At 39.2% G+C, this 288,358-nt stretch overlaps 8 protein-coding genes and 2 long non-coding RNA genes across 21 annotated transcripts; 5 read left to right on the top strand and 5 right to left on the bottom strand.

Annotated features, from left to right (window-relative positions):
* Positions 1–36,354: 36,354 nt before the first annotated feature.
* nvl (nuclear VCP like) lies at positions 36,355–98,998 on the bottom strand. 7 transcript variants are annotated; one of them, XM_060864397.1, is made up of 30 exons: positions 98,690–98,751; positions 98,479–98,594; positions 96,178–96,248; positions 95,967–96,019; positions 95,438–95,528; positions 94,768–94,828; positions 94,050–94,316; positions 93,644–93,779; positions 93,475–93,551; positions 90,154–90,288; positions 88,922–89,023; positions 87,505–87,622; positions 85,081–85,225; positions 84,685–84,958; positions 83,356–83,577; positions 82,456–82,560; positions 82,154–82,216; positions 76,665–76,784; positions 74,504–74,603; positions 74,317–74,423; positions 74,133–74,209; positions 73,770–73,858; positions 72,879–72,976; positions 43,983–44,111; positions 42,695–42,794; positions 42,523–42,555; positions 42,090–42,415; positions 38,622–38,721; positions 37,906–38,539; positions 36,364–37,136 (listed from the first exon to the last, which is right to left on the bottom strand). In XM_060864397.1, the coding sequence occupies exons 2-27, from the start codon at positions 98,533–98,535 to the stop codon at positions 42,408–42,410; spliced, it is 2,838 nt and encodes a 945-aa protein (XP_060720380.1). In that variant the 5' UTR covers positions 98,536–98,594; positions 98,690–98,751; the 3' UTR covers positions 36,364–37,136; positions 37,906–38,539; positions 38,622–38,721; positions 42,090–42,407. The 7 variants fall into 7 exon arrangements, with proteins under 7 accessions (XP_060720379.1, XP_060720378.1, XP_060720383.1 ...); XM_060864396.1 differs by lacking the exon at positions 98,690–98,751 and adding an exon at positions 98,918–98,998 and having other exon boundaries at positions 36,355–38,539; XM_060864395.1 differs by having other exon boundaries at positions 36,355–38,539.
* On the top strand, positions 47,030–49,131 carry LOC132841833 (uncharacterized). Its single transcript, XR_009647966.1, has 3 exons — positions 47,030–47,383; positions 47,623–47,679; positions 48,503–49,131. It is a non-coding gene; the product is annotated as an uncharacterized LOC132841833 (long non-coding RNA).
* A 9,678-nt stretch (positions 98,999–108,676) lies between the features above and the next one.
* Positions 108,677–123,523, top strand: wu:fc17b08 (uncharacterized). Of its 4 annotated transcripts, none has more exons than XM_060864392.1 (7): positions 108,677–108,798; positions 112,962–113,024; positions 114,635–114,649; positions 114,960–115,092; positions 115,592–115,900; positions 116,771–116,867; positions 117,466–123,523. In XM_060864392.1, the coding sequence occupies exons 5-7, from the start codon at positions 115,645–115,647 to the stop codon at positions 121,799–121,801; spliced, it is 4,689 nt and encodes a 1,562-aa protein (XP_060720375.1). In that variant the 5' UTR covers positions 108,677–108,798; positions 112,962–113,024; positions 114,635–114,649; positions 114,960–115,092; positions 115,592–115,644; the 3' UTR covers positions 121,802–123,523. The 4 variants fall into 4 exon arrangements, with proteins under 4 accessions (XP_060720375.1, XP_060720376.1, XP_060720373.1 ...); XM_060864390.1 differs by having other exon boundaries at positions 108,693–108,802; positions 114,635–114,714; XM_060864393.1 differs by lacking the exon at positions 114,635–114,649.
* A 2,130-nt stretch (positions 123,524–125,653) lies between these two features.
* Positions 125,654–136,293, bottom strand: slc12a10.1 (solute carrier family 12 member 10, tandem duplicate 1). Its single transcript, XM_060864394.1, has 27 exons — positions 136,162–136,293; positions 135,285–135,644; positions 134,472–134,612; positions 134,322–134,397; positions 134,116–134,211; positions 133,883–134,022; positions 133,609–133,719; positions 133,398–133,509; positions 133,157–133,287; positions 132,991–133,075; positions 132,726–132,883; positions 132,131–132,238; positions 131,920–132,043; positions 131,597–131,698; positions 130,337–130,492; positions 130,129–130,228; positions 129,921–130,032; positions 129,619–129,753; positions 129,438–129,544; positions 129,258–129,340; positions 129,110–129,178; positions 128,643–128,747; positions 128,393–128,504; positions 128,216–128,302; positions 127,945–128,080; positions 126,755–126,822; positions 125,654–125,792 (listed from the first exon to the last, which is right to left on the bottom strand). Exons 2-27 carry the CDS (start codon positions 135,621–135,623, stop codon positions 125,654–125,656), a joined length of 3,132 nt encoding a protein of 1,043 aa, XP_060720377.1. The 5' UTR covers positions 135,624–135,644; positions 136,162–136,293.
* Positions 125,656–130,556, top strand: LOC132841843 (uncharacterized). The gene is made up of 3 exons (XR_009647971.1): positions 125,656–125,784; positions 129,940–130,050; positions 130,157–130,556. It is a non-coding gene; the product is annotated as an uncharacterized LOC132841843 (long non-coding RNA).
* Positions 136,294–143,461: 7,168 nt separating the features above from the next.
* On the top strand, positions 143,462–153,935 carry LOC132860746 (kelch-like protein 33). Of its 2 annotated transcripts, XM_060892035.1 has the most exons (8): positions 143,462–143,595; positions 143,927–144,719; positions 145,094–145,536; positions 146,012–146,134; positions 147,911–148,030; positions 149,469–149,719; positions 150,355–150,525; positions 152,632–153,935. In XM_060892035.1, exons 1-8 carry the CDS (start codon positions 143,593–143,595, stop codon positions 153,155–153,157), a joined length of 2,430 nt encoding a protein of 809 aa, XP_060748018.1. In that variant the 5' UTR covers positions 143,462–143,592; the 3' UTR covers positions 153,158–153,935. The 2 variants fall into 2 exon arrangements, with proteins under 2 accessions (XP_060748018.1, XP_060748019.1); XM_060892036.1 differs by lacking the exon at positions 146,012–146,134.
* Positions 153,936–158,299: 4,364 nt separating this feature from the next.
* On the bottom strand, positions 158,300–239,701 carry LOC132841832 (spectrin beta chain, non-erythrocytic 1-like). 2 transcript variants are annotated; one of them, XM_060864389.1, is made up of 36 exons: positions 239,566–239,701; positions 218,036–218,232; positions 197,610–197,761; positions 193,828–194,001; positions 193,475–193,566; positions 193,144–193,224; positions 190,656–190,771; positions 189,061–189,173; positions 188,063–188,250; positions 186,278–186,395; positions 185,945–186,103; positions 185,378–185,680; positions 185,111–185,264; positions 183,710–184,580; positions 183,265–183,402; positions 181,260–182,016; positions 180,257–180,459; positions 180,079–180,169; positions 179,173–179,319; positions 177,801–178,064; positions 176,624–176,848; positions 174,757–174,846; positions 174,293–174,571; positions 172,790–172,920; positions 172,333–172,537; positions 171,431–171,805; positions 171,074–171,318; positions 169,806–169,944; positions 169,099–169,183; positions 168,819–169,015; positions 165,979–166,082; positions 165,663–165,717; positions 161,604–161,803; positions 160,586–160,759; positions 160,451–160,493; positions 158,300–159,736 (listed from the first exon to the last, which is right to left on the bottom strand). In XM_060864389.1, exons 2-36 carry the CDS (start codon positions 218,178–218,180, stop codon positions 159,551–159,553), a joined length of 6,999 nt encoding a protein of 2,332 aa, XP_060720372.1. In that variant the 5' UTR covers positions 218,181–218,232; positions 239,566–239,701; the 3' UTR covers positions 158,300–159,550. The 2 variants fall into 2 exon arrangements, with proteins under 2 accessions (XP_060720372.1, XP_060720370.1); XM_060864387.1 differs by lacking the exons at positions 218,036–218,232; positions 239,566–239,701 and adding an exon at positions 212,923–213,379.
* A 19,698-nt stretch (positions 239,702–259,399) lies between these two features.
* On the bottom strand, positions 259,400–264,522 carry LOC132860735 (uncharacterized). Its single transcript, XM_060892034.1, has 14 exons — positions 264,229–264,522; positions 263,490–263,533; positions 263,346–263,411; positions 263,137–263,226; positions 262,950–263,048; positions 262,774–262,839; positions 262,489–262,596; positions 260,860–260,903; positions 260,711–260,780; positions 260,537–260,623; positions 260,262–260,360; positions 260,057–260,137; positions 259,849–259,947; positions 259,400–259,748 (listed from the first exon to the last, which is right to left on the bottom strand). The coding sequence occupies exons 1-14, from the start codon at positions 264,296–264,298 to the stop codon at positions 259,608–259,610; spliced, it is 1,164 nt and encodes a 387-aa protein (XP_060748017.1). The 5' UTR covers positions 264,299–264,522; the 3' UTR covers positions 259,400–259,607.
* A 1,873-nt stretch (positions 264,523–266,395) lies between these two features.
* Positions 266,396–271,512, bottom strand: LOC132860725 (acylphosphatase-2-like). Its single transcript, XM_060892033.1, has 4 exons — positions 271,410–271,512; positions 271,024–271,040; positions 269,354–269,463; positions 266,396–266,617 (listed from the first exon to the last, which is right to left on the bottom strand). Exons 1-4 carry the CDS (start codon positions 271,480–271,482, stop codon positions 266,503–266,505), a joined length of 315 nt encoding a protein of 104 aa, XP_060748016.1. The 5' UTR covers positions 271,483–271,512; the 3' UTR covers positions 266,396–266,502.
* Positions 271,513–276,813: 5,301 nt separating this feature from the next.
* Positions 276,814–277,920, top strand: foxg1d (forkhead box G1d). Its single transcript, XM_060892023.1, has one exon. It carries the CDS (start codon positions 276,814–276,816, stop codon positions 277,876–277,878), a length of 1,065 nt encoding a protein of 354 aa, XP_060748006.1. The 3' UTR covers positions 277,879–277,920.
* The last annotated feature ends 10,438 nt before the right edge of the window (positions 277,921–288,358 follow it).

Below are 288,358 nucleotides of genomic sequence, written 5' to 3'. Positions count from 1 at the left end.
AATAATGCACTTTACAGGTAACATTAATTATATCTATTTTTGTTGAATTATGTGTTCATAAAATAATCGTATAACACCTGTCTTCCTCCCTGGTCAATTTGTACATTTAGTGGGGCAATGGGTCACACTCTTGCCCGTGACAGCGCAATGAATATACATATAGACACACACACATAAAATGTCCAACAACACACGCACCCAAACACACACACACAGACACACACAAGCATTTAGCATTGCAGTTCATTGGGCCTCCAGAATAAACAAAAGCTACACCTATGTAAATATTTCATGTTCGTGATATGCCTTAAATCTGATCTACCAACAAGCCACACACACACACACACACGTTGTGTTTTCATATTCAAATCATATTTGTTTCCTCTCTCTTTTACCTGTCAACAACTGTTTGTTTGTAACGGGACTTTTTAAATATTTTTCTTCTCTTCTGCACAAATCTTTCCTTCATTGTCATGGATTTAAAAACAGGTTGCTGGAACGTTTAGGCTGTTTTGGTGTGACGCTTTATAAATCGGTGTTATTTCTAGTTTCACTGATAAATTGTGAAGTGAGGTTCCTGTGTAGGAAGCTAGTTAGCTGGTTAGCTAATCAGGCTCTCTCACACACACACACAAACAGGCAGGGCTCTCAAGTTGTGAAGACAGGCAAGCGTGACATCTCCAACCAACCCACCAAAAAAAACAACAAAAAAACAATAATCGGGGAGTTGTTTTGTTTGGTAAGGATCATTGACCACAATTTAACCAAATACAAAGTATTTCTTTAATTTCCATTTATTCATTTGTGTGTGTGTGTGTGTGTGTGTGTGTGTGTGTGTGTGTGTGTGTGTGGACTCCTTTATCATTTGTAATGTTGCTCCCATTTAAAAGAGTTTGGCTCAAGCCCAGACATTTTTAGGGTCATGATTGAGGACAATGTCCCGTCCAGATACAAGCTGTTTCGTGTTGAGGTTTTGTTCAAACCGGCCATCGAAAATACCCTCTCTAATGAATGTTTTTTTTAATTGGTTGTTGCGTTAAATCTTACCCAGGTAGTGCTATTTTCTGATTGGCTATTGTGTAACCTCTTTTTTGTGATTGGCTCGTCACAAAAGTGTCAGGCTCGACTAAGAACTCCAGGGGAGATGCGCTTGATTGTGCGGTGCGGACTGATACATTTTGGGCGCTGCAGCATATTAAATATATGATAAATAGTCAAAAAACTTTTATGCGTGAGAAATACGATGTGTGGCGGGAGAGCGGGACAACAGACCAAAATGCGTGACTGTCACTCTCAATGCGTGACACTTGACAGCCCTGCGTACTGGGGGATGCGTACTGCATCCCCAGAGTACTGTGGATCTGAGCAGGAGCAATGATGTGTTGAGCTGCACGTCTGTGTGAAATGTAGAGTAACGTTAATAAGTACAGAGTTTGGGGGAAAGGGACCTGTACTGCCCTTTAAACTCAAACACACTGAAACCTTGAACTCTTTCTATAAAGGGAAAGTCAGGAAGCTTTTATTGTCATTTCAACCATAATATAGCTGTTGTAGTACACAGTGAAATGAGACAACGTTTCTCCAGGACCATGAAGCTACAGAAAACAAAGACAGAGCTAAGGACATACAGTAGTAAGTTAGTCCTAGATACATAAAGTGCATCTGTGCAACCTGGTGCAAACAGTGCAGGACAAAAGACAAGACAAACAAGTCAGTGCAGGACAAAAGACAAGACAAACAAGTCAGTGCAGGACAAAAGACAAGACAAACAAGTCAGTGCAGGACAAAAGACAAAAAGACAGTGCAGGACAAGACAAACAGGACAGTGCAGGACAAAAAGACAGTGCAGGGCAAGAAACTGCAGGACAAGACAAAAAGACAGTGCAGGACAAAAGACGGTGTAGGACAAGACAAAAAGACAGTGCGGGACAAAAGACAATAAAGACATAAAGACATTCCAGGACAAAAAGACAGTGCAGGACAAAAGACAGAACAACAGTGCAGGACAAAAGACAAAAAGCCAGAAAGACATTGCAGGACAAAAGATAGAAAGACAGTGCAGGACAAAAGACATAAAGACAGTGCAGAACAAAAGACATAAAGACAGTGCAGGACAAAGGACAGGGGAGGACAAAAGTCAGCGCAAACAAAAAATAAAAGACAATGCACAAAAACAGCACCGACCAGTGTTAATACTGTATGTTTAATCAATATTGTGTGTGCAGAAATACTGGGATGAACACAGTATTATAGCAGCAGTTACATGACGTATTGTAAAGTATTGTGCAAAACAGCAATCAACTGAAATGTGAGACAGCTTGTGTAAAAGAGCTAAAACAGTGTGTAAAACAGCATGGTAACAGTTTGATGGATGTATATTGGAAGAGTGTGTATATGGTGTAGGTCTGTGCAGTCCATACAGTTGATGTGTGTGTGTGTGTGTGTGTGTGTGTGTGTGTGTGTGTGTGTGTGTGTTAGGCTCAGTTCAGTTCAGTTATTAAGAAGTCTGATGGCTTGTGGAGAGAAACGGTTACACAGTCTGGTTGTGAGGGCACGAATGCTTTGTTACCTTTTTCCAAAAGACAATGTAGTCAAGCTTTAGAGTCCTATTTTCTTACATTATCCAGTAAAATTTTATTTCAGTTTACTATTGACATCAACAGACCGTTAAAAATGATTCCTTCTTTCTCCTTATTTTCCTAATAAACTTCCTTACAATGATGATTCGTGATTCAAGAGGTTATGGATATTGTTATGGACAATGATCTTGTACAAATACTACAAGTTGAAAGAATTACTCCAGACACTAGCTTCCAAACATGTGTAAGAGAAAGATGCATATAGAAACAAGGATTGGAGACAAAAACCACAACACAGGCTTCACACACACCTCCACTTACACACGGCCACAGTTAAAGTGCTGTTAGCTGGAGCGTCTCTGGTGAATTTATCACAGACTGTAAAAGAACAGGACTGTTGGTTTAATTTTTCTGGGATTTACTTCTGGCCATGTGAGAGATATTTGGTCTGATGCCTGGTCTACCAACCTACCGTTTAGTTTAAGATTGGTTTTAATTTATGCTATTTACTTACTAATGAAAATAAAAGCGACTTCTTGCTTTCTCAGCATCGTCATGCTTGAATGTTAGGAAAACTGCATCAAGTTAGAATGTTGAACATATTTACTCTAGTCTTTTGTGCACTAATGGTGAGTAAACCAACTTTCTTTTTAAATGGTGAAAGGAATGACAATTAGCTCTAGACTTGAGGCAGTCATGTAGAGACAAGCTCTTTTATAAATACTAATTGCTAGAGTTTCCACAGATTGTTCAGATTTTCATGTCTCAGAGTCTCAAGTCATAAATGAAACAGTAAGACTGACTTAATTCATTAGTTTTAGATGTTTGGTTAGTTTACCGGCAGGTTGTAAGTGTGATACCAGACAAAATGGATCCCATTTCTACTGTACTGTGGAAAATCTACAGTGGCTATTGATTTTATTTTAATGTTTATGTAACCTACTAGTATAACATTCTTGGATGTAGTGGGTTATATCACTTCATTTGTTGTTTGTTTTTTAAAGGTTAACACTTTGTATACAGAGCCACAGAAAATGTGTGCTTGTTTCTTTAAGAACGCCATTTTTGTATTAAGTTTGTTTGGGGTGTACATGTGGAAAATGTGCTTTTGCCCTACAGGTTAGGTTAGTTTTATTTTCATTGGACTATATTGTGTAAGCCCCTCCCACTCAAAATGATGAGCAAGAGGTCGATCTAATCTGAGTCCATTAGAGATTGTTAACAGAAGACCGTTAACCACAGGAGGGGGTCCCCCGGGAAGCCAGAGATCTGATATCTGTGATTGTGCAGAAGAAATGTTGAATTATTGCACAAACATGTCCTCTGTGTTATCTGATATTCACAGACAGGTGAAGACGCCCTTCCTAAACCACATACAGACGCATTGCATGACCTGAAACCTGGTGAGTGGATCATGGTGAAACACTTCATAGGCCATAAGGTGAACTAGGAAAAAGTGACTAGAAAGTGATTTTTGTTCCCACGCCTGGACACTAGTGTTTAAATGCATAGACATTTTTTGCATAGACACCATTTTGGTCTTTATTTAAAGTGATTGAAAATGCCACAGCTGATGTGAACAGCAGAATGTGTTTGGTTTGTGTGTTCAGTCTGGAGCCAGTGTGCGTGTGGTGAACCAGATGTTGTCTGAGATGGATGGGTTGGTGAAGCGACACCACATTTACATCATGGCCGCCACCAACCGGCCAGGTAAAATGAGCCAGCAAAGCATTTCATGCATGTTTATGTCTTTTCTGACATTTATCTGATGACTTTATTTGATCTGGGTCAGATATCATTGATCCAGCAGTGATTGGACCGGGCCGCTTGGACAAAATATTGTATGTCGGTTTCCCTCCAGCAGAAGACAGACACACCATATTGCGCACTATTACCAAGGTGAATTTATTTGTTTTAACACGATAGCTGTATTAATCTGATTGTATAGACCAGTAACATGAACTGAATTGAAAGTAAATTGTTAATAATCCATGGAATTGTCACAGGGAGGAACTAAACCTCACCTGGATTTGGATGTGAGCTTGGAGGAAATTGCCTGTGATGAAAGCTGTGGGCATTTCCCCGATCCCCCACTCCAACCCCTCTCACCCCCCACTCCAACCCCTCTCACCCCCCACTCCAACCCCTCTCACCCCCCACTCCAACCCCTCTCACCCCCCACTCCAACCCCTCTCCCTTCACCCCCTTACTCCAACTCCCCTCACCCCCCACTCCAACCCCTCTCACTTCACCCCCTTACTCCAACTCCCCTCACCCCCCACTCCACCCCCTCACTTCACCCTCTCACTTCACCCTCTCACTTCACCCTCTCACTTCAACCCCTCACTCCAACCCCTCACCTGCACTTAGATGTGAACTTGGAAGAAATTGCCCGTGATGAACGTCGTGGGCATTTCACCGATCCCTCACTCCAACCCCCTCACTCCGACCCTTCACCTCCCCACTCCAACCCCTCACCCCACTCCAACCCCTCTCACTCAGACCCCCTCACCCCTTTACTCCAACCCCTCTCACACTGACCCCCTTACTCCAACTCCCCTCACTCCAACCCCTCACCCCCTCACTCCAACCCCTCACCCCCTCACTCCAACCCCTCACCCCACTCCAACCCCTCACCCCACTCCAACCCCTCACCTGCACTTAGATGTGAGCTTGGAGAAAATTGCCCGTGACGAACTTTGTGACTGTTTCACGTGAGTATTAAACAATAGGAAAGAATAAAGCTAACTGTGTTATGGAATAAAATAGGTAGTTTATTATATATTACTTTTGAATGTAAAACATTTCCTGCTTGTGTATGCAAAGAACTTTATTTGCATACACAAGCAAATAAAGTTATTATTTTCGCTATTCAGTTTTTTGCTAAGGGTGATGACTTTGTTTTATTGAGGTTGACTGGCAGTTTCACTGGAGTCATTTAAGTTTTTTATTAAACCCTCTCTCTCTCTCTCTCTCTGTCTGTAGTGCGGCAGACTTGTCAGCATTACTTAGAGAGGCTTTGGGTAAGCATTAAGAGCCCATCTCTACTCTCAGGCAGCACGTCCAGGTAAACACACCAGCATGCCAGACGTTAATGGTTGCCACCTTCATTGAGTAAAAATAAGGGACAGCTCCAACAAACGGTTATATTATTTATTTATTTATTAATTTATTAAACCTTTCTACACAGTGCTCATTTAGTAAATGTGCAGCTAAACAATATGCTAATTGTGGCTGTTAATGTTAAGTTAACATTGTGCCAAGTCGTCCCAAATAAAACAATGCATGGGAACCGGCTTTGGCGTGTTAGTTGCAGTGCACTATGCAAAAAGCTATTGTAAACAAGCTAACGTTAACTAGATAAGTAATATTTTCATCGCTAATATAGCAGATTCATGGAAAATTACATCGGTAATCAGCATTTTTGCCGCAACTAATTTATGAATGAGTCTGCATCAACTTCATTAAAGAGAATCACTTCATTTAAAGTGAATAAAATCCCCTACTTAATGGAGTTCAACATTAATTGAGCTGCAGCCACACACCTGACTCATGTGTGCAGAGTAGGTGAGATGAACTGGGAAAGCAGGCAGTGGGTTAAACCACTGTGAGGAAGGTGAGGGGGAACTCAACTGTTTATAAATGCATTTTTTGTGCTTGTTTTTTTTCTACTTACACAATTATTTAGGTGTACATACATATATTTTTCAGAATAGAGAGTGCGATATTTTTTAAATAATTTTTTTTGGGGGGGGGGACAATCCTCGGATGAGGGGACAACCCTCGGATGGGGGGGGCATGTCCCCTCCATCCCCCCGGGATTATAGTATCTATTATTCTATTATTTATTATCTATTATTTTATCTATTTTTATAGATAAAAGTGCTCCTGACACTTTTTTTTCATCCAAGCTGCTTTGAGGCAATGTCTATTAAAAGCGTTATACAGATAAATTGAATTTAAAGTGAATTTAAAGTGAACCTGCTCTGGGCAGCTGAATCCACCCGTCTTTGGAGCCTTTGCATGTGGTGCTATTTAAATGTTACATTTCCAATCTATTTTTTGTGCACAGAAATGCCAATAAATCCTTTGTATTTACAAATGGTCTTCTGTTAAAGACGTACGAGTCAGCAGGCAGAATTACGAAGAGGCTTTCAAGAAGGTCCGGCCGTCCGTGTCCAAAAAGGTGAGTGCACTAAACGCAAGAGCGCCGGAGACAATAATACTGTTATGTAGATGTCTGAAAATATACTGTTTATTCTCCTGGATAAATAAGTCAAGAAAAGTGAGCGAGGGAACAGTCCATACCTTGAGCAGCTTCTGTAGTGTCTGCAGTTTAGTCTGCTAGACGTGTTTATCCAAAACAAGTGCATTTCTGTAACCCAGCATCAAGTCAGAAGAGCTAATGATTCCCCTAAGAGCTCTATTAGCTTCAAAACCCGTGGCCTTGTGGGATGTAAGCAGGTCCATGTGTGCGTTCTCGTAGCTCATGATGCTTGTCGAGTGCTTCAGTGAACCAGTTTGTCCAGTTACCAGATGAATAAGTTGCCAAGACATTTTCTCTTCATAATTCAAGCGTCAGTTATTATCTAGAATTATTATGTGGTTTGGTTTCAAAAACAGAAGAAATGAAGATAAGAAGCCAGAAGTTGAAGTATTTGATTCTGTTTTGCTTTATTCCATACAGGACCAGCTCATGTAAGAGAAACTGGGAGAAGCTCTCACTGGAAGTAGCCTAGTGGACACGGAGAGTGCAGCTTTCTTGCCTTGGTGTTTTTGTGTTGTTTTTTTTTTTTTGGTAATGGTATTTTGTTTTTGTCTTGGACGTTGAAGATTTTTGTTTTTGTCCAATGTAGGGTTTTTTTTGTGAATATTTATGGTTGAGTTAGATTAGAAGTTTTGTTTTCTGTTCAGTAAATTGGTTATATTTTGTTTCTTTCTTTGATTTGGCACGGTCTTGTTCTTTTCTCTTGTCCTCGTTCTTTTGTGAAGTACTTTTGGTTTGGTTAACGAATGTATATAATTTGTAAATTTATGTAAATAATTATATTTTGGATTAGTTGGTATTGGGGTCACTAAAATAAACAAAAATGTTGTTGACTTAATGGTGTGTAATTATTTTCCAGTACATGTTCAGTGTTTTAACGTTGCACCCTTGTTTTCCCTAGACCAGGGGTGGCCAACCAGTCAGAGACCAAGAGCCACATTTTTTACTGTGTTACCGCAAAAAGCCACATCATACACATGGGCACACATGAACATCACCTTTTTTTCTCCTGCCATTTTGAGAGCGAACTTTGACACAAATTGTTTACTCAAATGATCTTGCTCCTACTGGGAAACTTTGAGGTATTTTCATCCCACTCACATGCGCGTTTGACGAAAATACTGTATTGAACTCGAGCGAAGCGAACACACATATTAAAAAGACACAAATACAAACTTCGATATGAACGTAAGAGCCGCATGTGGCTCGGGAGGCGTGGGTAAAAGCAAAGAAGTAAAGATGGTAAGACTTGCAGAGAGAGCAGTTGTTCTAGCCCCCCCTGCTGGTGAAGAGAAAAACATGGCTTTCACAGCATAGAAGAGGCACTACCTCTTCCTTTCACCCACCTCTTTGTGTAGAAATTATTTTTCTAATACATAATATGCCTTCGGCATTCTGCAATTCTCACTTTAACCTAGTATGGACTTTCTGACTTATGACCTAATTTATAAATCAGCAATTAAGCTGGCTGGAATCCTGCCTATTAATTTGATGTGTCTCGACATTTTTCACAATCTAAACACTGTTCAATGTGTGACGCAAATCACAAACAGAAAAAAATAACTTGAAGACAAGTATAAGTGATGCATGAGAATCATTTAAATTTTCACTTTACTGCATTTGCAGAAAACAGAAAAATCCCATTTGATTTGTTGCTTGTGTAATAGAAAATGTTGTGAATAACAAAAATGAACATTAAACATCCTGTACCAAGACACTCACACACCAAAAACTAGGAACAGCAAAAGGTAACAAAGGGGAACTGAACTGTTTCCAGTTGCACACTAGGCTGAAGAGACAAGAACATTGCAGGCTGCAGGTGTGTGGAAATAACAGAGACTAACGGAGTGACCGTTGCACTGCTTGTGCAAAGACAAGATTAGAGGAAGTCAGGCACAGTGGAAGACGCACACACGAAGCTCCATGTATAAATGGAGAACTGCTTTACAAGCCAACTAACTCACTCTGTTCAGACTCAGGTCGGGACAGACTGACTTCACACTTGCAAGTGTATTGAATAAAGAAGTTTGATATTCCACAGGACTCTGCTGTGTTCTTCTCTGCAACTTAGGGAAAAGTTCACTTGAACGATTATTTCTGATTAATGGAATAGAATTTCCACGACACTTGTCAAAAGAATCATAGCCTTGTCGGTCACTTGATGATGTCTGTAAGGAGATAGTGAAGCACTAGACAGTAGGAATCTGAGAGCATTTGTTCCCCCTGTCGGGTTTGTGTTCATCTTACATCATCAGAAACATGCATGAAGAACACAGTAAGGCACCTCACCTCTTCTGTGTCCCATGTTCTGTGGAAACTCATGATAAAACACATGCTCAGATTACTTTACTTCCTTAACAGGCCAGAGTATGAGTTGGGAATCTTCTACAGGTTCCCTTCTAATCTTCCCCAGCCACATGACTGCTTTCATTCATTCATTCATCTTCTACCGCTTATCCGAACTACCACGGGTCACGGGGAGCCTGTGCCTATCTCAGGCATCATCGGGCATCAAGGCAGGATACACCCTGGATGGAGTGCCAACCCATCGCAGGGCACACACACACACACTCTCATTCACTCACGCAATCACACACTACGGACAATTTTCCAGAGATGCCAATCAACCTACCATGCATGTCTTTGGACCGGGGGAGGAAACCGGAGTACCCGGAGGAAACCCCTGAGGCACGGGGAGAACATGCAAACTCCACACACACAAGGTGGAGGCGGGAATCGAACCCCGACCCTGGAGGTGTGAGGCGAACGTGCTAACCACTAAGCCACCGTGCCCCCCTGACTGCTTTCATATGAACAATTATTTCTGCACGCTCTGCCTCAGACTAAACTGCCAGTGTGGAAGTCCACAAGTCTTCTAGACCTGCACAGTAACATCGGTTTGCATCCATGTGTTTTTCTTTTTCAGTATAGATCAGATCTCCATTTAGATGCTCCAACAGGTGAAGTTCATTAAGTCATTCATTTGGGGAAGTCGTGGCCTAATGGTTAAAGAGTCTGACTCTCAACCCTAAGGCTGTGGGTTCGAGTCTTGGGCCGGCCACGACTGAGGTGCCCTTGAGCAAGGCACCGAACCCCCCCAACTGCTCCCCAGGCGCAGCATCATACATGGCTGCCCACTGCTCCGGGTGTGTTCACGGTGTGTGTGTGCACTTTGGATGGGTTAAACGCAGAGAACAAATTCTGAGTATGGGTCACCATACTTAGCCGTATGTCACGTCACTTTCACTTTAAAACCATGGTTTAATACAGACAAAAACCCAAATGTTGATGATGTTCATTTGAAGTTTCTAGGTGGAAAAAGCTGGACTTCACCCCTGCACTAATTTGGCTATCCAATTTAAGATCAACATCCATTTTAAAGCCTAAATTACATACCACAGATCTAACACAAGATGCCAAAGGACCCAGGTCAACAGGGGAGACTTACAGGAGCCACTTGGGCCAAACAACATCACCTCCTGGAGAAACGTTGTCTCATTTCACTATGTACTGTGTCAGCTATAAATGGTTGAAATTACAATAAAAACTTCTTGACTTAAAATTAGTTTCTGAATGAAATACAGACAGACAAACAGGGAGGAGAATTTTCTCTCTTAATAATTATAAATGCTCATACACATTCCAGTCAGAATATTTTTGAATGCAGTATGACACTAACAGACAGGAAGTCTTTACCATCAGGTCATGTAATGTTAATGACAGTTTCACTCACTCTTGCTCTGTTATTCAGTCAGTAGTTAGTCACTCACTCAGTCAGTCACTCGCTCTTGAGCACACTCACCCACAAAGAAACACACACGCACACAGACAGACACACACACGCAGACAGACACACGCATGCAGGCAGACACACACACATGCACGCAGGCAGACACACACACACACATGCACGCAGGCAGACACACACACATGCAGACACACATGCACGCAGGCAGGCAGACACACACACACACACACTCAGGAAGGCAGACACACACACACACGCAGGCAGACACACACACATACAAAGCAGGCAGACACACACATGCACGCAGGCAGACACACACACATGCACGCAGGCAGACACACAATGTGCACGCAGGCAGACACACACACAAGCAGACACACATGCACGCAGGCAGGCAGACACACACACGCACACACTCAGGAAGGCAGACACACACACATTCACACAGGCAGACACACACACAAGCAGACACACATGCACGCAGGAAGGCAGACACACACACACACACACTCAGGCAGACAGACACATGCAAGCAGGAAAGCAGACACACGCACGCAGACAGACACACACACAGGCACACAGGCAGGCAGACACACACGCACGCAGGCAGACACACACACGCAGACAGAAATAAATACATATACATACATACATACACTGTGAACTATATATAACTTGAATTTTTATTATATTAATTCTTTATATTTCTCCTTATGTTTACCTTCTGTTCTATGTTTATGTTCTGTAAAGCTGCTTCGAGACAATGTCCATTGTAAAAAGCGTAATACAAATACTGTAGTCTTACACTGAATTTTAGTGTTGAAGATAAAATCTGAGCAAGCACATGGAGCGTCTCAGAGAGCAGAAATGGGTTTGATATCACCATTTACTCTGAAGAACAAGCCGAACAAGTTTCTCTCCGAACAAGACTCTCCCCTGTACTTAGAGGTAAGTGTGGAGGATAAGACGTTGAAGAAAGTGGTACCACTCTCAGTAGCTACAGCTTTAGCCAACATGGTCTGTGCAATCCATACAGTTGATGTGTGTGTGTGTTGGGCTCAGTTCAGTTCAGTTTAGTTCAGTTCAGTCTGATGGCTTGTGGAAAGAAACTGTTACACAGTCTGGTTGTGACGGCCCGAATGCTTTGGTAGCTTTTTCCAAAAGGCAATGTAGTCAAGCTTTAGAGTCCTATTTTCTTACATTATCCAGTAAAATTTTATTGCAGTTTACTATTGACATCAACAGACCGTTAAAAATAATTCCTTCTTTCTTTTGGGATTCTACATGTTTTGCGAATTAATTTTTACATCTCTCAGCTCTTGCAAATTTATTTTCCTAATAAACTTCCTTACAATGATGATTTATGATTCAAGAGGTTATGGATATTGTTATGGACAATGATCTTGTACAAATACTACAAGTTGAAAGAATTACTCCAGACACTAGCTTCCAAACATGTGTAAGAGAAAGATGCACATAGAAACAAGGATTGGAGACAAAAACCACAACACGGGCTTCACACACACCTCCACTTACACACGGCCACAGTTAAAGTGCTGTTAGCTGGAGCGTCTCTGGTGAATTTATCACAGACTGTAAAAGAACAGGACTGTTGGTTTAATTTTTCTGGGATTTACTTCTGGCCATGTGAGAGATATTTGGTCTGATGCCTGGTCTACCAACCTACCGTTTAGTTTAAGATTGATTTTAATTTATGCTATTTACTTACTAATGAAAATAAAAGCGACTTCTTGCTTTCTCAGCATCGTCATGCTTGAATGTTAGGAAAACTGCATCAAGTTAGAATGTTGAACATATTTACTCTAGTCTTTTGTGCACTAATGGTGAGTAAACCAACTTTCTTTTTAAATGGTGAAAGGAATGACAATTAGCTCTAGACTTGAGGCAGTCATGTAGAGACAAGCTCTTTTATAAATACTAATTGCTAGAGTTTCCACAGATTGCTCAGATTTTCATGTCTCAGAGTCTCAAGTCATAAATGAAACAGTAAGACTGACTTAATTCATTAGTTTTAGATGTTTGGTTAGTTTACCGGTAGGTTGTAAGTGTGATACCAGACAAAATGGATCCCATTTCTACTGTACTGTGGAAAATCTACAGTGGCTATTGATTTTATTTTAATGTATATGTGACCCACTAGTATAACATTCTAGGATGTAGTGGGTTATATCACTTCATTTGTTGTTTGTTTTTTAAAGGTTAACACTTTGTATACAGAGCCACAGAAAATGTGTGCTTGTTTCTTTAAGAACGCCATTTTTGTATTAAGTTTGTTTGGGGTGTACATGTGGAAAATGTGCTTTTGCCCTACAGGTTAGGTTAGTTTTATTTTCATTGGACTATATTGTGTAAGCCCCTCCCACTGAAAATGATGAGCAAGAGGTCGATCTAATCTGAGTCCATTAGAGATTGTTAACAGAAGACCGTTAACCATAGGAGGGGGTCCCCCGGGAAGCCAGAGATCTGATATCTGTGATTGTGCAGAAGAAATGTTGAATTATTGCACAAACATGTCCTCTGTGTTATCTGATATTCACAGACAGGTGAAGACGCCCTTCTTAACCCACATAAAGACGCATTGCATGACCTGAAACCTGGTGAGTGGATCATGGTGAAACACTTCATAGGCCATAAGGTGAACTAGGAAAAAGTGACTAGAAAGTGATTTTTGTTCCCACGCCTGGACACTAGTGTTTAAATGCATAGACATTTTTTGCATAGACACCATTTTGGTCTTTATTTAAAGTGATTGAAAATGCCACAGCTGATGTGAACAGCAGAATGTGTTTGGTTTGTGTGTTCAGTCTGGAGCCAGTGTGCGTGTGGTGAACCAGATGTTGTCTGAGATGGATGGGTTGGTGAAGCGACACCACATTTACATCATGGCCGCCACCAACCGGCCAGGTAAAAAGAGCCAGCAAAGCATTTCATGCATGTTTATGTCTTTTCTAACATTTATCTGATGACTTTATTTGATCTGGGTCAGATATCATAGATCCAGCAGTGATTGGACCGGGCCGCTTGGACAAAATATTGTATGTCGGTTTCCCTCCAGCAGAAGACAGGCACGCAATATTGCTCGCTATTACCAAGGTGAATTTATTTGTTTTAACACGACAGCTGTATTAATCTGATTGTATAGACCAGTAACATGAACTGAATTTAAAGTAATTTGTTAATAATCCATGGAATTGTCACAGGGAGGAACTAAACCTCACCTGGATTTGGATGTGAGCTTGGAGGAAATTGCCTGTGATGAACGCTGTGGGCATTTCCCCGATCCCCCACTCCAACCCCTCTCACCCCCCACTCCAACCCCTCTCACCCCCCACTCCAACCCCTCTCACCCCCCACTCCAACCCCTCTCACCCCCCACTCCAACCCCTCTCACCCCCCACTCCAACCCCTCTCCCTTCACCCCCTTACTCCAACTCCCCTCACCCCCCACTCCAACCCCTCTCACTTCACCCCCTTACTCCAACTCCCCTCACCCCCCACTCCAACCCCTCTCACTTCACCCCCTTACTCCAACTCCCCTCACCCCCCACTCCAACCCCTCTCACGCCCACCCCCTCACTCCACCCCCTCACTTCACCCTCTCACTTCACCCTCTCACTTCACCCTCTCACTTCAACCCCTCACTCCAACCCCTCACCTGCACTTAGATGTGAACTTGGAAGAAATTGCCCGTGATGAACGTCGTGGGCATTTCACCGATCCCTCACTCCAACCCCCTCACTCCGACCCTTCACCCCCCCACTCCAACCCCTCACCCCACTCCAACCCCTCTCACTCAGACCCCCTCACCCCCTTACTCCAACCCCTCTCACGCCGACCCCCTTACTCCAACTCCCCTCACTCCAACCCCTCACCCCCTCACTCCAACCCCTCACCCCCTCACTCCAACCCCTCACCCCACTCCAACCCCTCACCCCACTCCAACCCCTCACCTGCACTTAGATGTGAGCTTGGAGAAAATTGCCCGTGACGAACTTTGTGACTGTTTCACGTGAGTATTAAACAACAGGAAAGAATAAAGCTAACTGTGTTATGGAATAAAATAGGTAGTTTATTATATATTACTTTTGAATGTAAAACATTTCCTGCTTGTGTATGCAAAGAACTTTATTTGCATACACAAGCAAATAAAGTTATTATTTTCGCTATTCAGTTTTTTGCTAAGGGTGATGACTTTGTTTTATTGAGGTTGACTGGCAGTTTCACTGGAGTCATTTAAGTTTTTTATTAAACCCTCTCTCTCTCTCTCTCTCTCTCTCTCTCTCTCTCTCTGTCTGTAGTGCGGCAGACTTGTCAGCATTACTTAGAGAGGCTTTGGGTAAGCATTAAGAGCCCATCTCTACTCTCAGGCAGCACGTCCAGGTAAACACACCAGCATGCCAGACGTTAATGGTTGCCACCTTCATTGAGTAAAAATAAGGGACAGCTCCAACAAACGGTTATATTATTTATTTATTTATTAATTTATTAAACCTTTCTACACAGTGCTCATTTAGTAAATGTGCAGCTAAACAATATGCTAATTGTGGCTGTTAATGTTAAGTTAACATTGTGCCAAGTCGTCCCAAATAAAACAATGCATGGGAACCGGCTTTGGCGTGTTAGTTGCAGTGCACTATGCAAAAAGCTATTGTAAACAAGCTAACGTTAACTAGATAAGTAATATTTTCATCGCTAATATAGCAGATTCATGGAAAATTACATCGGTAATCAGCATTTTTGCCGCAACTAATTTATGAATGAGTCTGCATCAACTTCATTAAAGAGAATCACTTCATTTAAAGTGAATAAAATCCCCTACTTAATGGAGTTCAACATTAACTGAGCCGCAGACACACACCTGACTCATGTGTGCAGAGTAGGTGAGATGAACTGGGAAAGCAGGCAGTGGGTTAAACCACTGTGAGGAAGGTGAGGGGGAACTCAACTGTTTATAAATGCATTTTTTGTGCTTGTTTTTTTTCTACTAACACAATTATTTAGGTATACATACATATATTTTTCAGAATAGAGAGTGCAGTATTTTTTAAATAATTTTTTTTGGGGGGGACAATCCTTGGATGAGGGGACAACCCTCGGATGGGGGGACATGTCCCCTCCATCCCCCCCGGGATTATAGTATCTATTATTTATTATTTATTATCTATTATTTTATCTATTTTTATAGATAAAAGTGCTCCTGACACTTTTTTTTCATCCAAGCTGCTTTGAGGTAATGTCTATTAAAAGCGTTATACAGATAAATTGAATTTAAAGTGAATTTAAAGTGAACCTGCTCTGGGCAGCTGAATCCACTCGTCTTTGGAGCCTTTGCATGTGGTGCTATTTAAATGTTACATTTCCAATCTATTTTTTGTGCACAGAAATGCCAATAAATCCTTTGTATTTACAAATGGTCTTCTGTTAAAGACGTACGAGTCAGCAGGCAGAATTTAGAAGAGGCTTTCAAGAAGGTTCGGCCGTCCGTGTCCAAAAAGGTGAGTGCACTAAACGCAAGAGCGCCGGAGACAATAATACTGTTATGTAGATGTCTGAAAATATACTGTTTATTCTCCCGGATAAATAAGTCAAGAAAAGTGAGCGAGGGAACAGTTCATACCTTGAGCAGCTTTTATGGTGTCTGCTGTTTATCCAAAACAAGTGCATTTCTGTAACCCAGCATCAAGTCAGAAGAGCTAATGATTCCCCTAAGAGCTCTATTAGCTTCAAAACCCGTGGCCTTGTGGGATGTAAGCAGGTCCATGTGTGCGTTCTCGTAGCTCATGATGCTTGTCGAGTGCTTCAGTGAACCAGTTTGTCCAGTTACCAGATGAATAAGTTGCCAAGACATTTTCTCTTCATAATTCAAGCGTCAGTTATTATCTAGAATTATTATGTGGTTTGGTTTCAAAAACAGAAGAAATGAAGATAAGAAGCCAGAAGTTGAAGTATTTGATTCTGTTTTGCTTTATTCCATACAGGACCAGCTCATGTAAGAGAAACTGGGAGAAGCTCTCACTGGAAGTAGCCTAGTGGACACGGAGAGTGCAGCTTTCTTGTGTTGTTTTTTTTTTTGGTAATGGTATTTTGTTTTTGTCTTGGACGTTGAAGATTTTTCTTTTTGTTCAATGTAGGGTTTTTTTGTGAATATTGATGGTTGAGTTAGATTAGAAGTTTTGTTTTCTGTTCAGTAAATTGGTTATATTTTGTTTCTTTCTTTGATTTGGCACGGTCTTGTTCTTTTCTCTTGTCCTCGTTCTTTTGTGAAGTACTTTTGGTTTGGTTAACGAATGTATATAATTTGTAAATTTATGTAAATAATTATATTTTGGATTAGTTGGTATTGGGTTCACTAAAATAAACAAAAACGTTGTTGACTTAATGGTGTGTAATTATTTTCCAGTACACGTTCAGTGTTTTAACGTTGCACCCTTGTTTTCCCTAGACCAGGGGTGGCCAACCAGTCAGAGACCAAGAGCCACATTTTTTACTGTGTTACCGCAAAGAGCCACATCATACACATGGGCACACGTGAACATCACCTTTTTTTTCCTGCCATTTTGAGAGCGAACTTTGACACAAATTGTTTACTCAAATGATCTTGCTCCTACTGGGAAACTTTGAGGTATTTTCATCCCACTCACATGCGCGTTTGACGAAAATACTGTATTGAACTCGAGCGAAGCGAACACACATATTAAAAAGACACAAATACAAACTTCGATATGAACGTAAGAGCCGCATGTGGCTCGGGAACCGCGGGTAAAAGCAAAGAAGTAAAGATGGTAAGACTTGCATAGAGAGCAGTTGTTCTAGCTCCCCCTGCTGGTGAAGAGAAAAACATGGCTTTCACAGCATAGAAGAGGCACTACCTCTTCCTTTCACCCACCTCTTTGTGTAGAAATTATTTTTCTAATACATAATATGCCTTCGGCATTCTGCAATTCTCACTTTAACCTAGTATGGACTTTCTGACTTATGACCTAATTTATAAATCAGCAATTAAGCTGGCTGGAATCCTGCCTATTAATTTGATGTGTCTCGACATTTTTCACAATCTAAACACTGTTCAATGTGTGACGCAAATCACAAACAGAAAAAAATAACTTGAAGACAAGTATAAGTGATGCATGAGAATCATTTAAATTTTCACTTTACTGCATTTGCAGAAAACAGAAAAATCCCATTTGATTTGTTGCTTGTGTAATAGAAAATGTTGTGAATAACAAAAATGAACATTAAACATCCTGTACCAAGACACTCACACACCAAAAACTAGGAACAGCAAAAGGTAACAAAGGGGAACTGAACTGTTTCCAGTTGCACACTAGGCTGAAGAGACAAGAACATTGCAGGCTGCAGGTGTGTGGAAATAACAGAGACTAACGGAGTGACCGTTGCACTGCTTGTGCAAAGACAAGATTAGAGGAAGTCAGGCACAGTGGAAGACGCACACACGTAGCTCCATGTATAAATGGAGAACTGCTTTACAAGCCAACTAACTCACTCTGTTCAGACTCAGGTCGGGACAGACTGACTTCACACTTGCAAGTGTATTGAATAAAGAAGTTTGATATTCCACAGGACTCTGCTGTGTTCTTCTCTGCAACTTAGGGAAAAGTTCACTTGAACGATTATTTCTGATTAATGGAATAGAATTTCCACGACACTTGTCAAAAGAATCATAGCCTTGTCGGTCACTTGATGATGTCTGTAAGGAGATAGTGAAGCACTAGACAGTAGGAATCTGAGAGCATTTGTTCCCCCTGTCGGGTTTGTGTTCATCTTACGTCATCAGAAACATGCATGAAGAACACAGTAAGGCACCTCACCTCTTCTGTGTCCCATGTTCTGTGGAAACTCATGATAAAACACATGCTCAGATTACTTTACTTCCTTAACAGGCCAGAGTATGAGTTGGGAATCTTCTACAGGTTCCCTTCTAATCTTCCCCAGCCACATGACTGCTTTCATTCATTCATTCATCTTCTACCGCTTATCCGAACTACCACGGGTCACGGGGAGCCTGTGCCTATCTCAGGCATCATCGGGCATCAAGGCAGGATACACCCTGGATGGAGTGCCAACCCATCGCAGGGCACACACACACACTCTCATTCACTCACGCAATCACACACTACGGACAATTTTCCAGAGATGCCAATCAACCTACCATGCATGTCTTTGGACCGGGGGAGGAAACCGGAGTACCCGGAGGAAACCCCTGAGGCACGGGGAGAACATGCAAACTCCACACACACAAGGTGGAGGCGGGAATCGAACCCCGACCCTGGAGGTGTGAGGCGAACGTGCTAACCACTAAGCCACCGTGCCCCCCTGACTGCTTTCATATGAACAATTATTTCTGCACGCTCTGCCTCAGACTAAACTGCCAGTGTGGAAGTCCACAAGTCTTCTAGACCTGCACAGTAACATCGGTTTGCATCCATGTGTTTTTCTTTTTCAGTATAGATCAGATCTCCATTTAGATGCTCCAACAGGTGAAGTTCATTAAGTCATTCATTTGGGGAAGTCGTGGCCTAATGGTTAAAGAGTCTGACTCTCAACCCTAAGGCTGTGGGTTCGAGTCTTGGGCCGGCCACGACTGAGGTGCCCTTGAGCAAGGCACCGAACCCCCCCAACTGCTCCCCAGGCGCAACATCATACATGGCTGCCCACTGCTCCGGGTGTGTTCACGGTGTGTGTGTGCACTTTGGATGGGTTAAACGCAGAGAACAAATTCTGAGTATGGGTCACCATACTTAGCCGTATGTCACGTCACTTTCACTTTAAAACCTTGGTTTAATACAGACAAAAACCCAAATGTTGATGATGTTCATTTGAAGTTTCTAGGTGGAAAAAGCTGGACTTCACCCCTGCACTAATTTGGCTATCCAATTTAAGATCAACATCCATTTTAAAGCCTAAATTACATACCACAGATCTAACACAAGATGCCAAAGGACCCAGGTCAACAGGGGAGACTTACAGGAGCCACTTGGGCCAAACAACATCACCTCCTGGAGAAACGTTGTCTCATTTCACTATGTACTGTGTCAGCTATAAATGGTAGAAATTACAATAAAAACTTCTTGACTTAAAATTAGTTACTGAATGAAATACAGACAGACAAACAGGGAGGAGAATTTTCTCTCTTAATAATTATAAATGCTCATACACATTCCAGTCAGAATATTTTTGAATGCAGTATGACACTAACAGACAGGAAGTCTTTACCATCAGGTCATGTAATGTTAATGACAGTTTCACTCACTCTTGCTCTGTTATTCAGTCAGTAGTTAGTCACTCACTCAGTCAGTCACTCGCTCTTGAGCACACTCACCCACAAAGAAACACACACGCACACAGACAGACACACACACGCAGACAGACACACGCATGCAGGCAGACACACACACATGCACGCAGGCAGACACACACACACACATGCACGCAGGCAGACACACACACATGCAGACACACATGCACGCAGGCAGGCAGACACACACACACACACACTCAGGAAGGCAGACACACACACACACGCAGGCAGACACACACACATACAAAGCAGGCAGACACACACATGCACGCAGGCAGACACACACACATGCACGCAGGCAGACACACAATGTGCACGCAGGCAGACACACACACAAGCAGACACACATGCACGCAGGCAGGCAGACACACACACGCACACACTCAGGAAGGCAGACACACACACATTCACACAGGCAGACACACACACAAGCAGACACACATGCACGCAGGAAGGCAGACACACACACACACACACTCAGGCAGACAGACACATGCAAGCAGGAAAGCAGACACACGCACGCAGACAGACACACACAGGCACACAGGCAGGCAGACACACACGCACGCAGGCAGACACACACACGCAGACAGAAATAAATACATATACATACATACATACACTGTGAACTATATATAACTTGAATTTTTATTATATTAATTCTTTATATTTCTCCTTATGTTTACCTTCTGTTCTATGTTTATGTTCTGTAAAGCTGCTTCGAGACAATGTCCATTGTAAAAAGCGTAATACAAATACTGTAGTCTTACACTGAATTTTAGTGTTGAAGTTTCTCTCCGAACAAGACTCTCCCCTGTACTTAGAGGTAAGTGTGGAGGATAAGACGTTGAAGAAAGTGGTACCACTCTCAGTAGCTACAGCTTTAGCCAACATGGCCTGTGCAATCCATACAGTTGATGTGTGTGTGTGTTGGGCTCAGTGCAGTTCAGTTCAGTTAGCTCAGTTCAGTTCAGTTCAGTTTAGTTCAGTTCAGTCTGATGGCTTGTGGAAAGAAACTGTTACACAGTCTGGTTGTGAGGGCCCGAATGCTTTGGTAGCTTTTTCCAAAAGGCAATGTAGTCAAGCTTTAGAGTCCTATTTTCTTACATTATCCAGTAAAATTTTATTGCAGTTTACTATTGACATCAACAGACCATTAAAAATAATTCCTTCTTTCTTTTGGGATTCTACATGTTTTGCGAATTAATTTTTACATCTCTCAGCTCTTGCAAATTTATTTTCCTAATAAACTTCCTTACAATGATGATTTATGATTCAAGAGGTTATGGATATTGTTACGGACAATGATCTTGCACGAATTCTACAAGTTGAAAGAATTACTCCAGACACTAGCTTCCAAACATGTGTAAGAGAAAGATGCACATAGAAACAAGGATTGGAGACAAAAACCACAACACAGGCTTCACACACACCTCCACTTACACACGGCCACAGTTAAAGTGCTGTTAGCTGGAGCGTCTCTGGTGAATTTATCACAGACTGTAAAAGAACAGGACTGTTGGTTTAATTTTTCTGGGATTTACTTCTGGCCATGTGAGAGATATTTGGTCTGATGCCTGGTCTACCAACCTACCGTTTAGTTTAAGATTGATTTTAATTCATGCTATTTACTTACTAATGAAAATAAAAGCGACTTCTTGCTTTCTCAGCATCGTCATGCTTGAATGTTAGGAAAACTGCATCAAGTTAGAATGTTGAACATATTTACTCTAGTCTTTTGTGCACTAATGGTGAGTAAACCAACTTTCTTTTTAAATGGTGAAAAAAGGAATGACAATTAGCTCTAGACTTCAGGCAGTCATGTAGAGACAAGCTCTTTTATAAATACTATTTGCTAGAGTTTCCACAGATTGCTCAGATTTTTATGTCTCAGAGTCTCAAGTCATAAATGAAAGAGTAAGACTGACTTAATTCATTAGTTTTAGATGTGTGGTTAGTTTACCGGTAGGTTGTAAGCAGGGGCGGTTCTAGGATTTCATCTTTAGGGGTTTTAGCACTCAGTGAGAATTTAAAACAAGAAGAGTTTTATATTATATATTATATGACTGGGGGGGCACGGTGGCTTAGTGGTTAGCACGTTTGCCTCACACCTCCAGGGTTGGGGGTTCAATTCCCGCCTCCGCCTTGTGTGTGTGGAGTTTGCATGTTCTCCCCATGCCTCGGGGGTTTCCTCTGGGTACTCCGGTTTCCTCCCCCGGGCCAAAGACATGCATGGTAGGTTGATTGGCATCTCTGGAAAATTGTCCGTAGTGTGTGATTGCGTGACTGAATGAGAGTGTGTGTGTGTGTGCCCTGCGATGGGTTGGCACTCTGTCCACGGTGTATCCTGCCTCGATGCCCGATGACACCTGAGATAGGCACAGGCTCCCCGTGACCCGAGGTAGCTCGGATAAGCGGTAGAAAATGAATGAATGAATGAATTATATGACTACATAGTAAGACAAAAGTTATGGTATTATTTAAAATGGCAAAAGTGGACACCAAAATGTTATGCATGATGTAATGATGCCAGTCTTGAATCAAATCAGTTCATGTATGTTTGCATTCTCTACAAACAGTGTGTCCATTTAATGCAGTCATTAATAAAAAAAATATTCACAAGACAAAGACCAAATCAATAAATGTTATTTTTATTTAGTATTGAATGGATTGTTTGCATTAATATTTTTTGTGCTATTAACTCTGGTAATAAGAATAGTGAAATTTCACTGCTTTTGGTTGCCGTCTTTGCATCTTTCCGCCAATTAACGTTATAGATAAACGCCTCCAGCTCTGACTGCGCGTGCACGCTGCGCGTACCTGAGCTTCTCTGTTCAAATAAAGCAGACAGCTGATGACGCACTTTTGAAATACTACAACGCACGTGCGTAAAAGCAAAGTGAAAAAATCGCTCTTGGATCAAACTGACAAATAATTCTCTTTCCCATCGACGACATGTCCTGCATTATAATGTAATTTTTATTGTTTATTTATGAAAGTAAAAATTATACTTAGTTAGTTTTAGGGCGGCTGAGATCACAGACAGGGGGCTGAAGTCACCCTAAAAAAGGCCCCTGGTTGTAAGTGTGATACCAGACAAAATGGATCCCATTTCTACTGTACTGTGGAAAATCTACAGTGGTTGTTGATTTTATTTTAATGTATATGTGACCCACTAGTATAACATTCTAGGATGTAGTGGATTATATCACTTCATTTGTTGTTTGTTTTTTAAAGGTTAACACTTTGTATACAGAGCCACAGAAAATGTGTGCTTGTTTCTTTAAGAACGCCATTTTTGTATTAAGTTTGTTTGGGGTGTACATGTGGAAAATGTGCTTTTGCCCTACAGGTTAGGTTAGTTTTATTTTCATTGGACTATATTGTGTAAGCCCCTCCCACTCAAAATGATGAGCAAGAGGTCGATCTAATCTGAGTCCATTAGAGATTGTTAACAGAAGACCGTTAACCACAGGCAGTGTTGCCAGATTGGGCGGGTTCCCGCCCAATTGGCCTCCTTTTGGTCACGTCCGACCGGAAAAAAATGCATTGGGCGGGTCTTTAAAATTTGGGCTGGTTTTTGATGCAACAGGCGCGTTTTTATTTTTGACTATAAACAGTATTCTTTATTATTTTTTTTTAATGAAAACTAACTATAAAATAAATTATATAATGTAGGATGACGTTTAAATTAGGTATGGTTCAGGTTAGCCAATAAGGTTCAGGGGAATCCTGTCCAATCAGACTTCAAGCTTGATTGGCGGGTTTTTGTAGGCTAATTCGTTATATCTTCAAAACTGCATCGTCATCATCATCATCATCATCATCATCCTCATCATGCCAAAGTGGGGTAAATATAAAAAGTCCTACAGAAAGGAATGGGAGAGCGACCCGTCTTTAAAAACATGGATTTACACCTGTGGTAGGCGATGATACAAAGGCATTTTGTAAATACTATCAATCAGAAATCAGAGCACAGTTAAATGATTTGAAAGAGCATGCTAATACAAAATAAAACACAAATCGCGCTGTGCACCAAGTATAAAAACTTTTACTGTGTCAGCGGGAGCAGCAGGTCCTATTATTAAATAGTTCTAGAATGTTCTATAATAAAGACGTTTTCATCAGTTCTGCGGGGATTATCTACGTTAACTTCACATTAAAACGTAAGCGTGTTTATGTTATTAGCCTACGGTTTTATTTGGATGTAATTCTGATTTTTGGTCATTTCTGAAACGTAATAGCTGATATAGTGTCTAGTGACGATTCAGTGTATCATTCAGTCATTATTTTATTTAAAATTAAAAGAAGGAAAAAAACGAGAATTCATGTTGATTCGCCCAGTGGTCTATAAGTTAAATAATAATAATTTTAATAATATAAAAAAATTAATTAGTTGGTAATTAAACTGATACAAAAAGAAAAGTATAATGAAATGATTTGAGAATTGGCCGATTAGAAAAGAATTGTAGTTCTGACAATAGTAGCACAAGAACAATAAAAAATGTCCCCTTCCGATGTAGACCTTGTGTTTTATTAAAATTATCATTAAAAAATAAAAATATGCACTGGATATAACATTCCTGGTGCTCTCCAATGTGCGATTTGTTAGTCTGGTTGTTTAAGAAGAAAACAAAAATTGTGTGTTTTATTCTATAACAGTTTTAATAACAGTATGTATTTTGGGCTGGTATTTTTTGAAATGGGCGGGTTTTAAGCTGTAGTTGGGCTGGACATCTTTAGTCCAATCTGGCAACACTGACCACAGGAGGGGGTCCCCCGGGAAGCCAGAGATCTGATATCTGTGATTGTGCAGAAGAAATGTTGAATTATTGCACAAACATGTCCTCTGTGTTATCTGATATTCACAGACAGGTGAAGACGCCCTTCCTAAACCACATACAGACGCATTGCATGACCTGAAACCTGGTGAGTGGATCATGGTGAAACACTTCATAGGCCATAAGGTGAACTAGGAAAAAGTGACTAGAAAGTGATTTTCGTTCCCACGCCTGGACACTAGTGTTTAAATGCTTTTTTGCATAGACACCATTTTGGTCTTTATGTTAAAATTTCTTCGAAAAAAAATCCTGCAGTTTTTTGTCACCATCCATAAATGTGTATAATTGTGAATTTAAAAACACTAAAATCTTATGATGCTGGTTTTGCTCATAACTTTTATTTCTTTTCATTTTAGCAACACGAAATTTCTCTCAAACTGCCCTAAACATTTGAGAAAGGTTTTGGTGCATTAAATACTCAAGTGTGAATGTAGACCAGGGGCGGTTCTAGGCCTTTTTTAGGGTGACTTCAGCCCCCTGTCTGTGATCTCAGCCACCCTAAAACTATAAGTATAATGTTTACTTTCGAAAACAAACAATAAAAATTACGTTAAAATGCAGGACGTGTCGTCGATGGGAAAGAGAATTATTTATCAGTTTGATCCAAGGGCGATTTATTTATTTATTCCCCCCCCCCCCACTTTGATTTTACACACGTGCGTTGTAGTCTTTCAAAAGTGCGTCATCAGCTGTCTGCTTTATTAGAACGGAGAAGCTCAGGAACGCGCAGCGTGCACGCGCAGTCAGAGCTGGAGGCATCCAAAAGCAGTGAAATTTCACTATTCTTATTACCAGAGTTAATAGCACGAACAAAATATTAATGCAAACAATCCATTCAATACTAAATAAAAATAACATTTAATGATTTGGTTTTTGTCTTGTGAATATTTTTATTATTAATGACAGCATTCATTAGACACTGTAGAGAATTCACACATACATGAACTGATTTGATTCGAGACTGGCATCATTACATCATGCATAACATTTTGGTGTCCACTTTTGCCATTTTAAATAATACCATAACTTTTGTCTTACTATGTAGTCATATAATATATAATATAAAACTCTTCTTGTTTTAAATTCTCATTGAGGGCTAAAACCCCTAAAGATGAAATCCTAGAACCGCCCCTGATGTGGACCATAAAATATGGCAGCTTTCTAGAAAATATGCTTCAACTTTATGGATTGACACCAAGCAAAATTAAACATACATATTGTAATTTTAGCAAAACTGTCATGAATTATACATCACAATGTTCAGTAGTCACTGTGTAAACACAGAAACATAAAGAAGTAGCACACTTTGTCCCAAGTTGTCTGAAATTATTCAAAATGCGACCACATCCCCCCCTTAATTATGAATAATGCCAAAAATGAACAATTCCACAATAGTTTTATTACAACTGAAAATCAGCTTAAGATAATGCACAGCACATCGTTACTCATCCGTATCATCCATATCACTATCATCAGAGCATCATCCCATGTACCTATTTCCTCCTTTTCCTTTGAAACATTTGCACAATTTTGGCACCGAAACAAATCAGTACAAGACAGTCTTGCAGACATACATGACCATTTTCCAGTCTCACGTTTTGCTTTGCTTGCAACTGCAGTGGACTTCCTGCAAAACACTTTCAGGTGCAGGATTTCTAGTCATCCAGGTCACCGTTAACTCCCCATCCTCAAGGTGCCATCCATTGCCAACAGGTGAAGGGGCACGCATTATACCTTTCAGAGAATGTCTCATTATGGCTGCTTGGTAGTTTGCCCTTTTGCAGTGTTGGTGCAGGGCTTGTCGGGGCATGGAAATTTCTGGCAAAGTTGTCGGGGGCATGGATAGTTCTGGCAAAGCCAATGATGCCATGCTTTGTATCTTGCATCGTTCACATTTTAGGCAGATGACTGGCCATAAAGGTGGCACACATATTTGCAAAGTATGTCAAAGGTAGACTGGTCCAGGTTAAAACTTTTCCCCAGATTTGTAAAGGCATTCAGGTATTCCTCTTTCTCACAAACAACAGAAAATGCCTTTCCTTTGCCTTTGCCACATAAGGTACTTGTAGAGTCACACCCTGAGAAGGTATGGATCCCAGTAAGTGCCAAACACACACTGGTGCCAAGAGCTGATGACACCTTAGCTAAAACAATGATCCTTGTCTTGTTGCCAACCCCTGTGAAAAGATACAACCTACAGGGTAAATCTGGCTGCAGACTTAAAGCAATCACTGCCACATCAGTATCAGGGCTCTTGATGTCTACAGTTTGATGTTCATTGGCAGCCTGTTGTGCATGTAAAAACAACCTGGTGTCACGTTCCTCATGATCACATGTCAGATCTTCAACAGCACTGAGAGTCTGTATACCGTGCATTAAGGTCACACAGTGACACAGGTCTCCGTGTGCGATGTACAAGCTGAAGTCCTTGCCCACAGTGGTAAGATCAGCATCTTGCCACACAACATAGAGGAATTCTGCCAGTACCCCTTTGTTTGTTCCATCTGACTTTTTAGATTGTGCATAGATTTAGTTTCCAGTTGCTGTAAAATTTTTTGCAGCATCATTATTATTTTATGTGATCTAAGTTTGATGTGATGTGCTGAGAAGGAATTCATTATGTTTGAATTTGATTGGATGTTTGTGTTTTGTTTTTTTAAAGTGTATGAACAAACAGAAAGACACCGATTTATCAGCACTGGAGCCTGAAAAGAAGCCGAAGAGCAAGAAGAAAGAAAAAAGAAAAAAAAAGAGACGGAGAAACTAAAGGTGTAGACGCTGACATTGAGGAAAGTGTCATGGCCAAAAAAGGTAAAAATTCCTCTTGTACAATTATAGAATACTTACAATATGTGGACAGAATTTTGCCAATTTATCAGAAGTGAATTTTGTTTGTATTGAAGCTTGGACCAAACCTCCTGAACTTCAGCATTCCACAGTGAAGTTTGAAGACGTTGGCGGTAGTGAAGAAACTCTGACGGTATGATTTAACCTGTATGTCCATGCTAATATTACTTAGAATTTCACCCAACAACTTAAAAAAACATTTTTAAAGTGTGTGTGAGACTGAGCGAGCGAGTGAGGCACTGACTGAGCGAGCGAGTGAGGCACTGACTGAGCGAGCGAGTGAGGCACTGACTGAGCGAGCGAGTGAGGCACTGACTGAGCGAGCGAGTGAGGCACTGACTGAGCGAGCGAGTGAGGCACTGACTGAGCGAGCGAGCGAGTGAGGCACTGACTGAGCGAGCGAGCGAGTGAGGCACTGACTGAGCGAGCGAGCGAGTGAGGCACTGACCAGGGTTCCCACGCGTCCTGGAAAACCTGGAAATCCTGGAAAATTAATGACTAATGTTCCAGTCCTGGAAAGCACATGGAAAATGAGAGAAAACATAAATTGTCCTGGAAAAAATCTTGTTGTCCTGGAAAATTATTATTTTTAAATGTTCTTGATCATTTAAAGAACAGTTTACAACTGGTCGAAACAATTAACGTTAGTAACAGAAAGCGTCCTGTTCAGGGACGCTGAGTTTTTGTTATGCTGTTTAATCTCGCTGGATGACGCTGTCTTGTGTTGGCGGTTTCAGCTGCTAGGAATGGTTTAAGTGCTTGAATGTTTTCAGCAAATGGTGACGGGTAAGCAGGTTATATTAACCTTGTTAATCTGAATATCATGTGCAAGGGGAATGCACAGCAAACTAAAGCATGCATGACGGCATTGGCCTGAGAAAGGAGAGGGTATTAATATGTGCGGTCTTTTTATTTTATAAATGTTGAAATTTCATTCACATGACAAATTGTCTTTAAAAGTATAGTTAAGTAATAGCCATAAAGTGTACGTTGTTTTTAAGACTTCTGGAGAGAAGAACATATTACTTTAGGCCGTGAATCTGTGAGCCTTGTCTTTTTTTGCTAAATTTGGAATGTCCTGGAAAAGTCCTGGAAAATGATCTCTGAAAAAGAGTGGGAACCCTGACTGACTGAGCGAGCGAGCGAGTGAGGCACTGACTGAGCGAGCGAGTGAGGCACTGACTGAGCGAGCGAGTGAGGCACTGACTGAGCGAGCGAGTGAGGCACTGACTGAGCGAGCGAGTGAGGCACTGACTGAGCGAGCGAGTGAGGCACTGACTGAGCGAGCGAGTGAGGCACTGACTGAGCGAGCGAGTGAGGCACTGACTGAGCGAGCGAGTGAGGCACTGACTGAGCGAGCGAGCGAGTGAGGCACTGACTGAGCGAGCGAGCGAGTGAGGCACTGACTGAGCGAGCGAGCGAGTGAGGCACTGACTGAGCGAGCGAGCGAGTGAGGCACTGACTGAGCGAGCGAGCGAGTGAGGCACTGACTGACTGACCGAGCGAGCGAGTGAGGCACTGACTGACTGACCGAGCGAGCGAGTGAGGCACTGAATGAGCGAGCGAGCGAGTGAGGCACTGACTGAGCGAGCGAGCGAGTGAGGGACTGACTGACTTTCACTTAAGGTGCCTGGCAAAAATAAAACCTTTTGTGTCCAGGCAACAATTAGTTAAAGTAATCCATGCCTTTATTACATCTCGGCTGGATTACTGTAACACACTCTATACTGGTCTTAGCCAGTCTTCTCTGTCTCACCTTCAATTAGTCCAAAATGCTGCTGCGTGTCTTTTGAATGGTGCAAGGAAATGTGACCATATAACACCAATTTTGGCCTCACTTCACAGGCTGCCGGTGTATTACAGGGTTCAGTTTAAAGTGCTATTATTTGTTTTAAAATCTTTAAATGGTCAGACCCCGACATAGCTTACAGAACTGCTTCACCCCTACAGTCCTGCCCTTTCACTTAGGTCAGCTGATCAAATGCTTCTTGACACCAAAAGGTCAAAGAGGAAGCTTAGAGGAGACTGTGCCTTCTCTGTTGCTGCTCCTAGGCTATGGAACAACTTGCCTCTGTACATCAGACAGCACCCACCGTTTCCTTGTTTAAAAACCGGTTGAAAACACATTTCTATTCCCTGGTTTTTGTTTAATTCTGAATTATTGCTGTTATTTTGTTTTTTGTTTTTGTTTAATTATTTTATTATCTGTATTTTATGATGTACAGCACTTTGTTTTCAGCTTTGGCTGTTTTAAAGTGCTTTACAAATAGTGTTGTTGTTGTTGTTATTATTATTATTATTATTATTATTATTATTACTATTATTATTATTATGTGTAAAGCGTTTTCTGTGTTTGTTGTCTTTAGGAGTTGTGTAAATTACTCATACACATGCGTCATCCTGAAGTGTACCAGCAGCTAGGAGTGATGCCTCCACGAGGTTTCCTTCTTCATGGACCACCCGGCTGTGGGAAAACCCTCCTGGCTCAAGCTGTTGCTGGGGTGAGTGTGTGAATGCTGATGTTGCAAATAATCAGAGGCTTGCATCATATAGTCAGAAGTTTTGATGAGTGTTGAGGTTAACGGGTCTCATTGACAAACTTTATTTATTTGAAACTTGTTCACAAGAGGAGTCACACACACATTCATAAATGGTACTTATTAAATGCTATTCACATTCACATGAGCAATTCACATCTCAAAATATATATGTAAGAAATAACACTGGTCACATTTCCAGTCCAGACGAGGAGTTTATTTTCTTTTTTTCAACTGGAAAATTTTTTTATTAGCAAGAAATACAAAATTGTCCACTGAGCTGATGAACAAGAGAAATTTGGACTGGTCTGGTCACGAGCATGAATATCAACTAGGGTTGCAAAGGGGCGGAAAGTTTCCGGTAAATTTCCAGAAACTTTCCATGGGAACTTAATATGGGGAATTTTGGAAATATTCCAAATTGGAAACTTTACGGGAATTTATGGGAATTATTTCGAAATATAGGGAAATTTATATAAACTACTGTATATCATATGCAAACATAAATAAACATATTGTTTGGTCATAAGCAGACATGCATGCAAGGTAATACAAATTTTAAAAATGACATCTTGACTGATTTAATTGTAAGTAGAACTTTAATTGATTATTTCACTGAGTAACACAAAAGCATAATAAACATTTATGCTTGTAATAAACATAAACTTAATAATTGTAATAAACATTTTATAGAGGATTTTTTTATGTCGGGGAGTGTGTGTGTGTGTGGGGGGGTCATCAAATTATCTGTGTATGTGTAACACTCCTAATTTACTGCTTATAAGCATTAGTAAGGTAGTTATTAAGTTTAGATATTAGGTACAATTAAGAATGTAGTATAAGGTAATGCAGAATAAAGCGTCAAAATGTGCTTAATAAGTACTAATAAATAGCCAATATTCTATTAATATTCATGCTAATAAGCATCTAGTTAAATGACCCTAAAATAGTGTTACTGTGCATGTTATGGAACAATGCAAGTACATGCAGGGGGTTTGGCCTCAATAGCCCTCCAGTAAGCAGTGTGCTGTGTGCAAGTGACCGAGGAATTTTTTATTTTTTTTTTTGTTTTAAACACAATTATGCTGCAAGATTTTTTTTTAACTACATTTAAGTCCCTTGTTATATACTCTGCATTTTTTAAAAATTCCCAGTTTATTTCCATATATTCCCGTTAATTCCCATATATTTCCGTTAATTCCCATGGAAAGTTTCCAGCCTAGAAAATTCCCGGAATTTTGCAACCCTAATATCAACCTACCTTAGTTTATCACACCTTTAAGTGTTTCGGTTATATCATACCCAGATACCAACCTAGAGTGTATAAATATTCATATAAAATTAATTTGAATGCATTTTAGTTTTACTCACAGTCGAGTTTTTTCAGTGCTTTGACATGCATCTCACAGTTGAGTTAAGAGATTACTGTAAAAGGGCATTTCTTCCATTGTCATGTTTTGAGTGCCCTGCACACACACTTTCATTAGGCCAGTCACACTTGATTCACACGATATCAGCCCCTTTAATGGAGTAGTCACCATAGTTCAGTAAGGTGGGGTGGAACTCTGTCGAATCTCTTTTACTTCACCCCAAACTTTTCCCTCCGTCCTCTCTCGGGTCACGGAGGTAATCATGAGCATGTTCAGTGTCCTTCAGTATTCATGAGAGGTGTACTGACATCAGTGATCATTAGGTCCTGCTACGTCCACAATAAGCATTGTGATCTTGTCCTTTACTATCAGATAGGACTGTAAATTCCTCATCATCATCACCGCTGACAGGCGAATCTGACCTCTGCTTCTGTTGTACTTGGCTACATGTGCACGCTGCGACTGGTGGTGTGTGCAGGCCTTTTTATATTTTTCTTCTCTTCGTACAAATCTTTCCTTCACGGTCACACACACACACACACAGAGTGCTGTGGATCTGAGCAGGAGCAATGATGTGTTGAGCTGCAAGTCTGGGTAAAATGTAGAGTAATGTTTATAAGTACAGAGTTTGTGGAAAGGACCAGTGCAGGACAAGACAAACATGACGGTGCAGGACAAGACAAACATGACGGTGCAGGACAAGACAAACATGACGGTGCAGGACAAGACAAACATGACGGTGCAGGACAAGACAAACATGACGGTGCAGGACAAGACAAACATGACGGTGCAGGACAAAAAGACAAACAAGACTGAAAGACAGTGCAGGACAGCAATCGACTGAAATGTGAGACAGCATGTGCAAAGAGCAAAAACAGTGTGCAAAACAGCATGTTAACAGATTGATGGATGTATATTGGAAGAGTGTGTATATGGTGTAGGTCTGCAGTCCATACAGTTGATGTGTGTGTGTTTTGGGCTCAGTACAGTTCAGTTATTACGGAGTCTGATGGCTTGTGGAAAGAAAATGTTTCACAGTTTGGTCGTGAGGGTCTGAATGCTTCGGTACCTTTTCCAAAAGGCAATGTAGTCAAGCTTTAGAGTCCTATTTTCTTACATTATCCAGTAAAATTTTATTTCAGTTTACTATTGACATCAACAGACCGTTAAAAATAATTCCTTCTTTCTTTTGAGATTCTACATGTTTTGCGAATGAATTTTTTCATCTCTCAGGTCCTGTCAATTTATTTTCCTAATAGATTAGATTCAACTTTATTGTCATTGTGCCAGGTACATGTACAGAGCCAATGAAATGCAGTTAGCATCTAACCAGAAGTGCATAGATAGCTTATTTACAAGTGACAGTGCAATAAATAAGGGTGTGAGGTCATACAGAAGGTGTAGTAATATGTACATATAACTGAATAAGGGTATATATATATATATATATATATATATATATATATATATATATATATATATATATATATATATATATATATATATATATATATATATATATTTTTATATAAGTATGATACAACATGAAGTGGTATGACAGATATAGCTGTACAAAAGGAATGTCATTATGAATATATATATATATATATATATATATATATATATATATATTAGTGTGTGTGTGTGTGTGTGTGTGTGTGTATATATATATATATATATATATATATATATATATATATATATATATATATATATATATATATAATATATATATATATACGTATATATGTATATGTATATGTATAAAAATACATACACACACAGAATGAATATGGATGGACATACAGAAGTGTAATGATAGTTTTTGGGTGGAGCAAGGATGCATGATTTTAAAGTGGTGCCAAATAGAGCAAAACACCGAAGAAAAGTGACAGTGCAGTGGTGATTAACACCATATCAGCTGTTCAGTGCAGAAACAGCCACGGGAAAGAAGCTGTTTTTCAGTCTGTTTGTTCTGGCTCTGAGACAACGATAGCGTCTGCCTGATGGGAGAAGTGTAAACAGTCCGTGGTTGGGGTGAGAGGGATCTTTGATGCCCCTTGCCCTTTGCAAACAGTGTTTTTTGAAAATGTTCTCCAAGGTGAGTAGTTCAATACCAATGATTAATAAACTTCCTTACAATGATGATTCATGATTCAAGAGGTTATGGATATTGTTATGGACAATGATCTTGTATGAATTCTACAAGTTGAAAGAATTACTCCAGACACTAGCTTCCAAACATGTGTAAGAGAAAGATGCATATAGAAACAAGGATTGGAGACAAAAAACACAACACAGGCTTCACACACACCTCCACTTACACACGGCCACAGTTAAAGTGCTGTTAGCTGGAGCGTCTCTGGTGAATTTATCACAGACTGTAAAAGAACAGGACTGTTGGTTTAATTTTTCTGGGATTTACTTCTGGCCATGTGAGAGATATTTGGTCTGATGCCTGGTCTACCAACCTACCGTTTAGTTTAAGATTGATTTTAATTCATGCTATTTACTTACTAATGAAAATAAAAGTGACTTCTTGCTTTCTCAGCATCGTCATGCTTGAATGTTAGGAAAACTGCATCAAGTTAGAATGTTGAACATATTTACTCTAGTCTTTTGTGCACTAATGGTGAGTAAACCAACTTTCTTTTTAAATGGTGAAAGGAATGACAATTAGCTCTAGACTTGAGGCAGTCATGTAGAGACAAGCTCTTTTATAAATACTAATTGCTAGAGTTTCCACAGATTGTTCAGATTTTCATGTCTCAGAGTCTCAAGTCATAAATGAAACAGTAAGACTGACTTAATTCATTAGTTTTAGATGTTTGGTTAGTTTACCGGTAGGTTGTAAGTGTGATACCAGACAAAATGGATCCCATTTCTACTGTACTGTGGAAAATCTACAGTGGCTATTGATTTTATTTTAATGTTTATGTAACCTACTAGTATAACATTCTAGGATGTAGTGGATTATATCACTTCATTCAGTTCTCTCAAGTTTTGAAGACAGGCAAGAGTGACATTTTAAATAACATGCACCCCCCTTAATTATGAATAATGCCAAAAATGAACAATTCCACAATAGTTTCATTACAACTGAAAATCAGCTTAAGATAATGCACAGCACATCGTTACTCATCAGTATCATCCATATCACTATCATCAGAGCATCATCCCATGTACCTATTTCCTCCTTTTCCTTTGAAACATTTGCACAATTTTGGCACCGACACAAATCAGTACAAGACAGTCTTGCAGACATGCATGAACATTTTACAGTCTCACGTTTGCTTGCAACTGCAGTGGACTTCGTGTAAAACACTTTCAGGTGCAGGATTTCTAGTCATCCAGGTCACCGTTAACTCCCCATCCTCAAGGTGCCATCCACTGCCAACGGGTGAAGGGGGCACGCATTATACCTTTCAGAGAATGTCTCATTATGGCTGCTTGGTAGTTTGCCCTTTTGCAGTGTTGGTGCAGGGCTTGTCGGGGCATGGAAATTTCTGGCAAAGTTGTCGGGGGCATGGATAGTTCTGGCAAAGCCAATGATGCCATGCTTTGTATCTTGCATCGTTCACATTTTAGGCAGATGACTGGCCATAAAGGTGGCACACATATTTGCAAAGTATGTCAAAGGTAGACTGGTCCAGGTTAAAACTTTTACCCAGATTTGTAAAGGCATTCAGGTATTCCTCTTTCTCACAAACAACAGAAAATGCCTTTCTTTTGCCTTTGCCATAAAAGGTACTTGTAGTGTCACAACCTGAGAAGGTATGGATCCCAGTAAGTGCCAAACACACACTGGTGCCAAGAGCTGATGACACCTTAGCTAAATCAATGATCCTTGTCTTGTTGCCAACCCCTGTGAAAAGATACAACCTACAGGGTAAATCTGGCTGCAGACTTAAAGCAATCACTGCCACATCAGTATCAGGGCTCTTGATGACTACAGTTTGATGTTCATTGGCAGCCTGTTGTGCATGTAAAAACAACCTGGTGTCACGTTCCTCATGATCACATGTCAGATCTTCAACAGCAATGAGAGTCTGTATACCGTGCATTACGGTCACACAGTGACACAGGTCTCCGTGTGCGATGTACAAGCTGAAGTCCTTGCCCACAGTGGTATTGTGATATTTTTCATTTTTATTGGAATGAAAAGAATTTAGTGCCCCAAATATGGGAACGGGATGAAACGAAAAAACGACTTCACCTTACGGCCTATCAGGAGAAAGAACCGTTCCAGATTTTTTTGACTACTGCCACCACTGTAAAAATAGCGGAGAGAGCAATGCAGTCACAATACAGCCTAGAGAGGTACTGATATACGTCAAGGAGGGTGAAGGGTGAAGTTTAGTGCTGTCTACATGAATCACCAAGTGACATCCTAAATGTCCTGTTATTGAGACACAGAGAAGAAAATCAGTCCGGTGCTCGCTGTTTGGACATTCTAAGTGGTGTAGCGTGTGGAAACCTATTTCACCGAGAAGAGACGAAATCTCTGTGTGGGGCTGATAACATATGGCCATGTTTACTTTCATTCCTGCTTTGTTGTTATGGTTTGCTGCATTTGTGTGAATTTATTAAACCAGATTAAAAAATGTCCTTCATGTCATTAAATAATTTAGGAGATAAATGATGACTGAGGTTTTTCAGTGTGTGTATTTACAGACACACTTCCAAGCTCGTGAACTCCAAAAAATTTTTTATTTTCACAGGAAAACTGGGCTACTGCCCGGTGAGAGATTCACGCAGATTCTCGTACATGAGCTGGTCCTGTATGGAAAAAGCAAAACGGAATCAAATACTTCAATTTTTGGCTTCTTCTGTATTTGAAAACCACATAATAATTCTAGATAATAACTGACGCCTCAGTGACATCAAATGCCCAGAGGGTGAGACTGGTTATTATTTGCTTTTCTAACAGAGGAATGAGAAATGATGCAATGGCTAAAAAAAGATCATTTGCTGCACAAATTCCAAGTAGCACAGACCTGTTTATTTCTACAACCACAAACCAGGAGCCAGAGCTGACTTTGCTCCAGCAATGCAAACAGTGTATAAATAGCAGCTACGTTTAATAATAATAATAAAAAATCTCACTATACGACACTCATCTGGCGACGGAAGGGTGGGAAATTTGTATAGAAGAGAAAATGTCTTGGCACCTGGTAACTGGACAAAATGGTTCACTGAAGCACTCGACAAGCATCATGAGCTACGAGAACACACACATGCACCTGCTTACATCCCACAAGGCCATGGGTTTTGAAGCTATTAGAGCTCTTAGGGGAATCATTAGCTCTTCTGACTTGATGCTGGGTTACAGAACTGCACTTGTTTTGGATAAACATCTAAACAAACAGACTAAACTGCAGACACTACAGAAGCTGCTCAATGTATGAACTGTTCCCTCGCTCACTTTTTTTTTACTTATTTAATAGAATAAACAGTATATTTTCAGATCGCTACATATCAGTATTATTGTGTCCGGCGCTCTTGCGTTTAGTGCACTCACCTCTTTGGACACGGACGGCCGAACCTTCTTGAACGCCTCTTCGAAATTCTGCTTGCTGACTCGTAAGTCACATGGACCTGAGGACACTACGATCAAAGCATTTAACATGCACGTGTGGACCATTTGTAAATACAAAGGAATTATTGGCATTTCTGTGCACAAAAAAGACAGGTGGATTCAGCTGCCCAGAGCAGATTCTATTAAATTCAATTAAAATTTATAATTTCAATTTATCTGTATAACGCTTTTAACAATAGACAGCTGTAGCTGCAGCTTTACAGAAGAATAGAAGCAGAATAAAAAAGGTAAAGTTTAAAATTAAGTTACTATTTATATATAACATCGACCCCTAATGAGCAAGCCTGAGGTGACGGTGGTGAGGAAAACCTCCCTGAGATAATATGAGGAAGAAACCTTGAGAGGAACCAGACTCAGAAGGAAACCCAAATAATGACGGATTACTAAATCTCAAAGGCATTTTTATGATATAAAATCTTGCAAAGGGGCAAGTGCAGGCGGGCTGGAGTGGATGGAGAAAAGTGTCAGGAGTGTTGTGTGTGACAGAAGAGTGTCAGCAAGAATCAAGAATTAAAGGAAAGGTGTACAAGACAGTAGACCAGCTCTGCTTGTAAGGGTTAGAGACTGTAGCAGTGAGGAAAAGACATGAGGCAGAGATGAAGGTAGCAGATATATGGATGTGTTAAATGAGGACATGAAGTTAATTGGAGTGAGAGTAGAGGATGCCGAGGTTAGAGTTAAGTGGAAACAATAATAATTTTAATAATAAATAACCGTTTGTCGGAGCTGTCCCTTATTTTCACTTAATGAAGGCGGCAACCGTAAACGTGTGTTTACCTGCATGTGGTACAGCTGTCTGAGAGTCGTGATGGGCATTTAACGTGTTAAATGAAGCCTCGCTAACTAGTGTTGACAAGTCTGCCCCACTACACAGAGAGAGAGAGAGATGGTTTAATAAGATAAACTTAATGACTCCAGTGAGACTAACATCACATCTGCAAATGCCAGTCAACCTCAATAAAACAAAGTCATCACCCTTAGCAAAAAATGTAATAGCGACAATAAAAACACCTAACATGCAAATAAATTCTTTGCATACACAAGCAGGAAATGTTTTACATTCAAAAGTAACATAGAACAAAGGTAGGTAGTTTATTATATCACACAGTTAGCTTTATTTAGCGTGAAACCGTCGCAGCGTTGGTCATGGGCAATTTCCTTCAAGCTCACATCCAAATCCAGGTGAGGTTTAGTTCCCTGTGACAATTCCATGGATTATTAACAATTTACTTGAAATTCAGTTCATGTTACTGGTCTATACAATCAGATTAATACAGCTATCATGTTAAAACAAATAAATTCACCTTGGTAATTGCATGTAATATTAAGTGTCTGTCATCCGCAGGAGGGAAATTGACGTACAATATTTTGTCCAAGCGGCCCGGTCGAAGAAATGCTGGATCTATGATATCTGACCCAGATCAAATAAAGTCATCAGATAAATGTTAGAAAGGACATAAACATGCATGAAATGCTTTGCTGGCTCATTTTACCTGGCCGGTTGGTGGCGGCCATGATGTAAATCTGGTGTCGCTTCACCAACCCATCCATTTCTGACAACATCTGGTTCACCACACGCACACTGGCTCCAGACTGAACACACAAACCAAACACAATCTACTGTTCACATCAGCTGTGGCATTTTCAATCACTCAGTACATGTATTTAATTCTATCAACAGAAGTGAAGATTATACTGTAAATGTGAGCTATACGGTAATGTAGGAAAGATTTCCATAAGAACACATGAAGAACGTTTATTTTCAAGTTAAAGAAGACACAAAGAATGTGTCTAGCTCTCTACTCATCAACCCTGTGTAAAAAAAATAGTTTTATCACCTCAAAAGTTGCTTCATATTGTGTGTGTACCTGGCACAGTGTCTGACCAATCAGGGTTAATCCTATCCTGCGTCCTCAACTTAAACAGCTCCCATTGTTTTAATCCTCGTCTGAGCCAAAAGACACTGAAGACTGTTAGACTAAGACATGATGTGAAATAAACCTTTATTGATGCACTGTTTGATAGCTGAGAGAAGGTATTTGAGCAAGGGCATTGCTGGGTCAGCTCAGGCAAATGCTGTGGGCTCACGTGTATATCTGGACATTTGCACGTGGCTGAATGCAGATGTAAACACTGCAACATACCGGCCACAGTCACTCACTTCTTGCCACATTTCCGTCTCCCATTTTCTTCATATTTTCTCCCCAAACGGGTCAGCATATTAAATATATGATAAATAGTAAGTTTTTCTGCGTGAGAAACACAATATGTGGCGGGAGAGCGTGACAAAAGACCGAAATGAGTGACTGTCACGCTCAGTGTGTGATACTCAATAGCCCTGTGACCCGTTTCCTGATCTCTACATATAGATGTGTTAAGACTAATTGGAACATTGCACCTGTGCTGGCAGACCAGTCGGGTTTTAGGCGAGCGATACGGCTTTAAAATCAATAACACTTACACACTTACACAAGTCCAAAAAATGTTTATCTGATGTATTTGTTTATTTGCACGGCCCTCATTGAAAACAAAACGTGAGAAAAGCTTAATAACACTTAATAATTTTGTGCACAGCCATTGATCAAGCAGTTGGCCGACTGACATCACATTCTTCATTTGTGATGCTTTTTCCAGGCTTGTAGCACAAACCCAAGTGTCTTCAGTGTAAAGCAAAAACAAGAGAACCGACCTGCGACTGTAACTGTTTACCAGTAAAAATGCTGCGTTACTGTATCATTTTATTTATTTTTTAGAAGAAAAAACTGTCTTTTAAGTAGCAGTGAAAAGATCAATACATGCAGAAATAAAATGGCTTCTAGATTTAGGATTGTTCTTTTAGTGATTTTTAAATCACTGATTATATCAAACGGGGGCACGGTGGCTTAGTGGTTAGCACGTTCGCCTCACACTTCCAGGGTCGGGGTTCGATTCCCGCCTCCACCTTGTGTGTGGAGTTTGCATGTTCTCCCCGTGCCTTGGGGGTTTCCTCCGGGTACTCCGGTTTCCTGCCCCGGTCCAAAGACATGCATGGTAGGTTGATTGGCATCTCTGGAAAAATTGTAACTAGTGTGTGATTGCGTGAGTGAATGAGAGTGTGTGTGCGCCCTGCGATGGGTTGGCACTCTGTCCAGGGTGTATTCTGCCATGATGCCAGATGACGCCAGAGATAGGCACAGGCTCCCCGTGACCCGTGGTAGTTCGGATAAGCGGTAGAAGATGAATGAATGAATGATTATATCAAACATGCTTATATGCGTAGCACATCATTGTTTAATTCTCAAATCCCACTTTTATAAGCACAGATCAGAAGTTTTTATTAATGTGCTTGTTCTAATGCATAATCGTTGCTATAGTAACGGCCCATTCAGAAGGACTTGTATGGTGGATGCTCGAGCCTGTTTTTTATCAAAGAAATATAATAATCATTGACTTGGTAAAGCAGACTTGTCTGCCTTTTGAATACAAGAGAGAGAAAGAAAGAAGTAAAGGGGTCAAAAGGTGTATGTTATTTTCATATAAGGGCAGAGGAGCTTGTAGTGAGGGAATGACTGTACTGCATCTATAATATAAGTGAGAACAGGTGTGACATGTTGCTCAGAAATAAATCAAACATTAGTCACTGGTAAACAGCTGTGGTATATAAGTTAAATCTCAAACTCCAGCATGTGCTGTTTCAGCTTCAGGGTGGTAACAGAAGCTCTGCTTCATGTCTGGCTGCATCACACATCATCCATCATTATTTTTATTTAATAGCATAGCCCATCATGTTTTATTCTTTACCTGGTTTTCAGCACAGAAACCATTTCAGAAATTCATAACTTCATTCCTCTTAATGCACTAGGTGTGTCTACAACAAAGAGCCAGAGTTTTACATTTAGACTCCATCTCACAATGTTCATTGCCTTTAATTATAAAGTGTGAGTAACACTGCTGTAGCTCACCGCATGATTGTGAGTACGCTGTTGTTAGCGGTTCTATAAACAAAAAAGCTGATCAATAAGTTATAATTTAGACAATATTTGAAAAGTGCAAAACCCGAAAAGCGAATACTTTAAAAACTCAATAACTTCACTGTAATACACTGTACTGTTTTTTTTATATGAAAAATCATAAAAATTAATCAATTAATCAAAAAATATTTCCCCAAATATGTATTGTAGTATAACTATCAGAACATCAGTGATGTGTGAGCTGAATTTGGTGACAGTACAGTATATTACAGTGAAGTTATTGACTGTTTTTATAGTATTCGCTTTTCGGGTTTTGCACTTTGCAGACGGTCCCTTGGAATCTGTCTCAGGTGTGTGTGTCTGTGTGTGTGTATATACATATATATATATGTATATACACACACAGGAAAAATCGAATTAATTCGTAAATCGATTTTTTTTGGTGAAAAAATCTGGGATTTTTATTTTAGGCCATATCGCCCAGCCCTAGTCTGACTCTACTGTAGTAATTAGGAAGGGAAAATTTACAGGCAGTGTGTAGCTTGGTGTTGAAGCTGTTGAATGACTGATTAATCTGGTTGAGAGTGTAAATCCCAGCACTGCCTAACACTAACCCTAACCCTGCTCGGCTGTACAAATGAGACAAACGTAAGTCACTCTGTAAATTAGCCACAAAGGTTCTGAATGCGGTTACCGTAAGCAAGGGATATGCGACCAAATGCTTATCTTAAGGCTATTCCATTTAAAATACTCCTGCACACCTAAGAACTGGGTGGTTGCCCCCAAAGGTGCCATGCTTTAAATCATTTAATACAATGTACCAGATGTAGATATCAGAAACTAAAACTGGGATCTATCGATGAAATAATACAACTCTAAATCCATAGGAGCAAGAAAACATCTAGAAAGGTTTAATCATTTTAAAAATAAATAACAGTTTGTTGGAGCTGTCCTTTACTTTTACTCAATGAAGATGGCAACCGTAAACGTGTGGCATGCTGGTGTGTTTACCTGGATGTGCTGCCTGAGAGTCGAGATGGGGTCTTAATTCATAACTACCGTCACATCAGCAAATGCCAGTCAACCTCAATAAAACAAAGTCATCACCCTTAGCAAAAAACAATAAAAACATCTAACATGCAAATAACGTTCTTTACATACACAAGCAGGAAATGTTTTACCTTTAAAAGTAATATATAATAAACTACCTATTCTGTTCTATCACACATTTAGCTTTATTCTTTACTGTTGTCTAATACTCGCGTGAAACCGTCGCAGCGTTGGTCATGGGCAATTTCCCTCAAGCTCACATCCAAGTCCAGGTGAGGTTTAGTTCCCTGTGACAATTCCATGGATTATTAACAAATTACTTTAAATTCAGTTCATGTTACTGGTCTATACAATCAGATTAATACAGCTGTCGTGTTAAAACAAATAAATTCACCTTGGTAATAGCGAGCAATATGGGGTCTGTATTCTGACGAAGGGAAACCCACGTGCAAAGTTTTGTCAAAACGGCCCGGTCGAAGCATTGCTAGATCAATATGTCTTTTCCAACATTTATCTGATGACTTTATTTGATCTGGGTCAGACATAAACATGCTGGCTCATTTTACCTGGGTGGTTGGTGGCGGCCATGATGTACGTGTGGTGCCGCTTCACCAACCCATCCATCGCAGTCAGCAACTGGTTCACCACACGCACACTGGCTCCAGACTGAACACATAAACCAAACACATTCTGCTGTTCACATCAGCTGTGGCATTTTCAATCACTCAGTACATGTATTCAATTCTATCAACAGAAGTGAAGATTATACTGTAAATGTGAGCTATACGGTAATGTAGGAAAGATTTCCATAAGAATGAACTGTTTCTTTTCAAGTTAAAGAAGACACAAAGAATGTGTCTAGCTCTCTACTCATCAACCCTGTGTAAAAAAATAGTTTTATCACCTCAAAAGTTGCTTCATATTGTGTGTGTACCTGGCACAGTGCCTGACCAATCAGGGTTAATCCTATCCTGCTTCCTCAACTTAAACAGCTCCCATTGTTTTAACCCTCGTCTGAGCTGAAATTCTGAAGACTGTTAGACTAAGACATGATGTGAAATAAACCTTTATTGATGCACTGTTTGATAGCTGAGAGAAGGTATTTGAGCAAGGGCATTGCTGGGTCAGCTCAGGCAAATGCTGTGGGTTCACGTGAATATCTGGACATTTGCACGTGGCTGAATGCAGATGTAAACACTGCAACATACCGGCCACAGTCACTCACTTCTTGCCATATTTCCGTCTCCCATTTTCTTCATATTTTCTCCCCAAACGGGTCACCTAACAATCCCCACCCACCTGCCAGCTCTCCCCATCACACAACAGCTACCAGCTGGGAAAGACTTTCTAAACATTCCTGCCAGATTTACAAAGTATCAGTAATTCTCATTTCCTACAAAGTTACATGTTAATAAATGCCATAAATCTCCTGTAAATATCTAACCAGGCTTCCAGCACAGCTGATTTACATACATTTAGCCACACCCACAAATCTCCATAAAAGGCAAAGCTTACAGGGAACTGAAACAAATCAGGAAACTGATTACTAAACAGCAAAAGAGTGTTTACTCAGTGTGGGATGTGAAATCTGCCATTAATGCAGTGACACTCCTTCTATGTACAGTTGCAAGAACTCATCATACAGATGTTTTTTTTGTTTATTTTTTTTTTTCCAAATTTAATAAGTATCATTTATGAATTTGTGTGTGACTCCTCTTGTGAACAAGTTTCAAGTAAATAAAGTTTGTCAATGAGACCCGTTAACCTCAACACTCATCAAAACTTCTGACTATATGACGCAAGCCAGTCACACAAGCCTCTGATTATTTGCAACATCAGCATTCACACACTCACCCCAGCAACAGCGAGGAGGGTTTTCCCACAGCCGGGCGGCCCATGAAGAAGGAAACCTCGTGGAGGTACCACTCCTAGCTGCTGGTACACTTCAGGATGATGCATGTGTACAAGTAATTTACACAACTCCTAAAGACAACAAACACAGAAAACGCTTTACACATAATAATAATAATAATAATAATAATAATAATAATAATAATAATAATAATACTTTATTTATAAAGCACTTTAAAGCAGCCAAAGCTGAACATAGTGTTGTACATCATAAAATACAGATAATAAAATAATTATATTGAAACAAAATAAAATAATTACAGCAATAATTCAGAATTACAAGGAAACGGTGGGTGCCTGTCTGATGTACAGAGGAAAGTTGTTCCATAGCTTAGAAGCAGCAACAGAAAAGGCTGTTTCGATCAGAACTCCAGTCGCCAGGCCGCCACTGTCTTTAGCTCTATGTGAGCGTGGTGCACACTTGAGGGGAAGATCTTGTCGTCTGAATTTATGCTGACGACCTTTCGTATTTAACTGAGCTTTGTGTGCATCTTGATGTCCAGCCGTTGCTGATACTGTAAGCTGTCTTTTTGGTTTAATTTGTATTTTCTGTTCCTGGTTGTTCTGTGTGTTTGTTTGTTAGAAGTTTGTGTTCGTGAATTGTTTCTGTTGTAACATGTAGTTGCCTGTGACGCGAGTGCAGCGGAATTAATAAACAGCTTAAAACTGTCATTTTGACTCGCGTGTCCTTTTATGTTACTTGCCCCCTTTTCTAATGAGCACTTTGAAAGTGGGGTTTGTAACATAAATGGGGGCTCGTCCGGGATTACTTTGTAAGTATTGTTTCCCGAGAGTTCAGCTGTCTGTAATTAATGTGATTTGTTTGGTGCGGAGCAAATTGAGTTTGTCCTACACATTCTCCGGTGAGTCAGAGTAAGCCAACAGGACTGTGCTTAGCGCCAGTTCTGGCTACGGTTTACTGTTTGTTGTTTTCTTTATTATTTTAGTTTATTTTGTTTGGAGGTATTCCGGGGGAGAGAGCAATCTCTTAATCGGTACCCTCCGAAGACTAGCTATAGGATGTAGTTAGACTTCTGGTTAGGCAGGTAGGTCCGGAGTGTGTGTGGATTTTCTTTATTTGTTTCCTCACCGTTTCTGTAAATATGGCAACTTTTGACGTGAACAAATTCATCGATCAGCCTAGTGTTGAGGGGTTAGAGTCGTGTTGAAAAAATGATTTGTTTCTGATCGTTCAGCACTATGAGATTTCTGTTTCTAAAACACAGCGTAAAGAGGAGATAAAATCTTGTATTATGTCTGCTTTGGTTGGTAAAGGGGTTTTTCTTCCTATGGAGACAGCTGGTCCCACGATAACTGCTACCGGAAGTCCTTCACGAGTGGAGTTGCAGGCTGATATGATAAATAGTCAAAAAGTTTTTCTGCCTGAGAAATACAATGTGTGGCGTGACAAAAGACCGAAATGAGTGACTGTCACTCTCAAGGCGTGATACTCAATAGCCCTGCTTCATTTGTTGTTTGTTTTTTAAAGGTTAACACTTTGTATACAGAGTCGCAGAAAATGTGTGCTTGTTTCTTTAAGAACGCCATTTTTGTATTAAGTTTGTTTGGGGTGTACATGTGGAAAATGTGCTTTTGCCCTACAGGTTAGGTTAGTTTTATTTTCATTGGACTATATTTTGTAAGCCCCTCCCACTCAGGAAAATGATGAGCAAGATCTAATCTGAGTCCATTAGAGATTGTTAACAGAAGACCGTTAACCACAGGAGGGGGTCCCCCGGGAAGCCAGAGATCTGATATCTGCGATTGTGCAGATGAAATGTTGAATTATTGCACAAACATGTCCTCTGTGTTATCTGATATTCACAGACAGGTGAAGACGCCCTTCCTAAAGCACATGCAGACACATTGCATGACCTGAAACCTGGTGAGTGGATCATGGTGAAACACTTCAGGAGAAAGAACCGTTCCAGATTTTGTTGACTACAGCCGCCACTGTGAAAATAGTGGAGAGAGCAATGCAGTCACGAAACAACCTAGACTGGTAGTGTTTCTAAGCCTCGGTGAGGTGGAACGAGTGCGAAAGGGCAGTGCCTGCACTCTGAGCACCGATATACGTCAAGATGGGTGAAGGTTCACTTAAAGTTTAGTGCTGTCTACATGAATCACCAAGTGACGTCCTGAATGTCCTGTTATTGAGAGACAGAAGAAAATCAGTCCGGTGCTCGCTGTTTGGACATTCTAAGCGTTCTAGCGTGTGGAAACCTATTTCACAGAGAAGAGACGAGAGCACACATCTGTTGGAGACATGGACTTTCCACCTGATCCAATTCAAACTGACTATACTCCGGCATTGACAAATGTAGATGGATAAATTAGCTTTGCTTACTTTTATTCTTCTCTATTATTTATTATTTAATGAATATGTTATTGAAAGGTTTGTGCAGCAAAGTATCTTTGCAGGCATTGCATCATTTCTCATTCTTCTGTTAGAAAAGTAAATAATAATCATTTGATGTCACTGAGGCGTCAGTTCATTCATTCATTCATCTTCTACCGCTTATCCGAACTTCCTCGGGTCACGGGGAGCCTGTGCCTATCTCAGGCGTCATTGGGCATCAAGGCAGGATACACCCTGGACGGAGTGCCAACCCATCGCAGGGCACACACACACTCTTGAGGCGTCAGTTATTATCTAGAATTATTATGTGGTTTTCAAATACAGAAGAAGCCAGAAATTGAAGTATTTGATTCTGTTTTGCTTTTTCCATACAGGACCGGCTCATGTAGGAGCTGAGAGTTTTAATATAAAAATACTCCAACCCCTCACTCCAACCCCTCACTCCCTCACTCCAACCCCTCACTCCCTCACTCCAACCCCTCACCTTCTCACTCCAACCCCTCACTCCCTCACTCCAACCCCTCACTCCCTCACTCTAACCCCTCACTCCCTCACTCCAACCCCTCACCTTCTCACTCCAACCCCTCACTCCCTCACTCTAACCCCTCACTCCCTCACTCCAACCCCTCACTCCCTCACTCTAACCCCTCACTCCCTCACTCCAACCCCTCACTCCCTCACTCCAACCCCTCACCTTCTCACTCCAACCCCTCACTTCCTCACTCCAACCCCTCACCTTCTCACTCCAACCCCTCACTCCCTCACTCTAACCCCTCACTCCCTCACTCCAACCCCTCACTCCCTCACTCCAACCCCTCACCTTCTCACTCCAAGCCCTCACCTCCTCATCAAAAAATGATCACGTGATTTAAAATCATGATGCTTGTTGTGGTAGCCTGTTTGTGAACATCCTGATCAACTTGTGTGTGGATGTATCGGCCAGCTCTGCGGTCACGGTGTGTTTGCTGGACATTTCATCTTACAGGTTTTTATATTTATTTATTTGTTTGTTTGTTTGTTTTCAGCATGTGGTTGTAAATGTGAGGTCTGCATTTAGGCATAGATTTAGTTTCCATTAGCTGTGTATTTTTTGCAGCATCATTGTTATTATTTTATGTGATCTAAATTTGATGTGATGTGCTGAGAAGGAATGAGTCTCATGATTCATTCATCATGTTCCAATTTGATTGGATGTTTATGTGGGTTTTTTTAATGTGTATGAAGGAGCAGGAAGACACATCGCTGGAGCCTGAAAAGAAAGAAGTGTCATGGCCGAAAAAGGTACAAATTTCTCTTGTATTTATATGTATTGATTTTAAGATCCAAGATGGCACAGCGGATGGCAGCTTCGGCACTTTCTTTCTTTCTTTTTGTTTACTGTCTGTGTGTTTGGTCACCCTATCATGATAACTTACACCAGAGAAGAACTGCTTAACATCAAGCAGTTCTCTCCAGACAAAGTTTCACCAGTTTTTACAAACTCGGAAAGTTTATCCAAAACAAGTGCAGTTCTGTAACCCAGCATCAAGTCAGAAGAGCTAATGATTCCCCTAAGAGCTCTATTAGCTCCAAAACCCGTGGCCTTGTGGGATGTAAGCAGGTCCATGTGTGCTTTCTCGTAGCTCATGATGCTTGTTGAGTGCTTCAGTGAACCAGTTTGTGCAGTTACCAGGTGAATAAGTTGCCAAGACATTTTCTCTTCTAGACAAATTTCCCACCCTGCCGTCGCCAGATGTGTGTCATATAGTGAGCTTTTTTTATTATTATTATTATTATTATTATTATTATTAAACGTAGCTGCTATTTATACACTGTTTGCTTTGCTGGAGCAAAGTCAGCTCTGGCTCCTGGTTTGTGGTTGCAGAAATAAACAGGTCTGTGCTACGTGGAATTTGTGCAGCAAATGATCTTTTCAGGCATTGCATTATTTCTCATTCCTCTGTTAGAAAAGTAAATAATAATCAGTCTCACCCTCTGGGCATTTGATGTCACTGAGGCGTCAGTTATTATCTAGAATTATTATGTGGCTTTCAAAAACAGAAGAAAAGAAGATAAGAAGCCAGAAGTTGAAGTATTTGATTCTGTTTTGCTTTATTCCATACAGGACCAGCTCATGTAAGAGAAACTGGGAGAAGCTCTCACTGGAAGTAGCCTAGTGGACACGGAGAGTGCAGCTTTCTTGCCTTGGTGTTTTGTGTTTTTGTTTTTTTTTTTGTTTTGGGAATGGTATTTTGTTTTTGTTTTGGACGCTGAAGAAACTACATTGAAGTTTCTTTTTGTTCAATGTAGGTTTTTTTTTGTGAATATTGATGGTTGAGTTAGATTAGAAGTTTTGTTTTCTGTTCAGTAAATTGGTTATGTTTTGTTTCTTTATTTGATTTGGCACGGTCTTGTTCTTTTCTCTTGTCCTCGTTCTTTTGTGAATCAGAATCAGATTTATTGGCCAAGTGTGTTGACACACACAAGGAATTTGGTTCCAGCAGTTTGTGACTCTCAAAGGTACAGACATAAATAACACAATACTATACAAGAAAACAATGCAGACAATGAGATGCAATATAGACAGAATGAGTATAAAATAGGGTTATAGAATGAATAAAATATGAATATGGAATATGAACGATCAGTAATGTACATAAAGTGTGGGAGTGCAAATAAGAATATTGTGCAATATGCGTTTTGTGCAATATATAGCAGCAGTAGTGTGTGTAATACATACAGTAATACATACATTCTTATAATGCAGTACTTATGATAAGAAGCAGTGAATATAATTATGGTGAGTTGTTGATCAGGGTGATAAGGGGCCTGGGGACAGAAACTGTTCCTGTGTCTGGCAGTTTTAGTAAGTCCTGTAGTAAGTCCTGTAGTGCCTGCCAGAAGGGAGAAGCTGAAAGAGGTTATATCCAGTTTGCGAAGGGTCAGTAGTGATTTCTGCTGTTCTAACCATGCGTTGCAGTCTGTTTCTGTCCTGTTTTGTTGTTGCACCAAACCAGATGGTGATGTATGTGCACAGGACAGATTCAATGACTGCAGTGTAGAACAGCATCAACAGCTCCTGTGGCAGACCATACTTCCTTAATTGATGTAGAAAGTACATCCTCTGCTGGGCCTTTTTGATGATGGAGTTTATGTTGCACTCCCATTTCAGGTCTTGGGAAATGGTAGTGCCCAGAAACTTGAAGGCCTCCACAGATGACACCGGGCTGTTGGATATTCTGAGGGGGAGTAGTGTTGAGGGGTTTTTCCTAAAGTCCACTATCATCTCCACAGTTTTGAGGGTGTTTATCTCCAGACTGTTCTGATTGCACCATAGCACCAGCCGCTTCACCTCCTGTCGGTATGCAGACTCATCACCATCTTGGATGAGACCGATGAGCGTAGTATCATCTGCAAACTTCAGGAGTTTAACAGTTGGGTCACTTGAAGTGCAGTCATTAGTGTAGAGGGAGAATAGCAGTGGGGAGAGGACACATCCCTGTGGAGCGCCAGTGCTGATTGTCCGAATGCTGGAGGTGACACCTCCCAGTCTCACCTGTTGTTTCCTGTCTGTCAGGAAGCTGGTGATCCACTGACAGACGGAAGGGGGGTATATTGAGCCTTAGGAGTTTGGAGTGAAGAATTTCCGAAATTATAGTATTAAAAGCCGAACTAAAGTCAACAAACAGAATCCGGGCATATGTCCCTGGGCAGTCCAGGTGTTGCAGAATGTAGTGCAGTCCAATGTTGACTGCGTCATCCACTGACCTGTTTGCACGGTAGGCAAACTGTAGGGGATCCAGCATCTGTTCTGTGACAGTCTTTAGGTGGGTCAATACCAGCTGTTCAAAGGTCTTCATGACAACAGATGTCAGAGCGACAGGCCTGTAGTCATTTAGTCCAGTGATGGAGTGTTTCTTGGGGACCGGGACGATTGTGGAGAGTTTAAAGCAGGAGGGGACTTCATACAGCTCCAGAGATCTGTTGAAGATAATGGTGAAAATAGGAGCCATTTGATCAGCACATGCTTTGAGACAGAAGGGGGAGACCCCGTCTTGGCCAGGGGCTTTCCTTGTCTTCTGTCTCTGAAAGAGCCGATTCTCATCCTCTTCACAAATCGTGAGTGCAACTTGAGTGCTGGGAGGAGTTGTTAATGGGGTTCCTAGAGGTGTGATGTCAGTCAGTGGGCTGGGTTCTATGGGAGGTGTGAAGATGTTGTTCTCAAACCTGCAGTAGAAGGTGTTGAGGGCGTCAGCCAGGTCTTTGTTTGCTTCAGTGGAAGATGGGGGGCGACTCTTGCAGTTTGTGATGTCTTGCAGGCCTTTCCACACTGACGCAGGGTTGTTATCTGAAAACCTGCTTTTCAGCTTTTCAGAGTAGCTTCTTTTGGTTATTCTGATCTCCTTCGTCAGTAGGTTCCTGGCCTGCTTATACAGAGTTTTGTCCTCCCCTCTGTAGGCATCTTACTTGGCTTGTCGAAGTTTTTTGAGTTTGGCTGTGAACCATGCCTTGTTGTTACTGTATTTACAGAAGGTTTTGGTTGGCACACAAACGTCTTCACAAAAACTGATGTACGATGTCACAGTCAGTCAGTTCATTAAGGCTGTCAGTTCCAGCCTCAAAGATTCTCCAATCAGTGGAGTCAAAACAGTCTTGTAGTTCCTGCTTTGCCTCACTGGTCCATCTCTTCACTGTTTTTACTACAGGCTTAGTAGATTTTAGTTTCTGCCTGTATGTTGGAATAAGATGGACCAAACAGTGATCAGAGTTCCCCAAGGCTGCCCTGGGTACAGAGCGATATGCGTCCTTAAGAACTGTGTAGCAATGATCCAGTGTATTTTTCTCCCTTGTGGGACAATTTATATGCTGTCTGTATTTTGGAAGTTCAAGTGTAAGTTTTGCCCTGTTAAAGTTTTACTTTTACTTAATGAATTACTTTTGGTTTGGTTAACGAATGTATATAATTTGTAAATTTATGTAAATAATTATATTTTGGATTAGTTGGTATTGGGTTCACTAAAATAAACAAAAAATGTTGTTGACTTAATGGTGTGTAATTATTTTCCAGTACATGTTCAGTGTTTTAACGTTGCACCCTTGTTTTCCCTAGACCAGGGGTGGCCAACCAGTCAGAGACCAAGAGCCACATTTTTTACTGTGTTACCGCAAAGAGCCACATCATACACATGGGCACACATGAACATCACCTTTTTTTTCCTTCCATTTTGAGAGCGAACTTTGACACAAATTGTTTACTCAAATGATCTTGCTCCTACTGGGAAACTTTGAGGTATTTTCATCCCACTCACATGCGCGTTTGACGAAAATACTGTATTGAACTCGAGCGAAGCGAACACGTACATTAAAAAGACACAAATACAAACTTCGATATGAACGTAAGAGCCGCATGTGGCTCGGGAGGCGTGGGTTGGCCGCCCGTCGTAGACAATTAAAAAAGGGTTTGTAGGCCTAACACACTGAAAAACCTCAGCAATCATTTATCTCCTAAATTATTTAATGACATGAAGGACATTTTTTAATCTGGTTTAATAAATTCACACAAATGCAGCAAACCATAACAACAAAGCAGGAATGAAATTAAACATGGCCATATGTTATCAGCCCACACAGAGATTTCAATGACTGAAAGTCTTTTCCAGCACAGACTCTAATACTGATACAGGAAATCATTTCTCCAGCAGAATCGTCCCTGCAGTCACACAGCTGTACAGATGTTTCACTTTAGCTTAGCATGTTTGATGTATTCTCTATGGACCCATAGAGAATTAAGGTCTCAATTTAAAGAAAGACGAATGCAGAACTTTCAACTCTGCCTGTAAACAATTGTGGCTTCTTCAGACTCAAACAGCAAAAATAAACAGCATATTTGGAAATATTGTCTAAATTATAACTTATTGATCAGCTTTTTTGTTTATAGAACCGCCAACAACAGCGTACTCACAATCATGCGGTGAGCTACAGCAGTGTTACTCACACTTTATAATTAAAGGCAATGAACATTGTGAGATGGAGTCTAAATGTAAAACTCTGGCTCTTTGTTGTAGACACACCTAGTGCATTAAGAGAAATGAAGTTATGAATTTCTGAAATGGTTTCTGTGCTGAAAACCAGGTAAAGAATAAAACATGATGGGCAATGCTATTAAATAAAAATAATGATGGATGATGTGTGATGCAGCCAGACATGAAGCAGAGCTTCTGTTACCACCCTGAAGCTGAAACAGCACATGCTGGAGTTTGGGATTTAACTTATATACCACAGCTGTTTACCAGTGACTAATGTTTGATTTATTTCTGAGCAACATGTCACACCTGTTCTCACTTATATTATAGATGCAGTACAGTCATTCCCTCACTACAAGCTCCTCTGGCCTTATATGAAAATAACATACACCTTTTGACCCCTTTACTTCTTTCTTTCTTTCTCTCTCTTGTATTCAAAAGGCAGACAAGTCTGCTTTACCAAGTCAATGATTATTATATTTCTTTGTTAAACAACAGGCTCGAGCATCCACCATACAAGTCCTTCTGAATGGGCCGTTACTATAGCAACGATTATGCATTAGAACAAGCACATTAATAAAAACTTCTGATCTGATCTGTGCTTATAGAAGTGGGATTTGAGAATTAAACAATGATGTGCTACAAACTGGTTAACACTTTAATAAGCATGTTTGATATAATCAGTGATTTAACAATCACTAAAAGAACAATCCTAAATCTAGAAGCCATTTTATTTCTGCATGTATTGATCTTTTCACTGCTACTTAAAAGACAGTTTTTTCTTCTAAAAAATAAATAAAATGATACAGTAACGCAGCATTTTTACTGGTAAACAGTTACAGTCACAGGTCGGTTCTCTTGTTTTTGCTTTACACTGAAGACACTTGGGTTTGTGCTACAAGCCTGGAAAAAGCATCACAAATGAAGAATGTGATGTCAGTCGGCCAACTGCTTGATCAATGGCTGTGCACAAAATTATTAAGTGTTATTAAGCTTTTCTCACGTTTTGTTTTCAATGAGGGCCGTGCAAATAAACAAATACATCAGATAAACATTTTTTGAACTTCACAAGCTTGGAAGTGTGTAAGTGTTATTTACTCTAAAGCCGTATCGCTCACCTAAAACCCGACTGGTCTGCCAGCACAGGTGCAATGTTCCAATTAGTCTTAACACATCTATATGTAGCGATCAGGAAACGGGTCACAGGGCTATTGAGTATCACACATTGAGCATGACGGTCACTCATTTCGGTCTTTTGTCACGCTCTCCCGCCACATTATTGTGTTTCTCACGCAGAAAAACGTACTATTTATCATATATTTAATATGTCGAGCCTGACACTTATCAAAAAAAAATTTCAAAAAAAGATTCTACACAATAGCCAATCAGAAAATAGCACTATTGTAATGCAACAACCAATGAAAAAAAGCATATCCTGAAATTGTTCAGCATCATCCTTGTTTACCCACAGAGAAAACCACTGGAGCTGCGAGCATCACTTTGAGCACAACAAATTCACAACTTGTTTGACACAAACAATGACATTTTGACTGCGGTTAGAGAAAGTTTCCCAGATAATCAGCATCAGTGTTTCACCAGTTTTACAGCCAGTTCAGTGACAACACCTGCTCAGAACAAGTAGGCTAGGTCAGTGCTTCTCAAACTGGGGGCCCTGAGATGGCACCACAGGGCCCCGGCTTTATGACATTTTATAGAATAATAAATTTATCATAAATTCTGTGTAATTAAATCTCAGGAAAAATAAGGCTACTAAACACCAGCACTACATTTTATAATTTAATATGTTTTTTTTATTCAAATATTAAGTTTTGGAGTGTTTTATGTCTTTTTTTTTTTTTTTTTGTGGGGGTAGACATTTAAAATATGTCACTCTGCCTGTCTTCAACACTTGAGAGCCCTGAATGAAGTGATATAACCCACTACATCCTAAAATGTTATATTAGTGGGTTACATATACATAAAAATAAACCAACAGTCCTGTTCTTTTACAGTCTGTGATAAATTCACCAGAGACGCTCCAGCTAACAGCACTTTAACTGTGGCCGTGTGTAAGTGGAGGTGTGTGTGAAGCCCGTGTTGTGGTTTTTGTCTCCAATCCTTGTTTCTATATGCATCTTTCTCTTACACATGTTTGGAAGCTAGTGTCTGGAGTAATTCTTTCATCTTGTAGTATTCGTGCAAGATCATTGTCCATAACAATATCCATAACCTCATGAATCATGAATCATCATTGTAAGGAAGTTTATTAGGAAAATAAATTGACAGGAACTGAGAGATGCAAAAATTCATTCGCAAAACATGTAGAATCCCAAAAGAAAGAAGGAATTATTTTTAACAGTCTGTTGATGTCAATAATAAACTGCAATAAACTTTTACTGGATAATGTAAGAAAATAGGACTCTAAAGCTTGACTACATTGTCTTATGGGAAAAGATACCAAAGCATTCGGGCCCTCACAACCAGGCTGTGTAACCGTTTCTCTCCACAAGCCATCAGACTAAATAACTGAACTGAACTGTACTGAGCCCAACACACACACATCAACTGTATGGACTGCACAGACCTACACCATATACACACTCTTCCAATATACATCCATCAAACTGTTAACATGCTGTTTTACACACTGTTTTAGCTCTTTGCACAAGCTGTCTCACATTTCAGTTGATTGCTGTTTTGCACAATACTTTACAATACGTCATGTAACTGCTGCTATAATACTGTGTTCATCCCAGTATTTCTGCACACGCAATATTGATTAAACATACAGTATTTACACTGGTCGGTGCTGTTTTTGTGTATTGTCTTTTGTGTATTGTCTTGTATTTTTAGTTTGCACTGTCTTTTGTCCTGCACTGTCTTTGTCTTTTGTCCTACAGATCCAAAATACTCTGTATGTGTGTGTGTGTGTGTGTGTGTGTGAGCCTGATTAGCTAACCAGCTAACTAGCTTCCTACACAGGAACTTCACTTCACAATTTATCAGTGAAACTAGAAATAACACCGATTTATTAAGCGTCACACCAAAACAGCACAAACGTACCAGCAACCTGTTTTTAAATCCATGACAGTGAATGAAATATTTGTGCGAAGAGAAGAAAAAATATAAAAAGGCCTGCACACACCACCAGTCACAGCGTGCACATGCAGCCAATTACAACAGAAGCAGAGGTCAGATTCACCTGTCAGCGGTGATGATGATGAGGAATTTACAGTCCTATCTGATAGTAAAAGACCAGCTAACAATGCCCATGGTGGAGGTAGCAGGACTTAATGATCACCGATGTCAGTACACCTCTCATGAATACTGAAGGACATTGAACATGCTCATGATTACCTCCGTGACCCGAGAGAGGACGGAGGGAAAAGTTTGGCGTGAAGTAAAAGATTCGGCAGAGTTTCACCCCACCTTACTGAACTGTGGCGACTACTCCATTAAAGGGGCTGATATCGTGTGAATCAAGTGTGACTGGCCTGATGAAAGTGTGTGTGTGAGCATGTAGTGAGGCTTTTCCAGCAAAGATGGATATGTGCAAACAGGAGGACATCGAAACAGTTGCGCAATACCTCCATCACCTCACTGAAATACACAATGTGCACAGCGGCCTTATTCCCCCAAATGATATGAGTGAGGGGGTAGTGACGGCGTATGAGGCGCACTCAAGAAACAGCTTCATGAATAGACTGATTCCAGAAATATTTAACAAGGTAAACATCCTATGCATGGATCACTGTGAACACACTGGAACACTGAGCCTCATCGATCAACATGCTCTGCATGCAGAAAAGCTGCTCGCACAAAGTAAGCAGGAGCAGGAAAAAAGAGAGAAGCACAAACACACAAAGTTCAGCTAACAATGATGCAAGCCGTGGTCCTGAGTTCCTGAACACAGCGAGGAAGAAGGCGATATCAAGGAAGAGGCAGAGACAAGATCACTGGGCAAAGGAATGCCCTAAGAAACACTATCAAAGTCTCAAGTCGGGGTTGAGGAGGTCTGTCCTGAAGGATGGGTGAGTTAAAATCTTTGATGCTTTGCAATGAAGAAGCGCTTCAGCTAACTTCTGATTCCGACTTAAATGCTAAAGTTTTGAATGCTATTGATTTTCTTAAAAAGAAACATACTCCACAAGGCACTCATGCAAAGTACAGTTAAATGTAGAAGGGAAAGACTTTGTGTTTTTAGTAGATTCTGGTGCAGGAATCTCTGTGATCAAAATAAATGAGTTGAATGAGATGCCAAAAATGAGTGGTAGATCCCTGAATTCAGTAGGAGCGTCTGGGATTATTGTGGGAGAAAAATGTACGGCACCCTTAAGGTGTGTTGGGAATAACCAGCAGTCATTCAAATGTTCATTTCTGCTATCTGAATGCCTTCCTATTAGGGCAGGGATTTGATCTGCAAATTGGTAATAAATCTAATTAGCACCCCAAATGAATTAAAAGTGTGTACCAGTGAAACAGTTGCATTTCAGGGCGTTAAGTGGGACCCCAGACCTCTTTTGTATGTGTATGAGTGTGAACTCAGCATCTCTGCTGTGAATTCAGTGAATCAAGTTCTCATACTGTAGATAAGGCCAGTGCTGTTACAAACACTACAGGCACACAATACAGTACATGAACACACATGATCTGCACTGCACAGCTCACACACACTGGACCAGATGTACTTTATGAACAAGACTGGTTTGAAAAGCAGAAAGAAGCTGATGTGTTGTTGTTGAAGAATTTGTATTGGGATGATCACAGATGTACTGCAGAAGTGAGTCTTTTTAGAATACATGAAAAGCCGGGGAAGTCCCATCCGTTCACTACAGAGAATTCACTACCACATGTGTCTCTATCAAAAGGTGAAACAGTGAATTGGGAAGATTTAGGAAAGTGGACACTGAAATGTGTGGAAGCTGGTGATTGGAAACCCAGTTCAGATCCCACAGTGTTGTACAGTGAGAAAACTAAAGCCTTTTGTATGTCCTTGTACTGGATCGCTTTGGCTAACAGAACAGTTGAGATAATGCCACAGGCAGACACAGATGTACTGAAAACAAATGTGGCAAATGACACACATTTCTGGGGAAGACCCCCCGATTACAAGCAGTTCCCAGAGAACTTTGGGCAACAGGAAAATATGATGTAGGTCTGATCAAAAATTGTGCACTGGTGCAGATAACACCTAAATCAGATTACAAACCTTGCAAGACACAGTAGTGTTACTTTGTCATCTAGCAAAGGAAGGTCACAAGGCGTGTTTATCAAGTTTGTACAACGTGCAAGCTTGTTGCAGTTTGTACAACAACAAGTGAAATTCTTGGGACAGCTGATATCAGAATAAGGCAAAACTATTGAGCAGAACAGAGTTGCAGCCATACAAAACATCACAAAACCTAACACAAAAAAAACAATTGATGTCATTTTTAGGCACGTGTTCCTTTTGCAGGGCCTTCATACCCAACTATGCAGTCCTCGAGTTGCCCTTGAGTGCAATTGCTCATGGGAAGGGCCTACAGGCCCACAGTGCACTGACTTGGACACCAGAGGCAGAAAAAGCCTTTGTAGATTTAAAAATTGCTCTACAAACCACCCCAACATTAGGGACTCCAGATCCAAATTGTGCAAACAGTTGATGACAAAAATGGAGGTATGACATCAGTGCTATTACAAAATCATGGTGGGAAATTGAGACCAGTAGCCTATTTCTCAGCTAAATTGGACCCAGTAGCGGCAGGCCTGCCTATGTGTTTAAGAGCAGTAGCAGCAGCTGAAAAAGCAGTTAATGCTTCTAGGGATATTGTGGGATACAGTGATCTAACTCTTTTGGTCCCACACTTCTTCTCCTTGAACAGAAACAGAACATATGTCTGCAGCACGATGGTTGAGATATCACACTATTTTGCTTGAAATGCCAAATGTTAAAGTAAAACGCTGTATTGTACTAAACCCTGCAACTCTTCTCCCCACAGAAGCAGATTCAGAACCACACAATTGTGTTGCAGTTGTAAATGACATTTGTAGTCCTAGGTCTGATTTGCAGGAGACGGCGTTGCAGAATCCAGATCTTGAGCATTTTGTGGATGGATCAGCCTTCAGAGATCAGAAAACAGGCCGCAATTGCGTAGGGTATGCAGTAGTTACACAACATGAAACAATTAAAGCAGAATCATTACCAGAACATCTCTTGGCACAAGCAGCCAAATTGGTTGCTTTAACAACAGCATGCAGGTTAGCACAAGACAAAACTGTCACCATTTATACTGATAGTAGATATGCGTTTTGGAGAGTGCATGGTTTTGGTACATTGAGAAAACACAGGGGTTTCCTGACTTCTTCAGGTAAAGCGAACCTGCACAATGGCCTGAATTCTGAGCTACTGGGTGAAATCCTACTACCAAAATCTATTGCCATATGTAAGTGTGAAGCACACACCAGGAAAAACGATCCTATTTCACAGGTTAATGCACAAGCAGATGCAGAAGCAAAAACAGCTGCATTTTTGAATGACGAAATTTGTGAATGACGAAACTTTGTGTATGTTGAAAATATGTACTCCCACAGCCCCAATGACAAACCATTCTTGCCAAAGAGATTCCATACTATGGTAAATTGGTGCATGGGCAAGACCATGCGTCAAAAGGGGGGATGTATAACAGTGTCTCCAGATACTGGCACACTAAGGGCTTTGCTAACTATTCCCAGAGTTTTGTGAGAAATGTATAGTGTGTGCAGTGAACAATACTGGCTAAGGCGTTAAAGTCTCCCAGGGCGCCCATCCTCCGCCACATGGATTATATTGAAATGACACCCAGTGAAGGTAAAAAATACAGTCTGGTGATAGTGGATATGTTCTCTAAGTGGGTGGAAGCTTTCCCCACTTCTAAACATGATGCAAGTGCAGCAGCTAAAGCACTCATGTCTGAAATGATCCCTCGTTGGGGAATCCCTGATAAAATACATCTGTAGGTGATCGAAAATATATGTACTTTAGCAAGGTTTAAGTACCCGGGTGAGGTCATACTTCACTCACACTCACCAATAAAGCGACCCAAAAGAGACATTTCTGATGATGACTTTCCCCGTCAGAATATAGACTAAAAGGTAAACTGAGTAAATTCTTTGACTCCTTCTTCCCACAATTTGGGATGACTCAGGTATGGAATCAACTAGAAGTCACACATTATATTGCCACTTATATTAACTCCACTAATTGGTCAGCCGAAGGTATCAAACAAGAACTTGCAGCCCTTAGATTGACTACAACACAAAATAGAATAACCTTAGATATTCTATTAGCTAAAGAGGGAGGTGTATGCGCCATGATAGGAGATTAATATTGCACCTTCATTCCCTCTAATGATGACGACCATGGGTCTATCTCTGATGCACGGCATGATATGCACAAAGTAGCAGACCAAATGAGACGAGATGAACACGGAGATTATAGTTGGGGACTCTGGTATACACTGTTCGGACAATGGACTCCCTATCTATCAATGATAATTCCAGTGAGTGTGGTATTAATCTTATTATGTTTGTTAGGCCCTTGCGTATACAAATTCGTTCATTACATCATAATGTCCAATCTAACGACCAAACAACTTGTGAAACTGGACGATTTTGACAACAACACTGAATGGATTCCTTCATTCGACGACTATTTTACTGAATTTGCCCAGACTGATCCGGGAGCCAATTATTGATGATGTTTTGCTTCAACGTGTCTTCTATGTTTGAATCCTGTCTATAAAATCTTGATGTAATCAATGAACGGGGCCCGGTCATGCTACTCATGCTATACGAGCAGTGTTGGGTCCGGCTTCGCAGCAGAGAACACAATAAATTGTGAAACCTTTTTGCTCTTGGGTGCCTACCAGTGTGATACCCTAAATCTCTCAAAACTCAAAACTTCCACAACATGGCACAGCCCCTGACTAAAATTACACTTGAATATTGAAGTTGCATAACAGAATGTCATTAGACTTGAAGTAGTTTTGATTAATCGCAGTCAGCTTTTTATTCTCTCCTGCTGATGTCAAAATTCAGTTTTTTCAGTTTTCTAGTCAGGATCAGAGTCGGGCATCGCAAACCAGATGCTTAAGTTTTCTCAACTCTGTTTATTCCCTGAGCCAGAAAGTGCACAGCTTCTTTAGACTGCTGTTATAAGGATGATTGTAAGCTATAATTGTGTGTGTGTGTGTGTGTAGGCATTTGGAACTCTGGTCTTGATACATGTCAATGTTACACACACACACACACACACACACACACACACACACACACACACACAAACATCCTGTTTCTCAGCACTGTTGACGGCTGGCAGATCTGGCAGATAAAAACACCTTAGTCCACAGTACCTTTTCACCTAACAAATAAGGTGCTTTTCAAAACCAAAAAATAATGCATTTCTAAAATAAAACATTCACAAATGGCAGTGTATTGTTATGTTATTAAGTTATGTTAATATAATAGCTAATTATAGTTAATTAAAAATAGTTTATACATAAAAATGTGTCTACTGAAAAACACCTCTACTGAGTTGGTTTAACTTATTTTTAATGTTAAAGGTGGGGTCTCCGATGTTTGAAAGCCAGTGTCGACATTTGAAATCACCAAAACAAACACGCCCCTAACCCAAATGGGTCCCACCCCTGTTTTGATAGCTCCGCTCACACATACATACGTAACCCAGACAACTAATGGAAAGAAATGTGTCTTTATCATAGCTGAAGGGAAGAACAATATGATTGCAGATAAACAAACAAGCAAAAATGTCACACAAGGATAATCATGCAAAGGACGGCATATATTACTACGATAGAAAAGAGGTGTTATTTGTGTAGTAACAGTGTGTAGCTCAGGAGTTATTGACTCGGGAAACTCCAATCTGTGAATATGAGCCAACCTCCCGCTCCTTCAGTTCTCTCCAGCGCTGGAAAGCTGATCCTATATTAACACGGGTCCTACTTCTTGCCTTATCGTAAGCCCTTCTTCGCTTTCTTTCTTTATTTTTATCCTCCATGTTGTTTCTATTATAAATAGAATGGACGGTTAACGCCAATATAGTTGCGTACACTTAGCTTTATTGAACACAACAAAACCCAGTCTGTACTCTCACATGCAAACAACATGAGGCGACTGGTGACACCCTTAATACAGTCCGTGCTGCAACAACAACCATCCCAACATCCTTTCTCTTTTTTTTTTTTTTCTCTCTTCAAGTAACATACAACCTGAAAACACAATTTGATTCACGAACGTGCTGGAATGTAAATCAGAACAGCATGCGTACATTTACATATGCTTTGTATTGACTGAAAATTACACAATACAAAATTATTACTGTCTTTGATTGTTTTACTGAAGCTTCAATCTTTCCCAACACCTATTCCCTTCAAGTAAGCAACATAGAGCGTTGTCTTTACTGTTTATCTTTATCTTTTTCCTTTTTAAGTGGCACATATGAATACAAACTCTAACTGCGGGGCAAACACATATACAAACAAAATCCCCCGGAACCCCGGAGCATACCGGTAAGTATTAGGTTGTCACTTAACATAATCTTTAAGGTATTGAGGTCTAATCACTCTTCTCCCAGACCTTGTGATAGAAACAACAGGATTGATTGTGCTCGATTGTGAGCCTGTCACCCTGTCTCTGTTAACCTCTGCAGGCTGGCACGTCACTGTTGTTTCCTCTACTGTGGTTTTGTCCCTCCTGAGGTGTCGGCAATTTCTCCTCAGAATGTTCCCTGAGTCGAGCTGAACGTCATAAGACCTGTAGTCCACAGGTTTCACTACTGTCGCTTTCCTCCATGTTTCGTTGTGCACCTCAGGCTGGACATGGACTTTGTCCCCCTGTTTCAGGGGACCGAGATCCTTTGCATGTCTGTTATAATATGCGGCCTGATGGTTCCTGTTTTCAATCTGTCCTTGTTGAGTGTTAATTACCTTTGGTTGTAACAGGTTTTCATGTATTGGCATAAGACTTCTGGTTCTCCTACTGAACAATCGCTGTGCTGGGCTTGCTTTGATCCCTTGTGATGGTGTGTTTGATCTGATCAAGCATAGCGAGGTATGAATCCTTCCCATCCGCTTTTGCTTTCCTCAACAGCCGTTTTGCGGTCTTTACTGCTGATTCTGCCATCCCATTGCTTTGTGGGTAGGCCGGGGAAGATGTTTTGTGTTTAAATTCCCACTGTCTACTGAACTTTTTGAAATCTTCTGATGCGTATTGTGGGCCGTTGTCCGATAAAACAACATCTGGGATGCCGTGTCTTGCAAAATGTGATTTCAGCTTCTGGATGACAGTGGTGGATCGTGTGTCAGGTAAGTAGTCCAACTACCAGAAATTAGATAGGTAATCAACAGTGATCAGGTAGTTTCTGTTGTCTAAAGTGAATATATCTGTTCCCACCTTAGACCATGGGGTACTTGGTAGTTCATGAGACCACAGGGTCTCCTTCTGCTGTTTCACATCCATAGATCTGCAGATGTCACATTTTCCTATAAATGTCTTTATCTGATCATTCATCCCCAACCAATAAACACATTCTCTTGCCCTTCTTAGGCATCCCTCTATGCCAAGATGTGAGGAGTGAATGCGCTGAACAATGTCACCTCTGAGTGCATTAGGAATCACAACTCTCTCCCCCCTGAAGACAATTCCACTCTGCACACTAAGTTCCTCCTGAAATGAATGGAAGTGTGTAATGTCCTTTGGCAGGTCTTTTTTGCTCATTGGCCAACCTTCTTGAATGTATCTTATCAGTGACTGCAATTTTCTGTCTTTACTAGTTTTCTCTCTAATGGCCTGAAGTCTCTCTTCTGCTATATGTACATGCTGGACCATGTTTATACTTTCGATCTCCATTTCCACTGAACTTTCTGATGCGTGTTCAGGTAAGTATGAGCGGCTCAGCGTGTCGGCTAGCAACATGTCCTTCCCTGGGATGTACTTGACTTCGATGTCATATCTCTGTAGCCTAAGTAACATTCTTTGCAGGGGTTTTGGGGTGTTCAGCAGGGGTTTTCTTACTATGTTTTCCAGCGGTCAGAGTGTACCGTTACTTTGCGCCCATACGTATACTGATGGAATTTTTCCATACCGAAGACAATGGCCAGACATTCTTTCTCTATCTGGGCAAAACCTCTCTCTGTCTGTGTCAATGCCCGGCTTCCATAAGCAACTGGTGCCCCCTCTTGAAGTAAAGCGGCCCCTAACCCAGTCTCTGACGCATCACACTGAAGTGTCAGTGGCTCATCTGGGTTTGAGAACTGGATATTTGAGAACTGGAGCTTTGGTGATGACGTCTTTGAGCCGTGCGAATGCCTGCTCATGAGCATCTGACCATTCCCAAATACTGTCTTTATGGGTTAATTGCCGTAGTATCTCACAGCCATCTGACAGGTGGTCACAGAATTTCGAGAGATAGTTAACCATGCCCAGGAGCCTTTGGACACCTTTGACGTCCGTTGGGCGTGGCATGTCTCTGACTGCTCTTGCCTTTTCGGGATCCACTCTGAGCCCATCTGCGGTAAGTAAATGTCCAATGTACGGAACCTCACTTTTCCGCAGTCGCAACTTCTCTGCGTTCAATTTGATGTTCTTTTCTCTACATCTATTTAGAAGTGCTCTCAGTTTGTCATCATGGTCCTGGTTTGCTGCTTCTATTGTCTCACCCTCTCTTGTGATGAGGATGTCATCTGCTATGACGTATATGTCTCTCAACCCTTCCAAAGCTTGGCTGAGTTTTCGTTGAAACACCTCCGGTGCCGGACTGATGCCCACTGGCATCCTCAGCCATCTGTATCTGCCATATGGTGTGGCAAATGTGGTCATGTAGCTCGATTCCTCATCCAAGGTCACATGCCAAAATCCATTTTTTACGTCACACACAGTGAAAACTTTTGCCCTCGACAAGTCTGGTAATATGTCGTCTATTGTTGGCAGAGGAAAATGACATCTTCTCAGAGCTCTGTTGAGTGGTCTTGGATCTATGCATATCCTGAGGTTTCCTGATGCCTTCTTAACAATAACAAGACTGCTGATCCACTCTGTACTACAGTCAACTGATGTAATAATCTCTCTTCTTTGAAGATCCCTTAGCTCTGCTTTAAGTGGTGCCATCATCGCCACAGGAACTCTTCTCTTTGGCAGTTTCACTGGGGTTACTGTGGGGTCTGCTTCTATCTTATACTGTAAGCACCCTCCAGACATCCACCTCCCTGGAACACATCTGCATAGTCTTTTCTGATATCATTCATGCTCCACAATCCATTTTTCTCATACTCTTTGGTGACAATGCTATCCACAGCCATGATGTTTTCATACTGTACTTTCACTAGATTCATGGCTTGTACTGCCCTGCTGCCCAGTAGTGGCACTGCGGACCCCTCATCTACAACCATGAATTCTAATTGGTACAGTTTCTTGTTTCTAGGGTTTCTTAGTTTAACTTTACATTTTCCCAATGGGTGCAGTGGGCTTATATTGTACATCACCAGCACTTGCTCAGTCTTTTCAATTTGTGTGTCTGGGTTTAACCGGTTGACAGGTATGATGTTACAGCTGGCTCCACGATCTAACTGAAACTTTACCTGTTCTTTTCCCAGGAGCATGGCAGCAAAAAGCTTTGAATGCGGCCTCTGTTTCTCCTTCGTCACAGTGTTTCCTGTTTCTGCCGTCACACACAAGATGTCCTCATAACTGTCATCATCTGACTCTGTAATAGTATGTACTATTTTTCCTTTCTGCATTTTAGTTCTGCACATAGAGGCGAAATGATTGTCTTTCCCACATTTTTTGCACTTTTTCCCATATGCAGGACATTTGTGTTTATTTCTTTCATGCATTTTCCCACAAAACTTGCAGTTTATAGTGCTCTTACTTTTCTCTTTCCTCACTTCCTGTTGTACAGCGTGTACTTCCTCTGTCTCCCGACCTTCAATTGTTCTACTATTTTCCCGCGACAGCTCTGTTGCCTTGCAGATTTGCACACATTTTTCCAAAGTCAAATCCTGCTCCCTTAAAAGTCTTTCTCTCAAAACAGAGCTGGATATGCCGCAAACAATTCTATCACGGATCAAAGAGTCTTTAATCTGGCCGAAATTCTTAAATCCGTTACATATTTGTCAATGTTCCCGTCAGAGCCCTGATTTCTGACAAAAAAAACGGTACCTCTCCACTGTCTCGTTCACTTTTGGACTGCAGTGGTCATCCAGTGCATTTATTAATCTTCTTACTGTCCGATCTGGTGACGAGGAGGGGATCAGGGTCTCGCACAGCACTCTTCCCGCCTCCCCGATGAGATAACTGAACACTTTCAATTTGACGGCTTCGCCAGCGTCCGCCAAAGTGAGATCCATATACAGCGTGAATTCTTCTTTCCACAATTTCCATGATTTCGCCAGATTAGTTGAGTCTAGGCTAAGGGCTTGCGGCGGTCTCAGTCCCAGTGTATTCTCCATCCGCGCTGCCCGTGACTCCGCTCGCTCTACCATACTCAGCCGGTGTCTTTCGTTGTGTCTGTTAATCTCTGTGCTTGTCCTTTTCACAAATCACTGCTGCCACCATGTTTCATTCTATCCTCTTTTATAAATAGAATGGACGGTTAACGCCAATATAGTTGCGTACACTTAGCTTTATTGAACACAACAAAACCCGGTCTGTACTCTCACATGCAAACAACATGAGGAGACTGGTGACACCCTTAATACAGTCCATGCTGCAACAACAACCATCCCAACACATGTCAATGTTAAAACCACTTTCTGCTAACGTCACACATGCGCACTGAACACTCTCTCCGCACATATTGACAAGACACGCCCCTTTCTGCTCATTGGCTACACGTCTGTTTTGATTTTTGTTTAGTTTTTGGCCCGACTCTGTTTTCTGAAGCATTTCTCAAACATCAGAGACCCTACCTTTAAATAAAAAAAGGATTTTTTTTTTATATTTTTGATTTTTATTGTACTTATTATTGCAAAATTTGTGGTTCATTAAGTTGCAACAAGGATCAACTAATTAAAAAAATTGTTTAAAACCCAAATCTTCTACCGTTTTAATGGGTTTTCTATCCTTGACCAGGTAATGATGTCTTTCCACATTATTTCAACACTAGTCACACGACAGGTCTCTCCTGTCCAGGTGTATACCATCTTTCTAAGGTTTTTAGTTCTGTCCGAATGATTTGTCTTTAAAATGTCCTCAAGATGAATTCTTCTATTTTAATGAAGTGAAATAAATCATTAATCAGTGGTACTGCCTATATACTGTCTATTCAAATGGACTGTTTATATTGTCTTCTAACTAAAACACATATATTATAAAATCTGTTTATATCTTCTGTGGACTATGACAAAAGAAATTGCAGAAAATAGAAAAACTAAATTTGTAATAAATTACAAATTAATAATTGAGAAAATTGGTTCATTCATTCATTCATCTTCTACCGCTTATCCGAACTACCTCGGGTCACGGGGAGCCTGTGCCTATCTCAGGCGTCATAGGGCATCAAGGCAGAATACACCCTGGACGGAATGCCAACCCATCGCAGGGCACACACACACTCTCATTCACTCACACACTACGGACAATTTTCCAGAGATGCCAATCAACCTACCATGCATGTCTTTGGACCGGGGGAGGAAACCGGAGTTCCCGGAGGAAACCCCCGAGGCACGGGGAGAACATGCAAACTGCACAACTCCACACACACAAGGTGGAGGTGGGAATCGAACCCCGACCCTGGAGGCGAACGTGCTAACCACTAAGCCACCGTGCCCGAGAAAATTGGTTGTTTGATGAAAATGATGCCTGGCTGGTTTCATGTTAGCTATTAGCAGATTAGCTGCACAAGCTAACTGTAGAGTAACCAGTGATCTTTATTTTCTACTAAACTTTATTTTCTTCATAATGTCTCTATATTTAATGAGAAGGTAAGAGGAAACCATGGTTATATGCTTATTGGCTCAAAAGCTGAGAATCTTTGGGTTACTTAACGTAAGCCCCGGTTCTTTGATAACAGAGTGAGATGTTTCACTATGGGGAATCGCTTTGGGGCGTGACCAACTGTGGAAGCTCTTATGACACCACGTCTGTCTTTGACAGCGACCAGGCTCGCCCTGCCTATATCAGCCAGGTCGAACCCCGTCTACGTCATTAACGAGATTTCTTCCCATCCCTTTTTCTAACTTCGCTCAGTGTTTCACTATGGGAGATATAGATCGCTCCCGGATTGCACCCATATTACTGTTTCCAAATGGGTATAGTAGTACCGGCTCCCAGCACCACATGTGCTAAGGACGGCTCCAAAACGTCTAGTCTATAGAATCGCACAAACGTATGGGGCGTTGCCCAACTCGCCACCAAGCAAATGTCCAGAACAGAAACTCCCCTGAGTAAAGCCCACGATGTGTCCATACCCCTAGTGGAGTGGGCCCTCAAACCCTTAGGGGGTTGAAGACCCCTGCTACTATAAGCTACAGATATAGCCTCCACAATCCAGTGGGATAGCCCCAAGACACAAACAGCTGGTCACAAGTTCTGAAACCTGCTGTTCTCTCCACATACGCCTGAAGAGCCCGCACCGGGCATAATGTATTAAGTTTCTGATCCTCCGGGGAAGAAAACGGAGGAGGGTGAAAAGCTGCCAGTTCAGTAGATGGGCACCTATATGCCGATTCCATAACCTTAGGCACGAAAGCAGGATTAGGACGGAAAGAAACTTTAGTGAGCCCTGGAGGGAATTGTAAACAAGACGGGCTAACCAACAAAGCATGTAAATCACTTACACGCTTGGCTGTCCCCAAAGCTAGGAGCAGTGCCATCTTAAGAGAGAGATACTTAAGTCCCACCACCTCTATCGGCTCAAAAGGATGTTGAGACAAGGCTTCTACGACGATGTGTAGATCCCATAATGGAACCATCTGCTTAGACACCGGCCGTATGCCTTCATAAAACGACTTATTAAAGGGTGCTGGCCTGCCGATTTTTCACCAAAACCTATATGGCAGGCTGAAATAGCTGCCAGGTATACCTTAATGGTGGAGAAAGCCTTCCCTTTATCTAGCAGATCTTGAGTAAAGCATAATATATTCCTAACAGAGCACTGAAAAGGGATAATCACTCTTCACTCACACCATTCTTCAAAAACACGCCATTAATTGCTATAAAGTGTGCGGGCAGAGGAGGCTCTTGCACTCTGTATAGTATGTATAACTGATGAGGGCAAGCCAGCCACATTCAGATTCCACCTCTCATGGGCTAAGCCCAGAGGGCTAACATGTCCTGATGAGGATGGTAAGCTTCGGCAGCTGGCCAGGCTAGGCCCAGCTTCACCGCAGCCCGTTTGCACACCTCGTGCAGGCTGCTGTCAGCGGGAGGGGCCGAATCGTTTTTGCTAGGTGGTCTAGACTGTTGAGCTGGGAAGGGGGAATTGTCTTCCTCCTCTTCGTCGTCCCTGCCCAGATCGAGGAGGTCAGAGTTAGCATAGCCATCTGCGTCCTCGTCCCCCAGTTTGTCATCCTCCTGCATGAGCAGGCCATTGAACCGCAGAGACATGTCTAGGGATTTGGCTTCCATCATGTCTGCCCACCTCTCAAATTCCAAATTTAGGATTGTCACTCACCACAATCCCTCCACTGATGCACCGTTTGGCGACGGAATCCAATGACGGTCCGTCTGTTGAACAGTTAAACGAAATCAGCAAGTCGGTATGTGCTGAGAGAGCTTGCTGCAGTCTCCCACGGGAAGAAAGCTTGAATGACGTAGACAGGGGTCGACCTGACAGACAGACGTGGTGTCATAAGAGCTTCCACAGTTGGTCACGCCCAAAGCGATTCCCCATAGTGAAACTAGAGCGAAGTTAGAAAAAGAACTCCTCTTGCTTGTTGCTCGGTTGCTTGTCACTGTTGAATGAATGGTCACCTGTCGCTTTGTTGCTCAGTAGAGTGAACATACCTTGATGCATGCATTACTGTACACCAGCTCTGTTTCTGGCGCTGGTTCTGTTACACTTCAGTGTCTTCCCCATGTTATCCGGATTCTGGAGTCTTTTTGTGGTGCCTTATTTGTGAGTGAACAGGTTCATAGTGTTTTCTATCTGCTAATCTTGCATTTACATATACCATTGATTGTGTTATTGTTAGTGGTGTGTTTGTATGTTTGTCAGAGTGCAACCTGGATTGGCAAATAGGTCTTCAGGCTAAACGATCGTCAACAACCATGAATGACTGGTTTAACTAGCGTAATTTGGTCAGAATTCCTTTAGCTCTAAAACGGCTTGTAAAATCTTCTCTGAACAGTTTGGTTGCTTGTGTGTCTGTGTTTGTGATTGCTGTGCCAGGTTTTGGTGCTCAGTGTTTGCAAAGATTCGAAAACCAATGTGCCTGGTGGGGAAAAGCAAACAGCACTAACCTGTTCTGAAAAAGTTTGTTTGTATGTAAAGAAAACGTTAATTTTTTAACGTATGAAATGTGAAAAGAAGCCACTGTGTAATTCAGTAGAGTCTCATGTCTCTGAGAAGATCGTGGAGTTACTTGAGACAAGAATTTTAGAAGAACTAACTCCGTTTAAAGGTAAGTAAGGCTAGTATTGCCTTCACTGGAAATAAAAAATGACATTCGTATGTATGATCGATTGTATGGTTTTTTGTTTTAGCTGAACTGAAACATTCATTTTCAGTCTCTATATGTACATAATTTTGTTTGTGTTTTTGTTTGTTATTAGCCAGTAGTTTGTGTTTTGATGTGATTTTGGGGTATCCACGATACTGATAAAATGTGATCACAGGTGCATCCTGGCTCTGTACTGGATATTACTACCGTATTTGGCCATGGTTTTTCATTAGTTTTTACATGTTTAAATTGAACTTCCTTATGACATGTCATGAGGTTATTGATGGCTCTACACCAGGATACACCTTCCTATAGAGTTCTGTTCCAACTTGATCTAGTTATTAAAGGTGTCAATCTATTTGCAGCAATTATGTTTAATAAATAAATAGCTTAATTACAATATTTCTTTTTAGTATTAAATTTCTAGATATTTCATAACATGACATTGGCTGTTTGTTGTTGAGTACAGTGACAGTGTGAGTAATACATGCTGGGTCCAGAGTTTGTCTCGTAATTTGGTGCTGGAGTTATGGAGAGCATCCTCTTCAGTATCTGCACTGCTGCCTGATCCAGATTGATTTTTTGTTTGTTTGTTTGTGAATGTTTACATCTGTTGAGTCCCCAAAACGTCACAGTTCTAAACAGTTTATCTGTCAATAATTTGTTAAAATATACCTGAATACAAATCTTGATTAGAGAGAAACCTTCTTAAAAGATTTTCAATTTTAAACACATTGTTTTATTATTCTTTGTACATTTTCTTTTTCTACATCTCTCATTGCCTATTTTATGTTACAGCATGTTTAATCATTATACTGTTAATTTTCTTAATAACTCGTGGAGGATTTTCTCATCTCCTATCACTTGTATGATATTGAGAGGGGCGTGTCTTATTTACTCAGGCAGTATTCGGTGCACTATTAGATATTCCGTTTGCACAATAAGCGCATGAATTTTCTAGATTAGGAGTAATACCACCACACTAAAGTCATATTAAATGTCAGTGACTGTAACTGTGACAGTCCGCAAAAATTTAGATGATTGTTTCTTAATATACTTACTTTTTATTTCGATATAATAGTTGCTACGGCAACTTTGCTTCATTGTTTACCTGAATTTCTGCTTGAATATCATCAGCCACCAACCCCATTAAAACAACACATTTATAATGTGTACAACCAAAGAATAAATGACCAGAATTGAGGACTTGCTTTTTTGTATTGTCATGGCGGTTTGTTACTGTGGTTGCTCGAACCTTAGATAAACTCGGTTTCAGGCTTTTTGTGCTTATTTGGTATCTTGCATTAGTAGTGGATTCACCTCAGGAAAAGACTTTAAATAGTGAGAGATGTGGATTGGTGGTTTTATTTTTCAGGACAGGAAAACCTTTTAATGTCACTTTAAGATATAATGGAAACCATAAGCAGATTGTACTTTTTTGGTACTTTTGTCAAACTTGGTTATTGCAGTAAGGTCATAACTTGTATAAAATACCATTTCCATTCCTAGCATCTATAATTGTTACTTTTCCTTTTGGATCCACAGATTATAAGCCTGTATGTGAGTCAAATTGGTCATTTGATGTAAACTGCCTTTTCTGTTGCTTAAAATGATATAAACTGTAACTCAACCAAATCTCTACACCAAACATCTTGAAAGTTCTGCATGCATCTTTCTTTAACATGTGACCTTAATTCTCTATGGGTCCATAGAGAATACATCAAACATGCTAAGCTAAAGTGAAACATCTGTACAGCTGTGTGACTACAGGGACGATTCTGCAGGAGAAATGATTTCCTGTATCAGTATTAGAGACTGTGCTGGAAAAGACTTTCAGTCATTGAAATCTCTGTGTGGGCTGATAACATATGGCCATGTTTAATTTCATTCCTGCTTTGTTGTTATGGTTTGCTGCATTTGTGTGAATTTATTAAACCAGATTAAAAAAAAAAGTCCTTTGTGTCATTAAATAATTTTGGAGATAAATGATTACTGAGGTTTTTCAGTGTGTGTATTTACAGACACACTTCCAAGCTCGTGAACTCCAAAAAATGTTTATTTTAACTCTTCATCCACTCGCCTACTACCTAGTGAGTGATTCACGAAGATTCTCATACATGAGCCGGTCCTGTATGGAAAAAGCAAAACAGAAACAAATACTTCAATTTTTGGCTTCTTCTGTATTTGAAAGCCACATAATAATTCTAGATAATAACTGACGCCTCAGTGACATCAAATGCCCAGAGGGTGAGACTGATTATTATTTGCTTTTCTAACAGAGGAATGAGAAATGATGCAATGCCTGCAAAGATCATTTGCTGCACAAATTCCACGTAGCACAGACCTGTTTATTTCTACAACCACAAACCTGGAGCCAGAGCTGACTTTGCTCCACCAAAGCAAAAAAAAATATCTCACTATACGACACTCATCTGGCGACGGAAGGGTGGGAAATTTGTCTAGAAGTGAAAATGTCTTGGCAACTTATTCACCTGGCAACTGGACAAACTGGTTCACTGAAGCACTCGACAAGCATCATGAGCTACGAGAACGCACACATGCACCTGCTTACATCCCACAAGGCCACGGGTTTTGAAGCTAATAGAGCTCTTAGGGGAATCTTTAGCTCTTCTGACTTGATGCTGGGTTACAGAACTGCACTTGTTTTGGATAAACATCTAAACAAACAGACTAAACTGCAGACACTATAAAAGCTGCTCAAGGTATGGACTGTTCCCTCGCTCACTTTTCTTGACTTATTTATCCGGGAGAATAAACAGTATATTTTCAGACATCTACATAACAGTATTATTGTCTCCGGCGCTCTTGCGTTTAGTGCACTCACCTTTTTGGAGACGGACGGCCGCACCTTTTTGAAAGCCTCCTCAAAATTCTGCCTGCTGACTCTAATGTCTTTAACAGACCCGGAGGAGAATGTGTGCCCTGTGTCAAAGAAACAATGGCAAAAAGTGGACCACATGGACCCGATTAAAGCATTTCACATGCAAGTGTGGACCATCTGTAAATACAAAGGAATTATTGGCATTTCTGTGCACAAAAAATAGATGTAACCTTTAAATAGCACCACATGCAAAGGCTCCAAAGACAGGTGGATTCAGCTGCCCAGAGCGGATAGGTTCCATTAAATTCAATTAAAATTCAGTTTAATTTCAATTTATCTGTATGACGCTTTTAACAATAGACATTGTCTCAAAGCAGCTTTACAGAAGAATAGAAGCAAAGTTTAAAATTAAGTTACTATTTATATATAACATCGACCCCTAATGAGCAAGCCTGAGGTGAAGGTGGTGAGGAAAACCTCCCTGAGATAATATGAGGAAGAAACCTTGAGAGGAACCAGACTCAGAAGGAAACCCAAATAATGATGGATTACTAAATCTCAAAGGCATTTTTATGATATAAAATCTTGCAAAGGGGCAAGTGCAGGCGGGCTGGAGTGGATGGAGAAAAGTGTCAGGAGTGTTGTGTGTGACAGAAGAGTGTCAGCAAGAATTAAAGGAAAGGTGTACAAGACAGTAGACCAGCTCTGCTGTATGGGTTAGAGACTGTAGCAGTGAGGAAAAGACATGAAGCAGAGATGAAGGTAGCAGATATATGGATGTGTTAAATGAGGACATGCTAAGGTTAGAGTTAAGTGGAAACAACAATAATTTTTAAAATAAATAACCGTTTGTTGGAGCTGTCCCTTATTTTTACTTAATAAGGTTGTGTTTACCTGCATGTGGTGCAGCTGTCTGAGAGCCGAGATGGGTTTTTAACGCGTTAACCGAAGCCTCTCTAACCAGTGCTGACAGGTCTGCCCCACTACAGAGAGAGAGAGAGGGGCTTTAATAAAATAAACTTAATGACTCCACTGAAACTAACATCACATCTGCAAATTCCAGTCAATCTCAATAAAACAAAGTCATCACCCTTAGCAAAAAACTGAATAGCGACAATAAAAACATCTAACATGCAAATAAAGTTCTTTGCAAACAAAAGCAGGAAATGTTTTACATTCAAAAGTAATATATAATAAACTACCTATTTTGTTCTATCACACATTTAGCTTTATTCTTTACTGTTGTCTAATACTCACGTGAAACAGTCGCAACGTTGGTCATGGGCAATTTCCCTCAAGCTCACATCTAAGTCCAGGCGAGGTTTAGTTCCTCCCTGTGACAATTCCATGGATTATTAACAATTTACTTGAAATTCAGTTCATGTTACTGGTCTATACAATCAGATTAATACAGCTATCGTGTTAAAACAAATAAATTCACCTTGGTAATTGTGAGCAATATTGCGTGCCTGTCATCAGCTGGAGGCAAACCCACATACAACACTTTGTCCAAGCGGCCTGGTCGAATGACCGCTGGATCTATGATATCTGACCCAGATCAAATAAAGTCATCAGATAAATGTTAGAAAAGACAAACATGCATGAAATGCTTTGCTGGCTCTTTTTACCTGGCCGGTTGGTGGCAGCCATGATAAAAACTTGGCGACGCGTTTCTAACCCATCCATCTCGGTCAGCAACTGGTTCACCACACGCACACTGGGTCCAGACTGAACACACAAACCAAACACAATCTGCTGTTCACATCAGCTGTGGCATTTTCAATCACTCAGTACATGTATTTAATTCTATCAACAGAAGTGAAGATTATACTGTAAATGTGAGCTATACGGTAATGTAGGAAAGATTTCCATAAGAATGAACTGTTTCTTATTAAGTTAAAGAAGACACAAAGAATGTGTCTAGCTCTCTACTCATCAACCCTGTGTAAAAAAAAATGTTTTATCACCTCAAAAGTTGCTTCATATTGTGTGTGTACCTGGCACAGTGCCTGACCAATCAGGGTTAATCCTATCCTGCTTCCTCAACTTAAACAGCTCCCATTGTTTTAACCCTCGTCTGAGCCGAAAGACACTGAAGACTGTTAGACTAAGACATGATGTGAAATAAACCTTTATTGATGCACTGTTTGATAGCTGAGAGAAGGTATTTGAGCAAGGGCATTGCTGGGTCAGCTCAGGAAAATGCTGTGGGCTCACGTGAATATCTGGAAATTTGCACATGGCTGAATGCTGATGTAAACACTGCAACATACCAGCCACAGTCACTCACTTCTTGCCACTTCTCCCTCTCCCATTTTCTTCATATTTTCTCCCCAAACAGGTCACCTACCAATCCCCACCCACCTGCCAGCTCTCCCCTATCACACAACAGCTACCAGCTGGGAAAGACTGGATGTTAACACATGCTTCCTCGAGACACATGAAGCCAGCAAACCGCTGAACATCTTTGCTGCTTATTCTCAGTCACTGGGCAGTGTAACAGACGGAGGAAAGAATGAACTGCCCTCTTCCACTTCCACAAGCTCACAGGCAGCCACTTTTTTCTGTTGTTGCTGTTATTGACAGGAGAGAGAACGTATGGCCACAAATGGCTGTGATAACACATACTGTCCCCTCCAAAAGTATCGGAATACCAAGGTCCGTTCTTTTGTTTCTCAAATACACTATTAGGGATTTGGATTTTAGGGACAAGATGAATTTAAGACCACAGAACATTTCTACATTAATTTCCTAATTTTTTATATCTAAATGTGTTAAACAAATTAAAACATGGCACCTTTAGGTGAGCAAAAGTAAATGACCTATTAAAGAAAGTAACACTTAATATTTATGTTTTTTCCCAATGGCAATAATTGCATCAGGCCAGCAAGAAGCTTTAGGGGGTTTCTCCTTTTAGTCTCCTCTTCAGGATGTGAAATGATGACCAACAGGTTAAAATCCACACACTTCACTGTAAACTGACAGACAATGTTTCTGTAAGATTTCTGAATTCATTCTACTGCAATCGATAATGATTAATAATCATTAATTACCAGCAGCAGCCATGTGAGCTCAAGCCATGACACTTGACTGATGAGATGTTCTTTTGGATCATGAGCAAACCCTTTTTCTCTCCACACTTCAGGCTTTACATCAGTTTGTAGAGGCTCTGTATTTCTTTGTGAATTCCAATCTGGTCTTCTGATTCTTATTACTGATGTGTGCTGTGGTCTTTATATTTCTGCTCTTGAAGTCTTTATAGAACGGTGGGTTGTGATGTTGTAAGTTGTTAGTGACATCATTGTTGTTTCTGGGTTTTACTTTACAATCTCGCACAATGTGTCTAATCATCTCCTCTTGTTTGATTTCCAACCTGTTGTATTGGTTATGCCCAAAGCTTGTGCAATGGCTGTTTTTCTTCAAAATGCCTTGGTCTTCTACATTGACAGCTTGTCGTGGTCTTCATGGTGGCGTATCCTTTTTAACAACAAATGCAGTCTTCACAATCAAAACCCAGAGCTCATCCCGAGAGTGGACTTTTAGAGATATTACAGAGATAAACAATCGCCCTAACAGGACACACCCAGGCAATGGATGGGTTCAACAAACAGTGCATTGTTCTAAGTTGTTTGATGTATTTAGAGATAAATATAAGGAAATGCAAAACCAAGCTCTATTCTTCAGAGACTAAAACACTACTTATAATATTAACCTACATGTATAAAAGCAGTTCTCTTAAACCTGATAAATCTTTCACACCAAATAGTGAGAGATATAATGCGTAATTACCTCATGGCCAGAACGTCTGGGGCAAAGGGCATCAATCTCGTCAAAAAAGATGACACAGGGGGCAGAGTTCTGTCCTCTCTGGAACACCTGGCGAACTGCCCGTTCACTTTCACCAACATACTGCAGAAGAATTTAATTTAAGAAAAATTAAGAAACTGTACAATTTTATTTATACATAACACCTGACACGAGGAAATAGATCAGAGTCATTAAAGCCTGTGTGTGTTAAACAATAGAGACTAATAAGCTTGTGCATTGAGATCTGCCATTACAGCACAACACGATCATGAGAAATCTTTTACATAACAGAAACTAAATCAGCTGGAAGTTCTAAAGAGTTAATAATGGATTAGGGAAAAAAGGGTCTGGTTACAAGGAGTAACTCTGAAAATAGTCTGTGTATCAGCAGCCACATGCAAATTTACTTTAGGCTTTAATTACATTCTTTTTTTTGCCTATTATCATTAAAGTGATCAGAGAGAGATGATGCAGAATCAAAAGCAGTAGAAAAACAAATGTCATTAAAAACAGACAGGATTAAAACAGGTCACATTAACCCAAATAATATGTTCTGTATAGAATAAGAGTAGATTACGTTGTTGTTTTTAAAAACAGAAATAAGATTACAGAGACTACAATGACCAGAAATATGCTTTTATGTCTAATATACTGTATGCTAAGATAGCAGGCTGTCTTGTTTTGTCAGTTACACAGATCAGTATCAGAGTCTTATGGAAAGGCACACAGCAACACTTGACACAAAATACGTGACAACCATCCTAGAGTCTGCGGATGACACGTCCCTTCTCCTACCAAAACCATCCACCCGCCTCCTCCAACTACACAATCTCCACTAATACTACCACTGTCACCCTTATTGCTAATAACTCTTTATGATGATCACTTTTATTTTGACCATTGGTGCAATTATCCTCACCATCATCATCTACATTTACAGCATTTGGCAGACACCCTTATCTAGAGCGACGTACAAAGGTGCTCAAGTCTCCATCATTGGATACATTAACTCTGGTTCACTATGTTACATACTTAAGATACCATAAATCTAAAACATTGTTCAAAGTTTTGTTTTTTTATATAAACATATATGCAACAAACAGGGAAGGAAGTGCTAGTTGAAGTGATTCATGAATGAGTATTTAAGTTAAACAATAATAACAGTGTGTATTATGGTGACTGTTTCACTGGGAGCAGCTTTGATTGTACAGTCTAATGGCAGCAGGGAGAAAAGACCGTCTATTTCGCTCCTTTAGACACTTAGGGTGTAACAGTCTGTCACTGAAGGAGCTGCTCAGAGATGAAAACGTTTTATACAGGGGGTGAGCGTCGTTCTCCTGCAATGATGACAGATTTGCTACCATCCACCTTTCTCCCACCTCCTGTACAGTGTCCAGAGGAATCCCCAGGACTGAGCTGGCCTTCCTGATCAGCTTGTCCAGTCTCTTCCTTTCTGCAGTAGAGATGCTGCTGCACCAGCATACCACACCATAGAATATGGCTGAGGCCACCACAGAGTCAAAAAAGCTCTCCCTGTACTCCAAAAGACCTTAGTCTCCTCAGCAGAAAGAGCCTGCTCTGCCCTTTCTTATATATTGCCTCAGTATTGTCTGTCCAGTCCAGTTTGCTGTTCAGTTGAACACCCAGGTATTTGTAAGAGTCCACTCTCACGATGTCCTTTCCCTAAACGTTCACTGGTGGTAATGAAGTTTGTTTGTGCCTACGGAAATCCACCACCAGTTCTTTGGTTTTCCCCGCATTTAACTGGAGGCAGCTCTGTTGGTACCAGTCCACAAAGTTCTGGATCAGTCCTCCCTGTACTCCCTGTCATCATCATCTCTGATCAGACCGACGATGGCAGAGTCATCAGAGAACTTCTGTAGGTGACAGGTTGCTGAGCTGAACATGAAGTCTGCAGTGTATATGGTGAAGAGGAACAGGGCCAGAATCGTTCCCTGTGGGGCTCCAGTGTTGCAGACAACCATGTCAGTCTCACAGTCACGAGTCCTCACATACCGTGGTCGGTCTGTGAGGCAGTCCAATATCCAAGCAGACAGATGCAGATGATGGTCCACTCCCATGTACACCATCTTATCCCTCAGGAGCACAGGTTGGATGGTGTTAAAAGCACTAGAGAAGTCAAAAAACATGACTCTCACTGTGCTCCCAGCCTTTTCCAGGTGCGAAATAGCCAGATATAGGAGGAAGATGACAGCGTCTTCCGCTCCAATGCCAGGTTGGTAGGCAAACTGAAGTGGATCCCCATTGATGGGCTCACCAGAGGTCAGAGATGAGTGCGCACCAGCCGCTCCAATGTCATCATCAGATGCGAGGTCAGTGCTACTGGTCGGTTGTCCCCAAGGTCTTTTGGGCATGACGTCTTTTGTACCATGTAGGATGTTTTCCATAGCTGTGGCACCTTCCCCAGCTTCAGGCTCAGGTCAAACATGTACAGAAATATGCCGCACAGTTGGTCTGCACTGGTCTTAAGGAGCCTGGAGCTGATGCCTTCTGGACCCGCAGCCTTCCTCACTTTGATCTTCCTGAGCTCCATTCTCACTTGGGCTTCTGTAAGTGGCAGTGTGTATTGGTTGGATTGGGGGGTGCTTGTGTGTAGGCTGTGAGCTGTCAGCAGTGCAGAAAGAGGTGGGGCTGGAACAGCTTGCTGTGGAAGCAGAGGAGGGGGTTGCAGCAGAGGGGACTGGATGGGGGCAGGGGAGGGTGGCTGATCAAATCTGTTAAAGAATAGATTTTGATCATTCACCCACTTCTGGTCATCCTAAGCCTGAGAGCTGGGCTCCTTATGACCAGTGATGGTTTTGAGCCCCTTCCACACACTTTGTTCTGCTGCAGCTGATCCTCCATCTTCCTCCTGTAGCATGCCTTTCCTTCCCTGATCTTCTTTCTCAGTTCTCTCTGGACATTTTTCAGCTCTTCCTTGTTTCCTGATTTAAAAACCCTCTTCTTCTCTTTAAGAAGAGTCTTTATATCAGAGTTGATCCATGGTTTGTTGTTGGGAAAACACCGTACAGTCCTGGTAGATACAGTATTCTCCACACAGAAGTTGATGTAGTCCGTAATAAAGTCTGTTAGATTGCCGATATCCTCCCCATGAGGATTACTCAATTCCTCCCACATAGTTGTTTTAAAACAGTCCTTCAGAGCCTCACTGGTCTCATCAGACCATGTCCTCATTGTGCGGAAGGCACAATAGCTGATCCCTGGTGTAAACAATAGAACCGTGGCTGTGAACAGAGTTTCCAGATGTGACTGTAAACAAAGTCCAAAAAAGCAAGAAAAGTAGAACCAGTAGAAAAGTAGTAATAGAAAAGTAGAAATGGTGGAACCAGTCGAGCAGTGCTGGGGGGTGTAGGGTGCAGTGCGAGGAGTGAAAAGAGCTTTGAGGTAAGAGGGAGCTGGTCCGTTTTTTGCTTTGTAGGCAAGCCACAGTGTTTTGAATCTGAAGCTACCGGAAGCCAGTGGAGGGATCGCAACAGCGAGGTGGTATGCAAGAACTTAGGCAGGTTGAAAACAAGCGATGCATCTGCATTTTGGATGAATTGCATTCATCCTCTGCAAAGACTCCTGAGGGTGGACAAGAGTCTCTTGTGGTTGACCGTATCAAACGCTGCTGAAAGGTCAAGGAGGATAAGGATGGATGACAGTTTGGCTGATCTAGCAACATGTAGTTTCTCGGGGACATCCAAAAGGGCTGTCTCTGTGGAATTAGCTGCTTTAAAGTCAGACTGGTTGTGATCTTGGAGGTTGTTCTGTGAGAGATAGAAAGACAGTTGATTATAGACAATGTGTTCAAGACATTTTGAAAGAAACGAGAGAAGTGATACTGGTCTGTAGTTACTGCTGTCTGATGGATCCAGAGCAGGTTTATTTAGGATGGGAATAACTCTTGCTCTCTTGAAAGTAGTTGGTACCTGACCAGATGCTATGGATCTATTGATGATAGCGGTAATGAAGACGGTCTTGCAAGATGGTCTGGAGCATAGTGGAAGGGAGTGGATCCAATGGGCAGGTGGTAGGATTGCAAGACTGGATGAGTGGGTAAAATCTCTTCTGCTGCTACATTTGAGAAATGCAACAACGAGTAGGGGAATCCAGACTGTGAGGTGTAAGTGCAGTCAGGGCAGAAGTGAAGGTCCTGCAGATTTCCTCAATCTTCTTATGGTAGAAAGAAGGAAAGTCTTCTGCAGTCAGGGAGGATGAAGCAGGTGGAGCCCGGGGGGTTGAGTAAAGATGATATGAGGTTGTGGAGCTTTTAAGGGTCTTGTGCCGAAGCTTCAAGCTTTTCTTTGTAGAACGAAGTCTTGGCAAAAATCACATCTAAGGAGAACTCGGCCAGGAGTGTACGGTAAAAATCAGGATCTGCATCAAGTTGTGATTTCTTCCACTTTCTCTCTGATGATCTTAGCTCTCTTCCATTGTTGTGCAACACATATGAAAGCCAAGGAGCAGAACAAGATGTTTTCTTGGGTTTAGTGAACAAAGGGCAGAGAAATGGTTCCTCCATGGTTGAGGAAAGAGAGGAGAGGAAATTATCTGTAGCTGAGTCCAAGGGTAGTGAGGTAAAGGACTCAGGATCAGGAAGAGAAACAAAAATGTGCCAGAAGCTACAGAGGAAGGGGAGACAGAGTGGAAGTTGTGGCAGGTAAGAGCGAGGGGGCAGTTTTAGGTAGGTAGTGATGGAGAAGGATACCAGGTGATGATTGGTGAGGTGTAGTGGGGTAGCAAAGGAGTCCAGAAGAGTTAAGGGGGAAATGTGTCCATTTCTTCCAGGAAGTCTCCTAGGGGACCAGGAGGGCAGTAGACAACAATGATAACAAGGTTGATTGGAGAGGTGACTCAAATGGCATAGAATTCAAAAGAGATGGTTAAATGAGACAAGAGGAGAAGTGTAAAACACCATCACCTTGACAATAACCACCACCCCTGCTTATTTTTTGTGGTGAGTGAGAGAAAGCATAGGCAGAGGATAAAGCAGCTGATGTAGCAGTGTTCTGTGGAGATATCCAGGTCTCTGTTAGCACGAGAAAATCAAAGGAGTAATGGGAAGCTAAAGCAAAGTTGAAATCAGTTTTATTTACTGGCAATTCCAGAGCCCACCTACCACCACTGTTTGAAACTCACACCAGAGGAGGGTAGATAAAGCTACTTGAAATGTGACCTCTGCTCTGTACTGGACGAGAGCCTCTGCGACAGTAAGAGTTGAATACAGAGATGGGTTTGAGGAACATTTTTTACCAGAAGACAATATATTCAAATAAAGAGAGTTAAAGCACTCATCTAACATTACCTGAGCATCAGTATCAAGAAAATGACCATTTTACATGACAATACATGCCTTCTAACAAATAACCAGCATTCTGAAAGCATTATGATTCATTTAAAAAGCATGATTTTGAACTCCTGGGACTTTAAACTAGAATGTATGGCACGTGAGCGCCTGTGGAACTCACCATGTTCAGTAGCTCGGGGCCCTTGACTGATATAAAATTTAAGCCGGACTCATTGGCAACAGCCTGTAATAATAAACAGAGAAGGTTAGTGTTTAAGCTGTAAGGCTGCTAATTTACAAACCCTGCATAGAGACAATGTTTCTAGCAGAAACACACATTTACTGTCTATCTTTTAGAGACTTCAGCCAAATCGATGTTTTGTAGAACTGATGTTGGCTTTGAAATAAAATCAATCATTACGAATACATAACAACTGATAGATACAGAAAAAGAGCAAATCTAGTGAGGAAACGTCGGTATACTTTGGCAAGAAGAGTCTTTCCACAGCCTGGAGGTCCAGCGAGCAGCACTCCGGCAGGGGCACTCAATCCCAGAGCTTTGAACTGCTCTGGAAAACGTACAGGAGCCTGAACACACACACACACACACACACACACACACACACACTTTCTAACCTCAAATCTTATAAAAGGCTACAAAACACTACAGCTTTATAAACACTTCAAGTCTAAACATACGGGTTAATAAAGGATCTTCACATATGATAATTATGATCTTATTCACCGCGTATTCGCAGTACATGACCTAAACAATGACTACGTTCACACAGGGTAATACAGGTCAAGCCTGAGTATACGTTGAGTTAAAGGATAAAAGATAATAGACGTATAATAAACAACTGTATCAGGACTTATCAGAAGATATTTTTAGTATCTTTGTACATTCAGTACTTTTTGCATTAACATGTACTGTAAATCTCCAGTTTCACAGTCACACAGAGAAAGACAGATTCCCTTTGAGTTTCTGTTGGTCTTGTATCTCAGTTTCTTCCTCATTTTTGTTTTATTTTCTGGGAGTTTTTTCCCATGACGCCGTCACCTCCGGGTTGCTCCTTAGATATCGAGATCTAAATCCAGATTTTGTTCAGATGGTTTGTGACAATGATCTATACCAAACAAACTGAACTGAACTAAGCACACAGATCTGAAATTCAGGTTGCAGCTGCTCTTAAAATTGCCCTGTTTTAGAAGTCAGTTTTAAAGTCACTCCCTTTAAACAAATAGAAAGTTCAGAATGGCTGGGGTTAAAAAATAAATAAATATAAAACAAAACTGAAATTAGTGTTTTCTCAGGGTTTTTGTTCCTCTTATGTTATGATCTAATAGATTTCTGGACATTACTAAACTGTGTGCTAATCCTACCAAGATGGCCATGGTGAGTTCCTCCCGAATGTCTTGCAGTGCACCGACATCATCCCAGGTGACATCAGGCACAGTGGCGAAACCTTCACGCTTGGCAGATGGTTGGACCCGTGCCAAAGCCTCCATGAAGTCATCCATGTTGATGCAGAGATCAGCAAGCTGTTCCTCACTCAGAGATTCGCTGTTTCTCAGTAGAGACAGCAGTTGTTCTAGCTCCCCCTGCTGGTGAAGAGAAAAACAAATGGCTTTCACAGCATAGCACAGCATCACAGCATTACACAGTGTGTGTAGAAATTCTTTTTACTTATACATGATATGCCTTCAGCATTCTGCAATTCTCACTTTAACCTAGTATGGACTTTCTGACTTGTGACCTAATTTATAAATCAGCAATTAAGCTGGCTGGAATCCTGCCTATTAATTTGATGTGTCTCGACATTTTTCACAATCTAAACACTGTTCAATGTGTGAAGCAAATCACAAACAGGAACAAAAACTTGAATACAAGTGATGCATGAGAATCATTTAAATTTTCACTTTACTGAATTTGCAGAAAACTGAAAAATCCCATTTGATTTGTTGCTTGTCAAAAAAATCATAGCTTCGGTGGTCACTTGGTGATGTCTGTAAGGAGATAGTGAAGCACTAGACAGTAGGAATCTGAGAGCATTTGTTCCCCCTGTCGGGTTTGTGTTCATCTTACATCATCAGAAATATGCATGAAGAACACAGTAAGGCACCTCTTCTGTGTACCATGTTCTGTGGAAACTCATGATAAAACACGTGCTCAGATTACTTTACTTCCTTAAGAGGCCTGTGTACGAGTTGGGAATCTTCTACAGGTTCCCTTCTAATCTTCCCCAGCCACATGACTGCTTCCACATGAACAATAATTCCAGCAAACTGTGTTCTGCTTCAGACTAAACTGCCAGTGTGGAAACCCACAAGTCTTCTAGGCCTTAAAGTTCTTTAAAACCATGGTTTAATACAGACAAAAACCCAAATGTTGATGTTGTTCATTCGGCTGCTCCATGTTCTGAGTTGCCACAGCGGATCATGTGGTCCGCGTATTATATTTGGCGTAGGTTTTTAGTGGCTGGATTAGCACCCTGCCTTTTAATTGAACCCAGACCGTGGCAATGAGAGCATGGGATCCAGGCACTGGAGACCACCAGGAGGCGGACAGACAAAAACCCAAATGTCTGAGAATATTTCCAGTGCATTTATTAATTAATGAGTTAATTTCAGGTCATTTCTTAGTGAATGTTAATACAGATCACAACATTCAATTCCCCTTTTGATACTAGGCACAGATATAAGCACACCTACTTTTGGACTTAAATGATCTGAAGCCTGTCCACTGTCTTCTGCCACATCACTGGACATGCTTACATCCTGGGACTTGGTCCTGACATCATCGATGTTCTGACACTTGATACCAGTTTCGAGCTGCAGCAGCAGGAGTCGGTTTACAGCAGTCATGGCTGCCTCACGGCACAGTGCCATCAGATCCGCACCGACATATCCAGGTGTGAGCCGTGCCAGCCGTGCAAAGTCAAAGTCTGCTGCCAGCTTCAGCTTCCGACAAAGAGTACGAAGAATTCTGTGGCAGAGGAGAAAGGAAAATGTAAAGAAATTCTTTATTAGGTGATATATGAAATAAAAGTCATTGCTTTGAGGTGCAGCTCATGGAGAAGTTGCAGTGTAGGTCTGAGGGCTACGTACTTGATACGCGCTCCTTCGTCTGGTATTCCCAGACAGATTTCTCTGTCAAAACGTCCTGCCCTTCTCAACGCTGGATCTAAAGCATCGGGCCGGTTGGTGGCTCCAATAACCAACACCTGAGCTGAGTTGTGTGAGGAATTCAAGTCTAAAGAGGAAGGAAAATACAGTCTGAGGATGAGAACATGACCGAAGCAAACACACAGTTAAAGCAAAAGCTTGTTTACCCTTAAAAACAATAATACAAAAAAATTATAAGAATAAAGTAAGACAAGATTTAAAAAAAATAATATTTGTTTTATATAACTGAGCAGTTAAGGGTTAAGGGTAAAGTATTTTAAAACACAAAGAGTGGGGGAAAACAAGATTACATCAATTTCTGACCAAATTAATAAATTGTATGCTTAAATGTTTCCTTCATAACTTCCTCAGTCTTTGAACATATCCTCTGTGCAGCTCTTAGATAACTTAGATTAAATTATTCTCAGCAGTAACATTGCGATACAGATGCTCTTCTCTCCCTGCGGCTATTAGACTTTATAACCAAAGCTGCTCCCAGTGAACTAGTCACCATAATCCACACTGTTATTACTGTTTCACTGCAATAATAAACAAAAACAAAGTATTTTTAAACATGTGCAATAACAGACATTTTGAAAAATGTGCAATATTACCCATGTCTTCAGTGTAACCACTACTCTTTTTATACATTTTTGTTTTAGTATATTATGTATATTCAGGGTTCCCACTCTTTTTCAGAGATCATTTTCCAGGACTTTTCCAGGACGTTTCAAATTTAGGAAAAAAAGACAAGGATCACAGATTCACGGCCTAAAGTAGTATGTTCTTCTCTCCAGAAGTCTTAAAAACAACGTACGCTTTATGGCTATTACTTAACTATAAAATTAGAAAAACACCAGATACCCACACACAGAGCTCTTTCAAACGAGTCATTCAAAATACGTATTCATTTAGGAATAAAGAAAATGACGGTATTTATGATGATATTCACTTTCACGAACCATTCGTTAATTAATGCCTACTCAAAGAAACGCCATTGTATGTTGCTAAAAAGGAAGTGACAGGAGTGATCCTATGGTTAGTGAAGGATAGAAAGGAAGTCACTTAACTTCTTGTTTAGTGAACTGTTGCAAAAATCAATATCACATTTGCAAACGTGTTAAGTTTATATAAGTAAACCTATTATAGGTTACCAGCCTTCGCCTTACTGTATATGTTTACAACACTAGTCTGTGCTGCACTTTGAGCATGCAAATAATTGTTCAATGTATGCTTCACTGTGCATCCCGTCAGTAGAATATCTAATTTTGACTTCTTACAGTATATCGCCCATAAAACAGGTTTCGGGGACTGTGTGGATGGATTACTTTTAAAGACAATTTGTCATGTGAATGAAATTTCAACAATTATAAAATAAAAAGGCCGCACATATTAATACCCTTTCCTTTCTCAGGCCAATGCCGTCATGCATGCTTTAGTTTGCTGTGCATTCCCCTTGCACATGATATTCAGATAAACAAGGTTAATATAACCTGCTTACCCGTCACCATTTGCTGAAAACATTCGAGCACTTAAACCATTCCTAGCACCTGAAACCGCCAACACAAGACAGCGTCATCCGTCACAGCGAGATTAAACAGCATAACAAAAAAACGTCAAAACTCAGCGTCCCTGAACAGAGCGCTTTCTGTTACTAACGTTAATTGTTTCGACCGGTTGTAAACTGTTCTTTAAATGATCAAGAACATTTATAATAATAATTTAATAATTAAGATGATAAAGTAAATAAAAATAAATAAAAATAAAATAATAATTTTCCAGGACAACAAGATTTTTTCCAGGACAATTTATGTTTTCTCTCATTTTCCATGTGTTTTCCATGACTGGAACATTGGTCATTAATTTTCCAGGATTTCCAGGTTTTCCAGGACGCGTGGGAACCCTGATATTATATTATGTCTTTATTCTTTTTATATATTTTTGCTGCTGTAACAAAGAAATTTCCCCATTGTGGGACGAATAAAGGTATATCTTATCTTATCTTCTTATCTTATTGATCTCAGCCATTACTGGAGACCCAGAAAAGCTATAAAAGATTTTTAAACCTACTTTTTCATTATTTCTTTGTTTTTGTATTTTATTTTACGTCTTTTTTTTTTTTTTAAACATTCGTAGCAAACCTTTGCATCCTCTCCATGCTAGATCATCTATCAGTGCTGCTGTTACAGAAGAATAAACATCTGCTGAACAAACAGATTTGAAAGTTCTCTAGCACTAACACACACAAACACACACGTAAAAACCTGCATGATAAAAATACAAGCTACTTATTTCAGCAAATGTCTTGAACTGAACCATTAAATTAGAGGGTTTATTTTAATCATGAGCTTATCACAGAACACTCACCATCCATGCAGGTGAGTAACTGAGCAACAATTCGCCTCTCCATGTCCTTGGAGGCCACCTCTCTCTTTGGGGTGATGGCGTCAATCTCATCAATGAACAGAATACAGGGAGCACTGCTCTGTACAGGAGGAAGACAAATATATTTTGAGGAGAAGTGGAAATAAATGTTGAATAACAGATATACTGTAGTGTATATATGATGGGACGTTACAATAAGTTTTACTATTCTGGGAAAGATTTTCTCTAGTGCAAGGCTTTTGGGATTTGTGCCCATTTAGCCATAAGATCTTTAGGGAAATCAGAAACAGATGTTGGGTGAGTGGGTCTGGGGTGCAGTCAGTATTCCAGTTCATCATAAACATGTAATGTTTCAATGGGGTCGAGGTCAGTGACTCCGCGTAGGACACTGTTCTTCCACTCCAACCTTAACAATGTCGTCATGGAGATTGCTTTGTGCACAGGGGCATTGTCATGCTGGAGCAGGTTTGAGTCTCTTAGTGGAAGTAAAGGGAAATTAATGCAATTGTTAAGACATTCTAGACAAATCAGTGCTCCCCAATTTGTGACAGGTTTGGGGACAAACCACATACAAATGTGATGTTCGATCTGTAAAAACAGCTGTAATAGACTATAGTTATCTTTCTTTGTTTTTTTTTTGTTTTTTTTTTAAGTGTTTTATACAGCCAGAAGTTTGGATTGTTGAGTGAAAATTGTTTTGTGGCATATATGTGCTTGTTTTTTTTCTACACAATTAAACATCTTGAACATCTTCTGAGAGGGGTGATTCCATACTTTTTGCCAGGGGTAGTAGTGTATGTTTAGAGCAAGATCAGTATCTGTAAAAAGTCACATACACAATAAACAGCTACACAAAATGCTGCGAAATCTATAATGGACACGTCAGTGTATTGTCACTATGCTAATATCCCATTTGTTAGCTGGGGAGCATTTATGATGTCCTGAGTCTGGTTCTGAAGGTAACATTAGAACAGTTATCTTCTAAAGGTGGCTAAATTAGAAAAATCTGAAGAACCCAAATGTCATGTGTATTATTATCAGTAAAGCATCTTTTACAATGTTGAAATAAAAAAAGTGCTTTAATACTAAACATTCTTAAGTTAGAGTTACTGTTTTGTCCAGCATGGTACATTTAGGTTTCCATGATTTCTGTGTGCAGAAGATGAATGAATTTCAGAACAGAGATATACAATGCTGGTTTCAGATTTGGCCAAAATAGGGTATTTCAGACAGCTCTATAACAGAAACATGACTAACTAAATGTTATAGATAAAAATACTGTGTGTTAAATATTATGGTATACATTATATGCATGTATATAGCACATGTCCACTCCACATTTAATAAGACAATAATTCAGTGTATGTTTATTCTTTTGTGTGTTTAACAGTGCACTTACCACAGCTTGCTCAAACAGCTCACGTAGTTTCTGCTCCGATTCCCCCGAAATGCCCGACACCAGCTCTGGAGCAGAGACCTTCAATATGGGCATCTCCATTTCCTACACTCACAAAGAAAACTCACAGATCACCAAGCACCACTGCCAAACCTCTCCAACAAACTCACTTATATAAACTTGTATTACATTTGCTACGTAGTAGTTACTATTTAATACCTAACGTATGGCTATTTAAAAACAGAAAGAATCAAGCATCAATCTTTGTTGAATAGTAGGCCAATAAACAATATTCGGTCTCATTTATCTTCTTCAACTACTTTTGTCTTTTCCCATTAGGGGTCACCACAGCGAATAATCAGTTTCCACCTAACTGGATGTGTATAACACATCCATATATCTCCTCTTTGTCCTTCCTCTTGACCTCTTACCTGGCAGCTACATCTCCAAAATCCTTCTACCAATATAACCCTCCCACCTCTGTACATGTCCAAACCATCTCAATCTAGCCTCTCTGACCTTGTCCCCAAAACAGCCAACCTGAGCTGTCCCTCTGATGTGCTCGTTCCTAATCATGTCCATCCTCGTCACTCCTAAAGAGAACCTCAACATCCTCATCCCTGTTACCTCCATTAGAGGTACCTCCATTACCTCCACTGACCGAGCAAGCGTGTGACTGACCATCATGTCTTTTCCTCAGTGCTACAGTCTCTAACCCATACAGCATCGACGACTTGCATGTTTAAATTCGGCCTCATTTATCAAGTTATTACAATTTTTTCTTAGGTCAAACTAAACTAAAAATTCCTTCCAGATTTACAAAGTATCAGTAATTCTCATTTCCTACATAGTAACATGTTAATAAATGCCATAAATCTCCTGTAAATATCTAACCAGGCTTCCAGCACAGCTGATTTACATACATTTAGCCACACCCACAAATCTCCATAAACGGCAAAGCTTTACTCAGTGCAGGATTTGAAATCTTCGATTAATGCAGTGACACTCCTTTTATGTACAGTTACAAGAACTCATCATACAGATGTTTTATTTTCAACTTTAATAAGTATCATTTATGAATTTCTGTGTGACTCCTCTTGTGAACAAGTTTCAAATAAATAAAGTTTGTCAATGAGACCCGTTAACCTCAACACTCATCAAAACTTCTGACTATATTACGCAAGCCAGTCACACAAGGCTCTGATTATTTGGTACATCAGCATTCACACACTCACCCCAGCAACAGCTTGAGCCAGGAGGGTTTTCCCACAGCCGGGTGGTCCATGAAGAAGGAAACCTCGTGGAGGCATCACTCCTAGCTGCTGGTACACTTCTGGATGACGCATGTGTATGAGTAATTTACACAACTCCTAAAGACAACAAACACAGAAAATGCTTTACACATAATAATAATAATAATAATAATAATAACAACAACACTATTTGTAAAGCACTTTAAAATAGCCAAAGCTGAAGACAAAGTGCTGTACATCATAAAATACAGATAATAGAATAATTAAACACAAACAAAAAATAATAACAGCAATAATTCAGAATTAATCAAAAACCAGGGATTAGAAATGTGTTTTCAACCGGTTTTTAAACAAGGAAACGGTGGGTGCTGTCTGATGTACAGAGGCAAGTTGTTCCATAGCCTAGGAGCAGCAACAGAGAAGGCACAGTCTCCTCTAAGCTTCCTCTTTGACCTTTTGGTGTCAAGAAGCATTTGATCAGCTGACCTAAGCGAACGGGCAGGACTGTAGGGGTGAAGCAGTTCTGTAAGCTATGTCGGGGTCTGACCATTTAAAGATTTTAAAACAAATAATAGCACTTTAAACTGAACCCTGTAATACACCGGCAGCCTGTGAAGTGAGGCCAAAATTGGTGTTATATGGTCACATTTCCTTGCACCATTCAAAAGACGTGCAGCGGCATTTTGGACTAATTGAAGGTGAGACAGAGAAGACTGGCTAAGACCAGTATAGAGTGTGTTACAGTAATCCAGCCGAGATTTAATAAAGGCATGGATTACTTTAACTAATTGTTGCCTGGACACAAAAGGTTTTATTTTTGCCAGGCGCCTTAAGTGAAAAAGCTGGACTTCACCACTGCACTAATTTGGCTATCCAATTTAAGATCAACATCCATTTTAAAGCCTAAATTACATACCACAGATCTAACATAAGATGCCAAAGGACCCAGGTCAACAGGGGAGACTTACAGGAGCAACTTGGGCCAAACAACATCACCTCCTGTGTCAGCTATAAATGGTAGAAATTATAATAAAAGCTTCCGGACTTAAAATTAGTTTCTGAATGAAATACAGACAGACAAACAGGGAGGAGAATTTTCTCTCTTAATAATTATAAATGCTCATACACATTCCAGTCAGAATATTTTTGAATGCAGTATGACACTAACAGGCAGGAAGTCTTTACCATCAGGTCATGTAATGTTAATGACAGTTTCACTCACACTCGCTCACTCACTCAGTCACTCTCTGTGAGCGACTGACCGACCGACAGAGCGAGCGACTGACCGACCGACAGAGCGAGCGACTGACCGAGCGAGCGACTGACCGACCGACCGAGCGACTGACCGGCCAACTGACGGACCGGCCGAGCGACTGACCGATCGGCCGACCGACCGGCCGAGCGACCGACCGACCGGCCGAGCGAGCGGCTGACGAGCGAGCGCCTGACCGAGCGTCTGACCGGGCGAGCGAGCGGCTGACCGAGTGACTGACTGACCGACTGACTGAGCAAGCGGCTGACCAAGTGAGCGTCTGAGCGAGCGACCGACCGACTGAGCGAGCGACCGACTGAGCGAGCGACCGACCGACTGAGCGAGCGAGCGACCGACTGAGCGAGCGACCGACCGCCTGAGCGAGCGAGCGACTGACCGCCTGAGCGAGCGAGCGACTGACCGCCTGAGCGAGCGAGCGACTGACCGCCTGAGCGAGCGACTGACCGACTGAGCGAGCGACTGACCAACTGACCGAGCGAGCGACTGACCAACCGAGCGACTGACTGACCGACCGACCGACCGAGCGAGCGACAGACCGACTGAGCGAGCGAGAGACCGACTGAGCGAGCGAGAGACCGACTGAGCGAGCGACAGACCGACTGAGTGAGCGAGCGACAGACCGACTGAGCGAGCGAGTGACTGACCGACTGAGCGAGCGAGTGACTGACCGACTGAGCGAGCGACTGACCGACTGAGCGAGCGACTGACCGACCGACCGAGCGACTGACCAAACGAGCGAATGAGCGAGCGTCTGACCGAGCGAGCGAGCGACCGACTGACTGAGCGAGCGACTGACCGAGCGAATAACTGAGCAAGTAAGCGACTGACTGACTGAGCAAGTAAGCCACTGACTGACTGAGCGACTGACCGAGCGACCGACTGAGCAAGCGAGCGACCGAGTGAGCGAGCGACCGACTGACCGAGCAAGCGTCTGACCGAACGAGCGACTGAGCGAACAAGCGAGCGTCTGACCGAGCGAGCGACTGACCGAGCGAGCGACTGACCGACTGACTGAGCGACTGACCGAAGCGAGCGAGCGACTGACCGAGCGAGCGAATAACTGAGCAAGTAAGCGACTGACTGACTGAGCAAGTAAGCGACTGACTGACTGAGCAAGTAAGTGACTGACTGAGCGAGCGGCTGACTGAGGGACTGACTGAGCGAGCGACTGACCGACTGAGCGAGCGAGCGACTGACTGACCGACCAAGCGAGCGAGCGACTGACCGAGCGACTGACCGACTGACCGAAGCGAGCGAGCGACTGACCGAGCGAGCGAATAACTGAGCAAGTAAGCGACTGACTGACTGAGCAAGTAAGCGACTGACTGACTGAGCAAGTAAGCGACTGACTGACTGAGCAAGTAAGCGACTGACTGACTGAGCAAGTAAGCGACTGACTGACTGAGCAAGTAAGCGACTGACTGACTGAGCAAGTAAGCGACTGACTGACTGAGCAAGTAAGCGGCTGACTGAGCGAGCGGCTGACTGAGGGACTGACTGAGCGAGCGACTGACCGAGCGAGCGACTGACTGACCGACCAAGCGAGCGAGCGACTGACCGAGCGAGCGGCTGACCGACTGACTAAGCGAGCGACTGACTGACCGACCAAGCGACTGACTGAGCGACTGACTGAGCAAGTAAGTGACTGACTGAGCGAGCGACTGACCGAGCGAGCAAGCGACTGACCGACTGACCGAGCGAGCGACTGACCGTGCGAGCAAGCGACTGACCGACTGAGCGAGCGACCGAGCGACTGACCGAGCAACTGACTGAGCAAGTAAGCGACTGATTGACTGACTGAGCAAGTACGTGACTGACTGCGAGCGAGCGGCTGACTGAGGGACCGAGAGACTGACTGAGCGAGCGACCGACTGAGCGTGCGACCGACCGACTGAGCGAGCGAGCGACCCACCGAGCGACCGAGCGGGCGACCGACCGACCGAGCGGGCGACCGACCGGCCGGCCGAGCGGGCGACCGACCGGCTGAGCGACCTACAGGTTAATGCATAGACATACAGGTTAAATCATACCGTCAGAGTTTCTTCATTACCGCCAACGTCTTCAAATTTCACTGTGGAATGCTGAAGTTCAGGAGGTTTGGTCCGAGCTTCAATGCAAACAAAATTCATTTTTGATAAATCTGTAAAATTCTGTGCACATATTGTAAGTATTCTATAATTGTAGAAGAGGAATCTGTACCTTTTTTGGCCATGACACTTTCCTCAATGTCGGCATCAACACCTTTACTTTCATCTTCTCTCTGTTTTTTTCTTTTTTCTTTCTTCTTGCTCTTCGGCTTCTTTTCAGGCTCCAGCGCTGATAAATCTGTGTCTTTCTGTTTGTTCATACACGGTAAAAAAAAACCCCCACAAACATCCAATCAAAGTCGAACATAATGAATTCCTTCTCAGCACATCATATGAAATTTACATCACAAAATAATAACAATAATGCTGAAATTTTTTTTAGTGAATGAAAACTAAATCTATGCCTAAATGCACACCTTACATTTACATCCACATGCTGAAATAATTAATACAATAAATATATACATTATATGTATAAAAGCCTAAAACGTGTAAGATGAAATGTCCAGCAAACACACCGTGACCGCAGAGCTGGCTGATTCGGCAGACAAGTCGATCAGGATGTTTTCCTGATCTTTTCTTCCAGTCTTATCGATGAACCAGCCCCCTGCAGAAACAGTGGTGGTGGGATTTGAGGTACAACAACTGCTGGCGCCCTCTGCTGATGAACCCTTCTGGAGGGCTGGATTTGGGCTGCTGTTGCCCTGCTCCTTTTGCCCTGCTCTGTTCTCAGGATTTCCCTTACAATACAGGGACATCAGTGAGTTGTTCATGTGATTGGTGTTCTGTTAAAAGAGGCAAAAGTAATTATGTGGACAATCAAACTGTGGGTAAATTGTCCATTTTTATCTATACAGCAAATAATCTAGTCAGTCATATAGTATGTAGTGGGATGTTGATTGGAAGATCAGGGTTTAATCCATAGTAATGCAAAGCTGCTACTGCTGAGCCCTTGAGCATGGCCCCTTAACCCTCACTGCCCCAGTGGTGCTGTATCATGTCTGACCCTGTGCTCTGACCCCAACCTCCAAAGTTGGGATATGTAAAGAAAGAATTTCACTGTGCTGTAATGTCTATGTGAGAAAATAAAGGCTTCATCTTTTAAACGTGAGCCTCAAGCTGACTCAGTGTAGAACAAGTAAACAAACTGGACTGATGGTAAAGTATTGGACAATAACATACAGGGTCATGTTTCTACTTTCACACTGCGTCATGATAAGATCCTCACACACTGACCTCATTTTCAGAGAAATCTGCCTCGCTGTCTGAGCTGTCACTCAGCACACTGCTGTCCTCACTAAAGATCAGAAAGAATGTACCGGAGTCAACATCAAGCAGGAGCCCTGGTTTCATGTGTATTATACATCAGTTATTATACGTTACATCGACACTTTAGAATCCACAGCAAGTACAGTGGACACGTCCCGTTTGGAAGACTTTTAATAAATAATCTTTTGGTATATGAAAGTGTTCGAATTTTAATTCAATTTAAAGACAAACCTGCAGAACTGTGGATATGGGGAAGTTTTCTATAAGGTGTTTAAAATAGTCAGGTCTCCAGTGTCGGTGCTTTAAACTGTGTGTTTTCTGTTTATTTTTAGGCTTGAGCATTACAGAGTCAGAAGACAGGCTGGAGAGAGGATGACTTTATAGCAGGAACTAAATAATCTCACATTAAACGTAACTCTTTAAGGATAAGACGTGTGGTGTGTCTTTCAAATTGCAATCTCTGGCTTTTTTTTTACTTAACATCAGTAAATTCAAATGTATATTAGATGTAAATGACCATCTTACAGTGGTTGGGTTCTTAAGTCTGAACGAATACCGAATATTTCAACTACAATTTTTTTTTAAAGACATCTATCGTGCACTATATTTTACAGACATCTGTCGCTACGTCTCTTACCCCTCGTCCTCTTTGCTGCGTCTTGCTCTTTTAGCCAAGTGCTTGTCTTCCAGTGCTGAGATCCCAGACTCCTCACATATGACCTTGTGCACTTTTACATAAAAAATTGAAACAATAAAGATAAATTATTTAACTTATAACTAATATTCAATTCATTTTTATAGCACTTTTAACAATTCAATTCAGCACTTTCAAAGTATAGAAACAGAGAAAAATAAATAAATAAATAAAAATACGGAGATTAGATTAAATTTACTTACAAGTAAATAATAAAACAAAAAATAGATGTATTTACCATTTTACAGACAGTTCTAGGTTTATATGTAAATTTACGTGTTAACTAATATTACCAAGCAGTCGTTAAGGTGATTAATTGTCCATCATCAAACCAAAAACTTCTCTTGGCTGAAAGACCTTTTTTTTTTTGCTGAATAGTTACAGCTTCTATTATTAAAATATTAACACACAGAAAGCATTACTTCACCATAATTCTGTTCTGTGTAAAGTGACATTTATTACAGTATGTTACCTTTTTCCACCTGTATCCGAAAAGCTGTTTTGTTCCTTCGGCCATAATCCATCCTGTAAAAATAAACATTCACAGCTCGAGTGTGTCAGTCTAATTCTTACATTTTTACCATATAATAATAATAATAATAATAATAATAATAATAATAATAATAATAATAATAATAATAATAATAATAATAACAACAACAACAATATTTATTGTACATCACCTGTACTGTTGTTGAAATTCTGCAGCCATTTCAGCAACATCAACATACTGCGTGTTGGTGGATTTCAGGTACTGTACAAATTTAAATACAGAACTGAAAATATCAGTTTGTATTGAACAGTAGCTCAGAAAATAACTCCAGAATATCCTTTTTGTTTAATTTAATTAGTCCTTTTGTACTTTTCTAAGACCAGCGTAACAACCTCCTAAAAACATAATATTAAGCGAAACAGTTTTTCTGTAGTCATCTGCACTGATGACAGTATACAAAATATCAAGGTGAGAGCTAATGTCCTGTTGTACATTTTTATTTTTAAAACTTGTAACTAATGCTGTTTTTCCATAAGTATATTAGGTCATAAATGTAGAGGTAGGTGTTGTGTCTTTTAGTGCAGCTGGAATAAATTAAAAAAAAAGAATTCTGGTTGAGACACGCACGCAGACACACACACAGGCAGGCAGGCAGACACACACGCAGGCAGGCAGGCAGACACACACGCAGGCAGGCAGGCAGACACACACGCAGGCAGGCAGGCAGGCAGGCAGACACACACACAGGCAGGCAGGCAGGCAGACACACACACAGGCAGGCAGGCAGGCAGGCAGGCAGACACACACAGGCAGGCAGGCAGGCAGGCAGGCACACACACAGGCAGGCAGGCAGGCAGGCAGGCAGGCAGACACACACACAGGCAGGCAGGCAGGCAGACACACACAGGCAGGCAGGCAGGCAGGCAGGCAGACACACACACAGGCAGGCAGGCAGACACACACACAGGCAGGCAGGCAGGCAGACACACAGGCAGGCAGGCAGGCAGACACACACACAGGCAGGCAGGCAGGCAGGCAGACACACACACAGGCAGGCAGGCAGGCAGGCAGACACACACACACAGGCAGGCAGGCAGGCAGGCAGACACACACACAGGCAGGCAGGCAGGCAGACACACACAGGCAGGCAGGCAGACAGGCAGACACACAGGCAGGCAGGCAGACAGGCAGACACACAGGCAGGCAGGCAGGCAGATACACAGGCAGGCAGGCAGGCAGACACACACACAGGCAGGCAGGCAGGCAGACACACACACAGGCAGGCAGGCAGGCAGACACACACACAGGCAGGCAGGCAGGCAGGCAGACACACACACAGGCAGGCAGGCAGGCAGACACACACACAGGCAGGCAGGCAGGCAGGCAGACACACACACAGGCAGGCAGGCAGGCAGACACACACACAGGCAGGCAGGCAGGCAGACACACACACAGGCAGGCAGGCAGGCAGACACACACACAGGCAGGCAGGCAGGCAGGCACACACACAGGCAGGCAGGCAGGCAGACACACACACAGGCAGGCAGGCAGGCAGACACACACAGGCAGGCAGGCAGGCAGACACACACACAGGCAGGCAGGCAGACACACACACAGGCAGGCAGGCAGGCAGACACACACACAGGCAGGCAGGCAGGCAGACACACACACAGGCAGGCAGGCAGGCAGACACACACACAGGCAGGCAGGCAGGCAGACACACACACACAGGCAGGCAGGCAGGCAGACACACACACAGGCAGGCAGGCAGGCAGACACACACACAGGCAGGCAGACACACACACACAGGCAGGCAGGCAGGCAGACACACACACAGGCAGGCAGGCAGGCAGGCACACACACAGGCAGGCAGGCAGGCAGGCACACACACAGGCAGGCAGGCAGACACACACACAGGCAGGCAGGCAGGCAGACACACACACAGGCAGGCAGGCAGGCAGGCAGACACACACACAGGCAGGCAGGCAGGCAGACACACACACAGGCAGGCAGGCAGGCAGACACACAGGCAGGCAGACACACACACACAGGCAGGCAGACACACACACAGGCAGGCAGGCACACACACACACAGGCAGGCACACACACACAGGCAGGCACACACACACAGGCAGGCACACACACACAGGCAGGCACACACACACAGGCAGGCACACACACACAGGCAGGCACACACACACACACACAGGCAGGCACACACACACACAGGCAGGCGCACACACACACACACAGGCAGGCAGACACACACACACACAGGCAGGCAGGCAGGCACACACACACACAGGCAGGCAGGCAGGCAGACACACACACAGGCAGGCAGGCAGACACACACACAGGCAGGCAGGCAGACACACGCAGACAGACACACTAAAGAGTTTTCCCAGGCCATCATATATATATACACTACATACTACATGAAGCCACTAAAACTCGTACCTTGTGTAAACAATATTAATATCCACCAACTTACCTGTTCAACTCTCTGTTTGAGTCGCTGGTCTATGTAGCTGCTACTTCTGTTCTTCATCGTTTTTCTTTTTTTCCTGAGTTTCTTCGCGGTCTTGTTTTCTTTTAAAAAGATGTCAACTAAAAAAAGAGTTAAATGTGTAAAACACGCTTATCTAAAATGTATGTAAAAAGGTTTTAATTGAAAATGTAATATTTTCACACCCGATACCTACCACGTGAATCAAACTTCTATTTTATTTAAAAAATGCAAACTAATAAATAATGTTACACACCGCCACCTGCTGTACTGGAGCATTATAGAGTGTTGTCTTACTACTGCCACCTAGTGGTTAAAAACTTTTACACAATGTAGGTTATTTATTCCAAATAGCTGCTTCAAAAGCCGCGTTCACACTGTCTTAATGCTCAATTCGATTTTTTTATTTGGCTGTTTACATTACCTTTTAAAATGTGGCCTATATCAGATACCAGTAGTGTGAACTGCTGTTTCGAACTGACCCCCACTGCTGTTTCGAACTGACCCGCATGCGCAAACGAACAATAACAATGACGTCACACGCAGCACGCCGTTGCGCTAAAGTTGGCGAGGTTATGGAGGAAGTAAGCATTTTCTTTCTAAATGTTTGTGTACATATGGGGTCAGAATTGTTTCGTTATTCTGAATAAATATACTGTGATCCACAAATAAATATAAAGAGTTTCACAAATATTTTTTAAATCAACAAATGCACAATAAGCAAACCGTAAATATATGTTACACATTTCACAAAAATAAATGAAATTCACAAATAAATAAAATGGGATTTGCAAATAAAAAAAAAATTTGGATTTGAAACATTTCTAACGTCAAGACGTGCACAATAATCCACAAATAGGTGGACTCCGCCCACCGTCTACTCCAGCCAATCGGACAACGGTCTCGTGGCGCTGACCAATCGTGGCACGTCTACCGATCCACTATGATAAACGTGCATGTGAGCAATGTGAGTCGGAGTTCTTCTTCTTCTTTAGGTTTTATGGCGGGATGCGATCCAACTTGATAGGTGCATACCGCCACCTACTGTGATGGAGTGTGAAGAGCGAGTAAATCAGAACGTGATTGGTTGGAGGTAGACCGTGCCACGATTGGTCAGCGCCAAGAGACTGTTGTCCGATTGGCTGGAGTAGACGGTGGGCGGAGTCCACCTATTTGTGGATTCTTGTGCACGTCTTGAGGTTAGAAATGTTTCAAATCCACAAATGCACAGAACGCGATCCACAAATGAGCAGGAAGCTATTCACAAATAAATACAATTAAGTATATATTTATAAATATTTTTTTTATTTGCAAATCCCATTTTATTTATTTGTGAATTTCATTTCTTTTTGTGAAATGTGTAACATATATTTACGGTTTGCTTATTGTGCATTTGTTGATTTAAAAAATATTTGTGAAACTCTTTATATTTATTTGTGGATCATAGTATATTTATTCAGAATAACGAAACAATTCTGACCCCATATGTAATGGCCAGAGGTGGGAGTAAGTCACACATGTGCAAGTCACAAGTAAGTCTCAAGTCTTAACCTTCAAGTCTCAAGCAAGTCCGAGTCAATTATTGTGAGTGTCAAGTCAAGTCAAGTCACTGCTTTATGTCAAGCAAGTCAAGTCAAGTCGTAGCTTGAGTCAAGCAAGTCACTGGCAAGTCATACATATGTTTGATAATTTAACTAAATGTATATATTAAACAAAGTTAAATCTACAGTATTTATGGACTATGAGAGATTTATTTGCAACAAAAATGATTATATGCATTTATTTTTAAAAGGTGTCCACATACAGGTGAGTTGTAAATACAATAAAAATCTAAAAATGAATAAAAATCAAAGCTACAAAGAATAAGATGTAAATGTAACTGAAATAAGGCCAACATACAAGTTTCAATATGCCTCAAACATTTCAGAAGCCCATGGAAAAGTATAAAGTACAATGGTTACTTTGCAACCAAATGGCATTTTTTGAACAGGCATTCCCTTTTAATGGGACATGAACACATCCTTAAATTAGATCCTTCCTTTTTAACAACAGAATAACAACAGCAATCAATCACGTCAACCAAAAAACGTAAATTATTGAATCCCACATCACCTTGAAGTGAATTAACTATTGGAGAGAGAGAGAGAGAGAGAGATGATTGGCGTGAGTGTAATTTATTAATTAAAGGGATAGTTCACCTAAAAATGAAAATTCTGTTATCTTTTTCTCAGCCTCATGATGTTACAAACCTGTATAAATTTCTTTGTTTTGATGAACACACATGTAGATATTTTGAGGATTGTTTGTAACCAAACCATTCAGGAGCCCCATTCACTTCCATAGTGGGAAAAAAGAATACTATGGAAGTGAATGGGGCTCATGAATGGTTTGGTTACAAACATTCGTTAAAATATCTTCCTTCGTGTTCATCAGAACAAAGAAATTTATACAGGTTTGTAACATCATGAGGGTGAGAAAATTATAAAAGAATTTTTTTTATTTTGGGGTGAACTATCCGTTTAAATTGAATGTGTGTGCGTGTGCATGCGAGACAAGAATATGGCTGTGCTTGCAACTCTGAAGTTTTTTATTTTTATATTTATGTTTTTTATATATATGTGCACAGGCTCCCCGTGACCCGAGGTAGCTCGGATAAGCGGTAGAAGATGAATGAATGAATATATATGTGCATCCCCATAAAAGATCCATATGCTTTTCACTCAAAGCCTAACAATGAAGACCAATTATAAGTGCTATTGCAAAAAAGCTGTCATTTCCACATGAACAGTGACCAACCATTTACACTATATTGCCCTTGCAAAAAATGTAATTTGATAGAACTTTGTCATTCAATTGTGAGTGATGTTCTCGCATTCTGCTGTTCTCTTCTCATCTTGCACAAAATCCCGGTACCCGAACTTAATTATTTTTGGCGTAGCGCCTTCCATGTTTCGTCACGACTGTTAAGGTTTATTAGTTAGTGCGTGCTCTCCTTCTGCTTGCCTGCTGCGTCACGTGGTTAGATTACGCTCTTGTGTACGTTTAAAAACAGATTTAAAAAAACAAACAAAAAACAAGTTATTACAGTCATGAATGTCAAATCAAAGTCAAGTCGAGTCTTTTTTTAATATTTGTCAAGCAAGTCTCAAGTCTCAAATGTGCGACTTAAGTCCGACTCGAGTCAAGTCGTATGACTCGAGTCCCCCATCTCTGGTAATGGCAGCACAGAGACGCAGTGTTTTGAAAATTTTCGGATGTCAAGGGCAACTTTTGATTATTTGATCCATTCTGTAGGCGTAGTCACGTTTGTGTGCGTACTCGCCGACGCATAATTGTGACGAATGTTGATGTAGATTGACGTAAAAGTCGCATCAAATCCGCCTTGGTTGTTCACACTGCGGCCACATTGGAAAAAATCAGATTTGGGTCTGATTCAGGACCACATATGGAAGTGGTCTGAATCTGATTTGAAAAAATCAGATCTGGGCTAGATTTGAGTGTTCACACTACTCCTGAAGAAGTCTGACCTGGTCACTTGACCAAAAAAAAATCAGATTTGGGCCACTTTTACCTGCAGTGTGAACGTGGCCAAAGTAAATAGGCTAATTGCACCCAGGGCTCTTGATGTATTTCCGTTTTGTTTTTTTGTTTTTTTTTCAGTTTTCCTCCAAAAACCTCCAGAATCCACGTGGAGAAAAAATTAAACTCCTCTCCTATGTCCACAATTATTAAGACAGTAATTAGCAACCATGTGTTACTAATGAAATGCAAAATATAAGCTGATCAACAGGAAGTGTGACTTGCTTTATAAAAGCAGAACTTTTGGCAGGTCGGTATTCTGGGGCAGTCTTCCCAGATCTTCCCAAGAGTTCCATTATGTAACCTACAGGTCTCAGTAAGCAACTTAACCTGAACAATTATGGATTTATGTCTCTCGCTGAAGTGTGGGTAGGAAAAAGACTCCTTTTTGAAAGAATAACTGCAAACTTGCAGCTGAACAAATCACAAAAGTTCTAGAACAATATTCTTTGGACTGGTGACACCAGGGTAGAGATATTTAGTGTCGTGCACAGTGTCGTGTTTGGTTACTGAATATAGCACAACACCAAAAACACTTCATATGAACTGTCAAGCATGAGGATGAAGGGGTGTTTTGGGCCCCAAGTCTGGGCCTTGTTTTGTAGTAATAGGTCTTGGGAAACGTGCTGTCATTGAGACAACAGTGCACTCTACTCTATACCAGAATATTTTTGGGGGAAATCTGTAAAGCCATTTGTTCAACAGCTAGGAAATTTGGTCATGCAGCAGAACAAAATAATCAAATACATCAACAGTGGTAGCTGTTGTGGGGTCAGTGGTGCCTTAAGGCACTGGGTTGTTGATCGGAGGATCAGGGTTTAATCCCCAGCACTGCCATGCCAGGTCCGTAGCCAGCCTATTGAAAGGGGGGGTTCTTTTTCAAAAAGTGGACCTTTTTGCAGTTTTTCTCCCCTTTTGTATTAATTATGAAGTTCAAATACTTCATTTTGGTGACCTTTTATGCACTAATTTGTGCTGGATTAGCTTGTCTGCCGGTACCTTATCGAGCATGCTTTTTGATGCACCTAAATTATTTACTGCATTGTTGTCAAATTGCTTCCTCATGTACCACCTTTGTCAGTCCATACACAGTTCATAAGTTTAAAGACCACACTAACAACAGAATAGATTTAATGAACTTTAATGAAGTATTAATAATAATTATTTTCATCATCATTTCTTGACTCTCTGTCAATGCCTCTTTGCTTGTTGCTGCATTTGTCTTGACACTTATGGATTTAGTAAACTGGTCAGTTCCAATCTTCTTGGGTGCAATTTGGAGAATATGATAAATATGATAAAACGAAATTTCCTGTCAGATGAACATTCCTGTCAGTGCACAATTAAATAAGTTGTTGTGAAACGGGTCTCAGTTCAGAGAAACAACCAAATAACCGGTTCTGTCAGATGCCGTTCTTTCTTGTTTCCCATGTAAAGAGCAAATCGCATGGTATATTTAATCTATTTTGACTTATTTAACACTTGTATTGTCCTCCTATACAAATTAGGATCGCCGAGTCAACTTGACCTTGTCTGTTTTAACTGCTTATAAAAAATGAAGTATATATGATAGCCATTTTTTCCCCCACCTTTATTGTTTCCAACATATTAACATATATTTAGCAAAAAAAATAAATAAAATAATATAATATATTAATAATATATTAATAATATATTAATAATTAATATATTAATAATAATAATAATATTATTTGTTTTTTTTGGAGGCCCAATGAATTGCAATGCCCAATGCTTGTGTGTGTGTGTGTGTGTCTGTGTGTCTGTGTGTGAGTGTGTGTGTGTGTAAAGCTTGTTGGTAGATCAGATTTTGCCCCCAGCTGGACAAATGCATCTAACAAGTGTGAAATATTTACAAATGAGTAGCTTTTGGTTTTTCTGGAGGCCTAATGAATTGCTATGCCCAGTGTTTGTGTGTGTATGTGTGTGTGTGTGTGTGTGTGTCTGTGTGTGTGTGTGTGTGAGTGTGTGTGTGTGTGTGTAAAGCTTGTTGGTAGATCAGATTTTGCCCCCAGCTGGACAAATGCATCTAACAAGTGTGAAATATTTACAAATGAGTAGCTTTTGGTTTTTCTGGAGGCCTAATGAATTGCTATGCCCAGTGTTTGTGTGTGTGTGCGTGTGTGTGTGTGTGAAATGTTTACAAATGTGTAGCTTTTGTTTTGTCTGGAGGCCAACTGAATTGCAATGCCCAATGCTTTGAACAGTGTTTGACTGTGTGTGTGTGTAGCATCATTTCGGTAGATCATATTTTGCCCTCTGCTAGGCGAAGGCATATCAAAAGTGAAAATTTACAAATGTTTGCCCTTTTTTTCTGGAGGCCTAATGAAATGCAATGCCCAATTTGTGTGTGTGTGTGTGTGTGTGTGTGTGTGTGTGTGTGTGCATGTGTGTGTGTGTGTGGTGTGTGTGTGTGTGTTTTTGGTGCGTGTGTTTGTTGACATTTTATGTGTGCATTTTTGTGTCTGTATGTATGTTCATTGCGCTGAAAAGGGCAAAAGTGTGACCTATTGCCCCACTAAATGTGGCTGGGTCAAAATGACCCAGAAGGATCCAAAACGCATAGTATATACTGGTCTGAACACATAGTTCAATGAAAATAGACAAAATTATTTTACTTGCAAAGTTCATAATTTGGAACAATCCTGGTAAATTTCTGGCAAATATGTGGAAGAAAACCCAAGTTATGACACATTAAATCCTTCCAGCTGGGTCAAATAGACCCAGGGAAAATAGGAAGGTTAAGGGAAACTTTGAGACTGAAAAGTTTTAACAAGCTAACCTAAATAGAAAAGGAAATGAATGTTTATATAATTGTAATAGTAATGAAATTACCTCCCTGGGATGTAATAGTTACGTTGCCAGTAAGTTATTAAATTACTAAAATAGTATGTAACTGGACCGTACTTGGTTATCTCGCGACGTTAGGAGACCGTATTGGCGGCGTAGTGATTTGGTACTGTAATGGTAAGGAAATTACCTTCCTAGGACCTAACAGTTGATGAGCAATAAATTACGTAACTAGTACATTGTGTGTTAGCTGGGTAGGCATCGTAAATCAATTAATATACTAATCATTCCAGATAATTTACCTCAAGCGGTCCGCTTTGAAGTTCTCAGAGGAATAAAGACGTGCACCGAAGGAGAGAAGCATTTCCATTGCCTTCCAGTCTGCCGGTATTGGCCAACACACCTACATCCCCCCCCATTCCCTTCAGTCCCCACTCCAGCCAATACACACTGCCCCTTACAGAAGCCCAAGTGAGAATGGAGCTCAGAAAGATCAAAGTGAGGAAGGCTGCGGGTCCAGACGGCATCAGCTCCAGGCTCCTTAAGACCTGTACAGACCAGCTGTGTGGCATATTGCTGTACATGTTTGACCTGAGCCTGAAGCTGGGGAAGGTGCCACAGCTATGGAAAACATCCTGCGTGGTGCCTGTACCAAAGACGTCGCGCCCAAAAGACTTTGGGGTCTACTGACCAGTAGCACTGACCTTGCATCTGATGAAGACATTGAAGAGGCTGGTGCTCACTCATCTCCGACCTCTGAAAGAGGAACTATACTGCAGACTTCATGTTTAGCTCAGCAACCTGTCACCTACAGAAGTTCTCTGATGACTCTGCCATTGTCGGTCTGATCACGGATGATGATGCAGGGAGTACAGAGGACTGATCCAGAACTTTGTGGACTGGTGCCAACAGAGCTGCCTCCAGATAAATGCAGGGAAAACCAAATAACTGGTGGTGGATTTCCGTAGGCACAAACAAACTTCATTACCAACAGTGAACGTTCAGGGAAAGGACATCGTGAGAGTGGACTCTTACAAATACCTGGGTGTTCATCTGAACAGCAAACTGGACTGGACAGACGATACTGAGGCAATCTACAAGAAAGGGCAGAGCAGACTCGTTCTGCTGAGGACACTATGGTCTTTTGGAGTGCAGGGAGAGCTACTGAAGACCTTTTTTGACTCTGTGGTGGCCTCAGCCATATTCTATGGTGTGGTATGCTGGTGCAGCAGCATCTTTACTGCAGAAAGGAAGAGACTGGACAAGCTGATCAGGAAGGCCAAAACTATCATCATTGCTGGAGAACGACTCTCACCCCCTGTATGAAACAGTTTCATCCCTGAGCAGCTCCTTCAGTGACAGACTGTTACATCCTAAGTGTCTGAAGGAGCAATACAGATGGTCTTTTCTCCCTGCTGCTATTAGACTGTACAATCAAAGCTGCTCCCAGTGAACTAGTCACCATAATTACACACTGGATTACTGCTTAACTGAAATAACAACAATAACAAAGTATTTTAAACAACTTGTGCAATAACAGAAATTTTGAAAAACGTGCAATATTACCTGTGTGCAATATGTCTTTTAGAGTAACTACTTACTTGTGGTCTCTTTTTTCGTCTTTGTATTTATACATTCTGTATATACTGTATATTATTTTATGTCTCTATTCTTTTTTTTTTTATATATATTTGCATTTCTTTCTCTTTGCTGCTGTAACAGAGTAATTTCCCCAGTGTGAGATGAATAAAGGTTTATCTTATCTTATCTTATATTAAACACACTACCTATAGAACAAACTAACCTTGTCTCACCACATTATCGAATTGGTAGAACTATTATTCAGACCACTAAAGACAGATTCACAAATAACCTGCCTGATCTGTCTCAACTTCTTACTATACCCTTAAAAGCAAATGATTTAGATGAAATGACTAGCACATTAGACACTGTTGCCCCATCTGATTAAAGAAGTTTAGAGACAAAACACCTGCTCCATGGTATCTAATTCATATTCACACCCTCAAGAGAGCAACCCATAATGTCGAGCAAAAATGGAGAAAAACAAAATTAAGAGGTTTTTAGAATTGCGTGTAAGAACAATATGTCCAGCTATAGACAGGCTCTAAAGCTGCTATGGCTGAGCACCTGAGCAAACTCATAGAAAATAACCAAAACAATCCCAGGTATTTATTTTATACAGTGGCTAAGTTAACAGAAAATCTGATATCTGAAAACACTATTCCATCACAGTTCAGTAGTGAGGACTTTATGTGATACTTCACTGATAACATTGAAAGTAACAGGATAACAGGAAAAAAAACAGTTGTTTTTTAAATCAGAAAATTTAGCTATTTCATCTGGTTTTAATGAGATATATAACTGTGTATCGTCAGCATAACAGTGTAAACTAATCCCATGCCTTCTAATTATATTCCCTAAGGGAAGCATGTATATCGAGAAAAGTAGAGATCCTAGAACTGATCCTTGAGGGACCCCATAATTAATACGTGCTTCCCTTGGGGAACATGGGATTAGTTTCCACTGTTATGCTGACAATACCCAGTTATATATCTCATCAAAAACAGATGAAATATCTAAATTGTCTAAATTAACTGAGTGCGTTAAAGAGTTAATAGCTTGGATGTCCTGTAATTTTCTGTTAAGACAGAAAGACTATTATTCGGTCCACAAAAACAGTACACAAAGCTCTCACACTTCCATTTAGAGGGATGTACTGTAACTTCTAGCTCAATAATGAAAGACCTCGGTGTTTTAATAGAAAGCAACTTGTCTCTTGAAAATCATATCGCCCATATAAAAAAACAGCCTTCTTCCACCTTAGAAATATTGCCAAGCTAAGAACTGACCAAATGCACATTATCATCTAGTGCTTGCTAATATTATGAACAGAAGTTACATTAACTCCACTCCACTGCTTCTCTCTTTCTACCCATCCCGAGGCATCCTTCCGTGCCATGAAGATTTTAGACCTCCACTGAGATGAGGCAGAATCCTGAGGCATCTAGATCCAGCTCCAGTTGGACTCTGCTATACTAAAGAGGATATACCAACTCCATGTGGTCTTTGAGAACAACAACCTCCTCATCAATCCAAACTTTTGTCGGACTGTATATTTATAATCACACCCTCCAGCGTCACCCATATGAGGATGAGGTTCCACTTTGAGTCTGGTTCCTCTCAAGGTTTCTTCCTTTACCATCTGAGGGAGTTTTTCCTCCCCACAGTCACCTCAGACTTGTTCATTGGGGATAAATACAAACACATTTAAATTTATCTAATATTAATCTAGAATTTTTATATTATATTATTCTTAATATTATTATTTATAATAATCTTTTGTTCTATATTTATGTTTATGTTTATGTAAAGCTGCTTTGAGACAATGCCAATTGTTAAAAGCTCTATACGAAATACATTTCAATTGAATTGAATTGAATAAATATGCTAGAATGATGTCAGAGGGATGCAAGTGTTTGGTTGGTGAGGGATGACTTGGTTGAAAGTCTCAGCATACATGACAATTGTTTGTAAACCTTTGTCTATTATCCTTATAAATAATGTTATACAATAATAAACAGATAAAAAAAAAACCAATTTGATGGCAATTTGTAAGTCATCAGATCTAATATGAAAATCAAATACATTCATTCATTCATTCATTCATTCATTCATATCAGCCAAAAGAAGTATAAATGTTTTTCATAGAAAGGAGTAAAAAAACATATCTACTCAGTGCTAGTGCGTGTACGCGCGCGCCGTAATGACGTATACACTGGGCGTGCGCACTACCGGCGTTAGAAAATGGCGAGTTCGTTCAAGCGAAGAATTTGCACCAACGAAAATCGCGGATTTCGTCAGGATTTGTATTCGTGGCGGTCTAATCTCATTGCTTGTGTGGGTAAGATATACCCGATATATTTGACGACGCGTTTGGTTGTTTTATGTTTGTGCGTGTTTTAGTGAAACAAGGCTGCAGAGATGTTGATATGCTAATGATGCTAACGATGCTAAAAAAAAAAAAAACCGTCAACAACCGTCGACTTTTTTATATTTGTCTTCTCTTCCGCACAAAACTTTCCTTCACTGTCATGGATTTAAAAACAGGTTGCTGGAACGTTTAGGCTGTTTTGGTGTGACGCTTAATAAAGCGGTGTTATTTCTAGTTTCACTGATAAATTGTGAAGTGAAGTTCCTGTGTAGGAAGCTAGTTAGCTGGTTAGCTAATCAGGCACACACACACACACACACACACACACACAGATTACTGTGGATCTGAGCTGGAGCAATGATGTGTTGAGCTGCACGTCTGGGTGAAATGTAGAGTAACGTTAATAAGTACAGGGTTTGGTCGAAAAGGGACCTGTACTGCCCTTTAAACTCAAACACAATGAAACCTTGCAGATCTGTTTGAAATGGAAAGCAGTCGCTCTTTCTATAAAGGAAAAGTCAAGAAGCTTTTATTGTCATTTCATATAAAGCTGTTGCAGTACACAGTGAAATGAGACAACGTTTCTCCAGGACCATGAAGCTACATAAAACAAAGACAGAGCTAAGGACATGGTAAGTTAGTCCTAGATACATAAAGTGCATCTGTGCAACCTGGTGCAAACAGTGCAGGACAAAAGAGAGTGCAGGACAAGACAGAAAGACAAGACAATACATAAAAACAGCACCGACCAGTGTAAATACTGTATGTTTAATCAATATTGCGTGTGCAGAAATACTGGGATGAACACAGTATTATAGCAGCAGTTACATGACGTATTGTGCAAAACAGCAATCAACTGAAATGTGAGACAGCTTGTGTAAAGAGCTAAAACAGCATGTTAACAGATTGATGGATGTATAATGGAATGTATGTTGGGCTCAGTGCAGTTCAGTTATTAAGGAGTCTGATGGCTTGTGGAAAGAAACTGTTACACAGTCTGGTCGTGAGGGCCCGAATGATCTTGCACGAATACTACAAGTTGAAAGAATTACTCCAAACTCTAGCTTCCAAGCATATGTAAGAGAAAGATGCAAATAGAAACAAAGATTGGAGACAAAAAACACAACATGGGCTACACACACTCAAATCTTCCATATGTGGTCCTGAATCAGACCCAAATCTGATTTTTTCCAATGTGGCCGCAGTGTGAACAGCCAAGGCTGTTTTTTTTTTATTTTTTATTTTTATTTTATTTTTTTTTGGCGCGTTGGCACAAACGTGACTGGTAACGTGTGTGTTAAGTGGTTACGTGAACCAGCTCATAATGCTTGCATTGAATACATCACATTATAGCATTACATGATATGTTTGCTTGCACCAGATGATACAATACTTCCTCCATAACCTCGCCAACTTTAGCGTAACGGCGTGCTGCGTGTGACGTTTTTGTTCGTTTGCGCATGCGGGTCAGTTCGAAACAGCAAACAGTTCACACTGGTATCTGATATAGGCCACATTTTAAAAGGTAATGTGAACAGCCAAACAAAAAAATCAGATCTGAGCAAAATATCCGAATTGAGCATTAAGACTTGCAGTGTGAACGCGGCCTTAGATGTTTGGTTAGTTTACCGGTAGGTTGTAAGTGTGATACCAGACAAAAAGGATCCCATTTCTACTGTACTGTGGAAAATCTACAGTGGCTGTTGATTTGTTTTAATGTATAAATCCTTGTAATGCTGCTGCACATGTGCCAGAGAACTCCTATTTGCCTCCTGATCCTTCCACTGGGGGGGAAAAAAAAGGAGCTTCCTCTTTATTTCAAGTTAGAAAAGGCTACAGGGGTTTTAAAAACCCACTTCTCCAAAGCACACCAAATGCACACTACTACATTCAGGCAGGCTTTTCTTGCTGATTCAGATTGGACAGACTCTGTAGTGGAAATGACTGGATTAAAAAACACACCTAGCACCACAGAGTGACTCACACTGACAGCACAGTTTGCTCACAGCTGGAGAAAGCCCTATGATTCACACACGTCCCTTGAGTCACACAATTCACACACGTCACTGAAAGCTTAGCCATGTTTCATTTTCTTGCCTTCTAATTCAACAGCTTTAATTATTTTCCGCTACTAAGAGTGTAATGGATCATACAAACACTCATTAATTTTTATTTACTGTACATTTATAATGTCGAGTGGAAAACTACAGCATGTTATTCAGAAAATGATTATTGAAAATGTAAAAACCGTGTTCATACGATTCATCTGATTAATGTCATCGCCAGGTTTTCTGCATTTTAAATTGATCAACTGACACGTTTATACAGAAGTAGCCTAAAACCAGAGCAAACATTTCTGCATTGTAACGTTGGTTAGTGGAGTTAGTGTCAGTAGTCCAGTGTGTCCTCTAAACAAGTCCTCCCAAAGCATACAGCCCACTTCAGGGGCAGGTAATGATGATACAGAATGTTTTAACATGGATACGTATTTAAAGAAAGACTGCTGGATTTGCCACTTGTTTATTGCTTGATTGATGGCACAGCCACTGACTAAAATTACACTTGAATCGCAAACCAGATGCTTGTTTTTTCAAACCTGTTTATTCCCTGAGAAAGTGCACAGCTTCTTTAGACTGTGTGTGTGTGTGTGTGTAGGCATTTGGCACTCTGGTCTTGACACTGGTGTGAATGTACATCAGGATACAGCAGTCCTGTTATCATTAATACCATACTTCTACATGTCAGTGTCACACACACACAAACATCCTGTTTCTAAGCACTGTTGACGACTGGCAGATCTTGTGGTTTCATTTGCTTCGTGAAACTATACAGACGTCACTACACCGTTACTATACTACTGTGTTTAATGTTAAATAAAAAAAGGATTTTTTTTTTAGTTTTGATTTTTATTGCACAATTTTTGTTTTCTATCCTTGACCAGGTAATGATGACTTTCCACATTATTTCAACACTAGTCACATGACAGGTTTCTCCTGTTCAGTTTTTCACTTGTTGGTGTATACCATCTTTCTAAGGTTCTTAGTTCTGCTCCGAATGATTTGTCTTTAAAATGTACTCAAGACGAATTCTTCTATTTTAATGAAGTGAAATAAATCATTAATCAGTGGTACTGCCTATATACTGTCTATTCACCTGTAACTGTTTATATTGTCTTCTAACTAGTAAAACACATATATTCTAAAATCTATTTATATCTTCTGTGGACTATGACAAAAGAAATTTCAGAAAATAGAAAAACTAAATTTGTAATAAATTACAAATTAATAATTGAGAAAATTGATTGTTTGATGTAAATGATGCCTGGCTGGTTTCATGTTAGCTATTAGCAGATTAGCTGCACAAGCTAACTGTACTAGAGCAAACACTTCCCAGAGTAACCAGTGATCTTTATTTTCTACTAAACTTTATTTTCTTCATAATGTCTATTTAATGAGAAGGTAAGAGGAAACCATGGTTATATGCTTATTGGCTAAAAAGCTGAGAATCTCCTCTTGCTTGTTGCTCGTTTGCTTGTCACTGTTGAATGAATGGTCACCTGTCACTTTGTTGCTCAGTAGAGTGAACATACCTTGATGCATGCATTACTGTACACCAGCTCTGTTTCTGCCGCTGGTTCTGTTACACTTCAGTGTCTTCCCCATGTTTTCCGGATTCTGGAGTCTTTTTGTGGTGCCTTATTTGTGAGTAAACAGGTTCATAGTGTTTGCTATCTGCTAATCTTGCATTTACATATACCATTGATTGTGTTATTGTTAGTGGTGTGTTTTGTATGTTTGTCAGAGTGCAAGCTGGAGTGGCAAATAGATCTTCAGGCTAAAAGATTGTCAACAACCATGAATGACTGGTTTAACTAGTGTAATTTGGTCAGAATTCCTTTAGCTCTAAAACTGCTTTTGTAAAATCTTCTCTGAACAGTTTGGTTGCTTGTGTGTCTGTGTTGTGATTTCCATCTGCGCCAGCTTTTGATGCTCAAATAGCACTAACCTGTTCTAAAAAGTTTGTTTGTATGTAAAGAAAATGTTAATGTTATTAACGTATGAGATATGAAAAGAAGCCTTTGTGAAATTCAGTAGTGTCTCATGTCTCTTTTTTTTTTTTTGCTGCACAGGTGTTGAGAAGATCGTGGAGTTACTTGAGACAAGAATTTTAGAAGAACTAACTCCGTTTAAAGGTAAGTAAGGCTAATATTGCCTTCACTGGAAATAAGGACTGTGCTGAGACATGTAACTGATTAATAAAAGGTAGTAGTTTATTGTTTCGTTTGCCTAATTTTTAAAGAAAATGGGGGCTTCCTGATGGCTTACGTTACCTGTATTGTAGTTGTACACTATTATTTATATATTTACTAGTTTTTAGGGATTTTCTCTGTGCTATTCCTCAAATTCGGCAAAAATGACACTAGTATGCTTGATTGTATCTTTTTTTTGTTTGTGTTTTTTTTTTGTTTTTGTTTTAGATGAACTGAAATATTAAGTTTCAATATCGATATGTATAGAACAATCTTGTTTGTGTTTTGTTTATTAGCCAGTAGTTTGTGTTTGAATGTGATTTTGGGGCATCCGCACTACTGATAATGTGATCATGGCTCTGTACTGGATATTACTACTACTGTTGAGTACAGTGACAGTGTGAGTAATACATGCTGGGTCCAGAGTTTGTCTCGTAATTTGGTGCTGGAGTTATGGAGAGCATCCTCTTCAGTATCTGCACTGCTACCTGATCCAGATTGATTTTTTGTTTGTTTGTTTGTGAATGTTTACATCTGTTGAGTCCCCAAAACGTCACAGTTCTAAACAGTCTATCTGTCAATAATTTGTTAAAATATACCTGAATACAAATCTTGATTAGAGAGAAACCTTCTTAAAAGATTTTCAATTTTAAACACATTGTTTTATTATTCTTTGTACATTTTCTTTTTCTACATCTCTCATTGCCTATTTTATGTTACAGCATGTTTAATCATTATACTGTTAATTTTCTTAATAACTCGTGGAGGATTTTCTCATCTCCTATCACTTGTATGATATTGAGAGGGGCGTGTCTTATTTACTCAGGCAGTATTCAGTGCATCATTAGCTAATCGGTTTGCACAAGTGCATGAATTTTCTAGATTAGGAGTAATACCACCACACTAAAGTCATATTAAATGTCAGTGACTGTAACTGCGACAGTCCGCAAATATTTAGATGATTGTTTCTTAATATACTTACTTTTTATTTCGATATAATAGTTGCTACGGCAACTTTGCTTCATTGTTTACCTGAATTTCTGCTTGAATGTCATCAGCCACCAACCCCATTAAAACAACACATTTATAATGTGTACAACCAAAGAATAAATGACCAGAAATGAGGACTTGCTTGTTTCTATTGTTATGGCTGTTTGTTACTGTGGTTGCTCGAAGCTTAACTGCCCACAGCGCTACAAGGCACTGGCTGATGGATAAACTTGGTTTCAGGCTTTGTGTGATTTTTTTATTTATTTATTTATTTATTTTATTTTTTTTAAACATTTTTTTATTTATTTTTTTTTGGTATCTTGCATTAGTAGTGGATTCACCTCAGGAAAAGACTTTAAATAGTGAGAGATGTGGATTGGTTCTTGGTGGTTTTATTTTTCAGGAGAGGATAACCATTTAATGGCACTAAGATATAATAAAAATATAGGCAGATTTTTGGTACTTTTGTCAAACTTGGTTTTTGCAGTAAGGTCATAACTTGTATAAAATACCATTTCCATTCCTAGCATCTATAATTTTTACTTTTCCTTTTGGATCCACAGATTATAAGCCTGCAAGTGAGTCAAATTGGTCATTTGATGAAAATTGTCTTTTCTGCTGCTTAAGACGAGAGAAAGTGAAGGTAGTTTCTTTTTGTTTCTTTGTTTCTTCCCTTTCATCATTAAGCTGTTCCGTTATTATGGCCAGCTGTTTTCAGTACAAGCTGAATACAGGGCTATACTGCTTTAGCCCCACCCATTAAAACAATTTTGTTTTGTCTCGAGAGACCCAAAACTGGTTTATAACAAGATGAGATGGGAAATGATGGAATGCTAATCTGTTAAAATGAGATTTTTACAAGAGCTTTGTGTGCCTTTAAACCATCAGGAACATGTAATTGCACTCAATAACAAAATTGTGAAAAGTGGAGGCAAACCTTTACTTGGCAAGGATCATTGTAACATCAACAGACTTGAGTGGCAAGTTGAAGAATTCCTATATGCAGCCTTGCACAGGAAAGGTAAGCAGACCTTTTTAGTTTTTCATTGTTTACAATATGTACCCACTGTCCCCTTTAAGAACACATGTACATCTCATTTATTCAGTTTTCCAGTCAGCCAATCCTGTGGCAGAAGCACATTGCATAAAACAGGTCAAAAGGTTCAGTTAATGTTCTCATCAAACTTCAAAATGTCTACAGACTAATCAAAACTGGTCATTTTACAGTGTTTTGGTTTTTGGTGTGTCTGTGCCCATTATAGTCTCAGATTTCTGTATTTGGTTGATGGGAGTGGAACCCAGTTTGGGTCAGCCTACTAACGGTCTGATGTGTTGTACAAACTGAGATGATCTTCTGCTCATCACAGTTCCAAAGATTTCTTATTAGTTTTTATGAGTTTTCTGGTGGCTTGAGCAGATATTAAAGTGTTTCCTACTAAAGTGGATGGTGAGTGTGTATATTTCAGTGTTCTGTATAGAAACAATATAATAAACATTGCAAAATCATATGTATCCCACAGAGTACAAACCAAGGATCCCGGACCCTCACATCCCAGTGGTGGCTCGTCATACCATGCAACAAATGATCAATCATTTAGTTGTGCATATTACCTCAGATAACAGCTCTCAGGACTCGCCTCAGCACAATGGCATGGACCAAAGCCTGCTGAAAACTCATTCTATCCCATCACCCATCGCTGTTGCTACATCTACACCTACAGCTGCTGCCTCTACACAGAATCCTGTCCTCAGTAAGCTCCTCATGGACGACCAAGATGCACCTCTGGACCTTTCAGTCAAGAAAGTCAGACCAGAAATCCATGAACAAGGTATGATATATCTGTGCTGTGCATGTCGCATAATGAAGATGCTAACACCTGTGGTCTAGTCATAGCATTTATGGTTTTTGACCCCTTGCATCAATGTTGCGGACCCTGAAAACTAGACTTCAGTGTAACTAATAAATGCCATTTAAAGGATAATCGGTTTATGGCTACTTTTGTATCATGCCACTTTCCTTAGGTTAACTTTGACCTTTGAGTTCCAGAAGCTCAGTCTTGTAGGTCAAAAATAAATAAGTGGGTGGGATGGCTATCTTTTTTAACCCTTGTATGTTGTTCGGGTCTGTGGGACCCATATTCATAAACATCAATAGTTTTGAAAAACTTTGCTTCCTTTCCCCCACACATAACTTGATTAAATTAGATTTTCATTCTTTTATTACATTTTATTAAAAAAACAACAAAAAACAAGTAACACTTTAATTAAAAAATGCAATGTAATAAAGGTAAAGGGCAAATATTAACCATATATGCTATTTATATTGCTTGTAATTGGGATGAAGTAAACATCTGTAGAGTATTTTAACATAAAATTTTTGATTGTGTTGAAAAACAAAACCTAAAAATGCAGCAGGTCCACCAGACCCACGAACACTGGCTGAGTAACAAAAATACGAACAGCATACAATGGTTAAGTAATTAAAATAAATAAATAAACTTGGTTCATCCATGTGGTCACTTCAGACATTTGTGTTGCTTTTTTTGTGGCACCGTTGTTCACACATTCGTTTATTTTTGTATTTTAAAAAGAGATATATACACCAACAAATATATTTATAGTAGCATTCTGTTTTTGCTATAAATGTTATCTCTGCAGTAAAAACAAATAAATCTTTGTGAATGTAATATTTTATTCAGATTGTGTTTTGGATCTTTCAATCAAGAAGAATCGTAACCCAGACAGCATTCTTCTCAGAAGCCCTCATGTGAATTTGACAACACCAGTTGTAAAAAGGTTAGTACACATAGATTGCATTTGTCTTCTTCAGCCTTGCAGTGTTCTACTAAACACTTAAAAGCAATAATGATGCAAGGTATTGTCTTGTTTGATACTAGGACCTTAATTTACTTCAGTATTGAACAATGGATTCAACATTCAGTATAATAAAGCAGACTGTAAATATAATATAATTAAAATGTGTAATGATATGCTGTGATGCAAAAATGTGACTGTATGCAACATGGAATTCACATTCTGGTAATCAGGATCCTGTTAATTATGCATCTAATGCAACTGTACAGTTCAAACACCAGCGGTCCAAATTTGCACGATCTATAGAATTAAAATGTAGAGAGACGATGCTGGACACATGATCACATTTATTCTTTGTGAGGCTGTCATTATATGAATTTATAGGGTTTATGGTTACACAACCAAGATATAATTGTTAAAAAGCTCCTCTATAGCTTTTCAAATGACAAAAATACAAATTGTTTTACTTGATGAGTTTTTTTAAGTAGGTCTGTATCACTATTTTAGGAGTAATTTTGTATCTTTTTTTTTTTTTTTTTTGGAAGAAAGTAAGTATTGTTTGTTTTATACCTCTCTTCAGGCAAGCCTCATCATCCACATTGGAAGAGTTTATGGCTAAGCTGTGTTTGCATCACCAGCGGCAGATTGTTGACGCCTTTGGATTCTTGCAAAGTGAAATAAAGGCTATGAGTTCCTCCGGTGAAGTGCAAGTGTCCACACCAGTGGTCCCAGAAAAACCAATAAGCTCAGACTGTGCAGAAAAAAGGTCAGAGATTCAAGGTACTGAAGAAACTTTGCCTCTAACAAGAGAGACAAATGGGGGCCAAGAATCACCAGTTTCCAAAAATAATGAAGTTTCACCTGCAGAACAGGAACTGAAAACTGACGGGCCCTTGATTGCATCAATCAAGAATGGATCTTCCATAGATCATAATGAGACTGATATTGGATATAATGATGATGATGATGATGATATTGAATGTAGCAGTCCAAACATTCAGCCTAAGTGTCCACCTCTACTGATTGTGAAAAACACCCGTGGTAACCTTGAAGCCAAAAAGTTGACTGAGGTTGACTCAATCATTCAAGAACCTAATACTGACACTTTAGAGCAGGGCCGATCTGCTTCTGACGTGCAGTCACACATAAATAGCACTGATTGCGATACTGTTGCACCAGCTACATGTTCTACAAGTCTTGGACACACTGACCCTAAATGCCTTCCTGTACTTAGCAATGATACTCCTGAAAAATCCTGCTCAATTCAAAGGACCACAAATGTTGTTCCACCAAGTTCTTCAAGAACAGCCAAGAAAAGTAGCAGAGGCTCTCATTCACACCCCAGGCTTGGCTCAATAGGACACACTTTAAATGACCCTGATATTAAATATGATATTGTCTATGTAGGGAAACCAATTACTGAATGTACGCTTCAAACTCGGAATCATATGCTTCCAAGGAAAAATGCTAGAAAAAGCACAAGAGGGCATCTGAGTTTTGGGGATTGCTGGGAGATAAAAACAGTGCGAACATTGGCGCCCAAGTCTGCTCAGAATGGTAGTGGGATTTATCCTGTTCCTATGCCTGAGATAACCACATCAATCACTCCAAAGCAGGCCCTTGCTAGACCTGATGGCTTACCTGATATGACGGTACCTTTTACTGGGGATTGTATGGAAACTGTGATGAACAAAAACCTGACTGATCAGTCAGTGGTGACAGAAATTCCAGGAGATGTTGTTGAAATAACAAGTGAGGATTTCATTGTAGAACCTAGTCAAACAGGTCAAACTCAGCAAAAAGTACAAATTCCATGTCTACTATCAGATGAGGAATGTGATCCATTTGTGCAGCAGGACTCTAATATGGGTATACGTGACATCTCAGACAATAGTGAAAGAACTCCCAATTCTACCATTTTAACTGAAACAATTGAAGTAGAAACTATAGAAACAAAAGAAACTATAGATGCCCCTGCATCGAGTGTGATCTTGGGTGGCATAGAAACTGAGGTCCATGGTCAAAGTCTAGCCACAGAGGCATTGCTAAACACAGACACCTCAAGCATAGAAAATGATACATCTGAGGCAGAAGGTTTGAGAGTAGGAAGTGATTTGAAGTCCTCAGAAGAGACCAAATGTTTAAGAAAACAGGTACCGACTTGTACAGATAACAGCACAATATTACAAAAGACTTGTGAATCTGAGGCAGTGGATTCTACAAATCCAGATGAAGTGGAGTCAAAGATGTCTGCAGTAGTGGTTGAGGAAATTACTACAAAAGACCAACTTGAAGAACAGAGGGAAGGCATTTCAGAAAATTTTTCTCCAAAGAAGGGTGTTGCTAAACATGCCATCCCTTCAGATAGGTGTTTGCGAAGTGGTGTCTCCAAAGTTGTATCTGAACAAACATCTGGCTCTGACATTTCAGAGCAAACAAAACTAGCTATCCATGAAAAAAATATTCGAGAGTCTAAACAGTCATTGATGTCTTCAAAATTTAAGCACACTGAGGAAAATGTGCCATGTCAGGGAGGTCAATATAATGTAGATGTCACAGATTTTAATCCTGAGAAAGCGCAACAGTCTCCAGTCGTCAGACAGGATGACAGTATAGGTAACAAAGTGTGCACAAGACAGCATCAAAAGCTAACGATGGTGAAGAAAATCGAGTCCAATGAGCAGAATGCACAAGAGATAAACCCAAATGAAGGCCAAGCTTGTACGGTGAATAATATTCCTGAGAAAGAGGTGAATACTCCTACACAGAGTGCTGAATCTCCTGTAAAGAACAGCCCTGGGAAATCCATAAAGGTTTCTGAAAAAATGCCTCTTAGAAACAGGAACAGTCAAAGTGAGCAGTCTGTTAGCACTGCTAACTCTTCTTCACCTACCAAAAATATTCCACACACCCCTGAACGAATGCCTTTGAGAAGCAGAAATGGCATTACTACTGATCAGCCTGTGGATGAAGATTCTTGCAGTTCCCCCACTGCAGGTCCTATAGAGAAGAGTGGACGAATGACTATGAGAAACCGGAATAGCGGTTTTGCTGAGCAGACTGCTGGCAAAGATTCCTGTGTTTCTCCAAATACGAGCAGTTTAGACAGTGTGACACGCATGCCATTGAGAAGCAAAAACTGTAGTTCAGTCAGTCGCCATATCGGTGAAGGGTCCTCTGATTCGATCAAGGATGCATCGAGTGCCATCCCTGAGCCATCCCGTGCTGAGGACAGTGGTGTTACCAGTAAGAAATTGGCAAGCACTGGACACATGCCTCTAAGAAGTGGAAGTGGTCTGTTGACAGAACAGTCATCTACCTGCAATTCATTTAGTTCAGATGCTGGTGCTGTCTCAGAGAGCCCTGGGCGCATGTCATTGAGAAGAAGCAATACTTTTAGTTCCGACAAGCAGGATAGTTTACCAACACCTTCCAAGAGCAGAAAGCTTTCTCCAAGACTTCCAAAGACACATAGAACATCTGTATTGTCCTTAGTCCATAAGGGGGAGCTCAACAATAACAGTGCTATTGTCAAGACTGAGAGAATTTTTAACAACCAAATGAAAGTCTCTTCTATCCCAGATTCATTTACTTCAATTAACTTACCAACTACCAGTCGTTTAAACCCCAGTCCATGCAAGTTTTTGGAGGCTTTAAATGAGGAAACAAACCAGCATTTGATTTCAGATTTAAATAGTAAATTTGAAAAGATGCAAAAAGGGTGGGTTCAAATGGACAAAGAAGGACAGCCTGCACCTAAACCAAAAAATAAGTCAGACAGACTAAAGGAAATCTGGAAAAGTAAACGAAGAATTAGGAAACCAAGGTCATTAGAACAGCAGAAATTTTCTCCTGTACAAATGTTATTTATGAAATCATTTGACCTTCCTAATATCTGCCGCTGGTTTTTGCAGTCAACAGAAACAAAATCTCTTGTTATTGTAAAGAAGATTAACACAAGGCTTCCATCTGAAACGCAGCTGGGTTTTCAGACCTTCCCTTCCATGCCGGAGTCCTCCGATGGAGTATTTCCAAGTCTTCAGGCTGAACGCTTAAAAAAGCACCTGAAAAAGTTTGCTATTGCATCCCCTGTGAAAAGCAACCCCAAGAACAAAAGGCTAATTGCTAAAGCTTTAGCCCAGGGTATTGCTAAAGGCAAAGAAAAACAAGAACCTAGAACTGCCACACGGATCTCTTCAAAGCCACAGAGCTCTGTTGGTTTGATGCAGACACAGTCCCTTGAGAACCACAGCAAGATTGCTGCAAGCACAAAAAATCCAGCAAGTGCAAAAAATCCAGCAAGTGCTAGAATTCTGAGGAAATATTCCAATATGCGTGAGAAAAAACAAGTCCAACAAAACTCTTTGAAGAAGTTAAAGAGTTCACTAGTAGAGGTAGACAATAGTAATTCACTGACAAAGAAGGTCCCTAAAGAAAGATTATCCACAAGGAGAGGGCATAAATCAGCCATTGTCAAAAAAGCGAAAAGGTTGGCTAAAAAAGCAAAAACGCCGGCTGCAAAACAGAAAATCCCAAAAGGTGGTGGTAGAAGGTTAAGATATTTAAATGCAAAGGGTAGAATCTCATCAAAGAGGGTGCTTCCCAGATTATTAAAATCGAACTGTTTAACCACTCCTAAAACCACGAGTAAGAAAGAAATGCTGTTGAAAGCTGAGAAGTCTCCACAACCAAAAACTGACAATAAGAAATCACCTCTTCATAAAAATGCTGAAAGTTTATCGTCTCAGTCTCAAATTATGGACAAGAAACCTCTGTTATCAGAAGACCAGGTTCTCACACGGTCTCAAAGAAAGATGGAAGCCACTCTTGCACAAACGGGATCTCCAAAAGCCTCTACAAAAAGAGGCATGGAAAGCTCAGTCACACCAGCTAAGCGGACAAGGACATCGAAGTGATGATTAAAGATAATAATAAAGACTGCCATTGCAGATGGGTGACGGTGTTTCCACAAGTGAGAATTGTTTCTGTTCTGGGTATAGCCGGCTTGCACAGCTTCATTATTAAGAAGTATCAAAATTTGTTTGACTTCCTCCTTTGTCTTTTGTGCAGACCCACAAAACAACTGTGTGCAGAAATTCACCACGAGGTTCACAACCAAATGTACAATGTTTATAAATACACATTTCTTTATTAGCATTAGTGTTGTCATTAGCCTTTATTCAAATGTTTAGTGTTGTGCACTTGATGTTTGCAAAGGTGCTGTATGTCCGAATTGGTCAATCTGTCCATTCTAATGAAATGTCGTGTGCGCTGGGTGATTAGAAATGGCTCGTTAATAATTGACCAACTCCAAACCTTCCCCCTATCACGAATTAGAGCTGACCTTGATAATGTGCCTTATTAAGTAACAGACTGTTCCTTAAACCATGGAATCCTCCCTACAGCATGTGTCATTTTGTTTAAAGGTGTCCTTATGCCCAAGCTATATCCATGAGTTGTTTTCCTAAGCTCATTTCCTACGGTCACAATGTTCACTACTACTAAGCAATTGAACATCTTTCTGTATTCTTTATTCAGGTTTTCTTTTAAAGGCAAAATCAAGGAGCGTTAAACTTGAATGCTTGATTATTCTGTAATTTCTGTTTTGTTACTGTGATGTTTTTCCTGTTACTTTTTGCCTTAATTGTTTGCTCCGTTATCTCATTACTTGCTGCTGATCTGCTAAATTAAGACTGTAAAATTTGGATTTGATTTCATTAGAGCTTAATATAACTAACTAATTTATGGATAATCAGGTCACTGGCTTGTCATAAATGAAATAGGTCTCATTTGTTAAGTTAACAGGCTCCGTATTGTGCGTTTTTAATATGCTTTAAGCTAATGTCTGGAATGGTCATGCAGGTTTTCACTTTGCTTTTCGTCTGCTGTTCTGAAGTGAAGAAGCGTCTAGAGCAGACTTACAAATCATGTATCTATTCATAAACTCCGTGTGCAGTAGATTGTTGTGATTTCTGGGTTCCCATAACCATGATTGCGTTGAGAAAAGAAGAGGAAGATCTTGTATTGTCAAAAGTATTCACTTTTGTGTTTCTCTGAATTTGAAGCCTATGCATGCAAGGTGATGTGCCTCAGAGTATCTTCTGCAGATATTTCTTAAAACTTTGACTCTTTCAATAGAGAGACTTTGACCAAAATGAAAATGTGACTAATTGAAGGCTGATGTCCAGAAAGACATTTTGTTTTGAGTGCTGGAGACTGAATTGGACTGAATGTCCTCAGAATGAACATGTGAAACTTTTAATTGTCTACGATTTAAACCTATTATAAAAATTATTTACTCCAATTATAGAAATGGAACAAAGTTTGTATTTTGGGGAGCTATTTGGTGGAGCTCAGTCTTTTAATGTTTTACCATAGCACAATTGTACTTTTTTTTTTGTTTTTGTTTGAGTAATATCTTGTAAATGCAAAGGTATACTGCTTTGGAGTTTTAATTGATATTTAATGTTACCCTGGGTATCATTGACAAAGTTTGATTTACCCACCAAATACCAGACTTGAACATTTTACTTTACTATTGATATTTATAGTTTTTTGGTTTTGTATATTTGGAGAGCACAGGTGTATTTGTGTAATGTTAAGTTCCTGCTAAAACTGGTATAAATTGTTTGAATTCATCTGTTTCTTTGTTCAATTTTACACAATTCCACCCCCCCATGCACACACACACACTCATGTATACCCACTGTCTTTCATTTACTACAATTTTGCCAGTTCAGCCAGTGTTTTAAATCATGCAGAGACAAATCAGAAACTGCTGAACTCCTGGGAGCTTTGCATACAATAGTCTCTATAGTTTATGCAGAAATGTTCAAAAAAACAACCATCCTGTGAGTCTTCAGTGAGGGTCTGCAGCTGGAAACCCCTTGTGGATATGAGAGGTCAGAGGAGAATGACCAGACAGCGCAGAGCTGACAGTTACTCAAGCACTCTACATCTGTGAGGAAAACAGTGTTAAGCACAACATAATGTTCAACACTTAACATAATGAGCCACAACAGCAGAACCCCACATCAGTTTCCACTCTGGTCAGCCAAGAACAAGACCTGGAGGCGATCATGAGCACAGACTCAACAAAACTGGACAGGTTAAGACTGGAAAAAGATGTGGTGATTTCTGAGATGCTTCTCTTTACATTTGTTAAAAGAAGAGTGGATACTTTAGTCTGCTTGAACCAGGTGCCCAATCTCCAGACCACCCTTTTCTTCAGTAGAACTGCTGCTCACAGGAGATAGATATATATCCACAAACAACATAAATATGTAATATTTTGTTTGTTTGTTTTACACAAAATCCTTTTTAAAGCCTGCTGTGTGTCAAAATCCAAAGGGTTTTTACTCTAACTGGCACCAACAACCATGCCACAGTCAAAATTCCTTATTATATTTTAGAGTGCATACTGACTGAATCTTTGAAGCTTTTGAACTGTCTCTACACAATTTTATGCTTTGTGTAGCTGCCATATGATTAGCTCACTGGATTTGGAAAGTAGTATATGTATTCGTAATAAAGGGGTCCTGGGTGTATTTGTGTGTGTGGGAAGGAATTAATGAAGTAGTCTGTGTTGCAAAAATATGTAGTCTTTTTTCCCCCCCCTCTGTACTACCCTTTTTGTGCCAGCTGCATATAAAAGAATGTCTAGAATGTAAGTTCTAACCTCAAGACATTTTTTATGAAATTCAGGAAATATTGTTTGATGAGCTGCATAAAATGCACAGATCATAGTTTTTATCAAATAGACCACAGCCCTACCTGCTGCCCCACTGTGCTGTCTTGCTGTTATTTCAATGTGTTCAATGAATAAACTGCTTCCTCACAGAACCTTAAGAATATAAATATGTGACAAGTTAATTGGTGTGAGAGTAGAGGATGCCGAGGATGGAGTTAGGTGGAGACCCGAACGGGAAAAGCCAAAAATAGAAGAAGAATAATATGAATGTGACACCAAAAATGGATCATCTTATGTTGATTTTTAGTAATCATATAATCAGTAATATAATCAATCTCATTTTATGAAGTGTCTAACTTTTTTTGTCTATTTAACAAAATAAAATGTATAACAATGACCTCAAGAACACAGCTGAATGATGTAAGCTTTAATTTTAATCAAGTAGTTGAATCAAATGTTTTTGCATTCAATAGATCATTAGTTTCCACAGATTCACATCTAAAAAAAAAAGTCTTTACTTAATCAATTATTGCAAAAAGTTGCCAGTGAAAAATTATTTTTGTACTTGAATATTCTGGAAAAATTAAGTAACCAATAATTTGTACTTCTTGTATGCTGTACTTACTGAATAAAAAAAAAAAAATTAACATTACTTACTATAAGAATGCTTTGTCATATGAGGTTAATTTTAGGAAAGGCACATTTTTTTATAGGACCATCATAAATTGACATTAAGATGATTCTTTTTTTATGTTAATTAGTATAAGTAAAATATTCACTGTGCATTTGATTGGAAATAAGCTGGAACTAACATTTGCTGTATAACAATACAGAGACACAATAACTGAGAATTAGTGAGGAAATACACCGTCTAAACTCCTTCCCAAAATAGCTGTCTGTTTGGACCTAACCCTAACCCATATTTGCATGAGTTCAACCTGCAGCGACTGAAATCTTTCTTTGGAAACTTACTCAAAGTGTTTGTAAGAAAGTAGGCTTTGGTTACTAAAAGCTCAGATAGAAGATTTGGTTAAGTCTAAACTGTATAATCCACTATTATTGCTTGTTTGTAAGTGTGTCACTGGCAGTAGAATGTGAGCACGTTCGTCTGATTTCCTCGTATAAACAGGACAGGGCAGTGAAGTCCAAAGCTCAGTGTATCCAGCCAAGCCATATAGAGAGAACTGGGACAATCGCTTTGAGGGACAGGTAAGGAACTAAGACACACAGACAGATTAAGCATTGAGATAACAGGTCCTTTTTGGTTTTCTGGTCAATGTAAAAAGAGCAATGAAGAAATGAACACTACAGCATCGATTATCACCTGAAGCTGTTTGCATAAGTTCAGACATGAATTGACCTTGCATTGTTTGTTTATAAGCTAAAACTGGAATGTGTCAAAGCCATATAATATATACTTACCATCCACTTTATTAGTGAAACCTGTACACCCGCAAATTCATGCACTTGACTTGGGTTGGTTTAAATATTTCAGAAACGATTGATCTCTTGGGATTTTATAAGATAACTCAGAGAAAACAACCAAATTGGTTCAAGCTGCCAGAGAAGATATATAAACTCAAATAATCATCCTTTACCATTGTGGTGAGCAGAAATGCTTTTTTAGCATACACAAAAACATTGACCGTGAGGTACATCAGGTTCTAATCCTGTCAGCCAAGAACAGGAATCTGAGGCTATCACTGACCCTGGATAATTTGTCCAGCTGTAAGGTTTGGGTGAGTCTATACGCCTGCTAGCCTCAGATCCTTGTTCTTGGATGAAAGGACTGAAAGCTATTGTAGACTACTGCTGTTGTAGTTCATCCACCTCAAGGTTTGATGTACTGTAAATTCTGATATGCTTTTCTGCTCACCACCATTGTAAAGAGTGGTTATATGAGTCGTTTTCCGCTTAGCTCGCTCACCAACAAGGTGTTTCAGCCTGCAGACCCTCTTCACACAGGTCTCTTTTAAACAACCTGTGTAAACTCCGGAGACTGTTGGTTTAGGAAAAATACTCAAACCAGCCCATCTGGTACCAACAACCAAGTCACAGATTTTTTCCCCTCATCCTGGTGTTTGACTTGAACATTAACTAAACATTTGTCTGTATGATTGTATGCACTGTGTGCAAATGTTAAATTTATTAAGGTTTATGGACTGGGGTAAGTACTCACACCAAGATCAGAGCAGCATGTTTGGAATTCCTCCTAATGATCTCATTCAATCTCACCTTTCTCTCTGACTAAAAGAAAAAAATATATAAAAAAGCTATTATTCAACAAGGACTAATATTGTCAAATATTTAGCAAGGGGTGATGATAATGTCATTAATCACGAGACGTCTGCAGTGTTGCCAACTCTTTGAGCAGAGCGCAGCTAATGCATGCAATAGAATTGAGTTTTATCAAGATGGTGGCTTGACAGATGGTGGCTTGACAGTTAAGGGTTCTGGGTTAATTATCAGAAGGTTGAGGGTTCAAGCTTCAGCATTGTCATCCTGCCACTGTTGGGCCCTAGAGCAAAGCCCTTAAACCTCTGCTCCTCTGCTTCCTAACAAATCTGGGATATACAAAGAAAATAATTTTACATCCATATGTGACAAATAAAGGCTGCTGTGGCTAGTTTTTGAATTTACCACATTTTAGTGCTAATTATCTGACCTTCTACCTGTCCCTGTTCTGTTTTATTAAAACTGATGCAAGTGTCTTTTTAATAAAAAGACAACCTGTAATTGGTCAAATAACACAAAATGAAATAATAATTAAAATTTGCTTTAGAAAAAAAGGTTTCATATTGTAAACAAAATGTTCAACATGCTTTATGAATAAATAAATAAATACATTCTTCTTAAAAGCTGATCTGACCTGGGGAAGATGGTTGAGAGAAACATAATGAGCTCTGTAGCAGTGTCTGAGGTGTCATTTTAACTGTCTGTAGAGCTCCAAAGAGTCCTTTTACACCTTCTGAAGAGCTCATTTTAGCAGTTATAATGTGAACCATATACAGTAGCAAATAATGCATGTTGGTCATAGTGATCTGGATGTATCAGGCCCAACGCTTGCTCTCTATACATATTAAGTCTATAGATTGCACAGGCTTGAATTTTGGTTAACAAAACTCTGATTCAGACAATGTGAATCACACATACCCATGATGCACATTGTCCCATTTTTGATGCAATGTTACACCCCCAGTCAATGAAATGAATCAATGAAACCTGCTGCCTCAACTCTGTGACCTGCAGCTGAACAGGAGCCTTATTGAGAGCAGGACAGTTTGCACAAAAAACCACTAGATTCGCTAAAGGGCTTTGAAAAGTCACTAATTGGCAACACTGCTTGCCATTTATCTGTCACAGACACACCTTGAGCCTGAATGCATCCATCTGTTTATCTGAAACTTTCCATGGACAGGATGTCTTCTGTTGCTGCTCTGCCTCCTGTCTTTGCTGCTCCTCTCTGATCCTGAACAATGCAACAGAGTCCTCAAATCGCTTCAAGCTGTCGGAAATAATGCAATACGATTATTAATTATTTCTGACCCTTTATATATAGATACAGTATATAATTGATTACAAGTAGACTGATGTTTTGCTAAAGTACACAATATTTTGAAGCCTTTGGTAAACTACCTACTTTTTGGATGAAGGCAACCTTTCAGTGTCTGTCATTACAATGACATCATGGACATCCAAACGAAATCTTTGTAGTAAATCGATCATCCTAAGAACAAATTATTTATTGGGTATGCCAAATATAACATCTTATCATCTAAGACAGTAAACAAACAATTTATACTAAACAAAAATATACTCTTTGCGCTCATGTTCCATGGTCTGCAGCTCCCCTATGACAAAAACACGAACTTTACTTCTCCTCCAGCGCTTCCTTCTAGTTAACAGATATGGCACCAACAGAGTCAGACCTGAGTGAAAAGTCAGGGATAAAACCAGTCAATACACAAGCTAGAAAATACCAAATAACATTTTACAGTTCTTCAAGGAAGCATTATCTCTGTAGCTACATTTAGTATCATATCCTATATTTATGACAGATATCTTACCCCCGTCATCAGAGATCCAGTACACGTCTATGGTCTTCTGTCCCTGTTTGCTCTGGAAAACTGTTCTGCTCTCATTGTCAATAATGTGGTTTGGTTTTACATCATCTGCGGCAAAGCAAAGAGAAATTTGATGACAGACTTATGGGAGAATGTCAGCATTTCCTGCAATCCCAAAGTAGTTTTATGTAGCGAAATAGTCAGATCACGTGTCTTCCTTATGTCATCTCAGGGAGTTTTTCCTCACCACCGTTGCCTCAGGCTCACTCATTAGGGAGAAGTACAAATTTCATTTTAAACTTTGTAATTTTATTCTAAATTTTTATATTTCTATAAAGACGCTTTGAGACATTGTCCAATGTCTATCCACTGTACAAATAAAGTTGAATTGAAATTAAAAGAGCAAACATATTTAATTGTAAACATATAAAGCTTAGTTCAATGTTCTTGTTTTGAGTCTGTTTCTTTACCTGATTCTATTTCCGATTTCTGACTCTGTTCTGAATCCATGGTCTCATCTGCCTCAAAAGCATAATTTGCTATCAAATAAACAGAACAGTCATTATTCACAAAGCTTGTACAGACAGGAAACAAAGACAAAATTCTACATACAGTTACCTGCAGACTCCATCTCTTCTGCAATGTCAAGTCCACCCATCATTCTGAGAATACACACTCCATAGTTAGAATCAAATGTATCACTGGGAAGTAAAATTAAAAGGCAGTAAGGTTAAAAAAAACTTTTACTTAATTATCAAGGAAAAAATACTGATTAGAAAAAATACTGATTTCACTTACTATATGGTGTTAACATAATCCTCTAAGTTATAGGGACTGCACTCCTTCCAGTTAGTCTTGAACCCCATGATTAGTGTATTTGGTTTAAGTTTTCCCAAACCAGAAGCCTGAAATAGTTTTTTTAGAATTAAAAAATTATAGCAGTGAGATGTAAAAAAATCAGTTAGTGAAGTTGGTTTACCTGCATGAGATGCTGAGTTCCTTCTCTCAAACTGTTTCCCTTAAAGGGAATGTAGAAGGCACGGACTTTCCTACTGTTCAGCCATTTTACTAATCTGTCTGTATTGGCTTGGGATGTGACAGACTTGTTTTCATCCTGAGGACAAATAATATTTACACTTATTTCTATATACCCTATGTACCCTCTATCTCATACCATGAGCTCCCATGTACATGTATTTGGCTAGTGTTGCTGTAATAGTCTGTCTACAGACGGCTGTGATTCATGCAATCTTAAAACCAGAGGACAGTCCTCATTCTCACCATGAGAATGTTTCCACAGATCATCAAACTGACATTTTTTGTGAAAGAACCCACAAAGTCAACAAGAGCCGGACGCAAGTTTGGAGGACCAGTCAAAACCAAACACTGAGGTCTAAAGGGGAAACGAAAGGTAAATAACATTATATATACATATACAAGAGAATGGATCTCCACACACTTTCATGACTGAACTATTTTTCAGTTTCACCTGAAATTCTTGACGTGATCTTCAACAGTAGCAAGAGAGGCTGAGTAGGACAGAGCCATGTTGTAGGCACCAGCCTGGACAGACGAGCCCCAGTTAACCTCTAGAAGAAATATGTGACTATTACATGTCTATCTCTTTAATGTGTTTTTAAGTTATTAAGAATATTGCATTGATTTAGACCTTATTAGGACTGTCATAAGTTGCTCACTTGGTTTCTTGTACATAACATAACCTAATAAAAAGAAGATGATGCCGAAGGTGATAAGAGCAGCCCACCAGGTAAGCAGGAACATCAGCACCACAGAGATAACTGCTCCAAACAGAGCTGTCCAGAGACTGTAATATTTAAAAGATGGCCTCCACCCTGTGAGTGAGAATATCAATAGTTTTGTAGTGAGACATTGCATAACAAAACACAAAGAAATACATCTACACTCAACTGTCTACTCAAAACCAACAATTCTACCAATTTGAAAGCCTCAAAGTACATAACATGAGTAGAATATTTAATATGGCTGCTTCTGGAATAGGCTTATTAATTATTATTGATGATGTAGCTCCTGGTGGATGCAGCAGAATGAATTCAGAAACATTCAGTCTTCTAATTTAAAGAGAAATTAATCCATTATAATTTGGAGATATTTCATCATGCGACAAGACAATTTCCCAAAACACACTTCCAACACAACAAAGGACTTCATCAGGGGGAAAAAGTTGAAGGTTTTAGACTGGCCATGTCAATCACCAGACCTTAACCTTATTAAGCAGCATTTCACATCCTGAAAAGAAGACTAAAGGCAGAACAACAAACACCTGAAAGAGACTGTAGTAAAAGCCTAGAAAAGCATCACAGGTGGTTGCTTTTTTAATGCAGTTATTCAAGCTAAATTATGCAACCAAATATTAAGTGTTATTTATTTTAATTTATTCCAAACTGTATGTTTCTATACATTTTCTCAGGTAAGATTTGAGTGGTCTGTCACCAAAGGTGCCATGTTTTAAGTTGTTTAACAATACAAGGAAATGAAATCTTTGAAACCTGTGTCTTCAGTGTATGGGAAAAAAAAACAATAGAAATTGTGCTTTCTGTTTCAATACGTTTTAGAGTTTTCTTTAAAGAGACAGTTTCAGTCTCAGTGCTTTGTAATGGTCAATACATTTTCCTCCATGGGAGGCATTTCAGGGCAAAGAACTTTCCAGTTCCTCAGTAATACGAGCGGCATCTTATGAATTTTAAGAGGCAGAAACGCAGAAGCTTGTGAGGGAACTATTATGTGTTTTGCCATAGAGTAATTTTCCTGTGGTAATTTATAACAGCAAACTATGTCATGTTTTATTTTTTACATAATAAAAAGTTTTTTTGTTTTTTTTGTTTTAAAAACCAAACATTATTCCAGTCATGTTTAGTATACACTGCATATAATCAGTCATAACATTTTGACAAAAGCAGTCTGAGGTAGATTCTCACCTGGTGAGTTGGTGATTGAGGCATGGAAACAGCTGAAGTTGATAAGAGCGTAGGAGCACAGGAAGAAATTAGAGATAAGAGGAGCGATGACGTTTAACTCGGCTGAAAGACATGGTAGTACACATGGATATAGAAAACAGAAGGAACGGATTAACTGCGCCGTACATAACTTCTTTCAGCTGTTAACAATAAATCTTGGTAAATTCAGTCCAGATAATGTTTAAAAAAAATTTTTTAACCAGTAGCAATTTGGAAAACACATATAAACACATTTTAATATATTGTACATCAGAAGCACAGGCTACACCACCACTTAAACTTACCAATGAGAATGAAAGCCAAAGCAATGAAGTAGGTCAGAATGTACGCACGCAGTGGCTCATTATTTTTCCCATAGCCCTTTGCAAAGAAGCCTATGTATGGGTATATGTTGTCCCTGCAGAGACACTAAGAATAAAACTGATGAGTAGGTACAATAATTTTTAAACTGATATATTTTTTTGGTGCTCATAAGTGCCTGGTATTCCATCTTACTTGGAAGACTTTAGGAGCAGAGACCAGGAAGGCAAGAGCTGATGATAAGCTGGCTGCAAAAATGCCAGCAGTGATGAGAGGGCCAAAACCTGACACCATATCAAGCACCTTAAATAAAAAATAAATAAATAAATGAATAGATAGATAGATAGATAGATAGATAGATAGATAGATAGATAGATAGAAACATTTAGTTGAAGTAGCTAGCAGCTGAGAAATTACAATTAAAATATTGCACATGTGAACAGAGTATTATAAATTTAAATACAACAATAAAAGTTAAGTTTAAATAATATTAAGGTATTGCACATGTAGATGTGCAAAGAAAAAACAAACTAAAATTTCAATCTTTATTCAATAATAGCTAGAAAAAAGGTTCACATAGACCAAGTGGTTACTGAATATATTCACATTTCTACCTTAGATAAGATTTGTGAAGAATAGGTTTGATTTTTAGTTGATGCCAATGGCAATTACTCTTTACTAAAACTCAAAATATAGGCAGAAATATTTAAGTAGATGTAATTGAATAATCACATATGGTGATGGAAGACAGAGTGATTGATTAGCAAATACCAATTCAGAGAAGCAATACCTGAAAGTTGTTGGCCAGGCCAAAGGAGCAGGACTGGCTTTGCAAACACATAGTAAAATTCCAACCTAGCTTGCATCCTAAACCCTCACATGGCTCTGAGATGTTCACCGGTAAACTGTCATTCAGGTTTCCAGAAGCATCTCGTAAAACACATGCCCCTGAGAGAATGGGAGCCAAGAGAGGTTGAGTGAAAGAAAAACATGCCAAAGCTGCAATATGGACATTATGCAATATGGACAAGCGTTACACTCTTCATTACACTCACCTACAGTTACAGTAATTGCTAAATAGCTTATGGTTGTCCAAAAGATGGCCATTAGTGTTCCTTTGGGGATAGCGGTTTCAGGATCCTGAAAAAAAACAGTAAGTAACTGAGTAACAGTTCTAAACATTGCTTTAAAGGGTGGTTTAAAATGTCAGCATGTTGTTACCTTCAAATCTCCAGAGATATTGGCACCTGCCAAAATACCAATTGCAGAAGGAAAAAATATAGCAAACATCTGGAAGAAATCTCCCTGTGACCCTTTCCATTTGGGAAATAAGTTGTCCACAAAGATCTCATCTGAAAAGGAGCATATCTCAGAACAAGAAACAAGCAAATCTCTTGAGCAACATGAAAAGCCCTGTCTGTTTTGGAATTAGAAACAAGTTGTATTAATCATTGGTACCCACATCTGTAGTTGAAGAAGCCCACTGACTGCTTCTCTGGAGTGGCTGGTATTACAGTGCCCACAAAATAGTTAGTGAAGGTCGCAATCAACACAAGGAAGAATAAAATCTGAGTCTGAAAATGTTTGAGAGATAATGGCAACATAAAGCAGAAAGTCAAAGCAAATAGATATAAGATGAAGTTAAAAATAAAGATATGAAGAGAAACTTTCACCTTTGACTCCCATTCCATTCCAGCCAAGGAGATGAGCAAAAGACAAGTGACTGTGATTGCACCTATTATACGCACATCATTGATTTCATCCACAACGAGAGCATTATATTTCTGTGTTACAAAAAAATCAGAAGTCAAATGTCACAATAAAACTTTTGTATTTATTACCAATTAACTTTGTTTCTTTGTGTTTGGACTACAATGAGGTAACACTGTATAAAATTAACGACATCTTGTGATGTATCTTTGATATCATTTAAATAAAAAATCTTACGATAAGAAGATCTCGGACAGTCTCTGCAAATCCCACAGTGTTGAGTGCACAGCCGAGAGCATTGGCAAAAGAGAATACCACACCAATGGGACCTCCCAGTTCAGGGCCCAAGGTCCGTGAAATCATAAAGTAGGCACCACCTAAAATGTCCAGGATATAATTAAATGTATTTGAATCCTGGAACAATTGGATTTTGTTATAAATCTTTTTTTTTTTTGGGCTTTAAAACTCACCAGAGGAGACTCTGCCATTGGTGGAAATAGCCGACACTGATAATGAAGTGACTGAGGTTACCAGTACAGACATGAAAATGATAACCCACGTAGTAACTGCAAGGGGAATGGTTGGTATATGAGTCTTTTTAAGGAGTACTGCAATTAATAAGAAATCTTCCATAAAGACTGTCTCATCTACAGGAAAACAGTTTATGTTGTCTTACGGATTCCTGCTTGAGCTGTAATCCAAGGCACTCTCAGGAAGAGAATTACACCCCAGATATTCAGCATACATCGAACCTAAATAAAAAAATCAATAAAAAAGGAACCTTTCCTCAGCCACAGTAATGCTGTTATGTGTACATCACCCTCACCATGACACCTGTGACCCAGCCAAAGCGGACTGGTTGGGTGCTCTTCCCTTTACTGTTCTTCTGCTGCTTCTCATCCTGCTCGTGGATCACTGCTTGGTTTTCTGTTCTTAGGTCCCCTCTATGACTACCTGATTCACAATCCTGTAACACACACATCCACACCACATCCATTTTAATATAGATTTTTTATTTTATTTTTGCAACTAGGCAACTGTTGGTTAACTGTTGATAATATATTAACTCATAGTTGATATGTTGGAGGTTGATTAAGATAAAATGGTGGAGAATAATATAATAATTGGATATTGTATAGTTTGTCAATATCATTGTTATCATTCTTATCATTTTGTTGTTTTATGATTGAATTATTAATCTTAAAACAATAGTCAGTAACTTCAGTGGAACCCATAGATAAGTGAATAGAACTGCTAAATGCTTTTTAATAATTAGGGGATCTTTCTACTTCGAACCATAAGAGAGGGAAACACTGTAACTTTGTGATTTTTATTGTGAATTTTATATTTCTGTAAAGCTGAATTGAGACAATGTCTATTGTTAAAAATGCTATCAAATAAAATTTCATTGAATTTAACTGAAATAATCCAATGGAACAGTCACAGGTTCTCCAGATGGAACAGTTACAGGTTCTCCAGAGAGACAAACCAGGGAAGACTTTATGCTTCTGGATTTAATCACTTACTAGAGTGTAGTGTAGCATAAGAAATGTAAGTCTGGATCTATCAATGGATCTTGGGGGTTTAAGTGTTCAATCAAAAAAGATCAAATCAGTGAAGTGACGAAAAGGTTACTTACTTCAGAAACCTTGCGGAGAAGCTCCAACGATGGCCTGCTACTTTGTTGCCGGCCTACAGAGTTGATGTAAAACTCGACATGAGGCACTCGGTCCACGGTGCTGTAAATGGACTTTCGTTGGCAGTGCTGCCTTGAATTCTGATGTTCTGATGCCTGTCTGGTGGTTTCCCATTCCATGCTGATGCTAATTTCACTGTTATTTCTTCTAGCTTGTATTTCTCCAACAGTACCCTCAACCTGACTCGGGTATTGTCCTGGCACCTCTTCAGTAGAATAAAAGTGACCTTGAGGCAAGCCACTTAGATCCATCTGCTTGTGTTTGGTGACAAGGTGCCCCATGGATGTATGTAATAATGCGTACTTTTTAAGAGAGAAATAACATTAGAATTAGGATCAGATTCTAATATTTCATTCCTCTCTGCAAAGATCCCTGCGTGAAAAGCATTTTTCCGGTTAACCCATCACATCCACCCACTCCAATTCACTTGGATATGCAGCATGAGATTCATTAGTACATTTTTCCTCAGCTGATAAGGCTCTGTTGAATCTGTGTCATTACACAGTCATTTTAAAAAGATAAGTGAAGTATTAAATAGACATCTCTCTTTCTAAATACTTCACAAACTGGTGGGAGAAAAAAAGAAATGAAGCAAGCTACAAATGCGCTCTATGTCAAACACATTAAATGATTAAATTATTTTTTATTCACTTTAAATTCAGATTAGTTTGATTTATCTTGTTATGATAAAACGTGATCCAAAGAAAGTTATCCAAAGTGATTTGGTTGCTATAGAAATATTGAAACCTAACTGATGTAAATAATTTGAAAATCAAACAAACAACATACAACAAACAAAACAGCAAACTCATGTCTTACCTGAGAACATATATGAGGTCAGTTGAGTATGTTTTGCGCTATTTACAGCGTTTTGTCTGTTTAAAATGTTTCTTATTAGTTGTTAGCATTCATGGTTTAGTTTCTGCCTTTTGTATAGTTCTCTAAAGCTATCTCCAGCTGTCTTTTTCTCATCCCTTCACATGTTTACTTTTATACTATAACTTATAATTAAACCCCTCCCCTATATGTGGGCAGAGCTAGCACATAGTTAGAGTACTATATTAATAACAAAAAAATAATATTCCTAGGAAAAAAAGAATTTATTTATTAAAAATTTGGATTATTGTTTATCGTACCAATGGATATGAACTGCGATTAGCAAAAAAAGGTTTGCTTTTACTAGTGAAAAGTTCATAACTTCAACAAGATAGAATTCTAGTAATAAGATATTAAAAATAATATAGAAATAATAATTCTAACAAATTTGAATTTATTTTTCTGGTTGCACATTTGCACTTTTTGAGTTTATAGTACACAGTTATTGAAAGGAAATGATTTATAATCACACTCTCTGGTGTCACTCCAAAAGAGGGTGGTTTCCCTTACAGTCTGGTTCCTCTCAAGGTTTCTTGCTCATATGATTTAAAATGTATAACTTACAGTTGTGTTCAAAATTATTCAACCCCCAATGCTGTAAATTTAGTGTACATTTGTAATTGTATTCAGAATGAAATCCTACAAGGACTTCTTAAAGAACCATATGCAACTAAAATGACATCAATTAGTTTTGTAATACAGTAGTAAATGTTTCTTTTGTGAATTCTTCATTGACATAATTATTCAACCCCTTAAAGACTACCACTCTGAAGAACAGAGGTTCAATGAAGTGTTTTCAATCAGGTATTGAAAACACCTGTGGATATCAGGGAGCAGCAATAAAGCCTAATAAGCACCAATTAGGCAGCTTTAAAATGACTGTGATACTCAGCTCCTTCTAGACATTTACTGGTGTGGTTACAAACATGGTGAGGTCAAGAGAATGGTCCAGGAAGACAAGAGAACAGGTGATTACTCTTCACAGGAAGGGCAATGGCTATAAGAAGATTGCAAAGATGTTAAACATACCAAGAGACACCATAGGAAGCATCATTCGCAAATTCAAGGCAAAGGGCACTGTTGAAACGCTACCTGGTCGTGGCAGAAAGAAGATGCTGACTTCGACTGCTGTGCGCTACCTGAAGCGTAGAGTGGAGAAAAGTCCCCGTGTGACTGCTGAGGAACTGAGAAAAGATTTGTCAGATGTGGGTACTGAAGTTTCTGCTCAGACAATACGGCGCACCCTGCGTAATGAAGGCCTCCATGCCAGAACTCCCAGGCGCACCCCCTTGCTGTCCCCAAAGAATAAGAAGAGTCGACTGCAGTATGCCAAAAGTCATGTGGACAAACCACAGAAGTTTTGGGATAGTGTTCTGTGGACTGATGAAACAAAATTAGAACTGTTTGGGCCCATGGATCAACGCTATGTTTGGAGGAGGAAGAACAAGGCCTATGAAGAAAAGAACACCTTGCCTACTGTGAAGCATGGCGGGGGGTCAATCATGCTTTGGGGCTGTTTTGCTTCTGCAGGTACTGGGAAGCTTCAGCGTGTGCAAGGTACCATGAATTCTCTTCAGTACCAGAAGATATTGGATGACAATGTGATGCAGTCCGTCACAAACCTGAGGCTTGGAAGACGTTGGACCTTTCAACAGGACAATGATCCCAAGCATACCTCCAAGTCCACTAGAGCATGGTTGCAGATTAAAGGCTGGAACATTTTGAAGTGGCCATCGCAGTCACCAGACTTAAATCCGATTGAGAACCTCTGGTGGGACTTAAAGAAAGCAGTTGCAGTGCGCAAGCCTAAGAATGTGACTGAACTGGAGGCTTTTGCCCATGATGAATGGGCGAAAATACCCGTAGATCGCTGCAAGACACTTGTGTCAAGCTATGCTTCACGTTTATAAACTGTTATAACTGTTAAAGGATTTTGTACTAAGTACTAAGATTGAATGTCACTTGGGGGGAATAAAACTGATAATGATGTGAGCTCAGAAAAGACATTTGTGGTTATTTCATTATAAATGTTATGTTATATTTGTCTGACCTACATGTGCCTCTTTGATTTAATTGTAAGCAGGATGACTGAATGATCATAATCAATGTCAAACCGACCAAAACAATCAATTTCAGTGGGGGTTGAATCATTTTGAACACAACTGTATGTATATGTAAACTATGTCCATTGTTATAAGTGCTATACAAATAGAATTGAACTGAATTGAAAATGATGATGATGATGATGATGATGGTTTCAGCTTACCATAATATTACTTTAGTTTAACTGACATTTTCTCTTTCACTTCCTTCAGTTCCTTCAGAACCTAATAAAATAACGGAGGTTTGATGAGTAAATCAGACTCAAGGATTGAAGTTCTATAAAAGTCTCAAACGGTTTGTTATGTATGTATTTACTGCTATCCATTACTCTGTATGTATTATAGGTATTTACTGCTAACCTTGTTAAGACATTTTCATAACCATAAAGTTGAATATATTACAATAATTCCACTGAAATGAAAATAAAAATAAAATAATATGTTAGACACCACTGATAATATATAAAGAACTGTGGAACATTGGAAATTCTCCATGTTTATGAAAAGGCTGTTTCTACCATTCACCAAGTAATCTTATTTAAATATAATTTATTTAAAAAATTAATTCAAGAATATATTATTATTAGTAGTAATAGTATTAGTAATATATATATATATATTCTATAGTATAGTTTATCACTACATAAAAGCCATTATTACATATAATCAGCTAACATGATGAATGACATCTATGAAGATCATCAGAGTATTGTAATCTCCTGTAGTGTATTGTACAATCCTGTAGTGTATTGTAATCTCCTGTAGTGTATTGTACTCTCCTGTAGTGTATTGTACTCTTCTGTAGTGTATTGTACTCTTCTGTAGTGTATTGTACTCTTCTGTGGTGTATTGTACACTTCTGTAGTGTATTGTACACTTCTGTAGTGTATTGTACACTTCTGTAGTGTATTGTACACTTCTGTAGTGTATTGTACACTTCTGTAGTGTATTGTACACTTCTGTAGTGTATTGTACTCTTCTGTGGTGTATTGTACACTTCTGTAGTGTATTGTACACTTCTGTAGTGTATTGTACACTTCTGTAGTGTATTGTAATCTCCTGTAGTGTATTGTACTCTTCTGTAGTGTATTGTACTCTTCTGTAGTGTATTGTACAACCCTTTAGTGTATTGTAATCTCCTGTAGTGTATTGTACAACCCTTTAGTGTATTGTAATCTCCTGTACTCTCCTCCTCTTTGCACACATGCACTTTATGTGAAACTTATTTTTACTTAGTCCTTAGTTAAGTGTTGTTTTATGTAATGTTGCATTTTATGTAGCACCACAGTCTTGGAGGAATGTTGTTTCATTACACAGGGTACTGCACCGGCTACAGTATATATGACTGAAATGAGGCAACTTTAAAAGCTTTTGGACAAAGCCAGACAAGAAAGGTTGAACATTTCTCCAAGACTTTTGATGTGAGCCAGAGGTATTGTGTTATTGTATTGTGATATTGTGATATTGTATTGTGTGTTCTTTGCCACATTTAGAAAAATATACTTTCTTCTGAGGTTCGACACTGTTACAGGTATATTCCATTCATTCATTCATCTTCTACCGCTTATCCAAACTACCTTGGGTCACGGGGAGCCTGTGCCTCAGGCGTCATTGGGCATCAAGGCAGGATACACCCTGGATGGAGTGCCAACCCATCGCAGGGCACACACACACTCTCATTCACTCACGCAATCACACACTAGGGACAATTTTTCCATTGATGCCAATCAACCTACCATGCATGTCTTTGGACCGGGGGGAGGAAACCGGAGTACCCGGAGGAAACCCCCGAGGCACGGGGAGAACATGCAAACTCCACACACACAAGGTGGAGGCGGGAATCGAACCCCGACCCTGGAGGTGTGAGGCGGTATTCCACTGTTTTATAATACTTAATACTCATCTATAATGAGTGTGTACATAATTTGTGATCACAATGTTGTTGTCTAGGTTAAAAGTGTCACAGTGTAGTAGCTTTTCATATTCGAGATTATAAGCATTGCATAAATCTTGCATAGTAAAACAAGTCATGCTTGAAAAAGCCCAGAAGCTGTAGCTATTGACTGAAGTCTGTTATCATTATCTGTGGCACTTCTTGGTGATGTTACATTCAGTTACTGGGATTTGGCATGGCATGTGCTTGTGTTTATCTATTTTTATTTTATCTTATAGTATAGTAATACGAATATCAAATCAGATAACTGGCAAGTGTTATAATAATAATAATAATAATAATAATAATAATAATAATAATAACAAAAACAGCAATAATTTATCTGTCTAACAGTAGTAGGCAATAAAAATGAATGAAAAGCATCTACAGTATAAACAAAACCAGGAGCTCTGAAGTATCCTGCAAGTGGAAGCTTCAGAGGAAAAGGAGAAGATGTTGATATAAACCAACTTCACCTACAACTAGGACATGAAGTAAGTAAGCCGTATACATGATTAACCTATTTTTGATGTTCTAGTATATTAAAAATCCAACTGATAAAATGACATTGCATTTAAAATAAAGCAGAACACAATGTCCTTTTAGCTCATCGATTAAACTGCCTTCCTGCTTTATCTTAAATACACAGAACAAACTGCTCATTTTTACATACAGTATAAAGCCTCGCATTGTCGTGTCTTCCTCTGAATCTAAGTTCCTTGTAAGCTGGAAGAAGAATCACTTGTTCATCAAAGCAAATGTGAGAGTTTAAGAGATTACTCCTGATACCACACAATGCTGGAACATCGAGAACCTTGTAAATCATTATTTTAAAATCAATATTTTCAGTATTACAATTCAGCCTTATGGTTAATGATCATTTCAGAGAAGTTTTATTACATTTTATTTATTGATATTATTAGTTTGTGTTTTACCAGATGGCACAAAGTGTGCCCTTCCTGACCCTTTGCATGATTTAGAGCTTTTTTAATTTACTATGCTAAACTCCATCACATGATTCAGCACCAAAGCCTGAATCTGACCCCTTTTTATTATCAGTTTTATTATGTTTCTGGCCCATTACGGCCCCGTCTGTACTACATGGTTAGCCCACATAAAGGGACAAAATAAAAATGGGCCCCACTTGCAGCCCACACTTGGCCTTGACATACATGGAGACTAATTGTCAGTCTATCAATACTCATGTCATACACAGAGTTTCCATATGGAGCTCACAGACAACTGGCCCTCTCTTGTATTGTGTAAAATAGGTCTACATATAACTCCTTCACTAAACCCGCTCTGGATCCATCAGACATCAGTAACTACAGACCGATATCACTTCTCTCATTTCTTTCAAAAATTCTTGAACGCATTGTCTATAATCAACTGTCTGTCTATTTCTCACAGAACAACCTCCAAGACCCCAACCAGTCTGGCTTTAAAGCAGCTCATTCCACAGAGACAGCCCTTTTGTATGTCTCGGAGAAACTACATGCTGCTAGATCAGCCAAACTGTCATCCGTCCTTATCCTCCTTGACCTTTTAGCAGCGTTTGATACGGTAAACCACGAGACTCTCTTATCCACCCTCAGGAGTCTTGGGATTTGCCGATCAGCTTGGGAATGGTTTGCTTCCTACCTGGAAGGACGCTCATATCAGGTAACATGGAGGGGAGTGACATCTGCTCCACGCAGACTCTCCACTGGCGTCCCACAGAGCTCAGTACTTGGTCCTCTTCTTTTCTCCCTGTATACTCACTCTCTTGGTGAAGTTATTTCCTCACATGGGTTCTCTTACCACTGCTATGCTGATGATACACAACTTATCTTCTCTTTCCCACCCTCAGATGCCACAGCTTCTGACCGGATCTCAGCATGTCTGGCAGAAATTTCATCATGGATGACTGCTCATCAGGATGGATGAAAGCTCAATCCTAGCAAAACTGAACTGCTGTTCATCCCAGGTGATTCATCCCCAGGTCATGATCTTGCTATATCCTTGCACAACGATCTGATCTCCCCTTCAGCCACAGCTCGCAACCTTGGGGTAACCATGGACAATCAATTGTCCTTTTCCTCTCATGTTGCTAATGTGACTCGCTCATGTCGGTTTCTGCTCTACAACATTAGAAGGATTCGGCCATTTCTGTCCACACATGCTGCTCAGGTACTTGTTCAGTCTCTGGTCATTTCTATACTGGATTACTGCAACACACTGCTGGCAGGTCTACCTATGAACGCAATCCATCCTCTGCAAATGATCCAAAATGCAGCTGCCCGGCTTGTTTTCAACCTGCCAAAGTTCTCGCATACCACCCCGCTGCTGCAATCCATCCACTGGCTTCCGGTAGCTGCACGCATCAGATTCAAAACACTGATGCTGGCCTACAAAGCCAAAAATGGACCAGCTCCCTCTTACCTCAAAGCCCTCATCACTCTGCGCACTGCACCCCGCACCCTCCGATCTACCAGCACTGCTCGACTGGTTCCACCATCTCTCAGGGTAAGAGGTAAGTATACTACAAGACTCTTCTCTGTACTGGCACCAAAATGGTGGAATGAACTTCCCCTAGAGGTCCGGACAGCTGAGTCACTGGCTATTTTCAAGCGGTGGTTGAAGACCTACTTATTCAGGAAACACTTCAACTAGCACTTCTTTCCTTATCTTTTGCATTTAAAAAAAAAAAAAAAAAAAAAACACCTTTGACACTTTTTCATTGTAACTTTGAACAAATGTTTTAAACTCATGGTATCTTAAGTATGTAACTTAGTGAGCCAGCACTAATGTATTCAATGCTAGAGATTTAAGCACTTATGTACGTCGCTCTGGATAAGGGCGTCTGCCAAATGCTGTAAATGTAAATGTAAATGTAAACCATGTGGAGTCCACCAGCAAGAAGCACACCAGCAAGAAGGTGGTACACCAGCTGGTATTCCAGCAAGAAGCACATTGCATAGTAACACATTGCTAGTAATTCCTAGACAATTTGCCTATGATTAAAAAAAAAAAAAAAAACATTGAGAAGGTATAATGTTGATATATTGTCTTCTACTGTTAGTATACTCTCTTTAATTCATATAGGTCTTTCTGGCACATGGGAAATATGATTGATTCCATTAAATGGAAATATACACCTTATAAGTACCAATGTCTATTATTAGCATGCTAACACTGGCACACTCCCATTGTCCTGTGGTGTATGAAAGTGACTGGATACACTCTAGAGCTGAGATATTAATAACTGTCTTTTTTCAGGGAGATCATACTTAATATTTAATCGTTGAAGCTAACCAAGACCTTTGTGCTTTTGTTTTTTTACCTTCCTGCAGCAGCCAAATGGTAAGTTTCGAATTTGATCATTGAAAACAATGTAATACTGTACAGTCTTGCACAACCTTGTACGTGTAGCCATTTCTTACAAGGTCACTTTGTCTGTGAAATGACAATACTGACATTACTTACTATAGCATTACTGAAAAATGTTATATATTGTATATGATACATTTAGAAAATGATAACATTTGTACATGCATTTTTTGTCAATGATTAAAATTGTGACTCTTTTCTCTTCTCTTTCTTCTCTTTTCTTCTCTTCACTTCTCTTCTCCTTTAAGTGTGAAACAAATGTGTTTCTTTGCTCTAAATGCATTGCCTTTCATCTTTACAACAGAATAATGCCTCTGCAGCAAAAACAAGCAAAAAGCAAGAGCAACAGTTATCCCTCCGTCAGAGGATGGCATTATTTCAGGCCAGTCCTTCGGATAGACAGACAAGCAGTAAAGGAAGTGATATGTGTAAAAGCAAAAAGGGTGGAGCAGAAACAAATACATCCATCTCAGTATCTCTTCGTGTTCAAAAAGAAGTCAATGAATACAAAGCCTGCTCTTCTTCTACTCTTAGTAATAATCACCTCAATGAAGCTCCCATGTTTACCTCATGCCTCCCACCCTCTGACCCCTGCAATAGTCAAGAGCTCATCTCATTTCTGCTCCCTTCCTACTGTGACTCACTCTTTAAGTCAATATGTAGTTTAAAAGAAGAGGGTCTACTATTAGACTGCAGTTTACAACTTCTTGGCAATACTCACAAAGCTCACCAATTGGTGCTTGCTGCTGTCAGTCAAAAAGCAGAGGCGTGGCTGTGCTCCAAGAACATGGTGGTGAATTTGGATAATTTAGGAGGATCTGCATGTCATATAACTTATGCAGGACTGAAAGCTGTTTTGAACTTTGCTTACTGTGGAGAAGTGAATATGATTTACCCTGAGGCCAGAAATTTGGAGGAGATTCTGATGGCTTGCAGGTGTTTAGAAGTGGATCGACTTGCAGAGGTGTGCAAGGCTGAAGATCCATCCTCAGGGAGAGTGGAAAGAGAACACTGCCTGCAGGTGATAAGGACTCTGTGGAAGAGGCATGTTGGCTGTGATGTTATCATGGAGGTGGAAAGTGGAGAACGTTTCCCTGGTAATTATGGCTTTTAATGAAGGGAACATATTGTACATATTATTGCACAAGCTCTAATAGTAGGCATAACAGTTTTGTACATACATTCATATAGGAACACTCATTTTTGAGTCTATTAGCAAAATACAAAATCACTGAGTCAGTCAATGATAAAACTGTCAGTCAGTGAAAAACAACGCATTATCTTATAGCTCATTAGCTATTTAACCAGCTGTTATTTTTGTTCTTGGCTATTTTAATCTCAGGATTACTACTAAATGCAGATTAAATGTTTGGACAATGAAAATGTGCAATCTGATTATATGATAATGATGATTGTATATATGATGATCTACTATTTTTCATCCCTCTCCTACTTTCTAACTTGCTCTCAGCCCATCGTGTTATACTTGCTGCTGGAGGAGACTACTTTAGAGCCCTCTTTTGCAGTGGCTTACGTGAGTCCAAAGAGGAGGTGGTGTGTATGCAAGGCATTGCATCATGGGTGCTGGAATCCATGTTGGAGTTCATATACTCTGGACAGTTAAAGCTGGGCTGGCAGAATATCTGGGACCTAACTGAAGCTTTTCTGCAATTCCAGCTACAAGGGGCACAAACACTATGCTCACAATTTCTACATGACCATATGAATGATGCTTCCTGTTTAGACACTCTGTTTCTAGCTGAGACATATGGACTGGAGCATCTTGGTAGGGCAGCAGAGGAGTATGCTTTATCCCACTTTCAGCAGGTTTCAGAGAGAGAGAATTTTAAAGATCTCACGTGTACTCTACTGGAGCGACTGCTAGGAAAAGATGAACTGAGAGCAGACTCTGAGGTGAGTTTACTGACTAACTAAGGGACACCAATAAGAACACTATGATTCATTTTCTCTCTTTCATCAGAATTGGCAATATATTGACTGATGTAAAACAGCAATAAAGTTTCAACAGACCAGTGAAGAGTAAAATTTTTACAGGGCAACACAGTGGAGCAACTGGTACAGTTGGTGCCTCAGTTCCATGGTTCAATTTTGAGCTTTGGTTTCTAAGTCTTTGAGTTTCACATGTTCTACCTGTGTCTATGTGATTTCTCCCAGAACTACAATATTCTCCAACCTCCCAAACACCATAGATTGGTATCGTATCATATCATTCTATACCACAAGAAAGTGGTTACTAAAGATGATTGAATGAATGAATGAATAAATGAATGAATGAATTAATAATATTAACAAAGACAAATCTCTCTCTCTCTCTCTCTCTCTCTCTCTCTCTCTCTCTCTCTCTCTCTCTCTCTCTCTCTCTCTAAAGGTGGTGGTGTTCAGGGCCTTAATGAGTTGGGTTGAGGAGAATAAAGCATACAATCTGCCCAATTTACCAGAACTTCTCCAGAGAGTCCGCTTCCCTTTAATGAGTCCAACAGAGCTAGAGGAGGTATTTAAAAAGCAAAACTTATGCAGTGTTGAATTGCCTAAAAAAGTGTTTAACCATAGGTACTGTGACCAGAAATTATACACACAGTTGTATTTTTTTGGATGTTTTATTCTTTTACAATATGTACCAATAATGTGTCAAATTGAGCTTTTTTATCACAAATAATTAGAAAGCAAAATGTTCTAAAATCGATATACATTAATTGTAAAACGAAAACTGGAAAACTGACAACTGAAAAACAACTGACTTGTGGTGGCTCCACCGTTGTTCACAATGACAGCTGTAGACTTCTTTGGTTATGATGAAAGTTCAGTGTTGATTATCTTCATACAGAAATGTTTGATTTCATTCAGTTTAAATTTATATTATTTAAATAGCACTTTAACAATAGATTTAGTCACAGAGCAATGTTTAGTATCTATTATGTTTTAGATATTTTGCAGGAGCCATGAGAACCTTGAATTAATGACTGATCTGACTAATTTTATGTTAAGTTACTTTCTGAGTAGTTCTACATTTTTATGTAGCTCAGGGCACAGACCCAGTCTCTGTTTTTGGGGAAAAAGTGTGAAGACTCACAGCAGTTAGTCTGTTTAGACTAATTATCTGCTGCTGGTCTCCACCTCTGGACTGTCACTGATTATCTAGGCCTGTTCTGAGACTTTAAGTTACAATAGGCTTCAAGAAATTTTACAAAAAAGGGATGGATGCTATCCTGCCCTAAAAGGCCACAAAAGACTTATCTATCCATTCACCCTGCTGTGAAAGCTCTACTTCTGGATTCGATATCTCCTCCTAAGACACACAGACTTACTAATCGACACTTCATACAAATAAAGCTAATAATAATGATGGAAAAAGAAACACTAAACATCTTTTGCCGTGTTGAATTAATCTGTAAACTTTACACTTTAGACAGACTCTAGTTTGGCTTTTTGCTGAATGTTTCTAATTATTCATTCATTCATTCATTCATTTTCTACCGCTTATCCGAGCTACCTTGGGTCACGGGGAGCCTGTGCCTATCTCAGGCGTCATTGGGCATCAAGGCAGGATACACCCTGGACGGAGTGCCAACCCATCTCAGGGCACACACACTCTCATTCACTCACGCAATCACACACTAGGGACAATTTTTCCAGAGATGCCAATCAACCTACCATGCATGTCTTTGGACCGGGGGAGGAAACCGGAGTACCCGGAGGAAACCCCCGAGGCACGGGGAGAACATGCAAACTCCACACACAAGGTGGAGGTGGGAATCGAACCCCGACCCTGGAGGTGTGAGGCGAACGTGCTAACCACTAAGCCACCATGCCCCCCCGTTTCTAATTATTGTCACAATTAATCATAGTCATAGAGTTTTTGTAAATGGCTTAATAATAAAATCATTGTGAAAATGAATAGAGTGTATTGTACACAGTATATTGTATCCAATTTATTGTGTTGCAGTTCTATACAGTGTTACAGTTATATTTACAGTATTATCCACAGATGATGTATTTAATAGTTTCTGTATAATTACTATTGCTGTATTATTTTCCCTGCAGATAATACACATATGTACAAAGTATTTCTATACATATTTACTTTAGTACTAAATAATTTTACTATACATGGTGTATCAGAATGGTTCCCTGGTGGTCCAGCGGCAGGATCCCATGCTCTCATTCCTGCGGCCTGCAACCAACTTGTGCCAAGTCTACAACTGGGTTAGGGTTAGGGTACAAATCAACAACCAGCACAAGTCATCTATTTTCCCTTCTGTTTTTTCAGGTTGAGGGCTGCAGACTGCTAAGTAGAAATGCAGAAGGAAGGGAAGCCTTACAGATAGTGAGGAAGCTTCTCAAAGGGAACCAGGGAGCAATAGGATGTAAACCACGTAACCCAAATCAGGTAGCATGTGCATGGTGATACATGCCAGCAGAGATCATTTGTATTTTGTTTGTATTTTAGTCAAGTAAATATACAGTAGGTAGAATATTCTTCTTTGTGTGTGTAAAAAGCAATATATACATTTAAAGTTATGATTTCTTTAGTTCAAATAGGTCTTGAGCTCATTTACAGAAGTGAGCAGACATCACAGTAAACTGTAAGCAAATAAAAGTCAAATACATGTGGTGACTACTAATAATGATAGCATCAAAGATGATATTAATAATGATAGTAATAAAGGATGAGCTGAGTTAACAAGGTATATGATTTTTTTTTAATTGTCTGTTAAAGCTTTCCAATATAAAGTGCTGTACCAGGAGGATAGGCTAGTGTTTTTAAAAACTGACTGGTGAGTGATATTAGTATAAAACATTGGAGATTTAAGGCTGGTTAAGTTAAATCCGTAAAGGTGTAGCATATGATGTATTTATTGTGCAGTAATTTTTCTTTTTTTTTTCTTTTCTTTTTTTTTTTTTTTTACTGTAGCAACTTCTACTGGATGTAATTGGGAATTATGTTTTTTCTTTGTCTTTTTTATATTTGATAAGGTCACAAACAAGCCATCAATAAATAGCTGTCTCATGCTTATTACTCCTCTCTGACTCCATGCTGAGTTTGATTAAAAATGTTGATTAGAAATGTTTCATAATGGAGCATAATTGGAGGGGAAATATCAAGGATTACATTTGATTTCAATAAAGCTGTTAAGGGTGATATTGATTGGGTTGTATGTATATATAGCAGTAATGTGTCATGATGGTTTGGATAGAACCTCAGTTTTGGAGCAGTTAATGAAGTAACCAGACACCTTGCTAAAGTGTTTAGTCATAATATAATCATAACATAATATAAATAAACTCATTTTATGGTGCTGTGACTTTGACTGAAGACCTTAGTTTTTGTCAAGAGTTCAGTAAAGAGTGCAAATCATCTATACCAGTTGAAATGGTATAGATATTAGGGCAACTCTACCCGATCAGATGCATTTTTCACTATGATTAGTGATTATTTGAAGCTATGAAGCATTCATTCATTCATCTTCTACCGCTAATCCGAACTACCTCGGGTCATGGGGAGCCTGTGCCTGCTATGTAACTATTATACAAATATAATTGGTTTAGTAGTCTGTCAGCATTTTCTGAGGAAACTGATGGGCATTTAAAACAAAGTGTACTGTTTAAGAAAATCAGAAGAAATGAACTGGTATAAGAATATAGCATTTCTGTGTACCTCAGAAGTTTTAAATGTAAAAACTGCAGAATTCACAGATGCTGTTGTTGTTTATAGTGTTGTTCTTATTGTCTTATTATTGTGTATTGATCGGTGCCTATTATTATACTAATTACGTGAATCTACACTGAACACACAAATTAAATAAATGTCCTTTTCTCACATGAAGGTCTTGGTGTTGGTGGGAGGGGACAGTGTGGATGACAACTTTGAGCGGCGGGAACCAAACCGGTCCCTGTGGTTTGCTCAGCGCTTTCTGAGAGGAGAAGGGCTCATAAGGACTATAGAGTGGGAACCTTTGGTTCAGCTACCAGACCCTCCACGACTTCGCCATTGTGTTTGTGTGCTCAATAACTTTTTGTACATACTAGGAGGCCGCAAGTACTATGGAAAACTAGATATACTCAAGTCTGTGGTGAGGTAAAACATGTCAAACAGCAACAAACACAGCAGATTAAGTAGTAGTGGATGAAAAATGACAAACATTAGTCACAATTGTGTTTTAAATAAGAAATTGGTTACATAGTGAATGTTACAGTATATAGTGAATATTAATAGTGAAAGAATGATCTGTCCATTTGCTTTCCGAAATGTAACACACATTTTGTAACAAATCTTGCTTCTCAGCACATATATCCTGTACTTTCTAATATTATATATTATGTAATATTTAAATTTTAATATCGCAGCATCATAATTTTCAACTCGTGTTTTTTGTTGACGTCTAACTGCTTGGCCAAACTTTACCCATTTGTCTTGTCATAGCAGTTCTTAATTACATCATACATTATATTGTACATGTTCTTGTTCTGTCTTTTTTGTTGCCTTTTTTTGGTTGTTCTTCTCTTGCTAGGGTACATGACCTATATTACTATCTCAAAGGTAAATTTAGCTTTTTTCTACCAGCAGGATGCAGTCTTTGTCTTGATGCATTAATGTTCTGAGTGGAGTGCAGCATCTTCACACAGTTCCATAGGGAAGGTCAAAGACAGTGTAAAATTATATACAGAGGCTTTAAATGTTTGTTTTTTTTTTTTTGTGTTAAATGTTTTCAGATTCAGCCCTGCACATTGTAAATGGGAGTGTTTGCCTGATATGGCCAGTCCCAGAGATTACTTTGCTGCTGTGTGTTGGAGAGGCAAGGTGTTTGTCCTGGGAGGCAACCTTGATGACACAACTTACCTGGATTCTGTGGAGTATTACACACCTGAAGACAATACTTGGCGGTACAGTTTTGTCTGTTATCAATTATTTTACAGTTTGCTAAATAGTAAAATAACATCATTAACAATAGTTTTTGTTTAAAAAAGATACATCTAAATATAAAAATATGTATTCATATTGTTTTATTAATACTCATCCTAGTTATTAGCTTCCTATACATTCCCATAAGTGACATAGTTTACACCTGACATCTGGGCTAAAAATGAACACATGAGATAAAGGTTAGCAGGTCCAGCTGTTGGGTACTTGAACACCAGTAACCGCCTACTGCTTTTCTTAGTTCTGTTCACTTGGTCAGATAAACCAATCTTTGGAAACACAACAGCTCCAGTTCATGTGGCTGCTTCATCATTAAATTTCTGCTCTCTTTCAACTTGATTCCTTTTTTCAATTCAGTTCAACTTTAATTGTATAGCACTTTTAACCATGGACATTGCCTTAAAGCAACTTTACAGAACATAAGAAATATCAGGGTTCCCACGCATCCTGGAAAACCTGGAAATCCTGTAAAATTAATGACCAATATTCCAGTCCTGGAAAACACATGGAAAATGAGAGAAAACATAAACTGTCCTGGAAAAAATCTTCTTGTCCTGGAAAATTATTATTTTTTTAAATGTTCTTGATCATTTAAAGAACAGTTTACAACTGGTCGAAACAATTAACGTTAGTAACAGAAAGCGCTCTGTTCAGGGACGCTGAGTTTTTGACGGGTTTTTGTTATGCTGTTTAATCTCGCTGTGACGGATGACGCTGTCTTGTGTTGGCGGTTTCAGGTGCTAGGAATGGTTTAAGTGCTCGAATGTTTTCAGCAAATGGTGACGGGTAAGCAGGTTATATTAACCTTGTTTATCTGAATATCATGTGCAAGGGGAATGCACAGCAAACTAAAGCATGCATGATGGCATTGGCCTGAGAAAGGAAAGGGTATTAATATGTGCGGTATTTTTATTTTATAAATGTTGAAATTTCATTCACATGACAAATTGTCTTTAAAAGTATAGTTAAGTAATAGCCATAAAGTGTACGTTGTTTTTAAGACTTCTGGAGAGAAGAACATATTACTTTAGGCCGTGAATCTGTGATCCTTGTCTTTTTTTGCTAAATTTGAAATGTCCTGGAAAAGTCCTGGAAAATGATCTCTGAAAAAGAGTGGGAACCCTGAATATAGTAAAAAAGTTTATACAAAGATACAAAAATTCACGATCGATATTGTACATATTTACAGTATGAGCAAGCCATGAAGCGATTGTGGCAAGGAAAAACTCCATTAAATGGAAGAGGAAGAAACCTTGAGAGGAACCAGACTCAAAAGCTTATTTGGGTGACAGTGACAGTGAAGGTGTTATTGTGAATAATGTCCTTTCTATAATCAGATATGATAACTTGACCACTGGAGGTTTAAAGAACAAGGGAATTCTCTTCTACTTTTCTACATGCAAACTGCTTTAAAGATGAGCTGTTACTACACTGTAAAAGGTAAACACTAGGCAGTTATAAGTATGTATCAGTGAAATAGAACAACAGTGTTGCCAGAACAACATGCTCACTAACATGACCCTGCATCACTTCCCCAGTCATACCTCTGGCTTCTCGACCTTAGTTGCCTGTTCAGCTCTTTGACTTCATTTCATTCATTCATTCATTCATTCATTCATCTTCTACCGCTTATCCGAACCACCTCGGGTCACGGGGAGCCTGTGCCTATCTCAGGCGTCCTTGGGCATCAAGGCAGGATACACCCTGGACGGAGTGCCAACCCATCGCAGGGCACACACACACACACACACTCATTCACTCACGCAATCACACACTAGGGACAATTTTCCAGAGATGCCAATCAACCTACCATGCATGTCTTTGGACCGGGGGAGGAAACCGGAGTACCCGGAGGAAACCCCCGAGGCACGGGGAGAACATGCAAACTCCACACACACAAGGTGGAGGCGGGAATCGAACCCTGACCCTGGAGGTGTGAGGCGAACGTGCTAACCACTAAGCCACCGTGCCCCCCTTGACTTCATTTGAAATGTCAATAATTAAGAAAGAAAAAAATGGTCGTTAACTTCAGTTTTCAGCTTTTTCTCTGCATCTGTGCTCTGTGATAGGTTGGCTCATCCTTTAGACACACCCATTTCTGGCCATGCTGCTGCCATATTGGATGGTGAGATTTTCCTATCAGGAGGCTGTGACTCTCATCAACACTGTCTTCCTTCTCTGTGGCATTATGATCCTGTCTATGGCTGCTCAAACAGGGCTCCGATGGAGAGTGGAGCTGGCCGTGCAGGTCATGTGATGCTGGCTGTAGGAAATCAACTGGTCGTGGCTGGAGGGCTGCAGCCGCTGCAAGTGGGTTTTGGGGACCAGTTACAATGCGAGGCATATGATGTGTTGCATAATTGCTGGATGCCTCTTCCCCCTCTGCCACGACCCCATCTTTCTCCTGCAGCCACATCTCTGGATGGAATGCTATATGTCTTGGGAGGATATTCATCTGATTCAGGATATGACACACCATGGGTTTATCGATATGACCCACGGGACAAATTCTGGGACAAACTGGGAACAATGCCTCATGCTTACGCTGACCTTGCAGCATGCATGCTTCAATTACCCATAAGCCTCAGGGGTTAATGTTGTCTGAATATTCCAGAATAATATTCTGTTGAAAACTGCAAAGTGTTTGTTAAATAGCATAAATTGTGCATGGTACATGAAAGGTAATTAATACAAAAATACAGTTAGAAGTAAAGTCTGACCAGTCTTGGGGTCATCCAGTTTCATCATATGCCTTACAACAAATTATAGCAGGAAAAAAGCCACATCAGGACTAATTTTATTCACTAGACTTTACTGCAGAAAAATACACAGATGAAAGAAAATTCATAGAAATTCATGACTGATGAAAATGCGCAAGGTTTTCTGCAGCCTGTGATGTGTATATGCAGGAACCACATCTTTTTTTTACCTGCTGCAAACGTTTGATATACTGCTAGATTTAAATATATTTCATACACATGTTTTCGAAATACAGTCTCACTTCCTGTTTTGACTTTTACTGTCTGAATTGTTTGCATGCTATATGCACTTCCTGTTGTTGGTTTCACTGTCAATGAAGCTCTCAGTTACCAGTTAACAATTTAGACAGAAAATAATGTCATAGGGTGTGTTGAGAAGAGCATGATCCAGGGATTTATTTGGAAAAAGAGATTTTTTTTTAAAAATGGTGTAGTGACTTGGTGCTAAGTTCGGTCAGTGTGCCAAATTCTACAACATGATTATTGTAACATGACATTAATAATAATAATAATAATAATAATAATAATAATAATAATAATAATAATAATAGCACTAGCAAACACAGTAGATGCCTACATTTGGTGCTTCGACCCAAATAAATTATAATCCTTCAAACCCCAAAATAAATCATATATTATTATTATTATTATTATTATTATTATTATTATTTACATTTTATTGAGTAATTGGATTGTAACTTTTAAATTAAGACAGCCCTGGTTTGTACCATTCTAAAAGCTTGAAGTTGCATGAACCACATAATGTTTTTTGCATGTACTGTACATTAAATACATTAGTTAAATATTAGGATATTAGTTAAAACAAAGTAAAAAAAATCTTTACTAATAACAAGTATTGCTGTGTTGTTTGTCATGATGAGAATGTTTTAATAATACCGCATACAGAAACTGATTACTAATGATTAGAGAGGCTTTGAGAACATTTTAATGAAGAACATTTGATATTCTTTTCTACATTACAGCCTTCTACTTTTCTAGATTATTGACGTAAGTTCAACACACAGATCATGTACTATATATAAAACGTCCCCAAACAAATTTTTGAAGAATAAGCTATTGGCACAGATTAAGGTATATGATGTAGTAGTTCTGCTGGAGGACATAAATTATGTCAATGTGGTCATTAAATAATTAAGTATTTGGCTTTTTTTATTAGGGATAAATCTAAATTTAAATGTTAAACTTTAAACTTAGAATTTTTTAATTTCTGCAAAATGTCTATTACTAAAAGCGTTATACAAATAAAATGCAGTTGAATTGTGTTATTGTATTGCATAAGACTCAGATGTTGTTGTTGTTACTGTTGTCCTTGTCCTGCTCCCTGTATCGTGCCGCAATCATCTGATCCGCATATCAGGATTTTGACACTGAATGCCCTTCCTGACACAACCCTTCTAATTTATACAGGCTTGGAACGAGCATTGAGAGTCTACCCTTCAATGGCTGGGTCGAACCTAGGCCGTGGCTGTGAGACTTGTAAATACTGCTTAGAAAATAATGAAGGCCTATTCAGTGTTGTATAAAGTACTAGAAAGCAATACTTGAGTAAAAGTACAAGTATCGTACTAGAAAAAGACTTTGGTAGAAGTGAAAGTCACCTTTTAGAATATTACTCAAGTAAAAGTCTTAAAGTATCTGATATTTACTGTACTTAAGTATCAAAAGTAATTTTCTGATATTTAATGTACTTAAGTATTTGAAGTAAAAGTAAAAAGTAAAATTTCAGTGATTGTCGGTAGGCATAAGAGGCACTTCATCCGGTAGGAAGAATCTTTCATTCCAATGTACAGAAACATTTCTTGCAAATATGGCCACGGGTGTTTAACGTTACCTTCTTCACCCTGTTCACCATTACCGTCAGGGTGGTCGTCTACGACAGAGGTGGCTAAACCGTGGCTCCCGAGCCGCATGTTGGTCTTTGCCCGCTTTCATGCTGTTCTTACGTTCATATCGAAGTTTGTGTGTCTTTTTAATGTGCGTGTTCGCTTGAGTTTGCTTGAGTTTAATACGGTATTTTCGTCAAACGCGCATGTGAGTGGGATGAAAATACCTCAAAGTTTCCCAGTAGGAGCAAGATCATTTGAGTAAACAATTTGTGTCAAGTTCGCTCTCAAAATGGCAGGGAAAAAAGGTGATGATCATGTGTGCCCATGTGTATGATGTGGCCCTTTGCGGTAACACAGTAAAAAATGTGGCTCTGTTGAGGCTCAGGTTCAGTTGTGCTTCCGCCTCCTTTTGGCAACATTACGCTGAAATAGAGCGTGCGGAGCGTAATGCAATCTAGGAGCAGTGATTCGCCAAACCTCCCTTATTGCAGTCGCAATTTTATTATTTATTTATTTTTTGTTTTTGGTTTTTATCTTATTTTGTAGTAACGAGTAACGAAGATGGTTAGTGGAAATATAGCGGAGTAAAAGTATACATTTTATCTAGAAAATGTAGTGGAGTAAAAGTGAAAGTTGACATAAATTTAAATAGCGAAGTAAAGTACAGATACGTGAAATTTCTACTTAAGTACAGCAACGAAGTATTTATACTTCGTTACATTACAACACTTGTCCTATTAACATACTAATTAATTAATTAAACAGAAGTTAATGTGTTAATGATGTGCTGTTCTTTTATGGTTATTATGGTAATCCTGTATAGTTTGTTATGTGCTGTTGGAAAGTATCGTAGTGTTTATGAATTTATGAAGAACTTTATGAGTGGACACTATGTAAAAAAGAAAAGTGCGCATTTAAATTTCTCATCATTTAGACAACAAATCCCTTTGGAGTGTCTCACTCTCCTTCCCTTGCATGGTGTCAGTGGGGCAGTGGTGGTTCAATTTAATTCAATGCAATTCAAATTTATTTGTATAGCGCTTTTCACAATTGACTGTCTCAAAGCAGCTTTACAGAACAAAAGGTTATTATAAAGAATAATAGAAAGATTAATAGAACACAAAATTCAAGACTAATATTAGATATATTTGTATATATAGATTTGTATTCAAGCAATTGGTTCAAGCACGTAAGGCTCTGGGTTGTTGATCAGGTTTCAAACCTCAGCACTGCCAAGCTGCCACTGTTGGGCCCTTAAGCAAGGCCCTTAACCCTCCCTGCTCCAGGGGCACCGCTCCAGCTGCCCCGAGCTCTGACCCCAACCTCCTTAGTTGGTATATGCAAAGAAAAAGAATTCCACTGTACCGTAATGTACTGTATATGTAACTATAATAAAGGCTTCCATGCCCTGATTCATTGATTCATTGATTCATTGATTCAGTCATCACTTCTCATCTTAACCATATGATCATTAAAATGCAGTTAACTGCATTCGCAAAAAGGTCCACAGTCTGGCAATTAATCCACAGATTATAAACATTGTCATGGATATGATCATTCATACAGAGGCTTGTTGACATGTAAAGGTTTATAGTGATCTGAACAAAGAACAATGATTCTCTGGACACACGACTTGATTCTTGTAAAAATCTAATTCTGTGAACACTTTACTGATTTAAGTATTAATGTGACCTCTAAATATTGTGGTATCACAATAAAGATCAGAGAACTGACCGCTCACAGGACAAGATTTCTACTTGAATAAAGCATTGTGAATAAAAAGAGTAGTGTGTGTGTGTGTATGTGTGTGTGTATATACACAGTACATCACCTCTCTTTCCATTCTGAAATTTTTAGTGTTTATTCAAATTCAAATTTATTTGTATAGCGCTTTTAAGAACAATTCTTTAAAACAAATGATTGAATGAATATCAATAAGTAATTAGTATTCATTAATCAATTACTTAAAAAGTGACATTTTTAAGTATTGTTTTTTATTTATTGTTATTTGATTTGTAATTTGGGTGTCTGTCAGTCAAGATTAAAAGACTGATGTTTAGAGAAGAATGAGGTTTAACTATTCCGCGTTCACATTCTGTTATTTTCTCTGCCTCAGTAGATCAACAATATTTATCCTGGTCAGGGTTCCAGTGGATCCAGGAGGCTGGGAATGTGCTTGGATGTGAAGAAGGAACACACCCTGGATGTGATGTGAATCCAATCAGAGCACTCATTTGCACCCAGGAACAATTTAGTGTTAGCATTGCACATTGCAGAGTAGGAATAACCTGGAGAAACTGAAGGAAACGCACACAGGCATGAAAAGAACATGTGACACTACATAAAGACAATAATATGAGCTCAGGACAGAAACCAGCCCTGTGCCGACTCCTGCGTGGATTTCCTCCATGTTGTCTAATAATCACTGACCTGATCCAGATCTTGACTTGAAGGTTGTTCTTATTGAGAGTAGGTTCAGAAATCTTAGAAAGCAGTTACTGTAATACTTAGTGGTTAAAGAGTTGGGCTACTGATCGTAAGGTTTAGTTCAAATCCCAGGATCACCAAGTTCTTCTGCTTGGCTGTATAGATGATATAAAGGTAAGTCGTTCTGGATAAACACCTTTAGCTGTCTGAACATCTGAGTAACTGGCTGTATTCAAACACAGAATAAAGAACTACATATTCACCAAAAACACCTATTAGCATTTGTTAATTTGTATAACAATCCTTATGTTTTAGCTTTTCATACTGTACTAGTAATAGTAATAGTTTCATTCATACTCCCCCTTAACATTGTTAGGCTAATTGTTTTCTTGGCTCCTGACCTAGTGAACTAGCATGAAGAATATGCTCTTGCTGAGGACTATAGACACTTGTGCAAGTGGATGAAGGGATAAAGGATGTCATTTTAAAAGTAACCGAAGTGCAAAAGAAGTGAAGTGCAAATGTTATCCTGGACCTGGACAAATCTCTGAACACTCCATCTGACTGTGCTCAAAACTTTGGTGTTGTAATGGACAACCATCTTTTAACTAATGTTCTTTATTTTCTAAACTGTGAAACAAGCATCAAACCTTCACGGAAAGTCTCATTGTTGGATGTGATGCGCAACAAAGAAGCAAGACAAGTAAGAACAGCAAACATTTTCATTTCAAAAGCATTTTAATGACTTTGCACGTATTTATAACAGATAGGCTAAAAGGCTACAGGTGCAGTTCCATCCACATGAGGTCTGGCTCCATGTTTTACATAAGAACCACTGAACCCCAGAGGCAATATGGCATTATTCTGATTGTGCAATAATGTTGAAAAGGTATTGTTACAATAGTTACACCGACAGATTGCGCACTATTTATCAGGTAGCCGGAGAAAGTAGCGAGATGAGAACACATGGTGCTATAGTCAACAAGCAAGTATTTTTCATTCATATGATTTCTCTCCCCCCCAAAAAGAAATAACACAATCCATTTCTATACTTAACAAATTACGCCTTTTAGGAGTTACATCTATTTTCATATTTTACTCTAAATAATCTTTAAACATACAATATATTGCAACTCAAAAACAAGAAGAAAAAACTATTTTTTAAAAAAAAATGTTTTTTATCCTTGATAAAAGTATTCCTTCATACAAAGCCAACATTCTGACCATTCACATATCATTAACATATCAAACATTTGAGCAAAAGCAAATAGTAGCCACTATTTTGTGGGTTTGCATCGAGACACGTTTGCTTCATACTAAGCTCTTTAATACAGGGACAGACTGCCTTTAAGGAAACTTATAATGACTAACGCTTTTTATTAGTATTGAAAATTCACCAGCAGGTTAACAACTCAACGGAGTCTAAAGCACCACTGCCCTCCATCGGTAAATGCCTCACAAAAACTGAGGGCAGATCCTACAAACGTCACTCACTTACAAAATGAGAGAAAGAGAGAGAGAGAGAGAGAGAGAGAGAGAGAGAGAGAGAGAGAGAGAGAGAGAGAGAGAGAGACTAGCGAGACTTTACAGCACTAAAGCAGATATACTGAACGAAAGCAAGTACAAACAAAGAAGAGATGATAGGTGGAAAGAAAGCATACTAATTATAAGAAATTGTCTCTTAGACTTAGGAACGATTTACAGATGACTACTCAAAGCACCTCATAAACCTAAGAACCCTAAAATATTTGCTAGCTCCTTTCTTTTTAACCAAAAAAATGAAAAAAAAAAAAAAAAAAATGTGCCTACTCAGAGGAGTCTCCAAGTGCACGCACCAAGTGTGGGCTTTTGTCTCTGAGCTTTTTACCGGGTGTTCCGCTTCAGGAAGAGGATGAAAAGAAGGAACAAAAAAAAACAAAAAAAAAAAACAGACCAAATAAACTGCTGGGAAAGACTTATTTCTTCTTGAAGAGGCTGAAGCGCTTCTCTTTGTCTTTCTCCCGCTTGCCTGGGCTGGACTCAGCACCCATGCTGACAGAGGTGGGCAGGGTTTGGGTGCGTCCCGAGGCCGGGGTGCTATGGCTGCTGATCTCGGAGGGTGTCTTGCATGAGATCACTTGGATCCATGAGTTCATCTCCTCCTGAGAGAACAGATAGATGGGAAGAGAGAACAAGGTGTCAAATGTATATCATGCCTTTGTTTGTTATAGCAATCGGTATACAGCAAATGATTCGAATTCAAATTAGAAACAGTATGACATGGAGTGAAATGCTTTTTACAACCGTGACTATATAAAAGAAATTGAGATAAAGATATAAAAGAAATCAAGTTAAAAAATAATAAATTATTCAGAATAAATTAGGATTTGGGAACAAAATAATAAGGAAATAAACACAATCTACTGAACAATAAAGTGGGAGGCTGTACAAGGTGAATAGATAAACTATGATTAAAAAGGAGAAAAAAAATATACGGCATGTGACACAATGACTGATATGTTGATATGATTAAATATCCATGAGTATGAATATAGAGTTGAGTAAAGTGCAAAGTTATATTGTTTTCTGTGAGGTAACGTGCAAAAATAGGCTAAAGTGGGTTGTGCAAACAGATTATTTTTCCTTTTTCCTATCTGTGTCTATTACAGGTGTAACAAAAAAGCCACAATCTGTTGAGCAGCACTAGGTACATCGCATGCCTGTTATCTAAAACTAGATTTTATTTTTTTTAATTCATTTATATTAAACGTGTTGTATAAACAAAATATAGTGCAAATGCTGACATAGCATACAGTAACATGCACCTTATTAAATGTAGTCACTTTCACACCTATAGTAAGAACTGAAAAACTTACATCATCTTTGGCTTGGAAGAGATACTCATTTCCATTCGAAACTCTGAAAGTGAAATAAAGAAAGAAACGCTTAACAAAATCTACAACTTCTCTAATAGAAACATCAAATATTGAGGCAAATGTAAAATGCCTCACTTGAGTTTGAAAACGTGTTTCTTCTTCTTGTAGTCCAGGGCAACCTCACATGTAGATTCCTTCAGACTAATGGGAACTTCGCCATGATACGGGATTCCCTGACTGGCACTTTTGCTGTCTTTGTAAAAGCCGATCTCTTGGTTGTTTATCACACAGTAGACATTGTGCCAAGATCTGGAACAAACATTCAAAAAGAGATTACAATTTGTATCATGCAAATGTATTAAATGTCACCTTGTACTGCACAGTTTTAAAAAAAAAAAAAACTAAACTCCAGGATAATTGAGTGCCATCAGATAACCAAGGTACCCATCTATAGTTATTCATCTCCAGAACCTTTTTTGTTTACTGATCAGCTTTGGCTCTGATGAAGCCAGAGATTAACCAGTAAGGTGGGGATTAAGTACCCTTAACGGACACCATTACAGCCTCTTAAGGCCACATTGCCATCCACTGTAAAGGTGGAAAGTAGGTGGAGAACTTAAAGGAAACCCACACAGACATAATAGGAGAACGTGTAGAAACAACACAGAGGCAGTAATCTGAGCTCAGGAATGAACCAGGGACTGTGAAGGCTGTGAGGAACCAAAGTTACCAATAATTTAAGAAAACACTTACAGGACAAATGAACACAACTTGATAAATGGTTTAAATAAACAAACAGATTTCCTTCAAAAGGAAATTGTCCAACTGTGAATGAGGTTCGTTGTTGTGGCCAGAGCAAGGAAGCAATGAAGGAAGGAAGCAAGCAAGGAAAGGAACAAGGAAGCAAGGAAGGAAGCAAGCATATTAGGAAGATAGAATGCAAGGAATGAAGGAAGCAGGGAAGGAAGGAAGCACTCACATACAAACTGTACTAGGGTTAGGGACTAAGACTAAGCCCATCCATGTGACCTAAACACTAGGCCGGAGTGGTAGTAAATCGAGACAACATGGGATTGGTGTTGCTAGTGCATTGTGAGATTTAATAATGCTTTGCTTTTTATTTAGCGCTCAGCACATGTATTGTAGTTCACACCTATTGGATGCTTTCTTGTTGTGGCCCTCCCACTCATGTTTGCGGTTCAGGAAGCCCTCGATCTGCACCGCAGCTGTGTCCTGGGACTTGGTCGGTAGTGTAGCAGCTTGACCCAGTTTCCCCTTACGGCTTCCTGTCGGGGAGGATCCTGGACTGGACTCTGCCACACCATTAACTACATCACTTTCTCCTGTGTCCTCCTAGTATATAAAGAGAGAACGTTAAATATTGTGCTCTTCGGTCCAAAAAAAAAAAAAAAACTCACACCATGCTTACACACAGTCTATTGAGCAAAGCAGTATGCATCAGAGACTGAGGCTGTGTAGAAACATCGGGGTAATTCATGTCCAAAACTGTGAATCTACACTCAGTTGCCAGTTGTTTAGTTCACTTCCTTAAACCTAATCTGGTCTTATGGAGGTCCGTTTCCATTAATGCATAGAATAAAGGGGACTGACAAACTTTATTTCAGCACAGTCAGTACTTACAGACCTACAAAGTTCACTTATAAATGTTTAAATGTAATAAGTAAAATGATCTACTGTGCATTATCTGAACTGCAACTGAGTGTAAACTAATGCTGCTACAGCAACCTCCAATTGTTAAATCTGAATTTAACAATATATTATATATAGACTTGAACAAAGACAATTAAAGTTGGCTTTAATTTTTCCTTTTTTTTTTTTTTTTTTTAAATCAATTTATCCGTTCTGCTCATTTCTGTCAGGATGATAAGCAGCTTTACTTTATTCTCTGCTTCTCAAACCAGGTGAGCTTCCAGTGTAGCAGAAACAGCGCTAGTGCCTTGGATTAGATTTGATTATAGCCAGAAGTAAACAGTAGATCAGAAGAAAGCGTCATGCAAAATCAGATTAGGACGTTAGAAAACAGTACGGCCACTCGACTGGCAATCAGATAGCAGAAGACGACAGCCAGCGGGGAAGAAACAACACAAAAAAAAAAAAAAAAGAAAAGAAATAAAAAGGCAAACAATCTCTGAAATTGCTTGAGTACATCAGTAATTGTTCATATCATTGCCATAGAAAGTGAAAGAGATTACAGCATCACACCCACTCAAAGCTTTCAGTTTATTACCCCGTTCTGAGCTCCTCCTGGACAGGACCAATCCCAACTGCTTTAATACGGAGCCTTTCGAAGGCTGGATCAATCCTAGGCACCATTTCCAGGCATTTCAACACGATACACACTTCCTAAATGTTCTAAATATTCGATTTTCAAAGTCTTTCGTGAATGAACCGTAAAGGCTGTATTGTGCATAAGATGGAACCACAAATTATATGTTTTTAAATTTCCGTTTAAAATTTGAGTGGTAACTGGATAACAGCGTTGAAACCGTCCTAGCATTTAATACGGAGACTGTGAAGTGAAAATTTGACTTTTTAAAATTGAATTTCTATTGTGTTTTACTGTATACTGAAATTTGACACTAAAAGAACAGACACAAAAAGATGCAATAAATAATAAACACACATACATAATAAAAAAAGAGATGATGATAACTGAAAATGAGTATGAAAGATGTATTAATAGGAAAATTGATGACAACCCATAAGCAATCCCAAGGATGACACCGGATTACAATGTTAACAACCAACATTAATAAACAGAAGAAAACATAAAATAATCACCATGGTAACAATGACGTGCATGTAACATAAAATCCACGTGAGCAACAAAAATCTGGGTGAAGCAAACATGAAGGGGTTACTGAGTCTCTCAAAGGGGGTTTATTTAGAGAAGGGAAGGTTAGTAACTAGGACAAGAACAAATATTAGTTGATGGTTTTGAAGAGTTAGTTTAAAAACAAACAAAAACAACAAGAATTTAAAAATCGAATTCGAACCAAAAATCTGGTAAGGGACATTTCATGCCTTACTCAAACACCCTGGGTTCCTGTTTACGTCTGTTCTTTGTACAAGCAGAATTTTGAAATAAACGATCTGAAATTGCTGGAAAAACAATGTTCAATATACATGTAGATATTGACATGTACATACAATGTTAGCGCTAATTAAAAGTCATGTTTGTACTAAAGTGAATGCAAACAAAACATGGTCATCTGAATACCTGCAGTCTTCTGAAAACTTTACCTGGGTTGGGTTTAGATGATGATATAAAAATAAAAAAGGCTAAATTAAATGAGAGAAATGTGACACAGCAACAATGGGTGTAATTACTGCTAACAAAACCCGATGACGTCCAGCTCGAGCACGTTCACGTTTACATTTTGTACTGTATATCGTCGCTGTCGGGCGGAAACCTCGTATGTCCAAATTTGGTCAATTTCATATTTTTTCACATATCGATGCTATTGGTCAGTCCCCATGTGGGTCTGTTATTTTTACAAGTTATTAACCAATCTAAAGTCTTGAAAATAGCTTGAGCGCAAATCTCATAACTCCATTGGACACTGCAACTGTCCACCTCTTCCTCACTCCGTGGGAGAGCTTCGCGGCATATTTCTCCTCAAGAAGAGTCGCAACGAATCAACACGTCTTCTGAGGTAAATGTCTTCAAAACACTGGGCTCAAAGAAAAAAAAATCTTGACCCCCGCTAGTTCTGGTGCTCGTCTGAGGACAGGAATTTAGCTCAAGACAATCCACTGCAACGCGGACTAAACCTTGTGCACTGCAGATAAGGTACAGCGTTTTTTTTAACTTCCTGAAAAATAACGGTTTTGGAGATACGAGGATTCCGCCCGACAGCGATGATATGTAGGATACACTTTTGTACAACGTTCCTTATTATTTTTTGTACCAAAAGAAAATTTGCCACTTTGTGACTCTAACCTTACACATGTAGCCTATAAATTACCCTGCTGCCTTATTCTTTCCTATTCTAGTCATGTCAAGAAGTTGCCAAATATAGCGCTCTAGCCCTTTTTTTTTTATTGTTTTTTTATTCTGCACAGTTGAGCATTGATGCACAGGTTAAATGATGGTAATTTTAGCGCTCGACTGTATTTTAGATGTACGGTATCCTTACAACGGACACGTTGATCAAGCTCAATAAGAAACTCCTTAGAAACAGGAACAGATGTCTCAGCTGCTCATCTCTCTGGAATGAGGAGAGCATGGTGTCTCCTAACTCGCACTGAAGAGGAGATTATAAGTTTGCGTGGAACCAGTGCAAGAGCTTTCTTATTCTCTATTCTCAATAACTTAGTGCTACGGTACCTAGCTAGTGTTAGCCAGGTTATGTGTGCCTGGGGTACAGAACAACCGTTGTGGCTCTTAAGCATTTAAAAGAAGCTACATTACTGCTCTTCTACATTACATCATACATCAGAGACGGTCCATAAACCGTTTATAAGATGGACAACGTGTTCCCTCGATATTTACAACATTTTTCTGTGTGATAAATATCTAAACATTATTGTATAAGGACATTACTATAGGACATTATTTTTAATGCAGGTGTCACTTTTGTGAACATGGCATAGCTGTATTGCTTGTTGTATAAAAAGCTGAGGAAAAAAAATAAATGGGTGTGTCCATAACAAACAGGAGCGAATATTAAGTGGGAAGAACTCAGCTCTAATATCTAATGCATGGCCTCCGTCTCCAGGTTTTGTCTCCATGGAGTGCAAGATACTGCTAGATATCTCCTCAGTTCCAGGGTGTCCAATCTCCAGTCCTATCTGGATTAAATAAGACACCCCCGTCCTAGGCCACCTTTTTTTGGCTTCAAAGCAGCACCATGGGAATCAGTGTCATCATCTTATAAACAGGTTATGCGAGAGACAAACTAAAAAAAAGCAAAGATATTGGAATCATATACACTGCTAGAAGGAGGTTATACAGACTACATGGACCCGACTGCAACAAAGCTACCGATCTGAAAGCGGTCTACTCGCTAAAAAGCAGACAAAGCAGAAGAAAAAAAAATGGTGAGAAACTGGGAATGTGTGGGATAATAAGAAAGGTGGACTGGACATATTTCCCGCTTTCCCGTCGAAGGTGAGTTCACAGTCCTGTGGTGCCTCGGCGACTGTGAAAACTCGAGTAGCTTTGGTAGGCTTGGGAACGGTAACTAACCCGAGGAGAGTCCTGCTCTGGTGGTGGCCCATTCTGAGATACCAGCTCGCTCTCTCTAGAAACACACACACACACACACACTTATTAAAACTGACAATCTGCATATATACTTGTGGTTAAAGTAAATTCTGAAGTTTGTAATCACTATTAAAAAAGATTTTGTGATTACAGTAATATCATATACTGAGCATTAAACACTAACATTTTGGGACAAAAAACATTTTTCTAAAAGTTGAGATTCCTTATCTAAGGTATAACCTACACCTTCATGATGTTCAAGTCAAACCAAACCAGCTTCAAGTCAAATTCAAATCACCTCTGCTGTGTTGATGCAGTCTCAGTAGGTGGAGCTTCTGCAGCTTGAGCCTGTCTCTTCTTTTCATCTTCCTCTTGCTGTCTTCTCACTTCCAGTAATTCCATCTAAACACACAGACAAACAGGCACACAGACAGACAGACACACACACACACACACACACACACACACACAAACAGATGCAGACACAAACAGATGCAGACAGACAGACGAAGACAGACAGACGCAAACGCACACACAGGTAGATACAGACAGATACACGCAGTCAGATGCAGACAGACACACACACATACAGACATTAACAAACACAGACAGATGCAGACAGACACACAGACGCAGAAAGACAGACACAGACAGACACAGACAGACACAGACGCAGAAAGACAGACGCAGACAGACAGACACACACGCACAGACATTAACAAACACAAACAGACACAAACAGACAGATGCAGACAGACACACAGGCAGATGCAGACACACACACAGACAGATGCAGACAAACATACACAAAGACAGATGCAGACAGACACACACACAGACAGATGCAGACAGACACAGACAGATGCAGACACACACACAGACAGATGCAGACAAACATACACAAAGACAGATGCAGACACACACACAGACAGATGCAGACAAACATACACACAGACAGATGCAGACACGCACACAGACAGATGCAGACACGCACACAGACAGATGCAGACACGCACACAGACAGATGCAGACACACACACAGACAGATGCAGACACACACACAGACAGATGCAGACACACACACAGACAGATGCAGACACACACACAGACAGATGCAGACACACACACAGACAGATGCAGACACACACACAGACAGATGCAGACACACACACAGACAGATGCAGACACACACACAGACAGATGCAGACACACACACAGACAGATGCAGACACACACACAGACAGATGCAGACACACACACAGACAGATGCAGACACACACACAGACAGATGCAGACACACACACAGACAGATGCAGACACACACACAGACAGATGCAGACACACACACAGACAGATGCAGACACACACACAGACAGATGCAGACACACACACAGACAGATGCAGACACACACACACAGACAGATGCAGACACACACACAGACAGATGCAGACACACACACACAGACAGATGCAGACACACACACACACAGACAGATGCAGACACACACACACAGACAGATGCAGACACACACACACAGACAGATGCAGACACACACACACACACACACACACACACAGACAGATGCAGACACACACACACACACAGACAGATGCAGACACACACACAGACAGATGCAGACACACACACACAGACAGATGCAGACACACACACACAGACAGATGCAGACACACACACACAGACAGATGCAGACACACACACAGACAGATGCAGACACACACACACAGACAGATGCAGACACACACACACAGACAGATGCAGACACACACACAGACAGATGCAGACACACACACAGACAGATGCAGACACACACACAGACAGATGCAGACACACACACAGACAGATGCAGACACACACACACAGACAGATGCAGACACACACACAGACAGATGCAGACACACACACACAGACAGATGCAAACACACACAGACAGACGCAGACACACACACAGACAGACGCAGACACACACACACAGACAGATGCAGACACACACACAGACAGATGCAGACACACACACAGACAGATGCAGACACACACACAGACAGATGCAGACACACACACAGACAGATGCAGACACACACACAGACAGATGCAGACACACACACAGACAGATGCAGACACACACACAGACAGATGCAGACACACACACAGACAGATGCAGACACACACACACAGACAGATGCAGACACACACACACACACACACAGACAGATGCAGACACACACACACAGACAGATGCAGACACACACACACAGACAGATGCAGACACACACACACACACACAGACAGATGCAGACACACACACACACACAGATGCAGACACACACACACACACAGACAGATGCAGACACACACACACACACAGATGCAGACACACACACACACACAGACAGATGCAGACACACACACACACACAGACAGATGCAGACACACACACACACAGACAGATGCAGACACACACACACACACAGACAGATGCAGACACACACACACACAGACAGATGCAGACACACACACACAGACAGATGCAGACACACACACACACAGACAGATGCAGACACACACACACACAGACAGATGCAGACACACACACACACAGACAGATGCAGACACACACACACACACAGACAGATGCAGACACACACACACACAGACAGATGCAGACACACACACACACAGACAGATGCAGACACACACACACACAGACAGATGCAGACACACACACACAGACAGATGCAGACACACACACACAGACAGATGCAGACACACACACAGACAGATGCAGACACACACACACACAGACAGATGCAGACACACACACACACAGACAGATGCAGACACACACACAGACAGATGCAGACACACACACACAGACAGATGCAGACACACACACACACAGACAGATGCAGACACACACACAGACAGACGCAGACACACACAGACAGACGCAGACACACACAGACAGATATAAACACACACAGACAGACGCAGACAAACATACACACCGACAGACAGACGCACACAGACAGATACACACTTCATATTCGTATTCTGGAAAACCAATGCTTTCAAAATCAGTTTCTCCTTCACAGTGACTGAATGTTTCAGCTCTCTCTCACCGTGGTAAGTCTCTCCAGGGCAGCAAAGCGCTCCTCCCAAGTAGCAGCCGACTTCTCGAAAGCCTCGTGCCTCTTGATGAGCTTCTCCACCTCGTCCACACTCTGACCCACCTCTCGACTGGACAGGTAAGGCTCCTGGCCCAGCAGCCACGCCTCGGCTACGCCCGCGTCCCGTGAGAACTGGTGCATCTCCAGGACTGATGCCAAGTCACATGCAGTCAAACAACCAGATTACCACATCACAATTGTATTCTGTTAAATCAGATCGAACAGGACTTACCCAGTCGCAGCCATTCCCATCTGTCTTCCCACTTGTCAATCATCTCTTTTCTCTTGTCAGTCAGCTGGAGTAACTTTTCTTTGATCTGAGCAAACAGAAGAAAATAGTTATGATGTATAGTCAAACTTTAGTTGTCATGTGGATTCATTTTAGACTAACACTGCATGGAGTCAACAACGATAATTAGTGTGAACACAATTGTTTTACACACTTTTGCAGTTATGAAGTACTTCGATTTAAAAAATAAATAAATAAAAAATTGCCTTCACAAACGCTGGATGCAGGAGTCATCTATTTAATTCAATTCAATTTAATGCAATTTTATTTGTATAGCACTTTGAACAACGAACATTGTCTCTAAGCATCTTTACAGAAATATCAAAATTCAGAATAAAAAAGACGATTAAAATGTTCATTGATATTTATCGCTTATGAGCAAGCCAGAGCTGATGGAGATGAGGAACAAACTCCCTGAGACGATATGAGGAAGAAACCTTGAAACCCATGACACCGGACTGTGTGATTATAAATCGTTTCCTTTCTCTAGCTCTATATCGTATAAAGGATCAAGTGGAGCTTTTGATCAACTTATATTTTGAGCATCAGCATAATGTCTGACTTTACTACAGATTGATAAATCCACTGGAGCAGCTTGTGACAGAAACAGTAAATGAGCAGAGATACAGAAATACACAGGTTATTCTCACCTCCTCGGATGCGTAGTGTTTTCGTGAAAGCAGGCCTTTTCCCAGTTCCACGCAGGATGTGAAGCTGTCATTACGAGCATCAATCTCAGCCTTGATGCCTTGGTGATTGTTCATTAAAAGCTCCACAGATGAAACGTCCCTAAATGAAATGATAATAAAATCATTTCTTAATTTCACTGTATGGTTTGGTACAATTCAAATACTTGGTTTCCGTATCAAAACATTAATCTACTAGGTTTTGGTGAGTCGTGTTTCGAACAGGAACAAGAATGAATGACCGACACGTCAGTGATATTTTACATTAAGACATTTCTGCTTCTGCATCTTAAACCCAAATATCTAATAAGCATAAGGATAGGATACAGACGCAGACAAATAATGATGACACCGTCTTAACACTTTGCTTTGTCTCTTGTTCATTTCCTTTTAGCTTCAACCACATTACTCTTCCCCTTGCCTCTTTGAACGCGTTTTTCTTATCCGTCCCTCCTGGATTTTGTGATTTGAATTGAACACAAAATCGAGCCGACTGTGAGATTTGAAGGATTTTCCATTTTTAAAAATGACCATAGATATTTGGCAGATTGGGCAGAGTTTTTGGCACATGATTAGCCAAAACCTTCTTCAATTCACATGCATGTAAAATGAGCACAAGGATCATAGAAAGTAATCACATACAGTATGTGTCTTTACTGGTAAGAGTATAAAAGTAGAATCCTGTACATGGTGAAAAAAAGAGCTGCAGCAAAATCAAGCATTTGTAGCCGCATTTCTTGGCCAATTTCTTGGTCTGACCTGCAGTCCATCCTGTTTCTCTATATCGCTGCTCTGAACCTTGCTTTTAGATGTCATTTTTTACCTACCTGATGTGAAAGTGTGAGACGAGCAGTTATTTAAATGTATTCCAATCCTGTTTATTAAAGGCACATGTATGCAAATAAGAAGGTGAACCCAGGGTTTAAGAATGTACAGTGTAGATAATAAATATTCATGATTAACAGTTAACCCTGGGTAAAGTATGAGCAGGGAGAAATGCTGAACAAGACACCACAGGATTCTGTTTCCTCAGGGTTTCCGGTGACTCACAGTTAACTAATTCAAGTGTGAAAAGCTCTTGTGTGTTAATTATTTAGTTCATACTAATAATTCACTTCTTTTTTTTTATTATTATTCATGAATACTCCAGACTGAACACCAAACATTTATTTAAGGTGTGTTGAAGAAAAAAGTAATAGTGAGCAACTCATTGTGTAAAACATGCAGTATACCTTGGTTTCTCCTGGGCATCGATGAGTCGGATGACATCCTCCATCCAAAGCATTAGGTCACGCACCATGCTAAAGAAGCGGAACTTGTTGTTGGTGTCGATGAGACGTACACGGCGGGCATCACACGCCTCCAGAAGAGAACGCCAGGCCTCCAGCACCTCCGCCTCACGCCTCTGGATATCCTCAGCCTTATCTCCTGCATAGGCTGACTGCAAACGTGCCGCATCCTCCTGCAGCTGCTTAACCTGTGTCACAGACAGCAAAGCACTCGCGTGAAAAATATGTTAAAGCTTGTGGAGGCCAGATTGAGTTAGAAAAATCCACAAATCCTAAGCCACAAATTCTCTATTCCCTCACCTGTGTTCCCAGAGCCTGTATGTCATGTTCGAAGGTGGTGTGCATTCTCTGCAGCGCCTCCACTGTGTTCTGGTCTCTGCCCAACTCTTCTGGGAGCTTCTTGTGTTTGTCTAAGATGCGTCCAAGCACCTCCTTGGCATCGTGGTAGAACTTGTGCAGCTCATAGGAGGCAGCCAGGATCTGTGTGCGAGTGTCTATTAACTCCAGTAGGTCGGCCCAAGCCTCGTTGAGTCCGTCCTTCCACTCGGCGATGGTGGCGGCATCTACGTGACCAGAGTTGATCAGTTCGTCTGCCATCTTGTTAACTGCGTCAGCACGCTCCTGCCCAATGTTTCCTGTATCGCGGGCAAACTCTCGGAAACGCTCCTGTAGCATCTGCAAGTTACAAAAATAATGAAACAACAGAGCAGGAATAATTAAGTGGAGCTTGATTGATTTAAAATGACTGAATCTAAACAGAGTGTTTGCTTAATGTGTGTTTTTTCATGAATAATTCAATTGTCAGGCTTTTAATTCCAGCATAATAAGTGCAGACACCTTTTCCTTACCAAAAAAACATAACAAAAAAAACAAATGCTATAAAAAAGTATTTTAACAGAAGTGTGTGTCCATCATACAAGTTTCAGTGTAGGATGTGGTAAAATTCAGATAGCATGTAAGAGTGTGCAGATGTCATGGCCGATATCTTCATATTAGCATAACCTCAGAAAATGTTCCTCAGTCCCTCATCCTTGGAATCAAGGACAAATAAATCATCCACAAATGTAGTCGTCTTTCACATATTTTTTGTGCTGTATTCTGTCAATTTAGCAAATCTAGATGCAAATACAAACCCAAATGAAGCCCACGATAAAAAAAAAAAAAGAAGCGCTATGTGCTAGGATATATGTCAGAATTCTTACAGTGACATGTTCGTAGTCCTGGCCGAGCTCATGAGAACCTGCCACCACCTCTCTCTCTGCAATCCACTGCTCCAAATCATCCACCTCACGGTTCAGCTGGAACAGGCAGGATCTCTCGTCCAGCTTTCCTCGTCTTTCTTCAGACAGGTCCTTCAGACCGGCATACAGCTTGTCCACTTGAGACTGACGCATGCTGATTCTCTCACTAATGAATATTACAATGATTAACTCATATTAGTTTCTCGTATCATAATGATATCAAATAAGTGACTTGTGCCTAAAACATATCAAGAATAAATGAACGGAAAAGCGTCTCTCAGGCACACTTAACCGTAACACCTCAACAATTCACTATTAGTATCAGGTGCTAACAAGATCTGCCATGACCTGCACTCTTCTTTCCTGTTAATCATCCTTCCATCGCTCTGTACATATTACGCAACACCCAAATCCTCACCTTTCTGGATGTCCTGCAGCCACTAAAGCCCTGCTGGTTTTAGAGAGTTGATGCACTGTCTCAGCATAGTCCTCCACCGCCTGCTCCAGGATCTGGTGTTTCTTCAGCATAGCCACAGAGCTCTGCTCATCCTGCTCCGAACGACACAAAGAGCAAGAAATAAAGAAGGAAAGAAAGAGACAGGGACAAGCAAGGTGAAATTAAACCTTGTTTGGGGTGTCGACAGACAATCCTTCATTTTCAAGTAACAAATGTCCATTTTAAAATGGTGCCTCTTTTTCTTTTCGCTTCACAGCAGAGGCTGTTAGTATCCAATTTATTCACAGCAAATTATTAACTGGCTAATTAGACAATATCAGCCTACTGTTTGATAGTCAATGATTCATAGCCTACTATCTAGCAATATTTATTACTCTTGTAAATAATATGTGACCTGCAAATGCTAGCTAGTTTGCTATAAAACTTAGCAACTACCCTTTAATGTTAGCCACATTAGTGCTTACATAATACAGAGACTATTACATAGACTATTTTTATCCAATGCTTTGACTAACAATAGCTAGCTTGTGAATCAACTCTGCAAACAATGTTAAAGATAAAACATCAGCTAAGGTAACTACCTAGCAATACATTGGAAATACTAGCACAGTGCTAGGTAGCTGAATAGCTTCCGCCTAATTTTTACTTGGCCGCATCTAGCCTCTGTCTATTTTATATTTAACTGTGTCCTCTTTTTTGTACTGATCCAAAAAGAGACTTGCATTCCATTTTAACATAACAATTAAAAAAAATAATTCAAAAATGATCATTTGATAGTGAATAATGAGGGACATTTAGTAACCATGAGGCAGCAGACCTGACACACTGATAACTAAGTAAATAAGTTGTAAGTCCTGTTCTAACTCAATCCTTTACTACTCTGTGATTTTGTTTGTCAGCATTTTCTGCCTCCTTCCCTATTTTCAAACAGGTTTAAATACTTCCAGTAATCACAAAATGAACACTTTACACATAACCTTAAATATACCCTGAAACAGAAATCTGCTACAAACTGTTTTACTATTAAAAGAGGGTCTGCAAATGCTTATTCTGAATATCTAATACCAGTGTATCTGATCTGAATTTCTATTGTAGGACTTTTGGGACTAAATGACTTTCTTTAATATTTGAGTATTTTTAATCAGAATCAGAAATACTTCATTAATCCCCAAAGAGTTTAACATCTCATGTTAACTAGACGTTTTGTTAGATTTTGCTGCCTCTAACTGATTTCTTTTCTGATCAACACGCAAAACAATAGTGCTAAGCACCTCAAGCACTCTGCCGCTTGAATTTCCATAAAGACCTGAATAGGAACCCAAATGGACCCCATGTAGAAAACTGCCAAAGTGGTTCTACTGGATATGTACTGTATATATCTTGTCTTGTTTAACTATAAGATTTTTTTTGACAAGGGACTGCAAGCAAAGTTGCTTCAGAAATACTATTAACTGCCTTCCTCACCTTTGCCTTTTCTTCTGACATCATGTACAGCTCCTGTTCACTCATCCAGGCCTCGGCCTCCGCTGCGTCGAAGTAGTATTGCTGGGCTTTGTGTGCTTCCTCCAGGCGTCTGTGGCGTTTTTCGACTTCCTCCTGGATTAAGCTCCAGAGCCGCTTCAGCTCATCTAACCGCTGGCGGATTGTTGCACTGATGGGACTGTTGTCCTTCAAGACGTGCGTGCTCCTCTCAAAAATGTCATCATAACGTGGCTGATGACCCTGGATCTCCTTCTGAAGGGTCTAGTGAGGTGATGGAAATACAGGCACAGGTGATAAAGCAATATATCCTACACTAATGCTGCTTATATAGAATACGTAGTGTAGACACTTGGAGAATTTCTTTAAAAGTCAATCCGACTTGTGTGTGTTTTGTTTTGTTTTGAATAGTTTCGATATTTCAGTTAGGGTTATGATTAGTTACTTACCTGATTCTTCTTAATGAGCAGCTGAACAGTCTGTAAATTATTGCCATGCTCTGTTGATGTGGCCATCGGCATTCTCTCCTCAACCCAGAGCTTTAAAAATAAAATAAAAATAAAAATATTAAACATGAATTTGTAGAATAAGGAAATACAGAGATTTGGGATACACAGTGGAAAAACTAAAGTTCTTTCTATTCTGCCTGAATACAATAACAGTCATTACTGAAGAAAAATAAATCACCTGCTGCTCCCCCTTTCACATGCCCAAAAACATTCCCTACATTTTTAATGAATTAAAAAAAAATGTTCTAAATTACTGTGCTTTCATCAGTGCAACATGTGCACAGTCCAACTTGTGCACATGTTTGCAGTTTTGTAAATGGAAAGGTATAAATCAGCATCGAATACATGTGGATGTAATGCTTTTACACTGAAAACTTACTCTGAAACCAAATGTGGACGTCGCAATGAACCTTACCACTATGCTCCATGGGGGAAAAAAAAATCCTGCACTGTCAGCATGGTCTGTGATTTCAGGCTATGCAGCTTCTCACCGTCTGCTAGAGATGTTTGTACCTGCCTGTGATTTTTTTTTAAGGGAATTCTATTATATATCGTCGCTGTCGGGCGGAAACCTCGTATGTCCAAATTTTGTCAATTTCATATTTTTTCACATGTCGATGCTATTGGTCAGTCCCCACGTGGGTCTGTTATTTTTACAAATTATTAACCAATCTAAAGTCTTGAAAATAGCTTGAGCGCAAATCTCTTAACTCCATTGGACACTTCAACTGTCTGAGAAATCTTGTAACTCCACCTCTTGTTCACTACGCGGGAAAGCTTCGCGACAGCATAATCTCGTATCTCCCTGCTCACAAGTCATAAAGCTTGTATCTCCGATAAAACGTGACTTTAGGAAAACGTTGTGTTAATGTTGGTACACAACAGTATGATAGCAATATAAGGTATAATAACAACTTTAACAATACACTGTTTAATAACTCAAAAAAATACGCGTTTTTTTAATTTCCTGAAAAATAATGGTTTTGGAGATACGAGGATTCCGCCCGACAGCGATGATATAATTCTATTATATTCCCAAAATTTAAGCTGCCTACTTCAAAACTAGTGATCAAGCATTTACTAAAGATAAAGCAAATACTAAAGCAGATAAAGTATCGGTTCTGTATCTAGCAGAAATGATACACTTCTCTAGACTCCAACAAGAACAAACAACAAAAAATAGTGTGTTTTGTATTTGTATCTGTTCAGAACACGTCAGTTCATTCTGTATATCATCACATCCCTAAAGTCCTCTAATATACTATACTAAACTCATCCACTACGGGGCAGAGTTACTGCATGTTCCTGTCCAGAAGGTACAGGAAACAAAAACTGATTTTGTCTCATTTCAGTAGAGCAAAATGAATGCACACGTGATAAAGGAACATGTCGTTGCATTCGTTAAATGTAATCCTACACACAATCCCGATGTGAGCCAGGAGTCTATCCCAGGAGACTTGGGACATGAGTAGAGGGACATCTGAAGCACAGGAAGAACATGTACACAGGGTAGAGGTGGTAATCAAACCCTTAAATCGGTAGGTAGGATATATATACTTATCCCTAAGTATAGGACAAATATACTTATCCCTAAAGCCACTGTAAATCCCCTCCCCACTTCAATAATTAATTCTTATATACAGATTGTATATGTGATTGTCACACCTCTTTTCTTATCAGATCCTCAAAATGATTCTATCTGCTTCTGCACAAGTTCTGGTTTAGGTATAGTATTATTTAGGGCTCATCTTAAATCAAACCTTATCTAACACAATTCCTTAACAAATAGAACCGCAGGTTGACTCACAATCTCATCCTCTACGTCACGGTTGAACTGGTGGATCTCACGAGAGGCCATCAAGTTGCTCCGGCGTTTCTTCAGTGGCTCCTGCATCTCATGGAACTTTTTCTCCACACTGCAGCGTAGGCCGTCTACCTCGTCTGAGCCTTTGCCCTCCTGGCTGAGTGCTTGGGCCTGCGTGCGGAGCTCCTCCACCTCCTTCTGCCTCACTTCCACTTGACTTTCTAGCATCTGGTGAAGAGCAGAAAGGAAAGGAAAGGAAAGGAAAGAAGAAATGAAAATCTGGAGCAACCTCTCCCCATACCTCACACATCAAATAATGCATATGTTCTCTCACTCTCACTCTCACACACACACACACACACACACACAAACAAATACACACAAATACATACATACATACACACACACAGAGTTGCTCTCTCACCCTGAAGCTTTCTGCTCTATTTTACATCATGTAAATATAAGACCACCCCACACTGCATTTATACCATAGACAGACTTACACATATTCACATTTTACTCTCAGCATTCTCCTTGCACTCTCTCTTTCTCTCTCTCACACAGCATCACTGAGAGATGCTGAAAGAGAGCTTGCATAACTATGAGAAAGGGAGGGTGTGATTACATAATCGCTAGTGTGAACTGCTTTAGTGATGCTTGAGCACCAGATATGAATGAGCCACACTGAGACTCAGAGACCTGGAGCTTCCATTTCTCGTTCATTTCTCTACTGATTCTCAGCTGCCATACCCTGCTCGCAGGCTCTACAGTAGTGCAGTGGAACTGGACAATAAGTAACATGCAGACTGTGGTATATGGATAAGACTTTTAGCATGCACGTTACAGCAGAGAACATGAACGAAGAGTCCTTTAAATCTCAACAGTTCTCCTTAAGGAACCTTAAATTTGCAGTTACAACTGACTGGTTCCATGTACATTCCTTCAATGTGAAAAGCTCTCTCGAGAACCATATATTTACATTTACAGCCTTATCCTGAGCAACTTACATTCGTTATTTAATGCAACTGAGCAACTGAGGGTTAAAGGCCTCCTCAGGCTCCCAGCAGTGGCAAATTGGTGGACCTGGGATTAAAACTCGCAACCTTCTGATTGGTAGTCCAACATCTTAAGCACTAAGCTACCACTTCTCACTTTTCTAAAACCATACAGTATACAGTACCTGCTGTTTCTTTAACAAGATATTGACGCTTGTCAGGTCTTTGCCGAAGTCGTCTGACTGTATCTGACCCTCCAGGCCAGAGAGCCACTTATCCAGGTCAGCGCAGCTCTGTGTGAACAGCTCGGCCTTATTAGCGTCAAAGAGGCACTGGGCCTTGGTCTGGGTTGTGGACTCCAGCTCGTCCCACGTCTTCTTCAGTGATTCCAGTTTCTCCTTTACCACCGGCCCAGTCTCTGGTTTCTCAGCCACCAGTGCTGTGCCATCCTGAGGAATGATATGAGGAAAAAATATGAGGAATGAGAAAAAATATGAGGAATGAGAAAGCTATTCTTTAAATATATTGTCCCTCCAGCAATCTACCTCACTTTTAACATCGGAAAATAAAGTGTATGAAGGCTTATTGTGTAAATAGATTGCTTTAAATCTTTCATGCTCATACTCTGACAACTTAGCAAGTAAAAACAGGTGGATTTAATTATTCTGTATGAAATGATAGTAAAACAAATATAAAAGATGACTTTACATTATTTCTTACAAGCTCAACATTCCCATTCTCAACATAGTTCTACTGATCACTGTTTCAACTTTCATTTCCAGAAAGCAAAGTTCATTTTTAAAATTTAATAAGCACATATACATTTTGTAGTAGCATAAAATATTAGCCATATCTCCTATATTGTTTACGTGATAATTTACAATTTTTTCTGTGCATCCAAAAATCTTGTTACTTGTGTAAATCATTTCATTCCATAAAGTCAATTCAAATCAATTTATCTGTATAACGCTTTTAACAATTGACATTGTCTCAAAGCAGCTTTACTGAAGTATAGAAACAGAATAAAAATCGTAACGTTTAAAAGTAAATCGAAGATTTATCCGTAAAGAGCAAGCCTGAGGTGACGGAGGTGAGGAAAAACTCCCTGAGATAATATGAGGAAGAAACCTTGAGAGGAACCAGACTCAGAAGGAAACCTCATCCTCATTTGGTGACACTGGACAGGAAATAATATAAATGTAAATAATGTCCTTCATACAGTACAACAGACAAGTGGAATTAAGCAACCTACGTTAATTAAGCAACCAACAATAATTCCTTCCTGCCGGAGTCCTCAAATGATGGCTGATGAAGACCCACCCACAAAGCTGACCGACAACAAATAAATGACAATAAATGGTCATAGATATTATATTTAAATGCTTAGGATCTACTTCCTGTTTTTCCGTACTTTTACTGGCTGAGCTTTAGTCATCTTCTTGCAATGAATGGCAGTTTTAGATACAGTGTTTAACTTCTCTTTTACAGTCAATTCCCATAGCAATCAGATGCTTTGTTATGCGTATATGATATTTAATGTTATTTGCGGTTTTATACCTTCTGAATTTTCTCTAGCCACTCTTTGTTGGACTGCAGCTCTGCCATGAAGGCCTGGTGCTTGAGCCACTTGCTGTGCAGGTTGCGTGCTTCATCATAGGACATGTCCTGTGCTGTTAACAGCTTCTCACTGATCCACAAGGACAACTGGAAGTGTGGAAGCGACAGTTACACAACCAGGTCAGGAATGTGCACAAACCATGAACACACACACCCCAACATAGAAAGACAAACACACACACACACACACAAACGTACACGTTCATGTTGACATTGTGAGAAAAAAAAAACAGTGTGTTAATGTTTGAATGAGTGTGTTTGCATATGTGTGTTCATGTGTTTTAATGAATTTGTATGTGTGTGCGTGTGTATGTATTAATATGTGTGTGTTCACGTGTTTGTATATCGTCGCTGTCGGGCGGAATCCTTGTATCTCCAAAACCGTTATTTTTAAGAAAATTCCGTACCTTATCTGCAGTGCACAGGGTTTAGTCCGCGTTACAGTGGATTGTCTTGAGCTAAATTCCTGTCCTCAGACGAGCACCAGAACTAGCGGGGGTCAAGATTTTTTTTCTTTGAGCCCAGTGTTTTGAAGACATTTACCTCAGAAGACGTGTTGATTCGTTGCGACTCTTCTTGAGGAGAAATATGCCGTGAAGCTCTCCCACGGAGTGAGGAAGAGGTGGACAGTTGAAGTGTCCAATGGAGTTATGAGATTTGCACTCAAGCTATTTTCAAGACTTTAGATTGGTTAATAACTTGTAAAAATAACAGACCCACGTAGGGACTGACCAATAGCATCGATATGTGAAAAAATATGAAATTGACCAAATTTGGACATATGAGGTTTCCGCCCGACAGCGACGATATGTGGGTTATGCAGGTGTGTTTGTGTGTTCATCTCACCTCCTGACAGTCCTGGAGGAACCTCTGAAGATCTCGGTTATCTTTCAGCTTTGTGAGGAGCTCACTGGCTGCCTGACGATTTTTCTTATGCCTGTAAACACACACCATATCCCAAACCATTTATTTACTATGGCAGCATACACTGATATTTATAAGACTAGAAACTACATCACTGTACCTTTGCTCAATAGAGACCACTTTCTCCTGGATACGTTCGGCGCTAATGTTCCCGTCGCTGACCAGCCTGCGGCCAGTCTCCACCACGCCGTTAATCTTTTCCTCATTAGCGTCCATGGTAGTCATGAAGTCCTCCTGCTTCTTGATAGCCCCTTCTGCTCCTTCAAGGGTAGCTGGCATCTCTGTGTGGGCCAATACGTATTCCTGGAGGAAACAGAACCCGTGTTACTATAACTGCCCAGAAAAACTTTCAAACTCCATGAATCCCATTATATAAATGACATTTTCTCTTTACATTGCCTGTTACATTGCACTATATTCACACAAGCAGCACCTTGCAATGATTGATGATAAATTTCCAGTGACTTAAGTGACAGAAATCTTTAAAGACTAGTTGTTGAAATGTATGCAAATATGGACACTGCAGTAGCTCCCAATTTTGAGCGAAGACGGTAGAGCTCACATAATCTGGAATGCTAGTTGCTCCACCTGCTGCAAAACGTTGTCACTATGGCAACCAATTATAGGAACACCTACTGGAGACTTCATATTACAGCAACTGTGATTGTAGCTTTAATAATTAACTAGTGTATGCTCTATGTCCATACTCCTAACCGACAGCAGTCTTGTAACTTTATTTGCATATATAAATAACTATTGTGTCTTCAGCATCCCACATCAAAAGGCAAGACTGATGCTCCAAAGCATCTCCTCAACTAAACCCAAATTCAAATACATACCCTCAAGTAGAGTTCCTGCTCTGCTTACTCTGAGCGATATCTGTTTCTCTACCATGGTTTCCTTTGGACCAGTCGGAGAAACAGATTTTTTGCATCACTGTATTAACTTATAGCATTAAATGAAATAATATTGCAGCCTTTATAATAATGCAAGAACTGCAGCCTTTTAGCACTGAAATCTAAAGACTGGAGAATGTTCCGACTACATCAACCACACCATAAAGTTTCACTCCGTAAACATAGTATTAGTACTTGTTTCCCCACCTGATTGTTCAAGAAAGCCTCGGCCTGCTTGGTATCCCGGAGGAAGAGCTGATAGGCATGAGACTGCGACAAGAGTTTCTGCCTGTTCTCCCACATCTTCTGGAGCTCGTTCCAGCCAGTGTCCAGTGCTTGCAGCCTCTGACTCAGGAACATGTACTGGGCATCTGTCTGGCCTTGGGTCACTGTCTCGCCCATGTCACGCATCTTTTGGTAGTCTTCCTTGTAGTTACGGATCTCATTCTTGATTCCCTCATGCTGTGCCAAAAGCTTCTCAGCCTCAGTCAGAGTGTTGGGCATGTCCTCGGAAGCCACGGCAGTCTGGGTGCGTGAAAGCCACACCTGGAAGTCATCCAGCTCCCTGAGGAATTGCTGGAGCTTGCTGGCCTCTCCCAGGGACTCTTCACGAGCATGCATGGTACCATTCATCTCCTCCCATACATCTTTGATCTCACCCAAATGACTCTTGATGCCAGAAGCCTGGTCCGGATGCTCTTCGGCCAATCGGTCAGCCTCTTTTCCCAAGTCTCCCAGTTTGTCCTCTATAGCAACTAGATCTCTCTCCATGCCAGTCAGCTTGCGCTGCAGTGCCATGACACCAGCCAGATCGTTGCCTAGATCCTGAGTGGACTCGATCACCTTGGTCTTTTCGCGAATCCAGGACTTGGTTTCGTTGCATTCGAGGTAGTAGTTCTGCACTCCTAGAGCAGAGTTGAGAGCATCCTTCTTCCGGTCTACCAAATCACGATACTGACTCCACCTGGAAAAAGACACAACACAAAATATATCTAAATTAAGAAGTGGGGTTTCTCACCATGCATTTTAAAACTTTTAAGAAAACCCAAATGAAATGATGCAAATCATTTATCTAATCATTTTCCTAAATCATTTATCTATTTATCTAATGATGCAAATCTAAATTATCTAACACAACATCTATGTCTCTCCACGCACCTTTGAAAAGCTTTAAATTATCTTGTTCTACGCTCAGATTCAAATTTTACGCATTCACGTCGACATAATCATCGATTATCTAATAGATTTAGAAAATGTAAAGCTTAAAGTTGATAAAATATGCCTAGAAATAGGCTTAATAATCTTGCATTTGGTTTACTGTCATCTTATTGAGAAATAGTAGAAAAATCTGACCTGATTCAAGATATCACTTGCTAAGATTTCATTTGGTGTGGTTTATACTGTGTGGTAAGTATATTATACTAAGTTCATTCATTCATCTTCTACCGCTTATCCGAACTACCTCGGGTCACGGGGAGCCTGTGCCTATCTCAGGCGTCATCGGGCATCAAGGCAGGATACACCCTGGACAGAGTGCCAACCCATCGCAGGGCACACACACACACTCATTCACTCACGCAATCACACACTAGGGACAATTTTCCAGAGATGCCAATCAACCTACCATTTAATGCATGTCTTTGGACCGGGGAGGAAACCGGAGTACCCGGAGGAAACCCCCGAGGCACAGGGAGAACACGCAAACTCCACACACACAAGGTGGAGGTGGGAATCGAACCCCGACCCTGGAGGTGTGAGGCGAACATGCTAACCACTAAGCCACCGTGCCCCCCTATTATACTAAGTATTATGGAATAATATTATACCATAAATGCTATTACTTTCTTTGTTATTATGAAATTTTTGCTCGGAAAAACTGGCTGAAAAATTCTAATTTGTTTGAGCTAATTAATAGTGATTTACTGTTTTAGCATTCCCTTTAATAAAGTAAACTGTACAGAAAACAGACCAGTACTTTCCTTGGGTTAGTTTGCTATTAATTGGAGTGTTAATCAGATGATAAATGGCACAGAGCAGAAAACAATCTAGCCTGGAATAGTATTGAATCCTTCCTGGAATATCTGTAGGGGAAACACTACTACCTTATTAAATATTCACTGACAGTCTGTGAAACAAGTTGAGGTCTATAGGTAATGATTGGGAGCCATTTGTCCCTGGAGCAGCATATGAGGGTGAAGGTGTTGAGTTTTACCTGGTGTTGAGTTTGTCCTGCTGGGTTTTGATCTCTTTCTCACTTGGGTGCCCACTGTGGATAAGCTGGCGGGCAATCTGGTTCACCACGGCCACCCGAGAGGCCTGGCTGTTAATCTCTGGCTCCAGACTCTCAAATCTGTAACAGAGGAAGTCAAAAATCTAAAGTAAGCCCAACATGTACTGTACAACGTAAGGAAAAGGAAAGATTTTTTTTTCGATTGTTGATAAATAAATGACTTATTTAACCAAAGCAAATTTGTAATATAGCTGAGCTTAGAGTTGATCGGCAGCAGTGGTGTTTAAAAACTCAACATCCAATTAGTAGCACAAACAAACAGCTGAAGCATCAATCAAACCCCCAACCCTTCAGGTGTGAGGTAAACATGCTAACCGCTAAGGCAAACCTATATGATGTACACAACTGCAATTAACTACATGCTTACCTGTGCTGAATCACCTCCAGATCCTCCAGTTTCTCTGGTATCTCCATTCCATTAAGCCATTGCTCCTTTTCGTCGATCCACAATTCACAGGCATCTGCTTCGCTTAGCACTTTGTACAATGCCAGTGCGTCCTGCAGCGCCTGCTTCCTCAACCTGGTCAGTTCAACCACCTCCTTATATCGCTCCTCTATACCTGCGAGACGTCCGTTTGCATCTGCTGAGCGTGCCTGTTCTTCAGGTAGAGCTTTGGATTGCTCGTAAAGAGCATCCAGCACTGGTCTGTAACTGGCAATCTCTTCAGCAACGTCCTTGTGTTTCTTCACCAAAGCCTGTGCCGAGAACTCGTCATGGCCCACGTCAGTGCTGGACACAATGCGCAACGCGTCTAGCATCCAGGCATCCATGTCATCAGCGTCAGCCTGGAACTGGTGCAGGGCACAGGCCTCCTGCAGACGGATCTTGCGCGCTGCTGACAGCTGCTCCAGCGCCACCCACTGTTCCTGGACGTCGGCGATACGCTGACTGATCTTGTCGGCACCAAAGTGGCCGGCGGCTACCAGCTCCTCACCTTGGTGCACCGTCTGCTGGAGGTGTCCGGCACGGCCACTCTTCTCATCTTCAAAAGCCTTGTGCTTGCTGAGCAGGCGCAGTGCCCCTGTCAGGTCCTTACCACAGTCGTCTGATGACAGAATCTGCTCCTTCTCACGGATCCAACCTTCCTCCTCAGCCATCTCCCAGAAGAATTTCCAGAGGCGACGAGACTCTTCCAGACGTGCGCGCCTCTCCGCTGACAGCTGTGTTAGCTCCTGGTAGCAGAACTCCATGTGGGCCACGCGGTCACGGATCACCTGCGGGTCACAGGGCTTAAAGCCTGCACAGAAATGCAAAATGCTATAATGTTAGTTCACTTTATTTATAGAGCTGTAGAAGATGATGTGTTTCCTTCTAGTCTGTTTTATTCTGCATGTAAAAAAGCAGTTATTATTAGTGTTCAGGTGTCTCTTATCTCGCCTCAGCAATGGGACAAAGAACCTCATGACAGATGTTCGACACTGGAGTGACCTGATGATGTTAAAACAAATTAGTAGAATTATAAACCGAGGCAAAGCTTATGGTTGGTTATTTATTTGCTTAATTACTTTGCTTGGAATTGTTGTACAATGCACACAAAGCCTATGCACTTTTTACAAATTTAATAGGTGTAGGCACTGATCTGAAATCAGGTACACATTTTCAGAAACACCTTCAACATTTGAACCGTGATGCAGTATGAGAGTGAGACCAAATATCACCTTGTGGAGGAATAAAGTACTCTCTAGTCTAGTATGTTAATGGTGGCCAAGAACCTCAGACTAGAATGAAGTACTTAAGAAACACTCTCAACCGTTCGGTATTACTTACCTTCAGAGTCATCGGCAAACTTCTGTGCATTGGCATTGACATTTTTGACACGATCAGCCTGTATGGCAATGTCTGCCTCCACCAGAGCGTGTTTTTGCAGCAGGTCCTCTACACCAAGCAGATGTTTTCCATAGTCCTGAGACAACAGCAGCATCTGCACAGACACATGCAATTCACTTGTGTTATTTTTTCTTTTTTTTTTTTATTCATCGTTCATTTTTAATGAATATTGGCGAACCACTAGAAAATGCTAGGCACAAGTCACACCTTCATCTCATCCATCCAGTCCATGATGTAGAGCATCTCCTGAAAGACTCTCTGCAGGCCCAGGTTGAGTTCCAGTCTTTGGCGTCGAGCTCTCAGGAGCTCCAGGAGGTAGCCCCACAGCCGCAGTACGTTGTCTTTGCGCACTGTGATGCGCTTGATGTCATGGTAGTTCTCTGCCTCCAGCTCAGAGGCTACAGCTACTACCACCTGAACACGCTCTTCGTATGCGGCGATGTCCGTCTCGATGGCTTCGTGCTTCTTGGTGGCCGCCTCTACGGCTTGAAGATCAAAACCAAAGTTGTCCTGGAAGGGGCAAGCAACATGGGAGAAGGAATTAGCATCAATGCAACAATGGCATTAGTGACATTTCAGTGTAACTGTCATTATGCTTTTTTAGATCATCCAAAACTACACACGCAAATATATTCCAAAACAAGCTGCAGTACTACAGCTGGCCACAAGGGTTTGCTACAGCCTAAAAAATAAACACAAGCGCATGAGAAGTGTTTCATATAAAAACAAGGTCGGATTGATCTGCGTGACTTGTGTGTACAAGACGTACAGTACCTGTGAGACGAGTCTCTGGTTCTCGCTTAGCCAGGTCTCCCTCATGGCTGCCTTACGATCAAACCTGCGAGCTAGTTGCTCCAACTTCTCCTGGCGAATAAGCTCCGTTCTTAGAGCTAGTTCCCGCTCATGCTCTGCTTTCTCCAACCTCTCCCAACCCTACAAGCATATACGTGTGTGTTGATGAATCCATGTTAAAATATCAATTAAATAAATTACATTTCAGCATTTTAATCAAGTTTATTCAATCAAATCAAATATCAGCGCTCGGGTTATTATTCCCCTAGTACAGATGTACATTATTTCGGTCAAGTAATATGGATAAAATGCTACCTTGTTGATGTCTGATATGAGTTTTCCTTCTCGGGGTATGTAGACTTTCTGATTGTTGGCTCGCATTTTGCTCTGAATGGTAAACAGCAGCACCTCCAAGTTGCCTTTTTCTGTAAACCTGCATAAACAAAACAAGTCAAGTCGCAGTTCACCTGTCATTTATCACCTTTAGGATGTTTTCACATATAGTTCACTTTAAATCTTTAAGTCGTGTTGAAGAGGACCTGACCAGGAACAAGCTGCATTATGGCCTTAGGGCTTTTAGTCTTCAGGTTTGAAGATTAGTTTATTGTTATTAGCCTAAAGAGTGAAAAAGCATCTACAGACATGCAGAAAGTGAAATTGTACGTAGCATGAAAAGTACAGTAGCAGTCATACAGTGAGACAGAGAGAGATATTACACACTGCACTCTAGATCAGGGGCTCCCAAACTTTTCAGACCGCGACCCCCAATATTTGACTGCTGACGACCCGCGAACGATCATCTTCCACGTTAAGCCGTGACCTGTGTTTATTTTTAATGTAAGCCAGCGCGGAGAATGTCTTTTCGCACAAATACGTTGAGCCAAATTGCATGAGTACATCCAACGCAGAAACCCAGAACTCATCCAGCGTCTTGCCGTCAAATGCCGTCCTCAGGGTTCGATCGGTTGAAAGTTCTATCAGCGCATCTTCCATATCTGACGCCAGATGATTTGCCGTGGTTACATTGAATGGTGACCTTAACTGTCGTAATTAATCGGAGGAAACAAAGTTTTATTTCCAGTTTATTTTAATTATCCTAAAGTTATACTCATTTAAAAAAAAAAATTTTTTAGAATAAATAAATAAATAAATAAATAAAGTTTCTGGAAATCATCTCGCGACCCCCCCACACTTTGGGAACTGCTGCTCTAGATTATGAATGTTCTAGCGAGTAAAAAATGATGAACAATGGAAACATTGTACACAGCCCAGAAGTGTTGGAGAGGGAGATATTACACATATCACACATTTCTATTACACATAGAGTACGAAAGCGGTCAGAGTCTGATATCAGAGTCCAGAGTCAGTGTGTGGAAGACCGAGTGGCTTGTGCAGGTGTTACTGGTTACAGCTCAACAGAGCAAGTGGACTCAGAAGGAGACTCTGTTCTATTTTAGGAAATTTGATATTATATTATTATTATTATTATTATTATTAATATATTGAATATATCCAACAGTGTCTAGTGCCATATAAACGGTCACTTCGCCCTGATTTAGCTAAACGTATTTGACGATTTGTTCGATTTTCATTTAAATCAAATCACGCTTCAATGCTATAGATCTACCGACGGTAGTACTGGCTGCTGTGAGTGGTTGATAAATGACATCCAGACACTAAATACTGTGTACCAAGTTATTATATAGTAACTACTTCAGTTCCTGACACTGACACAATGCTACTATTATTGCAGCACAATAAACGACTTATTTGCTAGTGCCACGGTGGCTCTATTAGCTTATCTGTACGCTGCAAGCCAGCACTGAAGAGGCATTTGAGCTTAACAGAAAAACTGGAGCTATATGTGTTAAGCAAGTGTCAAGTTTCTTATCTCTTATCTGCATAGAAATGCAGCGCAAAGAAATGCTCGGATCTCAGACCACGTGTGTAAACATGGTTACGTCCATGGAACTTTAGTGCTGATCTAATCTCTACTCACCTTTGATAGTAGAGTCATTTCAGAAACATGAGATATTAGAATAAGAATGAATATCAGATTAAAGGCATTACTGAGGAATAAGGATTTAATGGTGAACTCACTTAGGAGGTTTCTCCACTGTTCGGTAGGTGTTAAATGCCTGAAGCTGCTGCTGCACTCCAACCAGAGAGTTGGCAAACTTGCGATTATTGAGGATAATGATGGTCTGTTCGATCCATTCCAGCAGGTCCGAGGCCAGAGATTCATACTTCTCAATCATCTTCTCAGTCTCAATAGCATGATCTAGCACCTATGCAAGGAATGTGGTGAAAAAGTATACAAAAGAATTTACTAAGATTTTTCCCCCCTTTTTCAGGACAAAAATAAGATATTAAAAGGTTCCAGATTTCCAGTCTGGAAAACCAGTAAAGTTCTAATCAATTTCCTGAAGTGGAGCTTTTTTTGTGATTGGACAAAAATACAGACAAAAATCTTGATTTTGATTGAACTTTGTATTGAACTGTTTGTACATTTTAGCGGAAAACTAGAATTGGCGAACTGAAGGCACAGAAGACAAAATTTTGTGAATTCTTTGGAATAATAATTTTGAAAAACAGTGCAATCTGGATATCGCACAGTTCTCGTTTATTTCTGAGATTGCCAAATCCTGGAAGGACTGCTTATTCAGCTTATCATTCTCACTGTGCATCAAACCTACCTGAACACTGGCATCATTTTAATAATTAGATATGAATAATTAAAACCATGATAAAATTGTTTCCATTCTGTGCACGTATTCCAGTTTCATGACTTTGATGCTTCATTTAGTTAAGAGCACAGTTCGACTCACGGTCGATAAAAAACAAACAAACAACGAGATGCAAATTAATAAGATGTTCTGAACCACATGCTATTAACTGCTGAATAGCGAGGAAGGAAGCCATGCTGTTAAATTAAAAACTTACACCAAACTCGCGGTGACTAACGTGATGATTCTTGTCATGTTTTGATTCTTTTGATGGTGTTTTTTAATTGTCTCTTACTTGGTGTTAATTAGGACAGAGGACACTAGCAGCTTTAAAAGCCCAGAGGTATACACAGCTATCCTGGGGAGTCTTACCTTCCCAATACGTTTGCCTTCAACTTTCAGTGCCTTCATCTTGGAGAAGTAATGATAGTAAGTGACAACATAGGTGATGATGGACTTTTCATCAGGATGGTCAACGCTGATATCTGCATTAGACAAAAAATACACGTGTCATACACAAGCACCAGTGTTCCCAAATCCCAAACAACAGGCCAACTTTCAGGCAAAACACAAGGGCATGGCTTCCTTATTTTATTCAGAAACACAAAAAAGGGAAGTGTACTGTCTGAAGTTTGAGCTTTCTACATGCCGGATGTGTCCTGATGCTTTATCACGCTCCTGTCTTTGTTCTCTGCAGGCTTCTGAAGGTCTCAGCTCACTTCTGAATTCTGACTCCATAACACAACAATAATCAACCAGAAAACTTTCTAAGCCATCATCTCTGATTACAGTACATACAGTAATAGATGGAGCGGTGCCTATATTGCTAAGGTGTGTCCCAAATCTCACACTTATTCCATACGCTATTCCATGTTGTAGCATAAACAGTGTGAAGAAGTTGTTCACATTAATCACCCTGAATGATGGACCTATTCAACAAAAAATATCACTTCAGAAAGTTCACAGCTTTGCTTATGTAGAGGAAGTAGGGAGGGTCTATGAGGCACTATGAGGTATTGTGCTTTACTCGTCACTGTGTTTGATCCCCAATGTGCTTTACTTGTGACTGGGTTTGATCCCCAATGTGCTTTACTCGTCACTGTGTTTGATCCCCAATGTGCTTTACTCGTCACTGTGTTTGATCCCCAATGTGCTTTACTCGTCACTGTGTTTGATCCCCAATGTGCTTTACTCGTCACTGTGTTTGATCCCCAATGTGCTTTACTCGTCACTGGGGTTGATCCCCAATGTGCTTTACTCGTCACTGGGGTTGATCCCCAATGTGCTTTACTCGTCACTGAGGTTGATCCCCAATGTGCTTTACTCGTCACTGTGTTTGATCCCCAATGTGCTTTACTCGTCAGTGCATGTGGTGCATTTTTATTTAGCTTTTATAGTAAAAAAAAAAATAGTACTTTAAAAGGTACCACACCTGGAAGGTCAACAACTGATTAACACACATGACCAACCTTCAAGTCACATACCATTTTTGGTAACAGAGAGGGGTAAAAACATAACGTGTAAAATCATTGTCTTAAAAACAACAACCAAAAAAAAGGTTTCCTATTGCGATGTCCTAATTTCGTGTCAGTAGAATCTATTTTCGGCCTTCTGCTCCTCAGCTACAAGGCTATAACAGCATTGTCCTACTTGCGGATATAGGGCATCAAGAAGCCTCAAACAGTAGGTTACAGACGTAACTGACTAACGAGTAAGAAGGAATTGATCTATTACACCAGATGGTGTTAATATTAAAAGAAAAAGAAAAAAAACAACCTCTATCTATAGAGGAAGCTAAATCTCTAAGAACTGAAATATTAAACACTCTGATACAGCAAACGCTAGCAGTCCACAAGCTGCTGTAATCTGATCACCGGTCATAGCAAGGCAATGTCAGTGTCATGGGGTTTTGTTTTGTGTAAGAAAGAGCAAAATATTTGCAGCTTTAACTGCTTGTAGAGACGAACCTTCAGGGTCCAGCAGCTTCGTGAGGCCCAAGTGCTGTTCAGCCAGGTTAAAGGCATTCTGCAAATTATAGTGAGCATTGGATTTCTTCAGCTTGTCAAAGTCTATCAGGTCAGGCCTGTGAAAGAGAGAGAAAGAATGAGAAAGAGAGAGAGAGAGAGAGAGAGAGAGAGAGAGAGAGAGAGCACCATAGTGAGTGAGGAAAAAGCAAGGACAGGAGAAAAGAAGTGAGCAAGAGACAAAGAGGAGACCATGGATGTGAGCAAAGGGAAAAACAGGAAGAAAAAGAACGAGAGAGGTGAATGGATAAGTGAGTGAGTGAGTGAGTGAGTGAGTGAGTGAGGGAGGGAATGAGAGAGATGTCAAAAAACGAGTGCGATTCAAAGCAAGGACAGGGGAAAAAGAAGATCATGCATGTGAGAGAGGAAGGGAGGGGGTAGATAGAGAGAAACAGGAACAGAGGTGAATGAGTGAAAGAGAGAGAAAAGAAGGAGAGGGATAGCAAGAGGTGAGTGGGTAGGGAAAAAGGAAAGTGAGAGGAATGAGTCACAGTTAGAGAGTCAGGAGAGAGTGAAGGAGAAAAAAAAGAAAGAACGAAATAAAAAGAAAAAGAAAGAAATTGCTTATCATTACAGATGGGGAAAAAATTTATCTGGCACTATATACAGTTGAGGCCAAAATTATTAGCCCCCCAGGAATTTTGGAACATTTTCCTAAAGATCTTTCCAATGTTTGCAGCATTGATAAAACTTGATATAATCAAACATTCGCCAGTGCTATTTAGTAGCTTTTGGTACATTTTGGAATATAAAATACATTTTTAGGCTTGCTTTATAATCAAATATAGTGAAAATGGGGTGGTCAAAAATATTAGCCCCTTGTGAATATTTGCTTTCAAAACACACCCAATTAATCAATCAGCTTTCAAAACACACCTAATTAATCAATCAGCTTTCAAACCACACCTGTGCAGTCAATTGGCTTCCTAACAACACCTGGGCATTCAATCAGCATTAAAGGACTCCAAGGAACAGGGCACTTGAACACATTATTGGGAGAGACTACTTTTACTCACCATGCCAAAGACAACGGAAATCAGTCTTGAGCTCAGAAAGAAGATAGTGGAGGCTCATGATAAGGGGGAAGGCTATACTGCCATTTCCAAGCTTTTCACAGTGTCTAGAACCGCCGTACGTTGCATCATTGCCAAGTACAAGGAGACAAATTCTGTAAGAAACAAACCTGGGCGTGGTCGTAAGCGCAAGATTTCAAGAACCCTGGAGAGGAAAATAGTCAGAGATATCAGCAAGATGCCCCAGACATCTGCCAAGATGATTGTTGCTGACCTGGCCTCTTCTGGAGTTGATGTTTCAAGGAACACAGTTGTGAGGGCTCTTCATCGTGGTGGGCTTCAGGGCCATCGTCCCAGAAGAACCCCTTTACTCAAACAGCGGCACATCACAGCTAGACTGAGGTTTGCCCGTGAACATTTGAAAGGTAAAGATGAGTTTTGGGAGTCTGTGCTTTGGTCTGATGAGACTAAACTGGAACTGTTTGGGCACATGGATGTTGCTTATGTTTGGCGAAGAAAGGGTGAGGCCTTCAACCCTAAGAACACAGTTCCCACAGTTAAACATGGTGGTGGGAGCATCATGCTGTGGGGCTGTTTTGCAGCTTCAGGCACAGGGAGCCTTGTTCGGGTGCATGGCATCATGAAAAAAGAAAATTATGTTGACATTTTGAGGGATAATATGCAGAAATCTGCTCGTAGTCTAGCCTTAGGTCGTCGCTGGGTCTTCCAACAAGACAATGACCCAAAGCATACATCGAAATTGGTCCAACAGTTCCTGAAGGATACCAAAACAAAGGTCCTGGAGTGGCCCGCACAGAGCCCAGACCTCAATCCTATTGAGAATCTGTGGCGAGTGCTCAAAGTGAATGTCCATGCTCGGAAACCACGTAATTTGGACCAGCTGGAGCAATTTGCAATGGAAGAATGGGCTAAAATCTCTCAGGAAACCTGTGCCAACCTAGTAAAGAACTACTCTAAGAGGTTGTTGTCAGTTGTGGCTCAGAAAGGGTTCACTATTGACTATTAATGACCGGGGGCTAATAATTTTGGACGTTTCATTTTTGCCCTTTCTTGTTTCAACTCACTATTTCAATTAAATATCCTTCAAAAAAAAATCAAACTTAGTGGAGATTTTGTCTTTGTTATTTTGGAAACAAACACACTATAAAACACTTGTTGTTAATGGTCATTTCCATGGAGAAATCAAGAGTTTTGTCTAATTTCATAAGGGGGCTAATAATTTTGGCCTCAACTGTACTAATATGTACTGTATGTTCTGACTTAAGGAGAGGGTGGAAGAGAAAAAAGAAAGGAAGGTAAATCAAGAGGGAGAGAAAAAAAGAGAGAGAGAGAGAGAGAGAGAGAGAGAGAGAGCACCCCATGGTGCAGCATAGTGAACTCTAATCTAGTTTCTCTACCTGTGTTTGTGAATGAGAGCGTTGAAGGCCATGCCATCTCTCCAACTCGTGGTGAAATTGTGAATGTTGACATTTGGATAACTGGAACATAACAGAAAGGTCCGAGTTCAGAATCAGACACAGGAACGAGTGAGAACAGTCAGATCAGAACACGGAGTGATAAACGTTATCAGGCTTGAAAAACTCAGAAGCTCATCTGGTAAAACTGTGATGATATAAACAGCACGACTTTAACTGAATTCTTTATAAAGCCTGCTTTTAAATCAGGAACAAGGCTGATTACCTGAAACCTGTGTGCGTGTGTGTGTACAGTATGTGTGTGTGTCTTCACCCTGCGGTCTTCATCTGACACCAGAGAAGCAGAGCATCCTTGGCAGACTTCTTTTCCTTGCTGTCTTCCGTCTCAACGCTAATGTCCTGAATCTGTCAGACAGAATTCCAACCGAGATCTGCTCATGTGCACGCACCACACACACACTTCACAGCTTACACAAACACCAATCACACCCACTTACTTGTAAAACCCTTCATACTCCTGATAATATACTATAGGTGCTGTATGATGACTCATAGCTCTTTACTTTGTTTTTTCTCATATTATTCAGTCTTCACAACAACGCATTGATGAGTAAATTGATGAGAAACACATCAACCAATGGGGGAAAACCTCCATGGTGAGCTGACCTGGAAGCGCAGAATGATGGTCCAGATGAGGCCCAGCGTTAGACGGTGGTTGCCATCAACAATGTCATGGGATCCCATGTTCTCCAGGTGAACACGCTGTTCTTTGAGGAACTGCAGAGCTTTGTCCACGTTCTCCAGACAGTGAATTCTCATACGGCCTTTCGTCGGCTTCGGCTGTGGAGAAAACCAATCGTTGTCAACTTTATCGAGACCTCAGGAACTTTTGTTTTCATTCATTCATTCATTTTCTACCGTTTATCCGAACTACCTCGGGTCACGGGGAGCCTGTGCCTATCTCAGGCGTCATCGGGCATCAAGGCAGGATACACCCTGGACGGAGTGCCAACCCATCGCAGGGCACACACACACACTCTCATTCACTCACGCAAACACACACTACGGACAATTTTCCAGAGATGCCAATCAACCTACCATGCATGTCTTTGGACCGGGGGAGGAAACCGGAGTACCCGGAGGAAACCCCCGAGGCACGGGGAGAACATGCAAACTCCACACACACAAGGCGGCGGTGGGAATCAAACCCACAACCCTGGAGGTGTGAGGCGAAAGTGCTAACCACTAAGCCACCGTGCCCTCAACTTTTGTTTTTTTTTAAAAAAAAAAAAAAAAAAAAGTTGTTCTGATTATTTAAGAGAAACTGTACAATTCAGCTTTTCTTTCTGTTTTATTTCCCTTTGGTTTTTTTTTTTTTTTTTTTTTGCAAAACCTGTGCATCTTGCTATTTTCAAAATTTTGGCCTTTATGTACAGCTTGTGTTTTTAGTCCTTGCGTGAGTCGTTTTGGAAGCATATCTCAAGTTCCCATTAAATGTAGTCTATATACTATACTATACTTCTGCTATTAACTTAAAAAAAAAAAAAAAAAACCTATGAAAGCTAAGTGATATTTATTCAGACAAATTACACTAACCAGAGAAAGCTTGTTTTTTTAGTTAGCTCTTGAAGGTTATAGTGTGTGTGTGTGTGTGTGTGCATGCATGTAGACAGACAGATAAACAGATATATTCTTTCAGCCTCTATAATCTATGCCAAAGTATCTGTTCATGTTTCAGCATGAATGGTATTTTGGTATTTTTCAGCTTGTATATCAATTTTCCAGCCCATTTTTTTTTCTTCTTGGCTTTTACTCTTGATTACGTGACCTGATGCTATGGTGTCATGACTTCAACATCAGTCAAATAGGATGTGTTTCATGTGTTACACCACATGCAACGCTATTCCCTTTGCTTTCTGGACTAATAATGTCTGAACAGCCAGTGGAGCTGGAGGTTGGGGGATTAATAGCCTGGCTGTGCTGGAGCGCTCCACTGTGATTTCAGTACAGAGTCGGCTTTTGCAATACAACGGTTTTATTGTCTTTAAATGATATTACACTTCTACAATATCCTGTTTCCGGCAATTATATTACATCAGCAGTCCTGCCAGTTAACTCCATTCATCAGGGACGGCACTAAAAAGATGAAAAAAAAAAGAATAAAATGCTGAAAATGGTCAAAACAATTTGTTTTTTCTTCACTATAAGTATTAGAAGGCCTACAGGACGTGTCACATCTAACACTCTCAACACGTTAATGATGTTACAGTTGATGATTCTTATTAAATGCTTAAATATACTTTCTTTCCCATGCAGAGCTCAGGCATGTCATGAAAACGAAAATTCATACGTTTATGGGAGAGAAATTCTGGCCATGTTAACATTGGATAACTAATTTGTAAAATGATCATCTAGAAAATGTATTTTTTTCATGACTACAGCACATAGTGTGAACTCAACTCGATATCCGCCATCCAGACAACTGGCTTACTGCAAAGAGTCAAACTCTTAAATTCAAGAAATAAAATTTTTACACCAATATCTCAATCCTAGTATAAGAATTCGATTGAGACTACAATCTCCGTGAGTTTAGTTCTCAGGACACTTCACCTTACAGGTTTAACCAGATACTTTACGTCTGAACGGTTGTTAAAAGTTCGTCAAGAAACTCTAGTGTTTTTAAAAAGCCACCTATAAAAACATGCTCGATATGGCAAATGTATGTGGACACCTGTCAATCAAACCCATAGCCAGATATACCCAAAACATAAAGCTGCCACCAAGATGGAATCATAAAATTGTCTTTATTTGCTTCAGCATTAGAAAAGGGTCTAGACCTCATTTTAAAACCTGCTTCATCATGACAATGCCCCTGTGAACAAAGCGAGGTCCATGAAGACAGACTGCCACAAACTAAACCCCACTTAACACAGCTGTTCTGAACTACTGTATGCCACTTTTCCACCGAGGCAGTTTGAGTGCTGGTTCAGAGCCAGAGCCTAATTTAAAATCAGTTCTTTCTTTTTCGACACCAAAAGCACCGGCTCTAAACCAGGAAAAGTGAACCGCTTGAGTCAGGGGCTGGGAGCAGGGTTACTATGACCAACAAGGCAAAAGAGAACGTCGCTTTTTTTAGCGCTATTTTTAAATCAGGATTCGCCGCATTTGGATGCCAATGTAAGTTCAGCATTAACAGTAACGTAACATCTGCCATTGTTGATGTTGTGTTTGCGGCTGCTGCACTAACGTTGCTGTATAACGTTGTATACGGTGACATAAGACTTGGCTCTGTGATGGCTCTCTAGCCCATGGAAAGGAAAACTGGTTCTTAGAAGGCTTGCCAGTGAAACCAGCTTCGAACCAGCAGCAGCACTAGCTCTGAACCAGCACCTGGTTCTTTCTGGTGAAAAGTGGGCACAAGTCACTTCAATTCCTGAACCAACCAAAGCCCTAACAGATATCTAGTAGAAATCCTTTCCAGTAGCGTAAATGATAACAAAACGGAGACTAAATCTGCAATGTGATGTTGAAATAACGCATGAATGTGATGGTCAGCTGGCCACAAACGTTTGGTCATATGGACCAAAACTGTGAGAAATGTAAGGTTGTTTACATTTTTCATCATTTTTGGGTGATTCCATGTGGCTGCTCCTGTCCCAACGATACATAGATAACGTTTTTTAAAGCCAGCTTCACCTCCTGTCACTGGCTGCATCCCAAAGTGCAAAGCAGAGCACAAGCTGTGTGTTAAATTTGTGCACTGTCAGGGGTTACCCAACCCTAGGGTATGGTTAAAGCTAAGGGATACTGATCAGAAAGTTGGGGTTTAAATCCTCAGCATTGACGGACCCTTGAGCAACCCTCTTCTGTTTTAGGATGAAACAACTTGTTGATCAGAAAAATCTGAGGAAAATGACCAGACAGAAGCAGGCAGAAAGAAAATAGCAACTCAGTGGAAACCAGTAGATGATTTTGTTTATGTTAGATGGTTAGACCCTGTATTGTGACCCCAGCTTCCTTACAAGAGAAGAATTTCAGTGTGCTATAATAAACGTGTGACAAATAAAGGCTTCTTCATCTTTAGTATGCTGCCAAAAAAATGTAATAAACAGGTAACACCACTAGTACTATTCTCCAGCAAGCTTCAGCAGGTATGAACTCGAACAAACAGACTGATTATGAACATGCCCTTAACCTTAAACTAGCCACTAGAGCCCTGTACCACCACCCAGAGGATTAATAAGGATAGAAGCTGCAGGGAGCAAAGAGATGCTGAACCTCACATCACATAATGATCTAGAACCCAGTTCTCTTATTTTTGTCACCATGAATTCATGTTGATAGAGCTAATAATAATGAAATTGTTGCTTAAAATAAAAAGACTTAAGGAATGTGAATGAAGATCCAGACATCGTGTTACATGCTGCAAACACTACTACAGTACGTACCAGTCTCTCTCCAGACAGCACCTCCAGGAGCTTAATGAGCATGCGGCCATCCCTCAGATCCATGTAGAGGTCTGTGATGCGGCAGGAGACTCGGGCCAGGTGGGAGTTCACCCATTTGGTAAAGGTCTTCTTCTGCACTGCTTCACGCTCATCTGCAAAGGAAAAGAAAGAATTCGAAATCCTCCGGCCCATTCTTTCTTTAAAAAGCAACCAATGAAACATACGTAGTTTCAACAGCAAGGTGCACTCTCAGGACAAAGGTAAAAGCTACTAATCTGTAAATTAGCATGTCATCTTGGTGCTACCTATACTCTAAATTATGCCTGTAAAAATGGTAATAATATTTTAAAAGGCACATGATCGCAACATGTGGTCTTTTTTGTAAGTAAAACATACATACTAAAGGTAAAGATGGTGTAACTGTTGAGGGTTCCACCCCAGTGCCAAGATAAAGAATCTGTTTTTTTCCTGAAGTGTGGGGTGGTTGAAAGATAAGAAAATGCTTTTCAGTCACAACTGAGATTCAGCACACAGGCAGTAGAGGGTGCTGGTGCAAATTAGAAGCTGCTGCTTTTTAACTTGATATTAAAGTTAAATGCCAGTTTATGGGCTCATTTCTTCCAGTAAATTGCTTACAAACAATCCAAACTACAAGATACCAAAAAGAGAAACAACCCACTCCTATTTTCCACCGTTGTATTTGTCTGAGCAGGCTTCTCGTTTCCAGCGAGCGGTCGTTAGCAGAAACGCAATTATTTTAATACGGCTGAAGCATCTAATGCCAACCTGATCACTCGACATGTTTTCTCTCAGGCTTGTTGGGTGGTCTGGTGGAGCTGTAAGGCCATAAAGCAAGCTTTCACCTATACATCCAACCTCCCACATACGCACACAACCACCCACCCGCTTGGCTCTATGAAGTGTGTCAACGCCAACGCCTTTGCTGGATGCAGCATTTGCTTAATGCTCTCCAAAACCCGTTGCCATAGAAATCTGGAGCAAAGATTTGCAGCCTCTTTGTGCAGACTGGTCCACAGACCTCACAACTATCAACTGCTAACATATCAGTGCCGTGTGGAAAGTTGTAGAACATACATCAAATAAAATATAGTGATAGAATTATACAACTAATACAACAGCTCTGAATAATACAGATGTTAGCAGTTAAGGACCAGGCCAAGACAGTGGACTGAAACAACACCTAATATCTGATACAACACCTTATACAGTATCTAAATTTAGACCAACAGACATTTACACTGTCACTGGATTTATATAGCAAGCTAAAATACACACAGCCTAACACACACAGTACAACAGACAGTCAAACAACCTCACACACAGCCCAACATTCACTCACTCACACAAACACAGCAACATTCAGACACACAGCCCAAAACACACACACACACAGCCCCACACACACACACACACAGCTCAACACTCACACACACACAGCCCAACACACAGCCCAACACTCACACACACACAGTCCAACACTCACACACACACACACCCAACACACAGCCCAACACTCACACACAGCCCAACACTCAGCCCAACAACCCCACAACAGCCCAACACACACACACACACACAGCCCAACACACACACACAGCCCAACACACACACATACCACCCAACACACACACACAACCAAACAGAAGACTGAAGTCAGGGCTAAGCAGCAGTAATCTGTACTTGTGTGTGGGTCAGAGAAATTATCTTCTGCTCTGTGTTTGCTCCTACATTCAAGTGCTCTAAAACCCACCAGTGACTCATTGCACTCAAAGGCAGAGAAGCTACACTGCTTTGCACAAGTAATTGCCCCTGAACATTTCTAGATGTTGAGATGTTATGAATCGAGCAGACGAAAAATAGACAGAATTGGTATCTGAATTACACAATGTGTCTAACGTGTCTGGAGGCTTTTAGGAACATGTAAAGATCATGTGACACTTGTAGCACACATATAGACTGAACTATTATGGCAAATTGGCTGCAGAGTGGAATGTGATAACTTACTGGTTAAGGTGCTGGACTACTGATTGTAGTAGTCTTTAATTACTAAGATTCTAAGATTATCTATTATTACTAAGATATCTAAGATTGTGAGTTCAAATCCCAGGGCCACTCATATGCCACTGCTGGGCCTCTGAGAAAGGCCCTTACCACTCAATTGCTCAGCTGTATATATGAGATGGCTGTAACATTACAAAATATGGAAAAGTTCAATGGTGGTGAACACTTACGCAAGGTAGATCAGATTTTGGAAGAAAGCATATTGGATATTGGATCCTGTAAGAATGCTGAAATTGGATTTGGGAAAGTAATTTCTTTTTTTAGTTGGAAATGTTTCCATACCAAGCGCTTTGAATGGTATTTCTTGTGTTAGGATTGATTTTGATTATTTTTGCACTATTGATTTTTTTGCACTATTATTATTATTCTGCACTTTTGATTTGTTTTACACTACATGATATTTACAGTGCAAGTGATTTTTGTGTGCGAGGGTTTAACTGGGAAGTGCTTATCTTACAAACATTCGCTGTAAGCATAGCAGTCTACAAAGAAAACAATATCAAATGGATTGGTAGTGGCTAATAATCAAGGTTTCAATATCAGAAGAGTAAGTGGTACTGTGGCATCTCAAACTATTTTATAAGCTTACATTAAAAATAATAATAATAATAATAATAATAATAATAATAATAGCAACAAAAATAATTCAGAAAAAAAATCTGTTCTGCCAACAAACCATATTCATACACATATTTGTAACATATACTCTTTTCTATATTTCCTACACACATACATATATGTATATATATATATATATATATATATATATATATATATATATATATATATATATATATATATATATATTTTCCTTTTGGATGTCAAGATTATTCTAACTATTTTTATTCTATTGTTTATTTGTAGTTTTCAATTCTACACGGACAATTTGAAAACATTTTGCTGCATGTCGTTCTGTGTACGGTTGTGTACGTGACAAATAAAACACGAATTAGAATTTGAATAACCATTGAATAAATTATTTGAATAAAACATGCTCTCAAATTTTTTATATTAATATTGGTGTCTATTCTGGTGTCATTTATTTAAGATACAGTCTTGAATCATTTCTGAAATCTGCAACTGGATGGATATGAGCACATATAAGTTCCTCAACTTTAGAAAATATCTAATTAATATTTTACTTGTAGATTTGTAATTTGTATTTATATTTGTTTGCTTTATTTCCACACAATTACAACCTTTGCTTGTCACTATTAATACATAAATACTATCTTTCTTTTATGATCAACTGCTTTAAATGTTCTGATAAGTATAATACACACAGGTGAACAAGCAGAACGCCAACAGGCTATTCTTAACTACAACATCAGTGTAATCAACCGTCGTAATTAAAGATAGTGGTGTCTAAAAGCTTTGAACTACCTGTGAACTAAGTTCTGCACTCAGACATTAATATCCAACTTCCACTAATGTCCTTATATAGAAGCCTTTATTTTGACACATATACATTACAGACCAGAAAAATTCGTTCTACACACATCCCACATTTGGAGGTTGAGGTCACAGCGCAGGGTCGGTCATGATACAGCACGGCAGAGAGGGATCAGCGCCATGATCAAGTGTCAGCTTGTCAGTGCTGGGGCTTGAACCCCAATCCTCCACTCAACATCCCAGAGCCACTTGTGCCACCACTGCCTGGTGATTGCTGGATTGCTGGTTTTCCGTTACCATTTTTATTTTTTTTAATATTTTCCCTCAAATGCTGCAAGTAATGGGAGTTTCTAACGTTGTAACATCACATCATTTTAGATACCTGTACATATTTGAACATATCTGTTACCCCAATGTACACTTAACACTGCTACTCCTGCTTATAGAGGGTTTTAAAACGTTTATATAATAGTTGTGCTAACACAGATTCTAGATTTCCCATGTAAAACGATACTCTAACCAGGTTTAAAAGCAGGGCTTAAAATAATGACATCCTGGAGGTCAGTGTGAAAAGCCCTAAAGAGAGTGAAGATACCGGACAAACCCAGGAGACCTACAGCATGTGATTGTACATCAGTAATGTAGGAATAGCTTTTACTTGTCTAGGATTATTTCCTCATTCCTAAAGATAAATATTCTTGCTCCAATTTCACAACAATTACCCAAATACTTCAAAAAAGGCTCATTGTTTTGCCAGGACATGCTCTACAGGAGCTGGTGATAGATACGGCATCATGATAAAGGCCAAAACAAGATAACAAACCTGGAACACAACCTACTGCTGCTGCTGCTACGTAGGAAGGAAATAGTATATTGCGACTTTACCAGCCACTTTATTAGGAACACCTGAACATTCATGTAGATATCTAATCAGATGCAGACACACGTGCACTTAACAGTAACATACGAATGGGAGGAGAAGTGTGCCCTTGTTAGTAGTTTTAGCCAGATGGGTTGGTTTGAGCATTTTCACACAACAGTCTCTAGAGTTTACACTGGATGGTGTAAAAAAAAAATAAATAAAAAAAAGAACCATACAGAAATGCTTTCGATTAACTCATATACTGTATATAAGCGCCCTATAAGAAGAAAAGCAGAGCCTTGAGTCACATGACCATCAGCTTCCACTCCTGTCAGCATAGAACAGTATTCATAGACTACACAGACACACTGAAACTGAGAAAAAGTGCAAGCAATACTTTTAGACAATCCTTAACTCTCAGTCAATCCTTTGGCTTCGTGCTACCGCCACATGGCTGACGGGATAAGTGCATGAATGACCAAGTGTATAGGTGTACCTAATATAGTGGCCGCTGAATGTATTATGATAAATACAAACAAAAGACGCATAAATGCAAAAAAAACATGTTTGCCAAATATAACCATTTACTTCTCCCTTTTCTGAGACACAGCAGTTATTTAGTCTGTATTAGATTTAACACATTAAAGGTCAATTTATTCTGAGAGCCAATAGGGAACAGTAGACAAGGATTGTATTTACAGAGTTAAGGATCCTTGTGCTGTTAAAAGCCTCTACAGCTCTTCAGTTACGCTGACGTGCTGCAAAGTGTCTGCTTCTGCAGTTTGATCAAAAACAACAGCGTGCATCAACAATCAATTTGCTGCAGTTAATCAATACTCAACTGCCAGGAGGCTGCTTCAAGCCTGTATTTTACCACCTGGCTTAATGGTGGTAGTGGAGTTTAAAGAAGCTGTGTGCTTCTCTCTCTCTCTCTCTCTCTCTCTCTCTCTCTCGATCATGCAAGCTCTTTAATTTGACCTTGACCCTTGCCGCTGGGACATTGTGCATCATTAATGAGACACCATTTCTGGCTCCGTCCGTAACTACACGCTCCACTGATGTAAAAATTTGATCACAGCATTATGATGCGCTAACAGCGTGAAAGTTTTTTTCCCACTGCATATCATATATACACAATTCAAATGCAATTTCTACTGTTTCCTTTCTTGAGATTCTAGGACTTTCATGTGAATGAAATACATGTAAAAGGGAAACACAGTATTTCAGCTCAGAAAAGAACTATATATACACACACATATATGTATATATATATATGTATATATATGTGTGTGTATATATATATATGTATATATATGTGTGTGTGTATATATATATATATATATATATATATATATACACATACACACACACACACACACACACACACACACACACACACACACACACACACACACACACACACACACACACACACACACACACACACACACACACACACACACACACACACACACACACACACACACACACACATATATATATATATATATATTTATACGGGCTCAAAATTTAACCATATTTAAACAAAGTTTAATAAACAAAGTACCTGATCCCCATGTATACAGCTAGGTCAATTAGAGATAGTGATACGTTTTATTAGATTAGTAAGATTAGATATTGGGTTGTATAGTAATTATTATATAAATGAACACACAGGGAAACAGGATTGAGGTATGAGGATTAAATCTAAATAGTATTTACTTAATCAGTCTCTCTAGGATTTTTTGGAGCTTCTTTCAGCCACAAATAATTGCTTTTTTTCCGCATTTATAATTGTAATTATAGAATTAGTGAAATTGCAGGCACAAGATTCTTCTTTTGAACTCCAGGCAGTGAAGACACATATGCATCACAGCTATCACATGCAGTTTATTGAGTAGCACCACGATGCCAAATATCTCAGATTGTCGTTAACAAACAGAGATCTTATTATAGCTTGCAGACGGTCAAATAGATAGGGCATTACCCGCAGTCAATAAATCAAAATGTCATGAAACAGGCAAACTAAGTCACATCTCGCAGCACAGTGCGAGTTTTAACAAAGTACGATGAGCTCGAGGAATTCGCCTACAGTAACTTTATCTGTGCCACGTAAAACCCTCGACTTCTTATCATGAGATCATACGACAAAATGACGAATTGCTGTACCTGAAATCTCTCAGTGTCAGTAGAACATGGGAATGAGAAAAGACAATGCTAAGAAGGACATTGATCCCTGTAATGTATTGAATGTTCTTAGCCTTGAAGCACAATATAATGAAGGTTATTGTCAGTGTGGCCGTCCAGATTTATATAAATTTTCCATTTATACACACATCACAAGGCTGTCTGTGCAGGGAGGGGAAGAGTGTCAATAACAAATGCTATCTGATTTGTGGCTTGAGTTTAATCATCACAGGTAACCTCTAAAGGTCATATACTGTATAATATACTGTAGTACTGTATAGTGAGTTGCTTAGAAAAAAGAAAAAGAAATCTTAAGAAACCAAAAACTTTATCCATCCCAAAAATACGTCTTTTTTTCCTGAAGGTATGATGTTATTTATATCAACAACTTCCTTTCAAATCAGTTGCAACACTGGTTTCCCATCAGCAACCCAGCTGCAGCTGTTTGGCCCCTGAACAAGGCCCCTAACTCTGCTCCAGGGGTGCTGGATTATGGCTGACCCTGAGATCTGGATTTGCAACAAAAATAGAGACGTCGTCTTCTTCTTTAACAGTTTTTACTATGCAGAGGTTTAAGCTGTTTTTTTTTATTCTCAGTGTTCACACAACACGCTATTACTAATTATGCGATTTGGGACACACCTCTTGATTTACTTCTTTTTAGGTCTGTAAGCAGAACAGTAATCGCGATACTGTCTAGCCTTTAGCCAAGAGTTCTGCAATCATTGCTTCACATTGCTCCTTATATTTTATTCTCAAAGTAGTCCTGGTGTTCAAAGTGACTACACATATACATGCTAGTGTGTGAGATGACCGTGTGCTTGGCTGCTTAGTGCTTAATAAAATGGAGATGTAAAAATGTATTGGGCTGCAAAGAAGATAAACATGTTAATCATTACATAAAAGACAAACAGCTGACATTTTAATTGAACTCTACTATCAGGACTTGCGTCAGTTTATGAGGTGGAAACAACATGGGCAAAGATTTTGTGTTATGAATGGCCCTCAACCAACACATCGGTTGTTACTGAGACTCTAAAGATAAGAAGAGTCTATGGGCCTTTTTATACCTGGTCACTTCATGTGTCTTCTCTGATTTGTTAAAACTGTTCCATTAGGCCAGATAAATGCGTCTTGGCGAATCGGATATCAATCCGATCTTTCTACTCCCGCCCAAAATGCAAATATATTTTACCTCATTTCCAGGGTAATTGAAATGGAACACGCTTTGGTGTATGCGGTTTTCAGAATGCAATCAAAAAGAAGACAAAAAAACGTATGATGTTTATGCTACAAAAAACAACATTTACATTTATTTGTTTCCCGCGCGATGCACGACTCGTGAGTCACTTGCGAGTGACGTACTTCCGTTTGAGAGGAGTATAGCGCTGATATATGTGGCTTGAACAACCACATTCATTTACACCTGTCCAGTTTCATCTGTAATGCGTCCCAGACCACCTCCTGAAGTGGTTTGAGCGTTCGGATTTATATCCGTCTCGAAACCGTTTCGGAGGGCATTTACATCTGGTCTTTTTACGATCAGATAGCTATCTGATCACAGAAAACGCATGAAGTGATCAGATGTAAAAACCCCTATGAAGAGTCTTTATAATAAAAGTGGATTGTAATTCCAACAACAACAATCTATTTGTTCTAATCGATTTAATCTATTGTATCAGTCTATTATTTCTTGTTGAATTTGAGGATTCGCCTGATTCCACACACTTGATTTGGGATGAAATTCTGCAGCCACTCTTGAGCTTAGGCATACAAAACTGAGCATTGCCAAAGTATAATATTAAAATCTTAGATTCAACCCTCTGCAATTACATCATGAATGTAAATTCTCACTGCTCTAACTTTACCATCCTGAGGTTAGGTTTTGTTCTCACAGTGTTGATCATTATAATTCTGGGAAATACCATCATCATTGCAGTTCTGTATAGCTCATCAATGTTAGTCACAAAACTGTCTAGTAAAAATATGGCAGTGGGTCATACTTTGGTGAGGGATTTATGCATAACTGGCTGTTTTACTGCTGATGCTTTACACTTGTGAAGATTAAAGGTAACCAAGTATTTTAAAGGCAGGATCTCCGATTTTTGATAAATGCTTCAGAAAACTGAGTCAGGCCGAATAATAAACAAAAATCAAAATAAACGTGTAGCCAATGAGAAGAAAGGGGCGGGGCTTGTCAATATGCGGTGGAGAGAGTGTTCAGTGCGCATGTGTGACTTTAGCAGAAAGCGGTTTTAACATTGACATGGAGGATAAAAAAAAAGAAAGAAAGCGAAGAAAGGCTTACGATAAGGCAAGAAGTAGGACTCGTGTTAATATAGGATCAGCTTTCCAGCGCTGGAGAGAACTGAAGGAGCGGGAATTTGGCATTTTCACAGATTTGTGTTTCCCGAGTCAATAACCCCTGAGCTAAACGCTGTTACTACACAAATAACACCTCTTTTCTATCGTAGTAATGTAGAGAAGCAGCTACAACCATGTTTTGTGTAGTAACAGCGTTTAGCTCAGGAGTTATTGACTCGGGAATCTCAACTTTACTTAAGACGCCGAGTCGCTTTTTTCCTTCTCGATAGGTGAGTAACGTTGGTTTTGCTTTGTTACACAGAACTAATATATGCCGTCCTTTGCATGATTATGCTTGTGTGTCATTTTTGCTTGTTTGTTTATCTGCAATTGTATTGTTCTTCCCTTCAGCTATGATAAAGACACATTTCTTTCCATTATTTGCCTGGGTTACGTATGTGTGTGTGGGCGGAGCTATCAATACAGGGGTGGGACCCATTTGGGTTAGGGGCGTGTTTGTTTTGGTGATTTCAAATGTTGACACTGGCTTTCAAACATCGGAGACCCCACCTTTAACCAAGTATTTTAGACCCAGCTTCAGGCTTCGGCCTTAGAGGCAGCTTCAGGCTTTGGGCCATAGATAAAGCTTTCAATCAGATGTCCAAATCATACTTTCAAATCAAAACCAATGTGGTTCAAGAAACACAATATGCAATTCTTTGCAATAAACATTTCAGTATCTGGATCTGAACCCTACCAAAATCCTGTGATAAAGAAAAGAATATAAGGAGCATTAAAATAATAAGATCCTGTAAAAAATTAGATATTTTAGGAAATGCTGCTGTTCTCCCTAAATAATATGACCAAACAGATTACATTGCAAATATGTTTTCCAGGAAGTATGAATAGTCATTTCTGTTTTATAGACATGTAGACTTGATATGCACTATTAATTTTTAACTAGTCCTCGTATGTGGAAATATTATTAATAAAAGTCTTTATTGCTGAAGTTGTCACTGATGGGGACTGATGTATTGTTCATGATTAAATACAAGTAAATCAAGTTCTGTAATTTTAGTGCACATTTGATATAGGCATACACATTGGCTCTTAAACTCTACTTAAAACTCGAGTTATCATATATGGTATGGAATTTTGAGAGGTTCAATTCTCGATGATGACTATCAGGGGGAATGCACTGAATCTTTCTGGAGGACAATAAATTTCACCTCTGAATACATCATACGTTCTCAAAGTGTCTGCATTTGTTCACATTCACTCCAAGTAGACAAGAAACAATATTTTTCCAGCCACGTACTGGCTGAGAAGAGCTTCATTTCCTTTGGCAAGTGTGACGGCTCCGCTGAATAAAAATGGTGAGTGGTTATAAAAAGATGCTAAGACAGACTGCTGTGAATAGAACCACTTGGAGACTTATCAAGCCGTCTTTGCGTCGATCAGCTTTGTGCTCGGGTCTTCACATGTGAACATTCAGCAGGAAGGAATTAGTCCGTAATGATCTCAGAAATTACGCTGACCCATTAGATCCTCAGGAGCTCTAGGTTGCACAATATGACTCGACTATAAACTGTTGTAGAAAGGACATTATTTACATTTACATTATTTTCTTTCCAGTGTCACCCAAATGACGATGGGTTTCCTTCTGAGTTTGGTTCCTCTCAAGATTTCTTCCTCATATTATCTCAGGGAGCTTATCCTCACCACCGTCACCTCAGGCTTGCTCATTAGGGATAGATGTTATAAATAAATAGTAACTTAATTTTAAACTTTAAAATGTTTATTCTGTGTGTATTTGTTTCCGTAAGGCTGCTTTGAGACAATGTCCATTGTTAAAAATGTTATATAAATCAACTGAAACTGAACTGAAAATCAAAGACATGGAAATAAAGAATGTATTTGCTGAGATGTACAAAAAGTAAAGCGGTAGTAAAGATGTAGAGTTTCTGTGTTGGACATTCTCTGTGTTGCTTTAAGGATTGGGAAAAAGATTTCAAAGCAAATATGAAACTCCTCCACACACTCAGGACCAGAACAAACAGAACATGATTCAATCCAAGATTCTAATCCTCCAACATTTGTTTTTACTTCAGGTCATTTAAAAAACCCAGTTTCTTTGGTTCAATCATATCATTGCAGAACAAGATGTCTTCCGGCCTCTGGTTTAACGTACTTTTCCTGTTTTATCTTGACATTTCTATGTAGAATCCCCTAGTCATGTGTTCGAACAATATTCATTTTTAAAAAATAAAATAAAAAAAATAAATAATAAAAAATTATAGGATCTTATAAAGCTAGATATTTGAAATTACAGCAATTCAAAGGCTGCCAAAAGTCTAAATATTAAACTTCTGATTCTGTTATTTTACACAAGCTCATAAAGACAGTTGTGTAGTCTGAATATAAACAGGTTGGACTTTGGCTTGTCTTATAGCTCAGAGATTATCTCACCTTGCCCATTCTCTTTAACTGCTATTACATTACATATAACATCTGTGACTAATTTTCAACACAAAAAAAAGCATGGTTGGCGAAGAAGCACAGTGAGAACCTCCTGTTTTAATTATGGGCAGGCCGGAATATGGGAACCATCTCACACCTAGTGACATCAGTTTTGAGGAGTGGAAGCTACAGGACTTACGATGAAAAGTTCACAAGCTACAGTGAACAAAAACAATAGGGTCGGGTTGCTTGTAAATCCAAAAGGGTTTTTTGCTGCTATGGTGAGAAATTTGGAATTAACCAATTGGAATCAAGCTTTTTCCCTACGCTTCCATTTAAAAGCACCTAGCCATGTGATATTTATTTAGTATATTTCATCATACTGCTGTGCAGCAAGTTCCTGGCTACAGCACTGAAAACTCACTAATGCAGTGTTCTTGCTCGTCTCTGGATGGTTCACTTGCAGATGCTTGAATGATTCTGACTGCTCTTCTAATTCATGCATGTCTGAGCAATCAAGATTTTGTTTATTTTAAAAAATGAGCATCATATCAAGATTAAAAAAAAAATACCTCAACATAAACCATCCTGAACATAGTTAGACGCTATGGTAGTAATCAAAGCATGGCTGTTAGCTTGGCTTATCTTCAAATTGATCTGATAAATCCTGCGGTAGTGATTGGGTGCTCCATTCAAATTCTGACAAGAACCAGTGCTAATCTTTCCTGCTCAAGCAATGAAATGAAAGGACAAATGCAAAGCCAAGCGTGGAACAGAAGGTCATTGAGCTGGTTAGCAGCGGGTTGCTTCTGGCTGTCGCTACAATACGCTACACAGAATCGCCTCTTTTAACGCGACACTTCCGCCCCCCTCGTGCCCGGCTTGGCTCTGCGTAGTGACCAGCAAGAATGATGAAAGGTTTCTGTCCAGATCTGGCACAGCAACAACAACAAAAAAGGAACTCTGCATGATCTAGCTGTCAGTGTCAACTTTGTTAGGAGTTTGTTAGCCTATCATTTGAATGCATGCTGGTAACCTTATCGCCTTCACATATCTAGATAAAGACATGGGAAACCACCAATGAAAATCAGCATTTAACTACATATTCCAAAGGACAGACTTTCAATCCTGGACTTGAGGAAAAACATGAGCTGCTTATAGGCTTCTGTAGGAGAAGTACCACAACAGTGCTGCGATATGGTTAGATGAGAACCAGCATTTTAGAAGTGTAATTAATAAAACATGGCAAATGGCCAGTTTTATACTATAAATAAGACAAGACACTGGTAGAAACTACAACTTATTTTGATGAATGATGTCTGTAACTGTAGTGATAAATACATCAAATCTCAATTTAAAAAAAAAGTGTTGCCATTTCACTGTTTTTTTGTGCATTCTGTGACAATCACATTTTCTTAAACATTAGACAAAGATTCTGCACAATGGCCATGTTACACTGCACAATGTTATATACTGTATGGTTAAAAATATTGCTCCTTCCTTTGCGAGAAACAAAAAACGTCCTGTGAGCAGAGGGTCTGCAGGTTGAAACAACTTCTTGTTGAGAGACTTCTGTCCAATTTCACTGCTTACCCTGGATGTAAAGAGAGTTACTGTATCCTCTCTGTATCTCTGCTACCAACCTGTCCAGTTTCCTCTGAACTCTAATCGAGAAGGTGTTTCCATCCACAGAACTGATTCTCAATTAGTCTTTTATGTATTAACCTGTGTAAACCCCAGAGACTGTTGTGTGGAAAATCACCAGAAATCAGCAGTTTCTGTCTATTATTTTAAGCATTGCGGTGCTGCCACACGATTGGCCTCTGATATATATTAATAAATCTCATACAAATCCAGGTCCAGAACATGTGAACAAAGTTGTGGTGATTTCTGAATTCTTCCAGGACATCCACAGGTCACATTTCTTTGTTGTATTAGTTAAAAATTAGATGATATTACACCATATAATGTTGTTATAATTATTATTTAAACATCTTTTCGTCATATTTAAGAAGAAAACAATTAATATAATATGTTAACTGAAGGAATTTACCACTGTGTCTTATGAACCAGGCTGTCAGGTGGACAAAGTGGAGTATTGTTCGCAAAAGACTCCATTCATGAAGGAGAGAAAAAGAGAGGCACAGTAAAGAAATGCAAGAACGCCTGTCTCAGTCTTCTGGACTTCTTGGTGTTGGGATGAGAATTGAATAGTAATCAGACAACTGGGTGTAACTTGAGACAAACCTTCATTAATGGATGTCCAATCACTTAAGGCATCTTCAGGGGTTCACACAATATCACTAATACAAGCGGAGACTCAAAGACATTTGTACTCACCTTTCAAAAAACTATTTAACTCGAGATCCTTTCCGATAGGATAACGCTTAGATATAGTTCTACACAGAACCAAAAAGTTTTTTAAACTGTCTAAATTAAGTGTAGCTGTCAGACATCTGTCTGATCCAACCAGCCTTCAATATACATACCATTATACATTATACATACCATATATAAACTACCATTATAATTATAATGCCTTATCTTATCAATATATTAATATACCACAACACGGACATGCCAACCTTTCTTTCCTACCTCTATTTTCTCTTATCATTTATTAAACTGTTGAAAGTGTGTACCAGTCAACCTCCTACAACTTAAAATTAAACTTACACAAATCAAACACTTCCAGTTACAAAAGACTTTATGTTATAATGACTGCCTCAGACTTCAGACCTGATTTTAGGAAGGCACTCGAAGACATCTGGCAGCGTTCGAACGGATGTGTCAAGAAGAAAGGGCGAAGATTAATTAGAGCCCAAATGTCAAAATGACATGAAATGCAGGGCAAATATTACAACTAAAAGGAGTTTTGGGGGAGTTAGAACAGAAAAGGGCCACAATGCATTTCGGAAGAGTGGAGAATGGAATGTGTGAAGTGATCATTTTGATGTTTCAATATTGATTTCTAAACCAATAACTAAAAAAAAAAAAAAAAAAAAAAAAAAAAGACAGACAGACACCAAATACTTATTTGGTCTTCATTTTATCACAATAATAGCCATGGGGGTCACAGTCCAGTGACTTCTGTGCCGGTCCCAAGCCCGGATAAATAGAGAGGGTTGCGTCAGGAAGGGCATCCGGCATAAAACATTGCCAATTCTAACCATGCGAGTTGTCAGTAAGATTTTATCACAATAATATGGAAGGGAAATAAAAATTGCTACCCTTCAGCAAAGTGGTTTCAGTTGTGTGTGATTTTGTTGCTTTTAACAAGCAAAAGCAATAAATACAAAAAAAATCTTTAACCGAGTCATTGTTCGCCAAGTGTGTCTTTAATACATCGGTTATTTGGCGATAGTCAATTATACAGTAGCATTTGATGCGTAGAAAAAAAAATATATAAAAACACTTCTGCATCTTATTTATAATCATTATATTGAAATTAACTGTTGTTGTATGCAAGTTGTAACTGGACTTTCACATACTGTTACAGATTACTGGATATTTCATCTAGTATGAACAAAGCAGCTCCAACTTGACTGTACTCTAACTGCAAGTTTATGATGGTGCACCTCTGCTGAATTACTGCCTCTTCACAGAGTAGCGTGAAGGTAAATACCTTCTCCTGTAACCTTTCTGCTGTTGTCACAGACAAGCCAAAACAGCAGGGTGGAAAACTGCTCTGAAATCCATAGCAATAGCAATAAAATAAGGTTTCTCTCAGGAATTAACATTATGTTAATCAGGCAACAAAGTTAACCTGACATGTGAGAGCACACATACCCCCCCACCTTCACACACACACATCAGAAAACTACCAAGCTCCTCCTCATCCTCTCCTACTTCTCATTAATATTTCACAGGCTGATAAACCTCCTCTGTAAGGTCTTTATGATCCTGGTGCTCTGTGTCTCTCATTCCACTCTCTAAGGTGTCAGTATGGTAAAGGTGGATTATAAGCGCTGTGCAGTCGAGTTTATCTGTCCGTAGTTACAGCTGAACAAAGTCTAGGTTACTTACCTTGCAGTTGCTTAAATCGACCCTCCAGCATGTTATAGTTAAAAGCGGCAGCACCATAACTGGGGCCAGGACTGGAGCCTTGGTACGATGGTCCTGGCCCTGGAGACAGGTGCTCAGGGGAAAGATGCTCAGGAGAAACACCTCCAGGAGATAAAGGTCCAGGGGTCAGGGGTCCAGGCATACTGGTAGCTCTCTGAAGCTCCATCAGTGTGCTAGAAAGTAATGTGTCTTCTTACAAACCCTTCTCAACCAACAAACACCAGACTTGAGGCTGTCCAAGCATCCAGCTTGTTCTGGCTTAATGTAACTGATGCTCAATCACAGGCAGACAGCATGATTTTTTCCTCTCCCGCAACGCTTAAAACAGACTATCCTCATTTTCTGTCATCCCTGAGACCTTCAGACTGAGAGACACGAGTAAATGAGAGAGCATGTGCAGTAGGCTCAAGCATACACTGAAGACAGCCCTGAACAAAACAGAGCACACCTTTCACAAGCCATGGGGAAGTAGGGGGTGGAGACTGAGGCTTGGCATTGGCCCAGGCAGCCTATCACGGTCAGTGTGTTCCATGGTGATGTCAGCATCGTATTAGCATAAGGAGAGGTGGGAGGGAGAGAGAAGGAGAAGGTGGTGGGCTACACCATTCTGTCATGATGGGGGGAGATGAGCAGGATGTTCACTGTTGCCAAACACAGCTGGAGCTCTTAACAGAGACAAAAAATTATTTTTGATGTTTGACAGCAGGAAATGTTTATATAAAAAAAGACTCTGTAACTGAATAAGTTAAGACCCGACAAACCCTTTATGGGGCAACAAAAGAAGAGCAAGAAGCTTTTTTAGCCGCGGCTGCACATGAATATGTGGGACAGACAAAAATGCAGTGGCTTTTGAGTGGTGGAACAAAGCAGGGGAATTATTGAGCACAGTTTTCATGTGATGTGCTCAGCACAACAGCCCACACTCAGCTTGCCTCAGCTGCACTTTTCAGGAAAGTCAATCCCCCCCCTCAACCTCATATTTTTGTATCCAGCCCATTAAAACAAGTCATCATCTCGATTTCTCCTGAACAAACACACTCATTCCTGGATCTCTTTTTTCCTGTCAGTTTTCAGTTTCTTGCCATCAGGTCCAATTTATGTCAAAAAAAATATAAATCCTGTTACATCTGGGGTGAAACCATGTGCTTTTGCTCACCAACACAGCAATGTTCTCAGGTATCTGTTCATATTTACATGCATGTCACTAAAAACCAAATGTATACTTGTATGGAAAAATGATGCAACAAATTCTAGTAATATATCTCCATAGTAAAATAATAATCATCATCATCATCATCATCATAATAAAGCATTATATTGAATTGGAATATTAAAATGCTGCTGTTGAGTGATGGAAAATAAAGACATCAGCTGGTGGGAAACATCTAAAGATAAACACATCATGGTTCATTAATTACTTCAGCCTTCAGTAAGTATTTATCTTTAAATTCCTCCAAACAGCAGGGTGTGTTTTCAGCCGTTCAAGTCTGACCCGAGCAGCAGTGCAGGCTGAAGCCAAACTGTTACACATTATGCACTGATTGTGAAAAGATTTTTATCTTATCGTTTTAATTTATGGTTCTTTGAGCAAAAATCTATAGAACTAATTTCATTAACAAGAAGAAAAAAGTGAAATTGTTTTAGGGTCAGTAAGTAGAATGAATTGTGTAAATCTGAATATATTGTTTTAGTATGAGAAACAGACCTCCTGGTGGTCCACCAGCAGGATCCTGTGCTCTCATTGCCGTGGTGGGGGTTCGATTCCCGGGCAAGGAGCTAGCCCAGCCACTGAAGAGTTAACTCGCCAAGATAAAATGGAAGATCTGAAAGGGCATCTGGCATAAAACCTGTCCCAAATCTTATATGTGGACCACATGATCTGCTGTGGTGACCCTGAACCGGAAGCAGCCGAAAGAAAAAAAAGAAAAAAAAAAAAAAAAAAAAAACTTAGTATGACGGATGTTCTGAGGAAAAAAATCTAACAGCTACACCTGAAAAATATTTATTTTCATTAAAAACTTCATCATAATTTTTTATTTGCCACCTCTTAAACTACCTAAACTAAATGGTAGTAAAGAAGGTATCATATATTTATAAAAAAAATAAAATAAAATAAAAAAGTAGCTAGCTAGCTTGATAGGATTAGCATAGGAAATAGATTCCTTCGCTAGTTAGTTAGCCAGCTACGGAGAGAGAAAATAAAAAAGTGAAAAAGAAAAAATATACTTTTATTAACAGCAATTGAGAAATTGGTAGGTTCTAGTTACGATAGCGTCAAGCTATTCATGTACATCGTGTGAAACAAACAAAAGAATCTTTAATTTAATATGATAGCCTGTTATATACATGGCTAGTGTGATAGATAGAGAACTAGTTAGAAAGTTGTCTAGTTATCTTTATGATTAAATTAAGTAGTGCATTATGTTGATGAATTAATAGCAAATCACAGAACATCAATATCATTATCATTCAGTTTAAATCTGAAAAAAATTGTTCTGTGATATAGCGATACGTTCTTCGCAAAGCTTTAACATTTTCCAAAAGACACCAAATAATTCTCTCAGTTTAAAATAACAAACTAACATAATTCACATTCACTTAGTCAGCAACTAAGAATATATATATATTTTACACATCTTTCATTTAGTATCAATGTGGATTCATATGCCCTCGACATGACCGCCAGCAACAAACATGTAGGACTCTCTTGAAGAATTTCACACCATAATTCATCTTCACCTTTCTGTAACCTTGTGTGATCATTTGCTTAGCTGACTTTCAGAGCGTCCCACAGCTAAGAAACAGGTTCATATCCAATTCCCCGATCGCTCTGAAGTTATTAACCAGGTCATGACTGGCAGCTGCCTTTAAAGTGTTTGTTTAAAGAATAGCAGGAAAAAAGACTGAGGGGAATGTTTAAGGAAAAGCAGGAGGCTGGTGAGCAGGAGAATAAAGCGTCTTTGTGGGCTGGTTTTAATTATTCAGCACGGCCCAGCCGGCCTTGCAGAATGTGGCGATAGCCTCCAAGAGCACCCCCGGATGCTGACATAGCCTTGTCGCATGTGACTCACAGACTGAACTCACTCCCCTCTGGAATGAGCTGATTTCGGATCAATCGTAGCATCAAAAGAAAACCACATGATGACAAAACAGATCAATGCCTCAGCCTCACATAGATTTCTTGAAAGTTACCAATGGTTTTTGTAATAAACACTTAAAACACGGATAGAAGAATGAAGTAAAATTAATCTGGCAAGACGAAAATAGCCTTCTACTTTCCGCTACAATTTGTCATTGACAAAATCTCATTGAATACATGCAGCAATATTTAGTGGACTTTTAATCTAGGAGTTTTTTTCAATTATTTATTTTGGCCAGTTACACTAAGTTCAAGAACACAAACTAAATTGTTAAGCTGAAGGAGATCGACTCGTGTCTACAGTGACTAAGCAAGGCCTGAAACAAGCCTGAAAATTTAGACTCAAAGCTGAAATGACAGAAGAGAAAATAAAAGATGCTGAAGAGTTCATGAAGTAACAACAGAGTCCAGCACCATGTGGCAGTGAAAGGCCCTGGCAGAGTGTGAGACCATGAAGTGAGCCATGAAGCTTCAGTAACTCTTGCATATTTAAGGAGCGTGTGAATTATTTAGCTTCCTGTATGGAACTTGAGTAGATTCGTCTGCTATTCAGTGAGCTGATATACAGAAGCTACACAACAGAAACCTGGTGTGACACTAGCAAGCGAGCGCATGAATGACGAGGGGCCAATTTTAGAAACCCTTTGTGCCCGAAATACTACCGTGCATTTCAAAGTTCGGGTACGTACATGATTACAGAGCCTTAGGGACCTCAATTACATCTACATCTTAGAACCAATTTCTTCTCTAATTTAAGATACGTGTCTGTACATTTACAGCATTTAGCAGATGCTTATCCATAGCAACCTTCTCATTTTATACACCTCAGCAATTGAGGGTTAAGGGCCTTGCTCAGGGGCCCAGCAGTGGCTGCTTGCTGGACCTGGGATTTGAACTCACAACCTTCTAATCAAATAGTCCAATACCTTAACCACTTACCCCATTCCACTTTAATGGGAACATTTCACATAATTGTCCAAACAGGCAATTACATGGCAATGCATAAAATCATGTAGCTACTGTAGAGTTAATGCTCATATCAGACATCCCAATGGGGAAAAAGCATGATGTCTGTCATTTAAACCTTAGCATGGATGTTGGTGCCAGATGGGACGGCTTGGGAATTTCGAAACTGATGATATTCAGGGAATTTTATTCACAACAGTCTCTAGAGTTTACAAATGATTGTGAGAAAAAGATCCAGTGAGCAGAAGGAAATTCCAAAAAAAATGGAGAGATTAGAAGAGAATGGCCAGACTGGTTTGATCTGACAGGAAGTGGCTCAAATAAGCACTCTTTATAACCACAGTGAACAGAAAAGTTGCTCAGAATGCACAAACACTGTCAGTCAAGAACAGGAAACTACAGGATGCTACAACAGGCACAGGAAACGTCACTAAAACTTTTTTAGCTGGAGAAAAAACTTTTTACAAAATATAATTCCTTAATGTCCATCGCTGTTATTTTTTGTTCGAACGAGACAAGAATCTTTACACAATGTAACACGAACAGACTGTCCATTAGGTTAACAAAATCTCCCTTATAAAAGAACACAGTCTTCTTGGTTTAGTTTTTAAACCCGGTGCTACAGTGAAACCGAGAATGCCACGAAATGTTCCAAATGCTTTAAAACACCATTAAAATATTTTAAAACATAGCAAATGCCTGTCCCAAAATTCAAAAAGATACCAAAGGGCTCCTTAAATTGTTTTGTTTTTCTCTTTTTTAAAAACCTGTAGCTATATCTCTAGAGGTTTCACATGTAAAGCTCATAATGTTTCTATTATTTTAACATAGATTTCTTTTTTACAAGGACCATCATAGTGGAAACTGTAACTGAGTCGAAAAACGAATCACTTTTACAACTCATCTGGTTAAAGATGAACTAGTTTGACAAATTATACCAAAAACAATTTGATTTTCTATTGTACTGACCTGCCAGGGCCTTGATGCGGGAGCGTTCGAACAGACGGGCTGAGCTGTTCTCATTGTCCCACTCTTCCACGTCCCAGCGGTTGTTGACGTCGCTGTACTGCTGCTGGATCTCCATGTGGTCATAATCTGCGGCTACCGACGTCATATTGAGCCTTCACGGCTTGCAGCTACTCATCAGCCCCTTTTCAGAAAAACACCTGAAAAGACAAAGAAATATAGTCACTAACTCTAGTTCAAGGTATTTGGCATTAACAACTAAATAAAAGGTTGAAATTAAAACCTTCTCATTAACTACAAGTAACATGTATTTAAAATATTCACCTGGAGAAAATAGTCACTTCTATAATATTCTTGTTGTACTTAATTTATTAACAATGCCTGACATGCTATTGGACAAATCTGTTTATTTCCTAAGACCTAGGGTCACTGACTTTCTCACCGTGTCCTAATGTAGCCTAGATGGATTAGAGCACCATCTGTTGGTAAAGAAGTACTACAACGGTCCAGTTTTATCACCACCAACTTTTTTCAATTAGGGCCAGATTAGATTATATAAAATTACCTGGAGAGCCAAAATATTGACTTATGCAAACTACGTTTCAACCAAATCAGGTGAAAGATGTAGTTATTACAGAGAACAAGCGTAATCTATCAATCATACATGAAATGGATCATTTTAAATACTTGGCTCCACTTAGTTAAGGACCCGCAAGAACTCACGAAAGGTTTTCCATACTTAGTGCTTGGAATCATCGCCTTTTATTAGCCGTGTGTTCAAATCCTCCTGGGAAGTTTGTATTTCCGAGTTGGAAGGTCGAAATTACGACCTCAGGTGGGTTCAAGTAACTTTGGCCGAAGCAACAGGGAGGTGTAGCTTCTCCTAATTAACTACAACTAAATACAGCAAGTTTTTTTCAACGCTACTTCTAAAAAATGAAGAACAAAGAATGTGCGTTAGGCGTTTTTTTGTTGTTCAACAATCAATTTATGAAAGTACCGTAAATGTTGTTCCATAATACAATGTAATTTTGCAATGCTATAGTATTTTCTTTGGACTATTAACTTGTATTACAAAAATAAATAAAAAATCCAGAGTTTTCCCATTTGTAATTACGCCTTTGTGAAGGCGTTCATTTGCGTTCAACTCGATTATTCCGACATGACGTGATCGTACCAAACGTTCTGTACCCAGTTTGCTCAGATAAAAAAGCCAGGAGCTCTTCTAGGTGCTTCATGTTCTCTGCCTGCTCATCCTCTGAATTATTATTGTACTGAATTGTTTCTTAAAGACTCTAGTTATCTAATTAGTCTCTTGACACACCGAGGCTCACACATCTGTCAACTGTGAAGATCGTGCATTTTGTTTGTTGCTATAACTAAATATCGTTCCGGTGTAGGCAGAGAAAAAAAAAAACATTTGCCTTTTAACTAAAAAGGGGTTACGCCATGTGCTGCCAATGCCAGGTAAAAGAAAAAATTACAAAAAACAGGCCATATTTGGGGGCCCAGCTTTGGTTGATAGATTCAGGTGAAATTTTAAAATATCTCTTGCTTTAAAGAAGGGATGACTCCTGACTTCGCCTAATGTAACCACCCACCTATGACATGGTATAACTTATAAACAGCCGACTGAAAGACATGGGCATCGGTTAGAGGTTTATTTGGTCATCATGTCTAGACTAATGATTACACAACTAGTGATTTCATTTCAAGGACAAGTACGAGTATGACTCATGACTGAAAATAGTTTGTCTTTTCTTTAGCTCAACTGGACCACCTTGCATCCTCTATTAAAGCCCAGCTATTCTACTGAGTGAGTAGCCTCTGAATTAGGGAATGGAGGGTATTGGGGTTTCATAAAAGTAGGTCACGCTCACACAAAGGTTAAGAACTGTTGTCTTGGACCAATTTAATTGATGCAAATGAAGTATTCCACATCGTTAACACATTTTTGTCAGTAGCTGCATTTATGGCTATGATTCAATTGCTCTATGTTGCCACCTAGTGGAATGAGAAACTAACTTTCAAAGATTATTTTTCCAAAGTCGATAAGACTCTATTTAAATTTTTTGACGCAAACTGAAATCCATGTGGTGGGCTGGATTAGTCTAATGTGCTGTACGTTTGACCCCCGGGGTATATTACACTTTCAAAAGGTCATTACTGTGAAAGGTCATTACTTTCCCAACAGTACTGTAGGGACCGGCAAACTCAGCAGCCATGAATGAAGCCATCAGCAGCTACCTCTGCAGCAGCAGTGACAGCTTTACAAAACACACACAGTCTCAGTCTCTCTATACTGTGTGTGTTGTCTCACTGAAAATGATATGTTCTTATTAGCGATGAAGTTTATCCATATTTGTGTAAAAGTCCTAGCTGGAAGGATTTGCCTGGATCCTTCTTATTCTCTTTGGTCCAGTACAGACTGTATTATCATTTTCTTTGCTGCAATGCCGACTTATGATGCATAATTCATCAAGCTGCAATTATTTTCTATGGCATATTACGTGAAAGAAAATCCTTGATTGAACATTATGGACATCTCTGGCAAAGAGTTACTATTTAGCTGTGAAGTACTTAACTAGTGGGAATTGTTTAATGTTTTAAAATGCTTAAGACAGGGAAATCAATGGAGACAGACCACTGGCCAGAGAATGCATAGCATAGACATGAATAAAAATCTTAATGCAAGAATACACAGTGAAGTTCCTGGCTTGGGACATGGTTGTGGTGTTAGCTTGTTAACTTGTGTCACTTTACACAAACGCTCAGAGTAATCAGAGCTTTTTTGTATGTTTTTGCAAAATTAACTGAAAGCCAAGTATTAAGTATGACATTAACGCATGGTTTTGTCTTTTGTATCTCATGGTTCATAGTTCACTATATGAAATTAGAGGCCACGCTTTTAGAAATAATCACCGTGTCTCCTCAGCAGCTAAGTAGCACGCTTCTACTACTGCAGTTAGAGCAGACGTACATTAATTGTCTCTTAATCTTCTTCCAAAGAGATGATAACTCTACATCTTGCATCTTGTGTTTCACTGCTAAAATGCAGTAATGAGGAGGCTTTGCTTTAATTAATAACCAAAGATAGTCTGTGTTGGCATATGCATGTTTCTCATCTTTAATACAAATGTCACTGTTTCCCTTTCAGTGTCTTTGTGTCATGGTAGAGAGAGAGAGAGAGAGAGAGAGAGAGAGAGAGAGAGAGAGAGAGAGAGAGGGAGAGGGAGAGCGAGAGAGAGAGAGAGAGAGAGAGAGAGAGAGAGAGAAGGTATTTTTAGCTGATGCAGTGGCATAGGGTGAATACTGACGCTGCAGTACAGTGGGGGGCGAGCATTTGTGCAACCCAGCAATAGTCTTTCCCTTAAAGAGATCTGTACCAAACACAAAAAAAAGCATCAGTGAACAAAATAAGACATGTATATTTGCTTATTTTACCAGCTGAACAAAAAGCCTCTTTAGACAACTTCACGACTGGGAAACAATTAACAATACATACTAAGTGGTGCACGGTCATGCTGGTTGTGCCATGAAACAGAATGAGAGGCATGCCATATCTAATTACTGCTTTAAACCATCACCTGCTAATAGACGGAGGAATGATGGTAGAAGCCTTAAAGTTTAAGCAATTGAGCTGACCCCTGCATCTGATTAGAATCTGACCACAGAGTCAGACCACTGCGTCTGGTTACAGAGTCAGACCACTGCATCTGATTAGAATCTGACCACATCGTCTGATTACAGAATCTGTCCACAGGGTCAGACCACATCGTCTGATCACAGAGTCTGACCTCTGCGTCAGCCCACAGCATGTGACCACTCATCTGTAGTGCTGCCCTTTAGTTATAAAACTGTTCAGGATTTGAATGAATGTAATATCCTGTTCCTTTAATTTATTTTATTACTGTTACAGCAGGAAGTACAATTCCGGAGGAAAATCTAAATCAAATCCGTATTTGGCGTGACCATCCTTTAGCTCCAAACCAACATCTTACACATGTTGTAAACTTTTTTTTGTAGTCTGAGAGCCAGTTGTGTGATTAACCAATTATACCAAACAGGTGCTAATGATCAGCAATTTCATATGTTGGTTTAAACACAGTCATTAACTGAAACAGCAGTGCAGGAGATTAAACTGGGTGAGGTAAAGCCATACTCTGCTACTAAGGTGAGGTCGTGAAAGACAGTTTCGTGTCACAGGACATACACCAGGGAAAGAAATTTGCAGCAGAAGGCAAGCTATTCGAACAAGGGCTGGAGAGAAAAACAATAGTGTCTGCAGTGAAGCATGATAGAGGTTCCTTGCAAGTTTGGGGCTCCACTGCAAATGGAGTGAGAGATTTGGTAAGGACTGATGGTGTCCTCAATGCTGAGAAACACAGGCAGATACAGTGTCTGATTAACCCCAAGTTTACTCTGGAGCAGGACAATGACCCTAGAAATACAGCCAAAGTCTTTAAATAACTATCCTCAGTATAGGAAGTCATGGTTTGGCCACAACAGAACCCTGAACTCAACATCATCGAGTCTGTCTGAGCTTACATGAAGAAACAGAAGGATTTGAGTTGTTTACAAAGCACATAATATTTGAACTGTTTGTATTTAAAATAAAAAGTTTTTGGAGATCAATGAAGACTTGAAGCTCCTACAAATCTGAACAGAACATTAAAGTAAACTTGATTCAAGTAAATTCTTAACCACACACTAGAGATATACTGTACATTAGCATTCATTACATTAGCAAAGGGAAATGGTAGCAAAGGATAACTTTCAAAAAACAATTTAATATAACCATCCTTGAGATCATAAACAAAATCAAGACATTTGTACATGGAGGTTGTACCAAACTCTGGCTGGAGAATGATGGCTACATACTGTAGTGACAGTCATCTGGTCATGTGAAAGTCTAACAGAATGGTCAGTATGTGAAATCTGGTTTGGCACAATGCATCACCATCCTGAACACTGAGTCCAAGCTCCATGTGATGTGAAGTGGACTGTTAAATGCTGAGTGCTCTGGTAAGTACAAGGCTTAGATCATGTTGCCAAGTAATGCAAACGAGCCATCGTTTTCAGAAGCTTAGTCAACATTCTGGACATTCTCAGACCTGAATAAACATTGTCTTATAACAATCTGATACTGTAGCTCTGTGTTGTGCTTGGATGAAGCGAGCGGTAAAGAAATGTACCAACTAAAAGATTGTTAAGCACTTCCAAACATTTCTCCAGCAACGAAAAAACTCAGTACAAAAACAGAAAATGTTTAGTTGGTTCACGTAAACATACGACACAAGGTGACGTTCGTTAAAATTCTCAGAGACCATACACGGTCTTCTTTTTATCAGGACTAATGCAAACATATTTCAGAAATATTACTATGTTGATGCTGGCATATGCTTCAAATTTTAAATCTTGGAATTATATTTTGATAAACAGAGAGAGAGAGAGAGAGAGAGAAAAAGATAGACATATATAGAGACAGACATATAGATAAATGTATATATATTTGCTTGCTTTATTTCCAGTCAAGAGATTCTGCTGTATATAGTAAATGGCTCTCACATGTACCATTGGCCATTCAAAATATGGTGCAGATTGTTCACAAGTTTAGAGTAAGCACCAAGTAAAATTCTAATAATAAGACTGCAAAGATTTTGAAATTGTTGAATTGAAATTACTGCACAAACTCGAGCAGCTGATTGGATGTAGCGGTCTCCTTCCAATTCCTTTACACAACAACTGTAGTGATATTCTGCACAATGGTCATGTGATCCGAACAACGATCGCAGCTGCTTTAAGTGATACTGTTGCAACGCCCATAAAAAGTAGATTTGAAATCGATATATTAATGCAGTTATCTGGATGAAATTGGTCTTATGGCCTTATGGTTCTCAACCGTGCAGGCTTAGGACATAGTGTTGCGTTTTTCATTCACGGCTTTACAAGCACTCTAAGTGGATTCTTACTGCACACTTTGGTGCAAGTCTACTACTTAAAACCTTAGGATTATATGTAGGGACTAGACACAGTGAGCAGACTTGTTGGGGGCAAGGTTAAAGGTTTAAAGCCAACAGCTGCAAAAGATATTCAATCAAACTTAATTGGTCATCCCTTGTCATTATAATACTCATTAGGAACACCTGTACACCTACTCATGTATTATATGATCTAATCAAGTCATCATTTTGCAGCAAATAAAAGCATGCAGGTATGGGCCAAAAGTGTTGTGTAATATTTACGTCAACCATCAGAATTAGGGGAAAATGTGATCTCTCTGTTTTTTACAGTGGCATGATTGTTGGTGCCAGATGGGCTGGTTTGAGTATTACTACAACTGTGGATCTGCTGGGGTTTTCACACACAACAGTCTTTGGAGTTCACTCAGAATGGGTTAAAAAGAAATAACATCCAATAAGCTGTAGTTCTGCAGACAGAAACATCTTGTTGATGTGAGATCAACAGAGAATGAATGGACAGACTGGTTTGAGCTGACAGAAAGGCAACAGCAACTCTGATTATAACTCACAGAAAAGCATCTCAGAACACAAACATACCAAACCCTGAGGAAAAACAGCACTTAAAACCACTTCAAGTTCCAATTCTATCAGACAAGAACAGAAATCTGAGACTGCAGGTAGCAGAGGACTGGAAAAACGTAGCCTGCTCTGATAAATCTGAATATCTGCTGAGGCATACAGATGGTGGGGTCAGAATACAGCACCAACAGCATGAATCCATAAACCCCTTGTGTTAACAGTCCAGGCTGGTGGAGGTGGTGTAATGCTGTGGAGAATGTTTTTAAATGAACAATCTGCTAATGGTTTCTCCCAACATGATAATGCACCATGTCTCAAAGCAAAAGTCGTCTCAAACTGGTCTCATGAACATGCCAGTAAGTTCAGTGTTCTTCAGTGGCCTTCCCAGTCATCAGATATAAATCCAGTAGAATAAGAAATATGCAGCATTAACGTGCACCTGATAACGTGCATCGGATAAAGGTTCAATAACGGATGATTCTTATCGTTTGTTTAATTATACTTCTAAATCGGTTTCCGAGTCCCAGTTTGCTCCAACCCAAAATGTATTCAAATATATGGAGCGTGAGCTGGGCCACAGATAGCTCTGCATTACAATGACCAATGAATTATGGGTTGGGTGTTTAGAAAACCAGGTTACATCGTTAAAAAAAGGCTCTTCGGGAGCTTTTAGTTGCCACAAGATTTACGCCATTGCATTATATAGTGCCCAAGAAAGGAGTTAATTCTGATAAATTCTGGGGAGAATTTATTTATATTTCTTTATTTTTAAGACATGGTCAACCTGTAATGTTTACACTATTAACATTTGTCCAGAAAAAAACCAATGAACTGTTTTTATTCCTCATTCAAACATTATATTCTTCAAAATATACTGAGAATCAAATTGAATTGAATTGTGCAGCCAGTATAATAATCTGAATCAAACTGCAACCAGGGTACGTCATCACATCCCTACTAAATGATGTTAATAACTCCGTAGTTATGAGAGAGAACAAAACACCTACACAACTGTCATTCACTCCAGATTCATATGTCAGCTGGTTCATCCGCTGTTCTTTTTGAGAGGAAGAAAAAAAAAAAAAAAAACATTTTTGGCTCATTTTTGAGTGATAACTCATAATTCAGCGTACTCCAATGTTAAAATGTGTAACTCCTACGCAAAATGCATAAAGGTTGGCAGGTTTTCTTATAGAAGGTCAAATAAGAGTCCATTATTTAAGAGAGAGAAAACAAATCTCTAGTCGTTCATTCAGTAACCATGCCTGAGATACTGAGAGCTGTAAGGTCTGTCAGACTAAGAGTGTGGGAGGAAGAATATCTGACAGAAAAGAAAATGGTAAGAGAATCAACATAAGGAGAGTGGGAGGCATAGAAGGGGCCTCAAGAGGTGCAAAAAAAAAAAAAAGATTGAGAATGTGCAAGCGAATAGATGTGCAAGATGCATTTTCACTTCTACCGCTAGTAGTAGCACTTCATCTCGACCGCCATACAGTAACGGCTAAAGTGGGTAAAACAACGAAGGCAACATGTTGAAGACAAGAAAGATTCCAACACGCGAGTGACTGCTGGTGTTCTCCACACAGCAGACCTCACACAACAGTCTTCATTACTATTGTTCTTATGTCGGAATTAGTAATGGGATTTTAATGTGTAGCTGTGTTATTGTTCCCCTGAGAGAAATACAAGAATGCTGATCGTATTTGCCTCATAATGCAACCGCTTGCAAATCCCTTTCAGCGCGCACGTTAGTCAAGCAGCGTAATCAAACTTGTGACTAAAACCGGACAGGGAAACATTATAACAGAAGAATTCATACACATGAAACCTAGGACATTTATATAAAACAAACTTGCTCTTATGAATTTTACTGACCAGACTAGACAGCAGGCTAGCAAAGAAATTAGCAAATATCCTGAACAATATAGTACGGTGTACAAGTTTCTATGTATACAGACAGTAAGAGTTACTCCAGCTTGCATTATGCAATAACAAGGGTCCCATTCAATTCGATTCAGTTTATTTGCATAGCACATTTAACACGTGACATTGTCTCAAAGCAGCATTATTGAAGCATAGAAACAGAAAAAATGTAAAGTTTAAAATTAAGTTACTAATTTGTCTCTAACATCTATCCCTAATGAGCAAGCCTGAGGTGACGGTGGCGAGGAAAACCTTCCTGAGATGATCTGAGGAAGAAACCTTGAGAGGAACCAGACCAGAAACCCATCATTATTTGGATGACACTGAAGAGAAAATAATGTAAATGAAAAAAATGTCATTTCTACATTGATTTATAATCGAGTCGAATTCTGCAACCAAGAGCTCCTGAGGAACTAATAGGTTAGAGATCATTACAGACTTAACACTAATTTCTTCCTGCTGAAGTCTTCAAATACAAACATGACATTTTTACAGCTTTACATTATTACTATTATTATTATTATTATTATTACTTGTCAGTGCAATTGCCTTTGTGGCATAATACGAACCTGAACGAGTTTTCCTGATGAAGCAAAACGATTGTTTTACCATTGTCTATAAATTCTGGAAAAAATGTAGCATGTGCTATGTTACTCTTGAATTACAGCAGAGTGAACTTGACAACTCGTACAGAACTAAACTACCTCCAGTCAGTGCCTCTAACTGTGGTTATATTTTCATATTTTGGCGAATTGTACTGCCAATTCCATTTTATTTGAATTTTAAATACCATTTTTGACCTAATTTTTATTTTAGCTCTATTTTTATAACACAGAAAGTCATGAAAAGCTTTCCACTGCATCTCATACTCTGTATGATTGTGTATGTGACTAATAAAATCTGAATTTGAATTGTAAAATAAATTCCCCTGACCCCCTCGACACTATTCGATATACACTGAGCTGCCACATTCACGCCTGCTGATTTGTGTAATTATTCCAATTAGCCAAATATATTGCTAGAGCACAATGCACAAAATCATGCAAATACAGGTCAAAGGCTTCAGTTAACATTCACATCAAACATTAGAATTAGGAAAAATGCACCTCGGTGACTCGCATGTTTGTTGCTCCTTGATGGCCTTGTAATGGACTGAGAAATTCAGAAGCTACTAATCTCTTGATAGAACGACGTCAAAAACAAAACAAACCAAACCAAACAAAAACTCATTAACAGACATCACAAGAGCATGGCCAGGAAAAAAATCGTCTTTACAACTGTAGTGATCAGAAAAGCATCTCAAAGCTCACAAGCTGTCAAACCTCCAGGCAGATTACAGTACTTAAATACACCAAGGATTTAAAGCCACACAGTGACTTAAACTGGGCAGCTGAAGACTGAAAAAAACAGGCAACAATGATTAGGTCATTATTTAGGTCAGCAATGTCCGCTCTTATCCGGAAAGTGTGGGTGCAGGTTTTCATTCCAACCAAGAGAAGCCACACCAGAGTTTACTAAAAGCCAAGAACAACTGATTAAACAGGTGGAATCAGGTGTGGCTTCTGCTTGGTTGGAATGAAAACCTGCACCCACACCGGCCGGTGTGGGTGCAGGTTTTCATTCCAACCAAGCAGAAGGATAAGATTGGACACTGCTGATTTAGGTCAATAATTAAATCAATTATTACTTAATAAAGTGATCTTGGAGTGTATACAGTATAATAATATATCTTGGTGATAGTGGCTATTTATTGTTCCTTTTTTCATTAACTTTACAACAGACCACATAAGAATTGGTCTTTTTTGGCAATGACCCATTAGTTCCTCAGGTGCTCTCGGTTGCACTATTATAATCTGTTGTAGAAAGGACATAATGTACAGTAAATAGTGTAAATGTAAATAATCACCCAAATGAGGATGGGTTCCCTTCTGAGCCTCGTTCCCCTCGAGGTTTTTTCCTCGCCGTCGTCGCCTCCTGCTTGCTTATAGATGTATAGTATTTTAAATTTGAAATTAATATTTGTAAATTCATTTTAAACTTTAACTGTATATATTCATTAATTTATTTTCATCCTTTCATTCATTGTTTCTTATTATTATTTTGATATATTTATTTCTTTTATGTTTTTCTTTCTCTTCTGTTTCCATACTTCTGTAAAGCTGCTTTGAAACTCTTATGGTAGACATTAAAGGGTTAAGTCCAAAAAAGTCAAATGTGAATGTGGACCCCATGTCTATGCTTCCTGTTCCAATGGTCCAGACCCTAATTTTGAGAAATACTGGTATAGAATAATATAGTAAAAGAGACTTATTCCAGTCCTCCAGTCCTAAACAAGAATCGAAATAGACTGCAATCTGGATGTCAGAGCTCTGCAAGAAGCCAGCCGCAGTCTCTCTCTCTCTCTCTCTGAGCCTGTAAATCATCTTCTCCCACAGATTTCCTGTGCTTATGCAATATGACTGTGTGCGGATGCCAGAAAGTCCTGCAGCACTCCGCATCCAAACATTCACTATATTCTCCCCCTCACTGCACACACTGCTCTTTCACGCTCTTCCGCACCGTACTGTATATAAGCAGCTCCTAGGGAAAAAAGTGAATACTGGGAAAAGAAGGAAATACAGGAACAATGATGGCTGTGAAGAAGCAGCCACCTGGTGAGCTTGAATCAGTAGAGTTAATGGAATTAGCAGTGAGTCATAAGGGCAAACTCAAGAAAAATGAGCAATTCTCAAAGACAGAATAGACAGCTGCATAGATGATGGTGTGGGGTTAAGTGGACAGATGAAGCTCATACTACCCACCAGAGACACCATATCAGTTACATGGCTATTGTTGACTATTCAGTGTATCAAAAGACTAAATACACATCAATGCAGGTCTGCTCTTTCAGTTATCTGTGAGACATCAGACAGCTAACAGTGGTTCATTACTGAAAATAGCCTGTGTTGTATCAAGCTTGTGCTGTACAGTAAATACATTACAGGTAATCACCACATCTCTTTTCTCACACTTTATACCGTAACAGCCTTCTTTAAATAGCCAATGTCTAAAAAACAAAGAAAAGTACTTCATCCTTCATCAGTCCTTATTCTTATTTGGATTGGTTCAATTACAATTGGAGGTGTCCTGAGTAATGTTAATTATTGTGTACTTTAGGGGTTTTACATACAGATTTCATCAGGTCTGTCATTTTTAATGGTCTAATGCCAGATTAAAAATGTTTTTTTTTTTTTTAAACAAAACCCATGTATAGAATCGAATATAAATGTTGATAAAAATGTAATGTACATACACAACGAATCATGGGGCGCATGTTCACACGGATATTCTAATGCGACAGTCCTGCACCCATCGACAACACACTGCTGTCTCTGTGACATAAATATTGCCTGATAGTAATCACAGTACTAGTAGTAATCAGTAGTAGTACTAGTAGTAATCAATTATTTGTGATAGTAATCACAAATAATTAGTGTCTTCCTGGGAATTTGGTTTTTACGAGTTGGGAAGTCATAATTATGACGTCAGGTGTGTTTGAGTTATTTTGGTACAAGCATGAAGGAGGCTTTCTTAATTAATATGTATGTTAATGAGTCCACTGCTCCCTCAGATTCGTGTTCACCTCCCACCTTTCCCAACAACAAGGTGCTTTCACACACAGAAGCACTCATAGGATCTTTCACGTTTTCCTAATTGCGCAATATAAAATTTGAGATTTCTGCAAGACTCAAAGCAGACCTTCTCATCAACAACCATGTCACTGACATCACATTGTTCCTCATTCTGCTGATTGAGGTGATCATTACCTGAACTTTCTTCGTCGGTATCTGAGTGATTTCATGCCATGTGATTGGCTGATTGAAAAACTGCATGAATGTGCAGATTTGGTATTCCTAATAAAGGGGACAGCAATTTTCTATTTGGTAGAAAGAGGTAAGAAGAGATGTCCCATCAACCCTGGGAGCTGAACTTTTTCTTTAATGAAGGCTGTTGGTGTTTACACCCTTGATATAACTTAACAGGAGGTCTTTGGCTTTTCAGTATAAAGGGCTCACAAGTTTAACTGTGAGATGATTAAAAGCTCAACCACACATTAGAACTGCCACTGCTTTAAACGTTTTTCTTGAAACCTGATATGTAAATGGCCTTGAACAACCAACTTTTTTTCAGGCTCATAAACGTCACTTGATCACACAAACCAGAAACACAACTTTATAATACTCTATTAGCATAACAGGAAAGATTTACACAGCATGTTTTATGAGGAATCACCAAAATGAAGCTTTGTTCTGCGATCAGTGAATGCCATCCTCTCCAATGAGAACTGAATAAACCTTTAATGAATCACAAACAGTATGAAGTAGAAAGCTACATTTCTGCATTTAGGAAATGAAAGCTTACCTACTGTAAACTTTGGAAGACGATAAAAACAAGTAATAATAAAAACATGGCTCAGAAACCATTGCCACTTGTCCCTTGTTTCGCAAGAAGGCAAACTATATTAAAACAGCTTCCGTTCCCTTTGCAGTTTTTTTTATTACCACCTTCTTTTATTAAACAAGAAGTTTAGAAATCCATTCTGTTGACTCCTGAGTGTCAGAAAAAAAATATTTTACCCTTATTTAGGGTGATCTCTATTTTACCCTTATTTAGGGAGATCTCAATCACAATGACACTAGGCTATCGTGGGCATCTGTGAGTTCATGTAATGTATGTGGTAGTTAACGCTAACCAAGGTGTGTGTTATGCTGCCCTGTGATGCAGCAGGAGCAACAGTTTAAAAAGATGCAGCAGCTGGATTCAATCATCATGCTTGAGGAAGCATGCTTGGCTTCACCTTCATATCAGATTGGTAGCTGTTAAGAGGTGCCTAGAGGGTGGGGAATGGTGGATGACCTAATAAAAACAGAAAAGAATAGATAGAGCAGGGGTGGCCAACCCGTGGCTCCCGAGCCGCATGTGGCTCTTTGCCCGGTTTCATGCGGCTCTTACGTTCATATCGAAGTTTGTATTTGTGTCTTTTTAATGTACGTGTTCGCTTCGCTCGAGTTCAATACAGTATTTTCATCAAACGCGCATGTGAGTGGGATGAAAATACCTCAAAGTTTCCCAGTTGGAGCAAGATCATTTGAGTAAACAATTTGTGTCAAAGGTCGCTCTCAAAATGGAAGGAAAAAAAAGGTGATGTTCAAGTGTGCCCATGTGTATGATGCGGCTCTTTGTGATAACACTGTAAAAAATGTGGCTCTTGGTCTCTGACTGGTTGGTCACCCCTGAGATAGAGCTTCTATTCCTAAATCTTAAAGTTTACTGGTAGATTTAGGTAGGTATTTGACCGAATACAGTAGGTAATGACAGGACGCTATTTTGGAGAAACGTTACTCAAGCCAACTCCCACTTTATATTCATCAAGCAATTCAGATATACCATGTTTCTTGATTTTCTTCATGATACTCATATGCTGGAATTTATCTTTATGATCAGGCTGCAATGAAAGGATTAAATAACTTATAATCAAACATACAACAGTTGACTCGTCAAGCTCTAGTGTGGACTCCAGTATGAACAGAATGAACTGTCTACATAACTCTAAAGCACATTATTGCAGTCTTGCTTATTGGGGTCAGTAAAATACACATGCTCAAGGACACAGCCCAAGGTCTTTTAACGCAACTCATACTGCGCCATTACACCATGCAGTGGCAAGCGTTGTATTTCTGGCCATACAAATGCTACATCAAATCCTCTTAATACCCCCATATCACATCCAAATCTACTGCTTAAAATACTCTAAAGCCAAAGAGCGCGCACACACAGACACACTCAAATGCACAGACACGTGCACACACAGGTCTATGTTGAGCTTTAACGACAAAACTATAGATGCTGAATCAGTTAAGGCTTGGCAACATAATACAAATAAATGTTGTGATAAATTTTATTATGCTAAACTTTTCTAAAATACATACTGTATACTCAAATGTTTTTATAATTTCAAACTCTGAATGCAAGCGTCTGATCAGATATTAAACGGAATGAATTCAATTATTTACTGTTATAAAAATTACATTAAAATATTACTGGAAAGAAATCCTGATTTTAATTACATGGTATATTGAAGATATCAATTATTGTGATATGATATTGGCATATTGGTCACCCCACCTACATGCATGTTTGTTTCAAAGCTCGGTTTAATGCCTCACTTTACACAAGAATACACATAGAATAAAAGCAGTAGCCTTGGGCATAACAGATACACACTAACACTGTGAGGCAAACACCCTCAGACTGATCTCAGGATACATTAAATACAATTCTGTTGGAAGCAAAACTTCTATTTTAATCCTGCCTCTACATCCAAAATGATTTAGTATTACTGTTTAAGACTGCATTCCTTAAACCATATAAACACTGCAGAATGTTCCAAATTCAGAATGTTCTTTTACATTTTCTAGCTAATTTCTTTAAAACATTCAGAAATATCAAATGCATGTGCAACTGCCATGTTAATGTAGCCATGAACAACTGTTTCTACCAGAACCAAGAACTATATTTGGTAGAAAGCCTTGACAAAATGACAGAAAACTGATTAAAATCTAACATATACTGTACAGATAAGCCATAACATTAAAACCCACTTTCTCGTGCCACCAAAACAGATCTTACCCATCAAGGCATAGACTCCATAAAAGCCCTTAAGGTCTGCTGTGGTGGCTGGCACCAGAATGTTAGCAGAAGATCCTTTAAGTCCTGTAAGTTTTTAGGTGGCGCTTCGATGGATCTACCAGATGCAGAATGGGATCAGGAGAATTTGGAGACCAAGTCAACACTCAAGTACTATCCAAGTACTAAGTAACATTCACAAGACTGCCAGGACCCAAATTTTCTCATTTCAACAATGCTCTGAGCATCACACTCAGCCATAGCACTGCCAACTTGCCTTCTTCCCAAAATGCATCCTATTGCCATCTCTTTCCTGGGTAATTGACACAAGCGTCTGGTTGTCAACATTATTTTTTTTAAAAAAAAGAAAAATTTATTCTGGGTTCTGATCCTCACGTGACCATTGTACAGGGTCAGCATGGGCAGTTTGACCAGTATGTAGCCATTAAGCCTCATGAACATCATGCTGTAATGCACTGGATGTACTGACACCTTTCTATCAGAGCCAGCATTAACTTTTTCAGCAGTCTGACTAAAGTGGCTATGACCTATGACCCTGATCACATCTCACAAGACCTGTTGTTTTGGAGATGCTCTGACGCAGTCTTCTAAACAACACAATTTGGCTCTTGTGAGAGGCCCTCAACCATCAACCTCGTGAACAGACTATTTACTTGCTAGATAATATATCTCATCCCTAGACAGGTACCACTGTAATGAGATAATCAGTGCTACTCATTTCACCTGTCAGTGATTTATAATGTTATGGCTTATTGATGTAAATGTCAATAAAAATCTATAAAGTGGTGAAAAAACAGACTGCTTATCACTGACCTCATCTATCTAAACAGGGATAAGAAACTTACACTGTACTCTTCTCCTCAAACTTCAACTATAAATGCACTAAACTTCTGTATAACTGTTGCATCACATTTTCACACACCAGTTATATTAGTAATTCTTTTCATTCTGTGTCTTATATGCATGCTGCTGTACACTAACTGAAAGTAGAAGTAGTTGTATTCATCTAAATGCTACAATACCCAGAATGCAATGCAAGAATTGATAGGCACTCATGTGACTGACCAATTTTTACCTCTGAGTGGGACACGTCACTCTTGAGTCTCCTATAAAGCCATTTCACAGAAGAGGCAACCTTCATTACTGAGTCATTGCCAAATATTTTGGTGCAAATGTGTTCGACTTACAAGGGTTTATAGCATCTATTTGGGCATAACTAGTAAACCAAAGTCTAACATGTCCAGAAACAGCAAAGTTAGCCTTTTTAGTCTGGGTTAGCCTTCAGTTAATCTCTAATATACACACTTTGTGTGAGAGTTATACAGCACTTATCATCAGTTGTTGAATGCTAGCCTGCTGCTTAGCATCATTAAGTTACTGACAGAATGCTAAACCATAAGAATTGGAGTTACAGCATCTAAAATTGTTAGTTTTGCTGAATAGTCACTGTCTTTTTGCACTAATCCATAATAATACATGGCTAACATTTTAGCTAATACTAAAATAGATTGATACTTCAGTCAGATTATAACTAAGTAGCTCATTTGCTAAACCAACTACTGTATGTCTCTTTCAAAGCAGTTTAGAAACCTCCTTTTGTTTACAAGCAATAAAATAGTCTTTACATAGCCATGGATCTTTACTCTAAGCAGTGTTACTGAGTTTTTTTGTCAAAGAAGATGCTAAAGAAAATATGATTGAGTGTGAATGTTCCCATGAATAAAATGCAGCTAAGGTATAAGGACTAGCTAATCTCTGCTAGCAATTCCTTGTCTTCATGTAGGTAGCTACTAGTGAGATAGCTAACAAGGTAATTAACGCAAAGACAAATATTCATGTTGGATTGCTAGTTAACGTGATGGTAGTGGTTTGTGTTGCTGTGTTTTAAACTTTAGTATAATTTAAAAAAGAAGAGTTGATCTCCGCTTGCCCTCCGTTACTTATCTCTCTGGTACAGATCATTATCTCTCTGGTACAGATCATTATATTCTGACCTGAACATGTATGGATGTCTAACAATAACTCAAACATTTCTCCTGTGTTGAGACATTTCTCTTATTTTAGTAATCCATTCGCTCCACTGCAATATTTTTCTACTCCCCCATTCCTGTCACACCTAAATGTCCATCAAAATTCAAATTTTGCATCCATTAGTCAAAATACATAATCAGGAATGTGCTTCCTCAGAATTTAAACTGGGAAATTTCACTGCAAGATGTAATTAGCAACATTTAATTGATATATGAGACTATTTTTTTTTATTATTATTCTCACCATACTGCATTTGTTCCTGTAGCTGAACTCCAAATTGTCTTATAGTGCACTAAATTGGGTGCACAAAGTCATCCTTTTAACCACTAAGTACAAAGTGTAAGTATTTAAGAAGAACTCAGGGATGGTATAGGCCAAACATTGTGTTAGCGAAGCTTAAAAAGTATTACTGAATGATAAATGATGAAGGTGGTAAACATGGAGCTGGAGGAAGCAGTCTACTTTTTGCTCCACTTACTACAACCTGGCAGAGTCCCCAGACTGCCACCCCTCATTTCCAGCTCTTTTCTACTGGGACTCGAACTAGTGGAAATATCCACTTTCACTCAGGATTACGTTGAAAAACTGTTCACATCACACAAAAAAACTCTCAAATTAAAGCTGACAGTCTGTACTTTAAGAAAAAAGAAAGAAAAAAAGCTCCTTCCCTTCAGTTTATAGCACAAGAATTTCTTGGTGTGATGTTAATTGTGGCAGGAAAATAATGTGTCAAGGGCAAGGGAAGGCACGGTTCAAAACAGACAGACAGACAAAAAACAGGAAACAAAATGATCAAATCCTCTAATTTTTTCAGTTTTGAGAATGACATTTCAATAAATTTCCTTACATTATCAGTATTTACAACATTATCATCATAGGCTGAAAGAGAGCCACAGCAATGAAAAGTGTTACAATACCTAGCCAAAATTAGACAGCCTTTTTGTTTAGTTTCAGTCTAAAAAGACATGTTCTTCTGAGAGCTAGCTATTGTGTGTGTATTGTAACAGCTCTAGCTGTTGTGAATATCAAGGCTAATTGCAATGATATATATATATATATGTACGTGTGTGTGTACATAGTGTGTACATTGGGATTCCAGGTCGTGGAATTTTTGGAAATTCCCAGCTGGATGCACAAGGGATAAAAAACACTTCAGTGAAGAAAGTGATCAATAAAGATGATAAAAAAACCAATTATTTAAACTAACATTAATTACACCCTAATATTCCTTAACACATGGAGAGATTCAACTGCCCAAAAGCACCTTTGGTTTTTGGGAACTGTAAGAGTTTTATTATTGTACAGTAAGTTACAGTGAATCTAACTCATGCCATTGGAAAACAAAAATAATAATTATTATTATTATAAGACTTAAGATTTATGCTGCTGTCATGGTTTATCTGATTTATTTGTTGCTGTGAAATGTTTTCTTTAAGTCAAGCCAGTTGCTGTGTATACACTTTTGATCATTTAAGAAAAAATGTAACCTTTGTGCTAATTTAAAAGCTTTACTGTATCATGCAGGTCTGTCTTGATACAGAAAACCAACAGAAGACATCATAAGCAATAGAAAGTTAAAAAAAAATTGTTCGGATTGTATGCAATTGTAGCCAATCATGACACAGCTATTCAGTCACACCCACAAACTCTGCATATGAGGAAGCTTTGTAAATTGCAGGACACACTAAATCTTCCAGTACTGCAGCTTGGCCACTGCAGCACATAAGCTACCATAGGCACACACTTACCACTAAATACTTACACAGCAGCATTTCTATATTGATTGATTGATTGATTGATTGATTGATTGATTGATTGTCAATCTATGTGTCAATCTATAATAAATTTAAGATGATATAATGAAATTACATTTTCATTCAATGTTAATGTTAAAGTTAAGCTAAAATTCATCCATACAGTCCACATACAGTATATAAAATTGCAGCATATCAGCCTAACACTCAAGGTTCAGATTAGAGAATCGCCTTACTGTAGATGTATACAGATATAAGAATTTTCATAAATAAAGCATGTGCAAATGCTCCTGTTAATGGTTTAAAAAATAATAATAATAATAATAATTGGCACCTCTGAAAGAAATAAGGTTGTTCCACCTCCTAAATCCCAGTTTAACCCCTGGTCACATTAATGAACGGTGTAGGGAGATTGCAAAAGATTGCCTATGAAACAACGACATATAGTGAGTCAGCTCAATAACTGTATAACGTACAGTATGCACACTGGTCTGCGCTGCTTTTGTGTATTTTCTTGTAGTGTTTTGTATCGTTTGTTTGCACCAGGTTGCACAGATGCACTTCATGTGGCTATCTCTATGTTATTCTATGTAACTCTGTTGCTGTTCTATGTAGCTCTGTTTTTGTTCTATGTAGCACGACGGTCCTGGAGAAACGTTGTCTCATTTCAATGTGTACTGCATCAGCTATATATGTTTGAAATGACAATAAAAACTTCTTGACTCGAGTTTATTTTATCTTTCAAGCAATTTTGAATACTAAACATGGATGTTATCGTATTTTAACGTATAGTTTTCTACCAATCCATCAGAGGTGACCTTTGAGAAAAAGATATATTGGAGCTTGACCCATAAAGCAGCTGGAAACCACAGTAGAAACCTGATCCAAGAAGGAGATACAGGAACATCCGCACCAGAACTAGCAGGTTCAGGGACAGGTTTTTTCATCCACCATCACACTATACTATCTATGTATGTATGTATGTATGTATGTATGTATGTATGTATGTATCTATCTATCTGTCTGTCTATCTATGTATCCATCTATCTATCTACCTATCCATCCATGTATCTATCCATCTGTCTATCTATCCATCCATGTATCTATCCATCTATCTATCTATCCATCTATGTATCTGTCTATCCATCCATGTATCTGTCTATCCATCCATGTATCTGTCTATCCATCCATGTATCTGTCTATCCATCCATGTATCTGTGTATCTATCCATCCATGTATCTATCCATCTATCTGTCTGTCTATCCCTCTATGAATCTATCCATCTGTGTATTCATCTATCTATCTATCTATCTGTCTATCGATCTATGTATCTATCCATCCATGTATCTGTCTATCTATCTATCTATCTGTCTATGTATCTATCCATCTATCTGTCTATCCATCCATGTATCTATCTGTCTATCTATCTATCTATCTATCCATGTATCTATCCATCCATGTATCTATCCATCCATCCATCTATGTATCCATCTATCTATCTGTCTGTCTATCTATCCATCTATCTATCCATCCATCCATCCATGTATCTATCCATGTATCTATCTACAGTATCTATCCATCCATCTACGTATCTATCTATCTGTCTATCTATCTATCTATCCATGTATCTATCCATCCATGTATCTATCCATCCATCCATCTATGTATCCATCTATCTATCTGTCTGTCTATCTATCTATCTATCTATCCATCCATCCATCCATCCATGTATCTATCCATCCATCTACGTATCTATCCATCCATCTATGTATCTATCTATTTACTGTATCTGTCTATCCATCTATGTATCTATCCATCCATCTATGTATCTATCCATCTCATACAGCTCCTCTGCCACTGTAGTGTACAGTGTTTGCTCCTGTAAGGACACAGAACAGCTCAGTAACCGGACAGTACATACTGTAAGTACACTGCGGCAGGGCCGTGCTTTTATTTGAAACCTTTCCCACTTTCAGGTCTTTCTTGACACTGCAGCACTGTTAAGATGTAGTTTATGGACCCACATTTCCCCGTAACATGCGCAACAAGCGATCTAAACCCGTGATAACCTTCAGGGACTGATCACTGCGACGTGTTCGTGCTGTCAAGCGCACAACACGACAGAGCAAGTTATTATTATTATTATTATGCACGAAGTGTGTGCACGAAGATTTGTGCAAGCCAGGACGCCCACTCTAAAACAAAACAAAAAAAAAACACAAATACACCAAGATAAATAATGCAGGAATAATGCACAGGAGGTTGAAATCTTTAATTATGATTTAAAGGCATGCAAATTAATTAATGGGATTAAACTGCGCCTACACAGTCTGTGCTAAGCAAACACTGAGCTACACTGGCACTGAATCAACACTGCAGAAAACGTGTGTTCTCTCTCAGCACCGGCAGCCCAACGCCTTTCACGTTTTCACCGTCTTGGAAATGAGTTATCCGAGGAATGACTGGGACAAATGCGTCTAGTCTGAGCTCGTGCACGCAAAACAAACCCTAAACACGGATCTGTTCAGCGTTTTTGTCACGAGAACGCGCACGACTCAACCTGTCGAAAGGAAAGGATTTTTTTTTTTAAACCTACCTATATGGAAGAACTGCTTCCAAACTTCACCTTAGAGAGCGCAGCTGGACGAGGAAGCCTTGAATGGACGCTGTTGCCACAATCTACCGTCTCTGTGACAGCAGCAGCAGCATCAGTCAGAGCCACAGAGAAAAAGAGAGAGAGAGAGAAAGAGAGAGAGAGAGAGCAGGTCTCACTGCAGGCTTGCCTACGGAATGGGCGGGGCCTCAGTGCCCACCCTCATTCTGGCACATCTGATTGATTTCACCCAGGCACATGAACACCGTGTGTCCTCCATACACCAAGGTGCATTATGGGTATTGTGTACTTTATATAGAAATGGATCTCCAATTTTTTGAACAGCCCAAATTCTACTTAATAGAACGTTATTTCATCTTGCACAATAAAATTTTCATGTGCACAATAAATTTATGCTAATGTTTAGAGTCTAGGGTCCTAACTACAACCAGAAGATATGAACACATCACCCTATCTTATCCTCATTGCATTGGCTTCCAAGTTTCGCATTGATTATAAAATACTATTATTAACCTATTAAGTGCTTAGAAAACCTTAGAAAAACAGTCTTGTACCACAGAACCTCAAGTCAAGTCAAGAAGCTTTTATTGTCATTTCAAATATATATATACACTGTTGCAGTACAAGGGGGCACGGTGGCTTAGTGCTTAGCACGTTCGCCTCACACCTCCAGGGTTGGGGGTTCGATTCCCGCCTCCGCCTTGTGTGTGTTGAGTTTGCATGTTCTCCCCGTGCCTCGGGGGTTTCCTCCGGGTACTCCGGTTTCCTCCTCCGGTCCAAAGACATGCATGGTAGGTTGATTGGCATCTCTGGAAAATTGTCCGTAGTGTGTGATTGCGTGAGTGAATGAGAGTGTGTGTGTGTGCCCTGTGATAGGTTGGCACTCCGTCCAGGGTGTATCCTGCCTTGATGCCCGATGACGCCTGAGATAGGCACAGGCTCCCCGTGACCCGAGGTAGTTCGGATAAGCGGTAGAAAATGAGTGAGTGAGAGAGTGTTGCAGTACACAGTGAAATGACACAACGTTTTCACACGACCATGAAGCTACATAAAACAAAGACAGAGCTAAGGACTTAGTAAGTTAGTCCTAGATACATACATAAAGTGCATCTGCGCAACCTGGTGCAAAAGACAGCGCAGGACAAAAGACGAACAAGACAAACAAGACAGTGCAGGACAAAAGACAGTGCAAACAAAAATAAATATTTATATTGAGTGATATTTTGTTTTTTTAGATCTGTCACGCCTACTTCAATCAAAATGTGCAGGCTATTTGGACGTACCTCAAGTACTAAAGGCTACAGCAGGGGGCAGAGCTTTTTCTCACAGAGCCCCACAATTATGTAACAGATTTCCAATTAGTGTTCGGGACTCAGACACAGTCTCAGTATTTAAGTCCAGGCTAAAAAACCATTTGTTTAGTCTAGCTTTTTATGAATAGCTTTTCTTAGGTAAAGGAGTAGATATGGAGGGTTCTTGGGCATAGAGTGTTTGGGGAACTGGGATGTCTGGATGCTGTCGGCTTATCACCCTCGCAAGTCGCTCAGGTTATCCTGTCATAGCTAGTCTTGAATTTAAAATACTATATATCTATCCCTATCCCTAATGAGCAAGGAGGCGAAGGCGGCAAGGAAAAACTCCCAGAGAAGATATGAGGAAGTAACCTAGAGCAGAACCAGGCTCAGAAGGGAACATTTGGGTGACACTCTACAGTAAAACAGGAGCTTTTTCTGAAGATTTTGTTACCTGTCACTTAGTGCTTTGGCCACCAATACACAAGCATATCTATTAGAAAGAAATTTGAATGGAGATATTTTTTGCTCATTATTTGACTTATGTCCTTGCCCAGGAGGATGCTATCTCTCTAGAGTTGCAGCTCATTTACTTAGTAAACCCATGTGACCAATCATATATTGTAGCCTAATCATTTTGTGAACTCAATGACAGATATGAGAAAATAGATAACCCCGATTTCCACCACTGTATCTAAATTTGGAAAGAAATATAACTGCTAAAACAGTAAAGAAATACAAACTGTAAAGAAATATACCCCCTGGCTTTATTTCATGCTCTCCTGTTTTTTTCTCTTTAAGAAACACCACTGCATAATGTACATAAATTCAACACCCATCATATTTGCCATGAATTGTGGGATGACATAAACATGCAGCATATTCTCTTCAGACCAGTAGCTCATAATTGGGGATGGGTGCCACTCATGTTGATATTTCTTTTAGTAATATGATAAGGTTACATAACATTGCTTACATAACTTACTTCCTTTGTAAATAGTGCAGAATGTCTTTTAGTATAAACTTGTGTAATAATCATTAGTATAACAATGGCCAAGATTAGACCAGAGAATTGATTCAGCATAGTTGTAATACCCAGAATGGGATATTTTTGATGTGACAATGACAGTCTCTGACAAAAAGCCCAGCTAAGCTGTGGGGAATAGCATTAATGAGGAATACGTTCAACCTCAACTTAAGAAGAAATCATAAATTATTTTAAGGTTTTGTGCCACAGTTGTCATGTGCTGTTATTAAAATTTAATTCATATTGAAGCTCTATTGCCAATACATACTCAAATTTGCTTATGACCTACTTATAAGTCAGTGTTAGATAAAAGCAAAGAAATATATACACGATTATCTGAGCAAAACATAGTACCAGTAAATGAGCATAGGTTTCGTTTTAAGGGTATAGTGATTCTTATTAATGACCATGTTTTGCATAAGCTTTTAACCATGCTGCATGTGAAACAATTCACATTTCAATCATTAAGGTAGGAGCCAAGTTGTCATGGATGTCTTATAGTTGCTAAGCAACTCCTGCCTCTCCAGAAACACTCAACAGGTATATGTGGCTGCACCCTGTAGGGTTTAACACTGTTAGAAACAAAAATATCAGCCACTATAATAACACACTACCATTCTTTATAGCACTTGCATTTTTTAAATACTTATTTAGATAAAACATTTGTAAATGAGTTAATTGTTGCAACATTTCATATCACAATGAAAAGCCATGTCCAATTATACACTACACTACAACACACTTCACAAGTCAAAAGAAGAGCAAGGCAGAGAAATGTCATTATTTATTACATGAGCAATACATTCGAATGTTTTTTTTTACAACAGATTTATTGCTGCTGTCTCCTTGGCTCCTAGATACTTGTAAAAGGTTTGCAGTCTTTTTCAGCAAGTCATTGCTCACATCCTATGACCTAATCGTATATTGATATCACAGTATGTTCACATCATGGTACCCTTTTCAGAGTACTGTATCTATCATCAGGTCTCACTGCTTTTAGTCACGGTAACAATAAACATTCAATTAATTAAATATTTTGTTTTATTATTTGTAATAAAATAATATTTGTATAATTTGTACTGTAATATGCATGTTTTGTAGATGGGTATAGATACTTAACATCTCTGGATATACAGTACAGTTTTTATGATGTGGGTCTACTACAGTATTTGTTAGCAAACTACACATGGTAACAAATGTAAATGATATGTATATGATATTTTTCACACAGTGTCCATCGCTACTGTTCATTTGTAAAAAAAAAAAAAAAAAAAAAAGCTATCCAAAAAACTGAACACACAAACACACACCACCACAACCACCACCGCAAAAGGCATTACACACTGGTATTGTAATGTTTTCCCCTTTGTTTAAAAAAGGAACTTCACTCAGTGAAGGCTAAACGTCAGACCAGAGCCTTGTCTGACTTACTAGAGAAAACTTCGACTACATCAAAGTTCTGGTTTAGTTAATAGAGGATACTGGGTTATATTGAACTAGGAGTGAGGTTATTTTCAACTGCAATTTGAATTAAGCTCAAAGCCAACCTAGAAAAGTCAATTTACAAAATAATCTGCTGATTTCTAATATTTAAATAGCAAAAATGAAGTAGAAATACAAATACAACCACTAACCCTGCCCTAACCTTAACCATCATTTTACATAAAAATTGATTCAAGGAAATTCTTCTGGATTTTCAATCGTGCCGCCATGTTGAGTAGGCAGGGGTGTGTTAGATGCATTTCTCCTGTGTAGGGCTGCTTTGTGCAAAGCAGTTGCTATGGCCACGACACAGAGTCTCCCGGGCTCCTGTCAGTGCAGAAAGGGCCATGATGAAGAGGAGGGCCAACAATGTGGAAAAAAATAAGCCTGATTTCAGGCAGGAGAAAGTGAGCGGGTGGGTGGATGTTTACTCACTCTTGCACTCACTCACAAATTTATCTTTCTGCCCACGTTTGGCATCCGGGGCCATCCAATAGTATGTGAGTGTAATCAGTTGCTATGCTCAGAACAGTTTGAACTACACTCCATGTAGTTAACAAAATAATGCAGAAAGCCATACAAAAATTTATTGATCTGTGAACAGATCTAAATTTCTTGAAAGTGGGTCTCTGTTGAAGGTCATGGATTTAAACTGAAGAAAGAAATATGCCAAAAATCTCTATACATTGGGTATATTAGTAAGGCACATAAAATAATCCAGTGAGAACAATAGTTCCTCAAAAAGCATTTTATTGTTTATAAATATTTATTTATTAACAGTACAAACCCAACTAACTTGAGTGGAAACCAATTTGAATTATGTAAGCTAATATTACTGTAATCAGCAAAAGTTACTGTAATCAGCTAATATTACTGCGGGGTCACTTAAGTTTTGAAGACAGGCAAGCGTGACATCTCCACCCCCCATAATATTAATATTAATATTATTATTATTATTGTTATTAATAATAATAACAATAATAATAATAATAATAATATTAATAATAATAATAATAATAATAATAATAATAATGGAGGAGTTGTTGTGTTTGGTAAGGATCACTGGCCGCAATTTAGCCAAGTATTTGTTTAATTTCCATTTATTATTTGTGTGTGTGTGCGTGTGTGTGTGTGTGTGTGTGTGTGAGAGAGAGTGAGAGAGAGAGAGAGAGAGAGAGAGAGAGAGATCATGATTGAAGACAATATCCCGTCCAGAGACAAGCTGTTTCGTGTTGAGGTTTTCTTCAAACTGACCATCGAAAAATACCCTCGCTAATGAATGTTTTTTTTCATTGGTTGTTGCGTTAAATCTTACCCAGATTGTGCAGCCTCTTTTTTTGATAATGATAAGCTGATAACTGACAGGCTGGACTAAGAACTCCAGGGGAGACGCGCTTGATTCCTGTCCGGTTCCATAGAGACAGCGGTGCGGACTGATACATTTTGGCCGCTGCGGCATATTAAATATATGATAAAAAGTTTTTCTGCGTGTGAAATACGATGTGTGGTGGGAGAGCGTGAGAAAACACCAAAATGCGTGACCGTCACGCTCAATGCGTGAAACTTGACAGCCCTGTTACTGTAATCAGTTAAAGTTACTGTACTCAGCTAATGTTACTGTAATCAGCTAATATTATTGTAATCAGCTAAAGTTACTACATTCAGCTAAAGTTACTGTACTCAGCTAATGTTACTGCTATCAGCTAATGTTACTGCTATTAGCTAATGTTACTGCTATTAGTTAATGTTACTGCTATCAGCTAATGTTACTGCTATTAGCTAATGATACTGCTATTAGCTAATGTTACTGTACTCAGCTAAAGTTACTGTACTCAGCTAATGTTACTGCTATCAGCTAATATTACTGCAATATACAACCCACTCATTCCATAACAAAGGCATGAGACAATGAAATTAAGACAAATGAGATAAAAAAGCACCAAGTTTAATATCTAGTGTGCTTTATATCTGGTGTGCTGTATAATACTATATAATATACTTCCTACACACCAACTTTCTTTTAAACCATGGCATCGTGATTGCACATTAGTATTCAAGAACATTCCTGGCCCTGAAATTTGCCAAGACACTTTGCTTTGAATATAAAAATAGACGTGTGTGATTGGCTTGGCGTCTGTGATCCATGATTCTTCATGTCAACCCGTTTTTGTTTCACCTCCTTAATTCACATTTAATCAGCTTCTTCTATATTTCATCCCCAGATATTGGAATTTTCAAGGGTTGTTAGTTATACTTTTAAATAATATATCGTCGCTGTCGGGCGGAATCCTCGTATCTACAAAACCATTATTTTTCAGGAAATTAAAAAAAGGCCTTATTTTTTTGAGTTATTAAACACTGTATCGTTAAAGTTGTTATTATACCTTATATTGCTATCATATACTGTTGTGTACCAACATTAACACAACATTTTCCCAAAGTCACGTTTTATCAGAGATACAAGCTTTATGACTTGTGAGCAGGGAGATACGAGATTATGCTGTCATTGATAAGAACGGTACGGACATTGACGTCGCTGCTGCCAGCTGTGTTCAATAAAGTCTGCGGTCACGTTGAGCCTTTTGACAAGAGACAGGGCTTCAATAATTAACCAAAGCTAATGACTGTAGTTACATACATCTTCCTAAACTCTAATTTAAATCTCTCTTAATCTTGAGGAGAAATATGCCGCGAAGCTTTCCCGCGTAGTGAACAAGAGGTGGAGTTACGAGATTTCTCAGACAGTTGAAGTGTCAAATGGAGTTATGAGATTTGCGCTCAAGCTATTTTCAAGACTTTAGATTGGTTAATAACTTGTAAAAATAACAGACCCAAGTGGGGACTGACCAATAGCATCGATATGTGAAAAAATATGAAATTGACAAAATTTAGACATACGAGGTTCCCGCCTCGCGACGATATATTTTTCCTGCCATTGACATGAGGCAAAATAAATCTAGTTTGCGCTGTTTACTTGTCATGTCAATGCTGTGAGCTGTACCTTTTTTGGAGTTTTGTGCTGTGCATGTGCCCAGAAATTTACAGTTTCCAAAAATTTTAACTAAGCCCTATTTGCAATAAAGTTCACGTTGTCCACAATGATGAACAAATAGTCTCAGAATAGCTTGCAAAGCCCCTCCATTTTAACCTTTTTCTCTTCCATGTAGTGTATTAAATGCTGGCAGCATCTATGACACTGTGTTAGGAGACTTCGAGAAGAATAGACAGTATTATGGTGTGTAACAGTGTATATGCTGTAGACTCCAATGCTACAAGGCCACTTTGTTATTTGTTAACTGGGCCTGTGGGATCGACCCTCTCTCAGCCTCCCCATGAACTCCACCGGACAATCGCTGTCTCTCACTGGCGTGTGAGAGTGTGTGCTCTCTGCGTGCTCGTGTCAGTTATATTTTGATACCGTACAGCTTGAAGTCTGCCCTGCTTTCAGTGTTTCAGTGTACAGCAGCATCTTTGCCCCCTTACATTTAAATATCCCTCCAGTTGCTACAGTACAATACTACAGCACCATGGTTTTCAGTACAGTAACATAAAGTATGGCTATATTACATAAGCCCTTGAATCAAGCACCGATCCAGTCATCTCCATGGAAACTCAGGCACTCCGATGAATACCATGACACACAGACAAAAGCTGGAGGGTGCAATCAATGGTGGATTGTGGTTATGTAACTGGGACAGATTGGCACTCACAGATCTCTATAGCCTTTTCACTAGGCATATAAATCCTGTGGTTTTTGGCATGCTCCAATCAGAGAACTTATTTCTGGAAAGCAGTAGGATAGTAGGCATTAAGCGGCTCCCTAACGTGTGGGAAAACATGGAAATATGATCATAGGAGGTCTGAGGTTTTAGTTCAGATGTTAATCAAACTGCTAAAGATATCCACAGGGCAGATTTTTGTCTTGCCCTGGCATTGTATTGAAATGGAACGTGTGGATAAAATAGTTGATTTAGAAGATTATATTTTAAATGAAAGCTCCTAATGTGATCTTTTCATCATCCAAAATGAAACAGACTGATTCTTTATATTTTTACTGTACCAGAGTAAAATGAAAGGTTGCTTTAAATTTCTTGTATTTTTATTCATTCATCTTCACTACCCAGAATTTTGGCCAACTGTGGGAGTCCAAGAGAGCAAAACTGGCTGTGCTCTCTGGGTGGGTGGGGTCTCTTACTCCCTCTCTGCTATCAATCACAGTGACAGCAGCCAATCACAGCGCATCTGTGAGCTCAAGTATGTGGAAGTAAGCGAACAGTGCTTTCCTCCACAGTGCTCTGTAATTATTGTCTATGTCATTTTGGCCATTTTGTTTGATTGTTTGTTTTTGATTTAACACAGTTAAATTGGCTTATTTCTTTTTTTTTTTTACGAATTTAGAATACTAAATAGTTAATTAAATATGACTTTAAAATGACAATGTTGTCAACACTGGCAGTGTTATACATGCTTATTAGGTTGTGCTAATAGGTTGTGCACAGTAAAGTGTGTTTTTAAGTACCAAAATAAAGTTATATACCAATAGTAAGCTAAATGGCATAACTGAACCAAGTAGAACTCTAGACTTTATCATGTAAACCATTTTTAAATCCACATAAGTTTTTAAACACTTCTAGCAATTACTGTCTATTAATTCATTCATTCATTTTCTGTGCCTCTTATCCTACACAGGGAACCTGGAGCCTATCCCAAGATGATTGAGGGTACAAGGCAGGGTACACCCTGGACATGGTGCCATCCCACTGTTTGGTCTGAGGAAGAAACTGGATTACCCAGAGGAACCCCACAATGCCCATAAAGAACATGCAAACTCCACGCTCACACAGCAGATGCAGGAATTGAACCTGCAACCCTGAAAGTGTGAAACTAATGTTCTAACAGGCTGCTGACTGCAAACAAAGAAACAAAAATAAATATTAAAACTTGTAAACAAGTGTGTGTGTTCTTGTGTGTATCAATTGCAGCACTGTAGAATACCTCAGACTGGGAGCTGAAGGAGTTTGTAGACAAAAGCTGATCATCGCCACAGGCTCTGTTCAGCTCACCAGCACAGGGACGCTGCGAAAACTGCGAAAACCACGAGTGCTTTTTATCATAGCAGTTAAACACCAGCACATCTAACATTCTGTCACTTGAAAAATCCAGAGATCATTTTTAGTAAATAAATGACTACATTGGTTACCAGAACGACAGATAAAGTGTCGTGATGAGGTTCGTTGGGTGGCAGCTGTACTGTACTTTTGGCTCGATGACCTTCACACACACACAAACACACACACACACGTTGGATTTTTAAAATAAAATAAAATGAATAAAAATATATCTATATTTTACAGACACGTACCTGCAGGACAGAGGGAGGAGGATCTCTCAACACATCCACAGAGTCTGCAATAAATGACTTTTATGTAACTCACAATTACAACTTTTTATATTTTCTATCGTACATTTAAAACTAACAACAAAGTTTATAAGGTAAAAGTAGGAGAACAACTACTGTGTTGCGATCTTAGAATGGATAGCCATGTTTTCAGAAGCACTAGCATTAAGTGAACTATTACATTGTATAATACATGTAAAAGATTAAACAAAAAAAGTTGTATTATTTTACTGTTTACTCATTTTAATGTTTTACTCCATACAATACATTATATAGGCAGATAACACATTTGTAAAAAAAGACCGTAGTGCGAGAGCTGGATAATCATTAGGCTAATCATTAAGCTAATCATTAGGCTAATCATTAGGCTAATCATGATTTAGTGTAAAAAAAAAAAAAAAAAGATACAAACAAACAGTAGACAAGTTTGTTAAAAGTGACCTACTAATAAAGTAAATAAAAAAATTACATTAAATAAATGTTTAAGTCTAACTCGATTCAATTCCATTTTGTAGTGGAGCTGTTAATATATTGTTGCTTTGCCAGTCCTCTAGAGGGCGTTAGTTTCTATAGTTAGTCTATATACTATATATAGACTATATATAGTCTATAGTTTAGTAGTTTAGTAGTTAGTAGTTTAGCTACAATGTGGCAAGAGAAGAATCAGTGCTTCTAGCATGGAAACAAGCACGTGGTGGGGTGTTTCTCTCTCCCTCTAAAGTCATCCTATAGTTTGAAGCCCTTTTGAGTGGCAATATGAGTTAGTTTCTGAGTAATATTAGACATGATATACCTGATTATTGAAGTGAGTTAGAATGTGTTTATGGATGCTAATTTGTCTTCACGTGTTACAGCATAGTGAAGTCTAGGTAAAGATTTATCCTACTTAGCGTTACTACTTAGCGTTAACTTATTGATGCACTTTCTAGAAACAGAAATTGACTTTGACTTTGATTTCTAGTCATTAAATGCTTTTTTGTATTTTGTATCTTTTAGTGTCATACTTAAACAAACACAGTTACACTGATCTGATCTTAGGAAAACAGAAATACATTTCAACAAATCACATATAGAGAAGAACAATCGCTGATGTATACACCTTTGTGTCTCAAACAAGAACCAAATCACTACCCGAATCAGCCACCAGATGGCGCCAGGCAACCACAGCAGAAAGATGAACAACAAGCCTCACACATGTTACAAAGTGACCAGAAGACAGTGTACCATACATTACAAACCCCATCCACTGAAAAGATGCAGGGGTTTTAGGACTATGCTGCTTGAGGACAGGGAGAAGTTGCTCAAAGAAAACATCTGCTATCACTGCCTTGCTTCCACTGACCACCAAGCCAAGGACTATAAATGTAACAGTTAAGTGTGAAGAGTGGAACAGCGAGAAACACCTGGCAGCTCTGTACCCAGGTATGGCACCATCAATGTATAAGCCTCCCTTATTCCCCAAAGGGCATGGCAGGGAGCAAGCAAACACGCAGGACTTAGCTGTCACCGCCACATTTACAGAGGTATGTGGAAATGAAATCACAGGGAAATCCTGTTCCAAAATCTGCTTGGTGCAAGTCTACCCAAAAGGTCAGCCACACAACATCTGAAAGATGTACGCAATAATAGACGATCAAAGTAACCAATCACTTGCAAGGCCAGAGTTTTTCGACATATTCGATATAACAAAGCACAACCACACCATATGCACTAAAAACTTGTGCTGGTGTAATGCAGGTGACTGGTAGAAGACCTTGTATGTATGTTATTCATTCATTCATTCATTCATCTTCTACCGCTTATCCGAACTACCTCGGGTCACGGGGAGCCTGTGCCTATCTCAGGCATCATCGGGCATCAAGGCAGGATACACCCTGGACAGAGTGCCAACCCATCGCAGGGCACACACACACTCATTCACTCACGCAATCACACACTAGGGACAATTTTCCAGAGATGCCAATCAACCTACCATGCATGTCTTTGGACCGGGGGAGGAAACCGGAGTACCCGGAGGAAACCCCCGAGGCACGGGGAGAACATGCAAACTCCACACACACAAGGTGGCGGCGGGAATCGAACCCCGACCCTGGAGGTGTGAGGCGAACGTGCTAACCACTAAGCCACCGTGCCTCCCCTGTATGTTATGTAATTTGATAAATCCAGAGATCATTTTTAGTAAATAAAAATATAGAGTGCAATGCAATCCACAACAATAGGGAAGAAATTCCTACTGCTCAAGTTTCTTTACATCGCTCTCAAATGAGGGTTGACAGATTCCTTCTGTTCCTTCCTTCTAGTTTTTCTATCATTTTTCTAAAGGAGAAACAAGGAATGAATGGCCAATGGGAATCGTCATGAAAATTCTCCCAAGTAAGGACGTTGTTGTCAGGAAGACGGAGGTCAAAATGACATGTGACAAGACTACGAGGACCTTCTTTAGGCCAATTTTGGACTGTATCCTTCTTCTGTTTCCAAAGGATTAGTTTATGTAGTCATGTTATTGTGGCATTTTAAAAATATGCCACGTGGGGTCTGTAGTGGAGCTGTTAATATATTGTTGCTTTGCCAGTCCTCTAGAGGGCGTTAGTCTCTATAGTTATAGTTGTAGTTTAGCTACAATGTGGCAAGAGAAGAATCAGTGCTTCTAGCATGGAAACAAGCACGTGGTGGGGTGTTTCTCTCTCCCTCTAAAGTCATCCTATAGTTTGAAGCCCTTTTGAATGGCAATATGAGTAAGTTTCTGAGTAATATTAGACATGATATACCTGATAACTGAAGTGAGTTAGAATGTATTTATGGATGCTAATTTGTCTTAACGTGTTACAGCATAGTGAAGTCTAGGTAAAGATTTATCCTGTTCAACTACTTAGCGCTAACTTATTGATGCACTTTCTAGAAACAGTAATACAATTTATTTTATATTGACTTTGATTTCTAGTCATTAAATGCTTTTTTGTATTTGTATAGACAGATAGATGGAAACAACTTTATTGTCATTGCATAGGACAGGGACACAGCAAGGAAATGCAGTTTGGCATCTACCAGAAGTGCAGCAATTTAATATGAGTAGCAATTTATGTGTGTGTGTGTGTATATATATATATATATATATATATATATATATATATATATATATATATACACTAAGAAATAACAACTAGTTACCGTTACTAGTTACTTAATTCAAAAAGTAACTCAATTACTTTGTTGATTACTTACACCAAAAAGTAACGCGTTACTGTTAAAAGTAACTTTTTAGTTACTTTTTTAAAGAACGTACTTTAATGTTCCCATTAATGCCCTTTTATGCGTTATGGTCTATACAAACACAAATCTGTCCCTGGCTAAGTCCGGTTAAAATCTAGTCGCTGTTGTTTGACTGGAGGGGCTTGACTCACTTCGAGTGTGTCCACCGACACCGGGTTAGCTTCTAGTTTCGTAGAGACATGTAGATTCTGGAGGTGCTTGGACAGATTGGAGTTGCTGTTTATCGCAGTAGATGGGACCTTCAGAATCAGAAAGACACAGCTTAACAGAATATAAACGGAAACACGCCCACAGTGCGTCTTCTTCATGTTTACAGTGGTTGGCATCCTACAATGCGTCGCTGATGTAAACAGGTTAGGCTGTAGGCAACACTTCAGCCAAAATGAATTAATTTAAAAAAGTAACGGACAACGCACCATATGGTAACGGTAACAGAGTTACTTTATTTAAAAAGTAATGCATTAGAGTATTAGTTACTGTCAAATGTAACTGCGTTACATACAGTAATACGTTACTAGTAACACATTATTGCCCAACACTGTGTGTGTATGTATATATATATATCTATATATATATATCTATATATATATATATATCTATATATATATCTATATATATCTATATATATATATCGTATATATATATATATATATATATATATATATATATATATATATATATATATATATATATATATATATATATAATATATATATATATATATATTATATTTAAATATATTAATGTGTGTAAACATGTACAGCATGTAATATATAGGTATATAAGTAAACATGTACAGTGAAAAAATATAAAGGCTATAGCAGTACAGAGATGTGTGGACATTGTTGAAAAGTACAAGTAAATGGTTCTGACTCTATGGCATTGAAAAAAATGTGCAGACACTGTTGTAAAGGAACAAGTAGAAGGTTATGGCATTAAAAAATATGCAAGCTGAATAAACAAGTCCACTAAATATATATACATGAATGTGAAATATTAGGCAGAATGTACAGTAGAGTATATACAGTATAGATACACATAAATAAAATAGTGCAGATGTATGTAAGGCACAATATGTGTAGAGAATGAGGAGAATAAAAAAATACAATATGTACATTGTACGTATAATTGTACAGAAGTTATATACAGTATTTTTAGAGTGTTCTAATGGTGTAGTGTAGGATGGATGGTGGATGGAAAAAAGCTGTCCCTGAACCTGCTGGTTCTGGTGCGTATCTTCCTGTATCTCCTTCTTGATGGAAGGATGTTAAACAGTTTGTGACTGCGATGTGAAGAGTCCTTGATGATGATGTGAGTTCTGCACAGACATCTGCTGTGGTCAAGGTGCTCAATGGCAGGTACTTGGGTGCCAGTGATGCGTTGGGTGATTTTGACCACCCTTTGCATAGCTTTATATGTTCACACACAGTGGAACCTCCGTACCATACAGTGATGGAGTTGGTCAGGATGCTCTAGATGATGCATCGGTTTAAATTTGACACTTTTGCATTAAATCCTGGTCAAATACAACAACTGCCTGTTCCTTGGAGGAAGTGATGCAAGAGAGAGCTGGCTGTGAATCACAATATAGGACACGGGGTTACATTGTTTGCAACGGTACAGGTTTAGTATTTTTGCTGTAATTTGTAGCTCTATGCTAGTCCGCTAGCATAGTAACTAGCATTAGGCTAATTGTCGCCAATAGACGATATCGCTGATTAACTGGATAACATTAGACTGTAACACTGTAACTTCAACATGATTTATTGTAAAAACAGTTACAGATTAAAGTCACATCCTCCTACCGGGATGAGCGCAAACAAGGTAAACAAGGTACCCTGCACGCGCACACACAGCGACCAGCCCTGCAGCACAGGCGATCTCGCGCACATTCCAGGTGTTCGGTCCAGGTAGAAATCTTCTGAAATCCATCGTGTTTTCTTATTTTTTTCTTTCCTTGAGAGCTTGATAGACGATGTTGGTTGTTGATCCGTTGCCAAGCAGAAACTCAATGTTGCGGTTTGATTTAAAATCGTTTGGAGGACCACGGCAACAGTTTAAACACAAATAATTACAGGAAGTACAAACACGCACCAGATGACACGTGCACAGGTTCTCCATCCGGGGCTCGCGACCCATGTCGAATAACGTCCATCAGTCCAGTAACGTCTTTTAAGAAAGGTTTTATAACAAATTAACTGGGAAATGTTACACGGGAACCTGAATATATATAAACACACACAGACTTTAACAGGCCATCATTCATCACTTGTGTGGTTTTACTTGATCTAAAAGCCTGGGTGATAGAAGTAATACAAACTGAATACAATTTGTTTTCAGCTCTGCACTGAGAGAACATAGTGGTCATCACATCATGGACGGGCAGTAGAGGGCAGTAGAGACACGTTCATGTTCACAAACATACATGTCAAGAAACCCTCAGCTGCTTCAAGTGAAGACTTAGCTGCTTACACCCTCCTTTACTAGGGTGATAGGGGCTCTTGTGCAGGAACCCAGGGTCCCAGCCTAGGCAGCATTAGGGTGGACGGCAGTAGCGAGGGGAAGCACCCCTCTACAGGAACGTGGCTCAGGCTCAGCAGGCAGGCAGGCAGGCTGCGTGTCCTATGGAAGCAAATCTGTCCAGGAGAGAGAGCAACAGCGCATTAGTAATCCAATTTCTTACAATTTCAGAGATGCAACATATTTTTTATTGTAAAACAAACAAAAAATAAGACAATAAAAACAGAAAACTTGGGTTCATCCCGTCAAAGTAGTTAATACTTTAAAGAGCCACCTTTGTCTGTATGAGCTTAGCACTCTTAGAAGTATTTAAGTCAGACCACAGATTCTCTATTGGTTGGCCATCCCATCACATTTAACTGTTTCTTCCTAAACCGATGAAGTGTTACTTTAGCAGTGTGTTTATCCCAGTTCATCATGTGGTTCAATGGGTTCTCCTATTGTGCATGTCTTTTGAAATAAAGGTTTTGAATGGCAGCCATGATAAAAACATCATGATTTCATAACCATCTATAATTATGTGCCAGATCGCATTTGTTTATATTGGGCACAAGCAGAAAGTTTTTTTATTGTATTTTCTCCAAATGTGTGCATTTCAAATTTGTGGTTTTGCGTTTATTGTATCCAATCATTTCAGCATTAAAATGAAATCAAAGAATCTGCATTTATAATTTAAAAATTCACATAAGAAACAAAGAAATTTTGCTTTGCAAACTGAAATTTGTGTACAGCAGAATAGAGGTCATTTTATTTCTCCACATTCATTCATTCATTCATCTTCTACCGCTTATCCGAACTTCTCGGGTCACGGGGAGCCTGTGCCTATCTCAGGTGTCACCGGGCATCAAGGCAGGATACACCCTGGACGGAGTGCCAACCCATCGCAGGGCACACACACTCTCATTCACTCACACACTACGGACAATTTTCCAGAGATGCCAATCAACCTACCATGCATGTCCTTGGACCGGGGGAGGAAACCGGAGCACCCAGAGGAAACCCCTGAGGCACGGGGAGAACATGCAAACTCCACACACACAAGGCGGAGGCGGGAATCGAACCCCCAACCCTGGAGGTGCCCCCAGGGTAGGGTTGTATACTACTAACCTTATTGCAATCCACTATTCCATTGTATTCCCTGTATTACTCTAATATATGTATCATGATATAATAATATGTTTTACATTTTAAAAGGTCAATTAAAATAAATCATGGTCGTTTTCTAAAGTATGTTTTCATGGGTGTTAATCGCTTCATTTTTGTTGGAAGAAAAAACAACTATCACACTGTGATAAGGGCTGAAGTTGAACGCAGCGAAGACGCATTGGATGAGAAACCGAACTGTGTATTGGTCCAGTAAACTACAATTACAAGAACTGCACCGATGCAGATGTTATATCATAGCAATCCATCAATAAAAGCACACACACCTTGTACTCTCTGATGTTCGCTCTGATGTTCGCTCTGCTCGGCGTCCCTGCGGATTGAAAAACGCGCTGAATCCACGCGGACTCAGTTCAGGGGAGGAGCCGAAACATGACGCAGCTTGTCTGCTTCAAATGGAATTTTAAAGGGGACTGAAGCGATCAAAAAATAATTGATCAAATAATTTTTTTGGGGGGCTGGGCAGAAGTTTAGGGGGGCTAAAGCTCCCCTAAAAAGGGCCTAGTGACGCCCCTGGCTGTCAGGCATGACCGAAAGTGAGTAACTTTAGTAACTTGTGGACAGCGCTGACTCAAGACGCGAACTATTTGGAACGAATCAGTCCGATTTGGTGAACTGGATTTGGTGAACCGGTTCATCCAGTGAACTGGTTCATCCAGTGAACTAAAAAGAACCGGTTCAAAAGAACGATTCGTTCACGAACTGCCCATCACTATTATCTATAACCTTAACCGGCGGAAAGACGCAAAGACGCAACCAAAAGCAGTGAAATTTCACTATTCTTATTACCAGAGTTAATAGCACAAACAAAATATTAATGCAAACAATCCATTCAATACTAAATAAAAATAACATTTAATGATTTGGTCTTTGTCTTGTGAATATTTTTTTTTTATTAATGACTGCATTCATTGGACACACTGTAGAGAATTCACACATACATACAGTACAACTGATACATACATACAACTGATTTGATTCAAGACTGACATCATTACATCATGCATAAAATTTTGGTGTCCACTTTTGCCATTTTAAATAATACCATAACTTTTGTCTTACTATGTAGTCATATGATATATAATATAAAACTATTCTTGTTTTAAATTCTCACTGAGGGCTAAAACCCCTAAAGATGAAATCCTAGAACTGCCCCTGGTTCTCACATTTGGGGAATTCTACAGTTCTTCAATAGACTACATTTAATGTAGACAGGTTACACAATATTATTGGTCGTGGTAGACACTCTGCTGTAATCATTGGTTGAAAGTCTACATCCACCGCCTGACTGTAAACCAATCACACTGCAAATATGCAAATCTGCCCTCAGCATGAGTGTGGTCAGGTCAGGACAAATCAGTGTTATACCACTATTGCAAACTATGGTGATATATTTGATTTAATTAATTTTTTTATTGTATTTTCTTTAAATCTGTGCATTTCAAATTTGTGCTGTTGTGATTATTGTATCCAATCATTTCTGTCAAATTTTAAGCTGATATCAATTTGCAGTTTATATGCTGCCACCTGGTGGCTATTTACCGTCTCTCTATATATCTCCTACTCTCTCTAACACGCACATTATTTATTCCATTCATTCCATTCATCTTTTACCGCTTATCCGAACTACCTCGGGTCACGGGGAGCCCGCGCCCATCCCAGGCACCACCGGGCATCAAGGCAGGATACACCCCGGACGGAGCGCCAACCCACCGCAGGGCACACACACACTCCCACTCACTCACGCAATCACACACTAGGGACAATTTTCCAGAGATGCCAATCAACCTACCATGCATGTCTTTGGACCGGGGGAGGAAACCGGAGTACCCGGAGGAAACCCCCGAGGCACGGGGAGAACATGCAAACTCCACACACACAAGGTGGAGGCGGGAATCGAACCCCGACCCTGGAGGTGTGAGGCGAACGTGCTAACCACTAAGCCACCGTGCCCCCCCCACATTATTTATATCAAATGTATATAAATAAACCAATTTGTAGACCCTTTACATATCATATCTCAGAAGTAAACATATACAATGACCATGTTCAACTCCGGTCTCAGCAACATCTGAAAACTAGCTGTGGCAATCACTTTTATCCCACATGGCTGAATGAGATCATTAACGACACCAGACACAGCGGAATTCACACAGTGCTATGAGATTTTATTTGAACATACAGTACGTTACTGGTGGTGAGTACAAGTACAGTTTAGCTAAAACCTGGACTGCTCAGACCATGAGTAATACAATTGTTATTGTTAAATTGAGACATCCTTGATGAAAACTTGCTCCAGAGCGCCCTGGACCTCAGACCGGGGCGAAGGTTCATCTTCCGACAGGACCACGACCTCGAGCACACAACCAAGATAACAAAGGAGCGGCTACGGGACGAGCCTGTGAACGTCCTTGAGCGGCCTGGCCTGAACCCGATCGAACGTCTCTGGAGAGACCTGAACGTTTCTGTGCCCCGAAGCTTCCCAACCAACCTGACAGAGCTCGAGAGGTCCTGCAAAGAAGAATAGGAGAAACTGCCAAAAAATAGGTTGTGCCAAGACTGTAGCATCGGACTCAAAACGACCCGAGACTGGAATTGCTGCCAAAGGTGCTTCAACAAAGTTTTGAGCAAAGACTGTGAATTTTAAGTTGTTATCAGATGAAACACTGTTTCGCGAAACATCTTAACATTTGCCGACAAACACACTTCTTATTAAAAAGTAACAGAATGATGGCATCCTATAAAGAAGTTCTGCTATGACGATGGATTTTCAGCCGACTGACTTTTGCTCATCTACAATTAGAATTGAAGTCTACCATCAGAGTTTTCTACAGACCCGGTTTCTCAAAAAATTATCGAAGGCCATACATTTTTTCATGTTCCTTACTTTGGTGATTTTTTTATCTATGTACATTTGTGAGAAAATCATTGTGTTTGAGTTGCTTTTCAAAGGAAAACTATATATATATATTGATGAATAGAAATGAACAGAATGAGGCTTCAATAAATAAAAAATTAATATTTTATTGAAGTAAATAAACTTAATTGAACTCTATAAGCACTACACTAAATGATAAAACTATTTACAGACAGAACTATTTACAGAAGAGCTCTACACTGAGGAATGAGGGATTAGGGGGTGACAAAATCTGCTCCTTAATGTTATTAATTTTCTTCTGCAGACCTGTTAAAAAAGAGACAGAAGAGATTTAAATACACTAAAGTAAAATCTAACAAAATGTATTTATACTTACCTGTGGAGTGCTTGAGCAATGTGGGGGAAAATGTGGTGTAGTGACCCAAAAGAAAAAAAAAGGCTGAAATGTCTTGCGAGATTAATATTACTTACACTCACTGTCCACTTTAATAGAAACACGTGTAAACGTGCACATTTATGCAGTTATCCAATCAACCAATTACGTGGCAGCAGCACAATGCATACCGTCATGCAGACAGAGATCAAGAGCCTCAGTTATGATGTTCACATAAAACATCAGAATGGGGAAAGGTCTGATCTCTGTGACTAATCATGGCATGGTACAGTAGATGGTACCAGGTTGGTTGGTGTGTGAAAATACTTCAGATTAATACAGAGGTCACACTTTTTCACGTTCTGATGTATGATGTAATCATTAATTGAAGCTCTTGAAAATGTCTGCAGGATTTGTTTGTACCGTGCTGCTGCCACATGATTGATGGGGTAAATACATCAATGAGCAGGTGTACAGGTGTTTGTTAGTGGACGGTGAGTAATTTTGCCATCCAACAAAAAAACAATGTAATAATTAATAAACTGTGTGTGTGTGTGGATGTGTTTGAAGTGAGGGGTGGCAGAGAATGGGAAAGTGTAAAGGGGAGGGAAACACATAGCTCAAAGCGTCTCCAAAGTGTCCATCAACAGCTGGACATGCTGCACGAGAAGCCGACAAACTTCAGGGGCTAAAGCTGCTGGGTCAGAGTACAGGTCCCGGGGCAGAGCAAACAGATCGTCAAAAAACTCCTTCAGCTGGTCCTATTAACAAAATCACACACACACATCCAAGTGTCACCGATGTAAAGATACAACGCTGAGCATTTGTGTATCGTGGCATCAAAAGACGTTAGACACTTACGATAACCTCTGCGAAACAAAGCGCTGCTGCAGGCTCCCACACATCTGCGTCCCACATGTTGACGAGTGCAATCAGTCGCTCCAAAAATGCTCCCGCAAACTTTCAGAAAACAAAGACAACAAGCTCCGTTAACACCACGTCTAATTGGGGTGAACAATATGGGAAAACGTTCAAGCGTCACTTACAAATCTCTAGATGAGACACTTACTGTTTCAGGTTCTGAGCCATTGATAACGTATCCGAAGACGAGCAGCTCGTAAAACACGTCCACAAAGTTGTAGTTGTGGATCTGCACAAAGCAGAACAAATTTTAAAAAGAAATTCACATGACGTATACGTTACTTTACATATCGGAGTCCTGAATTCTGTGTAATCAAAATCTTTTATATTTACAGAGGCATCTGCAAACTTACGTTGGCCCCGGAGAGCTCCGCTGCAATGGATTCCTGGTTAGATGGAGTCCTCAGGAATTGGATCAGAGCCTCGTAGGCCAGCTGCACGTGATGTACCTCCTGTTAAACAAAACAAATCTCTTATGACTCTCTTTGGCCACAGTGTTCAACATAGCTACTCGTTTTAAACCCTAACAAGAAGCAGCATGTAATCCGAAGAGCGTCCGGTTCTCAGTTAAAGATACATACGTGGCATGACCGATAGTATTTTGTGGGGGAGTAAAAAATAAAGTCACCTTGTTGTTAGCTGCTGCCAGTCGCATCACGATCTTTTTCCCAGCCACAAAGAAGAAGTTTTGATTGTGGATGCTGGCAAGCAGCGTCTGAATGTGGGACAACACAGGGTATAAATTAAAATGGGGCAAAGTTTACCTGCGCTACAACAGCGGTTACACAGAGGTTTTACTCACTGCAAACGCCTGGCGGAGAGCAGGCAGCTTCATGCCGACCTCAGTCACCCCTCTCTGGGAAAGATGGCAGCTAAGAAAAACAGAAAAGCTTAGTGTACGTCAAACACCAACGATACTGTTACACCGTTAAACTGTAGAGAGAATTGTACCTAATAAAGGGCACCTCCACCTCCTCTGGGGTCTCCTCACATTCCTGCAAGACAAATTAGCAACACATCATTAAAACTCACACAGTAAATTGTATAGCCTCTCAGCCAGTGGAATAACAGCATATCGTCGCTGTCGGGGCGGAATCCTCGTATCTCCAAAACCATTATTTTTCAGGAAATTAAAAAAACGCCGTGTTTTTTTGAGTTATTAAACATTGTATCGTTAAAGTTGTTATTATACCTTATATTGCTATCATATACTGTTGTGTACCAACATTAACACATTTTCCCAAAGTCACGTTTTATCAGAGATACAAGCTTTATGACTTGTGAGCAGGGAGATACGAGATTATGCTGTCATTGATAAGAACGGTACGGACACAGACGTCGCTGCTGCCAGCTGTGTTTAAGTCTGCGGTCACGTTGAGCCTTTTGACAAGAGACAGGGCTTCAAAACCAAAGCTAATGACTGTAGTTACATACATCTTCCTAAACTCTATTTTAAAGGTTTAAGAGCTATAAGTGATGCAATATAAAACACGATAAGCTGATTAGGCTGTCTAATAGGTGGAGATTAGTCTAATCTGCTCGCAAACTTACCTTCGTGGCTCACGGGTTTCTTTCTGCACAGAAGCATTACAGCTATGGATTTTTAACAAAACAGACCTACTCAAATGTATCTAACCTAACTGTTTTCACTTGTTAGTGTCCAAAACACAGTGTTTTACATGCACAGTGCCAAGAGAGGCATTGTCTATAAGTAGGCTGACTTAAAGTCAGTAAAATAATAAACAAAAAACAATAATTTAATAGTGGTATCCAAAACATTCAATTTAATTCAAATATTATATTATAAAAAACATTTTAAAACGTCAATGAACATGTATAATAAACAGTAATAAATAGTAATAAATAGATATTTAAAATACATCAATAACACAGATAAATACAGATAAAATCATAGTTAAAGGAATAGTCCACCCAAAAAATAAAATTAATAAAAGGTCAAATTATTGTTTCACTACGTTATACGGCATGTTTACCTATAATAACGAGGCAAAAAGCCAGCCAGCTTGCTTAAAGTGATGAGCATGAAGGCTAAGGCATCTACTTGTTGAACATAACGGTAACATAACATAATTTGCCTTGACATTGTAAGATACAATCCTATCTTATCTGCAATGCACAGGGTTTAGTCCGCGTTGCAGTGGATTGTCTTGCGCTAAATTCCTGTCCTCAGACGAGCACCAGAACTAGCGGGGGTCAAGATTTTTTTTCTTTGAGCCCCACGAAAATCACTTTAGATATCACTTTAAGACGTGATGATTCGTTGCGACTCTTAATCTTGAGGAGAAAAATGCCGCGAAGCTTTACCGCGGAGTGAAGAAGAGGTGGAGTTACGAGGTTTCTCAGACAGTTGAAGTGTCCAATGGAGTTATGAGATTTGCGCTCAAGCTATTTTCAAGGCTTTAGATTGGTTAATAACTTGTAAAAATAACAGACCCACGTGGGGACTGACCAATAGCATCGATATGTGAAAAAATATGAAATTGACAAAATTTGGACATACGAGGTTTCCGCCCGACAGCAACGATATGTAGACACATCAGTTCTGAAACACAGAATTACCTCAGAGTCGGCCTGTGCGTCACCGTGGGGAGACCGAAGATCTTTGCTCTCCCAAGTGCAGGTGTCCAGCTGACCATCTGCGGCAGCATGAAGGTAGGTGCAGGTCTCCTTTTTAAAGAATAAATGTACAACAGACAAAATTCAGAAAGTTACTATCTACAATACACACTTCATTCCAGTGTAATATATTTACCAAGTAATCATCGAGTGTCAGGATGACGGACATCTCTAAAGTTCCGTCACCTTTACTTACAAAATAATTTGTAAATTTTGTGGGTTGTTTACCGGAATGACGGCTAAAGGGTCGCTGTGCAATGCGGCGGGAGGCAGCTGAAGGTACTGCTCATGGACCTTCACACACACAAAAAGATAGATTTAATTAAAGAAGATTTGATTAAAGTGCTCATATAATAACCCTTGATGTCAGTTCCCTTCGTCGGAGTAACAAAGTCTGTGATTACCTCGAGACTAAAGCTGTGGGTCTCTGTGGCCTCAAATAAGCAGAGCCGACTCCCTGGACCACTGATCATCTCAAGGGAGTCTTTGTTAACGTCCATTGACTGCAAACAAAGAAACAAAAATAAATATTAGAACTTGTAAACAAGTGTGTGTGTGTGTGTGTGTCTCAATTGCAGCACTGTAGAATACCTCAGACTGGGAGCTGAAGCAGTTTGTAGACAAAAACTGATCATCGCCACAGGCTCTGTCCAGCTCACCAGCACAGGGATGCTGCGAAAACTAAAGCAAAAAACCACGAGTGCTTTTTATCGTAGCAGCTAAACACCAACACATCTAACATTCTGTCACTTGAAAAATCCAGAGATCATTTTTACTAAATAAATGACTAGATTGGTTACCAGAACGACAGATGAAGTGTCGTGATGAGGTTCGGTGGGTGGCAGCTGTACTTTTGGCTCGATGACCTTCACACACACACACTGGATTTTTTAAATAAAATAAAATTAATAAAAATATATCTATATTATTTTACAGACACGTACCTGCAGGACAGAAGGAGGAGGATCTCTCACCACGTCCACAGACTCTGCAATAAATGACTTTTATGTGACTCAATTACAACTTTTTAAATTTTCTATCGTACATTTAAAGCCAATAACAAAGTTTATACATGTAAAAGATTAAACAGGAAAAAAGTTGTTTTATTTTACTGTCTACTCATTTTAATATTTTACTCCATACAATACATTATATAGGCAGATAACACATTTGTAAGAAAAAGACCGTAGTGCGAGAGCTGGTAAATAATTAGGCTAATCATTAGGATAATAATTAGGCTTATAATTAGGCTAATCATTGGGATAATCATTGGGATAATCATTAAGATAATAATTAGCATAATCATTAGGCTAATCATTAAGATAAACATGATCATGATGTAAAAAAGAAACAAACAAACAGTAGACAAGTTTGTTAAAAGTGACCTACTGATAAAGTAAATAAATTAAAAATGAAATAAAATAAATTCTTAAGTCAAACTCATCAATTCGGTTTAGTATTTTTGCTGTAATTTGTAGCTCTATGCTAGTCCGCTAGCATAGTAACTAGCATTAGGCTAATTGTCGCCAATAGACGATATCGCTGATTAACTGGATAACATTAGACTGTAACACTGTAACTTCAACATGATTTATTGTAAAAACAGTTACAGATTAAAGTCACATCCTCCTACCGGGATGAAGCTGAGGGTGGTCGGGAGGAGCTCGCGCTCTCCGCACGTACCGGTAAACAAGGTATCCTGCACGCGCACACATAGCGACCAGCCCCGCAGCACAGGCGATCTCGCGCACATTCCAGGTGTTCAGTCCAGGTAGAAATCTTCTGAAATCCATCGTGTTTTCTTATTTTTTTCTTTCCTTGAGAGCTTGATAGACGATGTTGGTTGTTGATCCGTTGCCAAGCAGAAACTCAATGTTGCGTTTTGATTTAAAATCGTTTGGAGGACCACGGCAACAGTTTAAACACAAATAATTACAGGAAGTACAAACACGCACCAGATGACACGTGCACAGGTTCTCCACCCGGGGCTCGCGACCCACGTGGGATTGTCTGAGATGCGGATTGGGGTCCCTGCATAGAAACTGTATTTATTTAATAATAATGAAAGAAAAATAAAGAATATACATATTTATATAATAATTTAAATAATAATATTATTAATAACAATAAATATAAATAAAATAATAATAATAATAACAATAATAATAGTTATAATAATAACTATATAAATAATACAAAATAATTACAAATATAAATATGTAATTAATAATAAAAATGTACATATATAAATAATAAAAATAAATAATAAAAATAATAACACAATGGATTTTATATAATAATATATAAATATCAGTCAGTATTTTTCTTCCTTACTGTTTCTTCTTCTTACCCCGTGAGCGTGATCTGAACTCGAATAACGTCATCAGTCCAGTAACTTCTTTTAGGAAAAGATTTATAACAAATTAACTGGGAAATGTTACACGGGAACCTGAATATATAAACACACACAGACTTTAACAGGCCATCGTTCATCACTTGTGTGGTTTTACTTGTTCTAAAAGCCTGGGTGATAGAAATAATACAAACTGAATACAAAATGTTTTCAGCTCCGCGCTGAGAGAACATAGTGGTCATGCACATCATGGACGATAGAGGGCAGCAGAGACACGTTCATGTGAGGTACAGGGTTACAGGGACATCTACTGGACAAGAAACTTCAATGGCACTTAACCTCGTCCAGAAACGTAACGGAGAATATATGCGATTCTAGCTTTAGGCGTGCTGAGCACCCAATGAGCCCCACTGCCACCACCCACCCTCTTTTCACACAAAAACAAAAAATATGTCTATTAAAAAATAACTGTATCATTTTAACTTTGATTCAACTAACTCCAAGATTTTTTTTCTTTTTTTTAGCTTGCTTAACACTTTTCAGAAGAACAAAAACACAAGACGGAGGTCATTATAGACTGTCCCTAGTCTCTCACCTGAATCTGTCTTTTTTCTTTTAAAGAACTGTTGTATGTCCATTGCTCACTGGCAGGCCACACACACACACACACACACACACACACACACACACACACTATGGACGAGCCACCCAGGTCCTGTGCTACTCAACAGCGGTGGCGACCCGCTGGACTCAAAAGTAGTCTAAAAATAAACACTTATTATAGGTGTACCATGGTGATTCAGGATACTGACTCCAGTACTCACCGATATGGTTTCGGAATTGGAACAACTCTAGGTAAAAGGAAAGAAGTGTGAGACACAACTTTGGGGCAACTTAGTTGATTCACAACACACATGGGTTCTCACTCTGCGTGTGTTTTGCACTGGATGGCGGTCGTGCTGAGCGGTGCAGGTAGGGCTGAATTCTGCTGAATATATATAAAAAAGATTTCTTTTTGTATTGCCCTGAGTAAAACTATTTCACATAACAAATGTCAACATATAGTCCACAAGACACATTTGATGGCTTTCTTTTGTGGTCTATTATGTGAAATAGCTTTTTCAGGACAGAACTACACAAAAACAAAATTAAATTTTTATAATCCTTTTTAAGTTTAAAGAAATCTTGACATTAACATAACATGTAGGCAAACTTGTTCTAATCTGTATGGCAATTATATGAATCGACACAAACATAAAATAAGGTAAAACATAAACTAATATTTCCAGTGCCTATGAAATATGGACGAAAATAGGAACTTTTTGTGTTTGGTTTGTACAGATTTACAGCACAGTCAGAAGCTACACCCTACAGTAATTGCTAGTACAAAACGATATTTCCAATCCCATACAGTATGTGGTATGAAGAGATTTTCAGCACTAAGAAACCTGTTTAGAGCACAAGAGGAATTTATAAAAATGAGGATTTTTTTATGGCTTTATTTGTTATAAATGAGGATGTAGTGATGTTTTTTGGTTGTGGGATTAGTATTAGTATGTGTACAGTGTGAGACATTGCAGTCCAGCAAAAGGTTGGGTTGTACATCAGAAACGAGTGGAGAAGCCAGAGAGCTCCAGCTTGGGGATGGTCTTCTCATTCTTGAAAACAGCCCGAGTGATACGACTGCTGGGGCTTCCCTCCTTACTTAGCCATATCTTCCTGTGGAAAAGAGCAAAAAAAAAAAAAATAAAGATTTTTTTTATAAAATAAATAGATAAATAAATAATTTAAATAAAATATATATGTCAGTAGTCCAATGGTTTATAACAGAGAAGATTTGTGTTTAAATCCCAGAACTTCCATACTGGCACTGGAACTTCATATCAAACTCCTAAACTATCAAATTCATATCAATTAAATTGCTATACATCTCTAACATCTATCTCTAATCAGCAAGCCGGAGGCGATGGTGGCAAGAAAAAACTCCCTGAGATTACAATAGAGTAAAATGAAAAACTCACTGAGATTACAATAACGTAAAATGGAAAAACTCACTGAGATTACAATAACGAAAGATGAAAAACTCCCTGAGATTACAATAATGTAAGAGGAAAAACTCCCTGAGATTGCAATAACATAAGAGGAAAAACATCCTGAGATTATGATCCCTGAGATTACGTTTAAATTACCATGTGATTTAGCCGGTTGTGGTAAAATAATTTACTTCTATGATCCTTAAGATTCACTTTTTAACCCACAAAGTATCTTCATCCACAGGTTAGTCACTCAGTGGTGGATGTGATTTTAGTATTTTAGATGAGTATTTGTGTCTGAAATCCTTAAGATAGTTGGAAGATACAGTACCAGAACCAGGAGGATTGAAATATTATTAAAAAACTGCATGTGATAGAGTTCTTAGTAATACTGGTATTAATATAGAAAAGTTTAAAAGGGATCACTGATCAATCTTTTCTCTCCTTCATGCGTACACTTTAGACGAACGGATGCTGTCTGAGATAATATAACATTACTCCTTGTACCAGAATAACAGTGAAGCTACTGAAACCTAAGACAACTCACCCGTTTCCTGGGGTAAGACCGAGAGCAAGAGGAAAGCGATAGGTTCACGATCTAGTGGTAAGCTATTCTGCACATTCGTGTATGAACGAACCAAAATAATGTCAATAAACGTGTTATTCTGGCTGTCAAAACTAAACAAATTTAACTTTAAAAACTGGATAATTGTTTGTTTGTTTTTTTTGTATATGTCTTGCAGTTTTGCACAATATATCTTCTATTAAGGTTATGTATTTTTTGCTCAAATGCTCTCTTTTTTTGGCATTTTGCTGCCCACTGTGGGTCACAGGACCTCTGGGAATATGGCAATGCTAAAGTAAGTTAAAATTGAGCAATTAATTAGCAATTCCTTTGTTCTAAGGATGAAATACAGTCTTGTATTTTATTTAGATTTCAATACTGAGAGCATTGAATCATATTTTTATCATACTACAAACTCCATCTGTGAACTCAGTCTCCCAGAATTCACCACGGCATACAGTTATGGCTGCCTCGGACTACAACACCCAGAATCCCCCACCAGTGACGACTGCTAAACCTTATATTATTGTGTTTATCATCCTAGTTTCGAGGAGGTTTTGTTTCAATAGAGTAAAATGTATTTCTTTATCGTATAGGATATCAGTTCTAACCGTTTATTGAAGATAACTTCAAATAAATATCACCAAATACCAAACAAATGTCACGGTTATGCTACATTGGTGATTGAACTACATTACCCATCAACCCCTGCTGGTTTTACGTTCAATCTATTACAAACGTGTATATTTGTAAAAAAAAAAAAAAAAAAAGCTCTGTCTACAGTCATCTAAAATGGCAATGTTCTATTATTTTCTATTAAAATTCTAGACATGCAAAATTCATGTATACAATACATTCAAGTGATACAGACAGAATTTAACTTGTTATTGTGAAATTATAGATGTATTTTTTTTCTCGTTAAAAAAAATGTTTTTTAGACTACTAATCCTCATCTATTTGGTGGAAGTCCAGCGCCCATAAATAGGTTATAGTTTGTAGGTTGTTTTATTCTGCCATCTGCTGGTACAAAACTGTATATACAGTCTGAGCTAAATATTAAAGATATATATATATATATATATATATATATATATATATATATATATATATATATATATATATATATAATGAAAAATAAGGAAATTATATAAAATACTAAATGAACTCTTCTTGGTGGTTAGGTGAATGGGGTGAAATAGAGACAGAAACTTTTTAAATCTATTCCCCTGTTTACTAAAAGAACAACAATAATGACTGATGATTTGTATGTTTTCAGGTGCTAGTTTGGTGGTGAGTTTATGGAATTTCATACTTTGGGTTTTAAGAACTTCATACTATGTATGCTATTGTATTACGGCATTATTTTAACAGTACTTTTAGTTAAATCACTTAGTTTAAGTTAACTTGCCACTTACCTCATGTTAACCAGGTCTTGTTTTATTCCTGTATTTGTTTTATGTTGTTATTTCTAAAAAAAACCAAAAAAAAAAACCAAAACAAAAAAAAAACTACAATTTTAATTAAAATGATTCAATATTATAATTCATGCTTAAATATCAGTAATTTCTCAGTCATTTTCATAAACTAATGTTCAAACTGAGTCAAAATTGAGTTCAGCAATAAAAGTTCAGCACTTCAAAACTTGAACGAATTTCCTGGTTATGTAACCGGTTCATCTCAAGGTTTCTTCCTAATATTTCTGTAAAGCTACTTTATGACAGTGTCCATTGTTAAAAGCTCTATACAAATAAAATTTAATTGAAATTATGTCTTGGTAATAAGGTTATGTAAGATCTGTGTGTGTATGTGTGTGTATTTGGGTGTGGGGGGGTGGTTTGGGTTGGTTATAGCACTCACATTTCTTTGACCAGATTACGTGGTCCCTGAACCTGTCCCACGACTGTCCCCTTGTTTGTGTTCTTCACCCAGCCAACCAGACCAAGGTTGAGTCCCTTCCTCTCTGTATACTGACAGACACAGGAAGAACTTTCTGTTATTCTTATGAAGGCTATGTTATGTAGATGTTTGAGAAAAGAAATTGAATTGCTTCTTGCTGGATGTTTTTTAAATTACCATTGTAAACTCAAAGGACTTTTGAACATACTATGAAATCAACATTTTTTAAATACTCAAACCAGCCTATTTGGCACCAACAACTCTACCTTGGTCAAAGTCACTGAGATCATATTTCCCTCATTCTGATGGTTCATGTGAACATGAAATCATCTGTAACTGCATGAATGCATTTTATTGGCTGATTGGATATTTGCAGGAATGAGCACAATAAAGTACACAAGTATGTGTGTGTGTGTGTGTGTGTGTGTGTGTGTGTGTGTGTGTGTTTACACATTCATGCCCTTATCCAATCAGTCAAACAAGTCAGCATGGCAGTGCATAATATCATACACATACCGATCAAGAGATTCAGTTAATGTTCACATCAAACATCAGAATGAAGAAAATGTCTGATCTCTGTGACTTTAAATGTAGCATTGTCCTTGATACCAGATGGGCTGGTTTCAGTATTTTACAAACTGCTGATCGTCTGGTATTTTAACACACAGTCTCTTTTAAAACACATAAAGTCTCTAGGCTTTACACAGAATGGAGAAGAAAACAACAACACTGACTGAGTGAGTGTCAGTTCTGTGGGTCAAACACTATGTTCACTCTTTCCACCCGTGGTGATTATAAAATCATCTCAGCATGCGCAATATGTCAACCTTCAGATGGATGGCTACAACAGCAGACCACATCAGGTTTATCTCCTGTCAGCTACGAACATGAATATGAGGCAATCTCTCTTAGCAACAAGGTGTTTCAGCCTGCAGATCCTCTGCAAACAGGATGTTCTTAGGAAAATCCTAGGAGATCAGGAGTTTCTGAAAAACTAAATAAAGATCCATGCCATGATTAAAGTCACATATATCAGAAATTTTCTTCATTCTGATGTTTGATGTGAACATTTGCATTTAAATTTACAGCAACTGGAAGATGCTCTGAAGTCTAGGGGAAGGTCATTCCACCACCTCTGTGCCAGAACAGAAAAGAGTCTTGATGTACAGTATATACCTACCTCTTATCTTGAGAGTAGGTGGGACCAGTTGAGCAGTTTTATACATTTTTTATACATCGTGCTGCTGCAACTTGTTCAGATTAACATTTAACAACAACACAAATTTAGTTTTATTTTCTGGGATGATTTTAAAAAAGGCTTCTTTCGTACAACCCTCCAAACCACGGATAATTATAGGGTGGTATTTCATAAAAGCTTGTGATACTTGACTCCTACTCAAAACAGCTGAACTTTAAAATACAAATATGTGATTAACATCCACTTCTCTGAACACTGGGCTGTGGTTGATGGGATTGGAAGAAGCTGTAAGCCCCATGTTTAGTTCTCGGGTAACACGGGTTGGCAGCCCTAATACAGACAGCGATGAGCAATTTAATACTTATATAATACTCACATGCAGTAAGTCTGCATAGGGTGAAAAATAAATCGAAGGATCCTGATGTTTACTTACCATACGAAAGCAGACACCTGTGCCCAAAGAGAAAGACACAGAAATCAGGGAGCAGCGAACAATATGAGCATAATTTGCTATTACATAATATAGAGTATATTGTTTATCATGTTTAGTAAGTTTCTCATGGCAGCAATAATTTGCCACCTGCCATTAATCAGGATTATATCATGCCAACTAAGCTAAATATAAAGATCAACAAACCTCTCTGTTCTAAGATATATAACTTTACTCAAAGCCAAATAACAGTGATCTATTTTATCTAAGCAAAGATTCTGAATGTTGTTCTTATGTAAAATGAACATTGGCTGCTCTAAACTAAACTATACAAAAATTAAGCTTGGCCAGTTATGCAGCAGTAAGCAAAAAAAAAAGTTAGTCAGTACCCTGGACATTGCCAAATATCTCAAAATCCACAGAGCAGAGATCGCTGCCACTTGAACCAGTTTCTTCAGACATTGTGAATGCCAACTGCACTTGTGAGGGCTCTGGAATCAAGTTACTTCAAAAGTTGGACTGGATTACTGAACATATTTAAAGGGCAAGTCCCACACTTTAAGCTTCCATCTGATATTGTGGTTGTATTTAAGATCCTTGTGATGCATGACATCTTTCATATATCATTTCAGGCAAGTGATGTCGGTAAGAAGGCGGTTGCTTGGGTCAGTGTGTGTACTGTAGATATTTTCTCTGCATGCTCATAAACATGATATAGTTGCTGATTTCATACATGAGAATATAGAGAAAAAATAAAGTTAAATATTTTAATGTACATTTAATTATATTATAGAAATGATGGCCTATGTCGTCCATAGCAGGGTACAGTATACATAGGAAACTAAATTTTACCCAAATCTCCTTTCATTCATTCACTGTTAAAGAAATGAATCAGGATAAGTTTACGTGCTGAAAGTTTGTGTGCAACTCAAACACAATACATTACCAGAAAAGATTCTAAATGCTATTTGAGGTGTCTATAGTAAACACTCAGAACTTAACAATGATTATTGGTTTTAAGTATTTCTGATTATACATTTTCTACTATGGGAAATATGTTCAGAGAAAATTACAGAATGGAAAAAGCTGTTTGAGTTATTTTGTCTGACAGAGCAGATAGGAGATGTACAAACTCTGCATGTTGGGCATGGGAGGTGTTCTTGATGGTACCACTTGCCTGCTGCAAGCAACACGATTAGATACCAGCTGAGCAGCTGTGTTCGAGTGATGTGTTGGGTGGTTTTCTACCTGTTGCACCATACTATGATGCAGTTTGTATGTGTTCTTTCTTTGGAACAGCAATAGATGTTCAGTATGGCCCGAGGAACAAAGTCTCTTCAGAAAGTACAAGCACTGCCTTGGCTTTTTTGATGAAAGATGAGGTGCTGAGGTCATAAATTTAATAAAGACATGTGGTGTGTCTGGCTCGTCAATGACGTCTTGTAGACCATGATGAGAGATAAAGGTTGTTATTGGCACACTATGTTACCATGACATTATTCATTTATTTACATATTTATTATATTGATTAGAGTTCAGAAATGATGCATCATAAAATTAAGATATTCATTCACTTTAGATATCGTTGGTCTTTCTCATGTACAGTACTTTGTATCAGCCAAAAAAGGTACCAAACTCAGGAAAGTCCTAAGCCCATAACTGTTCAGACAACACAGATGGCATCTTTAAGGAATTCTGTTGTGTTCACATTGATGGGTGAATTTAATATATCAGAAAGACTAAAGGGGGGCATGGTGGCTTAGCGGTTAGCACGTTCGCCTCACACCTCCAGGGATGGGGGTTCGATTCGCGCCTATGCCTTGTGTGTGGATTTTGCATGTTCTCCCCGTGCCTCGGGGGTTTCCTCCAGTTTCCTCCCCCGGTCCAAAGACATGCATGGTAGGTTGATTGGCATCTCTGGAAAATTGTCCGTAGTGTGTGATTGCGTGAGTGAATGAGAGTGTGTGTGTGTGCCCTGTGATGGGTTGGCACTCCGTCCAGGGTGTATCCTGCCTTGATGCCTGATGACGCCTGAGATAGGCACAGGCTCTCCGTGACCTGAGGTAGTTCGGATAAGCGGTAGAAGATGAGTGAGAGAGAAAGACTAAAGTAGACCTCTTAACAGAATGTTTGGGAGGAGGAGTTAATGTGATGTGATGAATCTCATACAATATCTTATTTTAGCACAAGGTTGAAAAACATACAAGAATGGTGCACTGTTCTTAACTGTTTCTATTTGAAAAACCTCTTCAGGTGCACAGGTTTGTTTCTGCCTAGGGTATTTGTCATCTCACACAGAGAGCAAGGCTACCAGAACATTCTACGCAATATGAACAGAAACGTAAACTGTGGGCAAGCCCTTTGAAAGCAGAAAAATATGGCAGGAACAGTTAAGTGAATGATTACAAAGAACCTTGCTATTCACCTTAACAGATATGTGTTGCGTTAGTTTAATTTGCACATTATTTTATTATTAAACAGTCCCTTGCTTAGTTTTTGTTTTTCTTCAATTCATTTGAGAGAACAAGAGAAAAATCTCAGACCTGATAAACTGTGTAATATATATATATGAAATGCACACCATTTACAGTATTGCACTGTTAATTTTGAAGATAAGCTATTATTTTGTTGTGTTTATCAATAATACACTGAGAAAATATATACTCTTAATATATGCTCATAATTACATTTCCAAGTTAACTTTTTTTTTTTTTTTTTTTACTGTATGCTATATCCCAATTAAATGGACTCATTTTAGAACAAGTTCATCAGTGTAGAAAAGCTATTGAAAATCCGCCACCACAACGATGATGAAGTGGCGGATTTTCAATAGCTTTTCTACACTGATGAACTTGTTCTAAAATGATTCTCTAAAATGAGAATTAGCATCCTGGCCCTACCTCATTAAAAAATCTTTCACTATGCTAAAGTAAACAAAACCTTGTATTTCAGAGGCTTCTGCTTTAATTTTCCTCTAAACATACAAACTCCTGCTGCTTTGGTGTGTGTGTGTGTGTGTGTGTGTGTGTGTGTGTGTGTGGTGGGGTTTCTATGCTAATGTGAGGTAGACTAGGATCAAATCAAGTCAAATTCTAGCTAATTTCTTGCTAATGACAATTTTTTTTTAGAAAACTTCAAATCCTTGCTCATTTTTATACTTTAGTATATTCAATAGTAGCAACATTTGTTTCACTTCACAAGACTTTTAGATAGCTACTTCCACTTTTGAATAAAATTGAAACGTTATCTAAACTTAATTTTATATACCTAATGGTATTATTTCTGGGGATGGGGTTCAAGTGCCTGAACTCGCTGCAGTGACAGACATCGTCCTGCGGGGGGCAGTGTTTAACAGATGACGGTCAGATCACTATGGACACGTTGTATATATAATGTGTATATGCAATAATGTGTAAGCATGTCTAGAAACCAGAAGAAAATCCATGTCAAATTAAGCTCATTTGGAAAGAAGACTCTATATGCAAGCTATATAAAAATTGTGTTGATAATTTACCACATTAAAGAAATATCCAATTCCAATATCCATTTCTAGCACTGCAATCAAATTATTATTTTTTTTTACAGGTCCTTAAGATTATTTAGTGTGTTAGGTTTCACAAATAAAAGAAATAGTCAAATGTGTTAAATAGTTCTAAATTATTTCAGAAATTCTTATTTAAATTCTACTTCATTTTATTTGTTTAGCATTGCTAACAATGGGCATTGTTGCAAAGCAGCTTTAGATGAATATAAAAATTCCGAATATAAATGATAAAGTTTCAAATTAAAATTGTAATTTATCCATAATGAGCAAGAATGAGGTGATGCTAGGAAGAAACCTTGATAGGGTCAAAAGGAAACTCATCCTTATCTTGGTGACCTTGGAGAGTGCAATTATTGTTATTATTATTATTATTATTATTATTATTATTATTATTATTATTATTATTATTATTATTATTATTATTGTTATTATTATTATTGTTATTATTATGATTAGTGTTTTTATTATTATTATTATTATTATTATTATTGTTGTTGTTATTATTGTTATTATTATTATTAATAATTTCCCTTCTATAACTGTACACTATATACTTATATGTATTGTATAATGCTTTTTTTCTTAAAAAAAGGAAAGAAAAGAAAACCCTCATAAATGTTTGCACTCACATGCATGCATCATTTTAATTTTCCTAAAATGCATTTTGATTTGATTGGTTTATTTTTTTTGGTCTTAGATTTACAAATAACTTACACGCATGCATGTTATGTAAATAAACCGGAGGACATTCATCTGCCCCAGTTTGTGTTGCAACTCTATTGTGATATACTGTTTAGTCCTGTAGTAAGCAATCAGAGACATGGATAATATTTTGACACACTTTCTCGCTCTGCACCATCCACAATTTCCTCCACAATGTTTAGTGCAAAGAACTGTAATGTCTTTGATAGACCATGCCTGTGCTAGGCTTGACTTTGAAGCAATGTGCTTGTCATCGCTGAGACATGTTTATGATTCTGTTTGCAGGTGATGATATAGAAACCCTTCAGGGTTTTAAAAGAGGTTATTCCATGCTGCATTCCTGCCAGGATATGTTGTAGGGACTGATGTTTGTAAAAATCTTCCATTCACCAGGGCATACTATACAGCAATGCCAACTACTGACAATAGATAAGAAACATGGAGACCTATTGTACAAGAGTTAAGAATGATTCCCCCCTTAATCCTTAATGTAATTTGCAAGATGATCATTTTGGTGTACCCTCAACTGATACTTTATTAATAACAAAAGCATATGTGGATTTCACAAAATTACTCAATATAAATTCACGATTTGCTAATGTTGAGTTTGTAATGCCATTTTAAAGATCAGGAGAAATCCAGAAACTGGTAGTAAAGACTTTAAAAGACACCAGAAATAACACTTAACACCCCCCCCCCCCCCCATGTTATTACTTAAATTAATTGATTTATTAATTCTAATAAATGACAATAAATTATATTAAAATGATGTGTGTGTGTTTGTGTGTATAATAATAATAAATAATTACAAATTAATTAATTAATTATTAAAAACATTTTGTAAATAAACTGAATTAGATTATTTGTTTATAACTGTAACTTAAAATCTTAAAATCTCCAAGATTTCTTATTACACATCACTGTGAGGTAGAAGATATCTCAAGTTGTTGATACAGCATTTAACAGAAATATATTGCTTACAGCTGCACATAACACTATCTCTCTCTCTCTCTCTCTCTCTCTCTCTCTCTCTCACACACACACACACACACACACACACAGACACACACATGCACACACAAAAACACAGACACACACACAAACATAGACACACACTCACACACACATCCCACGTTTGTCAGTTTCCCAAAATTTTTAGACATTTCTATTCTTCTGAGGGCATTTGGTTCCCATCAAAATATAATCTCTCTTCTCTTACACACAAAGACAACAGACAGAGATGGATTTTTATATGTATTTGGCTATAGAGTTATACTGGGGTTCATTCTTCATTCATATTAGCACACTTTACCTGTGCATATTTACTTCACAACATGTCACAAAAGAAAAGCGATGCAGGACCGAATACTGGAAATATCAGTGTCAAACTCCTCCCCCGGTGATGTCGTGAAAAATCAGATCCACCTTCAATTACTGCTGTCCATATTTTTGGTGCTTCTTCTGCAAGGTCTTCTCTGAGAAGTCATGAGAGTTATACCCTGATCCGATCTCCTCTTTAAAAAAAACAAAACCGTGTAAAAAATAGTATGGGGGATCAGAAGGAAGTGACCATGGTCCAGAGATCCACTTCATTCAGCATCAAGAGTCTGCTGCTCCCGTCTAAATGCGAGGCACGTCCAGCGGAGCTGTGCGAGAAAAGCGCGTTTTCAGCAGGATCTGATTCAGAAAAACCAAGAGATCAGACAAGAGACATGGAGCAAACGGAAAAGTCAAAAAAGGCGGATGATAAAGTGAGTGATAAAGGGGAATCCGGTAAAACCGGCAAACTCGACAAGCCTCCGTTCAGCTACAACGCACTGATTATGATGGCCATCCGCCAGAGTCCTGAGAAGCGACTCACCCTGAACGGCATCTACGAGTTCATCATGCAGAACTTTCCGTATTACCGGGAGCATAAACAAGGATGGCAGAACTCCATCCGGCACAACCTGAGCCTAAACAAATGCTTTGTTAAAGTCCCAAGGCATTACGATGACCCTGGGAAAGGGAACTACTGGATGCTGGATCCTTCAAGTGACGAGGTGTTTATAGGAGGGACGACTGGAAAACTCCGCCGGCGTTCAGCTACTTCACGAGGCAAGCTGGCCATGAAGCGGGGTCTGCGATTCGCACCGCTCGGGTTTGGAATAAACGACAGATCGAGCAATCCTCTGTACTGGCAAATCTCCCCCTTTTTATCCTTACAGCCTCCGTCTTACAACGCCCCAGCATCCGGATTTCTAAATCACGGCCATGCTTATGGTTCACTCATCCCCGGAGTGGATCAGCTTGGAAACGGTGAGCTTGCGCGGCCCATTCTCAGCTCCTCCGGTGGTCCTCTTGGTTTCACGAACACTTATGGGATGAGTTCGTCTCCGGTCGGGTTAATACAGAGTCAGCATAGTTATTTAGGAAGCCCGCAGCAGCGGCAGCAGCCCGCACCCCTGCACCAAAGCGCGTCACCGTTCGGCGTCTCCGCCACTTCGGCGCGATCGCTGATCTCGGACACTCTCAGAGCCACGTTACCTTCTTTCAGCCCCGTAGGATCAAGCGACTTCCACGGAGTTTTGTCTCAGCACAAAAGGGGCCTTCCTCATTCATATTTAAACTGATAACTGCGCAATTTTGTAGGAATTATAACGAAATTACGCACACGCCAGACTCCACCGAGGTCCTGGAGTTTTCCCCTAACCAAAAAATGTCTGAATTGTTTCTGAAACTGAACTTCAGCTCCAAAAATGACCATTCAAGCAAAATGCGCAGGAAAAACAAAGAAGGATCCCAAAGTTTTAACCTTTCAATCACGGACTGTTTGCATTTTTTTAACCTTTGTGCCAAGACTGTATCTAGATTTGCCAAAGGTAAATTCTATATCGCATATGTTATTTATATCATGTTCAAATAATTCTAACACTTTTAAGTTGTTCCATTGAGGTCTTATATTTATGTAAAATTGTATTTAAATTTCAATGATTAAATCGTTGTATTAACCTGGCATTATAAGGCATCCTATGAAAATATAAATTATTTATGTAAATATGACTTGTGGCCTTAGTCGATTTTTTTGTAGAATAACAACAGCAACAACTGAGATTTGATATATAAAGAGATATATATAAAATATATAAAAATATATATAAAAATTAGAAACCCTGAATTTGTTTAGTTGTTGTTATTAAACAGTATTAGACATTTGTATATATTGGGTTATAGTTTTATGCAAATCTAGACCTACAATTTAGTTTAATGACTTAAATGCCTATAAATTCTCAATTTATTTCATATTAAAAAAGACAAATGAGCCAAGATATTGGCCAATTCTATAAACATACATGGGATAATCACTGACTTGTTAACAATGGTGTTAATTCTACCTTACAGTTGTAAAGGAAAACTGAGAACTTTATTAGGAACATTACACTAATACTGGATTGGGCCTTTCTTTACTCTCAAAACAGGATCAATTCATCAAGGCATGGATTTCACAAGATTTTGAAAATATTGCTTTGAGATTATGGTCCATGTTGACAAGTCAAGGTGCACTTTCTTGCTGCGAATCTCCTGTTCTACCACTACACCATAGGTGTTCTATTAGATTCATGTCTGGTGACTGAAGGCTATTGAAGAACACTGAACTCATTGCCATGTTCATAAAACCGGCTCTAGGTGACATTGGCTTTATGATATGGTGCATTATCATATTGGAAGTAGTGGTTAGAAAATGGGAAAATTGTGGCAAAGAATGCAGATAGGCAGTAACAATAATAATGTGGCATTCAAGTGATAATTAAAGTGATATTAACAAGCCCAATAAGTGCCATAAAGGCATGCTGCACATTATTGCACCACCTCCATCAGTCTGGACTTTTGACACAAAGTAGTTTGGGCTCATGGATTCGTGCTTTTAGTGCCAAATTCTGTCTATACTGTACCATCTGTGTGCCTTAGCAGAAATTGAGATTAATCAGAGCAAGCTTTCCAGTTTTTTCCAGTCTTCAGCAATTCGATTTCGGTGAACCTGTACCCACGGCAGCCTTCGCTGACAGAAGTCTTCTGTACAGCGTTCGACATGTTGTCCATTATGCTTATTGAGCAACACAATTATAATGAGTAATTATCTGAATCACTGTAGCTTTTCCATAAGCTCAAATCAGTCTGCCATTCTCTGCTGATCTCTGTCATCAACAAGGAATTTTCAGCTGCAGAACTGCTGCTAACTGGATTTTAGACTAACTGGACTAATTCTTTTAATTACACAATTAAGTAAACTCTAAAAACGATTGTGTGTGAAAATCCCAGAATATCAGCAGTTATAGAAATACTAAAACTAGCCCAACACCAACAGTCATGTGCCCGGTCAGATTTACACAGATCTATTTTTTTCTATTCTGATGCTGTGCATGATTTTCTACACTGCAAGGCTGCAACTTGATTAAATAATTGCTGGAATGAATAGGTGTACAGGTGCTTCTAGTAAAGTGAGAAGTAAATATTTTAGTAAAAAGAGAATACCCGTATTTGTTCCTATAATTACAATGTCTGTTTTTAACCACTACCTAGGCATTCATGTATATTACAGATCTTTTATTAACATTGTCACAAGTATACATACTGCATTTTATTGATTTAAAGACCTAAATTCAGGAAATTCACAAATGAATCAAGTGCAACAAATTAGCTCGGTATTTTAATAGAAAAAGTCACTAATCTCTCAGTTAGATTTAAATAAGCACTAGTATTCATTAAGCTAACCTATTAGGTAACAATTAGGTAACAACAAAAACAATAGTAGTCTACAACCGGGACCTCTATTTTTTTGTGAGGACCAATTCAAAAGTTAAATTCTATTTCTAAACCTTTCTATTTATTATTTAGATATAAAATAGAATAGTTGGATTGTGGAACATTTTTTTTACTTTTGTAAAATTGTTCAACTAATAAGACTGGGTTAAAACTAGGCTAGTTTTTCACAGTCCCTCTGTACTGCTTGTTGGTTACATGCTAGCTCATGTTCATCTCAAGACAAACAGAATGTCAACAGAGAAGCTTTCACTATCATGGATATTTTGTTCGTGTGACATATTTTATGGGTTTCTAATTTAGTAGTCTATATTAAACTATCTATTAATACAGGCTATAAATGCTTAAGCCTTAATTTAAATCAATGCCAGTCAAGACTTTAATAATCCTTTGTTTTGGGATTTAGTGTCTTTTTCCATTGAGGAGTGCGTTAATAATTTCCCATGTGGGTTCATAATTCAGTTAAAACATGCATTTATGTGTCTGTTTTCTGTGATAAAAATGGCAAAGCTTCCATTTACTCAAATGAGAAATTATCATGCAAATTGTGTTATATATTTATAAATTGTAGTTCAAATAAATCTTTTTCTAAACAACAATTACAACAACTGATAAAATCTTATAAAACAGTGGAACAAAATGAAACCCAACCTCTGCTTCTCAAAAAAAACAAAAAAAACTATTATGCTTACATACAATTGTCACGCATAAAATATAGTAAATATAGTGCATAATTAATAATCTGAATACATTTGTAATATAACATTTTTAATATTATTTATTTCAGTGATAATTGAGTAAAAAAGTAAAACTACAGTTTGCAGTTGATCTTTTGCACTGACTCTGCAAAAAAGTTAGATACTTAAATACCTAAAGTACTCAATGGAGAAAATGAAACAATTGTTCTAATTAAATTTTAATTAAAATTAATATCTTTTAATTATCCAATAGTTTATCGTAATAAAAGTTTTGGAAGCTTTCAGACAAAACAAAACAAAACAAAACAAAACAAAACAAAACAAAACAAAACAAAACAAAACAAAACAGATCTAGGAAGCAAGCTGTAATTTAATTAAGAATAAAATGTTCACTAACTTAACTGTAATAAAATATAGACATTGTGAACAAACACGTGAAATGTTGAAATGTGCTCACAAGCGTCCTTTGTATGAGGAGGGATGTCAGGAAAGTGTCTGTTGTATAATTTATGTGTAGAATTACTCTCACTATAGAATGAAAGGGTGCTTTTGAACCTTTAAAAATACAGATATGACAGGTTTCTTTTGGGCTGGTCTTAGTTCAGAAGACTCAATTTAATTGAAATCGGGTATAGTGAAAAATGTAAGCAACGTCTTCTACTGGAAACAATTAACACACATCTTAAAATCCACTGGCAAACAAAATATAAATGAAATATTTCCAAATCTAAAAATTTGTGATGTGTGTATTGTGGCTGCTATTATTATTATTATTATTATTATTATTATTATTATTATTATTATTATTATTATTATTATTATTATTATTGTTATCTAAATAATTGTCTAAATAGGAATATGTTCTAAGTAAAGCAACAGAAAATATACCAATGGAATACAAATACGTTTAAGAACATACACACACGCACACGCACACACACACACACACATACACAACCGACACACACACACACACAAATGGAAACTTAAGGATAACCATCATAATAAAGCAGTTCTTAACTAAGTTTAAACCGGCCTCTATATGTAAGGCGGAGATTTTTATTTTGTTCTGGTATAGTGAACAGTTTAATAAGCACAGGCGGGTGTAGTGTAGTGTGTTCAGTGGAAGAGCTGCAGGGTTTCCGGGTCGCTCCTGAACTTGTGTTACTATGTGCTGAGTTTCTACATCACATCGCACGTCAGCTTAGGTTTTCTCCCACAAATGTGCTGGTAGGATTGGATTGTCTAAATTGCCCCTAGTTATGAATGTTTGTGTGTAATACTAAAATTATTTCTGCCCTTCCGTCAAAAAAGGTGGAAAGTACCTTTTATCAGGAATTGATTAATATGTGGTTAATAATTATTGTTAATCCAATATATATATATATATATATATATATATATATATATATATATATATATATATATATATATATACACACACACACACACACACACACACATATATATATATATATTGGATTAACAATAATTATTAACCACACATTTTGTCACATCTCCTACAATGAAGTTTACAATAAAATGTAAGTGCTAAAGTGTTTTCTAGTTGTTTTTTTTATTGTGTAGGTCATATAAAACAGTGCAAAACGTGTTTCAGATGTGAACTGTGCTTTTCATTCCAAACGGATTTTTTTGGGAGACATTCTCATACAAAGAATAATATTCTCACCAATTCTACACTTTACTCGAACCACTAAGCTTGTGATCTGTTAAATAAGAAAAACTGTACATCTGTACCCTATCGTTTTATTTTAATAAAAAAAATCTAAATCTAATCTAATTTAATTTAGTAAAATAAAAAAAAAAAAACTTAAAAATCCTCTAAGAAAACCTTTTTTTCCTTCTCATTTCGATCATTTAAACATGAATTCAGTATTTTGGCAAATAAAGAAATAAAGAAATATGCTAATTTTTATTTAAAACGCATTTATCTGTACTATGAAATCCACACAATAGCCAAAAAAAACCCCAAAAACAAACAAACAGGGGCAATAAATGAATCAATAAATAAGGCTAAAGATTTTTTCTTTAATATGTTCCATCAAATGTTTATTTTTCTTGTTTTTTTTTGTGATGTGATGCATCTCTGATTATTTACTTAAAATAACATTATTCAATTTCTATTTGTATTTCTGTTTATATAGAAAGTGTGTCTGGAGCTAATACGGAACACTGATTAATAGAAAGCGTAGTGTATAAGACAAAAATAAATACATAGTTTTCTGTACACCAAACCTGTAGTAGGCAACTTTTATCCCCATCATGAAAATAATATCAACAACAACAACAGCATTATTATTATTATTATTATTATTATTATTATTATTATTATTAGTAGTAGTAGTAGTAGTAGTAGTAGTAGTAGTAGTATGATTATGATAATGATGATTATTATTTTTTATCATACTTCTTCTTCTTCTTCTTCTTCTTCTTCTTCTTATTATTATTATTATTATTATTATTATTATTATTATTATTTTTACTAGTAGTAGTAGTTGTAGTAGTAAAAAATAAAGAAATAATAAGCTCCACGAGCTCGTGCATTCGGTGGAGAGTCGGTTCTCTGAGTCGGTTCTTCTAGGTGAATATTTATTATAAATAGTTTATTTATTATTATTATTATTATTATTATTATTATTATTATTATTATTATTATTATTATTAATTCTTCTTCATTTTCTTTTTCTTCTTATTATTATTATCATCATCATCAGTAAAAAATAAATAAATAATAAGTTCGTGCATTCGGTGGAGAGTCGGTTCTCTGAGTCGGTTCTTTTAAGTGAACGTTGAGAGCCGAATCGCATATGTCACCTGTTTTTTCTCTTTCTTTCTTTATTTCTTTTGTGTAGGCAATGTCGTCTCTCATTCATCTGGTCATTCATCTTCAGTAACCGTGTCCCCTGAAACCTGTTTTCAACATCCGAGCTTTTCCACTTGTTTTTCTCAAACTGTGTATACAGTTCAAACATTTACAGTCTAGGTTTTACCAAAAAAGTATGTGAACCTCTGCGCTAACAAGCACATCAATTCGAGGTAAATTGAAGTCAGGAACTAAAAAGGCACATAACGTCTGGTTACTCACAGTGTCTGCTCTACTTAAGAAATAAGTGTTGATGTGAACCAACACATTTCAGAGGACTCGACTGAGCAGGAGTCATGCTTTTGGATGCTATAGGCTGCATCTGGGCCTGGACATCTTGCAATGATTGAGGGAACAATGAATTCAAAATTGTATCAAGCAAGTTTACAGGATATTGTCAGGGTAGTGCTTGGTCACCTGAAGCGTAATAGAAGCTGCACTGACCTAAAACACATAAGTAGATCTACATTAAATTATTTTATAGTGAGCAATATGAGACCCCAGCTAACATTTTTTGGTTCCCAGAACTTGCACTGTTAAGGTTTGTTTTTTTTTGTTGGTTAGCTATGACAGTTTTCTTTACAGAAATAGAATGTTGTTTTTAAGGTTTTCAGGACATTTCCCTAATGCCCCCATAACCTCAGTTTTCCCAATTTATTTTACATATTAAAATATTCATGCATAATTAATGTATATAATCCTACACTATGAAAGCACCTGGTTTGCAATTTTGTATAATCCCAGACCTTTTCTGATGTTATTGCATGACTTAAGGAAGACTCATCCTGCATCCTACATCCAATTGAACTGAAATAATTATTGAACTGAAATAGATCGGTGTACAGAGAAAACATCTCAAATTCCTCCTCACAGTGCAGATCAGCTACAGGAAATGGTTAGTGCAGGTTATTCTGTTATTAAATAAAAAGATTCAAAACATTGAGTCAGTTGAGGCAGAATGTGTTTGTTCATAATTATGTTTATTATATTCATTTGTATTTAAATGAAAATCAGGTCACATAATTACAGTAGAAATTCAGATAAACACTGTTGTCACGTAGTAGATAAAACCAAAAAGGAAGGAAGAAGTTTCTCCTCAGAAACATGCTTTTTTATTTGGATTTTCCTTATTATAAACATTTTCAATTAGAACATACCAGAAATCTCACATTCTTAATTTCTTCAAGTAATGGAGGCTTTTATTATATGTCAGATCATTTGATTTGATTTTAGTTTCCCTCAGCTCACAAAAACTTTCCTCAGAGTGCCATCATGGACACAGTGGCCTTAAGTGACCCTGTGCCCTCAGTGTGCTCGATGACTTGTAAACTAATCGGTCTAAGGACACTTGCCTTTGTGTCACTGTGACCCCTGCTATAGCTCAGGTGAAGAGGTTAAGCAAACCGAGACAGTAATCCTGCCGTTCTGATGATGCATTCAGGGGTAAATCCACAATACTTTCATCTTTAAGTACTTCAGTGGAAATGAGATCAGCAAATCTTGTGCAAACTTTATAGGAACTCAAATGAGCAAGTGCAATTCATCGAATTCACAAGAATTTCACTAGAAGGCTGCCTATTTATAAGTAGGTACATTTATATATTTTAGCTTTTTTGTTAATAATCTGTTTTTCTATTAATAATCTTCCTGTTAATAATTTTTCTGTTGATAATCGTTTATAATTAATGGGTTCATTAATGGAAGCCTAATTTGTGAGCTACCACATTCTGTGCAAGTCTACATGGGTTACCCTCTGGTTTTCTGGTTTCCTTCCACCTTCCCAAAACATACCTAAGAATTGATCAAAATAACTGTGAATTAGTGTGGGGCGTATGATCATTGTACCCTGAAATAGACATTGAACACTTAATATTTAACTCATCCATGTTTGGTATTGCTTACCCTCCACAGGTCATTAGGAACCTGGAGTGTATACCAGGGGACTTGAGGTGCAAGGCAGGGGGAAGGATGCTTGACCTATCAGAGAGCACAATCACACATACATGCACAATACAGACAATTTAAAGATGCCAGTCAACCTACAGTGGAAGAACATGCAAACTCTGCTCACAGGGCAGAGGCAGGAATAAATAAAAGGCAAATGTGCTAACCACTAAACCACCATGCCCCCTGAACAATAAATAAATAAATATCTATCTATCTATCTATCTATCTATCTATATATATATATATGTATATGTATATATATATATATATATATATATATATATATATATATATATATATATATATATATATACATACACACACCGTATAAACCTTATCTTATCTTCTATCTTCTAGCTCATAGTAGATGATTTTAGACACAGCTCAATAGCATCCAATCTTATTCCCATACGGTTAGTATGGCTGCAGGTTTTCATTATAACCAAGCAGCAGCACACTTAATACAACTCATCAGTTGTTTGAAGACCAAGACTAATTGATTAAACAAGTGGAATCATGTGTGGCTGCTCCTGCTTGGTTTGAATGAAAACCTGCAGCCCTTGAAGAAGAAGATTGGGAAAATCATGCCTTCCGTACAAATTAGCAATCATTTGAAAACATGAAACATGAACATGAAGCTAAACGTAATATCATATCTTATCACAGGAAACCTGAAGTTAAGGAGTAAAATAGCAAAGGAATTAAATACAAAGGTTTTAGCAAAATGATTAGATAGGAGATTATTTATTGAGCTCCTGAACTGTTGATTACTGTGCTATATAATAAAAAATAAAGATATAGTACATATTTATAATGAAATTTCAGCTTTTCACCTTGTCAGAAGTTTCATCCTCTATTCCTGGAGAGACAGAACATATGACCAGAACCAGTAGAAAATCTTTAAAGCAATTAAAATTATAATGAAAAGAGAAGTGTGGGGTAAATGGTGTCATCCAAAACAATCAAACTGATCAGAATTGTGTCAGCTTTGTTATTATATGGTATTTGTTTGGAGATTTAATGTGAGTTAAGCTACAGTACATTTACACATACTGGAACTTGTAATAGGAAGGGACCTGAGTAATAGGGACCCCGTAGAAGGGACCTGAGGTCATTTATTTTTAATAAGAGCTGGCAAGTTTTGATGATGTGAGCAGCTAGAAACAGTAACTAGATGTGGACGTGTCCAGCATTGTGGTGAAACGTTAATAGATCAATATAGATCATATAGATCAACTTGGTGCCACAACTACTACTCTAAGTCAGTAGAGTACACACAGCTTCTCTTTCATCATTGATGAGATGATGCATATAAACAATATATACAAATACTAAATCTTCCTGCAGAATATTTAGTAGCAAGAAAACCGATTTGTGGTCAAGTGGAATGCTAGATGCTCAACCTACGGATAAACTTTGTTACTATGGTAACCACCCACTTCATAATACAGCGACTGAAGGCTTGCATTGATAAAACTTGGATGTCTAGAATATCAAGATTTTTATAAAGAATGAATAAAAAAAACTGTGTTGGCTCAGGGAATAAGGTCCTGTGCTTATGACTCCAAGAAGTCTGTTCAGAGTTGCCCCTTAACCTTTTACTGCAGTTCACTGTCCTTGAATTGGATTCACTTGTAAGCTGTTTTAGATAAAAGCATCTGCCAAATAAATAAATGTAAATATAAACTAAAAACAATGCGTTCTGGGAAACAGTCTTCATGCTGGATGGTAAACCCACAGCACACCTGGAATCCTTTTCTTGCAAACAGACAGACGAAATATTTCCACAACCAATGTAAACATACAACCTTCCACTTTAGTTACATCATCACTAAAAGGGAATAATAGAAGAATAGAATAGCTTTTGAATTTCTTCCTTTATTCAGATTCATTTATTTTGCTTTTATGTAGAGTTACATCGTCTCAAACGAACAAAAGAAAACCATAACAGAATATTTATTAGTAAAGAATGTTATGCTGTTTACCCAGTCTTCAGGTGCTGCACTAGGACAATTCTGCTCAGAAGCATTTTCAACTTTTTTGCTGGATGGATGGATGGATAGATAGATAGATAGATAGATAGATAGATAGATAGATAGATAGATAGATAGATAGATAGATAGATTCTTTATTCAGTTGTTTAATGGACTTAACCTGACTTAAATGTGGTTTTATGTCATGAATGTACATAATAATATTAAAGTGTGTGTAGGGGGGGTTAAAATTTTGATTGCATAAGAAGATATTCACATTCTTGCTGTGAAACCTCTAAATTAGTTCTGATGCATGCATGGGCCTTTAAAGCCATAGAGTTAGTTTAATTAAGTTCACCTGTGTAACTCAACAGTCACATGATCTCTCTACAGTCCCTGACAAAAGTCTTGTCGCTTGTGTACAAATTGACCTGAAGTGCCGGTGAAATATATTTCTAATCAAGATTTTTTTTTTTTTTTTTACAAGAAATGGCTCATTTTAATCCCAACAGCTTTTGTAATAATGTTTCAGTGCAAAACGAAACTGTTAAAAAGTATTCTAATATTCACAGCTCGGTAAAGCCCATTGTGTCAATTTTTGCAAAGACATAAGTGTTGTCGCCTTGTCATACTGTATGAGCTTCACCTGTGACTAATAATGGATCAATTAGGTCTCAGGTGTGTATAAAAAGAACCCCAGTACACTAGACCTTCACATCAACTGCAACTAGACCTCTGCAAACATGCCTAAGAGTCACCCTGAGACTAAAGATTTGATTATCAAGAGGCT

The sequence above is a fragment of the Tachysurus vachellii genome, chromosome 2 (assembly GCF_030014155.1).
Source record: "Tachysurus vachellii isolate PV-2020 chromosome 2, HZAU_Pvac_v1, whole genome shotgun sequence".
NCBI lineage: Eukaryota > Metazoa > Chordata > Actinopteri > Siluriformes > Bagridae > Tachysurus > Tachysurus vachellii.
This window is presented reverse-complemented; position numbering and strand designations above follow the sequence as displayed.

Coding starts and splice junctions, on each gene's coding strand:
- LOC132860735 (XM_060892034.1), bottom strand. CDS start 264,298: ATGTGCGCGAGATCGCCTGTGCTGCGGGGCTGGTCGCTATGTGTGCGC. Junction 263,049..263,136: donor GCTTCAGCTCCCAGTCTGAG/GTATTCTACAGT, acceptor CTTTGTTTGCAG/TCAATGGACGTTAACAAAGA. Junction 260,361..260,536: donor TGGCAGCAGCTAACAACAAG/GTGACTTTATTT, acceptor TTTGTTTAACAG/GAGGTACATCACGTGCAGCT.
- nvl (XM_060864396.1), bottom strand. CDS start 98,535: ATGAAGAACAGAAGTAGCAGCTACATAGACCAGCGACTCAAACAGAGA. Junction 94,317..94,767: donor CAGATTTCTCTGAAAATGAG/GTCAGTGTGTGA, acceptor CTCTTTTAACAG/AACACCAATCACATGAACAA. Junction 85,226..87,504: donor GTTACTCACCTGCATGGATG/GTGAGTGTTCTG, acceptor CTTCCTCTTTAG/ACTTGAATTCCTCACACAAC.
- LOC132841832 (XM_060864387.1), bottom strand. CDS start 213,127: ATGGAGCTTCAGAGAGCTACCAGTATGCCTGGACCCCTGACCCCTGGA. Junction 183,403..183,709: donor CTGGAGGTGATTCAGCACAG/GTAAGCATGTAG, acceptor CCTCTGTTACAG/ATTTGAGAGTCTGGAGCCAG. Junction 165,718..165,978: donor ACTGCATCAACACAGCAGAG/GTGATTTGAATT, acceptor GTGTGTTTCTAG/AGAGAGCGAGCTGGTATCTC.
- wu:fc17b08 (XM_060864390.1), top strand. CDS start 108,706: ATGGCGAGTTCGTTCAAGCGAAGAATTTGCACCAACGAAAATCGCGGA. Junction 108,803..112,961: donor TAATCTCATTGCTTGTGTGG/GTAAGATATACC, acceptor TTTGCTGCACAG/GTGTTGAGAAGATCGTGGAG. Junction 113,025..114,634: donor AGAACTAACTCCGTTTAAAG/GTAAGTAAGGCT, acceptor TTGGATCCACAG/ATTATAAGCCTGCAAGTGAG.
- LOC132860746 (XM_060892035.1), top strand. Junction 148,031..149,468: donor AACCACGTAACCCAAATCAG/GTAGCATGTGCA, acceptor TCTCACATGAAG/GTCTTGGTGTTGGTGGGAGG. Junction 149,720..150,354: donor ATACTCAAGTCTGTGGTGAG/GTAAAACATGTC, acceptor AAATGTTTTCAG/ATTCAGCCCTGCACATTGTA.
- foxg1d (XM_060892023.1), top strand. CDS start 276,814: ATGGGGGATCAGAAGGAAGTGACCATGGTCCAGAGATCCACTTCATTC.
- slc12a10.1 (XM_060864394.1), bottom strand. CDS start 135,623: ATGGGGCACCTTGTCACCAAACACAAGCAGATGGATCTAAGTGGCTTG. Junction 130,033..130,128: donor GATCACGTCAAGAATTTCAG/GTGAAACTGAAA, acceptor TTTCCCCTTTAG/ACCTCAGTGTTTGGTTTTGA. Junction 128,081..128,215: donor AGGTTGCCTTCATCCAAAAA/GTAGGTAGTTTA, acceptor TATTTCCGACAG/CTTGAAGCGATTTGAGGACT.
- LOC132860725 (XM_060892033.1), bottom strand. CDS start 271,482: ATGTCTGAAGAAACTGGTTCAAGTGGCAGCGATCTCTGCTCTGTGGAT. Junction 266,618..269,353: donor CGTAATCTGGTCAAAGAAAT/GTGAGTGCTATA, acceptor TCTTTTCCACAG/GAAGATATGGCTAAGTAAGG.